Below are 216187 nucleotides of genomic sequence, written 5' to 3' on the forward strand. Positions count from 1 at the left end.
TCCGCCAAGTCTCCTTCTGGGTCAGTGGGAGACTTGGCTTTCATCTGGTGCTGTTTTGTCTCACTGTTTACCAAACCAAAACATCCCTAGGCTCAGAACACACTGCAGAGGAACATTCTGTTCCAGACGATGATCTTTGCTGCTCCCTCTGTGCTAGGATAAAGAAGAATATGAAAACTTTTTCTCTAGCGCCAGTTAGAAAAGACTTGCTTGGGATACAAAAGAGCCTTCTGTAGGGGTCTCTTGTAAAATTCCTGAACTTGGGCACTGACCAACTGCATGTGGGTTTTTTTTTTTAATTTTTAATTTTTACAGACTGCATTTTGATCCTTTGTACACAAATGGGGTACAACTTTTTGTTTCTATGGTTGTACACAATGTAGATTCACACCCTTCATGTAATCATACATGTACATCGGGTAATAATGTCTGTCTCAATCCACTATCTTTCCTTCCCCCACCCCCTCCCACCCCATTTCCCTACACAATCCAAAGTTTGCATGTGTTTAAGGTACAAACTATCCATAAAGTTAAACTTCCCATAGACAGATTCATAGCAAGCCACGATCAAAATGAAATTGGGTTGCAATAATTTCTGGGCCAAACCCATATTTAGAAATATGTAAAAATGCAAGACATCACAGGAAAACATTAAAGCTGGTCATTATCCATTTTTGTTCTTCCTTCTTCCCCATTTCTTCACCTAGCTCTTATCTCCTCTTACAACCTAATTGTCTTTCTGGAAAGAAAGTGGTCTATCATCAATAAAGAGAACTATTGGATCCTGAACATGTCATCCAGAAACTTCCATCCCAGGTGGGACTGTGCAGAGGAAACTATTTTTTAAAAAATATAAGACAGAAACTGAAGGGAGACCAGCAAAGTGGAGGAAAGGAACCAGGGGGAAGTAGGAAGAGAGAGAAAGGGGAAATACTGGAGAAGAGTATTGACCAAGCTGTATTTTTATATTATGTGCGTGAACAAATATATATAATGAATATATGGTGAATCCCACTATTAAGTAAAATTATAATGTACCAATGAAAAATATGGAAAAAAAGTTCAATATTCCTCTGATTCACTGAGGGAATTAATTATACTCACCAAACAACATCAAATCACCCTTCCTCCCATTTGTAGAATAAACTATATTCAGGCCTTATAAATAAATAAATACCAAAGGAGACATATAAATGACCAACAAAGATATGAAGAAATGTTTAACATCATTCGAAATTAGGGAATTGTAAATCAAACCTACACTGAGATTTCATCTCACACCAGTCAAAATGGCAATCATCAAGAATTCAACCAATAATTAATGCTGGAGAAGATGTGGAGAAAAAGGAACACTTCCATACTGTTGGTGGATATGTAAATTAGTTACAACCACAGTGGAAATCAGTATGGAGGCTCCTCAAAAGACTAGGCAGGGAACTACCATATGACCCAGCCATACCACTCCTTGGTATTTATCCTGAAAACTGAAAGTCATCATACTGTGATAATACATGCATACCCATGTTTATAGTGGCACAATTCACAGTAACCAAACTATGGAACCAGCCTAGGTGTCCATCAACAGATGAATGGATAAAGAAACTGTGGTGTCTATATGCAATGGAGTTATATTCAGCCATCAAGAAAAATAAAAGTATATCGTTTGCAGGAAAACAAATAGAACTTGAGACTATTGTGTTTAGCAAAATAAGCCAAATTCAGAAGGTCAAGGTTGTATGTTTTTTTCTCATATGTGGAAGCTACAGAGGAAAAAGGAAAAGAAAGGTGGGAGAGGATCTCATGATATCAAAGGAAGATCAGTAGAGGTAGAAGATGGAGAGGGAGGAGGGACGCGCTGGGGAGTGATATTGGGCAAATTATATTGTTATATTGTGTGCATGTACAAATACGTAAAACAAATCCCACCATTATGTACAACTATAGTACACCAATAAAATGTGGAAAATAAATAAATAACAATGTCAGAGCTATTGCAAGCCTAGGGGAAGGAACACGTGTTCAGAGAATATAGACACAAATTGCTGTAAGTTCACAGGTGTCCACTGGGAAATCAAATAGATGTGGGCAGAGTGTGGATAGGAAGACGGGAGAGGGAACTTTCTTGGGGCAGAAACTTCATGGAGAAAGAAGAGGAGAGAAGCTCTATGCATCTTCATTTATGACTGTAGCCAGACAGGTGAGTTTTCGAGAATAGAGGGGTGCACAGGGGAGAAGCAGTGGAAGGACTCGGGAGAGGCAAAGAAAACAACAGAAGGCAAAAACATTCAGCAAGTGACACTCCGCAAATGACACCAGGAGGCAGTGCAGAAAGAACCGAGGAAAAGGCAGCGAACTGTGAATCAGAGCTATTTAGAAATACTCCAAACACACACGTGCGATCCGGAGTGGACGCCCCATTGCCTCTCTGACTGGACAGTGAGGTTCTCTCCAAAGCCAGGCAGCAGCCGTCCCTGGCATCTTGGGAACTTGCAGTAAGAGAATTTTGCAAGCCCTGTGTCAACTTCTAAAATGGCTCAGGTTCTGGCCCAGTGGTCGCCTCCATGTCCATGTCCGTGCCCTTTTGGAGGTCAAGGCCAGGAAGAACATTTTCCCCTAGTTCAAGCCGTGGACAGAGAACCACTCAGGAATCCTCAAGGACAAAGTGACGCTGAATGAGAGGAGCAAACACGGTGGCACTCCACAGTGCTTTCCATTCAGCATCCCTTATTGCAACCTTATAAAGGAAGCAAACTTACTCCACTTTACAGTGAGGAATCTGAGGTTCAGAGAGGGTAACCTACCTAAGGTCACACTGCTAGTAAGGGACAAATCAGGACTCAAACTCGGGTTTACCAGAATTGGAAACCCAGGTATTATCTGTGCATACCATATAAGGAGGCTGTATTTTGTGACCCGAACTTAAGGTGTGGCTTTACAGGGCCCAGGCAGAGGGTGGGGAGGGAGGGACGGTGTAGTAGGAGGTGGTTCTGCCAGACCTGAGACTTGCTACACACCCTCACCCTGACCAGGGCCAAAGACAGAAGGCTGCATGGGAGGCATTCAGAGGTGGCTTCCAGATGAAGTCTATAAATATGTGTTGATGACTCAGTTAATATTAGTTAATGAATGAGTTAAGCAGACATACGGGCAGAAATTGGAAATAATGGGCAGCACTAGAGTGATTAACAGTATAAACTTTGATGTTAACACTTGGGGAAAGTTATTTGGGCTCTCCGAGTCTCAGTTTCCTCATCTACGAAATGGGAAGAGCATTACTTACTGCACAGGATTTGTGCAATAGTTAAATAACTAATACATGTAAAGTGCTTAGCATAGTGACAGCAGCCAGGAGCTGCTCAGTCATTTGTAGAAATTCTTGTTGTTGTTATCACCACCATTATCATTAGTATTATTACATGAGGGACTTTGGTCCTTTTAACAAACTCCTGGAAATACTAGTGTGATTCCTATCATTCCCAAAGCAAACCTCTTGTGGTTCATTTTTCTCTTTCAGGGGATCCCAAGAGTTCGTTTTCTCCTCATTTTACCAGAAAAAAAAAAAAAAATAGTCAAAGGTAGATTTGCCACAACCTGAAAACCCTTACCATCAACACGACCTATGGGCTCCCTCCCAGGGCCCAGACACAGTGTCCCAGCACCTACAGGGAGGGGGTCCCGTGGGGAGGAATAACCCTGTGGTCTGGCTTGTGTCCAGGGGGTGGAGCCCTAGAGTCCCCCGCTGCCTTGCCCAAGCCGATAATGACTATCTGCACATCCAGCGGGCGGGAAGCCCGGATGGAGTAAAATCAGCCACATCTGCCCTGCTCTCTGTGGGGATTTCGCAAAATTCCAGGCGCGCAGAAGTGCACCTGAGTTTGTTAGATTTCTGCCATCGGGGAACAAGTCACAAAACTAAGAAGAAAAGGGGCAAGGAGCTTTCAAATTCAATTTTAGAGCCCCCTGCTATGAAATGTTTGCCTCCTAACTTTCAAAAGACAGCAGAGTTCCGTCTGCAGTTCTCACCTGGAAGAGGAACAGTCAAGAAAACATTGTCTTTCTGTTTGCTTCGGAAAACGGCCTCTATCCACCTTGTCCTCCCGCCCTGCACCTCGCCCCTCAGGGCCTTGCTGCTCTCAGGCCTGTGAAGAAATTGCATCAAGTCCAAGAACCCCACCCTCACCCCCACCCCGGGAGCGGTCATTTCGCTCCCGAGTCCACTCTGCAGTAACCTGTCCCGTGGTGTTTAGTTTAAGTGGCACTATGTGGATTCATTTGGGTTACAAATATTTACAAAAATATTTCAGGTGTGGGAGGGGCTAGAGGAAACAGCATGGAGGAGAAAAAGATGACTTTCACTAGAACTCTCCCCCGACAAAGACCTCGGGATGCTGTGGAAACCACGGCAAAGCTGTTGGCACCAAATTCAGAAGAGAAAGAGAGACATCAGGTAATGCAGCCAGGGGACCAGTTCCCCAGCATTGCTTTGGCACTGGTGTCTGAAGTGGGAGGAGAAAGCAGTCCACAGATATGCAGAGTGGGGCTCTGGGTATAAAAGGTTGGGTGCCTCCCTCCAGCACCGTCTCTCTGCAGCTCTCTCCCTCTTAACAGAGCCTGGCAGGTCTCTATCAGCCATTGCCTTCTGCCACCGGGAAGCCAACTGGAGGGTAAGTACCCTCCTCATTTCTAGTAATTTCCAACTGCTCATTGTTGGCACTTGTCTTCTTAGTCCTCTAAATTTTGCTCTTTTCCCCTTTTCTCTGTTTATTGGAGAGAGAGGTCTCAGATTGTCAGGACTGAATAGAAGCAGCCAAGTTGGAGTTCTGGTAGACAAGTAAGCAATTCACGGAAGCCACGGAGCTTCTTGCTGGAAGCTTCAGGGCAGTGTCTTTACTCGCAGTTTCTGAAGCAGGTAGAAGCAACCCTGAGTTCTGTGGAGGATGGCTCGCCGCGGGTTGTCCACCCAGGTGCTAAATGATTCTCACTTAACAGCACTATTAGAAGTTTCAGGCTGTGCTCTTGGAATAATTCAGTTGGAGACGAGCATTTATATGGCTCCAAAGAAAAAAAGTGGGATGCTAGGAATGGCGCTTTGCAATTATGAATTCACGGGCTTTTCTGCCTGTGCTGTCATGCCAAAGGGACTCTGCCTGCGTGCCCACTGGGGACAACTCATGGGTCACAACTGAAGCCACAAATTTGCAACTTCCTGCAGCTACCCTTTCTGGCATGTAAAATTCAAGGCTTCTAGGAGCGCTGTCTACTGAGGAGGGAAGTGTTTTCCTCGGGAGGTAGAAGTACCTGACAGCATTTTCTTTGTTTCTGATTACAGCTTTAAAGAGAACTGAGCACTTCTGACACTTACAATCAAAAACTACCCAAAATAAAGATTATAGTAAGTACCAAATAAATGTCAATGCCGAAAGTCTTTTCAGTATGATAGAACATGAATGTTTAAATACTTCTATATCCATATCCAAAATTTTGTATTATTTTTGAAGTGATACTTGAGGCATGGAAAATTGAAGACAGGTCTCTCTGATTATGCAAATTTCTAACATAATGCTGACAATGGAATGAGTTTCGTTTTGTGTAATAAAATAGGAAATAGCAATTGAATTGAAATCTTGATATTGCCTCATATCAGAATGCTGAGCACTGCCACGTTTCGCTAGTGATCCGGTTTATGAAAAGCGATTCCTAGCTCCTGCTGGAAACTCACCAGGTGCAGCTTCCAGAATATTCCTGGGATGTTGACTTCAGCACGTGCAAGCCTTGCTCTTCCCGTATCAGTGCTGCAGAAGAGTGAGGTTCCCTTTGAAGTACAGGGAGGTGCTTGCTCATCAGAGAGTAGCTGCTTCCTTGTGAGAGTATAGGATGAAATTGGGGCTAACTGAGCCCTTTCTGTTTTGTTGTTCAACCTCCCACCGGGGCAACCATGAAGAAAGGCTCCTGCATTCACTACATGGCTGAGTCCTGGCATCCACAGCAGACCCTGCCAGACGGAGCGGCTCCTTCTTGTTCACTTGAATAGAATCCTGGGCAGCAGTTTTGTGCCTGGCCTCAGATGGAGGACAAAGAACCACAGGGCTCACCCATTCCCAAAGGCGCAGTCTGCCTGCCACTTGCTGAGTGAACTTGGACGGCTCCCACTCTGAACCTGACTTTTCTATATAATGAAGGCTTAAACTCTTTCATCCCAACTAGCTCTTAAACTTTTCTGTCTCTTGGATCTAAGAAAATATTGCCGTTGAGCTCAATGATGTGGTTCTACGAGTTGCTTGTGAGTTTGGTGATAGGGAAAGGCAGGCATTGAGCAGGGGTCAGGGGAATGGGCTTCCACATGGAGAGTGAGACTGTCCTCCTATTTTCCCCTCTTTTCTTTCATTCTTTTTTTTTGGTGGGGCGAGTACCAGGGATTGAACTCAGGGGCACTCAACCACTGAGCCCTATTTTGTATTTTATGTAGAGACATAACACTCCCAGCCCTATTTTGTATTTTATGTAGAGACAGGGTCTCACTGAGTTGCTTAGTGCCTCCCTTTTGCTGAGGCTGGCTTTGAACTCTCAATCCTCCTACCTCAGCCTCCGGAGCTACAGGGATTACAGGGCACCATGTATGCCTGACTTCTCTCTCTCTCTCTTTTTTTTTTTTTTTTTTTTTTTTTTTTAACCTAAAACCTGTATCTGAGAGCCCTACCATAGATTTTCTCAATGCTATTCTTTATCAAGCAAAAATACTTGCAGAGCAACTTAGACACATGAGTTTGGTATATAACTAGCCAGATAATTTAGCATAGACACACACACACACACACTTTTCCTAAAACACTACAAAAAATATTTTCCACAATTGTGCACTTTTACAGCCACTCTGGTGAAGTTTTCAGGTTTCAGACCAAGTCAGTAGAAAAAAGTAAAAACTAAAATAAATGAAAGGGGGAGAAGTAAAGCAATAAACACCACACAGACAACTTTTCTGGAACTTCTAAAGGAAGAATGATATCCTTGGATGCAATGAAAGAAAAAGAGAGGAAGAGAAAGAAAGGAAGGAAGGAAGGGAGAAAGAGAAATTAAAACCTACCATACTTGTTGAATTCAACTAACAATTATTTATCATTAATGGTGATATTTGATATTTAAGCATTCTTAATGAGAAGAAAAATGCCATTTCTCAGTCTCTTAAATGGGCTTCTGCTGTGCATGAATAGTGCAGCTAGTACCTTATAGAAGAAAATAGAGGTCACTCCATGCCTTTGCTGTCTCACACTTGATTGAGAACAAGACTGGGGCTACTTGTCTCACTGTGATTCCCCAGATGGACCCCTAAATTTCCCACGAGGGCTTCAGAGCCTGCAGCTCCCCTCTCCCTCTGGAGCAGGCTTCACATGGGCCAGCCTCCTACCAGCAGAGGAAAAAAGCAGCAGAACCAAACCTGGGCCCTGGGCTCTGCGCAGCATGGTGGACTGCCCTTTTTTTTTTTAAGCAAAACCAAATGAACATTCCATTTCTGCAGTCAGTTCGTCGTCTCTCCTCCCTCCCACTGCAAGCTCTTTGCGATGAGGAAGTCTGCCCTTGGTGTTGGAGGCCCTGTACAGCCTCCCCTGGCGCCCTCCCCACTCCCCCACCCGGCCTTGCTCATGCTCACTGGAGCCAGGGCGCATCCTGCTGATTCATGTATTTTTGCCCTTTGTCATGTCTGGAGAAAAAGGAAGGATGAATGGACGATCTTTCATTGGTGGCGCTGGTGACGCCCGTCATGGTCCTATTTGGATAGACCCCTTTGGAAATAAAGCTGGTGAGGCAGCGCACGAAGGCTTTGCCCGGCTAAGCTTGACCCTGGCCCATGGGCCACAAGAACAGGTATGCTTCCCCCTGCAGACTCCTCTGGGAAACGGGGAGCCTGCTGCAAGTTCTCTTGTGTCTTTTCTGAGAAGAGCCTGGGAAGTAGTGGGGGTCAGCAAGCCCGGCTGAGCTCAGGGCTGTGGGCTGAATGAACGGCACAGGAATCATGGGCCAAAAGCCATTTGGCATTGCCTGTGTTTTAGAGGCCTGACCATTGAGTTGGGGATTTTGGGAAGCCTTGCAAAGGTTGGGGGAATGTAGCCTGGGGTTTTACATGTATCCTGCTCCTATTAGAATTCTTTTTATTTTATTTTCCTCTCCTCTTTGTTGAAATGTAATGGCCTATTTAGTCGGGATGGGGCATAGCATCTCCTTAGCCTCTCGCTGACACATGTTGGATGTGTGGAACGCTAAAATTCCCTAAGGAAGTGCACATAGGCTAGCATGATCAAATTCTAGAGAATTGCGGCTTGAAATTACTGATTGCTCCTAATCAATTCTCATGCCTGACTTCTAGAACAAGTATCAAGGCTCCCAGGGGCCCCTATCTCAAGTCAGGAGAAGCCCCTGTCTAGGACATCACAGCTCCCACACATCCCAACACATAGATATTGGAGACACAAAGAGCAATAATAAGCCTTTTCTAGCTTGGTCTGTGAATTTTGGGCAAAAATTGTTCAGTCTTAACTGGAGGTGGCTGAACTGGGACTCAGGCCATTCAGGTTCTCAATCACGTCTGACCAGTTACAGTATCAAACTTTGAATCTGTATCTCTGAAATCTCCCAGTGATGGGGTATTTAAGACTCTCTAAAATAAACAAATATTATATGCTGGAAATTTTGAAGGCATGAATTTTATTCTGGAATTTGCTTCTATAGTCAGTGGGAAAAACCACTCTGCCCCCAAGTTTTCCTTGGAAGCTGTCACTTTTAGAACCTTATATATTCAGGATGGAAACTCCAGGAAGTTGTGGCTTTGTGCTTCTTGTGGTTGCCTGGACTGAAGCCCAGGGCCTCTCCTAACTTGTTATGGCTGAGGAGGGGGTTTACCATGCAACAGTTTCAGTTGTAAGAGATGAGAAAGAGATGTTTGAAAATAAGGAAGAGCCATCACTCAGACACATGAAATAAAGGGTAACTTTTCATAAATGCTTAATTACTCAAACAGTTTTGCATCTTTAAGTATGGAGCCCACTGAGCTTCACAGGAACTTAGTTTAGGTTCCTGACTTCCAGCAGTTTCCAATGTAAGAAATTCTTAGTGCAATGATTCTTCAGAAGCCTTAGATATTGGTGTCTGACATTGTTTTGCCAAAACAGAATGACCTTGGTCTGCAATGCATTGTATAAATAGCTTCCACTTCGTGCAACAATTAATAGTTCACTATTGTTTAAAAAGCAGGATGATTAGTTGGGCAGTAAAGTAATACAATTGAAGTATAATTGTTACTCAGAAATTTAACTGATTTATTAATCAGTTACCCATGTTGATTCCTGTACTGGGCTTAATAGAAACCAAAACAAGAGTCAGGATATTTTTAAAAAAAGAAGTAACTTTATCTTTTAATAGCAATTTGTTGAATATAGCAAATGGAATAGCGATGAGGCCAGAAATAGCCATGAGAACACTTTGTTCACAGCTTTGCCATGGGGGAATATGAGCTGGTTTTCTGCATAAGCTATGGGTATTTCTCTGGTCATGTCTTGTGGGACTGTGACTTCAGTATTCTGTATCTGTACCTTCCAGGGTCTTTTGATTTGGGGTTTGCTTGCTTCCCACGGACCTGGCTGTGCTCTGGACTTTTCTTTCACACCCAAGGAGTTTTGGCCTTTGTCTTTCTCACACCACCTACTTCTGGAATTATGCCATTGGTATTCTTTTATATCTGCCACCATAAAACCCTCATTTTGTCTACACATACCATATCATTGTCTGGCGACCTTACATACTTACTGAATAAATAGTCCTATAGTGAACATGAGCTGTGGTTTCGTCATTTGTCTTTTGCCAAGGCATGCTTACTATAATTATGCCCTGTAAATCCTTACACCTTACAGTCCTTACATTATGACTTTTGCTTTTGATGGTATTGTCCACTTCGATATTTCCGACTCTCTATATCTTTGTGGAATATCATTCTTGCCTGTGTTTACACATTTAAATGACAGATTCCAAAAGAAAAGAATATCTGAGATAGTTGCATGATATAAGAACAAATTCCAGCAGTGCTGGATTTGGAGAATGGAGGCAGGAGGGTTCTCAGGCTGGTTCCTTAAGAACCTTCCTAAGGTTTTTAAAACACAAAAACCGTTTTAAATGTTTTTTCCTTTTGAATTTCCCTTTCAAAGTCTTAAATAAAACTGATATTTTGTAACTTTAAAATTTAATTTAAAAAGGCACTTTTCTTGGAAAGTAGTTAATCAGTCTGCATTGGGAGCAAGTAAATTCTGTAACAGCATTTCTTGCTTCTTTAATTGACAGTATGAAGTTCAGGCACTTGATTTTAGCTCTTTCTTGGCTTGTTATGTTACATTAACTGTTTTTCTTTCTTCTCAATTAGACTGACTCCTTGAGTATAGGAAGTTGGGACTCAATCAATGTTTGTTGAACTAGAAATGACCAAATAGTATTACAGTCCAGAACCTTCTCATGGTAGCGTTAAAGACATTGATGACAAAAGTAGTGTGGAATTTGAGTATGGGTGATAATCTTCAAGATGTTTCAGGAGGAAAACAGTGCTTTTTTTAGTCCCACGAGGCACATCCCCATGAATGCATTCTAACTCCTCTGTGGCTACTGTAACTAGGCCTTAGTTGTCCCACCTGGAAAGTTCTGCATTAGGAATATTTATGAATTCTGTCCTTCTCCGAAGGATCCTGAAGAAGAACTGACCATGGAGGACAGTCCCACAATAGTCAAAATGGACCACAGTGAAAACCAGGTTTCATCATATGGAGGAAGAAGGTGCATCCCCAAGACACTTGGCTATGTCACCGGTGATATGAAAGAATTTGCCAGGTGGCTTAAAGGTATCTATGCATCCATCCTTTGGAGAAACAGAAAAAGTGACTTTGCAGAAATGGTTGACTGGCACTTCTGCTTACCTCTTTGGTTATATTCCCCATTACTCTTCAGTCTTTTACTTTGTATCTTCAACCTTCAAACCTCTTGACATCTTTTCATGGAATAGTGGTCAGGGCCCAGGACTCTCCTCAGAGGAAAGCAATTGGCTCCATTTGCAATTTTAGTGTTTAAAAATGAAAATATTGCTATTGATCATTTCATTCCTTTGACTTAAGAATTTCTACCTCTGAGTATGGTAAAGAAGTACATTAGGTACTTTCTGAAGTTTAGGTTCCAGTAGGGGCAGGGCAGCTTTTGCATAAAGAAACTTGATGATATGGGGGATCTGGGTACCACTGAAGAGATAAAGGGTTCAGAGGGAAGAAGCTTCAAGGAATAGCACAAGTCAGTTTCACCTCCAAGGGACCCTGTTCTTTTTGCTCTGGTTGGGGGAGGTGGGGCAGTTCTGTCACTTCTTAACTATCTCATCTCTCCCAGACAAACCTGTTGTGCTCCAGTTCGCCGACTGGTTTCTTCGGGGCATATCCCAAGTGGTGTTCGTCAGCAATCCCATCAGTGGAATCCTGATTCTGGTGGGATTTCTGGTCCAGAACCCCTGGTGGGCTCTCAATGGCTGTTTGGGAACAGTGGTCTCCACCCTGGCAGCTCTCTTGCTCAGCCAAGACAGGTAGGCATGACCATCTCGGTCAGCTCAGCTCCCTTTCTGAGACAGTAGCCAACCAGCCACAGGGAGAGTTGACGGCCACACCCTTCCTGGGAGAAACAACCTTTACTCCACAGATCTCCATATGTGCCTTGAGTCAGAGGTCAGGGAATCATTTATAGTCTCTTATTCTTGATATCTGAATAATTGGCCAGTCTGAAATGATGCCAGAATCTCAAGGCAGGACAGGGTAGTCAGAACTAAGCTACAGGTAATTACCAGGAGAGCTTCTAAGGAGATCTTCTTTAATAACTGATAAAATTATTTGTCTTCAGCATTTTGTTTGTACAAAAAAATGCATATGAGTTCATGAAAGTCTTAATGGCTTTTTGAAAAGCCCTTTATATCTTGCTTCATCATTGGTTTAGGAAACCATTCTTCGCAGACAATGCAAAGGTCAGCTCAACTCTCAGAGGGACAAATCTAGTGTCATTCTAGGATCATGCTATACTAAATAGTCCCTCACTGGTTTGTTCCAATGAAATATGACCAACCCCATTTCCTTGGCAGGCAGATAGGTCATATTTGAATGTGTTTGTTTTCAAATCTCGGACTCTCCTTGGTGTGCTGAAGACTACGATTCTGTTCCAATGATTACACGTCTTCCTGTTGCCTTAGCCATGGCCTTCTCTAATCTATAGATGTCGCCGTTCGTTTTCAACTGACCAAACTCGAGCATTAACTCTCCAAGCTGGTTGTCAGAGGGCAAGTCTTCACATAACTCCCTTCTGTCAGCACAAGTAGTCCCAATTTCTGGATTACAGCAACACAATTTCCATCACTTCCCTAGAGGATTAGTTAGGGAGACAAAGGACTCTTGAACAGGGAGTCCCACCTCCCATGTTCTCACTCCAGTGAATGCACGTGACATCATCTTGTCTGCTGCACTGGTAGCTCCTGGCCCAGTAAGAAACAAGAGCCAAGAAGCCCCTCCCCGCCCCTCCCCGCCCCTCCCTGCACTGTGGCTCCCTGGATGCAGGCCCTGCACTTGACCTTCCCCACTCACTTCACCATCTTCACCCCCTCCCCACTCTGGAGTTCCAGGCTCTTGGGAAGTAGACCCTGTGCCCTTTATGGTGTCAGACATTGCCAAGTCTCAGAGCCCTGAGGGGGCCTGGTTCATCAGGCCTGCGCTTATTCTATGGAAAAATTTCCAATTCTTACTTGGGGTTTCTAGTTCCCAATTATGAAATAGGAACCAATTTGGCCAGAGTAAACACTTACCTACAGGAAAAACCTTCAGAAGTGAAGTTAAATATCCAGCAAAGAGAGGTTTCAAAAAGAGGCGCTAACCATGCATGTAATTAAAAGGGGGCTACTTTGCCAAGTAAAATAAAATTATTTTTCTTCACAATAACTTAGAAATGGATATTTCACGAGGAGATATCAGTGCATGAGCAAGGCCCTAAATTAATCCCCAGCACCAAAAAGAAGAAGGAGAAGAAGAAGGAGAAATGTATACTTAGAGACCGCAATATGAAAATGTATGCTAAATTGAAAGATTTGGAAGATTCATGTTTATAAAGACACTAGGAAAGGGAATTTACATTTCAGGAATCTTATGTGTCGCACCAAAAAATCAGGGTTACGAAACAGTTTCATATGTAAAAAACCCTACTCAAGCCAGAGGCCTTAATGATTAAAAATAAATAATAATTCTACAGGAAAGATTAAATGAAGGAGAGCAGGTTGCCCGGCCGGTTCCCCCTTCTCCCTCAGAAACTATACACCTGTCCTTGGCTGTGACACCCGTGGAGAGGGTTGTTCTACATGCACATTGGTAGTTTTATCTATGTATAGTCTACTTCCTGTTTTTATTAGTATTTCTATGGTGCTTAATAGGCTTTGAAAAAAAATAGGCTTTGAAACGTATCCAAGCATAATCCCATTTTCTAATGTGAATGTGATCTAGAAGTTACAGTATTGTTGACATGCAGGCCTAACCCAAGTCCACCTGAGGAACATCTATGCTGTGCCTCTTGCCCACAGGTCAGCCATAGCAGCTGGGCTCCATGGCTACAATGGCACCTTGGTGGGACTACTCATGGCCGTCTTCTCAGACAAGGGAGACTATTTCTGGTGGCTCTTATTGCCTGTATCTGCTACGTCTTTGACTTGGTAAGTCAAACCTGGTTTTCAAAATGCCTTTTAAAACTTTGTAGAGGGAGGGGCAGGGGACCTGTCTCAGTGGTAGAGCACTTGCCCAGCATGGGCGAGGCCCTGGATTCCATTCCCAGCTCCATTTAAAAAAAAAAAAAAAGTACGGAGGGAGGAAGAAATGAGGGATTGATATTTAATGGGTATAAGTGTCCATTTGGTAATTTGAAAACTGTCCTGTGAAGGCGTGGCAGTGACAGGTGTACAATAATGTGAATGAACTTAATGTCATTTAGCTGAATACTTGGTAATAGTTAAATGGCAAATTTTATATTATGTGTATTTTACTGCAATATTTTTAAAAAACAATCAATTTGGGGGTTAGGTACTAGGGATTGAACCCAGAGTTGCTTTGCCACTGAGCTATATTCCCAAGTCCTTTTTATTTTTTATTTTGAGATAGGGTCTTGCTCAGTTGCTTGGGGCCTCCCTAAAATGATGAGACTGGCCTCGAATTTGCAACCCTCCTGTGTCAGCCTCCCAAGTTGCTGAGATTACAGGCATGCACCACTGTGCCTATCTAAAAATATAGAATTTTTAGATATTTTAAATATTAGAAATATTAAATATTTAAAATATTAAATATTTTAAATATTAGATTCAGGTTATGTTCACTCTAACAGTAATAACCACCTAAAATCGTGTGTTTCTTTACACCCAGTTATTTGACCTTCTGCCAGTTCCCCTATGTGTCCTCCAACACCTTTGCCTCACTAAGCGCACTGTGGCCACATGTCACATACTCACACCCATCAATATTCTGATATGTTTGGTCTGGGCCCTTGTCTAGACATTGGAGTTTTAAAATCTTCCCATGTGATTCTAAAATATACCAAGGTTGGGACCCACCCCTACATCAGTGGTTCTCAAACTTGAACACTATCAGAACCACCTAGAGCACTTATTCAAACACAAATGACTGCTCCCCATTCCCAGAGTTTCTGGTCCATTCCATCTGGGGTGGAGCCTGAAAACTTGCATTTTTAGCAAGTTTCCAGGTAATGCTGATGTGGCTGGTCCAGGGACCCCATTTTGAGAACTCAGCTGTCGCCAGTGAGTGCTCACCACACCTCCCACAACCCAGGATATCTGGAATTCTGAGGACCAGTGTCCTGCCTAAGGTCACAACATTTGTCAACGACTCAAAGCTGTCTACTCTGCCCCCGACTATAAAATCTTTTCCCTCTAACCCACACCACCTGTAGCCTTCTGTGGACAAGTGTTTCTCTTTTCCAAAAGAAGATGTGTATTATAGACATATGAAGTGATGGATTCAGGAACCTGGTGTCCTCTGGTGGGAGGAAGGGACACATGATCAGGTATTGTAGGGCACCTTATTTCTGATGTACTTTATTAAGTACTAAAAAGGTATTTTTAAAATCTTGATATAGAATTCACTCTGAGCAACCCCAGAATATAGTTTTTCAAAATCCAAATAAGCTAAGAGTTGAACTTTTTTTACTGTGTTTTTGAATGGTCGTCCTATGACAGACGTATCCCAGATTTCCGTTCTGTGGAAGGTTTGCCAGCCGAACACTGTGGGGCATACTGGCTGGTGAAGCAGAGCCCCTTAATGGTCTAGACACCCGTTGTCCAGTCTGGCTTGTCACATGCAGGTTCTTCTGCTCCTTTGCAGCCCCGTTTTCTCCAGTGCATTGAGCTCAGTGCTCAGCAAGTGGGACCTGCCAGTCTTCACACTCCCTTTCAACATGGTGCTGTCAATGTACCTTTCAGCCACGGGACATTACAACCCATTCTTTCCAAGCAAACTGGTGGCACCTGTAACCTCAGTTCCCAATATCACCTGGTCTGACCTCAGTGCCCTGGAGGTAAGATGCACTGTCTTCTCACATTCCTCTCCGCCTCTTAAAGACACCCATGTCCTCTGGTTCATTGCCCACGGGTGTCAGAGTCCTCTAGATACTCAGCACTTCGCTGATCTTTCTGCCTTCCACCTGCCATCTGAAACATTTGTTCTACTCTGGAGCTTTAGCTCTAAGGGATATTTTTTAAAATAACTTATTTGTTCAAAGCTAGAATTTCCCCCTTATTAAAAAAAAAAATCAGCAGTGTCAACCAACTCCAGAATATAGTGCCATTGGGATTCAGACATGCTTTTGTGATCTTGGCCCTTATTTGGATGGGTGTGATGGGGACCAGTGCTCAAGGCTGGTGGCCTCCTACCTGGAGTTAAATCTTCCATGTTCAGGTTCCTACAATCAAAAGCACTGGATGCTGATTCTTACAGCTCATTGCAGAATCTCTCTGTTCTGCCTTTTCTTCTTCCATAGCTCAGAGTATGCATAGTAATTCAGGATTCTTGGCTTTGGTAAGCATCAAGTCGCCTGGAAATTTTTTTAAAAACCAAAACAGGTTTCATCTCAGATCTTCTAAATCATAATCCTTGAAGCTGGGTCTGGGGACCTATATTAACAAACTCCCCAAATTGTGATGCAGGCCTGAGTTTGAGAATCACTCTACCCTGGGATAGAGTGTGCAGTACATCTCTTTACAGGTGGACATAGAGCGAGGATGAACTCTTAAACTCTAGTTTACCCAAATTGTGTTCCAGTTCTTCCTGCTCGTGTCTATGCAGTAAATCTGCTTAAGGTTTCTCGATCATTAAGAACAAGAGAATCCTTGAAATCAAAAGAAAACCAGAGAGAGCTTGCCTTTTTTCATGAAGAAAAACTGGTTCTCCACTCTCAAGTTCGGAAACACCCTCTGCTGTGCTCTTTTCTGAGCAATGAAACTATGAAAGAAGCTCACCTAGCCTTTGCTTCCTACCCAAAGAATGAATAGGAGCATTTGGAAATAGCCAGAAGGAAAATAAAAAATTTATCAAAACTACTTATAAAGAAATAATTTATAAAATAATATTAATCTCTCTAGAACTGCCATGTCTCATATGGTGGCCTCATATGGCTACTTAAATTTAGATGTAAATTAATTAAAAACAGTTCCACAACTTCACTAGCCACATTTCAGCTGCCCGGTAGCCACACGAGGCTAGTACCTACTGCACTGGATGGTGGGGATATAGACAATTCTGTCATCAGGTTGGCAGGCTGACCTGAGACTGGGGAAGCGGATGGTCCTCGCCTCACTCTGAACCCACATCAGTACACTTTTTTGTCATCTCCTTCAGTTTCCCCACCCCCTGGCTACCTGAGGAATAGTTATGCTATCAAGTTCAAAGACAAAAACCTATTCATTCTTTGTGTGAAACTGCCTGTTCTAGAAGAAACAAGCAGGAAATTATCTTGTGTAAACATAAAGATCCAGCACTGCCCAGAGGAATTTAGAGCCCTTCTTAGGATAGAGTCAGACCCACGGTGGGCTCTGGTGCACTGAGGAGCAGGGACCGTGCCACTGTGTGGAAGCCAGTGTGAGACCCAGCCTAAGACAAGAGAAGAAGAGGGGAGAGGACACATCCCCTCATGCCAGAGCTGGGACTGCCTCTGTCAGAGTCATTGCCTGCAGAAGGTCCTTGCCTAGAGGCATGCATATAACCCAGAAAGGGTAAAGGGGGCCACAGGGGAAGGGGGGGAAGGCATCTTTCAGGAATTAGCTGCACTCGAAAGGGAAATGTCATGGGCGAGTCTGTCCACCCTGGCCCTACCTAAAGTACTATTATAAAAAATTGTCATTTGAGTCAAATCCTGTGCTTCTTGAAAACTCTCTTTCTGTACATACTTTAACTAAACTCAGGCCTCAACCAGAAAGTAGAATTATGATGTGTGTGTACTTTTGTGTTTTGATGTCTGATTGACAGGTGTTAATAAGTGGAATAAGTTAAGGATATCTTAGTTTGAACTAATGCATGTTCTCTTCAACATCAAAAAGGCAAATATGGTCCTGACTCATGAACTTGTTTATAATCTCTTCTAAATTGTGGCCAAAATCCTTCAGCTTCAGGTCTCTGGCCCTAGTAGGAGTATTCAAATTGCATACTAGTAATATTGCTGCTGAACATAAGGATGGATTGATTATTTGCCCTTAGTACCAATAACTAATTAGAAGCAAAAGAAACTGATGTCCCTGCCATCCTCAAGAGACGCTGTGGTGGATCCTCACAGCCAGAAGCCATAATACCACCCTAATACCATATACCTTGCCATAATACCCTGGGAGCCTCCCAGGGATCAAGGCCAAGGGCAGGACACGTAGGCGAGCCAGGGAGTAAGGAGATTTGGAGAGGGCATTTTGGTGCAGATTTGCAGCTGCACCAGGGAAGAGTAGATTTACCTGTGGGGATAAAGCTAAAGAAGGATGGAGATTTTTTTTTTTTTTGTAATTAAAGGAGAGAATTTTAAAGATCAGTTAAAATTAGTTAAAACTGATCTTGAACATGAGGATGCTAAATCTAAAATAACACTGTGAGTGTCCTGTGGGTTTTACATTCAGTTGTTTAGGAGCCTCAGTTTTGCACTTACATTTGCAGCTATTGAAGTCCCTGCCGGTGGGGGTTGGTCAGATATATGGCTGTGACAACCCCTGGACGGGGGGCATCTTCTTATGTGGCATCCTGCTCTCCTCTCCACTCATGTGCCTGCACGCCGCCATCGGATCGTTGCTGGGGGTAGTCGCAGGTAAGCACAAGACTCCTGGTGAAATACTGAGCACCCCCACCATTGTGTGCATGGTCTCAGGAGTCGTCTGTACTCCAGACCTTTCCCAAAGTCTCTGCTTCCTGGGGACCAACGGGAGTTCTGTGATGCTCCCCCTGACCCCATGGCTGCACCCCTGCCTCATTGCAGAGCATCCTCCCTTTTGTCCAGAGCACTGACTGCTCACTCCTGTCTTACCCAACAGGACTCAGTCTTTCAGCACCATTTGAGGACATCTACTCTGGACTCTGGGGTTACAACAGTTCTCTGGCCTGCATTGCAATTGGAGGAATGTTCATAGCTCTCACCTGGCAAGCCCACCTCCTGGCTCTTGCCTGCGGTGAGTACCCTGCACATGGGGTAGGGGGAAGGTTGCTCCCAGCTAGGGGACCCAAATCAAGGAGTTAAAAAGGATTGTGTGAGAGATTAGAGCTGCAATCCTAACTGGGCCCACCTGAGAGCTAACTGTGTGAGTAGGGCAAGTGATGTCCCTCTCTGGGAGTATTGAAGTCACTTTTGACTTACTGTGCAGTTGGAAGCCTGCTGAGTCATATCGGCCACACTACATTATGTATATTTGGGGACCTAGACATCAGATTTATCCTACGTTCTTTGTGTTTATTGTTTAACCCCCAAAAAAGTAAAAGGAAATAAGCTAAATATCAAGTCGTGTTTCTCAGTGAATCAGGTAGAAGTACACGTGGCACTTTGAGAATCACGTTCAGCCAGCTGCCCTCACACTCCAACAGGTAGCAGAACCCAAATTACTGGGTCCCACACTGTGTCTCCATCTCAGTGTCAGAGGTGAGGGAGAGGCATCTGTGTCTCCAGCAAGCTTCCAGGGTGTGCAGATGCTGCTGGCCTGTGATCCTTATGTTGAGAACCGATTTAGTAAACCTTTCAAACCCCAGGATTCTAGCCAGACTCTGCCTGTCAGAGCCAGAAGGTGTCCTGGGAGACCTCCAGACCATTCTTCTCACTTTTGGGGGACAAAGGTTAAAGGAAGTGTCGAAAGGCCTCCTGACTGGATTTTCTAGGAGTCAATCCAAACCTAGAAGCCACAACCTGCCATTACTCACCCTGCCCCTGACTGCTCACTGTGGCCGCCTTAGGACCTTAGGGCAACCCCTCAGTTAAAACAGACTTCAGGAGATTTGGATCTGGAATGCTAGTGGATTCCCCAAGCTGATTGTAAAAGGCAGGCTGCTTCGCTGATAGCATCCTGAGACTTAATTCAATATAATGACGGTATCTAAGATAATGTCCTGGAGTGGAAGGAGTGACGCTCCTTTGGATACAAAAGGATGAGAGGGATGGTGGAATGTGGGGAAATTATTCCTCATCTGGTGGAAATCTGTGTCAAAGTCATTTTATCACCAGTTAATTGACCCACATTATCTAAGCAGTCATTACAATGGTGGACCACATGTTGGGTAAGACATAAAGTGGAATTTCTGCCCTGGTCAGAGGTTAGATGGAACCAAGGGTTGGTAAGGCCCCATGCAATTGTGATTTATGCTGTAGCAAGGCTCATAGAACTCAGGTTGTGGGAGACTGAGGAGGAGGATTGCAAGTTGGAGGCCAGTCTCAGCAATTTGGTGAGGTCCTAAGCAACTTAGTGAGACCCTGTCTCCAAATAAAAAATAAAATGGGCTACGGGTTCAGTCCCTAGCACTGCAAAAGGATAAACATTTTTAAATTAAAATAAATTTTTAAAATTAAAAAATAAAACCTCAGTTGCTGTGGTATCACCATTTAGATGTCATTTTGGCAGTTTCTTTAGTTATTCATCTATTTCACCTAATGACTGTAAACATGTTGTTCATTCTCCACATTTGTTCACAAGTTCAGGGCAAAGAAGCCATGGATAGGTTCTGTGGTCATCTGAGCGCAGCTAGGTTACACACTCTCATCCTCCCACCTTACAGCTTTATTCTGAGACTGGTTTCAGACCTTTATTTGGAGAGCACCTTTATTTTTCTGTGTAGGCAGGAGTGGCAAATAAGTATTAAACAGTCATGATGCTGCCCAGAAAGTACAGGGAAGGGCCAAGTGGTTAGAAGCTTTAGGGCCCAAGGAGTTCCTGAGCACAGAAGATGTTAGAGTGAACAGCAGAAGCTGGTAAGGAGGGGAGCCCCGAGGAGCGGTGCCATGTTTGTGGCAGAACAAGGAGAAATCTTCAGCACAGGTTCCTCTGGGGGAACGTCACAGTTAGAATCATCAGAAGTCCCCCCAAGAGATGGTGGCTTTTCTGTAAATCCTAAAGCACTGGAGGAGGTGTTGTGTTTGGTGGAAAGGGTGATACAGACTGGTGGTGACGGCCTTAGTGCATCCTTCCAAGGTCAAGCAGAAACTGTTTGGATCACAGGAGATGTTGGTGAGGTTTGGCAGACCTTGAAGGGGGAGAAAGTCAAAGATGTTGGCAGATGTGTTTCCCCAAAGTGGGACTGTCTTCCTTCTTTATATAGTAGTACAGACTTACTGTACAAAACAAAACCAAAAATCTGATCAGTTTGAAAAAGTATAAAGTAGAAAATGAAAATACTAGCCAGGTGCAGGGGATGCATACCTGTGATCCCAGCTGCTGGGAACCTGAAGCACCAGGATGGCAAGTTCAAGGCCAGCCTGGGAACTGGTGAGACCCTGTTTCAAAATAAAATAAAAAGAGATGGAGATGTAGCTCAGTATCAAGCATGCAGGAGGCCTGGGCTCAATCCCAAGTACCAAAAAAAAAAAAGCTTCAATACCCCATTGTACTCCCTAGGTCCAATTTTTTCACCTCCCTTTTATTAAATAAACACTTGTAGTTACTCGGATGATCTTGATAATCTCCCCATCTCCGGAACTGTAGTTTAATCACGGCTGCACAGTTCATTTTGCCACATGAGGTAACACAGTCACAGGTTCTGGGGATTAAGATGTGAACATTTGCAGGGGACTTTATTCTGCCAGCCACACTTACCCTCCTTTGGATAGAACAGCTACCTTTACTAGTATAGAACATGGTTAAAGTAGTATATTGAACTAGTTAAGATCCCAGACCCTGGAGCCAGACTGTCTGGAATGAAATCCCAGCGCTACTTAGCTTGCTGAATTTAAGCAAATTAACTTTTCTGTGTCTCAGTTCCCCACTTTAAAAAATGGGTGTTAAGTGCCTGCCTCCTAGAACAGTTCTGAGGATTAGTCCATGTGTACATAAAGCACATTAAACATAAATAGTGTCAAGCGCGTTTGTTTGCACTACTTAAAACTCTGGAAATTTTTTTCTGGTGGCTTTGCATAACTTATAGGAATCAAGCTTATTTATTATTCCCTCTCAATTTCTTTTCTCTCTCTCTCTCTCTCTCTCTCTCTCTCTCTCTCTCTCTCTCTCTCTCTCTCTCTTTTTTTTTTTTTTTTTTTTTTTTTTTTGGTACTAGGGATTAAACCCAGGGACACTCCACTACTGAGCTACATCACCAGTCTTTTTTAACTTTTTATTTTGAGACAGGACCTCACTAAATTGCTGAGGCTGGCCTTGAAGTTGCTGGGCTCACAGGCGTGTGCCACCACACCTGACTACAGTTTCTTAAAGTTTCCTGATCCCTTTATCTCCTCCCCAAACATGACTGATGTCTTAGCCTGCTTTTACCTCCTCTGGGGAGGCCTACCCCCAACAACTAGTGAAACCATGTTGATGTTGTACAGAATTTTCATTTGGGGTTTATTGTACTTTTTTGGATACTTGCTCATTTTCCTAAATGTTTATAGTTTCCTAACTATAAACTTTACTGATTTCTCAGTCCACTCCTACCCCCATAGTTCTTTCTGTCCTGTATTTATGTGTCTTATTACTTCTTCAGAGAAGTTTGTGGGGGTTTTAATGCCCTGTATGTCTTAGGATATTTTCACTTCATCCTTATTTCAATTTTAGTTTAACTGAATGCAAAATCCCAGATTTAACTTTTGTTTCTCTCGATACTTTGAAAAATTGTCCTCAAAGAGTATTTCATTGTCTTATACCAAAAATTGCTATTGAGATGTCTGAAGATAATCTAATTCTTGATAGGGGTGATTTCATGTTTCTTTCTGGACTCTTCAGATTGTCACGTTACGTATGAGATAGTTTTCTGGGGTCCCTCTATCATGGATTTTGTATTTTTGGTGCTGCTAGGCACTGAGGTCATCTCAGTGTGAGCCTTCGTATCTTCCTCTAATTCTGGGATAGTGCAGTTTTCAATTTTTCAGGACTTTCCTCCCCAATTATCTTTCCCTCTCCTTGGGGGACTCCTATATTTGAATACAGTGCCTTTGCATTGACTTTTTCCCGACTCCTTCCATCTCCTTATCCCTTCACAGGGATCTCAGGTTAGCTGACCAACCCATTCTTTGGCTTCATCCGTTGTGCCAGTCACATCACCTACCGAGTTCTTCATTTCTGGTTGGTTAATTGAGCTTATCTGCTGTCAGTTGTGCTTTCTCTTATGGTGTTTGCTCTCCGTGGGTGTCTCCTTTCCTTGCCCTGGGAGCTTATTTCCCTGTGGACATCAGCCGTTTGGGGGATGAGTCTCTGAGCGGGGAGCGGAAGCCAGACCTGAGCTGGCATCTGTCCTGGTGCATGAGGGGCAGGGCTTTACCCACAGGTGGTCAAGACAGCAGAGCCAGCCACACTGCAGATGTGTTTTATCACAAGCACCCACTTGCTAGGGGAAATTCACAGGGCTTCTAGTTCCGGGCCATTTCAAACCCTGCTACAATATATATTTTGGCACTAATATCCTGTATACTTTGTGCAAGTATTTCTGTAACATATTTCTAGACACATAACTGATGAAGCAAAAGGAATGCCAATTTCAATTTCCACAGATGCCAAATTCACCCCAAAAGGGCTGTATCCCTTTCCACTGCTGCTAACAGTGCGTGAGAGCAGCTGTACCTGTTTGATCTCCAAGGGGTCCTATCAGATTTTACTCTCTGCACATGAACTTTTGAGACAGACTTCCAGCCCCTCCTGTAAAGCAAGTCTCACAAGCAAAATGCCACAGCAGGTTTCAGCTTGTCCATGTCACCCTGACACTGCAAAACAAAAGGCCGCTCTTGTCCACCAAGGTAAATAAATGGCCAGCATTGATTACCGAGCGGTCCTTTCATTCCTTCCGGACATCTTTATCAGGAAGAGAACTGAGAGAGCAGCAGAGCTGCCTTCCCCACCTCTAGATCAGAACACATGTGGCCAGGCAGCGGCCCATTTTGTTATGTTATCCAAGGACGCTGTAAATACATCAATGGTTGGATTATTACAGTAGCATCATGTGTGACAGTTCATGAAGGGACATCATCCACAAAGAGCTAAAATCCAGTCTCCCTTCATGGTTCAAGGGCCTTTTTTCTTCCTCAGCTACCAAGAATGCTGTCAGGCAGTTACCTGTAAATTAACCATGGTGTGTGGAAGTCCCCGTCCAATGTAGGACTTTCCCAGTTGTGCTCAGCGAGTCTTAATGGATGGGCATCCACTGCTAAACAGTCTGGCACTCTTACTGTGGAGAGAAAAGCAACTTAGACTTGGAAATCACTTCAAAACAGTGCAATAGCTTGAGATATAAGATTGCTGAAATTAGGCCTTCGAAGTTCAATAAGCATTAAAAGGAGAGAAGTGAAGATCAGGTCTTCTGTGCTCAGGGATGTGTTGCTCAGGAGCTGGCACTTGAGACAGCAGAGGGCCCGGAGGAGTGGTTGAATTAATGAATGTGATCTTAGAAATGAATGAGATTGATGGAACCAAAGAGGGAAACCCTTCCAACCCAAGTGGTGAGCTTTCCTCTGTGCAGAGCAGTGACTGCCACATATAAAAGGAATGAGTTCACAGCTGCCGTTTGTGGAAATAAATGTACTTTTTGAGACTCGTCACCTTCCTGTAAAGATCTTCAAGCTGCCTTCTGCCAGATAACACCACTAGATCCTGAAAAATACGTGGATTTGTTATACAATAAATAAAATGGCAGAGCTGGGATTTGAAACCAGGGCATTTTTGCCAGGTGGGGTGGTGTGTCCCTATAATCCCAGCTTCTCAGGAGGCTGAGGCAGAAGGATCACAAGTTGGAGGCCGGCCTGTGCAACTTAGCAAAACTCTGTCTCAAAATTAAAAGGGCCGGGAATGCAGCTCAGTGGTACATTGTTCCTGGGTTCAATCCCAGATGAGAGAGAAAGAGAGAGAGAGAGAGAGAGAGAGAGAGAGAGAGAGAGAGAGAGATCTCCTAGATTCAGAGAGATTATATAGAAACCAAGCTATCTCCAGATACAGTCATGGTTTTCATTTAAATTCAACTGTGCTTGCGTAAAACAATGGGGAAGTTTATTTGGCATGGAAGAACTTTCCTTTATGTACTAGCCATAACAATGACAAAGAGTACCACAGACTACCTTTATTGAGCACTTACTGTGTACTAATAAACATAGGCATTATTTCCTTTGTTGCTTATACCAATCATCTGACATAATCCTTTTACTTCCATTGCATAGGCGAGGACATGGAAGCTTAGAGCAGAGTCCACTGAGTGATGAACCCAGAGCTGCTGACTCTAAGCTCAGGGCTTGTAATCGGGCTGTGGGGCTAGCTGGATGACATGCAAGTGTGCCTTCCATGGGCTCTTTCCTGCGATTCAAAATACATCTCCCAAGCATTGTTCTTTCTCCCTTCTTTGTAGCCCTGTTCACCGCCTACCTCGGAGGCAGCATGGCACACCTGATGGCTGAGGTGAGTTTGCTTCAGTCTCGCTCTATCATCAGCATGATTGATCAGCTTTCAATTATATGGATAACCCTTCTGAAGTACACCTGGACAGCATCCCGTGACAGGATCCATGACCATGATACCCACTACTCCTCTCTACGCCTCTGCTGGAGCTCCAGGGCCACTCTCCTCTCTAAAATCACAGTAATCCTTAGTCCCAAACTGCAATCACCAGGCTCGTTACAAACATCAGATTGCATGGTTTAAAGAGTAACTTTAACAATACTTTATTAATAACCGAATAACATTTTATCAAGTTCATAGTCTAATCCTGAGTGTCAAGAAATTGACCTTAGAGTATCTTTAACTCAAACAAAAAGCCAGAACTATGTAATGATTGAGAAATCAGGAAAGGGAGGGAAAGGATAATTGGCTAAAGACCCAGACATATTGTTTAAATCTAGTCAATACTTTTTTATACCTCTTGTCTTTATTAAATCCCCCCTCTGTTGTCAATAAGACTTCTCAGACCTGAGTCCTGGGAAAATTATTTAATAGGCAAAATCTTTCTCCTTCCTTTTCAGCATTATCCTCCTGTCCTTTGACCTTCTTCTGTCCCTCACTCAAGGAGCCCGGTCTCTCCTAACTGTTCCATGATCCTCCACCTCCCAATGCCTGAACTTTCTTCCCATTCTCACCCACCATTGTAGGTGACACAGGGTCAGTTTCTGATAGCCCAGTCCATGCTGATGTGTTCATGGCTGCTAATGGGTCAAGATAGTATCTGGCTCTCTCAGCCTCAGTATAGAGATTTTATCTCCATACTTTATGGAGACATGGCATCTTTATGACAGGAAGCCAAAGTCCCATGTCCAATGGAAAATACATCCAAGCCTCATCGAGTCCTTCACATCCCAACAAAGAAAATTCACAGGTGCCAGTCCATAGGCTAAAATTGAACAAGCTGCTGAATTCACAAGGAGATTCTGGAAAATACATAACTTTATGCCCAATCCCACATCTTTCTGATAGAGTGGGTCTTGTGTGATACTTGGGCATCTGTGTTTTATTTTTAACTCCCCAGATGATTCTCATGTTCAGTCATATTATACTCCATCACACTCCACAGGGTCCATGCATAGGACTAGAGCTAACCAATGGGTTTGGTCAGAATTGTATGAGTTACCATGGTCAGCACAGAAGGACCTACCCTCAAGAACTTAAGAGTGGTGGGGGGAGTGTAAGCAAAGAATGGAGGAACTTTGGATTGGGCAGAGGGGAGTGAAGGGACTTGACAGGGAATATGTGAGAGGTGGAAGATGATGGAATGAGATGAATGTTATTACCCAATGTGTAGGTATGATTGCAAGAATGGTGTGACTCTACACTGTGTATAACCAGAGAAATAAGAAGTTGTGCTCCATATGTGTACAGGAGTTGAAATGCATTCTGCTTTCATGTATAAGTAATTAGAACAAATTTTTAAAAAGAAACTATTGGGAGACAAAATTCAAAGAAGTAAAACAAGTGGAGTCCAAGACCTAGACTGAATTAAAGTCAAAGTAGAATGGTCACCAGGGACTTGAGCATTCAGAGAAAGCCTCGTGCATTGTGAGTGAGTGGTCAGGGACCTTTAGCAATGCACTAAGTGTCATCTCCATGTGCCAGGTGTCATCCTTGCACATCTGGTGTGGGAAGTCTGGATGTATGAGAAGGGAGGAAAGACAAATTAGAGACCTAACTGACCACCTTAAAGAGATCCATGAAGAGATTTCAACTCCTAAAGCCCTGAGATCTTAGACTAGGCCTCCATGGGCATAAGTAGAATCCAGAGCAATGCCCCCAGCAACTCATCTCTCCGGTGTGAAAGTGCAGAGAGGTGTTTTGTGTGGATTAGCTTTCCAAGGGGATCTCAGAGGAATATGTGTCTTGTCTCTTTTCCCAGGTTGGATTACCAGCTGGTACCTGGTCCTTCTGTTTGGCTACACTTCTATTCCTCCTGCTGACCACGAAAAACTCCAACATCTACAGGATGCCCCTCAGTAAAGTCACTTATCCTGAAGAGAACCGCATCTTCTATCTTCAAAGCAAGAGAAGGATGGCTGACAGCCCTTTGTGAGAGTGATCCCACCCACAGCCATGGTCATGAGTCATTTCTGATGCTCCCGTTGACTTACAGGGTCTCGGCAAACTGTTTTTTTCCACTAGAACAACTTCACACTGACTGACAGCAAACTGTTCTTTTGTCCACTCCACATTTTGCTTTTTGACTCTGGGAATATCTTCAAGCATATGAGGGTCATGTCCAGGAGATGTGCTCTAGTATGGAATTTGAAAACCCAGTGGGAGCTGGCACTAAGACTTTAATGTATTTATAAAATCAAAATGCTTCAACAGAAAAACCTAGTGAACACAGAGCTAACTATTGCTATTTATTGATATTCTTGGTGCTTAGTTGGCCAGATCATTTTATCAGTATTAAAAGTTAAGCTTTATAAACCAACTAAGCCTTATGGAATTCACAAAATCGAAGTCAACCCAGAACTCTCAGATAAGCAGTGTGGCTTTTTAAAATTAATGCAAGTTACATGTTGCAGTTTTGATCAACATCACAAGAGTGCAGACTGGGTACAGGTAAGTTCCCCATTTCCTCAGCAGAATGGCCTCCACACTGTTCAGTGTGTGTGTAACATACTCTTACAAGAGATAATTGAGTTTCTTCATACTGACAGAACTGCAGGAGGGGAAAAGGGATTTTATCAAAATTATTCTGAATTGTCACTTTTCTTGGAGATTACAAAGGATGCTTTAGGTAGTTCATCATTTTTTCTTTTTTTTCCCTTTATTTTTACAGATTGCATTTTGATTCACTGTACACAAATGGGGTCCAGCTTTTCATTTCCATGGTTGTACACAATGTAGATCACACCATTTGTGTAATCATACATGTACATAGGGTAATAATGTCTGTCTCATCATTTTTTCTATAAGGAAAAATTTCTTTCCAGTGAGATAAAATAAAAGAAGTTCCCTGACTTCACCAGTCCCTACACATTAAAGAAAAATATACATACTTCTAAACTACTCAGCATAGGTATTTATAAAATGCTCAGCATACTTTACTGTAATCCCTACTTTGGTCCTACAAATACGTAGAATCATCATGAAGCTCCAGAGTCCTTTAAATTCACATTTTTTAAATTTCGTTCAAGGATGTCTTTAAAGACTGGGAGTTAGAGTGAGATTGCTTATAGTATTGTTTTTAGAAGTTATTGAATTTCTTTTAAAAATCATTATTTTCTGTACACTCATAATATTATCTCCCAGAAACTAACAATATTTGAACTATGAAAAGAAATACAGGTGAGGAATGCTCCTCCTTTTCCTTTTCTAATTTGAAAGCTACAAGTTCTGTCAAGGTTCCATGGCTAAAAGTGCTGAAGAGCGAGTGGCAAGTCAGCTTATTGCCACCACCACTCATTTCAGCTTCGTATTTTGGAGGGTGAAAAAGTGAGATTTTGGAATTCTAAAGCTTTTTTCCTCTCTCCATCGATGGTCAATGTAGAATACAGTTTTGCTGAATGGATAAACAAGTTGAGCAGTAAGTAACCTTCCAGGCATTTTAGGAAGAAGTTCACTTCTTCCTTTTCTCAGGAAAGCAAACAAGCAAACACTATTCCAATTTTAAAATCCAGTGACCAAAACCTTTGGAAACCATAACTTTGCAACTGTCATAAATGTAAGGGAAAAAATTGAAATTTAGTGTTGGAAACAATATATTCCTGTTAGGGAATTTGCAAAATAGAAGTTGAGGGAGAGCAAAAACAAGCATAACCAGAGATTCCCAGCAGCGAAGAGTCTAGGCACAACTGAGCAAACCAGAGTCCCCTAAAGTAGACCCAAGTTGACCTTCAGAATGGAGCTCATCCTCTCCCCGTGAGCTCACACAGATCTGCAATAGGAGCATTCAAAGGCCTTGTATATTGTCTTATTTAGGTGATATTACTTTTCTCAAGCTATTTTTGTTACTAAGTATTATCCTAAAATTAGGTGAGAACTCTTAGGGAGCATTTGTATTTTTTTTTTTTTTGCTATTGTCTGTATAACAAATTTCTGTGCAAGTATATGAATAAATTATATTCACACCTCAGCTTTGTATAATGTGTCTTTTATAGCCATCATAGATATGAACAGTTGCATGCATAAGTATGTATGGCTTATACATTTTGACGTGCCAAAGCCCTTATTCTTTTCTTAAACTTGGTACTGCCACCAGATGTGTAGTTGGGCAAACCCTGTTCAATTTCAGATTGACAGACCCATCCCCTTGGGTATCCTCTCAACCATCCATTGTTCTTCCCACTCAGGGATGAGAATGAGCTCCTGAGGACATGACCCTAATGCTGTGAGATCCATGTCTGAAGGGCCAGCTTCCATGCATTTCCACAAGATCCAGGCACCCCCATCAGGGCCAGCCCTGGGAGTGGCATGCCTCAGGGGTCTGCTCTCTAGGAAAACCCACTTCTTATAATTTTATATCCTGAAGGTGAAGCCATGCCCATGCTTGTCTCTGCCACCTCCTTGCACCCTGGTTAGCAGAACTGAAAGAAAACGTGGTGAGGATGAAAATGCACTTCAACAAGTCTCAGTGATGAGTTCCAAGGAAGCCCAAATGGGAAGCAGAGAGAGCCACCATGGGATGCCCCATGGAAGTGTCCTCTGTAACGAGAAACCCTCTCCTGCCTACTGTTCCCATAAAAATACATTTATCAGCATGATCTGTCCAGTAGATACCCTCTTCCATCTGAAAGAGAAAAGACAGGGGTTTGAGGCTCCAAACACCATATCTTCATTAGTTATAAGTACTAATTTGCATGTTACCCACTGCTATTGTTTGGATGTGCCCCCAAAGTCAATGAGTCAGAAGCTTAATTCCCAACACAACAGTGTCAAGTTGCGGGGAGACTAAGAGGTGATTAGTCATGAGGATTCTGGTCACAGGAATGGATTAATGACCTTATCATGGGAGTGGGGTACTTATCACAGGAGTGGGTTCTCTGGAGTGGGGGCTCTTTCTCTCTCTCTCTCTCTTTCTCTCTCTCTCTCTCTCTCTCTCTCTCTCTCTCTCTCTCTCTCTCCTCTCACCCTGTCACTTGCTCCCATGGATGATATAGCAAAAAGGCCCTCACCAGATGCTGGCACTTTGATATTGGATTTCCTGACATCCAGAACTCTGGTATTCTGGCAGCACAAAATAGACCAAGACACCCATGATACCTGACTAGCAATGAAGTAGTCCAAGATTGAAAGGTCACTTCCACAGGAGTCAAGAATTGGCATGGGGGATTCTTACAGACAATCTTGTGGGAATGTTTCTGTGGTTAGTAAATATAGAACAAAGTTTTGTGCACAAGAATGTTTTCTACCTCCTCCCTTATCTAACAAGTTCCTTCCAAAGACTTTGATCTTGAAAGTTTCGTCTCTTTCTTGAGCCTGTGTTGACAAAACCACCCCACCCAGCCATTAGAAGGCTTTTTAGGACTGGGGATATAGCTCAGTTGGTGAGTGCTTGCCTTGCAAGCACAAGGTCCTGGGTTCAATCCCCAGCACCACAAAAAAAAAAAAAAAAATGACTTTGTAATGTCAGGACTGCAGAGTTTCATCTGTTAAAAAAAAAAAATTGGCAACACTGATCCTGAAGGAACCTAAGGTTTAATAAATATAGCAAATAATAGGCTTTTAAAGAAAGGAATATAAGTATAGTCTGTTTTTGCAGCTCTTAAAATTAAATTTTAAAACAAGTACAATAGAACCAGAGAAGACATACATGAAGCCACCTAAAAGAGAAGACTCCTCCCGGGACTGACCTAAGCATATGTAGCATTAATGTGGTTGGTGCTGACATATTTAAAACAAGCTTCTGTCTATCTAAGAGGGGTAGCAGGCGGATCACTGAAGCTTAGGGGAGAGAGGCAGGTAGGAAGGGGCGTTCAACCCTGGAATAGGAAGCTGGAACAGGTATTAAAGAAGACTCTTTGGTGGACATGGGTGCACTGGGGTATTAGGATTTAGTAAGTGAAGTCATTTGAATCAAGCAACTAATGACCTTTACCTGATCCTGTACCCACAAGCTATTTGTCTTCCTGTATAAACATAGTTTCTGATCCTCGATAGATACATTTTTCATTTTAATAATTCTCCTCCTTGATAGCCCCCATGCATTTATTCATTTATATGTATTGAATTATTAATTATTATATAATATTAATGAGGACTACACTAGTGAACCATTGAGTCACAGTCTCTGTCCTTAAAGGAACTTTATGAGGTGAAGTGACAAGTAAATGTACCAGTGTGGTGGTGAGGACTGGTAAGAGAGCCAGGCAGCAAAGCTGAAAGAAGAGTATTCCAGTGACCTCTTCCAAGAAGCAGAAGATAAGAATATATCATCAAATACCAGGCAACCATGCCAGTTAGAGTACTCTGGGCTTCAAGCAATAGAATCCCTGATTAAAAGTGGTATAGACAACAGGAATTTTGTTCCCAAAAGTAGGAAGTTCCAGGTTTGATGGTTCAACATAGCTGTTCAACTATGTCATCAAAGGTACAATCTCTTTTCCCTCATCATTCTAAGCATCCATATAAGACTACACTTTCATGCTTGGACCTATTGCTTTAGAAGGCCAAAATAGCTACCCTAGTTGCAGACATCACAACCATATCAAGAAGAAGAGAGCAACCAGAATTGCAAAAGAGTTAAAGAGATTTATTCTTCCATGTCTCTGTCTCTTCCCTCTCCCTGTCTCTCTCTTAAACAGGAAGAGAAATCTTTCCCAGAAGCCGCCTCAAAATACTTTAACTTATGCCTTTCTGACATAACTGGATCTTAAAGCTACTCCTAGCTGCAAAGGAGTCTGGAAAAGCATGCATGTGGTATTATCAGGTTTTGATGTAACAGGTGAGCACTTCCATATTGGAACAAAAGCAGAAGGTATGACTATTAACAGGCAGCCAACATGTCTTCCACAGTGATCTACAGCACATACAGTATATAGAACCACCACACATATATAGTATCTATGTGTCCACACTGGAGATAGCCATGTGGTAACACACAAGGCTGTATATTGTGGGGTTCACAAAGGGGTTTGAGACAGAGATTGACACCAAGACCTTTACACAGAGATGATTTATGGTGAATACTTGCTGGAATATTCCTGGAGTACTTCAGGCTGTCCCAGCCTCACACAAGGTTGTGTAGCTCTGATTAACAAGATCCTAAGCAAAAGATGAAAAGTGATAATGATCAGGTGAGGAAAGCTTAGGGTCAATTCATGTTCTAATTTATTATCTTGATCTAACAGTTGAAGCTTCTAAATCATTCCATCTTGGAGGTGCCATTGGAAGTAGTTGTGTTTTGATTCAGTTTCAACTCAATGAAGCACTAAAAACAAGTGTCCAACATTTTCTGGTTCATAGTTTCAGATAAACAATGAGAAATCCAGTTTCCTGTTTGGGTTGGGTTCATTGGATTGTAGCCCATTGAAGTTTTGAATTATACTGCAATGACATGCAAGTTCTTGAACGGGAAGAAATGAAGCGCAGAGGAAAGTTGGCATAGTGCCAGGAAACCAAGCTAAAATTAAGTCCCTCAGACCATAGGAAACAATGGCAGCTAGGACATGAGTCAGTGACCCAAAGGCAAGTGTATCTTGGGGCAGTAAAAGCACACGCTGGCAGTCCACAGGACCAACGAATCCAACAAGGAGGCCTTTCCCCATCCTGAGACCCCCAGGCTGGCCTCTCATTGAGGGGTTAGATCTGCCTATTGAATAAGGTAGCAGTTAGCAATATGTATCATTTTGAAATGAAACTAGTCCAAACTGAGATCTGCTCCATGTGTAAAGTATACACTGAATATCAAGCGCACCCACAAAAAGAAAAGTACATCAACAGTTTTTGAATTGATTAAATGTTAAAATGATAAGAACTTCCAAAGCATTAATCTAACTTTTTAAGCTCTTTTTGACATGGACACTATGAAATTTTAAATTACATGTATGACTTGTATTTGTGACCCTCATTATATCCAGCACTCAGTCCTGAGAGTTTAGTGTTTATAAAATCTCCAAGGTAACTCGGATGGCACTGAATTGTCCAACAGGAACTCAACTTCTGCAGAATCCATTCTTCCCTTCGAATGCTTGGATAGCAATCCTTTTCTCTGATGCTCCATTTGGAGACTGAGCTAGATGATTTTGGAGCCTCTGTCTCAAATCCATCAGTTCAAAGATTGTACATATCAGTTCACACCTTTCCAGGAACACCGTCTTCTGTGTACTTTGAGTACATCACAGCAACAGAGAGAGGAGACTGACTTTCTCTGTGTGTTATAAAGTTGTTCTGAAGGCAGCACCTGAAGAAGGGCCTCAAGAAGAGTCAGTGCTGGGTCTGCACCATTGGTACCAGAGGGCTGCCTGCCCGTGTGCCTACGATTTCAGCTGAGATTACAGGTATGTGCCACCTCCAACTTCAAGTTTCAATTTTTTAACACCATCTTGGTCAAATAAAGCACACTTGAGGACTGGATTTCTTCTGTGGGCTCCGTTTTGCAAGTTCTATTCCCTGGCACCTCTTCTGTATGCTCTACAATGTTTCTCAATCAGGAGCATTTATCAAAATTATGCCTAAGGACCTTTGTAAACATTCAGTTGTTCCCAACCCATCTCGGATTTTGCGAATCTGAATCTTTAAAAGCAGTAAGGAGATTCCAACAGGCTCTCCTACACAAAAGTAACTGAAAATTCAGAAAACCCTGGAGGCTGTAGTGACCAAGAATGGCTTCCTGAGGAAGTGAACTCTGCTTATTCTGACACATTTCCTCCCTGCTTCACCTGAACTTGCTTTAGAGGCTCCTTTGAGTTCCTCCTGGATTCTTCGACTACCCTTTCCAGAGCCACTGTTAGGGTTAAAATAAATGCTGCTCTTAGCAAGGTGCCATGTATTGGCAGGCCCTGGGGACCACAGTGTAGGTATATGCAAAAAGGAGGTAAGGTTATAATTTAAAGCAAGGCATCACTTCTTCCAAGGCCACAAGATGGGTTGGTCTGGGACTTCAGATAGGAAAACATTTCAGATATTAAAACCCTATTTGAATTAGTTTCTATCCAGTCTCTTCCCACTTGATAGTCAGCAAGATCAAGTCCTAGGAAAGGGATTCAAGAAAGATTAGTTTGGGCAGACAAATCCAAAAGAGACTGTCATCCAGAAACAGGGCATTGATCATCTGAAGGAAATGAATGAGGAGAGACATACAAGAGGAAACCAAGGACAATGCTCTTTATAAGACATGACCCCTCCCCTGACTGCACACACATCACAGTGAAGGGATAAGACAGCAGGAGGCAGGGGAAAAAAGTCTCATCAGGTACAGGCCTATGTCCACAGGGCAGTCTGTGGAGCCAGGAATCCTGGTGGCTAAAGAAGCAGCTTTCCTCCTCCATGTCATTTACAATGTAGTTACTTCCACTTGACATAATCTTGAAATTCCAGTTGGGCTGCTGAAATAGCCAATTGTTTTTTTCTTCCCAGCATTCTTCCCACCTTCTGCCAGTAACAGTACCTCCCTTTCCTTATGAATTGGCTCCTTCCTTCTCCACAGGGTTCCCTTGAGACCACCAGTCTCAATACCCAACTCTCAGACACAGTGGAGTCAAGTGACTCAGACCTGGTCCATCACAGCACAATCTCAGAACACAAACATTGACCCAAGGGATAACGGCTTGGTTCACACTGAACCAATCGGATTCTTCTCCACAGGAATTTGAAATCTCAGTAGACATCCCAGGCTAGAAGAAAACTGGAGCTGGGTCTGATAACAATGAAAGGCCATCAAATACCCAGAGCCATCCTGGTTTCTTTCACTTCCAAGACCAGGTTACTATTACTTTGATGTAATGAACTGTCCACACATCTTTCCAATAAACTTAATTCAGTTCATCAGAATCTCTTTCTATTATTGTAACCAAGAACCCAAATTGATATAAAATATTGCAAGAGATATTCCACTCTAGAGGATGGAACAGGCTGACTCAAGAAAGAGTAGGAATCTGACAGTCCTTGCCACATGGCTAAACTAAGAACCGATATTGTATATACTGTGACACAAACCATGTGTCCCTGATGGCTAAAGATTTAGGGGAAGCCTGGTAGAAAAATGTCATGATAATAGAGAATTCTGAGTACTTTTTTTCTTATTACACTAAAGCAGGATGTATGGGCATATTGAGGTTGTCTCTTTCTCCTTTCTCCAAGACTCCACTGAGGGTTGAATGGCTGTGTTCCATATCCATGCAGGTTAGTAAGCTATTTATTATATCCCAGCTCTGAAATCATCCTTTCATACTCTGTCCTATAATGCTGGGGCTGGGATACTGCAACCCACAGTTTTCTCTTGCCTGTTGGTTTCTGCCAATAGGGTAAACTAGAGGAGACTGGGACAAGTGGATGAGCTAAGAGGGGTTTTTACTATTGACACTTTGAGCAGTCGTTTCCAGCTCCTTTTCATGTTTCCTAAATCTGGCTCATCCTGCCTGTCCCTGCCCTCACCCCCATCCTCAATAGCCCAATGCTGCTGGGTATCTCCTCCTTAGCTGAGTTTTGTCCCTGCGCTAAAATTAATGTCCTGACTAGGAAGTGGCTACCTGGGAGGATTAAGAGAAACAGGAAAATCTAGTCCCCCAGGGCCTTCTCAAACACCTTCTTTTATAAATTCATTCATTGCCAATACTTTAAAAAAAAAAAAAAAGGTTAGCAGCTCTGGTCCGTGATTAAGTCTCACTCACTTAGGAGCAGCTTAGGGACAAGGGCAATACTGACCTTAGATCAGGGTACAAAGGACCCTGTCCTGACCCCCTATGCTTTCCCAATCTGACCTTCCTCTGGCCTTTTCCTATAAACAAGGAGTCCACAGAGCCAAGGGAAAGGGGAGGCACCAGAGGTCTGGGACCTCCTTCTAGACCATGCTCCATGGTCACAGAATGTTCTACCCAGATATCCCAGAGCCTGCTGCCTGCTCCCATAAGGATAACTTCCCTAAGTCTTTTTTCTGAGTTACACACCTCTTAGCCTAATGTGCTACTGAGTGACAACAGATGGAATTTGGGGTGAAAGACAGAGAGTACCCATGCATGAATTTTCCACATGCATTCATGGGGCCCCACTGAGTAGGACAGAGCTGGGTGGGAAGAAAAGGTGGGGTTGGCTGGGATTTTGTTCAGTGCTCCTGTCCTAGTCCCACAAATGCCAGTGGGCTTGATCCCTGGATGCAAGGCAAAGGCCAATAAAGCTATTAAGCTGAGATTTAGGGAAATGAGTTAAGAGACACAACTACAAGGCCAGGACCCAGATTCAACATCATGATTAATCCACCAATATAGCCTCCAAATGCCACCACCAAGGATTTTATGAAGCTAGAGAAACCCTAGACTGAGCAAGCAGGACCTTATGATTATCATTCCCAAGGCAAACCCCAGTCCCCAGAGCCCACCCCAGGAGACAGGGGGCCTCTAAGTAGACAACCCTGGTAGCAAAACTCTCCCTGCTGCTCCTCAGGACTGGCCCAGCTGAACCCTGGATGGAGGATCCCCATAAGCAGGGAAGTCACACTAGCTGACAGAGGACTCACTTGTGTCAGTGAACAGACAAACTCAACTGTCTGATTTCTCACTATTCCTGACAGGCAGTATATACAGTCCTCTGGGCCAGTGCCTGTCATCTCCTGTATTGTTCCTGCTTTTTGAAATGAGCAATTTTATTGTTTCTCCCCTATTATGTTATACATGGCGCATTGGGGTGCCATATTCATCCCTTTGCAAGGGCAGGGGTAGCACACTCAGATCTTAGGGATGGAGGATGGTAAATAGTATTCAGTAGATTTTGGTTTTCTCCCAAGGGAAGGAGGTGTGAACAATGCAGTATTACTTTAAGTGGGAACAGTTTTTGAGATTGTGTATATGAGAGTAGGGGAAGGTGTGAGCTACAAGGCAAAGTACATATTATCTTTGGCAAGTCCATGCCCACCCATCCCCCGAAACTTCTGGTCACTTCTGACTACAGCGGAGGGGCATGAAGCAGGGTGGGACAATCACTGGACTTTACCTCAACCAGTGATTAATCCATATGCATATGCCAATCTCAATCACTGTAGCTGGAGCTGATGGTAAAGAATTCCTTTCTTTCTTGGTGGTCCAGCTGTTGGAACTGAGTCCAAGGTTGTCAAAGGCCATGTTCCTTACTGTGAGAAGGAAGGTCATTTGGAGTAGGAGAGAGTGAGGCAATGGGTTAAGAGAAACACAGTAGTCAGGGAGGTAGTGTTCTACCAGCATCAAGTCTCTGGTTCCTGTCCATAAGGTCCCCAGAGATTCCTTGATTCCTACAGGTCTTTCTTTGTGAGTATCCTTACCTTTTCTGCTGAAGCTAATGTAGAAAGCATAACTGGCCCTTTTAACTAAGAATCCTAACTAATCAACCAACCCTTAACATTAACATGAGTTAAACATCTTTAAGTCCATGCCCCCCCTACAATACTTTCTCATTCTGTTTGAATAGCCTCCCAACCAAATAAATCTCAGCTTTACTTTCAATATTTTCAATAGTTGCTTAAGAAAAATAATAATCAGATCTATTGGAATTATGTAAAACTGCAAGTAAAATAAACTCAAAGCAACAGTGGCTTGAACCAGAGGGATATTTCTTTCTTCCATGTGGGAGTACGGAGGAAGGCTGCCCATGACTGAGGTGACAGCTGTGCTCCACCAAGCACTCAGGCACTCAGGCTGCTACTACACATTCCAAGGCACCTCCTGATCTGTGGCTCTCCATCGGGGTAATTTTGCCTCCCACAGGACAACTGGTAGTGTCTGAAGATATTTCTGATTATCACCACTGGGGAGCAGGTGTCACTGGCATCTAACGGGTGGAGACCAGGGATGCTGCTAAATGTCCTATACTCCATGAAAACAAGGAATAATCCAAGACCTTATCCCCAGAACCAGAAAAAATTATCCAATCCCAAATCATGACTCATGTCAAAGTTGAAAACTCAGTTCTCAATTCATCCATTATACCTGTGATCCAAGGTGCAGGTAAGCATGCAGAAGAAAAGGGGCAAGAGGCACATCTTTTAAGGAAAGCTACCAGAAGTTGCTGCATATTCCACTTGGATTCCAGTCACTCAAACTTAGGCACAAGAGAGACTGGAAAATGTAGTCCTTCATATCAGCAGCCGTGTGCTCAGTTAAAAATTAGAGAACACAATCAGGCACAGTGGCCCATGCCTGTAGTCCCAACTACTCAGGAGGCTGAGGCAGGAGGATCACAAGTTCAAGGTCAGACTTGGCAACTTAGCAAGACTGTGTCTCAAAGTAAATTTTTTTAAAGGGGGAGCCTAGGACGTATCTCAGTGGTAAAGCACCCGTAGGATCAATTCCCAGTATCACACACACACACACACACACACACACACACACACGAAAAAAAATATTGAAGATCAACTATCAGTCTTTAACACAACAATTACATTGATTTTTCAAATTACATTTTTCTTCTCCCCACCTTGCCACCTTTCCCATGATTAACACCCAGAAAAATATCATTCATCCTCCCTGCCAAGGAATGGGTGATTCTCTGATTCCTGCTTGGAGTATTGCCACCTTAGGAAAGAATAATGTCATCTTGGACCATTAATTCAAAACCATCTCAGATTCTTTCTTGCTTCATTGACTTCACTCAACAAATATTTTTTGAAAGGCTGTAATATGCCATGCTTTGTAATGAAGACAGCTTGGATCCATTCACTGGGTCAGATCAGACACAGGCATGGGATGGGTTAGGCAGGGCCACTTAACCATAATGACTAAAGTAAACCTGCCGTCTATGTAACAAAGATCTCAATGGAAAGACAGAGGTCCCACAGCAAACTGTCTGTGGAAGAACGAGAATGTAGTCAGAAATCTCTGGTGCTAATTCTGACTCACCACCAGTACCTATGACCTTAGACAAGGCCTATAAATTACCTGCATTTTCATTTTCTCTTTCGCAAGTCTGAGGCTTAGATAGGTTTCCTAGGCCAGTAGTGAGCTAATTACATAAATCACTGGGGAAGTGGGGGTTTAACATATAGGCTCCTGGGCCCACTCCAAGATTCTGATCTTGTAATGGGATCTGCAAGTTTGTTTTTCTTTTTTAAGTGCATTTTTTTTTCATGTCCAATAGGTGTGGAATTTAATGGACTAGTGGGGCTTCCTTGCAGCTCTAACAGTCCAATATCTTAGAAACTGCAAACAAATCCACATTTATGTGGCATGAGGAAGTCCTGCAATGTTTCAGGACACACCACATATCCAGGACTAAAATGAGGGTTGGGGGAGCCATATACATTAAGGAGGCATCCTTTCTCCAAAAATACATTGCTAACTCAAGTGCTTCAAGGGTGGGAAGTTGTGTTCTATTAATGATATAGAAGAGGAAATAATGATAAAAATGGTACTTTAGCTGGGCGCAATGGCTTGTGCCAATAATGCCAGCAACTCAGGAGTCTGAGGGAGGAGGATCACAAAGTTAAAGCCAGTCTCAACAATTTAGTGAGGACTTAAGCAACTTAGTGAGATCCTATCTCAAAATTAAAAATAAAAAAGACTGGGGATGTGAATAAGTGCCCCTGGGTTCAATCCCAGGTACAAAAAAAAAAAAAAAGAAGAAGAAGAAGAAGAAAGAGAGAGAGAGAAAATGGTACTTCAAAAAATATGATTTTCTGAGCTCTCAGACTACACTTCAGAGGGAAAAGTCTGATTGTATGTCATTATAAACCCATAATTTCTGACAGAGATAATGAGAGTACATGGAAAAGGAATCAGAGCTTCCTGTTGCTATTTGCTAGAATAATCATCCTCAGGAATTGGCAAAAGGATACTGAGAAATATCCTACATCTTCATCTCCAAGCAATCTATGCCAGCTCTTGGGTCCAGGACATCTTGGTTCATTGAAGATTCATTGAAAACAAATTAAAAGCAAATGGAAGCAATCAACCTAATACTCTGAGTAGTACTCAAACTGAAAATAACAGCAAATAAATAGAAAATGACAAAATTTTTACAGGTCTTTGTCTCTTGAGTGTCTACATTCTCAGAGCTCATTAAGATTAAAGTAATCCTAATGAGGTCCCAAGTTTGATAGACTAAGAACACAGAGGTATTTACAAGATGCAGCAAGAGCACAGGTTCAGGAAAGGATTATCAAAGGAGACATAAAAGAAACTGAGCATGAAGGCTTAGTATATTTCACTCACAAAAGGGTTGGAAAGAGTTGCAAGATACTATCAGGAGAACCAACAGGCCCCAAGATCTGTATATAAGCTATACAATTAACTGCAAGGTGTTTGGTGTGTTTGGAGCCTTGCAAGGAGTAGTGGAGGTATAATTAGGAAGGTAAGCAAGGCCAGAGCATGAGTACCTTACATCATGAACATGTAAAGGAGTGTGGTCTTTGTCCCTAGGAGCAATGGAGAGCCACTGGAAATTTCCAGGTAGGGGAGCAACTCCAGCTGCATGTAGAGAAAGACCCGAGGCAGTTCTTCAACTACAGAGACACTAGTCCAAACAAAATGATGGAAATCTGACCCAAGAGAATAGCACTTGAGTGGATAAGAGATTCTAAAGCACTTTGGGAGATGAAATTAGTACTCAGTGATTCTTTCACATGGACAAGAAGATAAAAGGAATAGGGAAGGGTAACCATCTAGGGCAACTGACATGGCAGTGACATTCTCTAAAACTTGAAACACAGAAAAGAGGTAAGTAGCAAGACTTGGGACAGCAAAATCCAAGTAGAGCCTCCAGAAGGCAGTTGACCATAATGATCTTGGATTCAGGAGAGTGATTTTTGTTGCAGATGGCAATTCAAACCAACAGTCAATAAAATGATTCTAGGAGAAAAGCGAGTGCAAAGAAGATGAACATGGGACCCCAGAGAAAATCAGCTTTAATTGCAGCAGAAGAAAAAGAGCAAGATTAAGGTTAATAAGGAGTGGCTAGAATGGTAGGAGGAAAGTTGGAATAGTGGGTATTCACAGGATCTGAAGGAAGAAAAGGCTTCAAGAAGGGAGTGGTAATAGGGGTAACTGTACCCCCAGAGGTTGTCCACCAGACTCCTCCACAAGATCCCCAAAGACCTTTGGAGGCAGAGCTTACAGTGGTAGGTGAAAAAGTCAGTCTTGGATTTATGAGAGGTAAAAAGTAGAGACTGAGTCAAAAAGTCCCTGGTGAAGCTAATGTGTAGAGTTCAAAAGAGGACAGCAACCAGAGCTGGATGGGAGATGGGAGCATGATTATTTTAAAGATAGAAGACATTTAGAATAATTTAAATGACTTAGATTTTATTGAGGGCTCACACATGATCTCATTTGAACCTCATAATACTCATGAGGAATTTTTCCCACTCTACAGATGTGAAAACTGATCTGAGACTAAATGACCTAGGAACACAGGGAATCCGGACAATAGGGGTTGGAAGAGGAGGTACAGCTTGCTTCCTTTCCTGTATTACTGCTTGCATCCTGTCACACTGGAGGTGTGAGGCAGGGAGCATGGAGAGAAGAAGAAAAAGAGAATTGGGAGGGCAGACCCATAGCTCATAAGTCTCTGCTAGATGCAAAATCTCTCAGACAGTTTATGTGCTTTATCACCCTCAATAAAATCCTACCAACTCCCAAAGCAGGTGCTGTTATAAACTTTCATCCTACGAGTGAGGAAAGGCTCTGAAGCTGAGAAAGGTCACACCTTCACCAGGTCACACATCCACAAAGTGACAGCATCTGGATTGAACACGGATCTACAGACATTGAGGTATCTTCTCTATGTCACTTCCTCATCACCTCTGGTGAGCCCTTAGGCCCAGGGTCCTGGGCCCTCTCCTACAGTAACCACTATCAGTCTCCATGCCTACCACCCACATTTGGCTTGGTTTCTTCTTCTTCTTCTTGGCCCTGGGGATTGAACCTTGGGTCATTCTACCACTGAGCTATACCCCAGCCCTTTTATTAATTTTAAGACAAGTTCTCACTGTTTCCCAGGATGGCCTTGAACTTGCAATCTTCCTGCCTCAGCCTCCCGAGTCACTGAGATAAAAGATGTGTGCCACCATCCCCAGCTTGCCTGTTGCTTTCGCTCCAGTCTAGGCTCACTCAAACCCCACATGGCCACACATCTTGCACAAAGGTCACCATGGTCTGTGATGATGAGCCTAGAGGAAGGGAAACTGAAGAACAGCACCCCAGGGTCCTTCTCTTTTACTCAGTGGTAATTTAAAAGATTGGTTTTACATTAAAAATAACCATGGAGACATCATTGGGCAAAATTTTAAAGTCATGAATTTCTGAGATGAAATGAGACTTCAATTATATGTCTTACTTGCAGTTGTTACTTTGGACTCCATTCAGTTCCTTTTAGAATATTTCAGGAGAAAAGTATGAAAAGAAACTGGCAAACAGGAAAAAGGGCTTAGGATGGAATTTCAAAACTTCTACTTATCCATCCTACTTATCCTCCAGGCTCAATTAACCTCCCTCCCCCACAAGGACCTTATTTGATACCCCTACTGTATCCCTTCAGCTTTGTCTCCTCATCTCCTTTGCTTTCCCTGCAGATTGGAATGTTCTTCTATTCATTTATCTGAAACATGCTCATCTACTATAAAGTCTAGGATCACAGTGCCCTCCCTTCCGCTAAGCTCCTATACTAAGCCAGTACCTGCCACAGCTACTGTGCATTGCTATATTATCCATCTATATTGTAGGGCTTGTCAACCTAAGATGCTTGAGAATAGCTTTGTGTCCCGACACATGGAGATATTGTTCCCATAGAAATAAAAACAACAGTAGCACCAACATAGTTTATTGAGCACTTAGATATATGATGTCACTTAAACCTTATAAAACCCCATAAGGAAGTTTTCCTATCTTACAGACGTGAAAACTGACACTTAGAGAGGTTAAGTGGCAATTGCAAGGTCATATAAGGGAAAGAGATGATACAATTCTGACTCCAAAACCTGTACTCTCTCCCACCATGCTAAGAGAGTGCTCAACAAATTAATTAAGTCTCTAATTTTTGGTAGCTCATTAGGTTTCAGCAGAAAGCTAGAACACCCTCCCTAGTTCTGAAACAGTCTCCTGATAGCTGGCACTACACATTGGTTTTTGTATAATTATCACTGACTGCACATTAAACAAAATTTGTGACTAGTGCCCTCCAAGCTCCTTGTTGATGCCCGAACACCCAGCACTCTTCAAGGTCCTCTGCCACACCCAAGTGTCTTTCTGAAGATCACCTCAGACTCCTCCCTCAAGATGCCCCAAACTAGTCAGAGTATGGTTGCTCACACCTGTAATCCCAGTAGCTCAGGAGGCTGAGGCTGGAGGATTACAAATTCCAAGGCCAGCCCTTAGCAACTTAGGGAGACACTGTCTCAATTTAAAAAAAATTTAAAAGGGCCAGGGATGTAGCTCCGTAGTAAAGTGCCCTGGGATTCAATTCCCAGCACAAAAACAATGCCCCAAACCTTGGAATCCTTCTGATCTCTTTCTTCATTGACCTCCTGTCATTCTTCCTCTTTCTGGTAAGGTCTGTTTCGTTTTAAAGGAATAAGTTAGTAGCCCAAAGAATCTCCAAAATGATGATAAGAAGAAAAATTAATATAGTGTTTGGACAAGAGGGTTTGGAGAAGAAAGCCCAAGAACTCAGTGTTCTCCCTGGTCTTCTCCATCTTTCATCCATAGCTTCCCATACAAATGAGAAGAAGGCCATCAATTTTATACCAGATGTGAGAAGATGCCTGCTCCTACTCCTTTCCCCCTACAGGTCATCATTAATATTTGCTATGTCCTGAATTTAAAATTGACTTCACAGTTCTCCTTTAAAGAAGCAATATTACAGGTTTGTTATGATCTGGATGTGAGGTGTCCCACAAAAATTCACATGTGAGACAAAGCAAACAGGTTCAGAGGAGAAATGATTGGGTTGTAAGACTCTTAACCCAATTAGTGAATTCAACCCTGACGGAATTAATTGAAGTGGTAGGGTGTGGCTGGAGGTGGTGGAAATTGTGGTGTGGCTATGGGGTATATTTTGCATCTGGAAAGTGAAGTCTCTCTCTTTCTTCTCCTCTCCTCTCCTCCTCCTCCTCCTCCTCCTCCTCCTCCTCCTCCTCCTCCTCCTCTTCTTTTCCTCTCTCTCTCTCTCTCTCTCTCTCTCTCTCTCTCTCTCTCTCTCTCTCTCTCCCTCTCTCCCTCTCTCTCTCTCTCTCTCTCTGCTTCTGGATCACCATGCTGTAAGCTGCTGCCCTCCACCTTCCTTTCCTGCCCTAATGTTCAGCCTCACTCCAAGACCTGAGAAATGGAGCCAGCCTTCTATGGACTAAGACCTCTGAAACCATGAGACCACAAATATAATTGTGCTGGTCAGATCATTTAGTCACAGCAGCAAAAAAAAAAAAAAAAAAAAAAAAAAAAAAAAAAAAAAAAAAAAAAAAACAACCTCACTAAAACAAGATTTCATTACCTTTTCAGGAAGAAAAGTCTATTATAATAAATAAAATACTAATAAATGAACTGTTTTTCGTAAATATCAGCCCTCCCTAAGAATACTTTCTCTCCTACTTGGCTTATTATATTCTATCTTTCTTTTCTAGCCCTGCTCTGATTATTAACTAAGAACCCATCGAAACTGACATTTCCTTCAGTCCTGCCTCACTGGTGTTGACTAAGCCATTAACCATGTTGAGACTTGGTTTTCTTAATCAGAAAGATCACCACAGAAGACAAATGTCCTCTTCTGTTATGTGGCTGCCCCAGACAACTTCCTGTTTCCTGGTTTGAACCTCACATATCTGCCCAGACCATGTGCCATTTCGCAGTGGCTCTGAGGGAGGTACAAAAGGCAGTCCTTAGAACTTCATTACTCAGTCTTTATTCTAGGTCTCAGGTGGCACCTAGAATTAGGGAAGGGAGATCACATCCTGTGGACTTACCAAGGCTACTGGTCACCCAATATACAAAGACAGGACTCTGAGATCACACACAGTGACATGCACTTCCCACCCATATGAGCCTCCCCTCCATACATGCATTGCTCACCTCACTTATCTCCTATTCCACTTCCAACCAGAAAGCCCCTCCTTCTCTGGTTCACCTATCTAATGGCTACCCAGTCCTCCTAAATAATCTTCAAGCCACACCTCCTTTCTGAAACCTCTACAGACCACTTTTCCCCCAAATTCACAGATGACAACATGTATGCAGTCTGAATCATTCCTAGACACACCTCCAGAGTAGTGAAATAGAGTGGTTTGTGAAATCTACCTGTGGCATTTGTCTTCCCTTCCCAACGTTATATTTAAGTTCCCAGATGGCACAAAGTGTGGGCTATCTATGCCACGATGTCTAGTTAAAACAAAACAAACAAAAAAACGTAGTGGAAGACTCACGATTAATAATTGCTGAATAAAGAGAAAGGGCTTGGCATCATTCACCTATCTGTTATCAATAATTAATAATAGTTACTATATTAAGCCTTAGATTGCAGAAAGCAAGACAGACACAAGGGAGACACTATAAGCTGCAAGAGTCACAGAACTAACACGTCCCTCTTGGTCGGGCTACTGTACTTGTTTGGGACGGTGGAAGCTACCGAGCTCGCTTGAGAGCCTTCAGGCGGACGGAACTGTAGGGCTGCGGGCCGCCGGGAATGTTTTGAGAGACGTTCCGGGCTGGGCGGGAGAAATGGGGGAAGGAGAAGGGTGGAGCACAGGATTGCCGGAAGCTGGGTACATAGCGACAGGACCTTACGCTTCCGGCCCCAATAGCAACGTTGATCCCAGCTTCCTTAGCAGAGTCGCCCTTTAGGCAATTATTAAACTGTCGCAGTGCGTGGGACCCCTGGTTCCCAGTACGGACCCGCCGCTGGCGGTGCCAGGAAACTTCGTGAAGCCAAAGGGACGGCTTCGAACCCGGAGTCGCGACATCTTGGCGGAGCTTCGGACCCAGCCACCCACTCAGCGTGGGCGCTCGGACCCGATTCTCTTGGGACAATGTGGCCACAGTCTGCAAAGCAGCGTTTCTGGGCATAGTGGGCCCTGCTCATGGGCATATCGGGACCCGCGTGCCGAGGTGCCTGCCAGAATTCACTTTTAAAGATGCAACCTCGTATTTAAAACAATGCCTTCTTTAGGGAACTTATTTAAAAGTGAGTTCTAATATAAATTGGTACGACCAGTTACTTTGCCTTATAGGTGATTGAAAGTGGGGCACTAAGATTTGGGGTTCTTGAGGGGAAGGACACCCCGGAGATAAGACTATTTGTGGTCTAGGTAAGGACAGCTCTACTGGGAAGGGACTTGGCGGCTCTGGTTGCTTGCAGAGTTTGCACCAATTTTTTTGAGTTACTTTGGCTAATAATAACTTCTTCTCTACCTCTCAGTTGCTCAACTGGAAGAAAAGGTTGGACTAGAGCACTTTCTCAAAGTAGATCCCAGGCCAGCACCATTGTCCCCTGGGAAATGCAAAGTCTAGCCAGGCATGATGGTGCACATTTGTAATCACAGTGACTCCGGAGGCTGAGTCAGGGGATCCAAAGGTGTAGGCTGGGCATCTTAGCAAGACCCTGCCTCAAAGTAAAAAAGACTGGGAATGTAGCTTAGTGGTAGAGCACCTCTGGGTTCATTTCCCCAGAAATGGGGGGCAGGTAGGTATATAAGAGGAAAAAGAAATGTGGAATATATAGTACTACCCCTAGACCTATTGAATCAGAAACTCAGTGATGAGTCCAGCCATCTCTCTTTTTACAAGCCTTCTAAGTGATTCTGATTCGTGCTCAAGTTTAAGAACTGCTGGACTAACTGAGCTAGGGAATCCATTGAAGAGAGAGAGCTTTCCTACTGTTTAATGTGGCTCATAACCTTACACAAAACCCTCCCTATTCTGGTACGCATGTAACTATCCAGTCTCTTAAGGCAGCAGCCTCCACATCTACATAAAACTGTTTTTAAATTCTCTATAAAGAGACTTGCATTTTGAATTCCAATGCCCTTAGAGATACTGTTTTTTCTTCCTGAAATAGACTTTTTCTTCCATTGCCTTGCTCCTGTTTGTTCTTCAAGACTTGTTTTAGTGGTCACCTCTTCCAGGAAGGCCACCTAATACCTCTGTCCCCTGGGTCAGATATATCTCTTCTGTGCTTTTGCAGCACCTTGTAAATATCTCTGTTATATCCCCTCACCACCTTTATCAGGTCCCCCACCAGACTGAGCTAGACAAAGATAGAAACTTATTTCTGCTTACAGCCACTTAGTATGTCCTTATCAAATGCCATTGCATGAGTGAACAGATCTTAAATTCTGTTAACAGCTACAGGGGGGTCACATAATGGCTTCCAGTTCTTTTAAATATCTCACCATTGATAATTTTTATGTTCTTCATATTATAAATTCCCATAATTGCTTGATCCATCAGTATTTTTTTACTTTTCATAATTCTTTATAGTGCATTACATAATCCAGACTCTCATATCTATTATCCCATTTGAACCTCAGCAGTACTATGAATTAGAGTAGGTGCTGTTTTAGTCATTTTAACAACTAAGAAATGACTCAGATATTAAATTACTTTCCATGGTTACCTATTTCTGTAAATATTCTGTAGTGTCTCCTGTTCACAAAGCATTGTGATGGACACATGGGAGATACAAAAGCTATTAATGGCATGATCCTTGTCCTCCAGAAACCTATAGTCCAGAAGAAAATAAAACTTACCATCCAAACAACCCCAAATAAAACAGTGTACAGTAAATCCAATCTTGAGTGATTCAGTTCATTAAGGCTCTAGGAGTTGGTGGACACAGTAGTCATGGATGGCACAGTAGAGAAAACATGATTGTAGTAGAGACAGAAATTGTGGGATGACTAGGCAAACATGAATTTTAATAAATGTGAGGAGAGGGCCTCACAGGAGGAAGGAATCAGTGAACAAATGAACAGAGACAGGAACTCAGTCAAGGGCAGGGTATAGATTTTATTGCTGTAGCGTAGGTATTAAGGGGAGCTGTGAGAGTCAAAAATAAAACTGGTAGGGCCACTACATAAACCACTGAAGGTGAATTTGATGGAATTTTACACACTTTTATTAATATGTAGTGACCACTCTTGATGTTACAACACCAATCCTTGATTTGTCAGACATTTATATTAACTATTACTTTTCTCTCCTCCCAGACTTAAGACATTTTCACTCCCTTAACCCCTTCCTGATCTCTATTCTGTTATTGTGTCTTTGATTGTATACTTTAAACCTCACTAGACATCATTATTTTTGTTTTTTATAGTCAGTATTCATTTAAATTTACCTGCATAGTTTCCCTTTTTCATCCCTCTTTGTTCATCTATAAACCTCCATCTGAGATCATTTTCTCTTTCAAAAGAAATATCTTTGAAATGAGCATAGTGGTACATTGCCTATAATCCCAGCAACTCAGGAGGCTGAGGCAGGAAGATTGTAAGTTCAAGTCCAGCTTTAGCAAGAGATACCCTGTCTCAAAATATAAAAAATCTTGCAGGTAAGCTCAGTGGTAAAGTACCCCCTGGGCTCAATCCCCACTACCACAAAACAAAATATGTATTTATTTATTTAATTGACTGATTTCATTTTACCATCATTGTTAAAGGATAATTTTATCAGGTGAACAGATCTAGATTGCCATCATTTTCTTCCAGTAAATTGAACACATCACTGTACTATCTTCTCATTTCTGTTGTGTTTTTTGCAAAGTCTACCCTCTTTCTGTTTTTTCTGACTTGTCCCCTACCTACTGCCTTCAAGATTTTTCTCTTTACCTTTGATTTTCTGAAATTTGACTATGAGGCATCTAGGTGAGTGTCGTGTATTTGTCCTGCTTGAGATTAATAGGACTTTTGTCACTTTGGGCAAATTTTCAACACTTCTTTCTTCAGATCATTTCCATTCATTCTCTTCCCATCCCTCTCACCTTTGGGACTTCTTTTTTTTTTTGGTGGGGGGTGGGTACTGGGGATTAAATTCAGGGGCACTGGACCACTGAGCCACATCCCCAGCCCTGTTTTTTATTTCATTTAAAGACAGGGTCTCACTGAGTTGCTTAGTACCTCACCGTTACTGAGGCTGACTTTGAACTCGAGATCTTCCTGCCTCAGCCTCCTGAGCTGCTGGGATTACAGGTGTGTGCCACCATGCCCAACTGGGACTTCTTTTGAATATGCTATACATACTTACTATACTCTGTATGTTTCTTACCCTTTCTCTTGAATTTCTTATCCTTTTTTTGTTATGTCTGGGTAGTTGCTTTTGATCTGCTTTCTAGTTCTATTATTGCCTGTATTTTCTACTAAATGTCTATTGAGATTTTTATTTTGGTTATTATATTTTTAATTAGAATATTTCTGGAGGTTCTCTGTCAAATCTGCACAATTATTTTATAGCTTCCAATACTTACTAAATTTTAAGTTTGGCTTTTATGTCTTTAATTATATAGGAAGTATAGTTGCTTTAAAATCCATGCATTAATTCCACAGTCAGGAATAACCATGAAGATGGTCTGTACCTGAAGTCCCAGCTACTGAGGAGATTGAGGCAAGAGGATTGCTCATTGGAGGTCAGCCTGGGCAATTAAACAAGAACCTATCTCAAAAAAATAAAAAAAGGAAGAATAACCATGAGTATTTTTGTTACCTCTTGTTTGTGCTGGTTCTTATTTATGTCTTCTTTGTTCCTCATTTGCATAATCATTTTTTATTGTGAGTTGAACATTATGTTTGAAAAACTACCTGTAGAAATAATTTGAGAATTTAAGATGACATCTTCTTCCAGATAGGATTTTCATTCTCTCTGTCACGCATTTATGGACACAAGCAATCCATGATCCTTTTAATCCAAATTCAAGGCTTCAGCCAGGTGCAGTGGTATGTGCTCCCAGTGACTGGAGAGACTGAGGCAGGAGAATCTCAAGTGAGAGGCCAGTCTCAGCAAACTTAGTGAGATCCTGTCTCAAAATAAAAAGGATTCAGTGGTAAAGCACCCTTGGGTTTAAAAGAAAGAGAGAGAGGGCAAGGTGTTTTTTGTGCCACCAAGATAGCTAAACTAAAGTTTTGAAGCTAAAACTGTATGAGGAAGTAGTTTGCTTCTCGATTACCTTTGGAGCCCCCACTCTTAAGTACCTAGTAGTTTATCAGAGCCCCCAACCTGGAAAAGAAAGCATAGATTTCAACTTCTGGACCCCTAGACACTTAAAAACTTCAAAATTCACTCATTTCTCAGATTATTCTTCAGATCAGCAAATGCTCCCTGGGCAAAAGTGGCCCCCAAGCTCATTTCTCTGAATCATCTCCTAGATCTTGGTTAGCTATTTTGTATATCTTATTAGCTTTTTGATGTTTTAGGGGAAAAAGACTTTTAAAATATTTTCACCAGACTCTTCCGTTATCTGCAGAGGGAAGTTTGATGCATATTACCTCACCTGCTTCTCCAAGAAGTAGAGGTCTGGTAGGGGCCCTGGATATAAATGAGGGTCAGAACTTTTAAGGAACAAGAGAAAATGAACAAAGAAATTAATCAGAAAGTGGCAACAGAAGTGGGCACAGGGGCAAACTCCCATAGTCCCAGTGCCTTGGGAGTCTAAGACTGGAGAGTTGCAATTTCAGAGCCAAACTTAGCAAGACCCTGTCTCAAAAAATTAAAAAGGGGGGATGTAGCTCAGTGATAAAGCACCCCTGTGTTTAATCCCCACCACTTTGGTCTTTTTTTTTTTTTTAATGTGTGTGTGTGTGTGTGTGTGAGAGAGAGAGAGAGAGAGAGAGAGAGATAATATGAGGGAACTCTTACAAAGGTCTGTAGAAAGGTAAGATCAGAGGAAAAAAAATTTTTGTTGGTTTCTTTTCCATACTTTGGTCAACGGAAAGGATCAAAGAATGTATTGGGTTAATGCTCAAATTGGTACTTCTAATCCTAGTTAAACCTCTGGCATTTCAAAACCAGGCAGCATTGTCTAACTTATTTAATTGCTTCCTTGTTGGGGAGCCTCCCAATCCAACTGCAGACTCTGCCAAGAGGAAAGGGAAGCCTAAACCACAGATGGATTAAGCCCCTCTCCAAGAGCACTGAACCATCATCCTTCCTCAGAAAGCCACTCTGAGCCATGCTGGGGCAAATGGTGTGAGCGACAGAGACAGAAGCTCAGATCTGAGGCAGAAACCTAGAGTTGAGGCAGGTGGAACCCCTGGCTACCTGCCTTCCAGATCTGTAGGTGCTGGAGCCTTTGCTAGCAGACCCTGCTGCTTGACTGGCACAGCGTCCATCCTCCATCTTCTTTCCCCATGAGCACTTTACACTACGGAGGTGGAAATAGGTCAATATTCATTAATCCAAACCCCCTGCATCTTACAATGGTCACGTAATACACTACTGGCCAAAGATATAATCAGAAGATTGGTGCGACAGGTCTGAAGAAAGCTTTAGCTTTGCTAATAAGACACAAATGGGACTAGCACTGATTCCAGGCTTGAATGTAGACATGTTGCCTTGAAGCAGCCTTCTTGTGACCATGAGGAGACACCCAGAAGGGAAAGGCTCAGAAATGACCCCTGACATTGCTTTCTTTTGTGAGAGAAAAAAAAAAATCACTGTTCTTTCAATCTCCTGTGGTTAGGTTTTCTATGATTTACAAGCAAAACCACTTATAGCCAATGCTGGGAGATTTGTACTGCCAGGAACCAGCATTAGAGTGAAATCTCCTCTGTCTTCAGAAAGAAAATATGGTCAAAACATAAATATTCATGGACCTGCCTGTGAGCCCAGTGGTGAACTAGTTGACACTGTAGACTGTCATCAAAGTTGTAAGGACTGAAAATACTCACAACCTAGTTGAGAGACACTGTTCAGTACACATGACATCTCATTATCAAATGTTAGAAAAGGCTTTAAGATAATCTAGTGGGTCTGTACATGTTTTAGCCACAGTTCTCATTCCAATCAAACCCCATACAGAAACTCAATGTATGTAACATAAATTCATTTGAAGAAGAGCTGCTACTTAGAAACCTGCTCAATTGACCCCTCCCTATCTTTGATGATGCAGGGCTAAAAATTGTGATTTGACATCTGAGGAAACTGGGGTTACCCTGGCAGAATGAGAGCAGCTTGTTCTAGGAGATGTAATAGTGTGTGGTGCTTAAATGAAATCTTGTCTCCAGGAACATTTTCCTGGATCAAAAGAAAGGAGTGGATGACGTCATGTTAAGCTGCCCTGGGTGGCAATGGTGGCCATGGGGAAACCTAGCCTGGAGAGGTCAGCATGAGCAGAAGTAACAAAAGTAACTTCATGGAAAAAGTGATTATGAAAGAGGAATAAACTCAAAATAGATCAGTGGTATCACTGTCCCAGGGGACACTTAACAATGTCTAGATCTGCCTTGTGGTGTCACAACCTTGGAGGGTAGGTAGCAGAAGCCAGGGGGACTGCTAAAAATCTGATGCACAGGAAAATCCCCCACAGCAAAGAATTATCTAACCCATAATACCTATAGTGCCTAAACTGATAAACCCTGGAATCAGTGCAGAGAAGGCCAGGCAGAGGGAATGGTGTGAGCAGCAGCAGAGGTAGAAAGGAGCCAGGAGTTCCCTGAGAACAGAGACTGGGCTCTGCATTCCCTACGCAGGTTAGTAACCGCCTGGTGTGAATTATATCTTGGATGAAGGGATGAACACTGGCCAGCCTTGAATTCTACCCTAGCTTTTTGGCAGCAAAGTCTTCTGCTCAGAATAAAGAAAGAAGCCAGCCCTGCCTGCTCAGTACTTCTTTTCCTTATTTCCCCTGTCAGAACCTTGCCTCATCTCAAGTCTTCAAAAAAGGAAGGGAGTATCTCTTCTCATCCTCCTTAATTCACTTACATTCTGATTCCCAGCCTGCTCCCAATCCTCACAAAAGCCCTCTGCTACCTGGTGTCATCCTGCTGGGCCACAGGAACTAGAGGAGAGCCAACCTTCACCCTCATGTAGCAGGCAAGTGACAGGTGATGGAAACTGTGTGCACTTATATTCAAAACTGTCAGACCTTTGGGACTCCCAGTAGATCAGCCCAAACCCCAGCTTCCACACCTGTAATTGGGAGAAGGGAGGAAGAGTGGAATTGCTAGTTCCCCTGGTGCCAACATGTCCCCAGGATGGAATTTGGGCTCCACAGTGTCCCAGCCTCTTTTGGAGGATTCCTCCAAATGAATGGAAGGTTCTCTGCAGGACCAGATCCATTGCACACCTTTTTATGCATGTGCTGATGAAAGACATCTTGAAATCCAGGTACTTTCCAGAACTCAATACCATCTATTTTATTGTGTACAAAGAGTGGCCAGTGAAACAGCAAATGTGAATCTGAGCAAGCCTCAAGGCATCTGGTTCAGTAAACAAGGTATCCAAGAAACAGCAAAGGATTAAACAACCGTCACAGTACCCGAAGACAGGACACTTTGTCTATGGCCTGCCTCCACCCTGTCGGCTCTATGATCCCCGCCCCCACTCTTTCAGTTCTCAAGACTGTGTTCCTTAACTCCTTACCAAGAGCTTTCATAAGATCCATTATCAGTCACTGACCCTTCAGTCTAGTGCAGCTCCAGGGGGCTATAGTTTCTTGTCTCTACAAGAAAAAAAAAAAAAAAAAAAAAGTTGTCCTTGCAAAATTCATTTTAGGCTCCAGGATGCAGGAAAGGGTGAAATTTTGTATGGTGCTTCTGGTGGAGTGCAAGTTTCTTCTCTGGGATTCCTGAGATTCCTGAGCATTATATCTTCCTGAAGCCCAACACTGACTCTTTCAGATCAATTTATCCCCATTCCTTGCAAGAAGGATGGTAGATGGAAGAGGCTAAGTAATGTGTTCAAGGTCACATAACTAAGCGTAGGAAATATTAGAGGAGAAATCCCTGTCTCCCAAGGTTATTCTTCCATGGCTCTGACTAAATCTTTCTTATTGCTCAGATACAGGTACTGAAGAAACCATTCTATTTCCTTTTGTTTCATAACTTAGAGGGGCAAGAGAAGACAGCACCTTATTAGTTGCTATGACTTTAGCAGAACTTGAAGTATGAATGCCACTTCTCCCTCCCCAGCCACCTGTTTGCTGAATCTCTAGTCCCCCTCCTCTCTCCATCTTTTCTCCCTCCCTCCCAGGCTGCCCCAAACTCCTGAGCTTAAGCAATTCTTCTGCCTTTGCCTCCCAAATGGCTGGTACTATAGGCATGTGCCCCTGCATCTGACTTGGATTTATTTTATGGTGTCTATTAGGGAAGGAACACCCAGGGCTTTTATCCACCTGTGCATGTTTGGGTGTGTTTCCAGCATGTGTGCACTGGTATTTTTCCCTGCACCCTTACTGAAATCTGTTAACGTAGGTTAATGACTTTCCATATGTGTGCACATTTTGTACCCTTCAGTGCCACTTCCCATTCCTCTTCCTTAGGAATCTTATGGCCTCAGTCTCTAGGGTGGAACAGATCCTTAAGGACAAGTAGGATTTTGAAAGATCCTCTGGAAAATCCCCAACGTAGAGCCTGAGTCCTCCTGACCTTCCGTGCAAAGCTCTTTTCCTACTCTGGGGAAGCCAGTTTGGATTAATTGTAGTCACTGTGTATTGTTCTTAAGCAAGGCACACCAAGCCTTTGTGTCCCTTCCAAGAAACCAGTTGCATGTTTGCCCCCAGGAATAGTCAGAGGGACAATGCTGGCCTCAGGTCAAGCCCTGGACAGGCCTCTGCTGTCTACCCCACCACCGAATGTGTTCCTCCTGCCTCTGAGAACATTCTTTGGGTTGGCAGTCCCCATGGAAAGGCAGAGGGGCAGCAGCATTGGTCACTCTAGCCAACAGGGAACAGAAAGGGGAATGCAGGGAGTAAGAGCTTTTGTATAACAAATCATAGTTCATACCGTCAACAAAAAACAAAAAAAAAACTACCCTGATTAACTAACTTAGGCAGAAAAAGAACAGTTGTAGATGACAAATGACAGAAACGCTGGGGAACTAGACTTGGAAAACAGACTGAAACAAGCAAGCAATGCAGCTGGTGCAGCCCTGGGGACAGTCTTGAGGGATGGCCAGCCTGGACCCTTGCAGCTACCTTCTCTAGACTCATCTCCACTGTGACCGTTGGTGGTCCCAACTCACCCCTCCTAGCTGTCATTCCTCCCAGGTTCACAGTCCAGGTGGAATCTTCCACCTCATCCAGCCTTGGTCCAGACTCACCCTGAGCTGCCAAGGGCAGGAGAGAAAAAAAAATCTTCAGAGCTGGATTGATTCAGCATAGACCCAAAGAGTAGAGCAGAGATGAGGGGAAGAAGACTTCAACTGATGAGATATATTCCACGCTTGTATAATTATTTCAAAATGGAGTCTGCTGTCACGCCTAACTGAAAAGAACCAATGAAGTTAAAAAGAAGGAAAAAAGACTTCAACCAAGTTATAGGAAACCCCCTTGCACTGAGTGTCCAGCTGCAGGAACGGCCACCTCCCAAAAGGCCTCCCATCCACACCTCCACCTGCAAAACAGATTAGAAGAGTGCTTCTTCCTCCCAGCACGTCCTTCAAACACCATCTTTTTTTGCATCCCCAGTTTTCTCCCCTGTTAGATTATAAGCTTTCTTGAGAATGAGAACAAAATTGTATTTACCCGTATGTCCCTTAGCATCTACCAGAGCACACTGCACTGAGAGAAACTAAAGTTGGTCACATAAAATTAGGCAGGTCTTATCCTGTATTATGTCAGAACTTTATTTTCCAGCTATGTGGCAGACAAGGTGCTCAGCAAAAGACCTCCAGTACAGCAAATATGTTGGGTTTTTTAAAGATATTTGTGAGCTGGGGGGAAAGGAAGAGAATTTTCCAGAAGCTAGAAGGATTAGAAAATGCAAATACAGTGGGCTGAGGGTGCCCGAGCCAGGGTTTACCCTTGGAGGTATCTGCCAATCCCTGTGCCCTAAGGTCTGTGAGGAAGGGAGGAGGGATGAAAAGCGGGGATCAGGCAGAGTGGGTGTCACATTGCAGTAAGGACCCCCCAAAAGATGGCCTCCTCATTGTAAGCAGGAACAGCCCTTGCTGCAAGAAAAATGCCACAGTATGTGTCCGCCTGGGCCGTGGCTCTGCATGGAGCCAGGACAAGAAACAGGAAAGAGAGGACTCTACTTTTTTTTTTTTTAATCAGGATTGAACCCAGGAGTGCCTAACCACTGGGCCACATCCCAGTTCTCTTTTGTATTTTATTTAGAGACAGGGTCTCAATGAGTTGCTAAGTTCCTCACTAAGTTGCTGAGGCTGGCTTTAAACTCACAATCTTCCTTCCTCAGCCTCCCAAATCACTGGGATTACAGGCATGTGCCACCATACCTGGCTGAAAGAGAATTCTTAAGCTCACGTTCACATGGGGTGACCAGGTGGAGTCCAGCAACTAGAGCCCTCAGGGCAGTCACTCCAAGCAAAGCAACCTCTGGTTTTTCACCAATTTACTATAGAAATCTGCGTCATGATGAAAAAGGCTGAGCAGTAAGGAGTTGCGTTTACTGGGAACTGGGTCTGCCAGGCTCCTGTATGCCTTAGGTTCCAGAAAACGGGGAGCAAGACCATTGGCCCCAAGAAAGTGACTACAGGGTATTCTCTGAAGAATATCCCCAACCCAAAAAGGAACATCTAAAGATACTGGCAGGCTGGCGAAGTGGCACATGCCTGTGATTCCAGCAACTTGGGAGGCTGAGGCGATGGGGATCATAAATCTGAGACCAGCCTGGGCAACTTAGTGAGACCCTGTCTCAAAATAGAAAATAAAAATGACTGGGGATGTAGCTCAGTGGGAAAATGCCCTTGAGTTCAAACTCTACTACTGCCAAAAGAAAGAAAAAAAGGGAAGGAAGGAAGGAAGGGAGGGAGGGAGGAAGGAAGGGAGGGAGGGAGGACGGAAGGAAAAAAGAAAGGAAAGAAGGAAGATACCAGCAATGGAACAGTCCACCCAGATTATCCTATACACAAGGCCAAAATTGGCAAGCCCCACCCACACAATCCAAGCTTTAAATTCACTATTTATTTGTTTTATTTTGGAACTGGGGATTGAATTGAGGGGCACTGACCACTGAGATACATTTCCAGTCCCTTTTTATTTTGAGACAAGTTCTCACTAAATTGCTTAGAACCTTGTTAAGTTGCTGAAACTGGCCTCAAATTTAGGTCCTCTCAACTTAGTCTCCCAAGTCACTGGAATTAAACACATGTGCACCATACCTGGTTAAATCCACTTTTTTAGTTCCACTCTTAAAAATAAGGTGTCAGCAACCCATCACTAACTTTTAGAGGAAATATCTACTGTGACGGAGCCCTAAACAAACAAATCTTTTTTAAAAAGAAGTCTGGGGCTGTTAATGTACTTCAGTGGTAGAGCATTTGCTAGAATGTGTGAGGTCCTGTGTTCAATGCCCGCCACTGAAAAGGAAAAAAAAAAAAAAAAAAAAATAGCAGTCTACAGGAAGCAGAAAGCTATGCAGGGAGAAGAAAACTTGAAAACAGTTGTTATTATCCTTAGAGATCTTTATTAAACGATAGAGCAAGAACAAGAACTAGAAGCTACAATAAAAAAATCTTGAAAATTAAAAATATTATAGTAGAATTGAAAGTTATTTTATCATAAAGTTATGAAGATATTATTGAAGAATTCTCTCAGAAAGTAGTGCAAAATGAAAAAGGTGGAAAACAGCAGAGAACAATAATAAAATCAGAAAATAAGCTTAAGAAGTCTAATATCTGCATATCAAGAATTCCACAGCAAGAAAACAGAAAATCATTAATAAAATAACTTTTTTAATGGTAGTCGAGTTTTAACCTAGAAGAGTTCTACCACTGAGTTACATCCCCATCCCTCTTTTTTTTTTGTGGGGGGGGCGGGGGATACAGGGTCTTGTTAAGTCACAGAGGCTGGCCTTAAACTTGTCAACCTCCCTCTTCGGCCTCCTGAGTTGCTGGATTACAGGTGTGTGCCACCGCACCCGGCAATAAAATAATTCAAAAAGCTTCCCAGAATGAAAGGGCATAAGTTTCCAGATCAACCGAGCTTACTAAGTGCCCGAAGTAATATATGATAACAGACCCACAATAAGGCACAGATTTCAGGACACCAAGGACAAAAAGAAGACCCATGGAGTGGGAGTTCAGGGGTAGAATATGGGTCACTTACAAAGTGACAACAACAAAATGGCATCAGACTTCCCAACTGGCAGAGGAATGCTTTCAAAGTATAAAGGAGCCAGGTGCAGTGGTGCACACCTGTAACCCCAGCAGCTCGGGAGGCTGAAACGGGGGATCACAACTTCAAAGCCAGCGTCAGCAAAAGCAAGGCACTAAACAACTCAGTGAGACCCTGTCTCTAAGTAAAATACAAAATGGGGCTGGGGATGTAGCTCAGTGGTTGAGTGCCCAAGTTCAATCCCTGGTACCCCCACCCCTCCAAAAAAAAAGTATAAGGGAAAATGTCTTCAACCTAGAATTCCCTCACCACTTACATATTAACCAAGTGTTAAAACAAAAGGTATTTGTGTATGTTAAGGACTCTAAACTATTGTACCTTTTGTCAACTTTTCTCCAATAGCCACTGGGTGATGTGACCCAGAACACAATGGATTGTTGCAGAAAAGAAGAATTTGGGAGACAGGTGAAGTGAAAACTGCTGGCTGATTGTGAGCCTTCAAGGCAATAGCTGCAGACCAGGCCAGGCCAGCAGACACCTGGAAAGATATCATCAAGGTGATGACATGGATAAACCAAGAATGTGTTTAAACACATGGAGATCAGATATCCACCAAGGGGGTTAGGTGGGTTTGAATTCAATTCCTGAAAAGCACTTAAAAACTAAGCAGGCTTGTTGGCTTAGGACCAGACTTCCTCAACAGGACTCCCATAGCACAAGAAATAAAAGCAAGAATCAACAACTGGGATAGATTCAAACTAAAAAGCTTTCTCTCAGCAAAGGAAACTATCAGCAATGCGAAGAGAGAGCCTACAGAGTGGGAGAATATCTTTGCCAACCATACCTCAGATAGAGCGCTAATCTCCAGAATCTATAAAGAGCTCAAAAAACTCTACACCAAGAATGCAAATAATCCAATCAACAAATGGGCTAAGGAAATGAATAGACACTTCACAGAAGAATATCTACAAGCAATCAACAAACATATGGAAAAATGTTCAACATCTCTAGTAATAAGAGAAATGCAAATCAAAACCACCCTAAGATTCCATCTCACCCCAATTAGAATGGCAATCATCAAGAATACAAGCAACAATAGGTGCTGGAGAGGATGTGGGGAAAAAGGTACACTCATACATTGCTGGTGGGGCTGAAAATTAGTGCAGCCACTCTGGAAAGCAGTGTGGAGATTCCTTAGAAAACTTGGAATGGACCCACCATTTGACCCAGTTATCCCACTCCTCGGTCTATACCCAAAGGACTTAAAATCAGCATACTACAGAAACACAGCCACATCAATGTTCATAGCTGCTCAATTCACAATAGCCAGATTGTGGAACCAACCTAGATGTCCTTCAATTAATAAATGGCTAAAGAAACTGTGGTATATATATATATACAATGGAATATTACTCAGCCATAAAGAATAATAAAATTATGGCATTTGCAGGCAAATGGATGAAATTGGAGAATATCATGCTAAGTGAGATAAACCAATCTCAAAAAACCAAAGGACGAATGATCTTGCTGATAAGCAGATGATGACACATAATGGGGGGTGGGAGGGGTTAGGGTTAGGGTTAGGTTTAGGGTTAGCATAAGGGAGGGTGGCAAGAATGGAGGAAGGAAGGACTGTATAGAGGGAAAAGAGGAGTGGGAGGGGTGGGGGGGAAGGAAAAAAAACCAGAATGAATCAAACAACATTATCCTATGTAAATTTATGATTACACAAATGTACGCCTTTACGCCATGTACAAACAGAGAAATAAAATGTATCCCATTTGTTTACAATAAAATAAATAAATAAATAAAATAAATGCTAGACATTTTAAGCTAAAAAAAAAAGAAACTCTGGTATATATATACAATGGAATATTACTCAGCTATAAAGAATAATAAAATTATGGCATTTGCAGGCAAATGGATGAAATTGGAGAATATCATGCTAAGTGAGATAAGCCAATCTCAAAAAACTAAAGGACAAATGATCTTGCTGGTAAGTGGATGATGACACAAAATGGAGGATGGGAGGGGGGCAAGAATGGAGGAAGGAGGGACTGTATAGAGGAAAAAGAGGGGTGGGAGGGGTGGGGGGGAGGAAAAAACAATGAATCAAACATCATTACCCTATGTAAATTTATGATTATGCAAATGGTATGCTGTTACTCCATATACACAGAGAAACAACATGTATCCCATTTGTTTACAATAAAAATAAATTAAAATTTAAAAAAACTAAGCATGCTGTAAAGTCTTAATTATTCAGAACAAAAGAAATTGTCCAAGAAAGACAAAATAAAAAATTTTTCATTGCAAAAGCATTTATATAGCCATAAGATTGATCTAGTAAATATTGCAACACAATTGTATGGGAAAGATGAGGAAATGGGAGGACAGAACATGCATTGGGATGAGAAGGTTTACATGAAAGAAAACTAAATATTTAATCATTATACATGTGTTATTTTCAAGGAGCAGGAAAAGAGGATTGGAACAGAGGGAAAGGAACTGCTCCATTGTTTTAAAAAAGCCTTATCGTTCACATTTTATAGGTTTTTGCTCATGCAGGGATCAAAGGGCCTAGCACCTGCTAGGCAAGTGCTCTATCACAGTAACAGGCCCCCAGCCCTTTTTTACATTTTAAACTGCATTCATGTTTAACCTTAATAAAATCATAACTCTCTAAAATTTTTAAACATAATTTAAAGCAAATATTCATGTGTAGGAGCAAAATACTGGGAACAACCAAATGTTATCAACAGTAGAGCACAACGCAGCATTGAAAATGAGTGAACTCAGCTAATACGTCCATGTGACTGAATCTTGAAAGAAAAGTATTTAGCAAAAAAATGCAAGAACGTATATACGCTGCCTGATTCCATTTATGTAAACATCCAAACTAAATGTTGTATTGTCTTAGGAATATACCCAAGTTGTAAAATAAAACAAGGAAGCCAGACACCTTGGTGCATGCCTATAATCCCAGCAACTTGGGATTATAGGCATGACATTATGTACATCTATGAATATGTCACAAGGAATCACACTATTATGTATAGTCATAACAGACCAAAAGAGGCTGAGACAGGAGGATGGCAAGTTTGAGACCAGCCTGGGAAACTTAAGGAGACTCTCAACAACCTAGTGAAACCCTGCCTCAAAGTCCAAAAGGACTGGGGATATACCTCAGTGGTAAAGTACAGTTGCGTTCAGCAAGGGAATCTGGGCAATTTAGCAAGATAAAAGAAGATAAAAGATAAAAAGGGCTGGTGATGCTTCAGTAATAGCATTTACCTACCTACCTGGGGTCTTCTTAAATTTTTTTCTCTCTAGCTTCCACAAATGAGATAAAACATAAGACCCTTGGTTTCCTGAGTCTTGGCCTTATTTCATTTAAAATTATGCTCTCCAATTTTCATTCATTTTCCTGCAAATGACATAATTTTGTTCATTTTTATGACTGTATAGAACTCCATTATGTATATTTACCACATTTTCTTTTATCTATTCATTTGTTGACCCGTACCTAGGCTGTCAACCATTTTAGAAAGCCATCTAGTGCTATCACTAAAATTGAAAATGCATATACCCTTTGACTTTAAAAATCCTACTTCTGGGAATATTTCCTATAGACATAAAATCACCGGTACAAAAGGATATAGGTGCGAGTACATTTGTTACAACATTGTTCAGAAGGGGGGAAATTACAATTCATAGGGAAGAGCTAAAAACAATTTGGTACAACACACCAGGGAATATTATGCCAATTTTTTGGGGGGTGGGGGTCCTGGAGATTGAACCCAGAGGTGCTTTATTATTGAGCTGCATCCCCAGCTCTTTTTCTTTTTAAATTGCTGAGGCTGGCCTGGATCCTCCTCCATCAGCCTCCTGAGTTGCTGGGATTATAGGTAGGCGCCACCATACCTGGCCTTATGCCATTATTCAAAAGAAGAGTTAGATATGGGCTATGGTTTGAATATGGTTTGTCCCCCCCAAAACTTGTGTTGAAATTGGATTGCCATTAAGGTGGTGCTGGGATGAAGGGTGTTCAATAGGTCATCAGGTTACTTAGAGGGACTGGGTTCATTGTTTCCAGAACAGATTGTTTTAAAGCAAAGCAGCTGCCTGTGCCTGTGTTTCTCCTCTTGAGCACTTGCCCACTCACCCTTCCACTTTCCACCATGAGTTGCAGCACCAGGCTCTGGCCAGTCTGTGCTCTTCGATTTCCCAGTCTCTAGAACCTCTAAAATAGCATGAAAAAATCTCTAGTCTCTGAAAATTCCCCAGTCAGTGTTTCAAAATGGCAACAGAAAACAGACTAAAACAACATATGATACCTAACTTAAAGGGGTCTCCAGAAAGCTTACTGGGGAATAAAAGCAAGCCACAGTCAAGTGGTCATGACTTGTGCACAAGTCATCCAAAAATGCTGGGTATGAAAATGTTTACATACACACATACATATGTAAAGGAACGTGTGTACATACACATACACTCCATCGAAACACGAGTACCACCACGGCGTGACACAGCACACAGAAATACGGCCAGGGAAAGGGCAGTTGCAAACATGGATGACCCGAGGGAAGGGACGGGAAGACGGGAAAGTTAAAAGCAAATCAAAAAGAGAAAAAAGGGAGAAAAAACTGCACACGAGTGAGCATAGACTGTATATTAAACATACAATTATATTTTTGCAGTTATTAAACTTTGTGTCTGTACTAGGATATGAAATTAAAAGTGTCTTTTTTTCAGGGAAATAGAGCAGCTGCACTGTCTCAATTTAGGGAAATCCAGTCCCCAGGGTCATGAAGCCTGGACCATGTAATTGGGACAGAAGTGGCACCTCTGGGGAAATCTCTGCCTACATCAGAATGATAAGACCTGTCCTTCCAGAGTCACAGCCTTAAGCAGCCACCTGTTGCCTTCAATCTCAGTGGCAAGTGACCCAGATGATAAGGCCAAAACCAATGCCCCTGACACCCTACCCTGCCCTTCCACCTCCCATTCTCAGTTGACTCTCAAACCCTTAGAAATCTAAACCTCAGCACGCAGCCACAAGTCCCTTCCCTCTTCTATAAAGCCCTGTGGTGTGTGGCAGGAGCACAGGACTTAGCAGTCGGACAACCTAGTTCAAACCTCCCTCTGCCTCTCACCACCAGATGCCCTTGGGTAAGTTCCTTATCTCCAAGCCTCTGCTTCTTCTTCTATAAAATGGGAATGTTGCTATCTCCCAGGGCTGCTATGAGGATTCCATTACATACAAAATACTCAGAATGAGATCAGAACTTACCGGAAGATTTGTTGAGTGTGTGTGTGTGTGTGTGTGTGTGTGTGTGTGTGTGTGTGTTTGTGTGTGTGTGTGCGCGCACGCATGCGCACACGCGTGTGCATGTGTACACATGTGTGATACTTAATGGTGTCATTATTTAGGGGATAGGCTAAGAGGTCTGGCACTTTGATGGGAGGCCAGAGGGATGTGTAACTTTCCTTGAGAGCAAGTCAACATGAGGGATTTTCCAGCTTGCAAAAGATCTCTTAAAATAGCATGAATTTCCACCCAGTGTTCATGTGAATGCCAACCAGTAAAAAGTTTGGAAATAATGAGATAGAGGATAATGGTTTAAGTATGAGCCACGAGCTCATAATGGGACAGAGGAATGGAGGTTAGGAAAGACTCAGCTTCCTGAGGATTAAGGAAAACCTGTGCTGGTCAGCCACCCCTGGGAGAACTTGTGCACCCATGTGCTCAATTCGGATTCACTTGAAATAACTTAAAAATGGAAACAACTCAGATATGCAACAATGTGCAAAAAAATAAGAACAATTTTTAAGTAAAATAGACCCATACTTTTGACAGCATGTCATGTGGCCATTTAAAATGATGTTTATAGCTGGGCACCGTGGCACACACCTGTAATCCTGTGACACACACCTGTAATCCTGTGACACCAGGAGGCTGAGGCAGGAGGATAGCGAGGTCAAAGTCAGCCTCAGCAACTTAGTGAGGCCATAAGCAACTCAGGGAGACTCTGTCTGTAAATAAAATACAAAAAAAAAAAAAAGAAAGAAAAAAAAGAACTGGGGATGTGGCTCAGTGGTTAAGAACCCCTGGGTTCAATCCCTGGTACCAAAAATAAATAAATAAATAAATAAATTGATACAGCGCATGTATGAATATGGCATAATGAATCCCACTATTACATATATTTAAAATACACCAATAGAAAATAAAAATAAAGTGGTTATTACAAAGATTTTTAATGTCATAGGAAAATTCTATAGGTAAAGGGTTAAGTTTTAAAAGCAGTAGAGAAAAGAGTATATATTTGATCTCAACTAGATAAAGAAAAAAATGGATGAAGAAAAAAAGACTGAAAGTGAATGTGTCCATCCTTTAGAAGTTGGTAGCAAGTTATGGACGATTTTCTTCCACCCCTTATTATTTTCTCTGATTTCTAAAATTTCTACAGTGAACAAACAGCACCGTGAAACCTGGGACGAAAAGCCAAGAAGAAAAATAACGAAGCTCGTGGCCCAGAGCTCACCTAGCAAGGGCGTGACCCTGGTTCAATCCCCCACTGCAAGAATAAGATAAAAGTGACACAAAATTGCTGGTGAGACTTGTCACTGAACCCTCGCTGCAAGTCTGCGGCTGGAGGTCCCCCCCTCGCGACCAGTTTGCAAGCCTTCGTGCACTTGATGTTGCAGCTGCTTCTTCTGAGCTGCTTTTTCTGCCCGGGGAAAGATGCACCCCTGCTGCTGGACTACCCGGGGGTGTCAGTGAGCGACCCCCAGACATCCTGTCCCATCAGCTTTGGACACAGGTCAATGTGCAATGAGACGAAGCATCTTCAGAGAAAGTTCGAACTCCAGCGCTCCAAATGGACAGCCTCCCAGAAGGGAGAGTGCAGATACCTCTCTGGAAGGAGGGAAAATTGATCATGGAGATTCAGAGGGGAACTTCAACAGAGGGAGTGTATAGTCCCCCTGTTCTGTGAAATTCGAGGGAGGAGGCTTGCTGAGCAAAATCTCAATAGTTGACAGACAAGAGGAAGCAAAAGAATCTGCCCGAACTCAAGAGGAGGAGGCAGCTGAAACCCGGCTTAACCCAGGAACTGAAGCCAGGATTTCAGGCAGCAGCTAAGCCACCAGGGGAGGACTCTGGCACTGCCTGTCATCCCCAACCCTCTCAGGGAGAGCTGGGTTTCGTCACACTCTCTGCAGGAGGGCTCCTGGGTCCTGCCCACCCCTGCCCACAGTTTGGATGGTAGAAGGATTAAAAGAGGAAGGTGCCCGTGTCTTGGGCCTCTGGAGTCTCACCCTCTAGTGTCCATCCTCTGCCTCTGCCCTCCCTGGTCTTGGCTGCTGTCCCCATGATCCCCCTCTGGTGAGGGCTGATAAGTGGAGTGGCTCCTCCCTGGAGAGTGGCCCTTCAAGAGTATCTAGTCTGCCACCACAGTTTATAGAGGGAGAAGGGGAGGTCATTTTATGGAGACCTTCCAACTGTCCCAAAGCTCTTAAGTGAGCGAAGTCGGAAGGTATAACAAATGCTGACACAAATCTTTGGGAGTCAGGGCCTTCCCAGCTACCCCCAAACAGCCAGCCCCACACCAGTGCCCAGAGATGGGGTCTAAACAGCAGGGCCAGATGTGCCCAGTGCCTCTAACTGCTTCCTACATGGTCCTAGCATCTCCCTCACCCTCCACTCCCAGCCTGCTCTGCGTAACTGGATGACTTAATTCAAATTGCATTTATTTGCTCTTTTCTAATCACATTCTAGGATCTCATGTCCTCTCGATGGTAAATAAAAGTGAACAGAAGATGCCCTCTAATGACCCAGTAAACCAAGTTCATAGCTTTCCCAAATCAGAGTCCACATGCTCTAAACCTAGTCAAGTCAGAACCAAACCTGAGCAGGTGGCCTGACCACTTGGCCATTTCCTCTGATCTCTTAAGGCACAGTGAGTCACTCGCAGGTGTTGGCTTGGTCCCTCATGAGTCAGTATCTCCTGTTTGTGTACATAGGCATTACTTTCCCTGGTCTAGAGATGGACTGGGTGTTGTAATCTGAAAAGCATGAACAAAAATTCCCCTTCTCTGAAGATATCTCCAGCTTTACGTAGTATCTGAAAACCTACCATTTGAAACATTTCTCAGAGTAATGACCTGTCATAAAATATCGGATGAGGCCAGAATAGCTCTGCAGTGAGTGACAATCAGTGCATCCAGGTGGTTACGGATCAGGATTGCACTGTGTTCCACTTTGGTATGACTGCACCGTCCTCCCCTTAAACAACTGAAAGAGGGGCTGGGACAGGAGGCCCTGAAGAGTCCACAGAAGCAGGCCAACTCCAAGGGAAGTTGACACTTAGAAGAAGGGGACAGGAAGAGGGGAATCTCCTGATTCTATGACTTTTATCCTGAGGGCCAGCTGAAGTTCATGTCCTAACTTGCAACTAAAACTGAAAGGAAATCCACAGTCTTTCTGGCCTGAGGAAGCAGGAGACAGGACTTTGGGGCAATTAGAACTGCTGGAGGGTCTGGGAGTCCTGGAAAGAAGAGAGCTAGAGAGAGTTCCTATGTAAACTCTATGTAAACGCTACAGAGGTTTGTGCCTGACCTCGAGTGGCCCACGCAAAGAACAGATTGCAAGCAATCCAAGGGTAAGAGGACCCTCGGAGTGTACCTCGGTGTAGAGCGCTCGCCTAGCATGTGCAAGGCCCTGGGTTCAAGCCCTACTACCACAAGGACAGTAGAGCTATTTGAGATGTCACTCAAGAAGTAGTTTATAGTCTAAATCCCATCAAGTTAAAAAACTCTTACAATACCATCCCCTAGCTGATTTCTGTTTTGTTTTGTTTTGTTTTGTTTTGTTTTGTTTTGTTTTGTTTTGTACTGCAGATAGAACCCAGGGGCATTTGCCACTGAGCTACACCCCCAGCCCTTTTTAAAATTTTATTTTGAGATAAGTTCTCTCTGAGTTGCTGAAACTGGCCTCTAACTTGCATTCCTCCTGCCTCAGCCTCCTGAGCATCACTGCACCTGGCTCAATGTTATTACTTAGTTGTGAAAGAGGCACTACCATAATGTAAGAGGTTAGCTTTTGTGGATGGTATACAGGTGCTCCTCTTTGCAACTTTTCTGTAAGTCTAACATTCTTCAATAAAGAACTTGTTTTCTTGATAGATAGGAAAGAAAAAATTATCAGAGAAGGAAAAACAGAAAACCAAAGAAATAGTAGTGTATAAAAAATTAATAATTACATTACATTAAATAACTTCATTAAATGTTAATTCACTAAATACTCCAATGAAGTCAGTTTGTAAGAATAGATTAAAAACCAAAATTATACCTAAGTATATGCTATAAATGAAACCTACTTTAAATGTAAAGGTATAGGTAGGTTGAAAGTAAATTAATTCAAAAGTATATACCAGGCAGAAATAAAAAGACAATTCAAGACAAGAATATCACCAAACATAAAAAGCACCATCTCATGATGACTTAAAGGCCATCAGGAAAACTTAGGAATCTCATGTATGTATTCAGCTGGTAACATCTTCAAAATCATGGAGCAAAAATTGATAGAGCTAAAGGAAAAAACAGACAATTCTACAACCAAAATTGCTGAGGAATTTTGGAGATTTGAGCACCTCTCTCTCAGCCTTTGACAGAAAAATTAAGAAGAAAATTTGAGATCCAGGTGATCGGAAAACACTGTCAACCCCCTTTTGCATCTATAAAATAGAACTAATGATACACCCACTGTTTGGGTGTTCTGTAAAGATAGAACATGTAAATCATTTAGCCAGTCAGGTACATAATAAATCATAACAAATAGTTATTAGCTATTATTAGCTATTTATCTAGGTAGGGAAAAGTTTGTATCCCAATAGTGTCCTATTAGCATCGGTTAATTTGCCAAATTACCGAGTAAAGAGCAGATCCTTAAAGAGTTAAGTATAAAGAAAACATTATTTTTAATAATAAAACTAGTGTATACAGCTGAGCATGGTGGCACACACCTATAATCCCAGGTACTTGGGAGGCTGAGGCAGGAGGATTGCAAGGTCAGCCTCGGCAACTTAGTGATGTTCTGTCTCTAAATAAAAAATAAAGGGCAAGAATGGAGGAAGGAAGGACTGTATAGAGGGAAAAGAGGGGTGGGGGGGAGGGAAAAAATAACAGAATGAATCAAACAACATTACCCTATGTAAATTTATGATTACACAAATGGTATGCCTTTACTTCATGTACAAACAGAGAAACAACATGTATCCCATTTGTTTACAATAAAAATAAATAAATAAAAAATAAAATGGGCTGGGGTGTAGCTCAATGGTAGAGTGCCCCTGGGTTCAATTCCTGGTGGAAAGAAAGAAAGAATGAGAGCAACAATGAAGGAAGGAAGGAAGGAAGGAAGGAAGGAAGGAAGGAAGGAAGGAAGGAAGGAAAGAGGGACAAATTTATGCATATGAAAGAAAACTATAAATGGTACAGTAGAAAAGTATAAATTAATTCTTCCCTTTCTTTTCCACCACTTCTACTTCACTATTTGTTATCTATTATCCCATTGCAAATATCATAATAGTGTAATGGTGTAGTTCCACATTTATTTTATGGTTTCTGTGGTTCAGGAATTCAGGTCTTTTTTGTTTATTTATTCATTCATTCATTCATTCATTAACTTTTGTTCTTTTTGGATATAAATGACAATAAAGTGTATTTTGACATATTATACATACATGGAGTATAACTTCCCATCTTTGTGGGTCATGTATTCACACATGAACATAGGAAAGTTATGTTCGATTTATTCTACTGACTTTCCTATTCCCATTTCCCTCCCTTCCCTTCATTCCTCTTTGTCTACTCCACTGAACTTCTATTCTTCCCTCCCTGCTTATTGTGGGTTAGTATCCACATATCAGAGAGAACATTTGGCCTTTGGTTTTTGGGGATTGGCTTATTTCACTTAGCATGATAGTCTCTAACTCCATCCATTTACCAGAAAAAGTCATAAAGTCATTCTTTTTTATGACTGAGCAATATTCCATTGTGTATATATATTACATTTTCTTTATCAATTTATCTGTTGAAGAGTACCTAGATTGGTTCCTTAGTGTAATTGTGAATTGAGTTGCTATAAACATTGATGTGTGTACAATGAATCAAAATGCAGTCTGTCACCGTAGTGTGTTGATTTTAAGTCCTTTGGGTATAAACTGAGGAGTGGGATAGCTGGGTCAAATGGTGGTTCCATTTCAGGTTTTCTGAGAAATCTTCATACTGCTTTCCAGCGCGGTTGCACCAATTTGCATTCCCACCAGCAATGTATGAGGGTACCTTTTTCCCCACATCCTTGCCAATATTTATTGTTGCTTGTATTCTTGATAATTGCCATTCTGATTTGAGTAAGATGGAATCTCAGTATAGTTTTAATTTGCATTTCCCTAATTCCTAGAGAAGTTGAACGTTTTTTCACATATTTGTTGACCGTTCATGTTTCTTCTGTGAAGTGTCTGTTCAGTTCCTTTGCCCATTTATTAATTGGTTTATTTTTTTTTTGGTGTTTTTTTTGAGTGTTTTATATATTCTGAAGATTAATGCTCCATCTGAGGTGCATGTGGTACAGATTTCTCCCATTCTGTAGGCTCTCTCTTCACATCATTTCCTTTGCTGTGAAGAGGCTTTTTAGTTTGATATCATGCCATTCATTGATTCTTTTTTTAAAGCAGAATCTTTTTTAATATTTTTTAGTTGTCAATGGACCTTTATTTTATTTATTTATATGTATTGATTCTTGATTTTACTTTTTACTTCTTGCACTTTAGAAGTCTTGTTGAGAAGTCTGTTCAAAAGCCAACATGATGGAAAGTTGAGGTTATGGTCAGGGTATCAATTGGGGTGTTAAGGTTTGGACATCATTTGATTGTGTAATTTGAGTGTCTCACAAGGGTCCATTGTACATGCAGCCTTGGTCTGCAGGGCGGCCCTACTGAACCTTGGGGGTACAGGGTAGTGGGATGTCATTAGGGGCAAGTCCTCACAGGAGCTCCCTGGCTCCATTTCCCTCTGCTCCCATTCAAGGCGTGGTCCTTTGCTCCTACACAGGTTCCTGCCATGATGGGCCACCATCTGCCACCCTCACTAGAGGCTAAACAAAGGGGTCACCCCTACGTGGATTTTGAACCTCCCAAACTGTAAGCAAAGCAAACCCCTCTTTACTTCATAAGCAGCACATGACACGCATGTTGTTCTAGGTACAGAGCTGGGTATCACAGCACCCACAATCATCCAGAGGCACCCCTAGGGTGGGGAGATGTGCTCCCATGTTCATATGACTACCCCCAAATGGTCTCAGGTCCTCACTGGCTGCTGTCGAGATGGCTCAATCCCTTCCCCAGGAGCCTCTCCATAGTCCTGAGTATCCTCATGGCATGTCAGCTGGCTTCCCCCAGAATGACTAACCTAAAAGAGAGGGAAAGGAGGAGGCCACAATGAATCTGATGATGTAGTTTTAAAAGAAACAGTCAACTTCTGCTACATTCCATTTATTAAAAGTAGGTCAATAAGCCAGGCATAGTGGAGCACACCTGTAATTCTAGGTATCTGGAAGGCAGAGGCAGAAGGATCATAAGTTCAAGGTCAGCCTGGACAACTTAATGAGACCCTGTCTCAGAATAAAAAATTAATAAGTGCTGGGGATGCAGCTCAGTGGTAGAGTGCCCTGGGTTCAATCCCCAGCACCAGAAAGAGGAGGGAAGGAGTGATGGAAGGAAGGAAGGAAGGAAGGGAGGAAGGAAGGAAGGAAGGAAGGGAGGAAGGAAGGGAGGAGGAAGGAAGGAAGGAAGGAAGGAAGGAGGGAGGAAGGAAGGAAGGAAGGAAGGAAGGAAGGAAGGGAGGGAGGAGGAAGGAAGGAAGGAAGGAAGGAAGGAAGGAAGGAGGAAGGAAGGAACGAGGAAGGAAGGAAGGAGGGAGGGAGGGAGGGAGGAAGGAAGGAAGGAAGGAAGGAGGGAGGGAGGGAGGGAGGAAGGAAGGAGGGAGGAAGGAAGGAGGAAGGAAGGAAGGAAGGAAGGAAGGAAGGAAGGAAGGAAGAAGGAAGAAGGAAGGAAGGAAGGAAGGAAGGAAGGAAGGAGGAAGGAAGGAAGGAAGGAAGGAGGAAGGAAGGAAGGAAGGAAGGAAGAAGGAAGAAGGAAGAAGGAAGGAAGGAAGGAAGGAAGGAAGGAAGGAAGGAAGGGAAGGAAGGAAGGAAGAAGGAAGAAGGAAGGAAGGAAGGAAGGAGGAAGGAAGGAAGGAAGAAGGAAGGAAGGAAGGAAGAAGGAAGGAAGGAAGGAAGGAAGAAGGAAGGAAGAAGGAAGAAGGAAGGAAGGAAGGAAGGAAGGAAGGAAGGAAGGAAGGAAGGAAGGAAGAAGGAAGGAAGGAAGGAAGGAAGAAGGAAGAAGGAAGGAAGGAAGGAAGGAAGGAAGGAAGAAGGAAGAAGGAAGGAAGGAAGGAAGGAGGAAGGAAGGAAGGAAGGAAGAAGGAAGGAAGGAAGGAAGAAGGAAGGAAGGAAGGAAGAAGGAAGGAAGGAAGGAAGAAGGAAGGGACGGAGAGAGGGCAAAGAACCAACACAGGCAGGCTCTGGGGAAACTGGGCTTCAACTTCTGAAAGAAAAGTGTGTTGGTGGACCATCACACCTACCCAGAAGGGAAATAACTGACACGATTTTCTCCTGTATCTTTCTGGAAATTACATGTGATCACACAAACTTATAAACCTTTTTTCTTTTAACATAGGTAAAAATTTCACCATGTCTACTATTCTCCCCACTTGCTTTTTTTCATTCAATAACATATCTTGAGAATCTTCCTAAATCAGCACTTCTAGATCTCTTCTAGTCTTTTCTTTAAACTTTTTTTTCTAATTAGTTGTACATGACAGTAGAATGCATTTATACAATTTGATAGTCATACATAGAGTGCAATCTCTCATTTCTCTAATTACACATATTGTGGGATCATATCAGTCATGCAGTCTTCTATGTACATGAGGTAATAATGTCTGTTTCACTCTACTATCCTTCCTTCCCCATACCCCTTCTCCTCCCTTCACTCCCCTCTACCTAATATAAAGTAACTCTATTCTTCCCTATCCCACACTCAGCCTTATTGTGAATTAGTTTCAGCATATCAGAGAAAACATTCAGTCTTTGTTTTTTTGAGTTTGACTTATTTCACTTAGCATGATATTCTCTAATTCCATTCATTTATCAGCAAATGCCAGAATTTCATTCTTCTTTAAAGCTGAGTAATATTCCAATATATATATATATATGAATACCACATTTTCTTTGTCCATTCATTGTTGAAGGGCATCTAGGTTGGTATAGTTTAGCTATTGTGAATTGAGCTACTATAAACATTGATGTGCTGATTTTAAGACCTTTGGGTATAAACTGAGGAGTGGGATAGCTGGGTCAAATGGTGATTCCATTCCAAGTTTTCTGAGGAATCTCCATACTGCTTTCCATAATGGTTGCACCAATTTGCATTCCCACCAGCAATGTATGAGTGTACCTTTATCCCCCACGTCCTCGCCAACATTTATTGTTGCTTGTATTCTTGATAATTACCATTCTGATTGGAGCAAGATGAAATCTTATAGTAGTTTTGACTTGCATTTCTCTAATTGCTAGAAATGTTGAACATTTTTTCATATATTTGTTGATCAATTATATATCTTCTTCTGTGAAGTGTCTATTCAGTTCCTTAGAACATTTATGATTGGTTTATTATTTTTTTTGGTGTTAAGTTTTTTGAGTTCTTTATATGTCCTATATTAATGCTTTATCTGAGGTGCATGTGGTAAGGATTTTCTCCCAATCTGTAGACTCTCTCTTCACATTATTAATTGTTTCTTTGCTGAAAAGACACTTTTTTGTTTGAGTCCATCCTATGGTTCTTTGAAAAAAATCAATAAAATTGATAGACCCCTAACCACACTAACAAAGAGAAAAAGAAAGAAAACCCAAATTACTAAAATACATGATGAAAAGGATATATCACAATGGACACAACTGAAATACAGAAGATAATTAGAAACTGTATGAAAATGTATACTCCAATAAAATAGAAAATATTGAAGACATTGACAAGTTTCTAGAGACATATGACCAACCTAAACTGAATCAGGAGATCATACACTATTTAAACAGAACAATTTCAAGTAATGAAATAGAAAATGGCATTAAAAGCCTACCAATTAAGAAAAACCCAGGACCAGACAGATTCTCAGCCGAGTTCTACAAGACCTTCAGAGAGAAATTAACACCAATATTCCTCAAATTATTCCATGAAATAGAAAAGGAGGGAACTCTTCCAAACTCATTCTCTGAGGCTAATATCACCCTGATACCAAAACCAGATAAAGATGCACCAAGGAAAGAAAACTTCAGACCAATATCCCTGATGAACACAGATGCAAAAATTCTCAACAAAATTCTGGCAACTTGCATACAAAAACATATTAAAAAGATAGTACACCATGATCAAATGGGATTCATCCTAGGGTTGATGCAGGGTTGATTCAACATACAGAAATCAATACACATAATCCATCATATCAATAGACTTAAAAACAAGAATCATATGATCATCTCAATAGATGCAGAAAAAGCATTTGACAAAATACAGCACCTCTTCATGTCAAAACACTAGAAAAACTAGGGATAGTAGGAACATACCTCAACATCATAAAAACCATATATGCTAAGCCCAAGGCCAATATAATTCTAAACAGAGAAAAATTGAAAGCATTCCCTCTAAAAACTGCAACAAGACAAGGATGCCCACTTTTGCCACTTTTATTCAAAATTGTCCTTGAAACTCTAGCCAGAGCAATCAGACAGAAGAAAGAAAGGTATACAGATAGGTAAATAAGACCTTAAACTATCATTATTTGCCAATGATCTGATTTTATTTGGGAGACCCAAAAAATTCCACCAAAAAACTTCTAGAACTAATAAATGAATTCAGCAAAGTAGCAGGATATAAAATCAATACCATAAATCAAATGCATTCCTATACATCAGTAATGAATCCACTGAAAGAGAAATAAACACTACCCCATTCACAATCCCTCAAAAAAATAAAATACTTGGGAATCAATCTAGCAAAATAGGTGAAAGACCTCTACAATGAAAACTACAAAACACTAAAAAAAGAAATTGAAAAAAAAAAAAAACTTAGAAGAAGGAAGCATGAGAGAAAGAACTCTCATGCTACTAGATAGGCAGAATTAATATTGTCAAAATGGCTATCCTACCAAAAGCATTATACATTATACAAAAGTATTGTGCAAATTTAATGAAATTTGTATTAAAATTCCAATGACATTTTACATAGAACTAGAAAAAGCAATCTTGAAATTTATTTGGAAAAATAAATAGAATAGCCAAAGCAATCCTTAGCAAGAAAAGTGAAGCAGGAGGCATCACAATACCAGACCTCAAACTACACTACAGAGCTATTATAATAAAAACAGCATGGCATTGGCACCAAAACAGACTTATAGACAGAATAGAAGACACAGAGACAAACCCACATAAATACAGGTATCTCGTACTAGACAAAGTTGCCGAAAACATTCACTGAGAAAAGATGCCTTATTCAACAAATGGTGCTAGGAAAAATAGAAAGTCACATGTTAAAAAATTAAATTAAACCCTTATCTCTCACCCTGCATGAAACTCAACTCACTGTGGATCAAAGACTTAGGCACTAGAACAGAGACCATTGACTACTAGATTTAAAAATAGACCTGAATCTTCACCATGTTGGCCTAGGACCTGACTTCCTTAACAAGACCCCTAAAGCACAAGAAGTTAAATCAAGAATCAATAAATGGGATGGACTCTTCTAGTCTTTTTGATAACTTGAAGCATCTCGTCACATACATGCTTAGTATACTTAACTGACTCCTACGAATTATCATATAAGTTGTCTACAGTTTTTTTCTACAGCAGAACAGTACTTCCAGGAAGATGCAAAAATGTAAATTTTTGAAATTTTATATAAGAACATCTAAAGAATTAAGTCCTTAGTGAAGCATGGTAAGACAAATAATCCCAGCAACTCAGGAGGCTGAGGCAGGAGGATCCCAAGTTCAAGCCTAGCCTCAGTAAGTTGGTAAGACCCTGTCTCAAAATAAAAAAATAAAAAGGATCTCAATGGTAAAGCACCCCTTGGTTCAATCCCCAATACAAAAAGAAAAAAAATTTAAGTTCTTGGAGTAGAATTGCTGGATGAGAGGATATACACATCACAGTCTTTTTTTTTTTTTTTTAATTTGAGGAATTGAACCCAGAAGCACTCTACCACTGAGCCACATTCCCAGCCCCTTTTTTTTTTTTTTTTTTTTAATACAGAGTCTTGCTAAGTTGCTTAGGACCTCACTAAGTTGCTGAGGCTGGCTTTGAACTTGGGAACCTCCTGCCTCAGCCTCCCAAGTCACTGGGATTACAGGCATGCACCACCGTACCCAGCTCCATTTTGTTTTATATGCTGTGTTACCTTCTGCTTTGCAGACTGTTTATATACTCTCTACCTCATTTTATTGACCTGAAACTTCTCTGTAAGGGCAGCTTTTGAAACAGAGAAGAAAGTTTCAGAGCTGAGGAATTCAAGGCCAGAAAGGAAGTATAGCTGGGTGGGGGAAGATCCAGGGAGCATGTGGAAAAAACATAGATGTCTAAATTATATGACTGTATTTCAAAAAGCAATTATGTTGCTTCCCTAATGAAAACTAATAATGAAGACTTGTCTGTATTTTAACAGACAACAGGACAGTTAATTAGCTCTCTAATTATTTCTACAATGCTTAAAATCATTTTGACCTCCCTAGGTATCTATTTCTACCACCACCTCTAACTCTTAAGCTCCTGCTGATTTTTCATCAGATTCTGACTCTATGGTGGGACATGGCGGTGCACACCTGTAATCCCAGTGGCTTGGAAGACTGAGACCAGAGGATCACGAGTTCAAATACAGCCTTGAAACTTAGCTACGCCCTAAGAAACTCAGAAAGACCCTGTCTCTAAATAAAATATAAAAGAGGGCTGGAGATGTGGCTCATTGGTTAAGTACCCCTGGGTTCAATTCCTAGTACCAAGAAGGAGGAGGAGGAGGAGCAGCACCTGAATCTGTGCATATTCCATGCAGGTGGGACCCAAAATTTAAAAATTACATGGCGTTTTGCTGATGATTTGCTTGAGTTCTTACTGTAAGCCAGGCCCTGGCCACTGCTCTTCACCAGCTCACCCTGTCGCCTTGCAGCAACGCCACAGGGAGGCCATCCCCATCCACGGCTTACACAGCAAACGAGCAGTTACCCAAAGTCTCATGGTAGATAGTGACAAAGCTGGGCCTCGACTCCCACCAACCTGTGCAAAGCTGTGCTCCTGCCAGAAGCACTGCGGCCTTTCCCTCGTGAGTTACAGAGTGAAGGGAAATGGTACAGAAGACTGAAAAGGGCCAGGCTTTTCAGAGAAGAGGAAATGGAGAGAAGACATGGGGAGGAACATCTTCTCAACTATGGGACATCAGCATGGATTTTCAGCTTACCCCAGAGACCCTGTGCACATGCACGCAACCCCTCAGACAGTGACCAAGGAAGTTAGAAGGAAAGGGGAATCCAGGTGCTCCCCACTCACAGCAGGGTTTGTGCTAAAATGCACTTAACACACCAAGACATCACAGCTTAGCACGCAGTACAGCACAGTGTTGGCTGTTTGCCCGGGTCACCTTGTGGCTGAAGCGGGCTGGGGCTCACAGGGGGCTGTGGTTCACTGGGGCTGCCAATGTCTTGAAGGAGGATCACACTGCATATCCCCCACTGCCTGTGGAAAGACTTAAGTTCAAATTTTGAAGTAGTTTCTGTCACAAGGACTTAAACTCTTCACTTTTGCCTGCAAATATCCAAAGGTAACCAAAAGAAGGATTAAAGACTTGGCATCTCTACCTCCATTTTGTATTCTTCTCCTGGGCTCTGAGTCACTTGGGATTCCAGGAACAAGGGCTGATGGATAAATATTTTTCAATAAGTCAGAGGCATCCCCCAGGTAGTGACAACTCTCTTATCTCAGACAAGGCCCCCCGACCAATCCTGAGATAATGATGGAGAGTCCACACCTGATCAAGAGCACCTACTCTGGCAGCTGTGCAAACCCCCCAACCCTTGCCCTGTTCCCCATTCTATGAAACCACCAAGTCATTGTCAGCCCCTCAAAGACAGGCCTAACGACACAGGCCCCCTGTTTTCCTGGGTGTAGCTACACTGATGGAAGTTCCTCAGTCTCTATCCCCAATGCCAATCCAACATTGAGGACATGGTTTTGATAAAAAAGAAAAAGAAGTTTTATTGCTTTGCTAGCAAAGGAAAAACACAGGGGACTTGTCCCAGAGGCTGTGATTCTGCTCATCAACAGGAACAGGGGGCTTTTAAGAAGGTAACCCAAAGGCTACATTCCAGGTGTTCTCTGTTGGAGTTGTAATTCGCTTGTTAATTTGGGAGATAGTCATTTCTGAGATCGTCTCGTACCATCCCCAGGGTCTGGATTACTTCAGTCCTATGGTGGGTGTGTGCTCAGGGACAGATAACTGCCTAGGATGGGGAAGAAAGGTGATCCTGTTTCCTCTGAGATTAGAGAAGAGCAGGGAGAGAGGAAGAGAAAGAACTGTGTCCATTTCAAAAATAAGTTGCAATGGCAGAGCAGTGAATGCTACATTCAAGTGCTATATTAAAAGCCTAAAGTAGACACTGTTACACTCTCATGCTCTTCACCTTTACCTTTCCTGTTTGGTTCTTGGGACATGTGGCTGGACCTGATTTATTGACACCCCGTCAGTTCTCCATCCTAGGACTCCAGTCAACTGCATATCTCCACTGACTGCATATCACTTTCACACCACTGTCAAGATCAAAAAGATGCAAGTGGAGCCATCATAATTGGACAGTCTATATTTGAGCCTCCTGCCCTGATTCACGAATACCCCCTGTATTCCTGTATAGATTCATAAAGCTTGAGGCATTCTGCAAGAAGTTCATGGTGCAGGATGTTTCTAGAAAAACACAACACAAAACAAAACAAGATAAGGCTCCTGTATGTGGTGTGCCCAGGATAGTCCTGGTTCGTGACTACTGTATGGTGTCCCAAGACTTTAGCACTTGTCCTAGGCAAAAGTGTCCCGATTTGGATAGTAAGTTATATAGTCACGCTTACAAAGCACAGAAGGGCCTGGCCAGGTGTAACAGGACCGCTCCTTTGGGGCATTGTCCCTGGAAGAGTTACTTGGCTTATGCGTCCCTTTGCCCTCTGCCCTCCCCTAATCCTTTGGTAAATTCATGCTCCCTCCCTTTTGCACACCATTCTGTGTTCTGCAGAGAGGCCCCACCTACATGGTTAAGGTGTTAACTGCTAAATAATCTTTCCTCAGATTTGCCGAACCCAGAACATCTGGCAACCTTTGGAACTCCCCTCCTTCGTCTTTAGTTTTGTGCATCAACTAACACAAAGCATGGAAATTGGTGTGAGGTATTGTTACCTTCCCGTGCAGAAACTCATCCCAAAGAAAAACCAACATCTGAGAGTCAAGTGTTGGAGAGAAAGAACAGCTTTATTCAAAGGCCAGAGAACAGAGAAGTGGGAGCCTATGCTCACCAATCGGCCTCTCAAGTCCAGGGGGTGGAGGGGTTACAGATACAGGACAGGCATAGTGAGGGAGAGGGAGAGGCTAATAAAGCAATATTCATGTCTTTTCTGGGACTAGGCAAAGATCTTCCAGGAACTCGGGTGCCACCTACCTCTTTCCGACTTTCATGCTCTGGTGTTTCCAGCTATGGAAATTTGCACTGTCTTTAGTCTTGATGGGGCGTGGAGGGGGAAGCTAGGCAAATCTGGGTCAAGTTAACTCTATGTTACAGTTCTGGACAATACATTTATTCAAAAGGCCTACTGCAGAGTTAAGAAAAATCTGACCCAAAAGTTAAGGCGAGAGACACAATATGAAGACAGATGCCATGCCTTTTGATCCCATTTCAGCCACCCATGGGACATCTGCAGGCCCAAGTGAAGAGTCAGGTTTCTCAGCAAAAGCAATCTTCAGGCCCCTGAAGAGTAGCCAGGCAACTGTTACTATCATAATCCACACATCAGAAGCATCACCTACAAAGTTAGTGACTGGCTAGTGAAAAAACTAATAGTGGATTGCCCAGCTGGGTGACCTCCAAGGTCAGTGATTTTTAAGTCAACTAAGAGCGGGAAACTTAAGGGTTTATTTTAGTTTTTCCCACAGTAATAATTTAACTTGCAGAAAAGTAATATATCTGTCTAAAAAGAACTTCAGGAGCTAGCCCCAGATGACCCCAGGAGGTCACAGTCCACCATCATGTTCCAGAGAAGAAGACACATGCCCTGAAGATCCTGCTTAGCATGTAGCCTTCCCCCTGCTCCTCCTTCCCCTCCCTATAAAAGCCCTTTGTGTCCCCGAGTGCCCCCAAGATGGAGCTCTGAGGTGACAGCCACTTCATCTTCTTCAGGGCCAGCCCTTGAATAAATATGGCTCCTTCCTACTGACTCTCTCTCATGTCAAGAGCGAGCTGTGCCATTAACATTTGTGTCTTTCCACAGTGTCTGAATCTATTAAATAATAATAAATTCACAAAAGACATCATTTTCATTGGCTGCAATTTCCCAAATACTTGTGGGTCACTTGGTAGCCAGAAGCTAGGTAATCACAGGTTCACAGATTCTTTTATTCCAATGTTAATTACAAATGTCTACGATACTCAAGTCACATATCATACTTCAAGGAAAACACACACACACACACACACACACACAGATAGGTTAAGAAAGGGTGAAGTCAATCTCAGGGCTTCAGATGCTATGCCAAGAACAAAGGCAGAGAGCAGACAAAAATATGAAAGTGACACTGCAGGTGATCAGATAAGATCACGAACAGGCAGAGAACTTGTTCTGGACACAGCGCTGACAGCACACAACTTATTCTAGGTCAGCGTCTGGGCGACGTTAAGCACAGAGGTCAAGCTGAGCTGAAGCCAGGGACAGAGAGTCAGAGGTCCATTGCCTGCCGACTTCGAGACACGTTCACCTGCCAGCCTGCTGATGGGTCAGTGTGTGTCGCCATAACCAGTCTTGGGTACCTCTACTTTTATGGGTCAGGTAAGGGGCTCTATCTAGTGAGACTGATTAGTACCTGGGTCTGCTTTTTCTGATATGGTTTGTTATTCCCATGCATCCATGTACTTCTGATTTAATTCCATAAGTTAACAGGAGGTCATTTTTTATTACCAAATTAATTGATCAGTTTGTGTCTTATGAGTCTGCTGTGTAGATGGGTCATTCCTTTTGATAAATTCTGTGTGTCCAACATCTGGTGATTATCTGTTTACTCAGACAAGCTAACAAATCCTTCTTCCTTAGCACTTGTACTCAAAATGGAGTAGCTTAGGGCTAGGCACACGTGTTATGGCTCAGAGCAAGGTACAACCTGCTCCCCTTACCACTCATCTCTTGAATATTGGCCTTTAAGTAACAAGCAGAGCCGACCTTAATCCAGTCACATAGGGAGATTGGGAGAAAGCGACATTGGCTTACTGTCTAACAATACAAACACAAATATGAGGTACCATTTAATTGAGCAGTTACTGTGTATCTGTGCTACATATGTGTGTGTGTATACACCTATGTATCTCCATGTATACACAAAGCTGGGCCCTGAAGACCCAGCTCAGTTTTGAGAACAGGGGACCCTGATTCACCAGCTTAGTCTGCTAGGTGAAACTTCTACTCTACTTATGCTTCTTCAAGAATACTTGTTGTAAACCAGAGCCTGGCCCTAACGTGATAAGAGAAGCCCTGGTGTGACAGGGCCGCTCCTCTGGGGAGTTGTCCTTGGTAAAGTCATTCCCTTTGCCTTTCCCTTGCCCAAGGTCATTGCCCCTCCCTATTCATTTTACGTCATCTCCCTTTTGCCCAGCATTCCAAGTTCTAGAGAGAAGCCCCACCTAAATGGTTAAGATGTAAACTGCTAAATAATCTTTAGATTTACAGAACCTAGAACATCTGATGACTTTTGTAACAATTTTGTAAGTTTTAGCTGGCAGACTGAGCAGGTGAATCAAGATGAGTTGTTAAAGCTTGGGCTGGGTCTTTAGCTTTGTGTCTAGTTGGAGATACATAGGTGCACATACACACACGCACACGCACGATATAAACACATAGTAACTGCTCTATTAAATGATCTTTAGTTCTATACATCATTAACACAAAACATATAAATTGCTATGGGGTTTAACTTGCCTAAAAGTGATATATCTCTCTAAAATGAACTACAGGGGCTAGCCCTAGATGATCCCAGGAGGTCATGGTGCCCTGTCATGCTCCAGAGAAGATGACACATGCCCTGGATGATAAAGACCCTGCTTATTAGCATGTCGCCTTCCTTCCCTGCTCCTCCCTCCCCTCCCTATAAAAGCCCTTTGTGTTCCTGAGCCCCTCAGGATGGAGTTTCCAGGTCAATAGCTATTCTATCTTCTTCAGGGCTGGCCCTTGAATTAACCTGACTCCTTCCTACCAACTCTTGTCTCTTGTTCAAATACTAGTCTTTGAACTGTGGGCAACCTGGACTACTTTACTCTGGTAACACTGGAGGATAGAAGGAGGTAAAGGAGAAAGAGGAAAGAGGGAGAGAGATTGGTCTGTATAGTTGTAAAGCCTAGAGCGGAGGGTACGTCTCCCTGTCATGATAAGGTGATTGCTACCCTCAAGCCCCCTCCCGAGGTCCCAGGTTTGCCTTCAGAACTAACACCACAGATTTCCCAAAGATCACCTCTCCTCATCCGAACTCCAATTTGGATCAAGACTGTGCCCTGAGGGCACCTCCCAGATAGAAGATGGAGGGAGGTCCAGAAAGGAGCGCGTAGCCAGACCACACCACTGCCGAGGAGGCGCCATCCCCACTCGTACAGGTAAATTTGGGGGAACAGGGGCTCCCCTTCCTCTTGACGGAACTAGCTCACCATGACTACGGCGTCTGAGGAGCACACCACTTGAGTCTCTGCCACCTGATCAGGCTGGTTTTACAGAGTGAGGGCCTTTGTCTTAGGTGAATTTCACAAGCTTGAAAACCACATCTCATTTGATCTCTTAGCCCTCAAGGTTGCAAACCCCACTACGATCCAAACCACAGGAGAAGCCACACACTATGGAGTGAGAGGGTCCAAGTTCAGCTCATTGCGAGGAAAAAACAATCATCCTTCAGACGGTCCAAATCCAAATCCAGTCCTCATGGAGTCTCACCATCCGGCCAATCCCCACCCCAGCCTAAAACCCATCCAATAAACCTCCAGAACTTCCTCCTGTCCCCGCACTGGGGCCCTGACTTCCACTTGATAATGCCACCCTGTGGCTCCCAGGATGGGTCTCTTAGCTCTCGCTGCAGAAGTGGGGTTCTAGAGGACCACAGCTTAGGCATCACCTTGGACTTAGAGATGCAATTACGCGCCTGCCTCAGACCACCTGGATCTGAATCTGCATTTTAATAAGATCCCCAAAGGATCCCCATTGCCATTAGAGTTTTAGAAGTGCTATCCTAGGACTGAAGACCCTCCAGAGGGAACCCTGGTCATGAAAGGGAATCATCACCCAGACCAGTTTTTTTCTTGCAAATACTGACAACTTTCCCTAGCTTCAGGTCACTGAATTATTATGTTGGCAGGCTCCTCCCCTCGACATTTTTGACTTCTTACCCAAACCTCTCCAGAAGGTAGTGAGAAAAAGGAGATAGAGGGAGACAAAACCCATATAGTGCACTAAAAATGTAGGAACAGAGGGAAGGAAGGAAGGAAGGAAGGAAGGAAGGAAGGAAGGAAGGAAGGAAGGAAGGAAGGAAGGAAGGAAGGGAGAGAGGAAGGGAGGAAGGTCCAGGGCTGGTGGCCACAGGACACCTGCTTCTCATCCACTTCCCTATTTCCTGTTCTGGAAAACCATCCCACGGTTCCCCTTTTGGTTTTTCATATGACTCAACTGCACGGGTCCAGTCTAATCACACTGCTGGCTGCCTGGCTGCTTGATCTCACTTCCTCCAGCTCCCACAGAACCAGCCGGGCCTGCAGACCTGGGCCCAGCGCCCACCGGCACCTACCCTGGCCACATCCATGCCAAGCAGGTTCTCACTGGCGGCCTGGCTGGGTGCGGGGCTGCTGGGTCTCCAGATGCTACAACATGGAAGGGTCCCTCCAACTCCTGGCCTGCTTGGCATGTGTGGTCCCGATGGGTGAGTGTCCACTCCTCTCTCTGGTCCAGAGTAGACAGTCTTAGCTGTAGTCTTGTCCCTTGAAGCTTGGGCAGTTGGGTTTGCCCAGAGTCTCCAAGTCTGCTAAGGAGGAAAAGCTGCACACTTTAAAAGGGCTGGGGCAACAGAAGCCAGAAGTTCAAATCAGGGCTCTGCCTTGGGTTCTCTGGTGACTTGAGGCAGTCCCCAGACTTCCTGGGCCTCCATGTCTGCCTAGGAGCAAAGGCCACCTATCCCCATGTTGCCATGGAGGGAATGATGGACCTGGAATGGGGAAGACAGGGCTGACCCTGAACAAACTGTGGATGTTGCTGTCATCCAAGTATTTTGTGTCTTGATGGGCACAGCCCCAAGGACAGGGGAGGAGAGTATGTGGCTGTTTGAGGAAGCGCTGGAGGAAGAAGGAATGTGGGGAATAGGGCCAGTGATAGAGGCCACCCTGACTTCCCAGAAGTAACACCAAGAGGTAAGTGGGGTCTCCTTTGGCAGGCTAACAATGTCACTTAGCTCTATAAATGAGTGTCCCTGGCAACAGTGCTTCTCAAAGAGCACAGGAACCCTCTGCATCAGAGTCCCAGGGGAGGGGCAGATTCTCTGACTCCTCCCAGACCTGCAGAATCAGAATATCAGGCAGCGGGGCCTGGGAATCTGCATTTGCAGCCACCTTCTTGGGTAACTCTGATGCCTGCAGCTAAGAGGATAAATGGCAAAGGCGATTCTCGTGAGCCCCTCTTTCCAGGCCCAGTCCTTTCCCCAACCCCAGCCTGGGGTGCCCCTCCCATCGCTATGCTCCTGGACTTAGCTGTGTGCCATTGTGTGTATGGTCATCAAGTGCCACATCCTGACTTCGGGACGCTCTGAGCTGTCAGTCAACATTCCTGGTATGGGGTCTTGTCTCCACAACCGGTGATCAACTCCCAGTCCTTAAGCTCCTGTGCCTTCCTCTTTAGCATTTAACACCATGTGGAGTCCATTTCAGGTCTGGTGTACATAGAAATCAAAAGCACCTACATGATTCTTAGGAAGTGCTTCAGTAACTCCCATGAGCCTCGTGACTCTATTGGAAATGAGCTTTTTACATTCACTGTTCACAGTTGAAGAAACAGGCACGGGGAGGCCGGGTGGAGCCGGGATATAAACCTGGGTGTGTGTGGCCCTGGGCTGCCCCACCCCACTCACCTCGCTGTCTCTGTCCCATGGCAGGAACAGAGATAGGGAAGGGGCTCTCTTTCCCCAAGCCGACCTAACTCAGTCATCTTTCTGAGATGATTTAGGGATGGTCCCACTAAGAGAGTGGAGGTGGAGGAGGCAGCCCTGCCCACACCTGGCTGAACTGTCAAGCACACAGGCACTGATGGCAGACACAGCGTGGAATCCTGGCTCTGCCCTTCAGTAGCTGTGGGTTGTGGCAGGTCCTCTAACTTTCCTGGGCCTTACAGAATGGGGTCCCTGCCACCTCGTGGTGGTGCAGGGCAGGATAACTAGATCCAGAATGAAGGCCCACACAGCACCTGGGCCCAGCAGTTGCACCATGAGCAGTAGCGACAAGCTGCAGGGGCCGCAGCGCCGCGGGGAGGCGGGGCTCTGGGATCCAGTTTGGTTATTTTTCTCCTGCTGAGGGTCAGCTGCCATGAATCAGTTAAAGACAAAAATACTTAGAGGAAGCACGAATAGGGCAGCTACACGTTCAAGAACAAAACCAAACCACACAGAGGCTCTAGCTGTGTGTAGAGAGGGGAGCCAGGCCACCCACGCCAGCCAGCTGGGCTGAGGGAACTCCTTCCTTTCAGACCAGCAGCCACTGTGTTGTTAAAACCACAGGCAATGAACCCGGGTGACCCGGGAACTGTATTTCCTGAACCCTCCTGCTGTTCATCTGTGAGCTCCCCACATGCCTCAGCTAGAAGACACAGGCCGTGACTCCACCGCCACGTACGAGCCACCGAGCTCCAATGCGCAGGTGCCGAGCTGTCATGGGCCTGCTGGTCACCGCCACTGCTCTGTCCATGTCTGGGAGAGAGGGGGAGACCCCTGATGAACCTATCTCCACCCTTCTCCTCCAGGGGCTCCCATGTCACCTCCCTTGTCTTTCCCCTCTTGCTTCCACCAAATTGGTTTTAGAAAACTGGAGAGGTGAGGCCGGGCAGGGCCAGGGGCAGCTGTGACCACCCCAGTGAGCTTGGAGGTGTCAGGGGTCCAGGAGCCAGTGATAAGCAGGTGTGGTGATCACAGTCGCCTCCCTCCTCGGGGATCCCTTTGCCAGGCCACTGAAGAACAGCTCATTTTCTTTTCACCATGACCTAAGGAGAGGAGCCTCGTTTCTGTTTCAAGGCATCTTGGCAAGCCTAAGTGACTTTGTTGGGGCATCACAGTCTGAAGGTGAAGGGAGTCCTCCCAGGACGCACCCAGCTCCTCAAGTCGTCGTCTGCCTACCCGGGAGCCAGGGTTGGATAAAGCCTGGTGCTAAGAGCTGTTTATTTTACCAGCTCTGAATAAGTGCAGAAAAACAAAGCAAAATGGCAAGAGAAATAGCAGCCAGCATCCAAGGACCCGGGGTGCTTATTTGGGATGCAGGGAAAGGTCAGGGAGGAGAAGGGCTGCCGTCGTGGGGCCAGGAGGAAATGGGAGGGATTAACGAACTGAGGCTCTTCTGCTCCCAGCGGCTACTGTGGGCAGATTCGCTCAGCTGAGGAGTCCTCCCTGGGAGGTGGAGGAGGGGACAGGAGCAGGGCCATCCTTCAGAGGGAGCACGGCAGAACTCTGAAGGGCAGTGCCTGAGGTGGCCGCTGGCTGCAGGACACGGCAGCCCGTGACGACGTCAGCTCATGTGTGGGCCACATCCACATCCACTGCCACGTGCTGCGAGTCCAGAGTTCAAGGGGAAGTGAGCTCACCCAGAGGGCAGACAGGAGACTCGGGCCTTCACTCACACTCCCTCACACCTGCCCCTTCCTGAAACTTTCTGGGTCTAGTTTACATGAAGGATGGAATTCCTGCTTCCCCTTCTCATCTCCTCTCTGGTCTCCATTCCAGTCTCTCAACTTCTCTCCACCGAGAGCCTCTCCTGACAAGTGAAGCCCAGGGACAGAATCACTGAGAGCAAAGTGAGGGACAGGAAGAAAGAGAATGAAAGGCCATAAGCCCCAGGGACCCACACTGGTGAAGTCCGATAGCCAGGACAATCAGGCCTCCTTGCCCCGGACACTCTCTCCTGGACCTCCAGATGCCACAATGGCCGAGAGGCCACCACTGAAACCCATTGGCATGCCCAGGTGACCTGCAGGAGGGAAGACCCTTACAGATAGGTGAGCTCATCATATTAGGCAATGTCAACCATGGGGTGGTGGCACAGAAGCACAGAAGGTTGTTGAGGGATTCTACACAGGACACCATACCTTCTGGAGGCACAGTATCTGGTGACTTCCACCTGGCCTTATCTGCGCCCTTCCTTCAAAATCCAGAAAATGTGCTATAAAGCCCACGCCAGCAGACCTAATTCTTGTTAAAGCGCCATTCTGTGAGAGCACTTCTTTAGCCATTGTCCCACAGTGAACCCCATGGGTCTCACTTTCCTGTCTATGACACCCTGGGAACGTTCTTCAATCCTAGACATTATGAAAACATCGAAAGAGCAGGGTAGCCAGGCATGGTGGTAATCCTAGCAGCTTGTGAGGCTGAGGCAGGAGGATCAGAAGTTCAAAGCCAGCCTCAGCACTTTCGAGGTGCTAAGCAACTCAGTGAGACCCTTCTCTAAGTAAAATACAAAATAGGGCTGGGGATGTGGCTCAGTAGTTGAGTGCCTCTGAGTTCAATCCCCTGTACCGCCCCACCCCCCAAAAATAGAGCAGGGTGCCAGGTCACACCCCTACTCAGGAGGCTGAGGCAGGAGGACTGCAAGTTCAAGGTCAGCCTAGACAAATTAGCAACATCCTGTTTCAAAATAAAAAAGACTGGGGATAGAACTCAGTGGTAGAGCACCCCCGGGTACAATCCCCAGTACTAGAAAAAAAAAATCAAAAGATGTATGGACAGTGCCTGTCCCCACTCTGCCATGAAACCCATAAGCAGCTTCCTCTATAGTTAACTGAAGTGTGACTGTGTTTGCCACCTCACAGGTGAGCCACAGAGAGGTTTCCATGCAAATTCCTGCCTCCTTCCTCATCTTAGGACTGGTGGAACTCTTTGGTCAGCTGTGGCCAAATCCAAGGTTTCTATTTCTGATCCCCTCCAGTTATGGCTCCCGACCCCCAACCCCTGCAGCCGTGTTTCTTTTTCCCACAAGTTCACTTCTCACCTCTAGTGCAGGACTCTGGGCTATCAGACTAACTCCTCCCTAGCTGATTCACCATTGTGATCATGTGGGAGCTAATGTGGATGCTCTGTCCCTGTTTAGATTAGCTGCCAGGAGGAGACATAATGGGAGACACATGGAGTGTTTAGTAAATGGCTGTGAAGGACCATCAAGGCATGAGCATGAGCATATCCTTCTGAAGAACTGAGTATCCTGGCTAGCTAGTGGCCTTTTGTGTGTGTGTGTGTGTGTGTGTGTGGTACTGGGGATTGAACCTGGGGGCACTTAACCACTGAGCCACATCCCCAACCCTTTTTTGTATTTTATTTGGAGACAGGGTCTCACTGAGTTGCTTAGGGCCTTGCTAAGTTACTGAGGCTGGTTTTGAACTCTCGATTCTCCTGCCTCAACCCCCTAAACTGCTGGGATTATAGGCGTGCACCACCATGCCCAGCTGCTACTGGCTTGTTTTTAAGTATGTAAAAGTCTTTATTTTAAGTAGACACAGTTCTAAAATATGTGCTTCCTTGTCATTTTTATCAGATTTGGTTTTTAGACAGATTGTTAGACTTAAAATTTGCTTTATTAAACATCTAGAAACTTCATTGCACGTGCGAGTCTTGTGAGTCAGAGGGATGCAGTGACATAATTAAGGTCTCCAAAGTCAGCTCCATAGCCAGGCAAAAGACTCCATCAAATTCCTGACACTCCATCCAAGGGACACGCAACTAAGGCAAGGCATCTTGTGACAGTAAGCTTTCCCGTGATAACTCCAGTTGTCACATATGCACCTGTCTCAGTAGCCTTCTGCAGAGTCGTGGTGACTCAGGCTCATCTCCAACAGTCCCTTTGACACTGTACTTTATCATTTCTGTCTTTTCATTATTTTGACTGACGCTCTCCTCCCTGAGTGAGTGACAATGTCCTGTCTCGCTGCCTCAGTGGGCAGCAAAACCAAACCACCTTCCAGCTTCTCAGTTTTTATTTCACTGGGCTGGGAAACTAAATACACTTGTTAGAATTGTGTATGAATTAAAAACACGTAGTGGCGGAGCATACTGTCAACATCCTGAGGAGGACACTGTCACCGCAGCTGTATCCCGACAGCCAGCGCAGTATGCTTGACAGTAAACTCTCAGTAAATGTGAGGGAGTGAATAAGTGAATGTGTGACCAGCTTGCAGGTGAGTGAAGGGAGAGAACTGGGCTGTGCTCTCCACGGCTCTAGATGCCACCTGGAGCTGCCAGTGGTGCAAGGTAGGAACCCTGTGCATCACCTGGGCACTTCTCTGCTTAGCAGCCCCTTCCCACGCTATTCACTCTCCTTTGCACCTTCCCCAGCGAGGGAAGGAATTAACACCCGAGGAGCTCTGTTGGTATGCCAGGCACAGCGGTGACCTGCACGGGTGGTTTCGCTCAGTTCTTCGTCCTCTGAGGATGCTGTTACGTCCCCCTCTTTGCAGCAGAGACACCTGAGAGCTGGGATATCAGTACATGAAGGAGCCCAACCAGTGCCTGCCACAGAACAGGGGCTTGATAAAAGTCTGACCAAAGAATGACCAGAGGTGGGATGGTCGCCAAGGTCTAGCTGTGCCAAAGCTGGCCCAGTTCCCACCATCCCCTCTGGCCCTCCACCGAGGGGAGTTATTGTAGACAACAGGAAGAATGCGGCCTCCTGTTGACCCCTGGATTGACAGATGTGAGGCAGACAGATTACATGGTCCCTTACAATAAGGTTCCAAATCAGTCATTGTCTCTGCCCTGTTTTAGCAGCTGGCATGAGCTGCCAGAGGCAATGGTAAATGTCACCAGATGCTGGAGGCTTGGGTTCCAGCCAAAGCAAATGCCCGTGTTCCCTGGGCAATTCAGCTGGGGCCTTGGTGCCCTCACCTAGGATCCCCTGGGCGGGCTCATCCAGGTCTCTGTAAGAGGCAGCGCAGGCACCGCCTCCTGAACCCTGTGCAGCAGGCGAACCCCAAGCACATCTCCTCACGGGAGCCAAGATCAGAGCCCGTGGTGAAAAGGCCTCTGTGTTCCCCTTCCACCCTTGGAGCAAAACCCACCCGGGAGGGAGGGCCCAGGCCTGCCACTTGTGTCACATTGCAGAGTGTTTTCAAATCAGGCCTTAGGCAACAGAGTGCTGGGGTTAAGACAAGGACAGGAACAAAGGCAGCAGAGCTTCCCAGGGGCGAACCATGGCTCTGCTGCTGGTCCGTGAAATGACTTCACCAAGTCACTTGGGCTCTAAAAGCCCCAGTGCCCATTCTCTAAAGAGGGGCTGATCACAGCACCTCATGGGGAGGCTGTGTGTTTTAAACAAGTGAGGAGTATCTCCCAACAATCCCCGTTCTTCGGTTGTCTGGGTTCCTTACCCACTCCTGCCCTGCAACCTCTGTGTCCCTAGGATGCCCACACCTCCTGGCTCTGCTTCCGTGTTCCCTGCGCCTAGAATGCTACCCCCAGGCTCAGTGAAATGTCCTCCTTCCTCTAGGCTCTGCAAACACACAACTCCTCTCTCGTGGGTTCTCCAATCCCTGCCTGCCCAGTATCTGCACACCCCTCTCCACTGCCCCCGCCTCTCCTCCCACCCTGGAATCCTCCCTTCTGCTCTGTCACAGCAGTTGCGTTCAGCATCAAAGACTACGTGCTGGACCACAGAAATACAAACAAAACCACAGGACATGGCTCCTGCCCTCCCACAGCCTCTTCTGATCTCTTGCATCTCGCAGGATACTGGCATGATACTGGCAAGGTCTAGGCTGAGAAAGTGCCTGTGCCAGGCCTGGGGCACAGGGAAAGGACACCTGAGCCAGGTTTGGGCTCAGGAAAGGTCTCCTTTTGCAGTGACAACTCAGCAAAAAACTGAGGATGAGTAGGAGGGAACTGGTGAGTGACAACGGGCCAGGAACCACGTTCAGACAGCAGGAACATTGTTCAGGTTCACTGTTCGAGCACCTGGCAGGCTCGTGGAAGTAATTATGTGCTCACAGATCTCTCTCCTTTTCTGAGCCATGCGCTCCAGCAAGCTGATTAGGTCTCGTGTTCATCTTTGGCGCCACAGCTCGTATCCCAGGGCCTGGCATGGAATAGGGAAAGATTCAATGAATGTTTGCTGAATCGACAAATGCAATACACAATCCAGAGGGGATTGTGCCTGGATCCGTGATGCCTGCAAGATGCAAGAGATCAGAAGAGGCTGAGATCACAAGGGTGGGAAGTGACAGGGAAACTGAGGCAGGCCTGAGCCTTAAGACTGGGGAGACACTCTGCAGCAGTACAGTCTTCAGAGAAGGTTCTTCAAATTTGGAGCTAGGCCCTTTGATTATGAACCACTGAGCAACAAGCTCTTTCTAGGGATCAATGTCAAGTCCTCCACCTGGATTACAAAATATAATTCCAATTGTCCAGAATGAAAGAGATTAGGCCCCCAAACAGGTGACATGAAGAACTATGGTTGTACCTGATGGTGAGTGGGTATGAGCCCAGGGGGTTTTATTAGAGGCACAGTTCCCACAGCCTGAGGCTGTGCTGTGGGGTCCATATCAGTGTGCAGGTGCACCACACCTGCAGCCACCTGGGTCAGGGCACTACACTCAAGGAGAGGCAGGGAGGATGGGGAGGGGTAGGTGAAGGACTGGGACTGTCACCAGAAAAGAGAAGGCAAAATGGGTGCAGGATGGCTGTGATGGGATCCCAGGAGGACCATCCAAGGGGAGGATGTGCTCCAAACAGCAATGGCCGTCCAGCGAGTGTCCATAGATGTTGGTTCTATGCAGGAAGGATGTCTCCCCCTCTAGGTCATTCATAGGTGGATGGTCTGCCACTAGTGGGTTGAGGAAATTCCTGACCAAGGAGGGAATGGTGCTAAATTACATCCGACAGCAAAGAGAACTGGGTTTGGAGTCTGAAAAACTGGGTTTCTCCCACTTTTACCTCTGTGACAGTGGGCCTTCATTTTCTCACCTGTAACAGTATCTTCCTTGCCTTTCTCCCCCTGGGTGCTTTGAGGGTCACTTGCATGATTTACGTGAAAAAGCTGTGTCAACTGCAATGTCCAACACTATTCCTTCTAAAGGGCCCTTTTGTATAAGGCCTGGGCAGGATTAGCATCCTCCCTTCCTCCCTCCCTCTCTGGGGAGGCACCACCCGTGACCTGATCCTCAACACAGGGCCCTGGGACTCTCCAGCCTCTCTCAACTGGGGGCAGAATTCAGCTCTAGCAGACCTAGGCTCCACATTCTTCAGCATCACAAGGTGGGAGGTGGGAAAACAGTCCAGAGGCACATGCACAGAGTGAGGAGGTTCTGGCCTAGGCACCAGCCTTTTGAGAAGTCAGTCAGGGCACAGTCCACCCAGGTGAACCCGAATTCTAGAAGAATCTTGTCCACAAACTCAACCCATTCACTTCAAAACACTAGCAAAGGGAAGAGAAAAAGAAAGTGAGACTGGAGAATTGTAAATGTATCAAGGCTGCAGTGACCTCCCAGGGCCTCCATTTCCACCTGTAAGTGGGAGTGTTGGTATTCTCAGATGACCCCCAAGCCTCTAGTGAATTACAGTGCAGGGTGTGGAGCAAGAGAGTCCTGAGTGTGAATGCCAACTTTGCTTAGCTGTGTGACCTCAGTTAACCTCTCTGTGCCCCAACTTAACAATGTGTAACGGGGGAAAATCATGCTTACTTCTAGGATCACTCGTGAGAACTAAAAGAGATACTACCGGGAATTTGCTCAACACTGAGGGGCACAGTAAGTGCTTTTTCTCATCTCATTACCATCTTGGGGACGCTGCAACTTTATAGTAACCACGGAGTACCGGGACTTTTCCACAGCAGAGCAGGTTGTGGGGGATAAAGCAGGTTGGCGGGGGATAAAGTCACTGGGCCTGTGGTTGAAGTGGAGACCCCCATGAATGGTTCCAGGAAGGGGGCAACGGTCCCTGTCATGGAAGTACAGGCTAGGGAGATGCCTCTCAAGTCAGAAGTGGGGTGCCAGGTTCCCTAGGGAGGAGAACGTGCTTCCTGAGTCCTGGGGGTGCCAGGGCCCGGCGGGTGGAGATTCTCTGGAGACCCAGGCTGGGTGCCCTGTACACCTTGACGCGCCCCAATGGTCCGCAGGCGCGCCAGCGCAGCGCTGGTCCATGCAGGTGCCGGCGGAGGTGAGCGCGACGGTGGGCGACGCGGCGGTGCTGCCCTGCACCTTCACGCACCCGCACCGCCACTACGACGGGCCGCTGACGGCCATCTGGCGCGCGGGCGAACCCTACGCGGGCGCGCAGGTGTTCCGGTGCGCAGCGGCGCGCGGCAGCGAGCTCTGCCAGACCGCGCTGAGCCTGCACGGCCGCTTCCGCCTGCTGGGCAACCCGCGCCACAACGACCTGTCGCTGCGCGTCGAGCGCCTCGCACTGGCAGACGACGGCCGCTACTTCTGCCGAGTGGAGTTCTCCGGCGACATCCACGACCGCTATGAGAGTCGCCACGGCGTCCGGCTGCGCGTGACGGGTGAGGTTGGCGGGCGACCAGAGCGGGCACCGCCGCAAATGGTTTTCTCCTTCCCAGTCCTGCAGCTCTGTGCACGCCGCTGAGACTGGAGGGCAACACGACCTGTCCCCGCTCATCCACCCAAGGGGCTCTCAAACCTTTGTGGTTAAGGGCCGCCTGGGAACTTGTCAAAAATGCAAAATTCTGGTCGCAGGAAGGATTGGGCTGGGAACCGGGGAATGGCTATGTAATGCAACTCATAGAGAGTGAGTGTCCCTAGTAGCTGGCAGACAAAGGGGAGAGGAAAAGGCGGAACAATAGTCTTCAGCATGACAAGGGTTGCAATGATGTGCCCGTAAGGACATCGCATTCCTCCTCCCCCAGGGGTGCACAGGGAGCCCACCAAGTGTCTGGCACGTGGCTAGACTAAGACACAGGTTCTTGTCTGTAGAGCAGTGGCTGTCCACTGTGGCACCAAACTTGCACTAGGACAATAACGAACGGCCGTTTGATGAGCACTTGCTGTGAGGCCAGGCCCCAGTCAAGCACACCACAAGTACCAATTTGCTAAATCTCAACAACCCTACGAGGTAGGTTCTATTGACGATCCGCATTTTACACAAGAAGAAACTGAGGCAGGCAGAAGTGGAATGGCTTGTCCCAGGCTACACCTGTACCGGGAGCCTGGCAGCCTGGCACCCAGGTGTCCGCATCTTCTCCCCGAGACCCCTCCACCGCACTCCCCAGTTCTCGTCTCCCAAGGGCACAGGGGAGGGGTGCCCTTTGTCTTTGCCCGCTCCTCTCTCACTGCTCTAGGCTTTCTCACCCTCCCCTGGGCCGCCGCTCGGTGACTAGGAACCGTCACCCCTTTTTCCTTCCCCACAGCCGCACCACGAATCGTCAACATCTCGGTGCTGCCGGGCCCGGCGCACGCCTTCCGCGCGCTCTGCACAGCCGAAGGGGAGCCGCCGCCTGCTCTCGCCTGGTCCGGCCCGGCCCTGGGCAACCGCTCCGCGGTGGTGCCTGGTCAGGGTCACGGCTACCAGGTGACCGCGGAGCTGTCCGCGCTGACCCACGATGGCCGCTACACGTGTACCGCCGCCAATAGCCTGGGCCGAGCGGAGGCCAGCGTCTACTTGTTCCGCTTCCGCGGCGCCACCGGGGCCTCGGCGACCGCGCTCCTGCTCAGCGCGCTGGGCTTCAAGGCTCTGCTGCTGCTCGGCTTTCTGGCCGCTCTCGCCACCCGCCGTCGGCTAGGTGGGTGTGCAGAAGACCCGGGTAGGTACGAGGGGGGGTGGGCCAGGGCTCTCCCCTTAGGGACATCAGCTAGCTGACCAGCTGGCATGACACAACCAGAACATCCATTTTGCACCTGTGCTCCATCTCGCTCTCTTTTCCCTGAATGGAGCCCAGGAGGTGGGAGCCAGCCAGCGTAGTAGGATTTTACAGCTAGGAAGCTGAGGCTGGGGGTTAAGTACCCTGCCTTTTGCCTGCAGTTACAGTGCCTTCAGCCAGTTCTGGCTCAGGAACCCCTCTATCACCACCTTATTCCTTTGGCCACGGACTTTCCCAAAGGCACTGTTCTATCGTGTTACTACAAGCATCTTGAGAACCTGCTTTGGGGTGCATGGTACTCGGAATAGAAGCTGCTTCAGACATGGTTCCGCGTCCTCCCACGGGGAGGCTTTGTCAGCACAGCTTTGCAGCACACTGTGAGAAGGGGTCACCTAGATCCCACTAAATGCAGAAGCCAGAGGATGGTATGCTATTCTAGTGAGGCCAGGAGGGAAGGACTTGCCCAGGAAGTGAGGTGAGAGCCAAGCCAAAATCTAAGGACACAGGAGTTCAGACAAGGTGCACACGGTGCCCCTGGCAGAAGGACCAGCACGTGCAAAGCCTAGCAGCTTGAACTGGCAGCTGTCACTAGAGAGCTGCCACATTGCTGTTGCCGGGCTGGGTGGCACATTTGTTGCGTGCCCAGGTTCTGGTCCTCCCAGGCTGATAGCACTAGCCTCAAACTCCAGGGAGGAAATCCAACATTTGTCACAGTTACCTGGCTGCTGTCCTTGCTGTAGCCATCCTGGCATTCTTACTGGCTCTTCAAAGTCATCACGCATTTTGTGCCCGTGCTGGAGCGGCTCAGAAAGGCATTTTGTTTTCTTTCTGGTGAATGACCTCTCGCTCTGCCCTTTTCCTTCTCTACTCGGGCTCATGTTTCAGGCCAAGGCCTTCATGTCACCTCTGGGCACCCGCTCCTCTGCGGTCTGCCCGTGTTTCCTGGGGACCATTTTGCACAGTGGGGTGGGTGCAGGCATGCAGGCTGGAGGCTGCAGTGCACACTCACACCTCCTTGTTCTTTCCTCCGCACAGAGCACCTGGTCACCCAGGACACCCCTCCACGGTAAGTGTGCTCATTACCTCTCCCCATGTCACCCCACCTTGTCCCACTGGTCAGGGGGTGCCAGCTTCTCAGAACTTGGCATGAGAAGAAAGAACAGACTACGGGCAGGGCCAGGGTCCTTGTCCAGGGTCTGGGCCCACCCCACAGAAGCACCCCTCCCTCAGTCTAGCACAACTGTCTCTAGACAGAGCAGCCCATGCTCAGGGGCTTCCTGACCTCCCCCCCCAGCCTGCTGTCCATGGTGCTGAGGGGTGACACCTCCTGGCTCTTTGGTCTTATAGTGCCCCAGCATTCTAGAACAGGTAATCCCACACAGAAACCACCATGGGGACACTTATTCTCCCAGCCACTCTGCTGAAGGCTTCCCACACTAAATCTCATTAGAGGATCTAAGGACCTGGCTTAGATGAGGAATCTGGGAATCCCAGCTAGGAAGACATTGACCCAGAGTTCCATGTTGTGCTCTGTGGTGTCCAGTCAAGTGAAGGTCTTTGTTGAGGAGAAAGAACCTAGTTCTAGCCTAGCTCGGTGGTACACACCTGTAATCCCAGTGACTCAGGAGGCTGAGGCAGGAGAATCACAGGTTCAAAGGCAGCCTCAGCAACTTAGCAAGGCACTAAGTAACTCAGTGAGACCCCATCTCTAAATAAAATATTAAAAAGGGCTGGGGATGTGGCTCAGTGGCTAACCACCCCCCGGTTCAACCCCTGGTACAAAAAACAAGCAAACAAAACCAAAACTTTCTAGATGCTGGGTGCCCTGTGCCTAGGAGTGGGGGAGTCATAGTCCTTCGGGGCCCTCAGATGAGCCTCGCTCCTCTCCAGCTGACTGCTCAAGCATCTCCTGCAGTCTTCATCTGCCGCATATCCATTTTCTTTGCTAATGTACTACTGAACCAAGCCCCCTAAATCAGGAAGCCAGCTGTTGTTCAAATTATTTAACAAACATCCAAGTGCCCACTACGTAGCAGGAACTGACTTGGATGCTAAAGAGACAGAAAAATCCCTGAACTCATGTTCCATAATGGAGAATTATTTTGGAAGTGGGGGGATACTGGGGATTGAACTAAGAGACACTTGACCACAGAGCCACATCCCCAGCCCTATATTGTATTTTATTTAGAGACAGGCTCTCACTGAGTTGCTAGCACCTTGCTGTTGCTGAGGCTGGCTCTGAACTTGTGATCCTCAGTCTTCTGAGCCTCTGGGATTACAGGCATGCTCCACTGCACCCAGCCATAATGGAGAATTTTAATAAACATAAGCACAAATCATCTTAGACTATAGATAAGGGCTATGACAAGTGGATGCTGTGATGAAGCAGAGCCCTCAGGGACAGGGTGACCATGGACTGTGGCTACTTAGATCAGAATATTCTGGGGATGTGGCATCTAGAGAACCTGAGGCTAGAGGCTGCAGCCTGGGTGGGCAGGGGCTGCAGCAATGTGAGAAGGGAAAAGGTGAGGGGAAGGCACACGTGGGACTCAGGAGGGAGGCAGCGTGGCGGGAGCATAGGACATGGCGTGGCCATGTGGGGCTGGAGGATGGTTTTAGCAGGAGTGGCCCCATCTGAGCAAGAAGGGAGGAGGCCATGTGGCTATGTGGACAGCAGTGTCACAAGTGGAGGTGGGGAGATGGAAGGTGGGGCTTGCCTGAGGACGGGGTGCAGCATGTGTGAGGGAGGGGGCCAAGAAACCGGGGTTGGACCTTGGGCCCAGTTCTTATCAAGGTGACTGGGAAGGGGAGCGGGCGTGAAGGTCACTCATGGCGTGGAGGTCAGGGGGCTTGAGATGCCCACTAGAAAGGAAGTGGGACCAAGGGACAGGGTCTGGAGGTCAGAGACATGGAACTGGTTTGTGGAGTCTCAGATACAATTACCTGGAGGTGGCAGAGACCCTGGCCCCAGATGCTGTGCCTCTCTAATCCTGACCTGCTCCTGACATGCAGTTCGTCCCCAAGCCCTGCTGGTTCTGGCTCCACGGCCCTCCCATCTCATGTTCCCTTCTGGGCCTGCTGTTTGGGAGGTGGGGGACCTCCCCCAACATTGGGTGATCAGTTCACTTTCTCCTATCTGCAGACCCCAGGCTCAAGAATCCAATTATGAAAATTTGAGCCAGATGAACCCCCGGAGCCCACCAGCTGCCACGTGTTCCCCCTGAGGAGCCCCTCGGCACCAGCTTCAGTTTGCACACAGAGAAGTAAAGCCTAGCATGAAGTTTGGTTCCCGGGTAGCCTCAGCTAGGTGACCTCTACTGGACATCTCTGAGCCCGTGATATTTACGCTAGCGGAACAAGCATTCTGAAAGAGTGTGTGTACACAGGAGCCTCAGCAGGAAACTTCCAGAAGAGTTCCCCTCATCCTTTCTTACTAGGACAGGAAACTGGCATAAGGTCTGGAGGCCCAGGCTTCATCCTGCTCTGTTGCCAACCTGCTGTGTGGACCAGGACACTTTCTTCCACTCTCTGGGTCTCAATGTATCCACTATTGAGCAGAAAAAACAACATTCGTCCCCATGTCTATTGTGAGCTGAAGCCATAATGGATGTGAAGGGCTCTGGAGAGTATGAGGCTGTCTTGGGTATGAGCCTTTGGATGTGCGGAGCTCCTGGATAAATGTGGCACTCGCAGCAGCCTGTGGAAAACGAAGCACGCAAGAAAACAAGAAAAGCTGGGGGCAGTGTGTGCAAACTGTGGTCAGAGGAAGAGCAAATTCTGGAAACCTGGTAGCAGGGAGAGACCTGGAGTTCCACCTTCTTCCGTCTCCACTGGGACTGTTCCGCACTCTCGCCCACCTCTTACCACATCTGCCACACGGCACTGCCTTGAGCTGCGACCGTTATCTCAACGCATCTGGAAGCTTATCTCAGGGACCGAAAGCTGGGAGCCTTAAGGACACTCTGGATCCCGGTGAATTAAGAAGCTACAGCAGCTGATCCCAGCTACTCCAGAGGCTAAGGCAGGACCGCAAGTTCGAGGCCAGCCTAAACCTAGTGAAACTCTTTCAAAATAAAATTTTAAAATGTAGAGCCTGCGGATAGAGCTCAGCAGGAGAGCACTTGCCTACCATGGTGAGGCCCCTGGTTCCATTCCCAATACCACGAAAGGAAAACCAACAAAAGCCCAGCTACAGCACTGACCTCTCTCCACAGCATGCTTCCTCCTAGGAGGTGGGAAGTCCAAAAGCAATAGCAGTTTTGTCCCATCTGCCCCAATTCAGCTGGATAATTTTGTGGGGGTGAGGGAAGGGTGCTGCCTTCCCTATTTACACTTGAGTGTGAATTTGTTGGTACTATTAAGAGAGCAGGAGAGAGATCCAGGTAAACTGGCAAGAGGAAGGGCCACAGGATAGGGGACTAAAGAGGTCATGATGCTTCTCTGGGGATATGGCTTGAAGGTTGAGAGCAGCAGGTTACCAGGCCCCTTCCACACCAGAGCCTTTGCCAGGGCCAGTGGGTGATGGCAGCTTATGGTTAAGGTGGGATCTAACCAGGAGCTGTCTTAACTAGTAAGAGGTCATAAGAGTTAGCATCTGTATCTCCTTGCTCAGAGACGCTTTTAGGCACCTCCAAGTAAAGTCCTATTATCACCAGGGAAGAAGTTAGGGACAAAGGGGTGATGTGTATTACAACATCTGCTTGGTCTTTGAAGCCAGTTTTACCTCCAAGAAAAACTGACAGCAGTTATTTTCTATGTATCTGTTTCGTGCTAGGAACTGGGGATACCATAATGAAGGTGGTGCTGGGTGTGGTGGTGCAGACCTGTAATCCCAGTGACTCACGAGGCTGAGGGAGGAGGATTACGAGTTCAAGACCAGCCTCAGCAATTTAGCAAGGTCCTGTTCTCAAAATAAAAAATAAAAAGGGCTGGGGATGTGGAAGGAAAAGAAGGAAAATTACATTTAGGTGGAGGCAGTTGGGAGTGCTGCGGAGCACACAGACAAGGCAGTTGCCCCATCTTGGGAAGACTTTCTGGAAGAAGCTACCTGGGGATGGTACTTGTTGGCCGTGCAAACAGGGGAGGAATGGCGGTTGGGACGGAGGAAAGAAGGACATTCTAAGCAAAGGGACAGTCAAAGCAAAGAACAGGAAGTTAGACACAACACAGTGTGTAAGCAGTTGGAAGTTACCAGAACAAGAGGATAGAGGCAGGATGTGGCCAGAGCTAAAGGGGCAGTGCACTGTGTGCTGGGTGGAGGGTATTCCCCCGCAGGCATGAGAGTAGCAAAAGGGACTCAGGGCACCCAAGGAGCTGAGTGTGGCACTGAGCTCCTTGTACTACTTGGCAAGGCTGCGTTCACCCATCTGGCCACTGCCATAATCAGAGCCTCGATGCTCTGGGCTGGGCACCTGCATCAGGAACACCTGGGGAGCTTGTTCAAATGCCCATTCTGAGCACCACTGGGACCTACTGAACCACAGGCTGGGGGAGTTGACACTTAAACAAGCTCTTCAGGTGGCTCTGCCCCATGCTTTTATTATCATTTTCAAGCATACACCAAGAAACTTGAAAAAGTGAGATGCTCACCCACACACCACCACCTCTGTTCAACAGTTACTTAAATTCTTCGTGTGTGTGACTGAACCATTTGCAAGTAAACTGCAGACATCACAGTCCTTCACCCTAAACACCTTTGAAGGACAAGAGCGTTCTCCTCCATCTCCTCTGTACCATTACCATGCCTGAGAAAGTTATTCAGTAAAGCCACCTTACAGTCCAGATTCAGATTTCCCCAACAGTCCTCAGAATGTCTTCTTGAGTTTGCTATTTCTGACAAGGATGCAGTTGACTCCAGGTGATTCTTAGGCAAGCAGAAGTCGGATACTTGCTTTCTGGGGTGCCCAGCATTGTTCACCTCATTGTCCAGGAGTACAGGGGTGCTGGCTAATGATCTGGTGCCCTTGGCTGTAGAACTTGCACTTGACAGCAGGTCGTCTTGAATGGAAGAAGCAGGAATGGACTCTGATGAAGCGGTTTCAGATCACCATGGCCACGGGGAGCAGGTTCACGGAGAGCTGGAAGCCCCTTTAATAAGGTGCACGGTCACAAGCAGCCTCTGCTTGGTCTCCTGATAAACAATGCTCTGAGGGGCAGCAGGGAGAGTGGGTAGGGACAGCACTTGACCATCCCCTCAGTGAGAGGTCTGGGGGCGGGCAGAGCCACCCCACAGCCCCTCCTCTCCTCCCTCCGCCACTGGCCAGCAAGGCCAGAGACCTGGGCAACAGGCTAGGTCAGCACAGTTGGGACTCTTCACTCTCCTCTTGGGGCCACAAAGTCAAGGAGAGAAATGACGTAGATGACTTGGGTTCTCGAGACTAGACTTCCCAAGGTGGTGCAGACTGCAGGCTGGAGCCTTCTGCTCCATCTGCACAGGATCCATGAAAACAAGTCTGCTCATGTGGTTAAATCCTGTGGTTCTATCTTGAAAAAGCAGCCAAACTCAGAAGGATGAGCGACACACCCACACCCAGAAGGCCTCATCCTTGGCAAATCCCAAATTGATGTTAATCCCTGGTGGAATGTCAGCCCCTCCCGCCCATTCTAGGCGTGTCTTACAAATCCATGAAAATCAACATTAAGGTGAAATTCCCTGGGATTCCAATACTGAAGGTCTATTTTCAGCGCCACCCTGAGCAACCTCTGGGACACTGCCCTCTACTGGCAGCTCGACCCTCTTGACAGTTCCCTCCCTCACACCAGATCACCCCTCAGGCAGTGGAAGCCTTAGTGCAGCTTTTAAGTCCCTCCTCCTATGGAGGTGAAGGCCAGCTACAGAACGTGAGGGGTTCTCCTGATCTCTCTGAGTCTCTGGTCCATGCCAATTCTCTTTGCAATTAGAGGCTTTGCCACTGTGGCAAAACATCACAGAACAAAGATCTTACCCATTACAAACTAATTTAAAATTTTTCTTCATGTGATTTATGTATGGAAAGGAGACCTGACAACCAACTTGCCAGAAACAATGAGACAGGCCCACCAGGGATAAATTCACTCTGAATGTAGTTTATTTGCAGAATTTTACTTCATCAATTCTTATTTCTTCCTGTTTCTCACCATTGTATAAAAACTCATCCTTTGTACAGGCATGTAAAAGGTTGAACAATGAATAAGAAGTGAATATTGCACATTTCATGACCAAAATAAAGTAGTGGTTTTTAAAGGCCACTCTAGACATGTAGGAAGAAAGAGTTGAACCCACTGAAGTATAGATCTCCAACTAAGTGATTTTAAACCATAGAAAGAAATAAATTCTAACTCTCGGTGCTCAGTGAGATATATCACATTGGTACATTTAAAAACAAGTTATAATCAACGACATCCCTTAGCAAGTTCATTATCCCAAAATAGGATCAGCAACCTTTTTTAAGATACTCTCATCAGAAATCAGGAAACTATCCAGAGTGAAGGAAACTTCAGAGACAGTTGCACCAGATCACATGATGCTCAAGAACATGAGTGTCATGGTGGAGAAACAAAGTCAGTATAGGGGCCTGACTATATTCAAGAGCTTTACCCAGGATGACCCAGATGCAAATGGAAGATCAGAGTAGGGGACACTTTTCTTTTGAAAGCAACATGCTTATTTCCCACATTCTTCATTTTGCCTAAGATAAGAATTAACTGAGCAGAGAAATGGTCAGTTACTACCTCAAAATAAGCCATAAGCTTCCCCAACATGGATAGCAGACAGCAGTAAAGGATTCAGTGTGGAGCACCTTGTAGTGAGACCTGCCTCGCGCACATGCAATGAGACCAGTCTTCAGCAGCAACTCGTATTAAACCGAGGTCAGGAGTTTGAACTTGCCATGAGTTTAATGTGCCAACCATATGTCACAGCTATTGCCAACGCTGCCCAAGTGTCCAGAGGAATGTACTGCACTGCTTGACAGCAAGCACAACCATGCCAGGGCAGGGCTCAGGATGCAGAGCAAGACACCAAGGCAGAAAAGGCAAGGAAGCGCCCTCTCCTGGTGCCTGCAAGGACCAACCTCAACTGAACCCTAGGTGCCTGGCCTGTCTCACCCAGTCCCATACTTTCCCCAAAGGTGGCCCTCTGGACATCATGGTAGAAAATTAAAGTCTTTGGGTCATTTAGCATGGAGAGGACTAAGGGATGGGGATGCATGGTGTCAGAGGTGTGACGGGAAGGGAAATGCCTGTTGAAAGGGGAGCGAGAGAACAGAGCCAGCTTGCGCTGCTCCAGGCAGGTCCACAACGGGCAGCCTCCTCAGGAGATGCCTCGCTGCCAGCAGAACTACATGCAACTCGCCATCAGCAGCCTGGGTGGCCCCACAAGGGCCGGACTAAGGCCACTGGCTGGGTGGGGGAAGCTGAGGATCCCACTGAGTGAGAGGTGAGTCCCAGGTGTGTTAATGCCCCCTTTAACTTTTAAAGATTGATTATTCTAGACGTTTACTTCCTGCTCCAGAAGAAACAACTTATTTTAGGAACAAAAACCCTATGAAAAATGGTGTTACCACCTTTCATTCAAACACAAAGGCACAGACATGACTGATTTATACAATATGGACACACTGGTTTTGGTGAATACTTGGGAGGAACAAGGTTGTCACTTGACAGGAGGGAGGTTGGGTGAGTTTGCATTCTCTGCACTAACTTCCTCCAGTCTCAAAGAGACTCAGGCACAACCCTGGGGAGGCAGAGGCATTCGGAGACTAAGCTAACACACAGTCAAGAGGGCAGCCACACGTCAGAGCTGAGGGCGACTGTGCACGACCTCTGGGAACACTGGGGCCTAGCTCCACCTGCTGACTGTCACACTATGCAGACACATCCAGCAGGACCTTCCTGCCTCAATGGCCTATGTCTCCCAGCTCTCTGCCCTCCATCTGTTCTAGTCAGGCACAGAGCAAGGAGATGGGGGCAACATGGCTGCCTCTCTGACCCCCTCGACCGCAGGGTGGGTAAGGATGGGAGAGGCACTTTTCATTGAGAACAGGAAGCATCAGACATCCTTATCTGAGCCGATGCCAAGGCCAGCCACTGTGTGAACAAGTCCAGATGGTGCACCTTCCACGCTGCTCAGTTCACAAGCAGGCCTTGGTCTTGCCCAATGCCACTGCTGACACGCAGCACCTGTCATTGTCTCTCAGACTGTGGCCCTGCACTCTCTGAAGGCCTTTTCAAGCAAAGGCTTGCTACCTGCAAGCAGAGGGCAGGCTGGCCCAGGTGCAGCCTTCCTTCCCCAGAGGCGAGAGTAGCGCTGCCATGTCCTGAAGTATTTCGGTATCTTTAAAGTACCGAGTCCAGCACATTATGGGATGAGCAAACCTTCTGACACAAGAGTGAAGTGCAAGCACTTTTACTGACCATCTCTGCAAATCAAGTTACAAGGTCAAGTAAATAGGATGACATCAGGTGCAAAAATCTATGTCAACTTTAATCTCTGATATGCTCTACTAGTTAGTGTGAAGAAGCCCTGAAATTCAGATTTGCAGAAGTTACAACCAAAGGTTGACTTTATTTTTTAAAATCTTTACAGACTAAATGCATTATAAATATTATAAACTTTCTAAAAATTGATCATAATTTTCGTGAGAATGTACGTACTGTCACTCAAAAATTTCACATTCTAGGATATCAATAATTTCATCTTCCTCAAAGAAAAAGTACACAAATATTTCCTGTCATAAAATCACTGCTGCCAAACCAGCCAATTTAACTGTCCTCAGCTTCTAAAATTTTCATATACATAGAATAAGATGATGACTGATTTTTGAAAATGGAGAGAAGCAAAAACTAGGAAAGCTGAGACGTGTTACTGTGAGATGACTCTCTGTGGCCTACAAAACTCCGATGTTGAACAGGGATGTTCTTTATCAGAGTTCCAAGGCGTGTCTATGAGGCAGAATTGTTCTGTCCAGTGAAGAAGGAAAGTTCCTACAAACTTCCAAGTGTGGGGGTATGTGGATATGTGGGAGAAGATGTGCATTCTGCTAACTATATCCCTCTCTCTCTATTAAGAGCTCTTGGGGGCTGTTAGGTATTTGGGGGTATTCTTCTAGGGCTACACAAAACCCACAAGGACACACTATGAAAGTTGTACAAACAAAATCCATTTTGAGCCAAGAGTACGTTGACAAATCAGATTGCTAATTCCTGGGGGAAATAACATGAGCGAGAAGCTGGCACTGAACAAGGCAACGCTGCAGACTGACTTAGGTAATAAATGACTGTTAACAGCGGCCCAAGGCACGGGGCAACTTGAAAAAAGTCAGATTTCAGAAATTCTCCTACCCTGTACCAGTTTCCATGGACAAGTGTTTCAGCAGGTCCACCAGCTTTATCTGAGTTTAAATATGGAAGGAAGAAGCAAGCAGGGAATGGAAAGGTAAGTCTGCAGTCTCCTGATCAAAAGTGGGGCCTTTAGATAGCAACCTTAGTGTCTACCAAGAGTTTCAAACTTTGATGTGGAATGAGGGGAGGTGAATGAGGGGACCTGAGGGAATAGAGGGACTCTGGTGGCTGGAGAGAGTCAACACTGTGCACCCCCCACCATGTGGACCAAATGAAACATGTGTGTGCCCAGCACGCTCATCACAGAGCACCAGCCTGACATGCTGATTCAGATGGGGCTCTTCCGGATGGAAGCAGACATGTCACCATCTCTGCTATCCACTATCATAAGGATCAAGGTGTCATGTTTTGCACTGGATCACTTCGTCATTTTTATCTCCCTTCTGAGAGAAATAACATAATATCTTTAGGCTGTGTATTTCCCCATATTTGGGAAATGCAGAAATTCTCAAGGTTGATTTTTTTCACACTAAAAGCACACAAATGGGGTTCAAAGTGAGGGTTACATATGACTTTCAAACTGCTCAGATCTGGCACAGGAATCTTGACATCAAAACAGGGGAGACAGAGGACATACCATGAAAATCCCCTCTGCAGGACTACGAGATGACTGGGACAGTTGGCAACTGTGAGTGGCTCTGCACCCAAGTGGAACTTTGTAAGTCTCATTGTGTATGAACATAGAAACTAAACAGTCCCCAGAGAGCGAAGCACACACACACATACACAGGATCACCTAAGGTCTCCCAGCTGCGTCTCAGTCAACCACTCCATGGCTACACCGAATCCTGCAGTGAAACTGAGCAAAGTTACTTGTGCAACAGCAAAGTTAAATGTAAACATAAACAGTGATGGGGTTTGTCAAGAGCCTCATGGTTACTACCGTATGTTGTCCAGATAATGCACTTCTGGGTAGAGACAGTTAACAAGAAGAGCCAGGAAGCTTTTCCCATCTTGGAGGCAATGGCCAGGATGCTTTATAAACTGGGCAGCTTGCAAAATCTGATCCTGGTATTCAACATACTGTTTACTTAGTGTCATGGATTCAAGCGCAGTCAGAGCCTAAAAGACATGAAAGACAGAGGGTTAACCCCATAGATGCATCCTTTCCCCACGGGGGCACACCCACCCCACATGAAGTCCCCCACTCCCACCTATTCCTATGTGTGGGGACCATGACACCAAAGAATATCAATTAAAAAGTGGGATTTGCTTCGTTCGGAAAACACAAAGGGAATAGATTTATTTTTGGAGGATGGTAAGTGACCCAGAAGCTGAGAAATAAATTACTGAGTTGGCTGTAAACAGAAGTCTTAGTGTTGGTACCAAGTTATGAACTGTGTGAACAAAGTTCAATCAACAAACAGGAATCCAAGGGTGTAGGAATCATACTCTCTCTCCCTCAATACCCCCCTTTTTCCAAAATGGTCCACTAAGACAGGCTGCCTAAAATTAATCCTTTTATAAAAAAGATGGCATTTTCAAGTCTGAAAACCCTGATGGCAAGGACACAAGGGACATGCAGGAAGTCTACTGGAAGGTGAGCAAAGGGGGCCTGGGTGACTCTCAGGCAGTTAAAGCAGAGTCCCAGTGCCCCAGATCCTGGGGCCACAGGACAGCTGAAGACTTAAATACACCCAAGATGCATCTCACTGACTTCCCACCCTGCCCTCAGAGGACTCAGCTTCCCAACTGTGCCGCTTCATGCAAGACATGAGGGATTCCAACAGCAGCTGTCCACTCAGCAAGTGACAAGTTACCAGGTATTTTATGAACTGGAATCCCTGTGAAAAATCTGCCAATTGTACCATCTGATCCTTGCTCTTAATATCTCACACTGCATGCAGCTGGCTTAGACATCAAGCTGCCTACGAAGAGCAGGCAAAGGGGGCTCAGCACTTACCACGCACACAGTCATCCTGCACAGTAGAAAGTGGGAGCAACCTGGAGTCAGGCTATTTATACTCACCTGCTGAGCTTTTGGGGTCAGATGTAATTCAGAGCCAGGCTTCAACCGGATCTGATCTTCTGCAGGAACCTGAACTGAAAGGAACGCAGCCATGCCTCGGGCAGCTACTCGGAACCTGAGGTGACAGAGAGAGGCAAAAACAGGTAAGTGACAATTACAGCAAGCATCTAAAAAATAAATACCATGTTTCCTATGAAAACACAAGATAAACGTATTTCCAGATCTACTATGTAGTAAGCCTCTTAAGGAAAATCTTAAATATAACAATGTGTGCGTAATTCAGATTCAGGAATGAAAGTGTTGGCAAAGATGTGGATTAACTGGAGCACTCACATATTGCTGGGAGGAATGTAAACAGTGCAGGCACTATGGAAACCATTTTGGCACTTACTTAACCAGTAAAGCATACAGTTACCATATGATGCAGCAATTCCACTCCCAGGTATATATTCAAAAGAACTGAAAACAGATGTGCTTCAAAAAAATCGTACATGACTGTTCAAAACATTATCCACAAAAGCAAAAAAGACTGAAATAGAACAACTGTCTTATCAGCTGATGAATGGATAAACAAAATGTAGTAGATCCATAAGCTAGAACATTATCCAGCCATATAAAGGAATGAAGTATTGACACATGTACAACTCAGCTAAACCTTGAGAATGTTATGCTAAGTGAAAGAAGGCAGACAGTAGAGGCCATGTATTATGAAATTCCATTTTCACAAAACGTCCAAAGTAGGATTTAGTATATAGTCATAAAGTCAATTAGTGGTAACCAGAGACTAGAAGGAAAAGATAATGGAGGTGACTGTCTAATGGGTATAGGGCTTCTTTTGGGTGATGAAAATGTTCTGGAACTAGATAGTGATGACTGCAACAATATTTTGAATGTATGAAATGGCACTGATTTGTACATCCTAAAATGCTTACCATATATGGACATCTGCATGTAAGTTATGTATATTTCACCATAATTTGAAAAGAAAAAGCACTTGATATGAACAAAAGATATACAAGCTGAATTTTAATGAAACAAAAATCATAATCCTGCTCAACTCTATCATAAAAAAAAAAAAAGAAAAAGGAGTTTAACTGCTTTGGAATGAGAGTTCTCCAGCACTGCATCAACACGATGGGCCACTCCACAAGAATGGTGACACCAGACTGGTATGAGAAGTTTTCAACACTTAAAAAGAAAACTATGATATAAATAAGTGTTATGAGATAGAGTGGGAGGCTAACAGCAAATTCTTTCATACTTCAGGATTTTTAGCAACAAAACCTAGTCTGCTTCTCATTACTTACCCTTCTTACCAACCAACCTTAACCCTTAACAGTTCATGAGCCTGAGCCCTTCGCAGATTCTGGACTTCCCTGAACTCACAGCACATATAGCAATTGCCCATAATGAAGTGCCCAGGGTTTTTTGTTGTTTTTGTTTTAATAGGACAGGATTTTTCTTTTCCTTTCAGAGCTGGGGATTGAACTCAGGGGCATTTTACCACTGAGTTACATCCAAGTCCTTTTACAGACACAGTCTCCCTAAGTTGCTTAGAGCCTTGCTTACTTGCTGAGGCTGGCCTTGAACTTGCAATCCTCCTGACTTAGCCTCCCAAGTCCTTAGGATTACAGGTGTGTGCCACCATGCCTACAGAAATTACCAGCATTTTTTAGCTCAACCTTGCAGACCATTACTGGCTCCAAACCAAAAAGAAACCAGTTGTGTAATCAGATTACAAAGTCAACATACAAGAGATAACACTAAAATACACTGTCTGAACTTAAAATTGTTTCCAAGCAAGAAAAAATAAAAAATGCTTTTTAGAATATCAAGATGTAATCAAACTCTGGTTGTTTTTTGTTTGTTTGTTTGTTTTGTTGGTTTTTTTTTTTTTTTTTTTTGTCCCCCTTCATCTTTCTGGAAAACATAACTCCTACATCAAATACCCTACCTCAGAAACCCACACTGAAATAGGTGCAGCCATCTGAGGCCTTCCAAGAAAGCAGTGGTAGGTGCATCCTCACCTGTTGGACAAGGGTGACTTCCGGCCCAATCCAATTGCCCCCAGAATCCCAGAGCTGAGCCTCTCCTCAGCCAGGAGGTTCTGCCTGTTCTGAAGCGTGAGTAGAATTCGAACAACAGATTCCGTCAGGACCGAGTCATTCTGCTCAGTCTGAATCAGAGACAGCTGCAGGACTTGATGCCACCACAGAAACAGTTTTGCCTCTTCCTGTGCAGAACTGGGGAAGAAGCCAGAGAAGTAAAAGATGAAGTGAGATTTTTTTCCACTCCCATTTAACTGAAAGTTCACATTTGACTTTTAAGGAGACATTTAGCATCTTAAAAGCCTAAGCTAATTGGCATTAATAAAATGCTAATGCAGTGAGACTAACAGCTACCATTAGTGAATGCTTACTCCATGCTAGACACTGTGCCTGGGCTTTATGGTTTCACTTACTGTTCACAAACCTGGGAGGTAGCGATTTTCTCTCTACTTCACTCATAGGAAAACTGAAGCCTAGTGCTTAAAATGCTTGCTTTAGGAAATAAAAAACTGGCTCAGAAAATTAGCCCAAACAAGTGTCACGGTAATTTATAGCCTTGTTTGTTTTTTCACTTGTGACTTGATTGTGTGTTCTTAAATACTTACTGAAACCCTAAATTTCAAGTTAATCAAGTACAAGTTTTATACAGCAACCAGAGGCCAACGCACCTGGGATATACCTGCTCCACCCACTTGCTGAGGATGAGCAGCACTTTCATTTCATTCCTTAGAGTCTGTTCACTATTCAAACACTGGAGCAGGTAGACGTAAAGGGTTAGGTAACTGCCAAGGGTCAGGCACTCCTGCAGAAATTCTTCTATAGTGAGCTCAGGAACTTGAAGGGACACCAGAATGGGGCCCCATCCTAAATTTTGATTAAGGGAGCCTAAGAAAAGAAACCAAGAGGCAACATCAAGACATAAACAAGGGTTTCTAATTATTTAAGAACCGCAACAAATCTTTTCACTTGAAGCTTCATGCCAAGGTAACATCTCTTAGGTTGGCTCCACAGGCCATAGAAGTGAAATGTGAGCTGGGGATACAGCTCAGTGGTAGAGTGCTTGCCTAGCAGGTGTGAGGCCCTAGGTTTGATCCCAAGAATCATATTCACACAAAGCTCAGATCATATCTCCAGACATTGATTTTTTTAATAACACAAATGAATTTCAAACAGCAGTATTAATCCTAATGATTCCCAACTCTGCAGAGTGAGGATGGGGTGGGTGCATGGTGGCATGCATACCATTGGTGGACATGGAATGTTTGTGGGTTGTTGGGATAGGACAGACGGCATGTTATGGGCACCCCTGGAACCTTGCTCCGCTAGCTTTCTTTCTCTCCCATTGTCTAGTATGATGTACACCTGAACACCAGAGTCAAGAAGGGGTGTTCTAGCAATTCTTAATCAGACCAGGTTGTCTCCAGAATCTGAAAGTTTCAAGGTAGGGAAAAAAAAGGGCAGCAGAGAGTGACCTCTTCACAATATTTAAAAAGCATGACCAGAAACAATAAAAAACATTTCTATAAAAACTCCTTTTATCAAAACTGACCAAAAAAGGGGAAAATGAACAGTGGAGAACAACATTTGTTTTGAGGACCATGACTTTGCCTTTGACAATAGGGTTGCTCTGATACTCTAAAACCAATGTAAAACAAGTTAGAGCCTTTGTCCCTTGAAATAAGTGATGGTACCAACATATATGGATGAGTGATTCTTATGCTAATTGCAGATCTTTATTAAAAATGTATCTATATCTACATTGATAGATATATATTGATATAGAAATGTTCTGAAATATTTCCGGAGCAGAAATTAGAATGGTAGACTCTGGAAAGACATCTCCTGGTGACAGAGCTTTAATCTTCCTGAAAGACCAACAGAAGATGGTGTTCCCTTACCTTCCTTGAAGTAGGCAGAGATGCAGGCTTCTGTAGTCTCTGCCATGTGGCGGACGGAGGCCAAGCTCTGGCAGGCTGCTGTTAACAGGGGCAGCACCACCAGCCCATGCACTTTTTGGCCGATCCAGGTCCGGATACTGCCCCGGAGGAACTCTGCAGTTGGAATAGTTGCATTGTTCATCATCATCAGGACTTCCATAAAGAGGCTGCTGAGGGCCATGTGGCGGGTCTGGCTGTCCATGTCTGAAGGAGAACACAGACATGCTCTCAGGCTGCTGGCATAGGGACAGGATTGTGATCATGAGAACAACAGTGCTACCATCTTATCTGCTCTCTGGGCAAATATGAAAAACTAATTAGCAAGAGGACCCTCCATCCCCACTCCAACTCCCAACACGGCCATGGTCAAGCTATCAGTATTCTAGAGTGATTTACATAGAATAAAGATTGTTGCTTAAAAGCAACTATAAAATTATGGAAAATCTTTTAAAAGATTCCTAATAGCAGCTCTTTTATTTCTTTCCCCCCTCTTCCTCCTCCTCCTTCTTCCTCCTCTTCTTCCCTCCTCCGTTTTTTTTTTTTTTTTTTTTTTTTTTTTTTTTGTTTGTTTCTTTTAAGAGACAGGGATCTCTCTTTGTTGCTCAGGCTGGCCCCAAACTCCTGGGCCTATAAGAACATGCTACCATGCCCCTATTTCTTTGTTTTTTAAATAAGAGAAGTAGACAGATGGGTAAAAATAAACAAGTTCTTCAAAGAAAAATATAGGGAAAAAGCAAGTCAATTACAAGAAAAACAGCAAATTCCATTTCATAAGCGTGAAGGGAGGTCACTGGGACAGACTCCTTCACCCTCAAGCATGAGAAATACATGTCACTATATCACTGGGAGTTTTAATAGGCACACTATTTGCCAACTCTTTCTCGCTCTCTTTGAGTACTTAAACAAACAAACAAACAAAAAAAAAAAAACAGAACTAAGGTTCTCTGGCCACAGGACTCAGAGTTATGTCCATGGGACTGGTAAAAAGTTAGGAGATCTTACTCATTACACCCAACAAAACAAACTCACTACTTATACACTGTAAAATAGACCCTAACAATGTTAACTATAAGAACTACTTATCAATCAAGAACTTAAAAAATCTTGAGAGAAATAATAACAGCAATGTGCATGGGAATTTTTTTCATATATTTCTTTGGGTATGAATATTCTTAGTGATGAAGGCTTTGTCTCAATTTCAACTGAATAGCAATTTTAATTTTAATTTAGCTTTTAATTATGACTCATAGGAACAAATTACTACAAAGAGCCTTATAACAGATCCTAGCCTCTCCCCTTGCTATTCATCATCAACTGGAGCAACAAATATTTCCCTGAAAACCAGATCTGATCCTGTTACTCTTCTGATTAAAATTTTCCTAAAACACTCTTTCTGCTCCCTTCCCTGGTCAGCTGTTGTTCAAACTTCAAGGCCAAATCACTTATGACCCACTGTGGCACAGTTTCTCCAGTACCTACTGGCTTTTCTTTTTCTTGTCTTTCTTGGTTTTTTGTTTTTGCAGGGGGAGCAGGGGGACAATGGAGCTAGTGTGAATTCTTATTCTGAAACCATGTGAGGAGCGGGGATGTAGATCTATGGTAGAGCACTAGCCTAGCATGCATAAGACCCTGGGTTTGATTCCGAGAACCCCAGGGGAAACAAAAAAGAAACCTGAGGGTCAGTTTGTACTTAACCAATATTCAAAATGGATCTCTTTCCCTGCCACACAGACATCTGGCCCACCTCCAAGGCCAGAAGAGATAACTGTGTGCTCTCTGCTCACAGGAGCATGGTTCATCTGTGCAGGAAAGATGTCACTCCATGGCTTACACATGGGATCTCCTTTCGGCAGACACCTCAGGCAGGCCCTGTGCTTTATCACCCCTGCTATTATCCTGAGAGGGCTCAGGTGACAGCCAGCCTCTATTCTATCTATCTTTATGGGTTCCCCCTTTTAATTCATATCTGGCCTCTGAGATTTTCCAGCATCCTTGGCTGTTTTCAGCAGGAGAGGCAGCCAGGATGTCCAGTCCACCAAATTGTTAGCAGCAGAAATTCTCCATGTAAAGTATCTTGATAGGTCTACAGGTGATTCTGAAGTGCTCTCCTACTTCAGAGTCAAACCCCCAGGAATGCTGCTCACTGGCAGGCCTCCGGCTACCTTCTAATAATATATCAGGTGTGTCCAGCTTGACCCCCAGTCCAGGTTACCTCACACCAGCATCCACCAGGGTAAACTCCTCCTCAAGTTCTTAACACTCGTGCCTCTCCTCAGGGCTGAGAGTACAGTGTCCAAGCAGCTCTTTGACCACTGCCTCTCTGGAAACATGAACAGCAGGGTCCTGCCCATTTTCCTCACCCCACAATGCCTTATGCATGACAGTAACTCACAGATTACATGAATATATGGCTTCCCAATGGTCACTTACCAGGCGGGTTAAAGACAATGATATCATCTAAGAGCTTAGACATTTCCTGTTCTAGGACAGCAAAGGTGACTTTTCCAGTTTGTTCCAGGGTGCTGAGGAATTGAACCATCTGATGAGTGAAAGCTTGGCATTTTGGAACCACATCCTGACAAACAAGGAATGGATTATTCAAATGAATCCAAGAGTGTTGACTGAGCACTCCCTGGGAGCATGGCAAGGAGTGGAGAGGACAGATCAAGAAGCCACGGGAAGACCTTGTCCACGCAGTCCGGGGTCCCGTATTCAGGGCTACGCAAACCTGCGGTAACTAGATGAGAACTGCCTTCTCCCAAATTCCACACAACACCCCTCCTTTTCACCACGTTCATCACATTAACTAAACACCAAGGACCTGCCAGGATCTTTCCAAAAACTTTCATGCTCACTATCTAATTCAATCCTCACAAAACTTCGTGAGGTTGCCCTGAGTTTGTCAGACCTCAAGCTCATACTCATCACCCTCCCTGCCCCACTGCCACTGATGACATTCAGATCACAAAACCAGTGGCCCACTGCCAGCCCTCTATCCTTTTGACCTCTGGTCAACATGAGACACTGCTAATAGGTGAAGGTTTAGCAAAAGAGAGAAACCAAAGAATCCAAGCAAGGGGCCAGAGTGAGTTCATGATGACACTCCCCAGCTTTCTCTGCTGGGCAGTCAGCATGTTTGAGACTGTCCTCAGTGGTACTTATGCTACTTCCAATCCCAAAGACCTTGCTCTACCTTTTAAACCACCCTTGCAACTTACAAGATGTTTCTGGCTGTCGGTAGGAATGGAAAGGCCCGCAGACACTTTCAGAAGCTTTACAATCAATTCAGCAGAAGATTCCTTTGCCAGGATGATGGATGGTGGGTAGTGACTGCTGAAATAACTTAGCACACTCTGGTACGACACAATGTCCACAAGGTGCCATGAAAGTGAGCTTGTCTGTCCCAGAAGACTAAGTAAAGGTGAATCCTAAAAACAGAACAGATGGCTTTAGTTCCAGAGCCATATCTTCCCAGAAACATGCGTCTCTAACTAGTCTGTGGGAAAACTACTAAGCTGGCCTATGGCAATTACAGAACCTCTGATGTCAAGTAAGAATCTACTCATTAGAAGCATTAGTAATGACAATAACCAAAGCCATAGCAAAAAATCCACTAACATTAAGATCTAAAAAACTATTCTGAACCAATTTTCAAAGGAACTCTGCTCTACTGGCACATGCCAACAGTGACTTCTAGAAGCACAGAGCATGAACTAGGAAGTAGATATAAAATAAAATAAAGTGGACTCATATATTCTAACTCAGTGGGGCTTTCTTCATGACTTAGAACTAGACAGTGGATGCTCAAAGAAAAGCAAGCATCTCGCTGAAGGCACAGCTCACAGGCCACGCATCTATTCACACAGACGGAGGCATGGCAGAGGGGAATAACAGAAAAGCCACAACCAAGTAGAAAGTGAGGTGCTACAGAGCCTCATCTGATCACAAGCCCCCCAAACTTACAGTCTGGTCTACGAGTTGAACTTCCTTTGCCAGTAAAATCATCATGAAAAGGAGGCAGACAATCATGCTCTGGGTTTCAGGCTGGGGACTGGGATTCCAGGCATCAGCAAGCACACTAACCCAATTGACTTCACAGAGCACAGACCCCAAAAACAAGAAACAACTCTTGGGGCTTCCTCGTTCCACCTACAAGGAAATGGATGAATTATTGTTTTGCTTTATGCTGTTTGACATATCTTTAAAATGTATATAAATTGGGCTGGGGAGATAGCCCAGTTGGTAGAGTGCTTGCCTCACAAGCACAAGGCCCTGGGTTCAATCCCCAGCACCGCAAAAAAAATGTATATAAATCAATGTTGCATGTATTTGTTTTTAAAAACATTTTTCCCAGATTAGAGATATCATCCATAATCCTACCTTCCAGAGACAGATTTAACATTTGACATCTTTCCTTCCATGTTCAGTGCATGTGTGCATTTTTAAGTTTGTTTGGATTTCATTACCTATTTCAATAATTCTTTGTTTTGGTTACTGAAACAAGGTTTCACTATGTTGCTCAGGCTCATCTCTAACTCCTGGGTTCAAAGGTTGCTTCTGCATGAGCCTCCTAAGTGCTGAGACCATGCCTGGTATATTCTAACAATTCCTACCAGAGAGGAACGACCTCCCCTAACGCCAACCCAGGTGGCGATTCCTTGCCACACTGAGTCACTGGAGCTGCAAGAGTACGTCAGAATCTTCAGGTGTGCTGAGACAGGACAAAAATTGAGCTCTACTAGTTAGTACTTCTCAAACCTGAGTGAACATCAGAACCGCCAGGACCTTAAAACACAGATAGCTGGGCCCACCCCAGAGCTGTTACCAAATTTCCCACATATGGGTTGGGAGCAGGAATGTGCACTGCTAACAAATTCCCAGGTGATGTTGATGTTGCTGTCCCCAAGATCGTGCACTGAGACCTGCTACAATATATAATATTTAACATTACCTTTTTAATGTAATGTTATAGTATTAAAAATATCTTCATATCATTAGTCTTTATAATTTTTCATGACTACATAGTGCTTAAATTGTAGTAGAGTTTTTTGGGGGTTATATACTATAAAGTATATAATTAACCTCAAAGTTATACTTTATAAGCCTATTTCAACATTTGTAATTTGTTTAAAATAAAAGCATGGCTAAATCATAAGATTTTTCTTTCAAAATAAAGATTAAAAGCTCTTTATAAAATCATGATTAATGATTTACTTCTTCCCATTACTGTATTATATTATGTAAACTACTAATTATCTTCCCTCTTAGAAAACAATTCATCCTCCTTTATAATCTGTTCTCCATTCTCACACTCAGTCTTGCAAAAAAAAAAAAGCATACTTCATTATGCCAACAAGATATAGTAAGTTAAAAGATTCCCAGCTTCTGCACAGGTCAAGGGCCATCTATCATCAGAATAACAACCCTAGAGATAGATGAGCGTCTACAGCATCCCTCGCCAGACAGGTCTACTATTTAATCAGTCTTATAATGAAGGTCATCCTCTTATTTAGTTAAAATTCCATCTTATAGTTCTTTAAAACAACTTTCTCTCATGTTCGTAATGGTGATTAAACATCTATTTAGTATCCGCCTCATTTACTAAATGCAGCTGCAAAATCATTCTTTAATCTTGTGTTTCTCTAGAACAAATGCCCTCAGTTTGACGCTTGCTACAGAAGAGTGATGGACAAGAGCAGCCCTGTGCAAAGCTTCACTATAGTACGAAAAGGCTCCAGTACATTCACTAATCATCAAAAATAACTATAGAGCTGAGCATGGTGGTGCACACCTGTAATCCCAGAGGCTCAGAAGGCTGAGGATCACAAGTTCAAAGCCAGCCTCAGCAAAAGCAAGTCACCTAAGCAACTCAGTGAGACCCTGTCTCTAAATAAAATATAAAATAGGACTGGGGATGTGGCTCAGTGGTCAAGTGCCCCTGAGTTCAATTCCCAGTACAATAAATAAAGATCTGTGTCAACTCAAGCAGTTAGGGTGTCTTAATGATAAATGTGACACTGAGAGTCAACACAAATTAACTGATGACTAATGAACAAATGAACTGAAACTATCATAAAAACCCACGCTAAGATTATAAAGGGTTGTTTTAACCAGAAACTTCGTGAGAACAACAAAAACTGTGCCAAATGCCTGAATGGTATATAGTTAACACTGCAGTACCTGTTTTTTGTTAACTATTGCTTCTGCTACAGGCTCACATACACACTTACTGGTACTTTGTTTCAGACCATTTCAGGTGTTTTTGTAATCATGGCATCATCTGTGGTCACACATCTTATCATCTACAGTCTCATTGTTCACTTAAATGACTGTTAAAAGAAACTAATGGCTTAAATACCAACCAATTCACATTTTCCTTTAACAGAGCATTTAACAAGTTGTTCTAAGGACACCATTCTTAAAAAAATATGTACACATAAACACCAACCAAGACTGAACAAGACAAATCATTAAACTATATACTCACACAACATAAAGTCTAGAGAATGACTGACATATTACAGATGAAATGTTTCTCTGGGTTTTGAAAACTATCCTGTAGATATTTTCCAATCATCTACTAACACACATAAAGAAATTACTTCCAAAGCCTGCTGCTTTCCACAAGTTCCACTGAGGTGACACTGAACGTGTGCATAGTCCACTTTGGCATACACTGCCCCTGCACAGAACCCGAGGGAAGAGGCTGCTCCCTAGCAGCAGAGCACTCCAGGGTGTGACATGGGGGGTGAAGAGCTCACTTTGAAGAAGGCCTCCATGAGCATCTGATCGGGATGCAGGTCCTTCCACTGGAGCTTCCGGTATGCACTATGAAAAGCGTACAGAATGAACTCTGGCATTTTGGGTGCTGTACATGCTTCACAATAATGCATCAGGTGTAACCGAAGGGCTCCTTCATCACTTGGCAACAGCTTGTCTAGAATTTAAAAAAGAAAATACATTTGAAGACCTTTGATTATTTTTTCTTCTTGTTTCTTTTCCCTCCCCCTCTCTCCCTCTCTCTCTCCCTCCCTCTTCCCCTCTCTCTTTCTCTCTCACTAGGGATAGAACCCAGGAGCACTCTACCACTGAGCCACATCCCCAACCCTTTTTATTTTTTAAGACAGCCTCACTAAGTTGCTTAGGACCTCACTGAGTAGCTGAGGCTGGCCTTGAACTTGCAATCCTCCTGCCCTAACCTCCCTAGTCACTGGGATTATAGGCATGTGCCACTGTACCTGGCTGGTTTATCTTTTTTGAAAAAAAAAATATATATATATATATATAAAACACAAATTTGAACCAAAAATTGAAAATTGAAGATTCTCAATATGTACCCAATTTTGAAGATTTTCACATGCAGGAGGGGGCAAACTGGCAGACAATGTTAAGCACTGATATTTTAATGACTTGGGTAACTGGTACGGGCAAATGATGTAGTGGCGATATATGGCCTTTTAACTTGAACACACTTTTACTGACTGTTGCCCTCAGCATGGATCCAGTCTCATGTATTTAGTGCTTCGTTCATCTGGCACCTTAGGGAATTCAATATTCCTCAAAGGAAATGTTCCAGACATTTCTCAAAAAAAAAAAATTACATACAAATGGCCAATAGGTACATTAAAAATGCTCAGTATCATGAATCATGAATCATTATAGAAATGCAAATTAAATCCACAATGAAACATGGCATTGCACCTGTCAGAATGCTTGTTATCAAAAGGACAGAAGATAAGTGTTGGAGAGGACATGGAGAAAGGAGTTGTTATAAACTGGTGGGAATGTAAACCAGTATAACCATTATGCAGAAAGGTTGGAGGGGGTGTTCCAAATACTAGCAATGGGCAACATCTGAAGAGCGGACGGCTGCAACTTTTCCATTAACTGACAAACTCAGAGCAACCTCACAAAAAGAAAAAAAGTTACAAATTTAACAGTAATAATTGTTACTAGTGGCCTTTCCTCAGCCACAGTTAACTACCTACCAACTAAAATAAAATTAAATAAAACAGAAAGAGGCAAAAGCATGACTGAATGACTTAGGAAAAAGTGAACACCAACCAGACATCCAGGCTCTCTCCCTACCTTTAAACCCCTCATGCAATAGATCCACACAGTCAGTGAACAACTGCACGACGCCTGCGGCCACTAGGGCATCGCTCTCTAGCCAGGGGTAATGTCGTTGCTGGGTGCTTTAAAGAAGAGACACACAAGCTTAGGAATCAAAGTGCCCACAACCAAATTTCCCTAATTCCCAGAGCTAGGGCTGGCCAGGTCCTAGAAAATTCTGTGTTATGTAGCCCTAACCCACATTTTGACCACTTCAAAGGTCATGAATTCCTGGCGGCAAATCATAGTGTAACATCAACCACATAATTTTACTTCCTCTCCTTCCTATCCTTTATTCTGGTACAATTAAAGTTCGGAGTGTGCTATCTAATCCTTAAATTAACATCTTTTTGCACACAATCTACACCTTTGAATATCTTGGTTACCCAATAGTTTGGTTTCAAATAGTTTAGAAAAATACCTTAAGGTGGTTTCAACGAAAAATTGTCTCTACCTAAAGCATGAAAAAATTAAAAATATATATATAATAAAATCCATGTTAACAAAAATACGGCCAAAAATTAACACACAAGAAATAGCCAAAGAATTCTTTATATGAAAACTTTAATTTTTAAATCTGGTTCAGAAAGTTCAATATCAAAATAAATTCTATTAGTTGGTCTCAAAGATAAACAAGCAGCCTTCGTATGCTTGTTTGGTCGGTCTATATACAGCCTATATACAGTCACTACAAAATCCTGAAGCTTTCACATTACTCAAGGATAACCCTCTAGAAGAGCAGATCCAGAACCTTTCATGTTTCCGCTAAAGGGCTCTTGAAACAGGAGTCAAAGACCTGACCTCCAGCTCCAACTTTAATGCAACAAACTGGCAGGGAGAACTGAGTTAAAACATTCAGGTTCTGAGTCTCAGGATCAAATTAATGTTTTCAAAAGGAAAAAAAAAAAAACCCACTCACTGTATGTGGACAGTTATACACCTCCAAATACTTTTAATACTCATGAAATAAAGCTTTCATCTAATGCTTTCATGTTTTAAAGGGTAATTCCTACCCAATAAATTAATAGTCAACTTAGTTCCAAAAAATAACCCAGGTAGTAAAGAAAATTAAGGAAGTTCCATCTTTTGTAGTGCTGTTATCAAACCTAAGAGGAACCTCAGGAAAATAGCATCTGGTTTTTTTTAAAATTAAGTACCAAAATGCATTCACTTCTTTATTGTAGACAACTAGGAATAAGTTTCCTACTTTGTTCCAAAATGAATATCAAGACAACATCTCTGATCACACAAACTAATAATTCCATAAATTAAAAATGTCTTGTTTTATTTTAAAAATTTCTAAATTTAAATATGGCCCTATACTTTATCATCACCTTTATTAAAAACCTTTACTTACTTACTTGAAGTAAATAAATTTCAAAGAATTTTGAATATCTGAAAAAGTATTTACCTTTCACTGTCCTCCAAAACCAGGATCCATGGCTTAAAGAGCTGGATGATTATAGAATGTAGGGATCTCAGCACTGAAACAGCAAAAATTTTAGAGATAATTCTGGGTCAGTATCAGCGGTAACATTTTATGGAAAATCTAGTTCTTATTATATATATACTCAATAAACCTATGTTGTTATACAAGCAACATAATTAGTACTACTAGATATGTTTGATATGTTTGCTTTGTTTACTACAATGAATTTGAGTTGAATATTTTTTATTATAACACAATGTCATGGATAAATTTATAACATACATTTTTTTACCAGGACAAAAGCTTAATATTCAGAATACTTAGCTAGATAAATAACAGGAAGAAGGAAGTAAGATAGAAACCTATCTCTTTGCACCACACCCGGCAAAGGATTAGAGACGAGCTGCAGCAGGCCTCCTGAACTCACTGTGCAACGAAAACAGCATGACACAGATACAGCCTGCATGTGGACTATATATTTTCTATCTCCTCTCCCTGACAGTCGATATAAATCTCCTAATGTATCCATTCGGATCTTTTGTAATGGAAGGGCAGAATACCTTACACCACACTGCACTAAAGACATGTTACCTGTTTTGCTGCTGGCAGATGGGTCTTGAGCCAAGGAGGCCATTTCTGAGTCAATCAGCCTTTTCACAAGATAGCCCAAGAGTGTCTTCACATCAGTCATGTAAGGACTCCATTTGGAAAATAAACCAAAGCTTTTAAAGTCCAACTTGGACAACCGAAGCTTATAAAAAAAGTCTGAAAGCCACTGTATGGTCTCCACTACCTGGAAAACAATGATCAATCAAAATGCTTACCAAATATCTGCTTTTAGCAGAGTATTATGTCTATCTGGGATAAGAACACAGCAGGTCTTTGACTTTTTAATAGAGTGTCAAAATAAATCAGTGGGTTTCAAATTCTTTTTCAAAAGAAATGGAACGTTTCTTTCAAATAAATTCTCATGTGAACCCACATGAAACAAAACTGGTAGACTCAAGGCTCTGTGGGACACTATAGAGAAACCCACCCAATGTCCTCAGGGTTGAGTCAGATAGGCTCAGGCAGGCAGGGAAGAGCCTGGCCTCATCTTGGACAGACAGAAATCAGACTCGGGAGTATGAGAGAAAGCCATCCAGGCCAAGGGGACAAGGAGGTAGCAAAGGACCAACAAAGAAAAACATAGGGTTCTGAAAAATAAAGCACAAAAACAAGCTTTTTAGATAAAACATTATTCAAAAGCAGATCTTACTTTTAAATATGCTCCAATTGTTTAAAAGAAAAACAGCAAGGGAAATAAAAAAGAAATACATAAACACCTCAGCCACCAAAAGCTCATACCTGCTTGTCTGACAAGAGAACATGGGAAGAGCTGGGAAGCACAGGACCCTCAGCAGAAGCTGCCCCCTGATGGCAGCTTGGGGCACAGCAGCCCAGGGCTCGCAGAGTGGCTTTCCAACACTCGGGGCTCAGCAGCTGCTCAGCAGAGCCTGGGGAGCAGGCAGAGAGAACAAGTCAGTATCCTTCCGAAACTCACTTTTCAGCTTTAATCAAAGAACACGTAATGAGAGCTTTTTAGGGTTAATCGAAGCAAAAATAACTAAATAAAAATTCAAACCAAATTCTTAGGAATATCTGAGGTAAAGCGACCAAAGTAAAAAATAAACTTTTTAAAAAAATTGATAGCTGAACATTTGACTTTCCTCATTACTGGTAACCCAGATAGAGTGAGCTCTGCAAAGTCACTAAAGCTGGAGCAAGACAGGGATTCCCAGGCTACAACCCAGCTGGAGGAGGGTAAAGGTGCCGCTGTCCCGGATGGAGGATGACAGCTACCTATGGGTGTGAGAAAATCAATAGTGCCAGGACCAGGGGCACTGGATGCAGAACCAACCCCAGGATCTAGCCTCTTGGGAAGGAGTCCTACCAGCCTGAAAATTCTACTCCTAGAATGGGCAAAACCTATACCAAGACCCAAAGGCAGCACATGGAGAACACCAGCCAGTATTCCCAACTAGTTCCAATTCCATGACTTACACTCCCATCCCACAGGACAGAACAATACCTCCCCAGGTACTTTTCAACCAGAGAAGGCAAGAGAATCACACAGGATAATGGAAGTTCATGGGAGAGTCTGAGGGAAAGGATGACAAGGCCGCCTGCAATACGTGAAGTGGGAGCATCTAGGGGACAGCAAGGTACCCCAGGGCTCCTATAGTCTGATCCTAGAGCAGAGACCCAAATCCAGCTATGGGTATGGGAGGTGTGCATGCCTAGAAGATGGCAACAAAGCCATTAACAGCTCACCTACGAAGACTGAACCACTGGGAAGGAATAGGATGGGACCCTGGGAATACTGCTCTGGTACCAGGGGATGGGAGGGAAACCAGAAGGCCATGGGTCGTGGATCTGAGAGGTGTGATTGATATTATTCTTAAGCCTTTAACTGAATACTTTTCATGGTAAGTAGAAATTTTCTGCTAAATATGAGTTGGTGGTAGCTTATATAGTTCACAATCTCTTTGAAAGGTTTCAGGGAAGAACCCACAATACATACTTGATCAAATTTTGAAAATATACAATAAATATGAGTTATGTACATATTCATTAAAATTTGTACAAATGTTATTTCCTACCATTTTCTTCATCTACTCTGCAACTTGCTCTCTAGCTGTAAGTGCTTTGAAAATGAGAGACTATACATTTGAGGATCTTCAATACAATGAATCAATACAATGAATCATTAACTTATTTATTAAACAAATTCTATTAAGTAACACAAAGACTTGATAAAAAGTCAAACTAAGATTTCCATTACATTTATAAAATATATGCCATATCTTTTATATATTTCATATTTATATATGTAAATATATATTTATATTTTATATTTCATATATCTATATGAAAAATATTATCTCATTGACTGAAATTCAATAAAATTACTACCTAGTGAAATTTCAAAAATAAAAAAGCCTACACCCTTTATTCTTCCTCTAACCTCTAATACTTCTCTGGAAATACAAGAAGGAGAGGACAGAAATGGTGGGCATAGTGCAAATTTAATGTAGTTCTTTACCTTGGCAAATAAAAGTACAGTATACCATTCAATGATAGAAGGTATAAGTAAAAAACAAGTAAAAAAAAAATAGGTGGGGGGTGGGATGACCCAAAATGTATCCACTACCTGGAAACACAGAGAAACAAACGGCATATTAAACACATGGTCCCCTCCTTGCCAGATCTGTTTGCAGAGTAAGTAGCTCCGCTCCCAATTTCCCCTACCTCAGGACGGCAGCAAAGTCAAGTAAAGAAGTGAGTGTGGGACACCAACACCAAAGCCTAAGAGCTGCCTTGCCCCAGCTGGGCCCACTCCAGCACTCAGGACAATGGCTGACCGTTCTTACAGATGCCAGCTTTTGGGGCACTGTTAGTCAAGCGCTTTCGGTGATGATTAGTAATTTTCAACTCCAGTTTCATATTACTCTTACATTTTTAGATGATATCTGGCAAACATGGCATTAAATATACGCTGAGATCTAGTTAGTTACAACTAGATGAAGCTACTTACTTTGCATCAACAGCCTGAGAACGTCACTGTACTGGTCAGGGAACTGGTAGAGAAGGAGGTAAGTCCAGTGCTTACAGAAAAGATTAAATGGCATCAAAATATCTTCATCTGGTTCAAGGCCCCAGGCAGTAAGTGCCAAATGAATGGACTCCAGAAGCCTGGTACGATCAGACAGAGGAGGTTTAGTGGCGTTTAACCATTGCTTAAGATCGAACTAAAAAGAAAAAGAAACAAGAAGCAGATTTATTTACACTAGAAAGTGAAATGAAGTACATAGAGGTGTTTGCAAATTTAGGTTAAAAGTCAATGTTTACCTTGCATTTACCTTTTATAAAAATGGAAAATAAATGTACACACAAATGAAAGAATATATAAGAAGTTCATTGACACCATTATGCAACCATCTCTTATCTCCCTCTGGGATCACAGAGGCAGACTACTCTTAATAACAGGCTTGTTTTGTATTATGAAAATCTTCTTGACTTTCATTATTACTCATAATTTTATTTTGTTCCTGAAAAATCCACACATTTCCATTTGACTTTATTATAGTAAGGTTCTTCCCCAAGACCTGGATCAGAACTAGTAGCTCTCCTTCACTGGGCACAGTACCACAGCCAAGCAGCCACTTTATGAACTATCTCAGCTTAACAGCCATGTTTCTGAGCTGTATCAGTCACCTACCTCAGTGAATAAAAATTCAGAGTGTTGTTGGTATTACCTTCCAGAATCCCACACTATAAAACATGTTTTCCTCTACTATAGATTGAGATCAGTCTCTAGACTCTAAAAAATGCCAAGTTTTATTGCTTCATAAATGTCAGAGAAATATACAAATGAAGGCAAAATAGGTAAGGCTCTGAAATTCTCAACTGGTTAAGTAAATTCATCCCTTAATCTCACAGAGTAAATAGTCTATTCTGAATGAGGACAAAGAAATTTTGTTTAGATCTGAATTATTCTAAATACAAGAGATTGACACATTACAACTCACTAATCAAACACAATTTAGGCACAAATTCAGGATAAATTTAAAAGGAGGACATATTAAACTACTACTATGAATATTTTCAAAACTGTACTAAGTTTTCAAAAAGGGCTTAGGAAGGAGATTCTTTTAATACTATGTGGAATGAGAGTCCTACTTAACACAACCAGCATGCTACTCCCCAAAGAGAAACTTGTGGGGTTAAGTTGCTCAAAGATCTCCCAAAATGTGGAAAAAAAAGGGGCTCTTATCCTATGGTCACCTGGAACCAAACCTCCCAGAGGTACTTCCATTTCTATGGAGTGGGAAACAAGGATCCCTTCTTGATTTCACAGTATCAGGAATGAATCACCTCGCACCTTGGTTAGCAGCATGAAAATCACATCACTGTTGTCCTCGCTCAGAAACTTCACCACTTTCTCATATAGTTGTATGAACTCTGCAGGCGCAGCATTGGGAGTAAAGAAAGGCGACAGAAGAGAGCAGAGCCTTCTATTCTTCAGAATGGTCTGAAGCACCTTTTTGCATTCTGATTTAGTGCCACTGATAAACACCTTAAAAAAAATAACAAGGAAAATGTCACCAAATTCTCCCCTCTCCTTTTATTTAAGCAACCAACTTTTAAGAGGTATCAAATAAGGTGAAAAAATTTTTTTTCAAAATGAAAATATGAAACAGAAGATATCTAAAATCAACACAGATAAATCTATCATTTCCAATGGAGGTGATATTGGGGTATCTGAAGCCAGAAATTTGCAGTGTGCCTACTAGCATGGTTACTAAGAATCCAAGGTGGTCTTGTACTACATCAAGAAAATAAAACTTTTTAGGTTATAGGTGTTATTGAGATGTTCCTTTAATACATTTAAAAAACTAACTTTTGCAAAATGTAATCAAGATAAAAGTAATCTCAGGGTCAAAAAAGCTTTGATGAGGCAGAAATCTAAAAAAAGACAAGACTGATAAGTTTGAACAGGTATGTGAAAACATTAACTTCTATAAGGCAAAAGGAATCATAAAATGAAAGAAAAATAACAAACTAGAAAAACACACATGTAACATATTCCACATATCAGGCTAACAGTTTGAGGAACTCTTTCAAAGCATCAAAAAGCAAGAAATTGGGCTCTCAATGTAGCTCAGTGATAAACTGCTTGCCTGGCATGCATGAGGCGCTGGGTTCAATCCCTAGTACTACAAAAATAAATAAATAAATAAATAAAGGGCAAGAAATGTGCCAATGACAACAGCTGCAATTCACTATATATATATATTTTTTTTTCATATATATATTTTTTCATATATATATATATACATATATATCCACATATATACATATATATGAGACATAATGTTAAAGTACTTAAGTTAGGAATTACAAGTTTTCAAAATGGTATATACCACTTCCCTTATCAGATTAGTAAAATCTATAAAAGAATGATAATTTTTAACATTGTTTAAGATACAGAGAATAAACTCCAACACTGCTATGGTAGTGTAAATAAGTGCAAACTTCCCAGATCAACGAAGCAAGAACATCAAATGCTATATAATGTATACATGTTAAATATACAATATACATCAAACCCTTCTGATATAGCAATCATACTTCTAGGAAATAATTCTAAAGAAAACAGTCTAAGAAGTTACAAAGATACATGAGAATATTTATTTCAACTTTATTGTAGCAAAACAAATTACCAAAATATCTATCTAGAACATTAGCTCAACATATTATAACACATTTTTATCATAAAATACTATGCAGACATTCAATTTCTATGTGATGATACAGGTCTATATTTATTAACATGGAATATTATCTAAAAATATGTTGACATGAAAAGAGGAGATTACAAAATAGTATGTGTCCATTTGTGTGTATCTCTACATATCCCTCACAGGTAGCAATGACAGACTGTTTACATATACACAAGACGAACTATAACAAAACTTTAACTATGCAACTAGTACTTTCAGGTGATCAGGATTATGAGAAATTTTCCTTCTTTATACCTTCTGTACTGTCTATATGGCTTACAATTAGCATATACTAACTTTAGGATCAGAAAAAAAACTTAGAAAAAAATGGACTGTAATATCTATTCAATGTTACTTCCTTATAAGTATCCAACAAGTACTCGTTCAATTAAATTTCAATGAAAGAACCTGGTTTTTCAAGCAGTGGCTTTCCTTTCTTTTATGACACATTTTCATAAATCTGCAGGCATACTTTGCCCTTGCTGTGTTAAATATCCATATGTTTAACTGCCAGTCAAATAGATAAAGAGGGGCCAAAACAGCAACTGGGAGGCAGCTGTGGTGCAGTGGAGTGAGAACTGACTCTGTCAGATGCCCTAGGATCCCATGGGCTTCAGCACTCCCAGGCGCCCTCCTTAGGCCAGTGTCTTAGCTTTTTAGAGCCAATTTCTCCTCTTTAGGACAGGAATGATACTAATCACACAGTCACCTTGAGAATCAAATACAATAATGAACTAGACAGTATTTGATAAACAATAAAGAGTTTCAGTAATGTTACTGCTAATAATACCAATAATATATAGAATCTGATGTCCCCAGACTTTCAAACATGAATAATTTAATCTCTTATTTACCAACAATCTTCTTTTTTAAATATGTTTAATTTAGATGGACATAATACCTTTATTTTTTATTTATTTATTTTCATGTGGTGCTGAGGATCAAAGGCAGTACCTCATTCATGGGAGGCAAGCACTCTACCGCTGAGCTACAATCCCAGCCCCTTATTTACCAAAAATTCTAATCAGATTTTAGAAGCCACCACTCCCAAAGGCCTTCTGAATTGAACCTGCAATAAAGTCTGAAGCTAATGCTTACTGTATCCAATGAAGACACTGCAGGGACTCACTGTTTCTGAGCAAGGTGAACAACACAGTAACTTTACCTGTCCCAAGATCTCAATGCAAGAAGTGAAGAACTGTCTTGTGGGGGGATGGCGCTGCGTCTCATCGCTCACGTAATCCACAACAGTAAAGAAAAGGCTAATGCCAACCTTCTGAACCCCAGGTGTGGGCTGCAACTTGTAGGCATTCACCAAGGCCCTATGGGAAAACGTGGACATAGCACTAGGTCTGCAATAATAGAATCCATAAGCACCAGTACTTCTTTCATATTCTACATTTAGCTGGCAATATTCAGAGTAGTCCTCAGAGCCCCATTCAAATGCCACTTCAGAAATATCTGATGTGATAAATGTGTATGTTCCAACTTTCCCCAGCTTAACTTTAATGTATAGCTATGACTTTATGCTCCAGGAAAAACAAAAATCAGCTACATTATGAGGACCAATTAACATTCTCATTCTCCCTAAAATATGTCATAGTTTATGTGTAATTCATAGTTATTCAACTTCTTTTTATTCCTTATATAACACATATTTTTAAACACCAGAACCCCAGTTTCCCTATATTTTAAAATCCAAAACACAGACTGAGGTTGAAGAAAAGATTTTGGTATACAATAAGACCTAGAACAAAGATGACCCTTTTAATTCCCACACTTAATTTTAAGTGCCTCCCCAGTGATAAAAATATCAACTCCTGGTTTACCTGATCTCCTCATCCTTCCCAGGCCCCCAACTACACTCCATCCCAATCTACCATGGACACCAGCTGCTGCTACCAGATGTGGGGTCACCTTAAAGTAAAAGGCAGAGTCAAGCTCCCCTGTCCCAAGCTATGTCCTGGTGGCTTTGGGAAAAAAAATGGTAGAAGAAACCCAAGAGCTCCAAGAGAAAACCACATGGCCACTCAATTTAATAGCTACACTTGAGAGCCCTAATTCTCCTAAGCAATTATAAAGGAAACTGTTCAGTAATCTGAGCTGACAATGAGACTTCCTCGGTAAAGATGACTTTGATATCAAACTTGAGCACTAAGTACCTCTATCAGTAAATTTCAATACACTATATGTCATCTCATAATTCTGGGGTCTGCAAACTTTTTCTGCATAGGGCCAGATAGCAAATACTTTATGCTTTCTGAGCCATAAAGTCAGTCAGTCTGCCATTGTCGCTCAAAGACATAGATATTATAAATAACAGAGACGGCTGTATTCCAATAAAAGTTTTATTTATAAAAAGTAGGTAGCAGGTCAGATTTGTCCCAAAGGCAACAGTTTGCTAATTTCTCTACTAACTTAATCATTGGGGTGTCCAAGGAAGCAGGTGGGTATAATATCAGGTATAATTACTATTAATAACAAAACAGTATTTTAAACTTCAATGTTGTCAAAACTTACGTAATTAGGTTCTCAGCATGCACAGCAGCTTCCACAATATTCAGTGCAGGTGGTTTAGCAGCTTCTGCTTGCAACTGCTTTACTTCTTTTCGCAAAATATGAAGCTGTTGGCTTACTGCTTCGTTCTTATGCATGCCTTCAAACTAACAAAAATTAAAGTCGTCAATGGCCTTTTTTTTCCCCCTATGTGCTTCTAGAACATATATTTTACTACAAATACACTGCCATATGATGAAGAGAGTATTATTACAATTAATATTATAATTTAATACAAAACACTCAGTTGAACCTGAAAAGGATGGGAAAAATATTTATCAAAAAACTATTCAAGGGTTTGGGGTATAGCTCATTGGTACAGCTTTTGCTTACCATGAGGCCCTGAGTTCAATTACTAGTAAAAAAAAAAAAAAAAAAAAAAATCAAGATTCTCAAATTTTTCATAAACAAGCAAACCTAAATTATTTTCTTCTAAAAAAATCAAAAATTTTATGTTATGATTTAGATATGAGGGTTCCCCAAAAGCACATGTGAGACAATGCTTGATGGTTTAGAGCTGAAATAATCAGGCTATAAGCATTTTAATCTAATCAGTGCATTAATTTCCTGATAGTAATTAGCTGGGTGGTAAATATAGGCAGGTGGGGTGTGGCTGGAGGAGGTCGGTCATTGGAGGAGGCACATCTTTGGGTTATATATTTTGTCCTTGGTGAGAGAAGAAGTCTCTCTCTGGCGCAATGTACTGAGCTGCTCTCCTTGGCCATACTCTTCTGCCATGATGTTCTACCATACCTCAGGCACAAAGCAATGGAGTCAGCCATCTATGGACTGAGACCTCTGAAACCATAAGCCCCAAAATAAACTTTTCCTCTCTAATAGTTCTTGTTGGGTCTTTTGGTTACAGCAGCAAAATAGCTGACTAAAACTATATCTATATAAATTATTACCTTATAAGTTGATATGATCTTGAATTAATTTATCAATGATTTAAAGTCTTTTGTAGTATACAGTCTATTTCACTTATGTTTTGACTCCTCAAATCCTCAATAAAAACAGACCTAATGTCTTCCACCAGAGGCTTTCCTTGTGACACTTCAAGTTCCCCTCTGTTGATCACACCCCACTGCAGCCCCAGCCTTAACCCTGTGTTCTCTCCATCCTGCACACACACAATTCAACTTCAAACACATGTGCCCAGCATAAAAACAGGATAACACAGATGCTGTTAACAAAACAATTGCCATTTTCAAAGGAAATATATATAATTATTGAACAACAAAATAAGGTAAAATATGGAAAGGTGTCCAAATCAACTGCATGCCAGTTGAAGGAACAACTGGCCAATTCAGTGGTTCCTGATCATTGGTCTCTGATAAAACTTGTACTGGTTCTCAGTAAAGAAAAACAAGAATTTGCTGAGCTTTAAAAAGAAAAACTATTTCAATTTAGTCTAAAGATTATGCTTTTTAAGATTATGTCTTTTCTATTTGAAGGAGCTATTACCATGCTTTCTCTAGTTGATGGTGACCTTCATGATAATTAGTTGTGTTTGTGCATTTGTCATGTCCTTTTGTAGATGTGAACAGACACAGAAGATATCTTAGACCCACACTGCAACACAAAGACAGAATCACTGTGGGGTCTTCTTCCTGCTGTGGTGGTTTCTGTCTTGAAGACTGCTGATAGCAAGATGTCATGAGGAAATGCCAAAATTGGCATCCCACCCCCAATTCAAAGTCACAATTGTTATGCCACATGGTCAGCTCAAAGATATCTATCTAGACTGCAAAGGGAATTATGTTATGTTCTTCTATAACCCTCTTGATTTTATCTTTGGGAATCCCACAGGGATCACTGCTTTCAGTGACAGAGTATAGAATTTTAAGACAGTCAACTGCCAAGTGACTGGTCCTATGGATTCTCACTTCTGTCATCTGGTGTGACTCAACACATCCAAGAAACAAGGAACACTGGGACCCATGCACATTTCCTTAGTATCAGACCCCAAGCACATCATTGCTCAGGATTATGGCATCTCATCCAGGGGCCACTTTATCATTAGTGAAAAGAGTATCCCTCAACTGTAGGTGACCTTCCTGTCAGCTGCTCTGTGCAGAGACCCAGACTAGTGGAGGCCTCCCAGTTCACTGACAAACATGAGGCAGTGTAGTGTGTCCAGCTGGCTGGAAGCCCGGCAGCGATACCAACAGGCCTGAGGTCCAAAAAAAGCAAAGAATGCAGAACCCTGTGCCAGGGTGCAGTGGACAGCCTGAGAACAAAAGATCTTTTTACTTTTTAATCTACTAAATTTGAACTTAGAAAAAATGGGGGAGGGGGGAGAGCCGATATGACAGTGACAGTAGTGAGGGTTGAGGGAAACAAAGGGACAAATGGAGAAGCCCTGGGCTGATGCCAGGGGTTGGGGCTGAAGAATGCAACAGAGTCAGACTAAGGAGCAGGAGGAGCAGTCCTGGGGAGGCCTTGAATAGCAATGACCAGGAGGTTTGGACTTATCTTGTAGGCACAGCAGGGAAGGCTAGAAAGTCAGAATATTCAGAAGGCAGGAGTTTTAAATCCTACATTCTCCTCTGATGGTCTTCCAATCACATGGGTGAGCAGTGGGGTTTACATTTTCTCTTTATACACACCTACCCAAACCTAGTTTCCAGACAGCACTTCAATGATTAAAGGTATCCACTGTCTATAATAATGTAAACATTTAATTAATTCACCAGATCATTTAAATGAGACCCTGTATTCCTATCAACGGTACTCTCATATGGGCTAGGGATGAGGCTCAGGGAAGAGAGCTTGCTTAGTATACACAAGGCCCTGGGTTCCATCCCCAACACTACCAAAAAAAAAGTGACTTTCATAAATTCTTTAACAAAATTTCCTGTAAGACAACGGCACTATCTTGCTTACATAGAACCTAGCAGGGTACAGCGCTTGACAGTCAACCAAGCACACCTATTTTCTAAGATCATGATGATAATCAAGACTCACTTGTATAAATCTCACCAATGTTAGACTTACATGCAAGTCTTTACTTTCCCACCAGTTCTTGTTAGAACAAAGGTTAAAAAAAAGACTGAATGACTCCCAGTTCATAATGACAAGAAGTTGGAGACAATAGAACAAAGCAGCATGGTGGAAGTCCCTCCACTTGGGACATTTTAAGCAGACAAAGAAATTAAAGATTTAGACAAAGTATGTTCTCCATTCTTCAGCAAGTTTCTACAGAAATGGGAGGCTCTCAGTGGGTCTTTTCCATCTTTCATTTGTAGGAATGAATAAATTTTTCACATGATAATAAATCAATCCTGGGTCTAACACACATGTCCCACAATACCAAAGTACAACCAAAGGAACCCAATAATAAATCACACCACTTCCTCAGGGAATATCTCTGAAGTATTAAAAGCTTCCATTGGGAAGAATGACCACAGAAAAAGCACGTCTCACTTCTCATAAAATATACTTGGCTTTTGTATACCCCAAACAAGCTATACACAGTTCAAAGATCTACAGAGAGCTGGAAATTTCCAGCATTCTCCTTTCCAGAAGAATTCTATTAAGCAATCTAATGATATGATGTGAAATCTTGATAAAAGAGCTATTAAAAATTATATTTGATTTATAAAATTGTCTCCTGTGAAGCTACTTTTAAAAACTGATCCAATTCAAAGTGTTCAGTTAAGGTCATAGATTCTCTAATCATAAAGAGAAAGAAAATGGTACTCATCTTCATTTGAATAAGATATGACTGTCATGACCAGCTCACTCAAAATCACAATGCCAGTTATCAGAAAGTGGAACAGAAGCATCTGAAATAAAATGGCCTGGCAACATTGAATGGGAAAAGTATGGGTCTGGAATTTTTAGAAGGAACGCAGGTTTGAAATCTAACCGAACTAATTATCAGCTGTGTGACTGGCAGGTCTCTTTAAGTGTCTTTGAATCTGTTTCTCTGAACTCAAGCTAATTTTCTGACAATTAAGTAAGATAATGTAAGCAAAGCACCTTTCATAATACCTGAGATATGAGAGTGACTAAGCAAGTGACAGGAAGAACTCTGAACAGGACTGGGAAAGGCAGTGGTATGCAGAAGTGGGACCATCCTTACTGCTCTCCAAGATCCAGTGCTTGGGAGACTCTTGAATTGGAGTAAAAATGTCAAGTGAGCAATGTGTGGTATTTAGGCTGAGATCTGTACAGAAAGCATGAAGCTGTTCAAATGGGCCAGAGGTAAGCACAAGCAAAGAATGACTGCTAAATACTACTAGGAGAAAGTTGCAACTTCTATAATGTCTTCCTTTCACAGTCAAATAATATCTACAAAGTTCTAAAAGTAGTTAAATCAAGAAACTTACATGCAAGGGATATAAATCTATAGCTGGTCATTCTTTCAAACACATCCACTCTGTGGCACTATGCGAGGCACTGACGATATAAACACAAGTGAGACAAGGGCTCCAACCTCGTAGAACTCAAATAACAGAGAACTAATCATGATATATTACGAGTTGTAACACAACCTAATAATCAGTGTGTGGTGACTTTCACTGATTGTTTCAAGAGGTGTTACAAGGCACCTACTATGTGCCAGATGGTAGAAGTGTTCAAACAAATAAGCATGGAAACCATATTCCCAAAGAGTTTGGTCTAGCAGGGGGAGAAAAGAGCAAGAGACTGCAATAGCACTGTGACACAAGCTGCCACGGAGGGAGGGAACATCTCAACCCAATGCAGGAAGACCTCAAGGGCTTGCGCCAAGTAGTGAAGGCTGAGCAGGCGGTCAGGAACCAGAGGTAGGAGAGGGACAGAGGCAGCTTACGCATAAGGATCACTATATGAATGTGCGTGTCATGTTTGGAGAATGGAGGAGGCCTAAGTGGCTAGAAAATAGAATGTTTGGGAAGCAAGAGAATAAACAGTGCCACAGCAAAAGATCAAGAACAGGTCCTGAAGGGCCCTACAGTCTTGTTCCTTTTATATACTAAACAGCAAATGTGACGTTTTAGCCTGGAAATGTGATCAGCTCTGTGTTTAAAGAGTTGAATGGTAGAATGGAAAAGGGAGATGAGGAGAGACACTGTGCTAGAAGCCTGATGTGACAGTTCAGGGGAGAAGTGAGGTGGGCCTACCATGAGTCAATGGCAATGGCCATCATGAGAAGGGAATCAGTTTAAAGCCATGTCAGAGGCCAAACCAATATATTTGGGGAAGCAACTAGATGATACTAAAGCTAGGTCTCCATCTGGGAGACCAGGGAGGCAGAATTACAGGCTTGGAGAGTAAAGATCTCATCAGTGGGGGAACCTATGGAATTTGAGGTATCCATAGGACTTTCAGGTAGACTAAGTAGGCAGGTGGAAATTAAGCTCTGGAACTCAGAAGAGAATTCTGGGTTAAGATCATTAACATATGGCAGGTGGTTTTTAACCTCTGGGGGTCACGGACTACTCAAGATTTACTGAGCCTATGAATTCTCCAGAAAAAAAATTTCACATACACTTTTAGGAGCTTCACCAACCCTCTATAGACCATTCATAGTCCTCAGATTCAGAATTCCATCACAAACAGTCAGTGAAAGCAGATGATGTCACATGAAGAAGGGGCTCAGGAGTGGAACCAAGCACAACTAGCAACCTTAGGGCTGAACTGAGGAAGATAATCCCTGGAAAATGAGATTAAAGAGGACTCAAAGAGACCTCATGAAGTTCATTATCACCAGACAATAGCTATTAAACAAAATCAAATGACTGAATATAGCTATGAAGTGGACACTAGACACATACATGTACATACAGGGCTAGATTTCTATGTATAAAAATAGCAAAATCTGTCTTTTATAGAACATGATAATTTTATCATGAGTTGTAAACACTCATAACTAACCATCCCTATTCTTCACAAACACCATGCTTCCCTAAACTGTTATCTATAATCAAATATATCCATTTGGATAATGGGTAGCTTTAGGTTTGAGCACAATCCCTGGTCAAAATTTGAGCAAAACTTATTGACTGGCAAAGATAATGCCCAAGTTTCATGGCTAGGGTTTCAACTTTTCTTCTACCTTGCTCTTTGCTATTAATGTGTAGACCAAAAATAATAATTTTATCTTCAATTCACAGAAGTATCAATCAGCAAGCACTGTCCAGGATGGCCAGAACAGCATCAATTAGCAATTACTACATAACTTTCTAGAGACATCTTTTTTTCCCCCCTGTTTGGTACTAGGGACTGAACCCAGGGATAATCTACTTCTGAACTATATCCCCAGTCCTCTTCATTTTTTATTTTGAAACAATCTCTCACTAAGTTGTCCAGGCTGGGACCAAGTAGCTGAGATTATAAGTATAGACCACTGCAACCAGTTAATAGAAATCTTAGGTCTAAGACTGTAAAAGCTGTTTACTGTCTTCAAGTTTTTAATTCCCCTCACACATATGCATTATTGGGCAAAATAATTGTTGAAGTAGATAATATTGAGACTGAACTCCTAGGGGCCATCAGTGAGGGTTATAAAGTTTCTGGAACTTTCCAAACTGAACTGAAAGTCAGGATACTGGGCAAAGAAGCAGAAAACTAAAACCTGCTTTAAGAAAACTTGAATATCTCTAATGGTTTATGACCACAAAACATAGCTATTTTTTCAAATTATTTAGGTTTCTGGAAAAAAAAAAAAAAAACCCTCCTTTTTCCCTCTGTCTGTCCTTTTTTACGTTTTTCTCCCCTTTTTGACAAGCAATATAAGCAACTGCCAATTATTCTTTCTAGAACTGAAAGCACAAGTATTTCAGTGTGTTTGTAAAAACATCTAAGCAAGTCACTGGTAGGCCTGGGGCTATAGCTCCTTGGCCTGCCTGGTGGTATCTTCCACTGTATATCCTGAGAACCAAGTTAAGCTGTTCTTCTTTGGCTGGGGCAGCAAATATTTACAACTCTTCACAGAGCAAATTATCAGCCAGAATTAGTACTTATCTTATCTGCATTTCTATGAATTCCTATTTGAATATCTGTCTTATAGCACTCACATACTCAAAAAAATGAGTGATTAGCTCTGTGGGTTTTCACTCCCCCTAAAGCTATAAAAGGCTTCAGGACACAAATCATGTGCTATCTTTCTTTCAATTTTTTTCAACAATACACCAATATTAGTAACTCAATTAAAATTTTCTAAATTACAAAGAATATAAACAATCCTACCTGAACTGTTACAACTGCTGCTCCTTGGCATTTCTTACCACTGCTGCCTCTACACTCCAAATGCAGTGTGATCTGTTCTTCTCGATTCACATACTGTTTGGGCATTATGTCCAACAGCTCACCATCCAGGGCAACCTGCTGGGATTCCCGAAGAGCTGCAGTTCTAAAAAACAACCCAGAAAGTAAAAGAAAGTCTTAGGAAAGGTTCTATGAAAAGTGATAAAGGCTTCCAGCTACCCGAGCCAGTACTATAACACAAGACAAGTAACAAAAAAACCGCAGGTGTGTGTGCCAACGCGTGGCCAAACCAACTCCTAGCAGACAAACCAACCAGAAAGTTAAGAAACAAGCGGGGGGGGGGGGGGGGGGGGGGGGGGGGGGGAACGTCTAATGATAAAGTGGCACAATTTTTTAGCCAGAAACAAATCTCCATTTAGAATATGTGGTATATTGATATGACTTTTAAAATGGACCCTGAAATATACAAGAACAAAGGAGACCTCTAATTTAATCATGCTAAAGGAATGTCTTGATTTTAAATACCAGACACTTTTAATTATTAGCAACTTAAACTGAAATATCGAAGACTAACAAAGCTAAGTATGAGTGGTGGAGCACATGCTCGGCATGCGGAAGGCCCTGAATTCAATCCCTAGCACCACCAAAAAAAGAAAAAAAAAGCTAACTCTGTATAGGGGATGTCAATACCATTCTAATTGTATTTATTATTATGTTAATGGGCAGATGCTCATGTGTGCACACAACACATACCCAATAAATATGGGAACCAAATGCAGGCAAGAAAAAACACATCAATAAAAAATTGATTTATATGGAATTTGTAAAAATAAAGCTTATTTAGGGAGGTGCTAGGAGAATAAAATTGACCAAATTATACTGTTAGATTGTGTGCCTGTACAAATATGTAACAATGAATCTAACTGTTGTGTATAATTATAAATTTGCCAATAAAAAGAAAAAAAGATGTAGAAAAACAAAAAATAAGGCTCATTTACTATTAATAAAACAGGCTTCTCCACTTATGCTCCTTATGAGACTGTAAGCTAGAATGGAAACTTTGCACAGTATATTCCATATCTACCATGTGAACTAAAAACAATGAATGACTTCCCCACACTTCAACCAAGTGACTGTCAATTTTTTAAAGAACACAGAGTTAAGAGATCAAAATAGTGACAAAAGAAAGCAAATCTCATTTCATTTCCACTTCCAACACCATTTTCCAGTATCAGAAGATCTACTCAGGAGAGGCATAAGAAAATCTTGGCCAACAATGCTGATGCTCAGAAATGCCTCCACAGAAAACAAGTAAGATTGGCAGTCCATGAGGAAACCACACATAATTTCAACATGAAATTAAAAGACTTGTCAAGACTTAGTTCACCAAATGAACTGTCTGGGCCAGTATGGTCAAATTAACCTCACAGTGAGAGCGCTGATGAGGAAGCCAATCAAGTACTAAATCATCCAGGCTGACAAGGCAGCCAGCATGGGAGCATGACCCCAGAAGGTACGTGGTCTTACCTGGCCTGCTGCTGCAGCAGATTCATGTCTGTGCACACCAGCTGGGTAGTCTCCTTTTGACTCAGCAGCACAGATGAGGAAATAACTGGCACAGGAGGCCTCATGGGGTGCAGAACAAGGGGAGGTTGGGGAGCCTCGTGTTTCCGCAAGTTACTTAAGATCCTTTCTTTGGCTAAAAGAAAAGCCATATTTACAAGGCAATGGGTACTAGTAAGTAGTAATATACCAAATGGGTACAAAGCTCTGCTCTATTACTTCATAAAGAAAGCTAGAGATCCCCAGATTAGTTCCTTAAACCACAAGGGGCCTAATGAATAAAATCATTATTTTCTGGTTCTTGTGAGTTTTGAGTAAGCACCCAAGGGCCTAGTAACATTCTACTAGGAGCAGGAGCTCAGCAGGGGCACGTGATATAATTCAACAAAATCCCTGTCCTTGAAAATTGTATACTCTAATAGTAGCTAAAAAGCAAATGCTAATGATATTATGTTACTACTTGTGACGGCCTTGCATGACATCCTAAGCTATTTGAACTTGATGTCAGTGTAAATGGGACCTAGAGAGCAGAACTAAGCATGCTCGAGACCCACAGTAGGTACCATCTAGATGATGGCTGCGGCTAACAGCGTAGGTTCAGAGGCAGGTAGTCCAGTTAATAGCTTAATGCCACCATCGAGAACACTTCACAGGATAAGAGAAGGAACAAGCATTATGGAGTACAGTTAAGTGAAAAATCTACAACTAATTCAAGATTTGAACAGGAGGGCTAGAAGTTTAAAAGATAACATGAAGAAAGGTGTTGGCATAAAATCCTTACGCACCCACATTTATGCAGTCACACAGCCAGTTGGTTACTTATTTATTCACTCAGCAAAAGCTTTGCAGAGTCCAAATAAGCTACCCAGTTCCATACAAAAGAAATAAAGATGAATCCGTACCAAGCAAATCTGCACTAGATTGCTTGTGGTCTCTGACTGATTAATCAATTTTAAATATCTGATATTTCTTATACTTAATATGGAGCACTGTATACACTATGTTTCCAATAAATTCCTATCTCTGCTCCCTCTCTGCACCATGCTACACACATACCAACAGCAGGTAGGAAGTGAAGAACACTAAAACTACTGTTGTACACCAGATTCTTTCAATAGTAAAGTTATCAGAGGAAGGAGAGGTCAAGGAAACTTCAGGTCAAGAAGTCAAGTCAACAGTATTTAAGCGACTACTATGGATTTCCGATCTCATTCCAGATGTAACATTCAATTTTCTATTCTTGTTGAGAAAAATCAAAGAAAATTTAATAGCCATGATTTTACTTGGCAGAAGGAGACTTTTATTGTTTGTACCCCAAACAGAAGGAGGTTAACATTCCAAAAGGATCAAGTTTAGCATTGTCCTTCATAACTGGTGTTTTTCCACTAAGAACAGCACTCTGTGCACAGATGTGACGAAGCTGGATAGTCATCACTGGATAAAACTTGTGACTATCTGTGTTAAAAGTTTCTTTCAAACAACATTAGAGGTCAAGACTCTGTCAACCCAATAAAATTTACCATATAAGAAAAATCAAGGATAATATTTTAAATACAAAAGAGAAAATAATTAAAATTCAGGGCAAACTTTGGACCACGATGGACAAAAATTTCCGATCCTATAAAACAAAATAGGCCAAGAAATACAAATCAGTATCACAAGTAGGCTGGTCAAATTCTCCCTACAACCACAACCACAAGTTGAATCCTTGGGTATAATCATCACCTCACCTGCTTTCATTTGAGAAAAACCTGAAAGTTATTATTCAGAAACGCAGGCCCCAATTTTGTTTAGAATTGCAAAAAGAAGAAGTAGGATGTTAAGTGGTGAACAGAAAGGTCTCAGGAGCCAGATAGCTCTGCCACCTTCCTGGATGTGGCCCACATAGGCAAGATACCCAACACCCATGCTACCCCTTGGGTTGCTTCTCTGCTCGACAAGGAAAACTCGTACTAAGTTGATATGAGGACTGAGTTAACACATATAAAGTACTGGGACAGGGGCCAAAACAAACTAAGGGTTTCATCAATTATTAGATTAACTGCAGATTAGACAGTTAGCCTTTTAGGGCAGTATTCAGGCACCATGAAAGCACTGCAGACAGGCAGGCATGAACAGAGAGCATTTACATTTCCAGATCTAACTTCATGTTCCCTCTTCTCATCTAACTTTATGGAGAAGAAAATGAAAATCAGTAGTTAGGTGGAAGGCAATTTTCATACCTTCCTCTGTGTACCTTTCTATATTGCTGCCTTTTTTTTTTTTTTTTTTTTTTTTTTTGGTAATAGGGATTTAATCCAGGAGTGCTTTACCACTGAGCTATATCCCCAAGCTCTTTTATAATTTTTTATTTTGAGATAGAGTCTCACTAAGCTGCTGAGGGCCTCGCTAAGGTGCTAAGGCTGGCCTTGAACTTGCAATCTTCATGTCTCAGCCTCCCAAGTGACTGGGATTACCGATATGTGCCACAATGTCTGGCTTGCTTTTTTTTTTTCAATGAGCACATAATTTTCATAATCTGAAAAATATCATTATTATTATTTCAGGAGGAAAAAAAAACAAGGAGAAGGATGTTGGAGGGAAATCTTTTTGAAATATTTGATAAGACTGTTAGCACCTTCATTTTTTAACGCTTAAGCCCATAGAGGATTCTATTTTTTGCTCTTCACACACCTAACAAGCTAGTTGGAAAAGAGCTGGAATAAGCAAATTAAGAGGGTTTTTTTGTTTTGTTTTTTTTTTGCCTTTTCCTGAATCACTTCAGTTTCTATTACATTATATATGTGATTTTTTGGGTGATGATTATACTTACAATTGTATTATATGTTCTGTATTTTAAAAATATATTCAGCAATTAACATTAACAGGTAAATTCAAATATAATTTTCTATAACTATTATTGAAATACATCAGCAACTTTGTAGGTTAAATTGGCTTTTGATAGCCCAGCATAGAGAACTGATAATTTATAACATCCTCTAGAAAAACACACTGTGAGAAATAAGCAACATAGAATATTTTGGAAATGTGGTCCATTTGAATGGTAAAGGTTCCGGGTACAGAAAAAAAATATAAAAGAAAAACAGACTTTGAAATATTAAAACTGTAAACAGAGAATAATTACATTTGAAGTTGCACTTTACACAGTTTCCTAAGTAAATTGAAATTTCTTTTTAAAGCATCGTAAAAGAAATGAATCATGAGCATCCTGGTCTCCTTTCCAGCTAGGTGCAGCCCTGTATCTCAGTTTGGGGCAATGAGATGTTACTGGAAAGTCTGTGAACAGCTTCTGAAAGAGTTCTTTCAGAGAGATTCTCCTCCTGCTGATTGGCATGTGAATGCAAAGGGGACAGTTAAGCATAAACAGCCATCTTGAACTGGAAGGGGATGGCACCTGTGAGAACAGGTGACAGGAATGAAGAAGGAAGGAGATCCTTGAAGGCTTGCAGGGGTCATGAGCCCACCCTGCTGCTCTCAACTGCCTGCCCCCAAACTTCTTCTATGTAAGAGAAAAGTCAATCTCTACACAAAAGAGAGTTAAGTCATTTCTGGTTTGGATTCTAATTCACAGCCTAACCTAGTGCTAAGTGGTAAGTAAGTTAACACTGAACTCAAAAGCAATTCTCAGCAGACAGATAAAAGCATGGAAAAGGTAATCCTCAATGACTCTGATTCAATCATTCAGTCAGTCAGTCATTTGAAGGGGCTGATGATAATGTGACTCACCCAACAAAGGATCAGTGAAGTCCAGCTGCACTGACAAGCTGCAGGGTATGGAATGGGATTCAAGCTTGGCCTGCATCCACACACCAAGAGTTTCCTGGAACTCGTGATAGATACGTTCCATGTTCAAATACTCCATCCACAGATCCTGGAATGAAACCATAGTACCTGAACTCTGACAGGCCAATTACTATTCATATATAGAACTATACATTTAACTATAAAATGAACTAGTAAGTTTCAATATGAGATGGTCAACTTCAAGTTCTCTAGCATTAGGATGGACTGCATTTTAAATGGTCACCAACAATGTTAGCAACAGTTGCAATTTTTTTTTTTTCTAACTGTACCATGATTAAAAAAATAACTTCTGCCAAGGGAGATAGTGCATGACTGCAATCCCAATGACTCAAGAGGCTGAGACAGGAGGATTGCAAGTTCAAGGTGAACCTTGGCAACTTAGCAAGACCCTGTCTCAAAATAAACAATAAAAACACAGGGCTGAGGGTGTGGCTCAGTGATACAATGCCCCTGGTTCAATCTCCAGTACCACAGGAAAAAAATAAATAAATAAGTAAATAAACAAAGACAACCAGGGATATAGCTTGGTGACAATGCCAGTGGAATCAACCCCCAGTACCAAAAAATAAATATTAAAATTTTTTTCACATTTAAGATAATAAAAAATTTGAGCACTGACTAGATACTTGATATCAAGAAATTATTAATATTTTTCTAGATGTAAATGCTAATGGGTTATTTTATCCTATCTTTTAAAAAACCTTTATGTATTAAATGAACTCTTAAGTTTACCTCCAAGATAATATGGTAGAGACAGTAGATGGGCTATAGATAAAACTAGACACATGGTACATGAAGGGAAGAGGAAAAGGCACATCTATTACATTATTCTATTTTTCTAGATGGCAGAATTTATTCATAACAAAAGAAGAAATAGTAACTAAAAAGAGAAAAAGAACAGATTCTAGTATGTTCTTCCCATGTTCCAGTGAACTATCTTGCATATTCTGAACTGAATTTTGGGGATCACCATATATTAGAATGGTGGGCTACCTTGAACAACAACAAAATATGTCAGACATTAATATACACTAAGAGTACACTTCAAATATTATGGCAAATAATCAAACATGGACTATGGTTTTGTAGACAATGATTTCTTTTTTTTTTTTTTCTAAATTATAAGTGTTCCAAAGTCCCAAGGACTCCTCTAAACCTAAAAATGTACTGGCTTCTCAAAAGGCAGCTGTTACCAAATACTAAATCATTTCTAAACTAAGCATAGGGCGATCAGAGAAGTAGCTCCAAAGTACTCCTGCGCCCAATCCTGAGTCCTGTCTGTACCTGACTCCTGCTATGTAGGCATGAGTTCCCTCTCCATGGTGTTGCCAGGTCACCCTGTCCATCTCTGCACTCAATAATTACTAACAGCGGCTGACAGATTAAAGCAAACACTGGGAGTTGATGATGGGTAAGCAAAAGACAAAACTGGAGTTTTAATTATAGATTTTTTTAAAAAGGGAGTTACATATTAAATGGTAAGCAAAAACTTAGAAAAGAAAAAAGCAATTGATTGCAATGCTAAGGAACCGGGATAAATGGGCGAGAACCAAGAAAGCTATGGTAAATTTTTAAAAACAAGTATCTAAGTACTGATCAAGTACCTATTATGTGCAAAGGTTTGGATAAGGACTTAGAATGTGGAATATAAAGAAGAGATGGGCATGGAACAGCACTAAAAGGATTTCAGGTCACCAGGATCTCACACTTCCTTTTCCTATTTCTCTGCTCCTCTATCCCCAGTCTTATTTCTCTGGGCCCTACATGTTATTTCTCAGAATTCAACCTTTAGTCCTCTGCTTAATCTGAACATTTTATCACTCTTAAACCCACTCTTCCCGCCCAGCCTCATTCCTGAATTCCAGACCTGCACCTCCCCTCCAGGCCATGTGCTTGATAATAGAGCTTGATAAGAAGCTCTCTCTGAAACCTGCAGGCACTTCCTCTTACAACATTCCCTATCTTGGTAAATAGCATTTCTAACTGCCCAAGTTAGAAATTTGGGAGTTTTTGTATAATTAACCAATCATAAAATCCTACTGATTGTTTCCTCAATATATTTTTAATTCATTCATTTAATCACTGATGCTATTTCAATAGCTTTCAAAATAAAGACTTCGGAAGAGGGCTGCTGAAGTGGCTCAGCAGGACAGTACTTGCCTAGCCTGTGAGAGACTCATCTGTCCCCAGGGATCAGTTCATAGGTCACCCCCACTGCAGCCCCTCTATTCTCCCACAGCACCCTGCATTCTGCACCCAGTCTTGATCACATGTGCAATAAATGTTTAGTCCCCTCATTTGACAAGAAGCTCCTTGAAGGCAGGGACTATATTATATCTCGTTTTGTATTTTTGGTATTAGACACCTAGAATTTAGAAGGCACTCAGTAAGTATTCATGGGAGAAAGGGAAGGGAAAAGAAAACAGCATAACCTCCTGGAGAGGAAGTACTACACATTATGTGGAAATAGGTAGGTTTAAGGATCCAAAGGCAAGCCTCTCAATCCCATCCTGGTATTGGGGTCAATGCCCAATACAGTTCAGGCCCTAGAAGAAAGGATCCAGAACAGGAGAGACATGTCTTTCCCAACCTCAGTCCTACCACAAGCTAGTCACAGAAGCTTCAAGAAAACAGAGATTAGAAGTTTGGTTCTGAAAAAGGATCAAAGACATCTTTGGCTGCCAGAAAGAAAACAGCTTAGGACACAGAGAGACTAGAATTGAATGGTTCTAGAAGGGTCACTAGAGCTGAGACATCAACAAGTAAGCCTCTTCAAAGACAAAGATGAGCTCCTCATCTCTTCCCTGCAACGGACCTCCTGTGTAATTTATGAGTGCTTATAATTCTTTCCACTTATGGCTGGGCATATAGCTTGATGGTAGAACACTTGCTGCCTGGCATGCACAAGGCCCTGGGCTCAATCCTGCACTGCAAAATAAAAATTTAAAAACCTTTCCCTGAACTCTTTTATGGTAGAGATGATTGCTTAAAAATGTTCTGCTGCTGACAATTTAAAATAAAAAAGAATACAGTCAAAGAAAGACTATGTAGAAGTTGTAGAAAGCTCTAAAATGAGTTTAGGCTTCCAGGTGAAGTTATGGTGGGGACAGAGACCAAAGGGATATCTTCTCAATACATCACTTATATACTGAGAAAAACTGCAGAAACAATGAACATTCCCATGGCCACCCATTTCCATATCAATAAGTGGTTTTACCCTTAGATTATAACTATGACTGGTTCAAATGACATTCAGAAATGCTCAACAAGACAATGCCATAGTTTCACCTGCTGATTCTGCATCACTTTCGCTAGCCTGTGAATATCATAATGCTTTGGTAGAGAAGGAATATAGGTATCTCCTTTTTGAAAATTTTCATCTTCTAGCCATAATATATATACATTGAAGAGCCTAAAAGATAAAAACATAGTTATGTAAAATATTTTTAAATGTTCAGATTAAGTTTCTTACATTGCTAGGACCTCTGGCACCGTCTATGAGGATAAAGAAAGCCCACAATCCAGAAAATATGCCCCATAATCACCACCCCTTCCCAAAAAACTCATGGTCCAGCAGTGGAGAACTGTCACTGAGTGTTAAAATCTGATGTAATAATTGCTAACACAAAAAGTCTGAAGAAAAGGATCTGAGAGCTCCATTAACACACGGTTAAACACAGTGTACAGAAAAAAGTAACTGAAGGAGATGATTATACCACAGCCCTAGGATCTGAATTTGCAGTGTTGCTTTCCTGGGCAAATTCAGTCACAGTAAGCCCTAGTGTTTGGAAAAGAAAAATAACAATCAAATGATCAAATTTTCTCTTTCAGAGAACCTTTACATTGGAAAAACTTGCCAGCCCTAGGCTCCATGACCAGCTCCTGACTTGAAGAATCATAAATCAAACTCACTGCATGTGTGCACCCTGTTCCTACTAAGAAGGAATAAACAAAGCCAGGCTTTATTTAAAAAAAAAAAAAAAAAAAAACCTTGCTTTTCCAATAAAAACTTTTTTAAAAATATAATGCTGTTTCCTTTATTTTTTTTTGTTTTTACAAGGCACGAAGTCCGCTAGCTAAGGTCACTGATATTCTGAGCAGCTGTTTCCATCAACAGAACTAGAAAGGTAGCTGGCACACACAGATGACCAGAAGTCAGCACATGGCCACACTCAGTGAAGTAGAAGGCTACCTCCTTTACCTCCGGGGCAGCGTGTCTAGAAGAGCAACATGGACAGGGAAGTCAGGGTCTCAAAGGGAAGAGGTTAGTACATATGTAGTTCTCTCTTCGTTTCTGACTCAGTGAGACAGATGGCCACTTTATAAACACCACAGTGGGTGGATTTAAGAGAGGCAGAAGGAGTATTAAAGTCTTTCTTGGTTGAACTGAAATGGTCAGAGAAAACCTTTCACTGATTAATCCTGGTTTTAAAAAAAATTAGCTATCCTTTATCGAAGGAAGGGAAGAAATTATTTTGAAGGCTCAGAGCAAATCCTGAGGGCCTAAGGTCAAGCCACCCTGGGGCCTCGGTGCTAGATAAAATGTTGGCTTTCCTCACCGAGCTATTTTGTAGTCAGAGTTAATTATTGAGTCATTTTTATTAAGTCCTATTTATAAGATTAATATTTGGTTTATATTAAATTTACAGATGAAAGGTGAAGGAACAATGTGAAGAAAACCCAAATTTACTTCCTAGTTCTTAACCTTTGGTTTTGATAAACAGTTCAGGGAGATTACTTGACTCCCCAACACTACTCCAGGTGGAACCCTGAATCCTGCAGGACGACTCTATGAGCCACATTTATACAGCACTGCCGTGGTCACTGGTTTCTTTTGAAGAGCTCTTCTAGCAGGCTTTAATAGTTGTGTGCCTTCTGTGATCAGTTTCTTTTGGTTTATTTCTATTTTTACATGAAGAAATAGAAGAGAAAGGAAGTAATATTGTACTTTATAAACACTGTGCTGTAAGTGGAAAATGCAATGTCTTAAATAAAACTATATTTAAAACTGGCAAAAAAAAAAAAAAAAAAAGGGAGAAAAAGAAGAGAATGTCGGCATTGATTATCACTCAGACTCCAGCTACATCCAAGTGGCTAAATCACTTCTCTCTTGAGGAACACAAAGGAAAAACACTTCAATGTGCAAATGTAAATCAACGCCTCCACATTCAGTCTGATGGGTAGAGTAACACGGAGAGTCTGACCATAGCTAACTGCGCCAGCCCAGTACCTACGCTGCCAACAACTAAGGGAAACTGCTAAGCGGCCATCATACCTCACAAGTTCTGTGTGCAGTTCTGGAGAAGTCAGGTAACCAGGGGTGACATCCTGGCTCTCTGGTGGCCCTTCACTGCCCTCTGCTGGAACACGGAGGGCCTTGCTCGCAGCATGGTGGAAGTCGGCCACCTCAGTCAGGCGCCTCTTCATGTCTTTCAACAAGTTGATATGAGCAGGACTCTGAAAAAACCTTCTTCCGATACAACCATCTATGGGTAACCTTAAAAAATAAAAGCACAGATCTATAACCTTTCAGCACACGATCTTCTTTCTATGTGGCACAAAACAGCAATTAACAAGGCAAGTTACTATGGCTGGGTCCACACACCATTAAATCAACCCCTATTACTTCTACTTCAAAAGATATTTGGAGAATTCCACAAGATATGTACAGTAGTGTTTCCTCATTCATGGTTTCACTTTCAGTGGATTCAATTACCCACAATCTAGCCTGGTCCAAAAATATTAAATGGAAAATTCTAAAATAAAAAATGCTTAAGTTTAAAATAAATTTCATTTCAGTACATTGTTATAATGGTCCTACTACATTATTAGTGATGTTAATCTCTTATTTACCATGCATAATTTATAAATTAAACTTTACAATAAGTATGTGTGTATCTAGGGAAAACAGCATATCTATGGTTTAGTACTATCCATGGCTTCAAGCACCCACTGGGGGTTTTGGAACATATCCCCTGGAGATAAGGTGGGACTATACATGAAAGTAGTTCTAAAAAGAATAAAAGCAGGGGCTGGGGTTGTGGCTCAGTGGTAGAGCACTCGTCTAGCATGTGTGAGGCACTGGGTTTGATTCTCAGCACCACATATAAATAAAATAAAAATAAAGGTCCATCAACAAAAAAAGGTCCATTAAAAAAATAAAAGCAGCATGGCACACTGCTGATACAGGAGGATCACAAGTTCAAGGCCAGCCTGGGCAACTTACTAGACCTGTCTCAAAATAAAAAATAAAAAGGGCAGGGGAGCTGGGCATAGTGGTTCATACTTATAATCCCAGCAACTCAGGAGACTGAGGCAGGAGGATTACAAGTTCGAGGCCAGTCTCAGCAACTTAGCAAGGCCCTAAGCAACTTAGCAAGATCCTGTCTCAAAATAAAAAGGGTTGAGGATGTGTCTCATTGGTTAAGCATCCCTGGGTTCAATCCCTGAACCAAAATAATAATAATTAATAATAATAATAATAAGTGCTATAAAACTCAAGGCTTCACCACACTTAGAGGAAGGAAGCAGATTAAGGATAGTCTCTGCTCCTGAAGAACTTGTAATCATAGAAATAAGAAGCAACAAAGAATCAGCATGCTTACATTTTAAAGAGGACGTGAAAGGAATAAGAGGAGCTGGGCACTGAGGTGGGAGCTAGAAAGCAATGATCAGTATGGTGGACAGTTCCACCTGGCCAAGGAATCTTCCCATCCAGTACAACTGCTGGATGCCCCCAAGCAAAACCCAAGGACTGTCAGACACAGCCTGGCTTTTGCTCATACCTGCACCTTTACCATGAGTGCCCCTGCACAAGTCCCACAGTGGTCACACATGCAGCCTCTGTTGGGGCAGTTTCTCTCCCTTTGCCATCTCCAGAGGTTCTATGCTAAACCTTGCACAGTGTGAGGGTGTGGGACAGAAATGGCAAAGCAAAGTTACTTCAAGATACCCCAAACTCAAAAAAGATCTATTCTAATAAATGTTAAACAGAGAGGGGAAGAGATTTCTAGTTTGAAATCTAAGAATGATGCTGACTCGTACTCCAGTGTAAGAACAGTCTCAGGAAGGGGCTCACAGGAACTTCCTACAACACTGGGTACCATACCCATATTGTGGTCCTGGGCGGTGAAGATACAGGAGGAAGAACTTCTGCCAGATGAGCGGCAGAAGAGGGTGATCAGACGGTGTGACCAGAGCCTGGTGGGCCCAGCGATAAATCAGCAGCCTCTGCAGGGACGGGACGATAGGGAGCTTCAGCTGGGTCTGGGCTTTCTACAAGAGAGAAGGGGCTTTAGCAACTGAGAAACAGATCGTTTACTCTAAATGACCCAAATGCAACACTAAACACTTCGTTTTCGATTCAGTAAGAAAAAGAAGTCATACAAAACTCACTTCTCTAACCCACTAACTGCCACATTACCCTCTATGGTAGCAAGGCACACAGGGCAGCTTTTTGCTGTCAAGACATTTCACATACCCTAGAACTAAAATGGGTCTGAGTCATCTAGTCTAACCTAACTTCCATTTCTGCAATTCTCTTGCATGTAAAATGTTATAGAGCAAGGCCGTAGAATGATATGAAAATCAAAAGTCAATCTCACTGTCAAACTTTATCAATCTTTCGAAAATTTAGATTTTAAAAGGACTTCTAAGAATGATGAATTCCTGGACAGGCTCTGAAACCCAAAAGCAAAGTATATACTATGGCATCTAAAAAGGACAGTCTTCAGTGTTAATAATGTAAATAAAACCATTAATTTGAACCAAAAAAAGAAAAAAGAAATAAAAGACTGTCTTTAAATCCAAAGCCCTATTTCAGTCTTTCTCAAACATTAGTGAGCCTAAGAATCAGAGAATTTTTAAAAAGAAATTCCTAGTTACAATCGAGATTCAAAGATTGAGACTCTCAAAAGCTGGGGTCAGGAATCTAATTTTTAACAAGTTCTCAAGAGGATTCTGATGCACCTAGGAGACAAGTGCTTCAAAAAACAGTTATTACCCCTTCACTTGGGCCCCTCAGTTATTGAATAATGAGTCTAGTTGCTAAGTGAACTTTGGGAAGCCAGTATATACTTCAATTACACAAGTGTTTTAAATACTGGTTTGGTGTTTGGGCTTTCCAAATATTCACAAGAAAAGAAAACACAGAAGCTCACATGCTAAGACGAATCCCAAATCCCTCAGCACTGCAATGTAAGCCACCCCACCACTCAAATGCAGAACTACTATTTGCACCTTCAGAGCTTGGTCAGGGGTAAAAGCAGAGTTTATAACCAATTCCCCTTCAACAACTCTTCGGAGCTGGGAGTCCTCTTCAAAGATGGATTCCATGTTCAGCACAGTCCATGCAAACCAGACCTATGACAACAGCAGAGAAAGGGAAGGGAAATGAGCAACTCACCCAACTAGTACAGTACATCCTGATAGCTTACAAGTTAAAATCTTTGCTAGGGCTGGGGGTATAGCTCTATGACTGAGCACTTGCCTAACATGCATGAAGGCCTGAGTTCAATCCCCAGCACTGCAGGAAAAAGAAATGTTTTTCAATGATCAATCTCAGTCAGCAAATACTTAGTTTGTAAAATTAACATGTATTTAATACCTACCTATATTCCTCTCACATTTATAGAATTAGACAGAAACAGACAACTGGAAAATGTTAAACTCATTTGTAAAGTCTACTTTAGTATCAGAAGGATGGTCATCCATCTAACGATATTTCTGGACATTCTATGCTCATGAGGGGTGACAAGAAGGCCAGACATGGGCTTGTCCTTAAGAAGTTTTCCATCTATTAGAGTAGTTGAGAATAACACAAGTAACCAAAACCGTGAGTGCTGGTGAGGACTGCATGGGGCAAAGCACTGGATCAGAGAAGGCTCTGCACTGACAGGTGGGAAAGGCAGGTCTCTGAGAGAAAGCAAGGCAGAGGCACAGAGGTGGGGAAGCAGGGATGGGTCTAAGCAACAGCAAGGAGCTGGTTTCAGTTCAATCATAAGAGGAATGAGGAAGAATAGGAAGTAAGACTGAAAGGTTGAAGGCTATTACTACTGATTTAAATGAGGAAAGAGAGACATAATTTTTTTTTTTTTTTTTTTTTTTTTTGGTACTGGGAATTGATTTCAGGGGCGCACTTAACCACTGAGCCACATCCCCAGCTCTTTTTTGCATTTTTATTTAGAGACAGGGTCTCACTGAGTTGCTAATTGCCTTGCTAATTTGTTGAGGCTGGTTTCAAACTCACAATCTTGCCTCACCCTCACAAGTCACTGGGATGACATGATTTAATAAACAGTTTGAGAACTGGTAATAGTGATGAAAATAACGCTGCCAGTAACAAAGATGACAATAACAAGTGCCAGTACTTAACTCTGTGTTAGGCGTGGTTCTGAATGCTTTACCTAAAAGTGTAATCATATTCTCATTTGACAAGTGAAGACTGAGATGTAAGCAATCTGCCCAACTCACAGAGCTAACAAATAGCAAAATCTGGGCCATCTGATTCTAGCACCCACTCATAACCTCTCAGCCGTCAGGCCACTGACTCAACCTCTGTTACACCTCTGTAAAATAGGCAGGGCTTGGCACCTCAGCAGAGGGCTATGGTGACGATGAAGTAAAAAAGCATACTTGAATGTACTAAGGGCTAAACAAATGCTAGTCACTGCAGGTGATTAGTAAGGATGGCAACAATATTGAAGTTCACAAAGATCACAAATGGTCCTCTCAGTGGACTTCATACCTGAGTGGGCATGGCCAAGCCTTCTACGAAAGATGGAGTGATGTTGCCTGCCACGATCCAGCTCACCAAAGAAGAGAGCAGACTCCGGTCACAGTGGTAACCTAAAGCATTCTACACCAGGAAGGAGCAGTGGAACAGAGAGAGAAGAGGATTTTTAAAAACTTTACCATTGACTCTCTCAAGAGTATTAGTGATTGTCCCATGGAAGATGCTGATACAACACAGATTTCAAATATGAGCCCAGCTGCACCAACTCTCCCAGGGGTGCATACAGGCATCCTCCTTTCCTTTGAGTTGCAAGGGATCTGTGCTAGCAGACTATGAGTAGAAAGATGAAACGCCCATGAGGTAAAGCTTTAAAAAGCAGTGGCCACAGAGTAATACTAGTAACTGTGCATTTAGGAGAACCTTTTAGAAAGCTATTATCCAGCCAGTGATGAAAACATAAACTAACAGGTTACCTTATGTTGCTGGTAGAGTAACTTCTGTACACAGTCTTCCTGCATCAGCTGAAAGGCTGTCTTACACAAGTGGTCCATGAGGAAGAGGATGGGTTGTTCTCGGTACCACAGGTGCTGGCTTATGAGAGCCTGAACCCAGAACTCCAACACGGCAACAGGGCCCACTTCATTGGGCTGTGTGCTTACAGATATGTGAGCCTGTGCAGAAATGGCTCAGGTGACGTGAAAGGCAATAACCAGTCTCCCATTTTTAAAACAAAAACAAAACATTATCTACCTCCATTAAAGCCCCACTCTGTTAGGCTTCTCAGTGCCAAAAGCACTGTACAAATGATTCAAAATGACCACATCGTAAGTGTGCTCACACCAGAGTCTTTGGGTTGGAAGATGGGGGAAAATGTATTTAGGGATTTGCAAGGGCCCTGACCTGGATCATGCTGTTGAGAAGCTTCACATTGTCCCCATGACTGGCTCCTGTGAGGTGCTGTGCCACCTTGTGAGTGACCTGCTGCGTGACACCTTGAGGTACACCACTATCCAAGTGGAGGAAGAGGAGGAGGTGTGACAAAAACCTGCAGAGCACAAAGATCACACACTGAACTTTCTGATCAGGAGTAGGCAGAACTGCCAGAGGTTAATTATTTAAGAGGAAACAGAGGAATGTTAAATTTTTGACCAAAGCTCTATTATGGATTCTGATAAATCTTCAAGAATTTCAGAAGAATAAACTTTTCACATTAGATGGCTAAAAGGAATTCTGTCTGCCTTTAGAAGTTTAACCAACAGGTCCAAGACCCACAAAGACATGCAAGGTAAAGAGCACTAGAGGAAAACACCCCAAGTACCTTAGCTCCTCCACACTCCCGTCTCTGCTAATAAAAACAAAAGATGTTTTTTGGATTCCCAAACGTCCCTAGCATCCAGGATGCCCAGGCCCTAACCCTTTCTTACTAAAATCAGATCTCCAAGGGAGGAACCTGGAAATTCATATTTGATAAGCCCCTTCTGGTGACTCTCATCACCGGGAAAGTCTGAGACACACTGAATGAAAAGATACACAACAGAAAACCTGTAATGTTCCCCTTGTGCCCTTGGATGTACTACCTGTCCTCACTATGGAGTCCTCCAGATCAGGCCTCACCTCCCCTTTCAGCACTCTTCATGAGGCCCAGCCAGATGCTCAGCTCCCAACTCCCTGAACAGGCAGGCCTCTTCCCCCTTCCTATGGGTCTTACCCATTCACAACACTGCACTGTGCACACCGTAGATGATGAAAAACAACATGTTTGGTTACTGTTCCAATGACACAGCCATTGCTTAATGTCAGGAGTGCTATTTCCCAGTGTTTCAAGCAAACAACTGCTCTTTCAAATACTAGTAAGTTTCAATAAGCCAGTTCAAGTTAAATGAGAAGGGAAATGCCTTTCGTGATACTAAAACTGGAATCATTATTAGAATCATTGTTCATCAACCTGCATTCTAAACTGGGATGCAGATGTTTTCTGCCTCATAAAAAATACATTGCTGAAATATCATTCTCTTTATTTTACTTGGGAAATAAGAAGATTTAGCCATTTTTGCTCACTGGGCCATTTCTAAAGTATCTCCTGCCACAGACAGAACATACTTACTGTTCATTCTTCAGAAGGTAATACTGGCAAGGGTAAAACAAAGGCAGAATCTTATCTAGGACGTGGACCACTGTTCTCAAATGTCTCGACTGGACCAGAATTCCCAATAGTGGGATCCCTTCAGCACAGAACTTCTCAATGCTATGAAGAAACAAAAGGCAATGAGCATATAAAGTAGCTGGTTCCTTAAATTCTGTTCTTCCAGTGAGTGACCAGCCTACACTATGTAGAGTACCTCAGGTCTCCAACATATTTTTTAATGTTCAGTCTTCACAAGAAAATACTAGACTCACAACTCTGAAAGTACAAAGGAACTTAAAAGTTCATCAATATTTTTATTTTATAGATGAGAAATAATTAGTATTGTGCCCAAATTTGCATAACTTACTAGGGAAGGGTCAAAATAAGAGCCCAGGTTTGCAAATTCCCAGTTCAGAGAGCTTGTTTTGTTTCTCAAACAGGGCTTCTTATAAGAGCTATGGGGTTCTTGGTCTGGCTTTTCCCACAAGTTACTACAGCAAAGGGAAGATTTGAAAGTGAGTTCAATCTGTCAGCATAACCTGGCAAATTTCTCCTAAAACCATTTATTTTCTCCTAATACTGGGGATTGATCTCAGGGGCGCTGTACCACTAAGATACATCCCCAGGCCATTTTATTTTTAAGACAATGTCTCACTAAGTTGCTGGGGCTGCTCTCAAACTAGGATCCTCCTGCCTCAGCCCCTGGAGTAGCTAGGATTACAGGCATGAATCACTGCCCCCAGCTTCTAAAACCAATTTGTCATAAAAATTTTCTGTCTGCACTTAAGAAATAAACTCAAATATAGGGAAAAAATGTGGAAGTCGATCCATGTTAAGATTCACTTTTCTTATTTACTTACAGCTACAAAATTCATATATAGAAATGACTTAAGTAAATTTCAGAAAAATTAATTTGATGGGAATTTCACTGTGTCACTTTTAAAAATAATACATATGGTGGCCAAAGACAACATGGAAAAATATTTCCACTATAATGATAACAGGGAAAAAGCCCAGAGGTTCAAGATGGCGGACTAGAGGGCGGCTGCATTTCATGTTGCTCCAGGACTCAAGATTCAAAAGAGGAGATAGTGACTTGGGACCAACTCAAAGCCGCCCGGGGAGTTTCTCCCATAGGGGAGGCGTCCCCGAAGGGGCAGTAGCCCTGGAACGCAGAGAACTTTGTGAAGTACAGTGACTCGGCGGGTCGCCCCTCCCCCGCCGGAGCGGTAAAAACGGTAAAAACGAACAGCGAAGCGGAGCGAAAAATGGCGGATTGAAGTTTCCAGGACCGCGGGCAGATTCTCTAACCTAAGGAGACTCGTCTGCGAAGGGTGAGGCTCTCAAGCCCAGGAGGGAGGTCCGGGCCCCTGGGAACGTTGCCTGCGAAGGCTGCCCTGCCCAGGCGGCAAGTCACACCTCCCCCGCTGGAGCAGTGAACTCGGAAAGCGGGGAACTTTGAAAAGGAGGTTGCGCGACACACCGCTTGGTTTTGAAGCGATCTGCCAGGGCTCCAGCGGCTGCCAGAGAAAGAGTGGGGCGGCGAGTTGTTTGGATCCAGCAACCGCCTGAGCAACGGGGAGGGGGCTGCCCAGAGGAGGTGGAGGTACGCAGTGAGTGGCTTGGTCTCCAAGCGCCCACACCTGGAGGAAGAGACGAGCGACGGGTCACTGGGGCTTGGAGCATATGTACGAGGCTCCAAGTGACTGCTCAGAGGGCGGGTCGCATAGCCAGGCGATTAGGTGCATAGCAAGGTCCGGTCCAGGGACCTAGGCACCTTTTCTTGAATGAACTACACAGAGACAAGCTGAGGGGCGAAGTGAAGGTTCCAGGACTTCAGGCAGCGTCTCTGAGAAGGGACAACCTAAGGAGACTCGTCTACGAAGGGTGAGGCTCCCAGGCCCAGGAGGTAGGTCTGGGCCCCTGGGAAGGCTGCCCTGCCCAGGCAGCAAGACACACCTACCCTCATTGGAACAGTGAGCTTGGAAAGTGGGAGACCTTGCAGAGGAGGCCGAGCAGCACACCGCTTGGTTTTTTGGTTTTTTGGACCAATCTGCCAGGGCTCCGGGGGCTGCCAGAGAAAGAGTTGGGTGGCGAACTATTTGGATTCAGCAACTGCCTGAACAACAGGGAGGGGGCTGTCCTGAGGAGGTGGAGGTGCGCAGTGAGTGGCTTGGTCTCCAAGCGCCCACACAGAACACCTGCCTGGAGGAAGAGACGAGTGACGGGTCACTGGGGCTTGGAGCATATGTACGAGGCTCCAAGTGACTCTTCAGAGGAGGGGTCGCATAGCCAAGTGATTAGGTGCAAAGCACGGTCCGAGCCGGGGATCTAAGCACCTTTTCTTGAAAGAGCTACACAGAGACCAGCTGAGGGGTGGAGCGAAGGTTCCAGGACTGTGGGCAGCTTCTCTGAGGAGGGGCCACCTAAGGAGACTCATCTGCGAAGGGCAGGGCTCCCAAGCCCAGGAGGTAGGTCCAGGCCCCTGGAAACGCTGCTTGGGAAGGCTGCCCTGCACAGGCGGTAGTTGTGGACTGAGGAGAACCTCTAGGAGGGGAACGGACTAGTGAGACCTCCCCACCGGGTGGGTCTTCCCCGCCGAGTGAGGTTTTCCCACAAAGACAGTAAAACCAGAGACACAGGCCCAAACAGGCATTGCCTTAGCCCGCAGTCTAGCTCCCCTTTGGATGACCATTGGTCAACAAGTAGAGGCACCTCTGCCCTCTAGCAGGGAATATACCCCAACTGAAGACCACCACCCCTAGAGAGGCAGCTACCTAGGGGAACACTGAAGTATCAACTTCCTCTAAGACTTCAGGCTACTGAAGGATAAGAGGGGATACACTAGCAATCTTCAGGGACATTATAAGTCAATAGAGGAAATCTGCAACATCTCTGCAGTCCACTGATACCTGAACAATATGAGAAAACAAGGGAAGAAAATGCCTCAAACAAATCTGGATGTTATATCAATAAAATCCAATGACAGCATGGCAGAAGAAATGTCAGAAAGGGAGTTCAGAATGTACATAATCAACATGATAAGGGAAGCAAACGATGAAATGATAGAGCAAATGCAGGCATTGAATGAACGCACCAATAGACAGTTAAAAGAGCAAATACAGGAAGCAAAAGACCATTTCAATAAAGAGTTAGAGATATTGAAAAAAAACCAAACAGAAATCCTTGAAATGAAGGAAACAATAAACCAAATTAAGAACTCCATAGAAAGCACAACCAATAGGATAGAACACCTGGAAGACAGAACCTCAGATATTGAAGACAAAATATTTAACCTCGAAAACAAAGTCGAACAAACAGAGAAGATGGTAAGAAATCATGAACAGAATCTCCAAGAACTATGGGATATCATGAAAAGGCCAAATTTGAGAATTATTGGGATTGAGGAAGGCTTAGAGAAACAAACCAAAGGAATGAACAACCTATTCAAGGAGATAATTTCAGAAAATTTCCCAAATCTGAAGAACGAAATGGAAAATCAAGTTCAAGAGGCTTACAGGACTCCAAATACACAAAATTACAACAGACCCACACCAAGGCACATTATAATGAAAATATCTAACATACAAAATAAAGACAGAATCTTAAAGGCTGTGAGAGAAAAGAACCAAATTACATTCAGGGGGAAGCCAATACGGATATCAGCAGATTTTTCAATCCAGACCCTAAAAGCTAGAAGGGCCTGGAATAACATTTTTCAAGCCCTAAAAGAAAATGGATGCCAACCAAGAATCTTATACCCAGCAAAACTTACCTTCAGATTTGACAACGAAATAAAATCCTTCCATGATAAACAAAAGCTAAAAGAATATACAAAAAGAAAGCCAGCATTACAGAACATTCTCAGCAAAATATTCCATGAAGAAGAAATGAAAAACAAAGAAGCAAATCAGCAAAGGGAGGAGATATCCTAAAGGAACTCTCAAATAAAGAGGAACCAAGTCATGTCAAAAATAAGCAAATAAATGAATAAAATGAGTCAAATGACCGGGAATACAAATCATATCTCAATAATTACCCTGAATATTAACGGCCTGAATTCATCAATCAAAAGACATAGACTGGCAGATTGGATAAAAAAGAAAGATCCAACAATATGTTGCCTGCAAGAGACTCATCTCTTAGAAAGAGATACCCAAAGACTAAAGGTGAAAGGATGGGAAAAAACTTACCATGCACATGGACCCAGCAAAAAAGCTGGGGTATCCATCCTCATTTCAGATAAAGTGGACTTCAAGCCAAAGTTAATCAGAAGGGATAAAGAAGGACATTTCATAATGCTTAAGGGAACCATAAATCAGCAAGACATAACAATCATAAATATCTATGCCCCAAACAGTGGCTCACCCATGTATGTCAAACAAATCCTTCTCAATCTCAGAAACCAAATAGACCACAATGCAATAATACTAGGTGATTTTAACACGCCTCTCTCTCCACTGGACAGATCTTCCAAACAAAAATTGAATAAAGAAACCTTAGATCTCAATAACACAATCAATAATTTAGACTTAACAGACATTTATAGAATATACCATCCAACGAAGAGTGAATACACTTTCTTCTCAGCAGCACATGGATCCTTCTCTAAAATAGACCATATATTATGCCACAAAGCTAATGTTAGCAAATACAAGAAGATAGAGACACTTCCTTGTATTTTATCAGACCATAATGGATTGAAACTAGAAATAAATGAAAGAGCAAAAAACAGAAATTACTCCAACACCTGGAGATTAAACAATATGCTATTATATGAGGAATGGATAACAGAAGATATTAGGAAGGAAATTAAAAAATTCTTAGAGGTAAACGAGAACAAAGAAACATCGTATCAAAATCTCTGGGACACTATGAAAGCCGTACTTAGAGGAAGATTTATTTCATGGAGCGCATTTAATAAAAGAAGTAAAACTCAAAAAATAAATGAACTAACACTACAGCTCAAAGCCCTAGAAAAAGAAGAACAGACCAACACCAGAAGTAGTAGAAGACAGGAAATAGTTAAACTCAGAGCTGAAATCAACGAAATTGAAACAAAAGAAACAATACAAAAAATTGACAAAATAAATAGTTGGTTCTTCGAAAAAATAAACAAAATTGATAAACCTTTAGCCACACTAACAAAGAGAAGACGAGAGAAAACCCAAATCACCAAAATTCGGAATGAACAAGGAAGTATCACAACAGACACGACTGAAATACAAAACATAATTAGAAGCTATTTTGAAAATCTATATTCCAACAAAATAGAAAATTTCGAAGATATCAACAAGTTTCTAGAGACCTATGAATTGCCTAAACTAAACGAGGAGGACATGCACAATTTAAATAGACCAATTTCAAGTAATGAAATAGAAGAAGTCATCAAAAGCCTACCAACAAAGAAAAGTCCAGGACCTGATGGTTTCTCAGCCGAGTTCTACAAAACCTTTAAAGAAGAGCTCATTCCAATACTTTTCAAAGTATTCCATGAAATAGAAGAGGAGGGAACCCTCCCAAACTCATTCTACGAAGCCAATATCACCCTGATACCTAAACCAGACAGAGACACATCGAGGAAAGAAAATTTCAGACCAATTTCCTTAATGAACATCGACACAAAAATTCTCAACAAAATTTTAGCAAATCGCATACAAAAATATATTAAAAAGATAGTGCATCATGATCAAGTGGGTTTCATCCCAGGGATGCAAGGTTGGTTCAACATCAGGAAATCAATAAATGTAATTCACCATATCAACAGACTTAAAGTCAAGAATCACATGATTATTTCAATAGATGCAGAAAAAGCATTTGATAAAATACAGCACCCCTTCATGCTCAAAACACTAGAAAAAATAGGGATAGTGGGAACGTTCCTTAACATTGTAAAGGCCATCTATGCTAAGCCCATGGCTAATATTATTCTTAATGGTGAAAAACTGAAAGCATTCCCCCTAAAAACTGGAACAAGGCAGGGATGCCCTCTCTCACCACTCCTATTCAATATCGTCCTTGAAACTCTAGCCAGAGCAATTAGACAGACCAAAGAAATTAAAGGGATACGAATTGGAAAAGAAGAACTCAAACTATCCCTATTTGCTGATGATATGATTATATACTTAGAGGAACGAGGAAATTCCACCAGAAAACTCTTAGAACTCATAAGTGAATTCAGTAAAGTAGCAGGATACAAGATCAATGCTCATAAATCCAATGCATTTTTATACATAAGTGATGAATCTTCAGAAAGAGAAGTTAGGAAAACTACTCCATTCACAATAGCCTCAAAAAAAATAAAATACTTGGGAATCAATCTCACAAAAGAGGTGAAAGACCTCTACAATGAGAACTACAGAACACTAAAGAAAGAAATTAAAGAACACCTTAGAAGATGGAAAGATCTCCCATGTTCCTGGATAGGCAGAATTAATATTGTCAAAATGGCCATACTACCAAAAGTGCTATACAGATTCAATGCAATTCCAATTAAAATCCCAATGATGTACCTTGCAGAAATAGAGCAAGCAATTATGAAATTCATCTGGAAGAATAAGAAACCCAGAATTGCTAAAGCAATCCTTCGCAGGAAAAATGAAGCAGGGGGTATTGCAATACCTGAACTTCAACTTTACTACAAAGCAATAGTAACAAAAACGGCATGGTATTGGTACCAAAATAGACAGGTAGATCAATGGTACAGAATAGAAGACACGGACACAAACCCAAACAAATATAATTTCCTCATACTAGACAAAGGGGCCAAAAATATGCAATGGAGAAAAGATAGCCTCTTCAATAAATGGTGCTGGGAAAATTGGAAATCCATATGCAACAAAATGAAAATAAACCCATATCTCTCACCGTGCACAAAACTAAACTCAAAATGGATTAAGGACCTCGGAATCAGACCAGAGACCCTGCATCTTATAGAAGAAAATGTAGGTCCAGATCTTCAACATGTCGGCTTAGGACCAGACTTTCTCAACAGGACTCCCATAGCACAAGAAATAAAAGTAAGAATCAACAACTGGGATAGATTCAAACTAAAAAGCTTTCTCTCAGCAAAGGAAACTATCAGCAATGTGAAGAAAGAGCCTACAGAGTGGGAGAAAATCTTTGCCAATCATACTTCAGATAGAGCACTAATCTCCAGAATCTATAAAGAACTCAAAAAACTCAACACCAAGACTACAAATAATCCAATCGACAAATGGTCTAAGGAAATGAACAGACACTTCACAGAAGACCTACAAACAATCAACAAACATATGGAAAAATGTTCAACATCTCTAGTAATAAAAGAAATGCAAATCAAAACCACCCTAAGATTCCATCTCACCCCAATCAGAATGGCGATTATCAAGAACACAAGCAACAACAGGTGTTGGCGAGGATGTGGGGAAAAAGGTACACTCATACATTGCTGGTGGGGTTGCAAATTAGTGCAACCACTCTGGAAGGCAGTATGGAGATTCCTTAAAAAACTTGGAATGGAACTACCATTTGACCCAGCTATCCCACTCCTTGGCCTATACCCAAAGGACTTAAAATCAGCATACTACAGAGATACAGCCACATCAATGTTCATTGCTGCTCAATTCACCATAGCCAGATTGTGGAACCAACCTAGATGCCCTTCAGTTGATGAATGGATAAAGAAACTGTGGCATATATATACAATGGAATATTACTCAGCCATAAAGAATGATAAAATTATGGCATTTACAAGCAAATGGACGAAATTGGAGAATATCATGCTAAGTGAGATAAGCCAATCTCAAAAAACCAAAGGAAGAATGATCTCGCTGATAAGTGGATGATGATACATAATGGGGTGTGGGAGGGGTTAGTTTTAGGGTTAGAGTGAATGTTGGGGGGGCAAGAATGGGGGAAGGAAGGACTGTATAGAGGGAAAAGAGGGATGGGAGGGGTGGGGGGAAGGGGAAAAAATAATAGAATGAATCAACCAACATCACCCTATGTAAACGTATGATTACACAAATGGTATGCCTTTACTCTATGTACAAACAGTGAAAGAACATGTATCCCATTTGTTCACAATAAAAAATAAAATAAAATAAAAAAATAAAAAAAAATAAAAAAAATAAAAAAGAAAAAGCCCATAAAAATTTATACTTGTAATTCCAACTAGTAGTAAAGAAATTAGATAAAGAGAGAAAAAACACAGGGATGATGTCACATCAGAATGTTCACTGTGTTGGAGGGGTAGAAGTGAGTGGTTTTTTTCTCCACTGTCCTAACTCTGCAGTTTAGTTACATTGTTACACATATAGAAGAAAAAAAAATCATTTCAAATAACAATAGTTATTTACATATAACATGAGGAAAATTCTATATTAAAAGTGAAAAAGATACAAAATTATAATATATCATAGTTGTAAAAAAAAGCTCAAAGGAAAAAATACTGTATAAAAATAAACAAAAGCAATGTTTTGGTATGGGAAAGATGCTGGGTGACTTTCTGATTATTATTCTCTGTATTTGTGTAATGTTATATTCATGTACAGCTATGTCCCTGTCTACTCCATCCCCAACCCCAACCAAGCTCATGTATAAGATTATTTTAAGTTACTTGTGTACTCTAGAACATCTACATTCCAGATGACCATGGTGTAATGAGACCCAAAAGGAAACACTTATTCTCATCCTCATTCCCATTCGGGATTCAGTAATCAGCACTGAACAGAGCAGCATGTTTGGAGAGAACCCAGAGCAGTGGATCAAAGAGCTATAGTCCAAGAATGGATACAAGCAATTAGAGAAATCACAAAACAAGTTCAGAAGACTGTCTTCAAAGAACTCACATATCAGATACTGTTCCAAGTATGTCATACATATGCGTTAAAATTCACTTAAGACTCATAAAGTCTGTTATCTTTATTATTCCCATTTTAGAGATGAAGAACCTGAGGTTCAGGAAACTTTATTATATGACCTACTAGAAACAATATAAAGAATATCTTCCTAAAGGCCTAAATAAGTCTATCCTTTTCAACATCAGTTCTACCCTCTCTTACCCAGCTTTCAAATCTTTCCCAACATTTGACTTTATTGGCCATCTGATCTCTTTTATTCTCCAACAGGAATCATGGGCTTCAACCAGGAGTATTTCCTTTCTTCCCCTCCACTCACCCTCCCCACTTAGACACCAGATGCTCCTTCCCACATTCAATCAATCCAAAAGCATTTGTTGAATATCAAGTACAACTTCTAGAGGCACAAAGATGAACAAGACAAAGTCCCTAGCTTTTATAAGGAAGCTCTATGGAATTATTTCAAATATATGTTCTAATACATTTTGTGAATATATATATATGTGTGTGTATACATATGTGTGTATGGGTATATACATGCACATACACACACATATATGTACATGCATATTTATTTATTTATTTAGGGGGAGTAAATGATCATGAGTATATTTGGAAAGCACTTCACCTTAATAAACCATTGATCCAGGCTTATTATTTAGTTCTAATTACCTCCCTACAGATTTAATGGAGACCTCAGCTCTTCAAAAGTAACAGATGAGATTCTGGAACCCCCATCCATAAGGTTAAGCAACTCTAGAGGTTCAACCCCAACACCATACCTGTGGCCCACAGCCGTCATAGATAAGGCGAGATAACAGCCAATGGGCATGCCAGCTTTCACAGCCTTCAAGAGAGGATGAAATGCAGGTGACTCTGTCATGTCAGGCACCATGCTGCAGAAGGGAACAGTTGGGCAATTCTGCTGTATTCCATAGTCATTTCTGTGCAGTTTTAACCTCAAGATCAAATTCCAGGCCCACTGGTTAAATGAGGTCTCAGGGGTTTCTCCATATCGAACAATACTGGCCAAATATGAAACCTAAAACAATTATTTATTTTAAACCACATTAGTTGCACAGAAATTAAATCAGTGACCTCATCTACTTGTCCCCTTTTATGAACAAGAGTGACTCTGAAAGAGAAGAATATACTACTTGCTGGCCTTAAATTAATGTTTGAAGTAATGCATTCAAGCAATTTCTTACTCACAAATGACCACTTGTACCTTCTTGTTAGTTATTTTGAGAATGTGATCTAAGCTCAGGCAAAAGAGAAATGATATTAAAGTTGATATTCATGAAATGGTGTGATGGTAAAACATTTTTTTAAGTTTAATATTAAGAATGAAAGGTCTCATTTACAAAATTTGCCAATTTGAATGGTATAAAAATTCAACCACCATCAATTTCAAGCTACCAACAGTTAACAATTGTTATGGGTGACATATTCCCAAACACTCAGGTGTGAGAAAATGCAAGGTACAGAGGTGAACCACTTGGGTTATGAGTCTTAACCTAATCAGTATGTTATTCCCAGAATAGAATTAATTGGATGGTAACTGTGGGCAGGTAGGGTGTGGCTGAAGGAGTTGGGTCTCTGGGGTGTGCCTTTAGGGTATACATTTTGTCCTTTTTGTCCTTGTTGAGCAGAGCTCCCTGTTTCTTGATGGTCATGTCCTGAGCTGTTTTCCTCCACCACATTCTTTTGCCATGATGTTCAACCTCACCTTGAGTCCCAGGAATAGTCAGCCATCTGTGGACTAAGACCTCTGAAACCACGAGCCCCCAAATAAATTTTCTCTCCTCTTAACTGTGTTCTTGTTAGGTCTTTTGGTCATAGCAGCAAAAAAAGCTGACTAAAGCAACAATCTAGCTTGCAAAGTTTCTGAAAATGTAACAGTCAGTTCATCTGCGCCAGCACTAGCACATCACTGCAGCTCAACTTAAACTTATAATACCAAAATGATCATAAAGTAGCTACTTTTTAAGTAAAGATTTTAACCATAGAAGTCAATGTTTATATCTTAAACTGTCAAACACATTCTTAGAAAATCTAAGGAAGGATACTGTAGCTTCATGTGCCCAGTCCATTTGTAAACAAAAATTTGTTTTCAATACAAAAGAGGAAGAAATACCTGCTTCATACTTTCAGAAATAAGCCCAGCATATGGCTTCTGTGCCAGGTACTTCTGATAAGCTTCGAGAACCATTAAGGCCACTTCCGCATGGACTGTTTGATTCAGATGAAGAGTACCCTTTTAAAGAGAAAAAATAATCACAAACATACCAGCCTGACTTATTTTTTAATACCTATGAGCCAAAACGTAGGCAGAATAGTAAAACAGAGTCCTGGATACAGAAGTCAAAAGTTCTAATCATCACATTCCCTAATAGTGACATTATAAAAATGACAATAGGAAAAAATTTGAAATCTAAAGAGCAATTATACTGTACCAGGACAGGTCTGAACCTGAGTCACTGCTCACCCCAGACTAAAATTGGTATCTTTTAATGGAATCCCCCACCCCACACTAGATCTCTACAAAGACTGTGGTATAAGTTATAAGTTAAGGGCATTGCAGCAAATCAGGAAAATGCTTGCTATTAGTTAACAAGAAAGACAGCTAACAAATTGAGTCCACATTTCCTTTTCTTGTTTCACTATCAGTGATAATAAATAAGATGTTCAATAACACAGGTAAGGCCTGTAATCCTATAATCCCAGTGATTTGGAGGCTGAAGCAGGAGGATCACAAGTTCTACAACAACCTCAGCAACTTAATGAGGTCCTCAGGAACTTAGTGAAACCCTATCTCAAAATTTAAAAATAAATTGTATATAGGGGTCTCGAATGGAGCTCATTGGTAGAACACTCCTGGGTTCAATCCCCAGTACCAAAAATAGTAATAATAATAACAACAACAAAACAGATAAAATATGCTTCAGGAGCCTCAAGTAGCCTACAAATTTCCCACCCAATCTCCCTTTGCAGCTTTGGAAAAATCAGTTCCCTAACTCTTGCATAGAAGTTGCTCTAAGGCAGGAGTGAAGAGACTCTCACAGGGGAATCTTCATCCAGCTCTCTGGGGGCTCCACTCACAAATAGGAGAATGTGAAGGTGAAGAACAGCCCCTGATGCTCCTCCACTAGCTCTGCAGTCCCAGTGGTCAGGGAAGCCCTAAGAGGAAAACTCCCTGGCTTCAGTTAATGTAAACTACACATGAAAGCTGCCAGGATTAAATGATTTGCCCAGAACAAAGCTGGCGGAGAGTTGCAGATGACTTGAGTTCTCCCCCATTTTTATTTTAAGATGTTAATATTTTGATCAAGAAGATAACTAATAAGGCCTACAGTAAAGAGACAGGAGAGATTATTAAATAGTCAAAACCACTTGATGTGGCATCTTTAGAGACATGATACCCTTAATAATAAACTATTAATATAAACCACAAAACCAAGTAATTAACATGTGCCAAGAACTATCCTCAATGTTTACACATCCTAACTCATTAAATTCTTACAACAACACTATGAGGAAGGCCTATTTAAATCAATGTTTACAGATGAGCAACTAAGGTCCAGAGAATGCAGGAAGCTTGCTCAGTGTCACACAGCCAGGAAGTAGCAGAGCTAAAATTAGAACCCAGGCAGAAAGGCTCAGAACTGAGGCCCATAATTAATTGATGATGTTTTAGAAAAACAACTCTGGCAAAGACATGCAAGATAAATTACAAGAGAAAAAGGGACCAGAGGCAGGAAAGGCAATAAGGAGTAAATGCAGTAATTAGACAAAAATGAAACAACAAAAACATATGTTCTAAGGATAAAGGGAAGAATTATCAGTGTGGAACACTCTATCTTCATTTAAAGGATGCTCACTCTGCAAACAGAATTAAAGATTCTAAACTCCAATACAGCTAAAAGAATGTGCAGACCATGCATACAGTACTTGGAAATGTTACTGTTTTTAAGAGAATGCTTTCCTGAAATTGAGACTCTTAGAATCTCCCATCTCTGAAGTTGGTTCTAACACATACCTGTTCAGCAAATCCCCAATTCAGTCCTTCTAAAATAACACAGGCCAGTTTATTCTTCACCGCTGTCAGGTTGTGATTCAGTAACCAATCCCGAACCACAGCTATCTCAGAGGCAGAAGGTCGCCAGAGATACAAAGGCAATTCTTTAAACAAGTATAAAGACACCTTATTAAAAAGAAAACAATAGTAATTAAAATTCAGAATTTAGGGACAATTCTCTAATACTAAAATATGTTATGATGCTGCCAAAGTTTTTCTTCAAAAGGAAGTAGAGTTCTATATGACTTTTAGACAAGTTAAACTGAAATTATAGACAACCAAATTGAATCAGTATTAAAACTGATGATACACCAAAACTATACTTAGATAACCTTTGTAAAGATAATCTTTTAATATGTAAATTGGTTACGTTTCAATTTATGTAAACCACCATACTAAGACACAAATTTAAAAACAATAAATCAAGGGATGGTCATTCAATTTATTTTTCTAAAATGCACTATAAATAGTTATTTATTCTAAAGCACTTAAAAAGATATTTTTATTTGTTTCAAAGCAGTCTTGGCGGGGAGGTAAGGAGTGGCAAATTCCAACAACTAAACTATACCCTCCACACCAAAGGTCAACTTTTTTTTTTTCTTTTTTTGTACTGGGGATTGAAATCAGGGGCACTCAACCACTGAGTCACATATCCCCAGCACTATTTTGTATTTTATTTACAGACAGGGTCTCACTGAGTTGTTTAGCACCTTGTTGTTGTTGAGACTCATTTTGAACTCAAGATCCCCCTGCCTCAACCTACTGAGTGGCTGGGATTACAGGGGTGGGCTACCATGCCCAGTCAAAAGGTCAACTTTTGAACTCTTTTTTCCCCTTACAGAGACTGAGGCAAGAATGTCTGCCCTTCTACTTCCGCTCAATATTGTAATGAAGGTTCCAGTAGATGCACTAAGGAAAGAAATCAAAAAACCTTGTAGTAAGAATTCTTTCAACAACATAGAATTCACATAGTGTATTCTAAAGTACATTGATGTTTTCAGTGAAAGTAAAAAAAAAAAAATCACAAATTTTACTTGAAGAGGTTCTAGGGAAGATACACAGATTTCACTAACAAAAGGAGAATGTATCCTCTAAAGTAAGCCTATCTTTGAAATCACAAAAGAGGCTAAAAGGAAAATATGACATCAATGTGCAGGTTGTCAGCCAACATACCTCTGAATTCTATACTCTGGAATGTCCCAAAGACTTGGTTCTTATCAACTACTACCCTCACCCAGAGTAATCTCCACACAGGATGTGTGCTCTCATGCTAGGCCTTTAGAAAACAAAGTTACCTTCTAAAACCAGCCAAGGATGTCTGTGAAGTTCAGGACCCCACCCACAGCTCATTCCCAGATGCTGGGGTTAGAGGCTGAATCAAGACCAGCGCAAAGTCAAAGCCATCACATTCATCTGACGGCACAGTGAGCTTGAACAAGTCCCTCCAAAAGCCTCAGCAATTTTATAGAGCACAACAGTACCACTTGTATAAATGGAGACTGGAAGCATTTTATAGATGTACTTTAAAAAGCAGTATGGTTCCAATGTTTACATTTACAATTAAGTATATTTCTGGACATAATTTACTACTAGAAGTATCATGGCCAAGTTGAAAATGTGTTGCCAAAAACAGAAAAACATTTGAGAGAAAAACAACATGAGCTCAATACAACTAAAAGAATCATATGACTCACTGTACATTTGTCTGAAATTCATTCCATTAAATCATCACTCAAAAATGTATAACCAAAAATATGCTGCTGTATTGAACTGCATATGAAGGGTTTTTTATTTCAATATAATCACCTACAAATATAATTGTGAGATACAATGCTTTTCTTAAAAAGGAAAAGGCACCATGCATTAAGAGGATGGTGGTTCCTCAAAAAATTAAAAACAGAATTACCATATGACCCAGCAATTTGACTTCTGGATATATACCCACAAGAACTGAAAAGCAAAGTCTCAAAGAGATATTTGTGCACCCTGTTCAATAGCAGCATTACCTGCAGTAGCCAAAAAGTAGAAGCAACCCAGGTGTCTATCAACAGATGAATGAATAAACAAAAGGTAATATATAAATACAATGGAATATTACACCTGCTTAAACAGGAAGAAAACTGACATAGACTACAACACAAATGAAACTTAAGGAGACCACTTTAAGTGAAATAAACCACTTCCAATGGACCACATACTTATCCCATTTATATGAAATGTCTGGAATAGGCAGACAGAGAAATAGCAGATTAGCAGTTGTTTTGGGCTGAGAGGGAAGGAGGAGCAGAATGATAGCTAAAGTGCAGGCAGTTTCTTTGTGAGGTGATAAAAATGCTCTAAGTTTACTATGGTGATGGCTGTACATATCAGTGATTTTACTAAAAACACTGACGTGTACACTTTAAATAGGTGGACTCCATGGTACATAAATTATCAAATAAAGCTGTTTTTAAAAATACATGACGATTACAAAAGGGATTACAATAAATGACAGAAATAAACTATATCTGTGTCCTGCTCAACTTAAATTACTATTTTTAATTTTGTGTTTGATTGCAAACTGGCCTTCTTTCTCAGTCCCAGTTATTTCTTCCAAGTGTAAAATATAAAAAGCATAAAAGGCAAACAAATTATGATTCTGGCACACAGTAACAGTAAATATTCTATTCATACTACTGTGCCCTCGAGTAACACAGTCATACCCTTCCTATTTTTGACAATGCTCCATTATTTCATGATTAAAAAAACAAAGACAAAAGCAAATAAAGAGCCAGTGTGCTTACCATTCCAACCTGGTCAATGGTCTCTTGAACTCGATCCAAAAGGATAGAAATTATCTCAGGATGAACAGCTGTGATGGCCCCCAAAAGCTCTCGACCAACTTTTGAAAAAGTCTCTCTGGTGGAGAGAGTGACATAAGATACCTAAAGAGGAATAGGAGGAGTAGAGATGGCACTTTAAATAACAATCAGTCAAAACACATTTCCACAGTTTTCTCAGATAAAACAGAAAGAATCTCACATTGAGCCTCAGTTCACATCTTGTTCAAAAAGATGTCAGAAGGTCAGACAGCAAACTATCTACCTTAAGGCCACAACCCAGGAGGAGACAGAATTCGTGAAAATGGCAACATTTATAACAATGACTCTAAAGTGCTGGATTCCTTTAAAAAGGAGGTCTGAGTCAACCTAAGTGCACTTTCCTGTGGCCCCAGATACTCAAGAGGATGAAGCAGAAATGCTTGAACCCAGGAACTCAAGGATCGTCTAGCAACACAGTGAGATCCCAGATAACTAAGTTTTTTTTTAAAAAATATATCCAAAGTTTGTCAGTAATAATGACAGTCCCTTGATTTCAAACTTACCTAAATATGAGGAAATTACTAAAAATGATAAAAATCAGAATGCATTTCATGAAAATATACAATCCCGTCTCCAAAATAAGATCCCTAACTACAAGAGTTTCTAACATATCAGTGTTAAACCAATTCCTCTTTAACCACATCTTTCAAACTCTATAATGCATTAATGCCAATGGCTAGTACTTTTTAATATAATGAAATAGAATAGAAAAATAACAGAAGAATAGAAAAATGTAAGAGTACATCCCAGAAAGATTAATTATTATTTCAATAATGCACACATAGGGTCAGAATGTAATACTGAATGTAGTTTTACTGTGACTCATGGTCAAAACACTGGAAAACACTATTCGAGAAAATAAACTTTAGCAATAGATCCTGAGAATGTCACTTAATTTATGTGAAAATACATCTTCCAAATTATTTCAGGCTATGAAGACAGTCTGGAGTCATATCCATGGAGGCTTTAAACTTGTGCCTGATTACAAAAGTAAATATAGGACAGCTGAAGGAAGTTCTAGAAAGAACTTTAGGTCATTCGGGTCTGCCATTCTCAAACTGGAATATTGAACTCAGAGAACTGTCTTCAAATATATTTTACTTGAGTATACTTGAATACTTTGGAGAAAGTATTTTTTTTTTTACATAAAGAGATACACAACACCCTAAAGTACAAAATGCACATGGCTTTTTAGATGTACACACATCTCCAGTGGAAGTACTGGTGGCCAGTTTGAGCTAGTCTCTAGACTCTGAGGGAATCCAAGTTCACTCTCCTCCACCAGCAGGGATGGCTCAGAGAAGAAGTGAAGAATGCAAGGATCTCATCCCAGTCTGTCATTTTGCAGATGAGGAAAATGAAGCCCAGAGTAGTAGTTATCTTTTTTGATGTAAGATGGGTAATTAATAGTAGAATCAAGTCAAAACTCAGAGTATCTGATTCTAAATCCAATATTCTTTCCACCACCTCCTTTAAATTGGCTTGGAAACCAGGTTTCCATGTTACCAGCAAGGATGAAGAAAAAGAGCTTGAGGAATAGTAAGGGAAACAGTATAAAAACTACAAGTGCCAGGCCATGCTAGATTGTCTATTGCCTACCCAAAGTCATGCTCAAATGTCGAGATAGTACTGGGAAATGGCAGAGTATAATTCATGTTTTCAAAACTCCCTATAGCAAAAGGATGCTCCTTTGATTCCCTATCTCCTTCTGAGTACAAATAATAAGCTCAACATATCAGACTTCTAAAAAGGCAACACCAAGCCAGGTACAGTAGTGCATGCCTATAATTCCAGCAACTTGGAAGGCTGAGGGAGGAGGAGCCCAAATTCAAAACCAGCCTCAGCAAACTGGCAAGGCCCTAAGCAACTTAGTGAGACCCTGTCTCAAAATAAAAAATAAAACAGGCTGGGGATGTGGCTCAGTGGTTAAGTGCCCTTGGATGTAATCCCCAGCATGAGAGAGAGAAAAAAAATTGCTGATTTATACAAATCAATAATTCTAACCTCATATATCTCCAGAACAATAATTTTTATGAAGTCTTCATCCACGTTGGTTCTTCTGGCTTGAGCCATCTGAGCAAAGGTAGTCAGAAGACAAATCTCTTCCGAGCTATTCATGGAAGAAAGACACCTCTCAAAGTTCACAAAATGTTCTGGGTCTGCAAATTCATGTCAAGAAAATTAAAGTAGAGAAAGAAAAAAATTCATATGCTTCAATTACTCTTTCAGAGAGAAAGAAGATACAAAATTAAAAGAAACTTTAAAGATACAAAAGGTCTTTCTTTGCCCTTGAAATGGATTTCCATAGGTAAAAGGAAGAAGGTTGGATAAATGGCCCCTGAAATTCCAGCAAACTAAGAAGAGACATTTAACACCTCTAAGCCTCAGTTTCCCCATCTGTCTCAAAGTATTATTTAAGGAGATTAAATGACACATCACTTGTTAAATGCTTTTTAAACTATAAAGCTCTACACTACTGCCACTAGGTGAGGCAACTTCCAAAGCAGTACTGCACAGGCTGGGGCAGAGCTCAGTGTTAGAGCTCTTGCCCACCAAAGTAGCACAGTCCATTTCACAGGCATGCTTGAAACTACTGGATAATGGCCTGGCACAAGAATGAGGACATTACTAATAAAAACTAGGATTAACAAACTACTCAGCATAAACATGACATTCCAAATAAAGGTAATGGGCTTATAAGTGAAAATTAGGGACAAGAAATGAGTTATAACCATGGCTGAAACACCCATGAATGTAATGATACAGAATATATTTGCCTAGTTCTGAGGATGCTGTGTTAGCAGTATTACATCTTATTGCTAGGAGGCAGTATTAACAACTTTGCAAGACATGATAAAAAAAAAAAAATTAGATGTTGCAAAGGGAAAATTTTACAGAGAAGAGGGAATAAAGATCATTTAGGAAATATATTCCTTTGATGGAATTTTTCACAGTAAGAATGCAAAAAGCCAACAATTCTCGTCACATATTTACACATTTGACAAATCAAAGGTAGTTCACCAAATTTCCTGCAGTTTCAAATAATTCCATGGGGTACTTATCAGACCAATTTTCATTTCCTGTTCCCAAATTGGATTTATAATGGAAATTACTATACAGAGCATTCTCAGAATAATGAAAAATTAGAAATCATTTAAACTTAGAATGTTTGAAGGTATAAGGAAAATGTGTTACATTTTAAAGAATTCTATAAAAAGAACAAATGGGAGAGAAAAATTGTTTTCTAAATTGCTTTTAAAACATTAAGGAAAAACCATAAACACATTTCTACATTTATCATCAAATTTAACTCTACTAGTGGTCATAGCATTGATCACACTAGAAAGATGGAAACAGAAAGAAGTCAAATTGAAACAAGCCAACTTTTAACAATTCCTGCTGAAAAGTCTACTAGTTAAAATTAACAGTAAAAATTTGTTCTTTGGGAACTATTTGTGACTTCAGGATCACCTATAGGCAATACTTCAAGTAAGAACTGGCTACAAAAAATAAGAATTTCTGTTGAGAGCGGTAGCACACACTTGTAATCCCAGCAGCTTCAGGCTGAGGAATGCCAAGTTTGAGGTCAGCTTCGACAACTTAGTGAGACCCTATCTCAAAATAAAAACTTTAAAAAGGATGGGATATGCTCAGTGGTAAAGCACCCCTGGGTTCAATCCCCAGTACCCAAAAAAAAAAAAAAAAAAAAAAAAAAAATTTAAGAATAAGAATTTCTGATGTTTATTAATTATAAAACATGGCAAAAAGATAAAATGAGAAAACCTTGGGCTTGCATAAACACAGTAAAAATCAAGCCTCCCAACAAAACTTGGGACATGAAAGATTAAACAAATGAGAAGAGGCAAAAATAGCAAATTAGAGTAAGAAGGTCAAGTGCAAAGACAACGTCAAAGTTAGAACTTGATAAGGCGGAAGAAACTTCTCTACTGCATCACAGTAACTCTGTGCCAGGTGATAAAGGCAGTAAGAGAGAAAATACCATGCTATAGGAGCCTGGAGTCCAGAGAGAACTTCCAGCTCAGGACCAGAGCTCCACAGTGAGACCACGATGGTACTGCCTCTGCATGGCCTGGAATCACATGCATCACAGGCTGGGTTCCTCGGCTGCTACATCTGCCAAGTGTGTAACACAGAGCCTGGCAGATTCTAAGTACTGGATAAAGGGAGATGGCACTACAAAGGAGCCCTCGCCAAGACTAAACTGCCCAAAGCTAACCATCCCAGCCATATCCAAAGGAAATGGCTATTTTCTATATTCACTATTTCACCCACAAAATTAGCTGCCAGGTCGCAGACAAAGGCTGTGAAATGCTCTCACCTCGCTCCTTTGGAAGTCCGTGTCCCACCACAAGAAAGATCTAACACAACCACCTCCCCCAGGACACTGCATTTTATGGAGCAGAAAAAATGTAAGAATCCAGAGTTATCTCTGGACTAAAAAGAAAACTAGAGACAAAAGTGGACTCATGCAAAACACACACATACAAAAGGAGAAACAGAAAAAGGAGAACGAAGACATCAATCTAGAACGGAAAAAAAAATCAAGACAAAAATATCACGAATGTTTGCAAAAGCTATTTTGCGAACAGTAGAGACTCAAAAACCACTGAGCAACATCCCCAGCATTTTTTTTTTTATAGAGACAGGGTATTGCTGAATTGCTTAGGGCCTCATTAACTTGCTGAGGCTGGCTTTGATCACGATCCTCCTGCCTCGGCCTCCTGAGCCACTGGGATTACAGGTATGAGCCACTGAACCTAACAAGGCTCAATAATTTTTAAAGCTTTTTAAATTTATGGTTTCATTTTAAGTAATAAGAAGGTTTAAAATTTTTGAAAATAGAATTAGCTTTTGGTATGTTCTGAAATCCTATTAATATTCTTTTATGTCTTCTTCAATGTACAGATTAACAATTAAAAATCATAATATATATCTAATTAACTAGTCTGATTTTTTTCATTTTTAACATTATAACAATAGTAAACAAATATCCTATAGTTGAGTGTTAGCATAATATTAATCCTTAATCAGGTTTTCCCCAAAATTATTTTTAAAGTATAACTGTCTACCTCTTTACCTATTTTATAAAAACTATACAGCTAAAAAAAAAAAAAAAAAAAAGGTATTAGGGAAAACTGTGTACAAAACCTTAACAGATTTTCAGACAATATATATCTGTCATTCTAACCTGAATCATTTCACACATGCAGAAAAGTGATTCCTAAAAGTTAAGACTACTGCATTTATTACACATTATTTGGAACTAGTCAAATTTGGATTTCAGAGATGCCAGCTTCTATCTAATAAATCCAAACAACAAAGCTGTGTCTTGAATTTCAAAATCAATCAGTACACAAGTTAAAAACATTCTCTTAGTCCCAAAAGTAGAAGGCCATGACAGAGAAGTGCGGGAAGGCAGGGGAGCTGGTGCTGCCTCCCTAGGGGAGGCTGTACCTTGGAGTTGCCTCTTGCACTCCGTGGGTTGGAGGGAGAGGCAAAGCTGCTGCAGGTTCCCACACTCCACCTGGTGCATGAGGTAGAACAGCTTCCAGAGCATCGGCACCGACAGCGTCCCAAAGGGCATTTCGGACATAAACAGCCAAATGCCAAGTCTGTGTGTTTTAAAAAGAACAGGAATAACTCTATATAATATTCAGTTATACCACACTAAGAAAGTAGAAACAAACCCTCAGAGCTCTCAGGATAAAAAAGAAAGAAAGAGAGAAAGAGAAAGAGAAAGAGAGAGAGAGAGAGAGAGAGAGAGAGAGAGAGAGAGAGAGAGAGAGAAAGAAAAGAAAGAAAGAAAGAAAGAAAGAAAGAAAGAAAGAAAGAAAGAAAGAAAGAAAGAAAGTCTTAAATCACACTGCCACAACTTTTCTAACACGGTTCAGTCATAAACACCTCAATGACATATAGCAATAACAACAAACTTCATGAAGCATTTAGTTTATGCCAGGTACCGTTCTAACTGCGATGTCATATATATGTTACAGGATATGTGATATATGATATACACACCCACTTGAGTATCCCTTACTCAAGTGCTTAGGACCAAAAGTGTTTCAGATTTTTAATTTTTTCAGATTTGGAATATCTCCACATACTAATAAGATATATGGGGAATGAAAACCAAATCTAAATATGAAACTCATCTATGCTTCATATGTATCTTATACACATATCCCTAATGGTAACTTTACACAATTATTTTTGGTGCACTTGCATTTAACTTCAACCCACCACATAAGGTCAACATGTCAGTGCTAAAAAGTTTCAGATTTTGGAGGTTTTTGGATTAGGGATGCTCAATCTGTATATAACATCAACTCTCCATCCTCACTAAAACCAGGTGATAAATATTAGTATTATTCCCAATTTACACAGGGGTTCCAAAGGCACAGAGAGAATGATACAAGCTTCAGCTGGGTTTTGAATCAAAGATGCTTTTAAGACGAAGGTGACGGGCTGCTACCTAGATGTGTACATGTGTGTCACGTGACACACAGGAACATGTGTACACACAGAAACATGGGAAGTGGGTGGGTGAGAGGAATCAAAACCATACAATGACTCCTCACTGATCACCAAGTGAAGTTCAAACTCACTTTCACATCCAGTGGCTTCTACAGTATAGCTTGGCCCATACTTCCAAATACAGCCCTCTGCATTCAGAGTATCAGAGCACTTAGACAAACTGAAGAGAAGCCCCAACCCCTGCACCTCAAGGTCATCTTTTCTCCACCCTTATCTGAGTTCATCCTTGGCACCTCTGCAGAACTCCACCCACACCTGACTCTGGCAATATCACCCCTTCCATCAGTGGGTCTCCCACTGTAGTGGGCAGAAAAATCACCCAGAACCCTTGTGGGAAACACAGATTCCCAAACCCCAACAGAGATAGATCTATAGCCCAAGAAAGGGTACCTTTTACATTCGCCCAATGTGACTCATACTCCAGTGACTCTTAAATCACACTGCAAGGAACAACTTAGTTCCTATAATTTACAAACATATACTAGCCTACCAGCAATATGAGAGCAGAAACCAGGTCTTACTCATATTTACACAAACCAGTATTGTATTTTAATTATCTGTAACCCAAACCAGTATCTTGAAAATAATCAACACTCAAGAGATGTTTACTAAAATTATATGTAAATTTTATCACAAATTTTTTAAATCCTTAAAAAAAATCTCTAAAAGAAAAAAAAAAAAGGTGGGGGAGACCCACTCAAAGCTGTTTGCTATCATTTTAAGCACAACTTCAAATTGACAAATTGCACTGGGCAAAGTGGCGCATGCCTGTAATCCCAGCAGCTTGGGAGGCTGAGGCAGGAGGATCAAAACCAGCCTCAGCAACTTACCAAGACCCTATCTCTAAATAAAATATAACTCAGGGTTAAGTCCTCCTGAGTTCAATTCCCAGTATCAAAAAGAAAAACAAAATTTGACAAATTACAAAAGACAAGTTTACTAAGAGAAAAAGGGGGAAAAAATAGTGTTTACCTAACCCACATCTATGAACCTAGGCCAGCCACAGTGGCCCAAGTCCACAGTGACCTAGAAATAGTAGCAGCTAGACTCTCAAACAAGAGGCAAAGAAACTGCTCTAAGGTTTCTTTCTTATTAACTAACTATCCTAACACCTCACACAGGACTTAATACTGTTTTATAACTGATCCCAAAATAATTAAGGGAACTTATAACAGCCTTAAGAGTACTGTCATAAAACAGTACGCTCAGGCTACTAAATTCTCTATGTGGTAAACATATAATAAGACTAGCTTAGTTTTTTTGTTGACACTCTTTTGATCTAGTTTTTTGCTTGGTTTTGGGATTTTTCTTTTTTTCTTTCTTTTTTTCTTTGTTTTTTGGAGATGCCGGGATTATATCCAGGGGTATTTTACCACTGAGTTCTACCCCCAATCCCTTTTTATTTTTGAGATAACATCTCACTAAGTTGCTAAGGCTAGCACAGAACTTGCAATCCTTCCTTCTCAGCTTCCTGAGTAGCTGAAATCACAGGCTTGTGCCACCACACTTGGCTTGGTTTGGTTTCAGGTGTAGGGAATAACTACCACTAGAAATTTCCATCAGAGTGCCAAATAAATTTAGACTTCATGGCTTTTAATATCCAGTTCTCATAAAACTTATTTCTAAAATAAATTATATTCAAAAACAATGGCTCTCAATATTTTAAAAGTTAAAACAATTTTCTGTTTATATATATGATGTTATAAATAGGGTTCACAGCTCAGTATATAGAAGCTACTAAGTAACTAAGCAAACTCAAGACTGAGATGAAAGATCCCTTGATGAGATCACAAATGGAAGACCCTTGACTCTCCAGGCAGGGCCCAATACAAGATCTGGTGCATTTCACATGACTATCAAATTTATGGTATACGTGTCACAAGAGTAATCTAATTCCTACATCAAGTTCTCTCTTAAACCCGTGCCTGCAGAGTGCCTAAAAGTAGCTAGCACTTATCTAAGGAATCCTGGGCTTTTTCTAAATTTTTCTGTTCTTCATCTGACACCATACAAGAACACCACTTACATTTGAAATGCCTTTCATGGTTTAAAAAGTATTTCACATATTACTGCAATTTATCCTCAAAACATATCCATGAGGTTGATGGAAAAGTAATATCAAAATTATCATCTCCATTTTATAAATGAAAAGACAGAGCACAAACATTAAGTGACTTGGCCAGGGTAATCTTAAATGACAGACCAAGATTCAAACTCACTACATAACACACAATAAATCAGAACTGAGGCAAAATGGGAATATAGGGAAATAGCTCAGGAGAAGGCAGAAGCTGGGGAGAGCTAGCAGTTCCTGAGTAGAGCTGGGTGGGGCTGGAGGCCAGAGGATGCGATCCTGCTGCAGAACCTACTCCTACAGCTGGCCAGAGGCTGGAAGAGACAATGAGAATGTGCAGCTGTGACCTGCCCGGGCTTTATAGATGTCCGGGGCTCTGAGCAGCAGCCCAGATGGAATGATCAGAAGAAAACATTCACACAACCAAGCCAGGGGACCAATATCCATGATACATGTTTGTCTAATTGATTTTGGTGGTACTGAGAAGTGAACCCACGGCACTCTATCACAGATCTACAGCCCATTCCTTTTTATTTTTTGTGTTGAAACAGGGTTTCCCTAAGCTGTCCAGGTTGGCCTCAAATTTGCAGTCCTCCTGCCTCAGCCTCCCAAGTACCTGGTTACGTGTTTGAGTCACTACACCCAGCAACATTCCTAAATTTTAAAATCCTAATAAGACAAATAAAATTAGCAAACACTTTGTACCAGGTACGAGCACATACTGTGCCTCACTGAAGTATATTAGGTGCAATGAAATTCCCTTAAGTGTGTGAAGTCTTCCTCTGCTTATGGCTGCCAAAAAGTTCAGGGACAGCAAAACAGACATCAGACTTGAGAGAAACCTGAAACAGATATAATTTCAGCCAACAGGGAATACACTACAGGTAGGGATACTAAGGTCCAAAAATTTGTTCAATATAACAAATAGATGAAATAGACTAAGACACTGATCTATGTTAGTCAATGACTTTCACTCTGCTCTTTCCTATTAGCCCAGGAAGTTCTCATCAAGTATCATCAGTTCTTACCTTTTGGCTTTCAGCACATGTAGGACAGCTCTCAAAAAGAGCTCATCAAATTCCACCTGTAGTTTTTCCAAGGAGTAGGGCTGTAGGACTGATCCCAAGCCTCTATTGTGGCTCACATATTGTGCCCAATGGTCACTCACATAGCCAAGGGTCATCCTGAGCAGGAGGAAAGACAATACCATACTTTTCATTCACTCACTCAACACCAGCATCCTTACATTACATTTGAAGGATGAATGTTTTCAACACATATTTATTGAGCACTTGCTATCTTCCAGTTCCGAAGGTAGCATAACAGGCAAAATGAAACCCCTACGCTCCAGAAGCGGACTCTAGTGGAAGACAAACAGAGAGCCCACAAAATAAAGTGAAAGAATCTATCACAAGGTCATAAGTGACACTGATAAAAATAAAGCAGGAGAGGGGAACAAAGTATGTCAGGAGATGGAGGCGCAGTCAAGGTAAACAGCTGGGAGCAGAAGAGGCCTCACTGCAAGAAACATTCAGAAAACTATTCTACAGTTACAAAGTACAAGAAGAACCTGCAATCCACACAAAGAAAAGAAAGCAGATGGAGAAACAAAGGAAGAATAAACACAACACCCTATAATAGTGACACATGTAAATACTTGCATAATAATGTAAGGAATGAACATTGAGCTTGTAACAGTAATAATAACATCTTTCCTAAAGTTATCAAGAGAATAAAATAAAAAGCACAGTCCCGGCACATAGTAGGCATGCAGTCATATATTATATATGTGAGTTAAGAACAAATTTTACTTATTGCCATATTTACTAAGAAGGATCAGAAAATGAATGACTGGGTGGACTTCTGACAAAAATAGGTAACACAGGCTTTCAGCTTTTAAGAAACTACTCTCCAAGTCACCAGCCATCCCTCTTCCCACAATCCCTCTCTCCTAACTCTGGACCAAAGGTTTGCTTTACACCTGAAAAATGAGTCCAGGCTTCAAAGGCATCCTGTAACATTTACCTAGCCTCATAAAGTTGATGGATACATATCTAAAGTAAGTGAATTAAAATCAGTCTTGATTTGGAAACAAAAGGGGAAAGGGGAGAAGTTTTGTAGCTCTATGGAGTTTTTTTTCTGGAGGGAAGAGGGTGGAAAAAATAATAACCTACATATATACATATACACACATATATGAAAAAAATCAAGCAAATATTTTGACTGAAAACATTTATAAAATTCCCTTCCCATCTGGTAGGTTAGATGGAAGAAAAAACAATTCTTATTTTTTATGAGAACTAAGACCTGAAGTATAAAACACCCATGATTCCTTATAGGTAGTACTTGTGTCTTAGTAGAATGAAAGCAAACAGACACACAAATGCAATATTACCTGATCATATAACCAATTCGCTTCACGAACTGCCTATAGCGTGCTCTGTTAAAGGTTTCTAACCCCACAGCCAGAAGTTCCACTAATGAGTTTGCAAAGGCAAAAATTTTCATCATCTCTTGAGGTCTTGTTGTTTCAGGTAAATAATCTCCTGGAAGTCAATCAGATAAAAAAAAAAAAAAAAATGGTAATAGCTATAAAACAAAAAACAGTGAAGAATACAGGTATAAATATTTTAACAAAAAAACAAAGCCAAGATGGAGAGGAATTACCAAGCCCATCACTCTGGCACCTATGTCAATACGAAATGGGCAACTTGAGACAAAGCTCAAAATTAAAAAAAAATTTATTAAACTGAGCAACGTGCAAACTAGCCAGCCTTCGTGTATTTAAGCACTAAGTGGGAAATTACCAGCACAAGAGAAGGGAAATCTAGAATAGGCAGGCACAGGAAAACCTGAAACAGGAGCCTACACAAGAAGCAGGACTTGGTGCTTCCTGTGTTGAACTTGCTATTACTACATTTTCTTTATGACAAAAGAAATTAGTCTACCTTTTGCTTTAAACCCAAGAAGATGTTGAAAGAGTTCATGGAATGGAAACTGTGATAAAAGGATAACCAAGTCATCCTCATTAAGGAGAATCCAACTGGTCTCAGGGTCTTCGTCCTAGGGGAAGAGAGGCAAAGCCACATCAGTTAATCTGATCTGATCATACTGTGGTCTGGAGTTATAGGAGCTAAAGTATCACAGGTCTCCATGGTACACATATAGTATTCTCCTGAGTCCTCATGGACTTTTCCTCCAGGACAGAGATTTATAGGCTCGATTTCACAGTAGCCTGTAAATCTTCTGAAATTACAAGCATAATTTTATATGTATCTGGGTTATGTCCATTCCCAGAGGCTGAAACAGCTCTCATTAAATTTTCATCCCAAAGAAGACAGAAAAAAAATTCCTCCAGAGGAATGGCTCAGTGCTTTGACAACATCAATTAAAGAGCTGTGTAGTAGAGTCCAAATTATTTTAGCTACAATTCTCTTCCCCCGAAATCAAGGTCTACTGCAATACTCACGGACTTAGGGGGAACCAATTAATATTTGTCACAGATGACTAAAGTCTGCTGTCAATCAGTGCTAATGACAGCAGGATAAAAACAGCAGTGTTCACACAGAGTAGGGAATATCTTTGGGATCTTTTTAATTGATTCAGTACCCTGAAGTCACCTTAGAAACCAAGGCGACCTGTATTTTAAAAGGCAAGGATGTAAAAGGATTCTGAGAACTTGGAAGAATATACCACTTTAATTTCAACAAGGAACTAATCCAATTCATTCATAATTTTCTTAAGCCACCCATTTTTAAGCTCCAGTGTGTCTGCTATGGTTTAGATTTAGTTGGTCCCCTATGGTTCATGTGTTAGGAGTGTGGTCCCTAGGCTAGCAATATTGGGAAGTGGTGTAGAATCCTTAAGAGGTGGGGCCTAGTGGGAGGCCCTCAAGCCATGGAGGCACTACTCTCAGATAGAATTAAGGAAGTTCTCATAGGACCCCTTGATAGTTCTTATGAGAGGGTTGCTATAAAAGCACCAAGCCCGGCCTCACCCAGTTCTCTGGCTTCCTATTTTGAGATGTAATTCTTCTTCCTGCATGTATTCCACAGTTTACCAGGGGGCCCTCTCTAGAGCCTGCACTAAACTGTATGGACTTTCAGCCTCCAAAACTGTGAACTAATTAAAACTCTTTTTTAATAAAACTAGTTTGCCTCAAGTCTTTCAATACAGTATCACAAAAAGACTAATGCAGTGTCCAAAACAGCTAACAAAATGAGAGCCTCAGAAACTCTAGAGCAGTTCTTAACTCTGGCTGTACATAACAATCATCATGCAAGCTCTAAAACATATGGATGTCTTGGTGTGGGCCTGGGCAAGGTTTACAAGTTGACTGCGATTCTAAAACAGAGTTAATGTATAAAAACCACTGATGTAGATGATCCAGAGTGCCTTCCTCCTCCCAGCCTTTTCTGAGTTAATGGCATATATAACTTTCTCACTGAATCCCTAAGTTCCTGAATTCACTCAATATTTAGTGAGTTATAACCAAGAGCCAAGTATTTAATCATTATCTGTCTCCGAGATTAGATTTAGGAAACCTATCAGAAAAGAAGACTTCTCTCTTAAGAAAGAACACTCTGAAAAAAATATATATATGTTTGTGTTTATATATATATATATATATATATATATATATATATATATATATATATATATATATTTTTTATCCCCTACTCTAATCCTTAAAAGTCTACTTTACACCAGCTCCTGGGAAGGCTCTCAAGGAAGATTCTTCAGTCTCTAGCTAAGATGTCTGCAACCATCCACATCACTTACCACTACCAGTTACAAGTCTTGGGAATAAAATAACTATGAAGGGGTTGGGGTACCCCATTTTGAATGAGCACCTGAGGAAATACACAGTCACGGTCCCCAGTTGCCATGGGGATCTGAGAACTGTACACTCGTACTCCTTTTAAAGAGGGGTTTAGTAAACCTGGTCAATGGACATCCTAGATAAGAACATGAAATCAGGATTCAGACCAGAAAGAAGCACTGAAGCTGAAAATCAGCTGGAGGAAAAACTCCTTACACATACACTAAGCATGTGTACAGCAGAATGAAAAATTAACAAGCATTATCTCAAGAAGCTGGATTTTGATCATTAAAATCTCATCAAGCAGAAAAACAGTTTCTGCCTTTCACATGAGAAGATCTGGATAGGATGTGTATAAACATTAAGTTAGAGTGCTAGCTCTTTATTATTCAGACTCAGACTGTCTACAGGTAAAACAACCCAACTCCAAGAGCTGGTTACTATACAAAAGAAAGTTGTAATATAAATTTCACATGGTATGGCCCTATTTCTTTTCCAGGTTCCAGATCTTCTTATCTGAACAGAAGGATACTCTAAAGAAGAGTGACAGCACAGCACACCGACTCTGGAGGCTCCATATTTAATGACCATATGGTCTAGGATGAGTTACTTTACCGCCTCCACCTCAGTTTTCCCATCTGTAAAATGAGGATCACAACAGTACTTACCTCACAGGGTTGTTGGGAGGCTTAAATAATATATGAAAAGTGCTTATTTCTGGCAGAGAAGAATTTAAAAATAATGACTTGAAATAATGCAGACACGGTTACCTCTTCTCCTCCCTCATCCACTAGTGTCCAGGTTCCAGATGCAGGCCCTGAAGAGGATGATTTCCACTCACTGGGCTTCATGTGGCACATGAACTCTGCACGATTTCTAAAAAAACAATGGAAATGACTCCCATCACATAAACACAGAAAGCCCCACATTAGTACATCTGGATCATCTTTGCACCCTAAAGAAGGTTCGGCATTGACCTAATCTTAAAACAATTTGAATTAGTAAATGAGAAAAAAGATCTGGTAAAAATCACAGACACTAAAACCCACCAAGCACAAAGGCACATGCCTATAATCTCAGCAAACTAAGGAGGTTGGGGCACAAAGACCACAAGTTCAAGGCCAGCCTCAGCAACTTAGCAAGACCCTATTTCAAAATAAAAAATTAAAAAAGGAATAGGGGTATAGTTCAGTGGCAAGGCACTAGCCTAGTAAGTGTGAAGTCCTGGATCCAATTTCCAGCACTACCAAAAAAAAAAAAAAAATCTAAAACCTCACTGCTTTTGGTAGAGACACCATAACCATTCTGAATTAGTAATGATGAGCAACCGCGGAACAGAGTTACAGCAGCATGGCTCCTAGTTCATAGAGCCGGCTGCAGCTCCTCCACTCAAACCAGGCTTAAAGTGCTGCCAGGGAAATGCCTGTAGGAAACACGCCTTACTGAATACAAAAGGGCAATAATCCACAGGTAAAGCACAAACTTGTTCAGGGGCCAAAAGTACATAAAAATGCAAACACCTGTGTGCCAAAGCACACTGCCAGGTGCAGAAGCAGCCCCTGCACGCAGGCAGTGAGAGACAGTTGGGAGAATTCCTGCCAGCCAGGCTTCCCCAGGCTGTTGGCTGGATTTGATGAGCAAGCATAACCAAAACTGTTTCTTCTCCTCCGTCCTTTGTCCCTTCCTCTCTGCAAACTCACCCAGTCCTCTTTAACAAAAACTTTTTCCCACAACTTGCAGCTCCACAGCTCCAGTGCTGGCCTTCCAACAGGACAAGCTCTAGTCCTGGACTCCAGCTGCCCACAGGCATGTAGTACTTGTAAGTGTCCACTTGTACCCATCAATGACCTTGAATTTCTGTCTTTTCTGTTAGTGCTGCCTACACTCTCCCAGCCACCTGGACTTTGAAATTGAGTTATGGCATTCTTTGTTTAATCAGCTAGTAAATCCTTTCTCAGGAAGATGACCTGATGGTCCCCCTCCTCTGTCACACTGCCACTACTCTCATGCAGGCCCAGAGGGAGCAGGTTTCCTAAGACCCAAGAGCAGGTAGTAGTAACACTGCTCAGGGCCACCTACACATGAATCCTATTGTCTCCCCCCGGTAAGGATGCCTCCATGATGGGGGGCTGAGCTCCAGAGCCAAGAGGGCCAGATGTCTGCAACCATCCAATTAAGCAGAAACACATACTCTTCTCCTGACTCCTGTCCATCCTAATCTTCCTCAAATACAGCTGTACCCCTACTCGAAAACCCTCCCCTGCTACAAAGGTCAGACAATACTGAATCTGGATTCCTCGCCCTTAATTTCAAGGTCTTCTATCCACCACTCCCCAACCCCAGTTGTTTACCTTTTATTATCTTCTCCTGCACATGCCTTCACCCCAGCCCAGTTGATCTGCCTGTCCTCTGCACAGCCACATGACCTGGGGCCTTTGCTCATAGTGTTCTCCTCACTTACAGGTCTCCCAGTGAAATCCAACCTATTCTTTCAAGTTAGCTCATCCATCATGGAATCCTCTTTGACTACTCCACTCAACTCTAATTTCTAACTTTCTGCTGCAGCAACCGAATTTAGCACTTACATTTCTGTGTGCACCCTTCCTCACCACACACACACATTCACATGCTCTTCTTCTGAGGAATATATCATCTCTTTTAAAGTCTTTGGGACCTTTCACAATGACACATACAAGAGAAAAACCCACTAAAAGAAGAACCCAAAAAAGGTTAATAAGCAGTTAAAAGGGTCACTTTGGGGCCATGGGTATCAAACCCAAAGAAAATCTGCAATGTTAAGTTCTAGACTAACACTTCCCTTAGCAGCTCTTCTTTGCATCTGGACAGATAAGGAAGCCAGTTCTTTGATAGAAAGAAGCCTTTCAGTTTCTACTTCACAAAGTTCTTCCACACTTACTTGACAGGAGACATCAGTAGGGCAAGGGACTGCATAAAATGAAAGACCCCTGATGGGTTATTCAACACTTTGATCTGAAATTGGAAAAGGAAAAAGCATACTGTAGAAAATCAATTGAAGTGTTCATAATCTTAGTTCACAAGCATCTAACAATGAAGCTGCTGTCAAGAGAACAAAACTGAAACTAGCACCCAATCCACGAGAGCAGACCCAGCTCGTGGGTTACAGCACCATCTCAGCTGTGCTCAGAATGAGGGCAGCTGAATCAAATAGCTCTAACAACATGGGATGAAGGACGATGTCACTACTTCAATCCAAAGAGACACAAAACAAACACAAAAAAACCCTCCTTTCCTTTAAAAAGATTCAAATTCTTGCCACCAGGAATACTCAACAAGAGGAAATGTGGACAGGTTGAACTTGCCATACATTTTGACTCCTACCCATCTACCCCCAATAAAATGACCCAAAGGCAAGCAGCAGAGAGGAAAAAGTATAAACTGAATGTTTAGCTCCTAAAAGTGTGAGGGTTGATCACACAAGCCTGAGATCTCTGCTAGTACATGGTGGCTTCTGTTTGACTTGCACCATTTAGGGTGATAGATGGATTAATTCAAGAAGTTGCACTGAGTATAAGAGAAATAATCCTAGAATGCTTTCTGCACAGAAATGTTACAGAATTAACCACTACTGAAGCTAGCAAGTCAGGCTACAAATGAACTTTTCTCTGTCATGACTGTATCAACTGTGGGTGGCCCAAAAAGTTTAGGCATAATAACTTCATCAAGCATATACTATTTTAAGAATTTTATTTTAAATATCAATATTTTTAAATAACCTCTTCTTAAGCAGTTTCTTCAGGGAAAATGTCTAATAAGACCCCTCCCTACTCCCCCAGCATCAGGAGGCACACATCATACCTGGATGAAAGGAACAGCCCACTTACTAACTCCAGCTGGGCATCGAAGAATATGGTTCAGGAGGAAGAGGTGATCTCCAGGACAGCCAACTCTTTGTAACACTGACACCTAAACAACAAAGGACTCATGGTTTCACTAGTTTAAAAGAATTTATCTAGAGCTCTAGCAAAGTCATTTATCCAATGTTAATTACATGCAATCTTTAAATAGTAACCATACATAAGATATACCATTGACTGGCTGAGCTTCTACCAGAGGCCTATGAATCTATAAGCACCATAAACTACCTAAGTAGTTTCCTGCAGTCTGATTTTTATTTTCTGGCAAATTAAAAATCACTAATGTTCCTGGCCACATGTGAATAGATGTAAGTCAAGTAATTTAATCTACTCTTAGTTGGTAATAGTTTCTCAAAACCAAATATACAACACTATGTACATGTATGATTACACAAATGGTGCGACTCTACTTCGTGTACAACCAGAGAAACAACAGTTGTATCCCATTGGTGTACAAGGAATCTAAATAAATAAATAAATAAATAAAAATATATACATGCTTGGAACATCACCCCAATTTCAAGAACTCTAGAATGAACCCCAAAACACACACACAAGGCAGTCAGCCCCACTGAGAAAGAGAACCAATTAACAAATACTCCCTCTGTAATACAACTAACTTCATTCCTAAATTTTCCAGATCCTGATACCTTTCTTCTTTCTCCTGAAGTTTTTTAAGCCAGGTTCAGTGGTGCATACCTGTAATCCCAGCTACTCAAAAGGTTGAAGCAGGAGGATTACAAGTTCAAGGCCAGCCTGGGCAACCTAGCAAGACCATGTCTCAAAACAATAATAAAAGGCCAAAGATGCAGTTCAACAGTAGAGCACCCCTGGGTTCAGTCTTCAGTACCAAAAAGAAAATAAGTTTTTTAAGTATGATTTCAACATTAAACATACAAAAAGAATTAGATACAGAAAATGTTTCAATCAGATACTTACTTTAAGAACACAAATCTAGTCTTCAATCGGGCATAATTCCCACACTCCCATTTCTTCCCGAGTTCAACTCTGAGCTGAAGGTGAGAGTTTTTATTTTGTTTTCTGTCTTGTTTAGTACTGCAGATTGAACCCCAGGAGCACTCTACCACTGAGCTACATTCCCAGCCCTTTTTATTTTGAAACTGGGTCCCACCAAGTTGCTAAGGCTGGCCCAGAGTTCATTTAATAAAACATTTATTAGAGAGAAAAAATGCTCAATAATGCACTAGAGGGGCTGAGGAGATAGCTCAGTTGGTAGAGTGCTTGCCTTACAAGCACAAGGCCCTGGGTTCAATCCCCAGCACCCCCCCCCAAAAAAAAAAAATGCACTAGATAAATACATATTACCACGTGTCATGATCAAAGAAAAGTTTCTTAAATTATTAGGGAAATAAAATAAAGACTACTGTGTCTATTTCTGTTCCCTTACCAATTTCTGCAGCCAGAGAAGTATATCCTCATGGAACTGAGTATCTTCATTTACTCTTCTGGTGAACATGAATAAGACACTAATGCACTCCTTCAACTGACACAGATCAGAGGGAACACTGTCTGTCTGTTTAGAAGCTACAAATTAAAGAGAGGATTAAATGAGTCCCACATGAATGGCATTTTGTGGGAGAATTTTTGATGTCTTCACTTAGAACAAACCAAAATACTTAAAATATTTGACTGAGATAAAAATCCAAAGAAAAAAATGCCATCAAAATGTCTTACTTTCATAAGCCAGACTTGGAAAATCAGAGACCAATGTTTTCTCTCATGCAAAAGCTAGAGCAAAATAAGAAGGGGAAAAATGTAAAAAATTTTAAAAATTAAGGGTAAAAAAGCAGGATGAGGGTGGGAGAGGCTGGATAACATAAAGATGGGGAAGATGAGTAGAGTAGAAGGAGGATTGAGAGGGAGGAGGAGGAACAGGGAAGGGGAGAGAATGCTCAATGAATCTGAGAAAATTACACTATGTGCATAAATAGTGAATTCTACCTTTATGTATATCTATAAGGCACCAATTAAAAAATGAATTTAGGTCTGGGGATATAGCTCAGTTGGTAGAGTGCTTGCCTTGCAAGCACAACGCCCTGGGTTCAATCCCCAGCACTGCAAAAAAAAAAAAAAAAAAGAGAGAGAGAGAGAGAGAATTTTAAAAATGAGTGAAAGGAAGACCAGTAGGGTAGAGGAAAGGAAATGGGGAGAGGAGGAGAAAAGGGAAAGGACAGGCACTGGGAACTGAAATGGGGCAAATTAAATTCCATGCACGTATAATTTTGTCAAAATGAACGCACCTATTATGCATAACTATAATGCACTAATAAAAGCAAAAAGAAAAAAATATATCTTAATTTCAGGGCTGGGGGTGCAGCTCAGTGTCTGAGCACTTGTCTAGGATGGGCAAGGCCCTGGGTTCAATCCCCAGCATCACAGGAGGAAAAAAAAAATGGACTGGAGATATAGCTTAATTGGTAGAGTGCTTGCCTCACAAGCACAAGGCCCTGGGTTCGATCCCCAGCACTGCAAAAAAAAAAAAAAAAAAAAAAAAAAGGGTATTTAAAAATTTCTACTAAATACTTAAATATTTCAAAGCAAGGGAAACTCAACGTTATTGCGTTATTGAAATTTTTTTTTTTTTTAATTTAAAAACCAACAGATCTCTATCCCCAGCTCTTGGAATTAGCTAAGAAAACATCTCTCCCAAACAAAAACTACCTAACTCAATAAGCATATTTAATGCTTAATACATCTTATGGTAAAAACTAATTTTTTAAAACCCAAAGATGAAAAAGTCAGATTATCATCCTCTGCTAAAAATTAAATAAAACAATCTAATACACTAGCCAAGCAAAAATAAAGTGGAAGCTAGAATGAAAAAAGTATTAAGTTTTAGAATCAAGCTCTATTTGGACTGCACTTGGTAACAAGCGCTTACACTACAGCAGCAAGGGACATTACTGATAGAGAGCTTTCTGTCATCCTAGAGAAGCAGACCACCACAGCCATGGGGAAGAGAGGCCTAGCACTGCTTCCAAGAAGTATCATTAAGGCAGGTCTCCATCCTACACTGGAGGAGGCAAGATAAAACTGCAAGTGCAAATGATTCCTTGTGAAGACCAATAGTACGCAGTTAATTCATCGACGTTGTACTCCTCAGTTCTTTTTCTCCATTTTAGAACTTCAGAAAGAGCGAGAGGTCCAGTACTTACACACCTTGGCCTTGCTGGTGAACTGCTAAGGACCTCAGCAAAGCTGAGCTATTGAGTAATGAGTAGATGTAGGACTCCACTTGCAACCTTGAGAGCACAGAAGTGTAAGAATGAAGGGCCAGGGTCTGGTGGAGGTGCTCACATTTGGCATCAAATAGCTTCTTCAGCTCCCCCAGTGCATTTTCATTCATCTCTACTCTCTGGTAGCGATGATAGCCGGAAACTTTCACTTGATCTGCACAGATGCCCTACCGGTGGATTAAAGGGTAACATATGAAAAGTTACTCTTTACATTTGAAGCAATCAGGCACAGGTAGAAGATACATAGGCTTCAGTATTATTTTCAAAGAATTTATAATGATGATACAGGGACAATAATACTGTGTAGAAAATAAGACAAGCAAATACATGACCATGTGCCAAAGAGTATAAGAGATGGAAGGAGCAACCCTAAGAAGTCAGTGCAAGAGAACAACAGAGCCTGTCCCTAAGACTCTCACATTGATGATCTTACCTTCTATTTAATGAACACTGAAGTCAATATGGCATCCCCTTGATCTCAAAATCTCTCTGGATCTAGTCCTATTATCCTTTGTACTCCTTTTTCAATACTAACTCCTCCAGCTGTGTTCTTAATTCTATCCTTTTTCAATATTTCCAATTGTTTCTCTCTCCACAGTTTCTTCCTATCCTCAAAGAAAGTTACACAAGTCTCCCAATGAATGAAGGTTAGGGACTGAGAAATCACTTGTTTCTCCCCCAATATTTCTTCCTGCTTCCTCCAAAGTCAAGCTTGTCAAGAGTGGAGTGGTCTTCTCTTCCTTCCCATCCCTTCAAGGTCACTATGAAATGGCTTTCTTATGGTCACCTTGGCCTCGAAAGGATCACATCTAATGGACTTCCCTGTTTCCTCAGCTCCTCTCAAGCCTGATATTCTCTACCCATTGTATGTTCATGGTATTATGTTGAAGATCTCAAACTAATTCATGGGCTGAATTTGAACTGGAGATGTGATTTGCTTTGGCTTAGACTGCGTGTATGTGCATGTGTTTAGTCAAGTACCAACACTGCCAATTAGTATCCTTCACACAAAAATTTGGTTTCTAGCTTTTCTGGCAAAAATATTAAGATGCGGCAATCCTGGAACATCACAATATCACAGTAACAATCAACCAGAACTCCAGGCTAGCTGTCCCCTTGAGACCAAGCACAGGTTTCCCCAGTACCCACTGTCCCACTCAGTCAACCTCACTCCCACAGGTTATATGCTGGCCCAGCAGTATGTAACCTTTAGATCCCTGAACTGTCCCACTCTGGCTTAAGACAGGATCATCATGGGTATCAGGAGCAGACTGCAGGCCTGGAGAGCATCAAAGAAATAGCAGGTCCACTGCAAATTCCCCAGGCTCTTGAAAGCTTTACAGAACAGTAGGTGAAATACCTGTACAGAAAGCTGTTCCTCCTTAAAGTGCCACAGTCGACTTTTAGCATTTTGGCAATCAGATGTCAGAGTAAGTAGCTCGGCTTCAGCCAGCAGCAACTGCTTCCTACATCGTGAGTAGTTCAAAAGTAACTCATAAAATTCATGCCTGTCCTGATGAGCCAAGCTGTCAAATTCTTCTAAATATGACTCAACATTCTCTAGCCATGAACCAGGCTCCAAGATTTTCAGTTGTTCTTTAGTAAATGGTACTAGTTCTGGTTGAGATGGAAGTTCTGGGTAGAGTCGCTCATTACAAAGTAAGGGTTTCACTGCCACCAAGGTTGGGACCTCTCCAGCAATTTCAGTTGGCAACTGGGGATACAATTTCTTCACTCTGGGTGGCTGAGACACTTCTTTGGCTCCATAAGAACTCTGAAGACCAACATTTTGAAGCATCTCTGAAGAACAATCCAGGGCTTGTTTATCTTCTTTCCTATTCTGAGTTTCTCTGACTTGTATATTTTCCATTTCCTTATGAGTACAGGAAAACTCAGGCTGCAGTATGCTTTCTGAAGGTTCACATTGTATCAATATATTTTCCTCTACTTCTGTAATATTCTTGGGGGTTTCAACATTGTCTCCAGAGTTCACCTTCAGTCTGATTTCATCATTATCATCCCTGATGCAAGTTCTGGACTCTTCCCCTTCTTTTAAGGGCTCTGTGTTACATGTCAGGGATACTTCATTGCCTAGAGTCAAGGAGGTGAGTGGTACATCAAACATTTCACTTTCATTTTGTCCACCGGCATCACTATGGAGCTGGGAATCGGATAACATCTTTGGATGGTCTCCTTTGAATTCACAAGCTGGAACGGGGATTTCCTGCTCTCTGGAGGTTTTTGGAAGGGAGATTTCATCAGAGTCGTCTGTCCTAAGAGTCTCATATTTCTTCTTTTCCTAAAAGCAGAAAGATTTATAATGTAAAATGATTTAAAACAATAATTGATGCACTTAGCATAAGAAATTGTGAAGCCTAATATAAAATCTAAATTTTATCACTTAACAAATTCTAAATTCATTTCATAAGGAATTATTTCATTTTTTGTGTTACCCAATTCCGAGTGAATTGAATTTGGAGATTCACTAGTCTAACCCTAAAAGAAAGATATCACAGTAAGCAGCAAATTATGATCCAAACATGAAAGAGGGAAGTCTTACCTGGATTGTCCACCATTCCACTAGAGGTTAACAGCTCCCAACTACCTTAGGTCACCAATATGTTTGTCTTCATCTTAACAAACATATTTACTCTAAACTCAAGCAGAATGGGCTGAGACCACTCAAGCACTAAATCAAACAGCGCAATCTTAGATTACAACCTACAGAATAAAATAAATAGTCATGAGTCCACACTGACATAATTACCTGAATAAATAAGTATATAAACAAAACTGGCAGGAAGTGAAGCTCTTCCCTATAGAGTTCCAATCAATAAACATGGAAGAAAAGCAAAAGTGGGAAAACACCATTAGGGAATGAGAGTATTGCTCAGTGGTACAGCAACTGCCTAGCATGTGAGAGACCCTAGTTTGATCCCCAACACCATAAAAAAAGGGAAAAAAAAGAAAATCAGGATTAGAACACCATGGTTATATTAGTCCATTTTCTATAATTTCTATAATTTATTTAACTCACGATTTTAGACCTTCAAAAGCATGTACTGGACCTAGTGAGAACCTCACACTGGCTCATCACAATAGCAGAAGCCCCAGCAAGAGCCAAAGAGCGTGTGGTGAGCCAGAAGCCAGAGACAGGGAGAGGTCAGGTTCACTCTTTATAACAACCTTCTCTTAATTAACAACCAGGGTCCCAAGAAAACTATATCAAGGACTCCCCACCATGTCCCACCTTCTAAAGGTTCCATCACCTCCCATACCACCACCACATGCGAATCAAGCTTCCAACACATAAACTATGTCGAAACCACAGCAATGCTAGTAATTGCCACAGGCTAGTAATTACCACGACCAATGGATGTTAAAGTGAGTAACCAAGAGCTAAAACAGGAACAGGCCATCTGCATATCCTCAAAGCATCTCCTCCCAATTACTGAGTAATTACGAAGGGAAAAATAGTATATTTCAATAGAAAATTCAGCCAAACGATACCTTAACCAAATAATTAAGGTTAGCATCACTAAGTAATAAGTACTACCATTAGATACTCCCTGATATGACATTACAAGAAGGACTATGACTTCAGTGATGTCCTACCCAATAACGTACAATCTCAACCTATCATGAGAAAATACCAGATGAAAACCCAAACTAAGGGACAACCTACAAAATAACTGAAGCATTATGGTCATGACAGACAATACTGAGTAACTTCCAGAGAACAGAGGTGACTAGAGATATGACAACCAAACACAACTTGAGATCCTGGACTAGATCCTGAAACAGAAAAAGGACCTTAGCAGACATAGTTCTGAAATCCAAATATGTTTATAACTTAGTTTAAGTACTGCACCAAAGTTAATACCTTGGTTTTGATAAATGTTCTATGCTATAGAAGGTACAGTGATATAAGATAACAACAGAAGTGGATGCTGGGTGAAGAGTTTATCAACTCTCTCACATTTACAACCTTCTACCAAGACCAAAATTATCTCCAAAAAACAAAAACATAAAAAAGTTAACCACTGAAAAGATAAAAAAATGGTTTAAAAAAATATCTCCAGCATTAACACACCAACTAGGTAACATAGGAGGCCAGGCTGATTTACAAGAAAAAATTATGAAAAAATTTTAAGTAACTTTTAAATAAAGTTACTACATTCAAACAAACTAAAAACCTGACAGAAATTACTTCCTTTGGCTATGAAATTTTAAGGAAGAGAGTTTTACAAGCTCTCGGTATTTTGTTTTGTTTTTATGGTACTAGGGATTGAACCCAGGAGTGCTCTACTACTGAGCCACATCCCTAGCCCCTTTTCATATTTTATTTTGAGACGGCATCTCATTAATTTGCTTAGGGCCTTGCCAAGTTGCTGAGGCTGACTTTGAAACTACAATCCTCCTGCCTCAGCCTCCCAAACTGCTGGGATTATTGGCATACGCCATATTTTTTCTTTTAAGACAGGGTCTCACTAAGTTGCTGAGGCTTACCTCAAACACATCATCCTCCTGCTGCAACCTCCCAAGTTGTTGGGATTACAAGTGTATGCAAATGTACCCAGCATGTTGTTAGTGATTTTAGGTTATTGTGCTCTCAATGTCCAATGAAAAACATTGACAGATGAATAGTCAAAAAAGTGGGGTCTTTCTACGTTAGGAAAAAAGACAAATGTTTTTGAAATGGAAGTTGAGGTCAGCTTGCTAAAAAGACCAAAGCTGCCAAACACAAGTGTAATGATTCAAGACCGAAATTGCCCCTCCAAAATTACTTCACTCTGTGAATGGCTGGATATTAGGTTTGGATGTCAGTCATATAATGCATGTCTAATGCAGATCAGTTGGTTAAGCTGCCTAAAATCACAAGTAACAGGAAAATGTTATACGACTGTTAATAAGAAAATGAAAAAGGAGGCTCACTTTATCAAGTGTAATGTTTAATGCACTTATTAAAATAAATAAGTTTCTCAGACTGGGAGGTCAGACAGAAAAAAATCAGAAGGGAAAATGGTTACTAGAATGAGAGAAATATTGGGGTACTGGTCAGGGCAGAAGCCAAATTTCAATAAGTGGGACAATTAGAAAATGAAATTAATAAAACAATTTCACTTACAATAGCACAAAAAGAATCAAGTACTTAAGGATAAACTGAACAAAAGTAAAATTTGTACTCTGAAATTACAAAACATTGTTAAAAGGAATTGAAGACTTACATGGAAAGACAGTCCATATCTTTCACAATGTTAAGATGACAATACTCCCCAAGTCCATCTACAAACTTAACACAAACCTTGCAAAATCCCAGCTGCCTTTTGTGAAGAAATTGGCAAGCTGATCCTTAAAATTCACATAGAAATACAAGGAAGCCAGAATAGACCCAAAAAATCTGGAAAAAAAGATGGAGAATTCATACTTTGCCATTTCAAAACCTACTACAGTGGGGCGCAGCAACATACACCTGTAATCCAGCAGCTCAGGGGGCTAAAGCAGGAGGATCTTGAGTTCAAAGCCAGCCTCAGCAACCAGCAACTTAGCAACTTAGCAAGGCCCTAAGCAGTTCTAAATAAAATATAAAAGGGGTAGGGATGTGGCTCAGTGGTTAAGCACCTCTGGGTTCAATCCTGGTACCACACAAACAAAAGAAACCTACTACAAAGATATAGCAATGAAAATGGTATAGTGCTAGTATGTGGAAAAACAAGTAGATCAATAGGACAGAATTCAGAGTTCAGAAAGAAAGCCTTGCATTTATGGTTAATTAACTTTTAACAAGAGTGTCAAGATAATTCAACAGGAAAAAAAATAGTCCTTTTAATAAACAGAAAAATTAGGTATTTTCATTGCAAAAGGATGAATTTGGACTCCTAACTTAAACTTAAATCAAAAAAAATTCATGGACCAGCACTGGGGGTTGTAGCTGAGTAGTAAAACACTTGCCTCATGCACAAGGCCCTGGGTTCAATCCCCAGCAACACTACCCCAAAAAAATAAAAAGAGAGAAAAAGGAAGAGGAAGAGGAGGAAGTGGAGATTTGTCTCCTGGCTGACTTGAAAAGAAAAGGAAAGCAAACAGTCCAACAGAATAGGATATGATGTTTGCAAGTCAAATAAGGAGTATATATTTTGAACATACAAAGAATCTTCACAACTCAGTAATAAAGATATAAAACCAATTTTAAAATGGGAAAATTACAGGTGGCGGCACACACCTATAATTCCAACAACTTGAGAGGCTGAGAAAGGATGATCACCAACTGAGGCCAGCCTCACCAACTTAGCGGGCTTCTAAGCAACAGCAAGACCCTGTCTCAAAATAAGAAATAAAAAGGGCCCAGGATGTAGTTCAGTGATAAAGTGCCTTCAACCAAAGAAAAAAGAAAGGGGGGGGGGGGGAGGATCTGAATAGGCACTTCTTCAGAGAAGATATGACATACAAAAAGGCACTCAACAGTATTAGCCAATAGAGGAAAGCAAATCGAAACCACAAGATATAGGACAACGGCTGTAAAAAGAAAATTAATAGCGAGTGTTGGCAAGGACTCCGAGCATTTAGAACACTCATACGCTGCTGGTGTGATGAATGGGACATGAGGTGCCACTGTGGAGAGCCCGGCTGCGGTGGCTGCATGCTGTGATCGTTCCAAAACGAGCTGGACTATGAACTTCAACCAGAACTGTGAATTTTATCTCAAGGAATTGTTAAAAACAAAGCGAGTTAAGAAATGAATGAAAAGTAAGGAAGTATAACATAGAATATGGAATAGATGGAGGGTTTTTTTGTTGTTTTTTTTTTTGTTTTTTTCTTTTTTAAACTGTATTTAGAATGTCTAACACTAACTGGGAAAAAGAGAAGGCAGGGACCTGGAATCTGTCATAGGATGGGTCACAAAATTTGGGCATGGAAAACCACACCTCCACAACCCTCAGGGCACCCCACGATTTCTCCCCTCGCCTATGCCTTAGGCAGTTTTAACCTTCCCTGGTCCCTCTACCACTTCGCCCTAGCCCCACCTCACTGCTTCCTCTCCCCACTCCAGGGCTGCCCTGGCAATTGCAAATTCTTCCCCTGCCTAACCCAGAGAGTGCGAATCTACCTTCCTGGGAATAATCAAAAACATAACAACAGCAACAGTTAAGGTAGTTAGACTAGCAACAAAGAGACTTTTTTCCTACTCTACTACTCTACTTAGAAGAACACAGAAGGCTTTGTTTAGGTTTTTATTTCCCCTGAGGTAGAACTTAACTTCTCTGGCTTTCAAAAGCAGAACCAAAGAAAACTCTCCACCTTTGCCTCAGTTAGAGAAGTTGTCTAAGGAGGGAACTAGCCTGGAGTGGCCCCAGGACAAGAGGTCAGGAAAAGGAGAAGCTGGTGCTCTGACTCAAAGAATGGATCTGCCACCCCAAGGTGATGGATGGCAGGAGGGATGGACCATTGCAGGAAGCACAACTACCAAAGCAGATGCAAAGACCCTGCTCCTTCACAGATCCCTGGGATAGAGGCATGACCACTGGGGCACAGAGGGAAGCGGGGGTTTATAGTTATCTATTACCTTCATTAGACACCGGGCCTCCAGAGAGGCAGTGAGGGCTCCCTGTGGCTCACTCCGCTTTTCCAAAGAACAAAAAGGGGAATAGATCCCAATGGTCCCCAAGCCTCCAGCCTCTGCTTCATCACCAACTCATCCCAAACACAATTGTACGGCTGGTCTCCTAAAACCACTCTGAAAAACAAAAACAGTCCTGGATCTTCACTTAAGGAAAGACCGACTCAACTCTGGCACTGAATGTCCTTAATGACTCAGCTATGATTCTGTCCCAAGAAAGACCTTTCCACACAGGCTTCCCTTTGAATTTCTGCAACAGGTTCTTATCATGAGGCCCAGGTTCTACATATGGTTATTTATCTTTATATTCTGACTCCCCAAATAAAACATAAGTATCTAGATGGCAGAACTATATTTAAGAGGTCTGTTTGAAATCTATCTGCCACTTATTTTTTTTAAATACATATATTTTTTAGTTGTGGACGAACCTTTATTTTTATTTACTTACTTTTATGTGGTGCTGAAAATCAAACCCAGTGCCTCACACGTGCAAGGCAAGTGCCCTACCACTGAGCCACAGCCCCAACCCTCTACCACTGATTTTTGACACTGTATTTCAATAATAGTTAAGATAAGAGCAATTCCCTGTAACTCACAAGAATCTAAGTACCAACTCATGCTGGACTCTGTCCCACGTAGTGAAATTCTAAGATAATGAAATTATTGAATTACCCAACAAATATTTATATCAACCATGTGCTATCATTTAGAAGTTTATTTTTATATGCTTCTCAGAAAGCACAAGGAAGATTCAATGAATTCAGAAGGAACAGTTTTTATTCTGAAGTGGAAATCTATACTTATACTTCAAATGGGAAGTTCCTTTTTTTTCTTTTTCTTCCCTTTTTTTATGGTTTGTTCTATTTAGTTACACATGATAGCAGAATGCATTTTGATTCATTGTACACCAATGGGGTACAATTTTTCATTTCCCTGGATGTACACGATGTAGTCCCACCATTCACGTAATCATACATGTACATAGGGTAATAATGATGTTTGTCTCATTCCACCAACTTTCCTTCCCCCTGCCCCCTCCCCATTTCCCTCTACACAATACAACATTCCTCTATTCTTCACGTATGCCCTCCCCTCCCCCACCACCCCATCATGTATCAGAATCTGCTAATCAGAGAAAACATTCAGCCTTTAGCTTTTTGGGGGATTGGCTTATTTCACTTAGCAGGATATTCCCCAGTTCCATCCATTTACTTGCAAATGCCATAATTTCATTCTTCTTTAAGGCTGAGTAATAGTCCATTGTATATATGTATCACATTTTCTTTATCCAAAATGGGAAATTTCATTTCATTTACAATTTAAAGAAAGGAAGCTAGCTTCTAATTATTTTACCTTCTTAAGTAGAAAAAAAGATATAGGAGGACATATTATATATAATAATCGTCACAAATTGCAAACTAAAATCCACCTATTCACAATCAGTACTTACATAATTTTAAGTAAAAGACATTTCTTATGACTAAAAATGACCAAGAATATTAAGAAGAATCTATATTTCTTAACATTTTTTTTTGTACCAGGGATTGAACTCAAGGGCACTTAACTACTGAGCCACATCCCCAGCGCACTTTATGTATTTATTTGTTTATTTTATAGGCAGGGTCTTGCTAAATTGCTTAGTGCCTCATTAAGTTGCTGAGGCAGGCTTTGAACTTGAGATCATCCTGCCTCAGTCTTCTTTATGTCTGACCTCCACATAAGTCATATACAGGTAAAGAAACAATTTAAAAGTTATTCAACAGGAGAAAGAACAATCAGAAAATTATATACAAGTGGAAGAGTCAATGATAAACATGGAAAAACATCCTTAACTATACATTACAGTATATATACCCTGGTGTGTAGGTGTATGGCGGGGGGTGGGGGCGGGGAGCTAAAGAAGAATATACAGACTGTTAAACAACAGTTATCTCCAAGAGATGGATGGCTGGGCATCTCATTTCAGGACTGTACATTTCTGTGTGCGAACATGCACACACCGATACATAATTTTCTAAGTAATGGGAAAAGCATCATTAGTAAGTCATCATTTTTAAAAGTTATTTTAAGTTCTAAAAAACAAATGGGAAGTTTTGATTCATTAATATCAGTAATATTTTTTTACCTCTCCTCCCCATCCTCTTAAAATAGGAGTGTCACTGAGTTTGGTTCTTGTCACCTTTTTAATTACAGTCATTCCCCAAGTGACCTAATTCAGAAACTGGCTTTAAATATCATTTATTCGCTAATCACTTGCGAATCTCTTTCTCCTGAAACTTCCTGAAATCGAGATTCGTGTACCCAACCCTACTCTACATCTCCCTGTGAATGCCGAAAATGAACATATCCAAAACTGAACTCCTGAGCTTCCCAGAAAAACCTGTTCCCCCCACTGCATTCCCCATCTGGGCCTTCCTTGACAGTTTCTTTTCACATGCCACATCCAGACCTCAGCAAATCCTCCTGGCTCTCCGATTTGAAGTACTTCTTTGTACCTTAGCTACTATAACTCTGGTCCAAGTTATCATTCCCTCTTGCCTGGATTGCTCCAGGCCTCTTGGATGCTCTCTGTACTTCTGCCCCACCCCCTTATTGTCCATTCTCTTCAAAGAAAGCACAATGATCCTTGAAAGCATTAAGTGACATCACATCCCTCATTTGCTCAAAACTTCGGGATGATTCTGTATGTCCCTCAGAGTAAAAACTGAAGTCCTTACGAGGACCTAGCTTTCTGACCTCATTCCTATCACTTCCCCTAACCATAAGGCCCTTGCTCCAGCTGTTCTCTCTGCTGGAACACTCCCTGCTCACTAGCGACATGACAAAATCTCTCATCTCCTACACATCTTCATTTAAAGTCATTTTCAGTAAGAACTACCTTGCCCACCTATTTAAAACTGCAGCCCATCCAAGCCTCTCATCTGTACCCCCGAACCCTTTACCCTGTTCTTTTCTACTTTCCACAGCATTTACACCTATTAACATGATACATATTATATATGTACATATATACATGTATAGTGCATGTACACACACACACACACACAATTTTGGCAGTGCTGCAAATTAAACCCAGGGCCTCATGCATGCTGGAAAAGCACTCTTACAACTGAGCTACATCCCCAGCCCTGATAAATTTTTATTTTTATAGGTTTTGTTTGATTGATTTTTGTCATCTTCTCCCTCAAGAATAGAAGCTCCATTAAGGCCAGTTCTTTGAGATCTTTCTCCTTTATACACCAAGTGCCTAAAACAGTTTCTGGGACTCAACAACTGCTTAACATATGAATGGACATTAGGAGGCACCAAAGAAACTAAATATTATACAGCATGCCCCAATTTCAGTCTCATAACCCCTCGTGGCAGGAGGGACCAGAGGTAGAAATCAATTGCCTAAACCAGGGAGCAAAGGGGGTGGGGTTTTAATGATCTTCTGGTGTTTGTTATCAGCTTTCCAGGAAATCCCTCAGTCCTTCCTTAGCAATGACTAGATGCTCTTACTACTAATAAGTTATTGGTATTCAGAATTTAATATTAACTCTAAAAACACTTTCTATAATTATGAAATCCACTCTTCCAGAAAAGTAAATTCAAATCTAAGAATTGACTTTTCCTAATGCAAAATTCACCAAGATCAATAAAGTCAGGGTCCTCAGAGTTGGGGAATGTTTTCACAAAGAATGATACTAAAAAAAATGAAAATTTTATTAGAACTCTCTCTAAGGTATCAGGTGATAAACACCAGATACCTAAAGGCAAAGTAGCACATGAGGTCACCTACTAGATGATTAACACTGAGGAATGTAGGTCAGCAGCTGGGTAAAATCCAGAAGTCACTCAAACTAAAGACAATAGCACATGACAGTATCCACTTGAACTGTTCCTGGAAGCTACTTTATAGCTCTGTAAACAGTTGCCAAATTGTATCACAGATGGAAAGGTTTCATTAATGTAGGACTTCAAAACCATGACTGAACCATAGCCAACATTAAGAAAGGCATCTATTTATTCTAAAAGAAGAGTTAATTTTCTTAGATTAACAAGGAAGAGGGTTTTGTTGGTGTGGTGAACATTTTCTATTTGTTTTCTTATACCATCAGAGGAAGTTTACTAGAGTAAATTTGAGTGATGAAGCTTAGAAATATGCTTCAATACTGGCATTTATTTCTTCATTCAACAAACATTATTGACCAAGCATGGTGGTGAATGGCTGTAATCTTAGCACCTTGGGATGCTGAGACAGGAGGATGACAAATTCAAGGCCAGCCTCGGTAATTTAGCAAGACCCTGTCTCAAAATTAAAAGGGGGCAGGGTGTAGCTCAAATGGCAGAGCATCCCTGGGTTAAATGCCCAGTACCCATGCACACACACACACCCTACCAAGTGACTTCAGGAGTTGTGAAGGGTATTGGTAACAAGAGAGGTCCCTCCCTCAGTGAGTTCACAATAGAAAGAAGAAGACAAATGTTGTCAAAGTAACTACAAGTGAGATGAGGGACACAGAGGGGTGCAAAGTGTTACTGAAGCGGGGATGAGGGGGATGAGGGAAAGCTTCTCTGAGTAAGTATTTAAACTGAGACATCACAAATGAGCAGTAGTTGGCTACATGAAGAGGGCCTAGAAGGGGTGTCAGGGAAGAGAAAACAGCATGTGCAAAGGCCCTGGAGCAGGAAAGGACCTACATGGTTGAGAATCAAAATAGAATGGTCATAGAACAAAGCTGAGGAGGAAGATGAGGCCAGATCAAGCATGGCTTTAATGCTTTGAACTCTAACCCCTGGGAGACAGGAAACCTAGGAAAACTTTTAATCAAACCAGCTTCAGTTTTGAGAATGGACAGCAAGAAAGAATGTGAAGAGACCCATTCAACAGAAATCCTCTTTGGAGAAGGGTCATGGTGGTTAGAACAGAGAGGAGTGGGCAGAATCAAGAGAATATCTGGGAATGCAACTGGTAAGATTTAGTGACTAGATTTACAGGATGAGAAAAAAGTATGTAACAAAGGTTTCTAGTTTGACAAAATGCCTATGAAATGAAAGCTTCTTCATAAACTTTATTATTATTTTGTTTTTGCAGTTCTGGGGATTGAACCCAGGGGCACTTTGCCATTGAGTTATATTCCCAAGGCCCCCCTTAATTTACTTTGAGACAGGGTTTTGCAAAGTTGACCAGGCTGGCCTTGAACTTGCTATGCTGCCTCAGTCTTCCCAATTCCTGGGATTACAGGTGTGCACTACCGCAAATGCTCCTCTTCATAATTTTTTAAAATATATACTGGGGATTGAACCCAGGGGCACTTAATCACTGAGCTACATCTCCAGCCCTTTTTATTTTTTATTTTGAGACAGGATCTCACTAAACTGCTTAAGCTGGCCTCAAACTTACAATCCTCCTGCCTCAGCCTCCCTAGTCATTGGGATTACAGGCATGCATCACTGCACCCAGCTCCTCTTCCTAAACTTTTACCAGTTAAGAAAATAAACTACTGAATGTCTAAGAAATATGTCAATAAAATAAACTATTGGCTTTTCAGGTATTCAAAAATAAAAGAGTTTTAATTTTTTAATTTAGAAATTGTTTTAAACAAAATAAATTGAGAATCCTCCTTACTGATCATTTTTAAGCATTTATACAGTCTATGACTAGCGACATCTAGATATGACATGAAACAATTATTAAGCTATTAATTGAGAGTCAGAATTTCTGACTTTAACCTGAGTTCTCATGCTTACTGCATGATTTTGGGCTATCATTTATCATCTATAATTCAGTTTCATCATTTACTTGAGGAGAAAAAATAGATATTAAGATTTCAGATTCTGCTCTCTATAGACCACTGATGTTCATGTGTTACGTACTACAGTACTTTAGTTTCAGGGATTTTATACATGCCTGGTCAATGAGTTTTCTCTTTCTTCTATTCCTAGATAGTTCTTTACCAATCTACTAAAAGGCAATGTTATTTCTCTTTAAAGTATTTCTAAAATTAGGTACCAAAATGCCCTTCTCAATGAGTGACTGCTGACACACCTGGTGCACTGTTGTGCCTAATTCCACTACAGCTATTAAGAAGACATCATAATGAGAGGGATTCACATAAGTCATTTATAGTTTATTAAATAAGATACCCATGAAAACACTGTTAAAACTTTGTTTCCACGGAGGGGAAAAATAAGATTATGGCATCATGTTTAAGTTACACCCGCTCTGGAACATGACCCACTTCTGGGGAAGAAAATTTTCTGTAGTTTTAATACCATCCTTTTTGTTTCCTTTATGTAAATTGCTTCAGGAAAGTCAAAATTATGTAGGTCCAGCCATCTGGAAGTCGCATTTAATCTATTCAGTGTAAAAAACATAGAGGAACAAAATGAAAATCCAGACTAAGCCTAAAAACATAACCAATAAACTTAAAACTCCATTAATTTCACACGTAGTCTAAACCAGGAAACTGGAAAAACCCAAATACGTTCCTATGATGTGAGTCCTGTCTGGGGTTCATTTCTAGACATTCATGCTCCATCGTAAACAATCGGGTAAGAAGAAACAGCAGGACCACCCTGAATTTTCAAAGTGAAGGACTGACACATCACCACAGTCTATTTTGTATCTGTCGCTACCCATACAGCTCAGAGAATGCCGTCTCAGGGTGGAGCAGAGGTCTCTGTTCTCTCTGTGCAAGGAGAGACTCACGAAGACCCCACGTTACAAAAAAAATAAGAGACAATCAACTGGGGGTAGGAGGTGTTTGACAGCAAGAAACCAAACCCAGGTGAGAGAAGTCAAGAAGGGAGCAGAAAAGCAAGAGCTGGGTAAGGGCAGAAGAGGGAGAAGGCGAAGTGGGCTCTGACAGTGTGGCAGGCGGACCTGGAGGAGGACTGGAGGGGCAAGGCCGGTGTCAGTGAGTGGTGGGATCAGATATTGGAAGCGAAAGATGCAGAGGTTCAAGGAATGGGAATAGAGTGGCTGGAAAGGCCCAGGAGGAGGAAAGGAAGCAGAGCGCACTGCGAGAGCCTCCGGAGGGAGGGACGGATCCTCACCTTGGTTTTAGTCCGGCTGGCCTTGGCCTTGGCCCGGCGCTGGGGTTTCACCGCCTCGGCCATAGACACCGCCGAGACGCGGTCGCCGTTTGTTTTTATCAAAACCCTGCGCTTCACGCAGCCTTGGCCAGTTCCGGCCTCCCGGCTGTCACATGATTTAAACTCCACCACTCCCTGGCAGGAGGCGGCAACTCGGAGGCACTAAGGGTCGCAACGTGGGACAAATCAGTCTGGGACGCCTTTGCACTGAGGGAAGATGGCCCCACCCACTTCCTGGTGTCCAGGCTCCGCCCACTACCCTGACTAGCCTGGGTCGGCTCCTCCCTGCGCAAGCGTACTGTGGCCTTTCCGGGCCGAATCTGTTAAGTCTCACGCCTGCCATTCTGCTCCGTTTACGCAGCTCGTAGGAGCCACGCTCCATCCGGACCCTGGGTGCGCTCGCGTACTTCACCCATGTTGACTTTAAGAAGTCGTTGGAAGGCGCTTGTCAATCTTATTTTTATCCTGAAATAACCAAATCCAGTTAGGTAATTTAAATCTCTTCGCTGCACTCCAGGAAAGAAACTTTGACGTCCATTGGGAGTGCACTTAAGTTTGCTCTTACAAAAGGAGGAATGGTTGTAGTTAACTTTTGAGATGTCAGGAGGATTAAATGGGCTGATTACGAAGGGTATCTGCAGCGGCAGGCATCTAGATAAATGGTATTTATTCATTATCATTACCATAGAAATTTCAGACTGGAAAAGAGACATCTGCTCCAAAAAGAACAAAAATAAAACAAGACTCATAAAAGTACAATGTACATTTTACATACTTTGCTTCATTTCACAATTCCAGATGTGAAAAATTTGGTCACATCTCCTTTTCCTAGCTCTGATTTCTCTTTTCCTAAGCACTTAGTACCTCCTAAAATTCTGTAGAATTTATTTTTGTTTATCGTTAATGCTTGGCAATCCTCTTAGAATGTGAGCTCCTGAAAGGCAGGGTTCTTTGTTTCATTTCTTGATGTATCTCAAGGGTGTCTAGAGAAACTATCAACACAGACAAGATTTGATGAATTGAGCAAATGGATATGAGATGTTCTGTCTGGTTTGGGGGTTACAGTTGAGGTAGAGTGTGTGGGAAGAGAAAAAAAAAATTCACTCATCCATAGCCTGCTCTAGAGTGAACAATCCAGGAATGTTGCATGAGAAGAGGAAAGGACTTGGGAGATGCAGTCTGCATGATGTCTTATTTATGAGTCAACTTATGAAATACAGTTTGTGGGGTGTTCTTTCGCTTTGTGGCAGTGACAGGGTTCTAACTCAAGTCCTTTACCTCTGAGATACATCCCCAGCCCAGTTCTGTGTGTTTTGATTCCAAACCTTCAACAGCAACCAAAAAGTTTTCAAGCCCCAGAATGTACAAGAGCTTTGTGTATCCTGGGGTTGGTGTATATAAATCCTTAGGGGATTGATTCCAGGACCCCCTTTTCTCAGCCCCCATACCCTTTACACCCTTCACATCCTGCCTCCTCAGATAACAAATCTGTGACTGCTCAAATCCCTTATATAAAATGGTGCTGTATTTACCTATAATCTACACACATTTTTCTGTACATTTTTTAAATATTTTTATTAGTTGCTGATGGACCTTTTTTATTTACTTTTTATTTATTTATATGCAGTGCTGAGAAGCAAACCCAGTGCCTCACACGTGCTAGGCAAGTGCTCTACCACTGAGCCACAAACCCCATCCTGCCTGTACACTCTTTTTTGCTTTATTTCTTATTTTTAATTGACTCATAAAATTACACATATTTATGGGATACCTTCTGATGTTTTGGTACATGTGTACACTGTGTAATGTTCAAATCAAGTTAAGTGCAGGGAGTGGTAGAACTTGCCTATAGTCCTAGCAACTCCGGAGGCTAAGGCAGGAGGATCACAAGTTCCAGGATAGTTTTGGCAACTTAGTAAGACCCTGTTTCAAAAAAAGGGGAGGGGGTGGGCATGTAGCTCAGTGGTAAGGCACCACTGGGTTAAATCTGCAGTATAGGGAAAAAAAATCAGGGTAAGCATATCTATCTTCTCAAACTTATTTCTTTGTGAAAACATTCAAAATCCTTTCTTCTATTTTTTAATATATAGTGTATTATTTATAGTCATCCTACAGTGCATTAGAACACCAGAATTTACTTCTATCTAACTGTAACTATCAACACATACCCCGACCCCCGCCAACCCCATCATGCCTCCCTGGGCTCAAGTGATCCTCCTGCCTCAGTTTTCTGAGTAGTTGGGTTGACAGGTGCACACCACCATGCCCAGGTACTATTGGGAACTTCTGCTGGTCTTTCTCCCAGTCTGGAATACCCTCACTGGCCTTCACCAATTCAAATTCTTTTTCATCTTTAAAGTTCTCCTATGTACTGCTCACTACTTGGTCTGCAAAACAGAACCAGCTCCTCCTTGATTTTGCAGTTTTACAGTTTAGTGGGGAAGCCCACACAATGCATAGATAAATCAGGATGTTTCTACTGTGGGGAAAAGAGGACTGCTTTGAAAAGACTGAATGAAAAATTTAACCAGGACAGGTGAGTTGCATATGAAAGGAGTTAACCAGGGAGGATGGGAGAAAGAAGAGAAGGGAGGAAATGAGGGTCCTTTAGAAGCAACTCAGAGGAGGCTACTTTAACTAGTTAAGAGATCTGACAAATTAAAGGATATTTTAAATGTGTATATGTTTATTAAATTGAAAACTAATCAAAATAGTTAAAAAGATTATTTCAAAAAATAAAATGACTACAAATTGTCTTTCCTATTTATAATTGCTGTTTGCAGAGATTCTAAATATTTTGCCTTGAGAGTAAGCACGGTCTAATCAGCAGTGAAGGGTTTGCTACTCTGTGCTGTAATAATCACCAACATTTCCTGAACTCTTACTATCTTCTGGGTGCTGTTCTGAGTTCTTTTCACATATTAAATCATTTGATTCTTCTAACAACCTTACAAAGTTGATTATTTTATTGTTTTCATTTTGTAGGCAGAATTTAAGGCTTGGAGAGGTTGAATTGTTTACCTAAGACCACACAGTAAATGGTGAAGCTGGGATTTGAACCAAGGTAGTAAAATAATTTAAATGGGCTTTTAAGATAGGAAACCAGGCTTATCCTCCCCACATTTGCAGCTTCCTGTACTTACACATTGGGGTCAAAATAAGTTCCAGAAATATTTCATTCTAGAAATACTGTCTTGAAAGAAAAGCATGCATGTTTTCACTTGTATATGGAAGCTAAAAGAGTTAAGCTCAGAAGTAGAGAGTGGACGACAGGAAGTCTAGGGGCAGGGTCACAGATTGGAGGAATAGGTGCTGGTGCTCTCCTGCACAGTAGGGTGACTATAGTTTGCAACAACTCATTACATATTTTACAAAAGAAAAGAGAGCTTCCAAGTCACTAAACACAAAGAAATGATAAACGTTTAATAAGATGGAAATGATAAACATTTAATTAGATGGAAATGCTAATTACTCTGATTTGATCATTACACATCGTATGGATGTATTGACTTATCACACTGTATCCCATAAAATGGGTACAATTGTTATGTGTCAATTAAATTTTTTTTGAGGGGTACTGGGGATTGAACCCAGGGCCTTGTGTTTGCAAGGCAAGCACTCTACCAACTAAGCTATCTCTCCAGCCTCCTCAATTAGATTTTTTGAAATGATACCGTATTCTTCATAATAGTCACAGTATTGACTGTTAGTTGTTGAGATTATATACTTTTTCTTTCCTTCAGAAATTTCTGTAATAACTTAAAATTACAGGAGGATTGCAAGTTCAAAGCCAACCTCAGAAAAAAAGTGAGGTGCTAAGGAACTCAGTGAGACCTTGTCTCTAAATAAAACACAAAATAGGGTTGTGGATATGGCTCAGTACGTTGAGTACCCCTGAGTTCAATCCCCAATATCCACCCCAAAAAAATTACAATTTTTTTTTTTTGAGACAGATCCTGAACTCATAGGCTCAATAGATCCTCCTATCTCAACCTCCTGAGTAGCTAAGACTACAAACATGTGCCCCTACACCAGGTTAAATTATAATCATTTTTAAATGTGTCTTCAAACAATACAGAAGTACATGTGCCAGTAAGTTAACCCTCCTCTCACCAGAGTTAACCATTATAACAGTTCAGTATTTTTCTTCCATCCTTGTACAAATAACACATTCATAAATACATAATGTCTTTGTGTATATCACCTTTTAATTAATAAATCTTGGAGATATTTTTTCCTTGTAGAAACAGAAAGCTCTACCTCATTATTTCCCTTAATTAATTTTTATTTAAATAGACTTCTGATGGACATTAAACTGCTTGCGATTTTTTTTACTATTAAAAACAATGCTTACAAAAGTGACCATTCTAATGCATGTGTATTTCAATAAGATAGATTCCTAGATGTGAAAATCTTTGCAGAGGTTGATTCTCATTTCTAATTTTGATAAATATATGTCAACATTTTCTCCAACAGGTTGTATTAATTTTCACTGCAACTTTGAGAATTTGAAATACTTTTTAATCTCATGAGGAAAAACCCTGATCATATAAAAACAAGAGTTAGCCTTTCATAAAAAGACTATAATTCTCATATTATAGCATTACAAAAATTAATATGACTGTCACATATCTAGAACAGTGCTTGTCACTTGTAACTGGTTCAGTGAACTGCCAGACTCACAAAGGAGCCATGGGTTGACCTTTTGTACGCACGCGTACAAAATTCCATTGTACAGTCTCTGTTGCCATCTGGTGGCCATTCCGCATTGTTGAACCATCTTACAGATAATTTCCAAGAAGTCATTGATTCTACAAATAATCAATTACTTCCTGTACAACATTTTGTAAGAGGCATTATTTCATCATTCTTGATTACTAAATACATTTTGAAAAATTGAGAAGGAATCATGCAACTTCTAAGTTATTTCAGTGTCTTGAGACAATTCACTTGCAGGACAAGCAAATACCAAAAATGGCAGCCTACATTTTGTAAGCAGACTACCTTCCTTAGATGTGGTCCCTTCCATGACAGAATTTTGTCATGAAAGACATGGAAGACAGCAGAGCATAAAAGTATTTGTCCTTTTTTCTGTCATTGTTCTTCTTATAATCTTCTCTTCTAAAAGAACAAGAAAGTTGAAGAATCAAAGAAATAGTCATTTGCATCCCCAAAGCATCTGACACTCCTAGAGTCCCCTCACATTCTGTGACAGTTACATTTCTGAGTGTGTAGACCCAGATCCAACAACTAGCATCTCTTTCCTCAGGACTCCCTTTGACCACCCGTCTGGAAGTGTCAGAGAAATAACACAAACTGAGGCAACCCTCAGCCAATGACTCCAGGGAGTTGGCATATAAATACAGTTACGGATTGAATTGTGTCCCCTCCCCAAATTCTCAAACCCCCCATATCTCAGAATGTGACCTTATTTGAATATTGGGTCTTTACAGGAGAAATCAAGTTAAAATTAGGTCATAAGTGTGGCTCCTGATCCAATGAAACTGTTGCCCTTACAAACAATGACAATTTGGACACAGAGACATATAGAAGACATCAGGAAGACCCAGAGAGAAAAGATGGCCAACTGCAATGTGAAGAGAAAGATCTGGAACAGATTCTCCCTCAGTCCTCTGAACACACCAGTCTTATCCACACCTTAACCTTGAACTTCCAGCCTCCAGAACTGTTACTTAAGTCACTCGGTTTATGATTCCTTGTTACAACAGTTCTAGGGAACTAATACTAACACCCAGTTCCCTCACCCCTTCCTTAATTGAACTAATTCTCAGGTCTGTGCTATTTCCCAGAGTCCTCCAGCAGAATCAAACTCCAGTTTCCCATAGCAGCAGCTTGATCAATAGCATACTCTATTTACTTTCTTTTTGATTTTTTTAAATTTTATTTGTTCTAATTAGTTGTACATGACAGTAGAATGCATTTATGCATTTTGATAGATCATACACAAATAGAGTGTCATCTCTCGTTTTTCTGATTATATGTATTGTAGGATCACATCGGTCATGCAGTCATATGTGTACATCAGGTAATTCTCACTTCCCATTGCACTACTGGTGTTTTCTAAGTTCACCCCCTAAGTACATGACTTGATCTCAAATCCCTTTCTCAGTCCCTCCTTCTGAGGAACCTCAGACTAAGATGACTGGTGTCAGAAATGGTACTCAGAAGTAGTAGCAGGATGGCCTTCTGCAGTTACTCCCACCCAGCCAGATGACAAGGGTGCCACTGGCACATCTGTGCTGCAGCATCACAGTGACTGAGGCCTCCCTTGTGGGGCTTGGGGTGGACGTCAGGTGGTAGAGCTTACCCAACATCACCGTCATTTAAAGGTATGGAGGCAAATGTGGTTCCAGGGATGATAGCATAGGTTGGTTATCAACTGCTGCTGCAGCACTGAAGAAAATCACAAGCTCAGGTCACTCAGAGAATAGAGGGATACAAGAAAGCTGCTAGGGTGGCATTTAAAGAGTTGCAAAGAGGCCAAGAGCATTGGCACATACCTGTAATCCCAGCTACTACTCAGGAGGCTGAAGCAGAAGATGGCAAATTTGAGTTCAGTCTGGGCAACTTAGTCAATGTAGTGAGACTCTGTCTTAAAATTTAAAAAAATAAAAAGGGCTGGGGATGTAGCTCAGTAGTAGAATGCCCTGGGTTCAGTCCTTACTATCACAAAAAATTGCAAATAAAGAGATGCATTTTGTAAAATTATAAAGGAAATACGAATATGTAAAGAAACGTTACTTCTAAATTAGTTTAGCTTTCTTCAGATCCCTTGAGGCATAGACGAGGTGGGCACATCAGTAATTCATCCTGCAATGGAAATGGTGCATGGTGCATTCTGGATCAGGCCTAAGTGAATCCAGAAAGCGCAGGAATGGCACACAAACAGGTACTGCAGACCCATCCGTTCCTCTGCAGCACCTGTGCCTTTCCTCCCGCTCATACTTACAGCCTTATAGATTTCCTTCAACCCAGTTGACAAGGAAGGCAAAAACTCAACAATAGGCCAGTTGTGGGTACTAACTGCTGTTATTCTCTGTGTGGACTGCTGCCACACACAGCCCCACTCAGAAGTGACCCCAAAAAACAGCAAGGAAGAGAAGCACTCCCAAGAGGTGGGGCATCAAGCAATCCAGCCAGTCATGAACTTACTGTGAGGGGAGACGTGGTCCCAGGTAAATACGTACTTAGACTCCTGGGCAGTGGCACATGACTTGACTGATCAAGGAAGAAACTTAGAAAAAGACAAGGAAGTCTATGGAATAAGCATATGGGTAGGCACCGTGGGAATAGGCAAGAAAATGTGCAAATCTTTTCTTATCAACACTCAAAAGAGAATATCCATCACACAGGAGGAGTAGAAAACCAGGTTGGGGGTACGTTGAGGGGAGTGAGCCGGCATGGCCTCTGTCCTTGGTTACCCCAGTGCTTTCTCAGAGACTCCATGAACAGAATAGCCATGATGGGAGATATAGAGACTATGCAGGGACCCTCGGCTGACCCACTGTGATCTACTTCTGATTGTCTAACCAATTAGCCCAGTGACTGAGACTGAACTCTAAATGCACTACCATCTCTCAAGGAGACCAACCAGTCACTTGGTGGTGAATTGATTCCATCAACCCCTTTTTCCCTGGAAGAGATAGAGATTTCTCTCTACTGGGATTGATTCCAAGAATGAATTTGCCCTCTTGGCCTGCATTGTGCCTGGGCCAGCCCCACTGTCCAAGGGCTCATAGAGTGTCTGCTGAATCATTATGGAGTTCCATATAACATGACGTTAGACCAGTGTTTCTCAAATTGTTTTTCACTGTCACTCTCCTTAGGGGCCTTTTAGACATGTTTTTCCTAATTGCCACCCCGTGCAATTTTAATACAACAGACACACTGTATCTCCATTTTTTTGTACTGTATGTACATTGGCTTTAGATCTAAAAAAAAAATAAGATTCATTTTGTCCATGGTTACGGTTTGGATCTGGAATGTTCCCCAAATACTCATGTGTTGAAGGTTTGGTCACCAATGCAGCAATGTTCAGACATAGGAATTTGGGGAAGTGACTGGCTCATGAGGGTTCTGACCTCACCAATAGACTGTTGGGAGGTGGTTTAAATTGAAAGTGGAGGGGTCTTGTTGGAGGAAGTGGGTCACTTGGGACATGTCCTTGGGGACTGTATCTTGTTCCTGGCCCACTCGCCTATCTCTTTCACTCTGACACTCTGTCTATATATAGATGACAGATAGAGATACAGTTCTCTGTCTCTCTGTCTTTCTCCTTCCTGACTGCCATGAACTGAGAAGCTTTCCTTGGTGGTACCTTTCCATCATGATGTTCTTCCCCACTTCAGGCCCAAAGCAATGGAACCGGCTAACTGCCGATTGAAACCTCTGAAACAGCGAGCCAAAATAAATATTTCCTCTAATCTGTTTTTCTCAGGTATTTGTGACAGCAACAAAAAACTGACTAACATACCCAGCAAGAATCAATTTTGATCACCTTAAGAGCCATAATGTCCTCATTCAGCATGAATGCCTCACACCAAGAGAGTCTTTTGCAGTGAAGGTAATATAACAATAGGACTACGTCTTGCTATGTACACGTTGTCTTGGAGCTCTGTCCTGGTAGAATGTTGGGATGGCCTCTTAAAGGTGCAGCAGCTTAAGAATGATAACTTGGAGGGTTAGGGTAATGGCCCAGATGAAGTATTATGATGCTTATATGGTCACAATATTCTAAAAGGTAAATTTGAATATAATTCCAATAAGTAGAAAATACAGGTCTAGGAACAAAGGGATTAGAGTGGTCTCAGTCACTATAGTTCCTACTGACCCACTATCCCTTCAACTTTAGGTTCTGCTGGACTCAAACTCCTGGCTCAATGGTTAGTAGGGGATATATCTACCAAGAGACTTGGAAAGAGTCCAAATACTGTGTCCAGTGCCTCTCCTTGTCTTGCAGATGACAGATGACCACCCTCCATATCAATTATGGACTTAGGGCCAGGGAGACTATAGCTTGCCTTAATAAACTTCAAGTTTCACGTGTGTGTGTGTGTGTGTGTGTGTGTGTGTGTGTGTGTGTTTGGAGGTGGGATTTGAAGAAGTGATAACAGGATGGAGTCAAATTGATGTAGCACAGATGGATCTGAGCCACATAGGGGTCAGACACAGTCACTGTACCATCCACATCCCCTCGGTACCTACCTTTCTTTTAAGCACTGACCCAATTTTCAACTGCCAGTGGCTGTGTCCTGCCTGAGAACTCCCTCAGCTAAAACCCACTCTGCCATCATTACAGTCATCCCGGAAATGCCAGGAAAGTAGTGCCTCCCAGGAAACCCTCAACCAGTGACTGGTGGGAGTTCCCGCAGGATTAAGCCCCGGTTGCCCACCATGTAGCTTGCTCCATAATGCATCCTGTTTTGCCTTCCTCCACTTCCCTGTCTCACCTCTCTACTCCCATACTGGTGCTTCTGAGACCTCCTCCTTAGGGTCCTCCATTTCTCCCTATTTTCTTTCTCTGTTCCAATCAAAACTTACAGAATATCTTTTCCACTCTGACTCAACCAGCAGCAGGTTTTTCCAACAGGCCTTAGCCCAAGCCAGGGCCTTGAACATATCCAGGCGCCAAAAAAGATTAGACTGTATACCAAAACGGTGCAAGAAACTGACCCTGGCCCTGAGCCAGAATTCCTGAAACCTGTATATAAACTCCATACCTTGACCCCCTCCCTGTGGCCATACCTGAGTAGAACATCCCAGATGCTGCAGCACTCTGTAAGTTCCCTAATAAATGCTTCAGACTGATCACCCTAGTATTTAGTGCTTCTTTCTTTGGAATCCCAAAGGGCCCCAGCTGGGGACAGTTTGGGTCACTCCCTTGTGGGAACTTCCCTGTTGAAGTCTGGGGAGGGCAACTCCAGCTTCAGTGGGCCGAATGACCCCCCTGCCCCCTGTACCAAAAAAGGACTCGTATTCAAGTCCTAATCTTGGAGTCTGCTTCTAGAAGAACCAGAAGTAATGTATGAGCAGCTCATATTTATTAGATGTAACACACATACTTCTTTGTCTAGGTTCACTCCCTTTACACTCCTTACTTCTCTTTCAGATGGTTGTTTCTGTGTTTTGTTTTGCTTCTGCAGTGCTAGGGACAGAACTTAGAGTCTTCTGGATGCTAGGCACACACTGCACAACTGAGCCATACCCCAACCTCCAGCTATGTTTTCTTATTGGTCACTAATTCCTATACATTTATTACTAAGTGTTAAGCACTGGAGATAGAGCAGGAAAAAAGGAAAAACCAGGGTCCCGCTTTCCTGGAGGTTATAGTCAGGGAGAAAGACAAACCTGGAATAATTAATTTCAAGAGGAAATCATGTAATAACAAGGAAGGAGGGAAAAGCCACAGTGAGGTTCAATCTAATCTGGAGGCAGAATCACTGCCTCTCAGAGGAAGCGACATTGTCCTTGACCTAGGAAGAACTGGTAGATGGCACCATCTCCACTTGGCCTTTCTACCCAGCACTTTCTTTTTCTGTTGTCTACTAGATATAAATGGGACAAGGGGTCAAATAAAGCTTGGAAGAGAAATGTCTTTAACACAAAAATGCAAAAGAAATCTCAAATCACCAAGAAACTTTATTTTACTTCAAATGAAACTGAAAGAGCAATAAATTTATTTTTCATTCATAAAACACTTTTACATCAATTACACTGACTTATAGAAAAGTGAAATCCCTGAGGAGCCAACAATAAATAATAAAGTTAAAAGCAAACCTGAGTGCAAAGGCAAATTTCCTGAGCCCGTTTCAGTTTGGGGAAGTCAATGGTCCTTTGCAAGCCTGAATTTCTCAAAAGGATATTCAACTGATGCAAGTTTCCTGCTGTGACAAGAAGCTGTCACATTTAGTAGCACCTTATATTAAGAGGGAAATAATCAATTTTCTTTTAGTCAACTTTTCCATAGTTCTGGGAAAGCTATTGTACAGAGTAGGAGAGATAAATATTTG

General features: G+C 42.0%; 3 protein-coding genes and 1 pseudogene across 7 annotated transcripts; 3 read left to right on the top strand and 1 right to left on the bottom strand.

Annotated features, from left to right (window-relative positions):
• The first annotated feature begins 4325 nt into the window (after positions 1 to 4325).
• On the top strand, positions 4326 to 29244 carry Slc14a1 (solute carrier family 14 member 1 (Kidd blood group)). 3 transcript variants are annotated; one of them, XM_047526471.1, is made up of 11 exons: positions 4613 to 4664; positions 5330 to 5392; positions 7703 to 7860; positions 10715 to 10871; positions 11404 to 11593; positions 13619 to 13747; positions 15423 to 15615; positions 18231 to 18378; positions 18602 to 18736; positions 25080 to 25129; positions 27051 to 29244. In XM_047526471.1, the coding sequence occupies exons 3-11, from the start codon at positions 7714 to 7716 to the stop codon at positions 27222 to 27224; spliced, it is 1323 nt and encodes a 440-aa protein (XP_047382427.1). In that variant the 5' UTR covers positions 4613 to 4664; positions 5330 to 5392; positions 7703 to 7713; the 3' UTR covers positions 27225 to 29244. The 3 variants fall into 3 exon arrangements, with proteins under 3 accessions (XP_047382429.1, XP_047382428.1, XP_047382427.1); XM_047526473.1 differs by lacking the exons at positions 4613 to 4664; positions 7703 to 7860 and adding an exon at positions 4326 to 4447; XM_047526472.1 differs by lacking the exon at positions 7703 to 7860 and having other exon boundaries at positions 4590 to 4664.
• Positions 29245 to 83605: 54361 nt separating this feature from the next.
• Positions 83606 to 99565, top strand: Siglec15 (sialic acid binding Ig like lectin 15). Of its 2 annotated transcripts, none has more exons than XM_047526673.1 (6): positions 83606 to 83781; positions 92775 to 92834; positions 93203 to 93586; positions 94451 to 94843; positions 95936 to 95966; positions 98043 to 99565. In XM_047526673.1, the coding sequence occupies exons 1-6, from the start codon at positions 83730 to 83732 to the stop codon at positions 98122 to 98124; spliced, it is 1002 nt and encodes a 333-aa protein (XP_047382629.1). In that variant the 5' UTR covers positions 83606 to 83729; the 3' UTR covers positions 98125 to 99565. The 2 variants fall into 2 exon arrangements, with proteins under 2 accessions (XP_047382629.1, XP_047382630.1); XM_047526674.1 differs by having other exon boundaries at positions 94451 to 94822.
• Positions 99566 to 100420: 855 nt separating this feature from the next.
• Positions 100421 to 205245, bottom strand: Epg5 (ectopic P-granules 5 autophagy tethering factor). Of its 2 annotated transcripts, none has more exons than XM_047526427.1 (44): positions 205119 to 205245; positions 191820 to 192758; positions 190383 to 190626; positions 188611 to 188747; positions 187144 to 187251; positions 186224 to 186297; positions 184077 to 184182; positions 181433 to 181547; positions 180880 to 181030; positions 179513 to 179668; positions 175331 to 175488; positions 171860 to 172014; positions 169778 to 169918; positions 166956 to 167120; positions 165054 to 165173; positions 163699 to 163958; positions 154056 to 154196; positions 152852 to 152996; positions 152425 to 152622; positions 151964 to 152074; positions 150457 to 150579; positions 149327 to 149493; positions 147494 to 147715; positions 145507 to 145630; positions 142141 to 142285; positions 138379 to 138550; positions 136834 to 136996; positions 129622 to 129764; positions 128267 to 128423; positions 125700 to 125894; positions 124353 to 124566; positions 122123 to 122271; positions 121367 to 121568; positions 120758 to 120830; positions 119323 to 119429; positions 117996 to 118171; positions 115198 to 115383; positions 114453 to 114662; positions 113665 to 113809; positions 111196 to 111438; positions 109966 to 110182; positions 109277 to 109492; positions 107250 to 107364; positions 100421 to 106342 (listed from the first exon to the last, which is right to left on the bottom strand). In XM_047526427.1, the coding sequence occupies exons 1-44, from the start codon at positions 205179 to 205181 to the stop codon at positions 106160 to 106162; spliced, it is 7734 nt and encodes a 2577-aa protein (XP_047382383.1). In that variant the 5' UTR covers positions 205182 to 205245; the 3' UTR covers positions 100421 to 106159. The 2 variants fall into 2 exon arrangements, with proteins under 2 accessions (XP_047382383.1, XP_047382384.1); XM_047526428.1 differs by lacking the exon at positions 205119 to 205245 and adding an exon at positions 198024 to 198057.
• On the top strand, positions 131309 to 131925 carry LOC124965723 (peroxiredoxin-1-like; annotated as a pseudogene).
• Positions 205246 to 216187: the final 10942 nt, after the last annotated feature.

This window comes from Sciurus carolinensis, chromosome 15, assembly GCF_902686445.1.
Source record: "Sciurus carolinensis chromosome 15, mSciCar1.2, whole genome shotgun sequence".
NCBI lineage: Eukaryota > Metazoa > Chordata > Mammalia > Rodentia > Sciuridae > Sciurus > Sciurus carolinensis.

What these genes read in the sequence shown, in the direction of transcription:
- Siglec15 (XM_047526673.1), top strand. Translation starts at nt 83,730, where the DNA reads ATGGAAGGGTCCCTCCAACTCCTGGCCTGCTTGGCATGTGTGGTCCCG. An exon ending in GGCATGTGTGGTCCCGATGG is followed by an intron (nt 83,782 to 92,774) that starts GTGAGTGTCCAC and finishes GCTTACTTCTAG; the next exon opens with GATCACTCGTGAGAACTAAA. An exon ending in CGTCCGGCTGCGCGTGACGG is followed by an intron (nt 93,587 to 94,450) that starts GTGAGGTTGGCG and finishes CCTTCCCCACAG; the next exon opens with CCGCACCACGAATCGTCAAC.
- Slc14a1 (XM_047526471.1), top strand. Translation starts at nt 7,714, where the DNA reads ATGAATGGACGATCTTTCATTGGTGGCGCTGGTGACGCCCGTCATGGT. An exon ending in ATTTGCCAGGTGGCTTAAAG is followed by an intron (nt 10,872 to 11,403) that starts GTATCTATGCAT and finishes CATCTCTCCCAG; the next exon opens with ACAAACCTGTTGTGCTCCAG. An exon ending in CTCTTGCTCAGCCAAGACAG is followed by an intron (nt 11,594 to 13,618) that starts GTAGGCATGACC and finishes TCTTGCCCACAG; the next exon opens with GTCAGCCATAGCAGCTGGGC.
- Epg5 (XM_047526427.1), bottom strand. Translation starts at nt 205,181, where the DNA reads ATGGCCGAGGCGGTGAAACCCCAGCGCCGGGCCAAGGCCAAGGCCAGC. An exon ending in CCCCTGACCAAGCTCTGAAG is followed by an intron (nt 149,494 to 150,456) that starts GTGCAAATAGTA and finishes TCTCTCTTGTAG; the next exon opens with AAAGCCCAGACCCAGCTGAA. An exon ending in TTCTCTTGTCAGACAAGCAG is followed by an intron (nt 121,569 to 122,122) that starts GTATGAGCTTTT and finishes ATTGTTTTCCAG; the next exon opens with GTAGTGGAGACCATACAGTG.